The sequence below is a fragment of the Camelus bactrianus genome, chromosome 15, assembly GCF_048773025.1.
Source record: "Camelus bactrianus isolate YW-2024 breed Bactrian camel chromosome 15, ASM4877302v1, whole genome shotgun sequence".
In the NCBI taxonomy this organism is placed as follows: domain Eukaryota; kingdom Metazoa; phylum Chordata; class Mammalia; order Artiodactyla; family Camelidae; genus Camelus; species Camelus bactrianus.
In genome coordinates this window covers 35,595,831-35,884,188 of record NC_133553.1, presented here as the reverse complement: position 1 = coordinate 35,884,188, position 288,358 = coordinate 35,595,831, and the positions used below count along the sequence as shown (strand labels likewise).

General features: G+C 34.9%; 5 protein-coding genes and 1 non-coding gene across 23 annotated transcripts in view; 1 reads left to right on the top strand and 5 right to left on the bottom strand.

Annotated features, from left to right (window-relative positions):
- Window positions 1-93,212, bottom strand: part of BIRC6 (baculoviral IAP repeat containing 6) — a 197,178-nt gene extending 103,966 nt beyond the window's left edge. The window contains exons 1-39 of one of the 11 annotated variants that reach the window (XR_012511857.1): window positions 92,588-93,212; window positions 70,863-71,044; window positions 69,444-69,581; window positions 63,181-63,374; window positions 60,860-60,971; window positions 59,139-59,221; window positions 58,254-58,476; window positions 58,011-58,171; window positions 54,459-54,517; window positions 48,960-50,354; window positions 43,436-43,585; window positions 40,953-41,178; window positions 39,176-39,336; window positions 38,001-38,132; window positions 37,394-37,525; window positions 35,144-35,322; window positions 33,982-34,115; window positions 33,473-33,634; window positions 33,251-33,382; window positions 32,591-32,688; window positions 31,016-31,163; window positions 30,125-30,258; window positions 25,448-25,594; window positions 17,279-17,466; window positions 16,169-16,492; window positions 15,826-15,925; window positions 13,620-13,834; window positions 13,226-13,434; window positions 12,546-12,892; window positions 11,734-11,953; window positions 10,993-11,126; window positions 10,120-10,257; window positions 8,635-8,762; window positions 6,519-6,650; window positions 5,497-5,712; window positions 4,715-4,898; window positions 3,931-4,086; window positions 2,400-2,533; window positions 1,614-1,767 (exon numbers count right to left, since the gene is read on the bottom strand). Coding sequence is in view for 10 of the 11 variants with exons in the window: in XM_074378695.1 (XP_074234796.1) it covers window positions 1,614-1,767; window positions 2,400-2,533; window positions 3,931-4,086; window positions 4,715-4,898; window positions 5,497-5,712; window positions 6,519-6,650; window positions 8,635-8,762; window positions 10,120-10,257; window positions 10,993-11,126; window positions 11,734-11,953; window positions 12,546-12,892; window positions 13,226-13,434; window positions 13,620-13,834; window positions 15,826-15,925; window positions 16,169-16,492; window positions 17,279-17,466; window positions 25,448-25,594; window positions 30,125-30,258; window positions 31,016-31,163; window positions 32,591-32,688; window positions 33,251-33,382; window positions 33,473-33,634; window positions 33,982-34,115; window positions 35,144-35,322; window positions 37,394-37,525; window positions 38,001-38,132; window positions 39,176-39,336; window positions 40,953-41,178; window positions 43,436-43,585; window positions 48,960-50,354; window positions 54,459-54,517; window positions 58,011-58,171; window positions 58,254-58,476; window positions 59,139-59,221; window positions 60,860-60,971; window positions 63,181-63,374; window positions 69,444-69,581; window positions 70,863-71,044; window positions 92,588-92,912 (7,786 nt within the window). In the remaining variant the exon portion in view is untranslated. The remainder of the gene's footprint in view (window positions 1-1,613; window positions 1,768-2,399; window positions 2,534-3,930; window positions 4,087-4,714; window positions 4,899-5,496; window positions 5,713-6,518; window positions 6,651-8,634; window positions 8,763-10,119; window positions 10,258-10,992; window positions 11,127-11,733; window positions 11,954-12,545; window positions 12,893-13,225; window positions 13,435-13,619; window positions 13,835-15,825; window positions 15,926-16,168; window positions 16,493-17,278; window positions 17,467-25,447; window positions 25,595-30,124; window positions 30,259-31,015; window positions 31,164-32,590; window positions 32,689-33,250; window positions 33,383-33,472; window positions 33,635-33,981; window positions 34,116-35,143; window positions 35,323-37,393; window positions 37,526-38,000; window positions 38,133-39,175; window positions 39,337-40,952; window positions 41,179-43,435; window positions 43,586-48,959; window positions 50,355-54,458; window positions 54,518-58,010; window positions 58,172-58,253; window positions 58,477-59,138; window positions 59,222-60,859; window positions 60,972-63,180; window positions 63,375-69,443; window positions 69,582-70,862; window positions 71,045-92,587) is intronic. The other 10 variants (XM_074378695.1, XM_074378697.1, XM_074378694.1 and 7 more) reach the window with 10 other exon arrangements.
- Window positions 93,213-98,670: 5,458 nt separating this feature from the next.
- LOC123612066 (U6 spliceosomal RNA) lies at window positions 98,671-98,773 on the bottom strand. The gene has a single exon (XR_006719239.1). It is a non-coding gene; the product is annotated as a U6 spliceosomal RNA (small nuclear RNA).
- Window positions 98,774-123,490: 24,717 nt separating this feature from the next.
- YIPF4 (Yip1 domain family member 4) lies at window positions 123,491-147,839 on the bottom strand. The gene is made up of 6 exons (XM_010967621.3): window positions 147,501-147,839; window positions 135,387-135,540; window positions 133,606-133,777; window positions 131,080-131,157; window positions 128,089-128,202; window positions 123,491-124,598 (listed from the first exon to the last, which is right to left on the bottom strand). The coding sequence occupies exons 1-6, from the start codon at window positions 147,577-147,579 to the stop codon at window positions 124,461-124,463; spliced, it is 735 nt and encodes a 244-aa protein (XP_010965923.1). The 5' UTR covers window positions 147,580-147,839; the 3' UTR covers window positions 123,491-124,460.
- A 2,113-nt stretch (window positions 147,840-149,952) lies between these two features.
- NLRC4 (NLR family CARD domain containing 4) lies at window positions 149,953-184,225 on the top strand. Of its 4 annotated transcripts, none has more exons than XM_010967620.3 (11): window positions 149,953-151,592; window positions 151,983-152,123; window positions 159,239-159,357; window positions 162,309-162,569; window positions 164,099-166,093; window positions 169,577-169,669; window positions 171,549-171,719; window positions 173,562-173,654; window positions 174,286-174,453; window positions 183,415-183,468; window positions 184,090-184,225. In XM_010967620.3, coding segments are annotated over exons 3-11 (2,853 nt in total). In that variant the 5' UTR covers window positions 149,953-151,592; window positions 151,983-152,123; window positions 159,239-159,356; the 3' UTR covers window positions 184,107-184,225. The 4 variants fall into 4 exon arrangements, with proteins under 4 accessions (XP_010965922.2, XP_045360813.2, XP_010965921.2 ...); XM_045504857.2 differs by lacking the exon at window positions 184,090-184,225 and adding an exon at window positions 183,897-184,070 and having other exon boundaries at window positions 149,954-151,592; XM_010967619.3 differs by lacking the exon at window positions 184,090-184,225 and having other exon boundaries at window positions 149,954-151,583; window positions 183,415-183,751.
- Window positions 182,663-226,702, bottom strand: SLC30A6 (solute carrier family 30 member 6). Of its 3 annotated transcripts, XR_012511855.1 has the most exons (16): window positions 226,639-226,702; window positions 222,387-222,473; window positions 216,631-216,715; window positions 215,252-215,294; window positions 214,139-214,204; window positions 209,524-209,604; window positions 209,004-209,039; window positions 208,188-208,282; window positions 205,925-205,973; window positions 205,491-205,610; window positions 203,061-203,163; window positions 202,092-202,139; window positions 200,959-201,027; window positions 187,372-187,876; window positions 185,489-185,623; window positions 182,663-183,137 (listed from the first exon to the last, which is right to left on the bottom strand). XR_012511855.1 is itself a non-coding variant. In XM_010967617.3 (14 exons), the coding sequence occupies exons 1-14, from the start codon at window positions 226,639-226,641 to the stop codon at window positions 187,373-187,375; spliced, it is 1,389 nt and encodes a 462-aa protein (XP_010965919.1). In that variant the 5' UTR covers window positions 226,642-226,702; the 3' UTR covers window positions 184,298-187,372. The 3 variants fall into 3 exon arrangements, 1 of the variants encoding a protein (XP_010965919.1); XM_010967617.3 differs by lacking the exon at window positions 182,663-183,137 and having other exon boundaries at window positions 184,298-187,876; XR_012511856.1 differs by lacking the exons at window positions 205,925-205,973; window positions 209,004-209,039; window positions 209,524-209,604; ... (3 more) ...; window positions 222,387-222,473; window positions 226,639-226,702 and having other exon boundaries at window positions 185,489-187,876.
- A 4,867-nt stretch (window positions 226,703-231,569) lies between these two features.
- On the bottom strand, window positions 231,570-281,136 carry SPAST (spastin). Of its 3 annotated transcripts, none has more exons than XM_010967613.3 (17): window positions 280,430-281,134; window positions 267,653-267,739; window positions 265,837-265,920; window positions 260,318-260,413; window positions 255,865-256,052; window positions 255,048-255,181; window positions 254,661-254,754; window positions 249,003-249,077; window positions 248,118-248,189; window positions 246,686-246,761; window positions 246,358-246,449; window positions 246,134-246,213; window positions 243,638-243,680; window positions 242,612-242,691; window positions 241,155-241,225; window positions 239,779-239,819; window positions 231,570-234,490 (listed from the first exon to the last, which is right to left on the bottom strand). In XM_010967613.3, exons 1-17 carry the CDS (start codon window positions 280,842-280,844, stop codon window positions 234,368-234,370), a joined length of 1,851 nt encoding a protein of 616 aa, XP_010965915.2. In that variant the 5' UTR covers window positions 280,845-281,134; the 3' UTR covers window positions 231,570-234,367. The 3 variants fall into 3 exon arrangements, with proteins under 3 accessions (XP_010965915.2, XP_010965916.2, XP_045360758.2); XM_010967614.3 differs by having other exon boundaries at window positions 267,653-267,736; XM_045504802.2 differs by lacking the exon at window positions 239,779-239,819 and having other exon boundaries at window positions 280,430-281,136.
- Window positions 281,137-288,358: the final 7,222 nt, after the last annotated feature.

Here is a 288,358-nt window from a genome sequence, read left to right as displayed (position 1 = left end):
TCTGGGAAAGGGCATGTAAATGATGAGCCTGGGGCATCCTATTGTGCCAGAAAATGAAGAACTGCTCAAAGATGAGGTATGCCAAAAAGGAAGAGACCAGCTTAAAAGAGTTATCACTGGTCAAATCAGGGACAATTTGAACATCAAAATAAATAATGACAACACTGTGAATACACTTAATGCCATGGAACTATACACTTAAAAATGGCTAAAATAGTAAATTTTATGTTTCCTATATTCTACTTCAATAAAAACAAATAAAGAATAATAACAACAAACTATAACCCACTGAATAAAACAGGAAATCACTGGTCTATTCAAAACTAGATAAATAGTAAATTTTTAAAAAAGGAATAGTTTCCAAGTTATTGCTCTGCCACCCCAATTCCCCAATTTTTTTACAAAGGGGAAAAGAGTAATTTTACAATGGAGAAGACTGGCAGACATCTCCTTTATGAATTAAATAAACTTAAAAGCATCAGCAGTGGTCCAAATTTAAAATCATGAGCCACCTAATAGGATGCAATAAGAAAGCCTGAACATAATACTTCCGTGATAGTTCTGTGAAAGATGCATGACCAAAATCTAATCATGAGGAAACAGCATACAAACCCAAACAGAGGGACATTCTACAAAATAACTGTCTTACAATCTTTAAAAGCATCAAGGTCACAAAAGTTACCTCTGACAAACTGTGGCAGGCTGAGTGAGACTGAAGAGATACGACACCTACAGCTGATCCTTAAACAGCAGTTTTAACTGCATGTATATACTTATATGTGGACTTTTTAAAATAAATACGCAGTATACAATCCTTAGTTGGCTAAATGCATGGATGCAAGAATCTCAGATAGGGAGGGCCAACTGTAAAGTTAAGCACAGGTTTTCAACTGTGTGGAGGTGGGCACCCTCACCCCAACCTTGTTCAAGGGTCAACTGTAAATGCAATGCATGTTTCTGTACTGGATGCTTCTGCATAAAGGACATTTTTATTTAGATACAACTGCTGAAACCTGAATGGGTTAATTTCCTGATTTAGATGAAATGTGCTTCCTGATGTGTTTATATACAAGAAATGTCTTGGTTTGTAAAACAAACAAAACAAAAAAACATCAGATTGGCAACTTATTCCCAAATGGGTCACGATAACAAATGTTCTCTGCATTATACTTGCAACTTTTTGGTAAATGTACTATTGTTTCAAAATTTACAGAAAGATTTATAAAAAAAAAAGTAATATACTTGTTGTGACTAGAAGAGTGCAAAAACAATACTCAACATGATTTCATTCTGTTTGCAAGTAAAATATAAATTTGATATTAACAATAAAAACAAAAGAAAGTACAATTAATTAAAACCACTAGCAAACCCACACAACTCGCAAATGTATTTTGCAAGGTGTTATTTTGAGAAACAAAAGATGGACCATTAACAGAAGTTCTTCCACACTGAGCAACGTAAAGCTCTGAATGTCAGTCACTCTCATGGCACCTCCGTAACATTCAACCCTCTCCACATACACAGAGGCTCAAATTCTCAACAGACAAAACATGCATAAATTTAGGACTTGTTTTAAGAGTAGCTTATGCCTTAAAATATGAACACACACTTACCTTGAGACACTGAAACACTAACTGTCTGTGATCCATTCTTCTCTGTATTTGCTGGTGGCTTTGCTACAGGAATTCCAAGGCCTCCAATGTAAGGATTGTAATTGTAGGTGCCATAATCAGCACCCCAATAGTCATACCATGTACTGCTTATTGGCTTAAAAAAATAGGAAAAAACTGTGGTTTATTTTTGCCTCTTCAGGAAGAGTGACATATTGTTTACTTTACCTAAACTCAAATAGGGCTACAAAATAAATATTCTCCTCACCCTTTCAATTTCTAAAACATACTTACAATCTTAATGATCTATAGGGATGGTTCAGTAATAGTCTCTCCATTATATCCCAAAATCTAAAAACATCTTATTTATTAGAATCTGAGAGATAACTAACATCTTTAATAAAATCTCCTACACACAAAATGAATCAAAATAAAGGAGATGTATCTCCTTTAGAAAAAGCTACAGCTAACAAAATAGACTCTGCAATGAACTTAACTTGGATGAACTAAAATGCTGCTTGAAATGTTGAGTCCATAACTATACTTCCCATGCTTGTTAGTGGTTCTTATTAACATATGAGATGTTAGTGGCTGTATTAATAAAATGGTATAAGTTGTCCTTATACTGTTCACTAGTATTAGTCTACTAGCGTACCTATAGCAATTTAACTTTGAGTAAACTGAATAATGGGCTACATTAGATGTATATTTTCCTCTTTTACGTAACTAATAAATCAAAAGTATAACATGAAACATTTCAATTGCAAAGAATTCTTTAGAGTATCATACCTTAAAAACTTTGGCTGCAAGAGGATCCTTTTCCAAATCAATATCTAAAGGATCAATGTCAACTTCCATTAGATCCTGAAGTAGCTCAAGATCAATTTCTTTATCTTTTTCCAATGAAGAAAGAGGAGGTGCACCTTCAAATAATTAAAAGTGATTTCTTTTTGGGGGAGTATATAACATAAAATTTAACCAATATATTGCTTTTAATTACAGAAAAAGTTACTTTACTTATGTATAACATATGTTCCTACTGATATAAAAATCTCTAAATTTTTATACTTGACAATTAAACATTAGTAAGTATGTAAATATACCATTCTATAACACACAATTAAAAACACCCGTGCAATAACACCTGATCTCCTAGGGAAAAAAGACCACAGTACTATCTTTATTGAATCAAATGGCATAAACTTTGCTATTACAAATAATCATTAATCATTTCTAGGATGGACAATATTATTCATTTTATTCCCTCCAATACATAATTTAATATATTACATCCAGTAATTAAAGAAATGATACCCAGTAATAAAGTGAAAAGCAAAGATTTAAGTTTTAAAACTGCTATTCATCTTGTTTTTCTATTATGAATTAGAAATTAATTTGCTCTCAGATGACTCTAAATTCTTAACTAGCCTTCTATTCCTTACAATCCTTATTTTTCTTCCCTTCCTACCCTCTTTTATTCAACATATATTTATAGAATGCAGAGAAAATGCCAGCCTGTATTAGGTTTTCAGTATATGAAGATTAATAAATTTCTACCCTCCAATAAATTAACAGAGCTTCAGAGGTGAGGATAGACTACAGAAATCAAACCAACTACAACATGGTAAGTGCTATCAGAGACAATCAAGAATGTAGGCAGCACCGATGGGAGCCTCCAACATTGCTGGTGGTAAAGGAAAAAGTTCCTTGCAGGAGGGCATGCTCTATGTGAATCTTAGATAAGGAGTTCATCATGCAAATAAGAGAAGAAAGTCTATTCCAGATAAAGGGACTATCAGGTAGAAGGGCTAAAATCATGAGGGACTCTAAGATTAAGAAACACAGATGGTTGAAATGACCACAGCATCTGCAACATATAAGTAACTAATAATATAATAACTAAAACAGTCTTGAAAACCTGAGAGTACACCACAAAGGACTGTGCATGCTAAGATACAAATTATAGTTTTGAAAAGGCAGAAAACAAGGAAAGAAAATAAAACAAGAGCCTTGAATCTTGCTATCTTCATCACTGTGTATCTTTAACTATTTTCTAGGTTGTAATTTCTTTAACAGCTAAAACAGATCATATCAAAATAACCTGGACACTATGAAAGGATACCATTTTATTATAAGCATTCAGAAAATCAAAGCAAAACATATTTATCAGGAAAATAACTGATATGGTTAGTAAGGCTAAAGATCTAATATAAAACTTAATTTTATACTTCATTAATATTTTTAATTTTGAAATATAATTTTCATTTTTCTTAGAAAGATCTAAGGATATTTTAAGTAAAACATGATTCAAAGAATGTACCTGTTATATCATGTGTCAAAGGTTCATCTATAGTTTCCAGCAACTGAACTGAAGACTGCTGAAGGGAGTCATCAGAGTCGCCAGCTGTTGCACCTACATCATCGCTCACTGTTGCTTCCTCCATGGCTTCTGCAGCCACTGGAGCCAGCAATTCTCCTGTAGGTAAGAACATCATAACTGCTTCAGTAATTTATAAACAGACATCCAAAACATATTACAACATACTTTTTCCTCCAGTTTAGTGAATGAAAGCAAGTGTACTCTATCACCTATAAAAATTCTGAGGCAAATGAGTCCCCACCTATCCATGCTAGGACACACTGTATCATCATCAAATGCTAAGGACAAGTGACTAGCAGAAAATACAAAATGTAAAATATAAACAAGGAGTTATTATATTCACTTTACATATATTAACTCACTTATTCAACAAAATAACTTCATAAGGAAGGTACTATTTTACAGACAAAGAAACTGAGGAACAGGGAGCACCTTCCTCAAGTCCACATAAAAAACCAGGAAGCAGCCCACTGCTGGTATTAATGAGGAAGCCTACTACCTCCAATATTCCTGCACTTTAACAACTCAGCTCCTCCATAAAACACTTGGATTTAACTCAACTGTCAACATAATTAAATACAAAATAACCCTAACTGGTTGCTACTGCTATAACATGAAAGAAACATTTCATACTTTTGAGGTCATAGTTTCCATTTAAGATTATTTTGTCAAGCAGAGGCAAGCTAATTTTGACATATCCTATTAAAAATAAATCCTAACAAACCTGCTAAAATATCCTGTATCATACAAGTTAAGGAATATTGAGCCCAAGCACCGCCCCAAGATATATCTCCTCTATTGAAGTCAGTTCCAACCAGAAGTAATAGCAGTCTTTCCAGCTGGGGTTCATTCACAATCTCACACAGATGTATAGTTGGCCTCGTGGCATTCGCAATACGTGCAAGAACCTGCAATACATTTCACAAAATCATATGCTATAAATAGCAATTACATAAGTTTTCTCCAAAAATTAAGAGTTAGAGTAGTAGTTTTCAATGAGATATACTTTTGATGTCAAAATGATTGTCTGACATGGAATGCAAAAGAAATATAATTTCATGGATCAAATATTAAAATCTGGTTAAAAATGTGGGTTGAATAGTTTAAAATAATTTCTGTAAACAATGAATATGCTACAGGAAAGCCTTCCAGGCACTAATACACCCTTCACTGCTATAATTTGATCATTATTTGTGTATTTCCAATTTTAATTAATAGAAAAAGGGTAGATAGATATACCTGTATTACTGACATTTCAAATCTACATTAATCTAGTTTTAACAGGATTAAAATCATACATCAGGTCTTCTGAGAAATAACTGACAAAATATTTTAAAATCTTTCAAGGCACATTAAAAAAAAAAAAAAACTAAATGGCATAAAAGGAAAACCAATGAAAGCACTTTTATTTCTCTTAAAAATCAATTAAAAACTGTATTTTTTTCTTAATTACTTTTCTTACCCTTTAAGTTTATAATTATAAATTATGCTTATTAATTTACTTACCTTACAAACAAATAGTAAGAGATCTGCATGGCATGTAAAATCCATGGAGAGGAGAAACAGGACAAGTTTCTGGACAACTGAAATACAACGTTCATGGGCCAGGGTAAATGGAAGTGGTTCTATCTCTGGACTTTCTTTTGTTGTTGTAACTTCTGTGTCTAAATTAGAACGGGACCATTCTGCTGTCCGACGTAACCGAATTAAATCCTTAAAGTGCTGTCACAAAAATTCACGATATTTAAATCAATGTTTATTGAATGAAAATTCTTTCAGTACAGATTTACTTATGGAATCAAAATATTCACTCAGAAAACTTACAAATTCTAAAGAACGAAATTTTTAAGGCAAACCATAAGCTTCAAACAATAAAATTACTAAAAACTATACTAACCAATATACCATGTGTCATATTTTAGAGTAAGGTACCAGATACATAACAGAGTTTCAGAAAGGTGAAATTCTATAGAAAGGTCAAATATAACATCTTAAATGAACATTACCAAAACATCCTAAACATAATTCATAAAAGATGAATGGTAAAGAAACCTAAGGTATAAAGTATTATTTTAAAATCTGATGGAATAACTATACTGTCATACTTATAGAAACACAATACATAAACTTGGTTGCTACATATGTTTTATCTCCCCCAAATTAAAAAAAAGTCTTTTTAAAAATTTTGTCTACAAATCGTTGACTTAATTTTCACTTAGAAAAGACACACTAGGAAAACTATGTATTTCCTGAGTCCTTTTATCTTCAATTTACTGGAACACAATACACTTTAAAGGGAATACACCAGAAAATATTTTAAGTCCACATTTATCATTTATTTCTTTGAGTTAAAAGCTACCTATCCAAAAAAAAAAGAAAGTATTTAGAACAGATTTTTCTCTTGATAAGGAGAATAACATATATTTAAGCAGCTTTAATAATGACCAGGAAACTTCTCAAATAATTTAAAATACTAAAAGGGAGAGTGACTTTTATAATATAATTACATTAAAAAGTACAGATCTTACCTTTGACGTAGCTTGCTTTAATTTTGCCTGCTCTACCAGAAGTTTATATGATGATCCTTTGTTACTTTGTATTTTTTCTTTTTCCATCTGTTCTACCAAAGCCTTCTGTTTTGCTTTTAGTAAGTTAAGTTGCTTTAAAAAAAAAAAAAAAAAAAAAAAGATCTTAGAGTTAACAATGTAAAAAATAAGAAAGTAAATTACTGTACTCCTCACCGAATCCACATGTAAAACTAATGTAATAAGTATTTCCTTGAAAAATTAGTTTTAACTGCATTGCTGATTTTTAAAAAATCATTTCCAAATCCCAACTAAAAGATCTCTCTCAGTTATAACTGAGAATTAGTTTCTTAGCCCTGGGAGAAGAGACAAAACTGGAAGACTTTTATGTAAGCCACTAATGAGACTGACTGATGGACATACTTTTTAAATGGAGGAAAAGAATTATTTTTAAATACTTGGTGAAAATACTTCTATTGCACAATATTCTTAGCTTTGCTTTTATGGGAATCTCCTTCAAGAGTAGTATTTTTTGGTATGTTTATGGTTTTTATGAAAAATTTTATTGAGATAACTGTAAATTCATTTGCAGTTGTAAGAAATAATGCAGAGATCTCTTGTACGCTTCACTCAACTTCCTCCAAAGATAACATTTTGCAAAACAATAGCATAATATAACACAGTAATGACATTGTTAGAATTGACCAAAATTTTTCAGATTTCTCCAGTTTCACTTGTACTCATTTGTGTCTGCGTCTGTGTTTAAGTATACGAGTTCTATAGAATTCTACACTTTTGTTGGTTCAGGTATCCACACTATAGTTTATACTAAACAGTTCCACCACCACACAGTTCCCTCATGCTGTCCATCCTCCTCCCTATTCTGCCCCATCCCTACCCCTCGTAACCACTAGTAGGCTGAGATGAACAAATACACCAAAAGGGAGATAAAAAAAAAAATTCTGCTAAAAAGATCTAAAAATATGTTAAATGACCACTTTCCCATATATTCATTACAAGGAACATTACTCAAAACAGAAAGTCACTAGAACATTATAGTCATAATTATAACTGAATTATTTAGTTAAGAAGTTAATAAATCTACTTTTTAAGAGTATTTCCTAAATTTCTACTGCTGCTATATATTTTTGTTATCAGGAAAAAAAGAACTAATATAAAGAGATATCCACATGGCTATTATCTCTATATATGAAGAAAAATGTATCCTAATTTAAAACCAGCACGCACATGTATTAAATAATCAACATACGTCAGTCATGTCAATGTGAGAACTAATGCAAATCAGTATTTTCAGAAAACTGTTCCAAAATTACAATTAACATATACAACAATTATAACCAAGAGAAAATGTAATTTTTAACTTATTTTGAAACAGCAATCTTAGTTCCTGCTGTACAAAGACATTTTCTCCCTAAACTATTCGAGAATATAGGATAAATGGGGAACATATTTTATGGGATACTAATTTAGAAACCAGGGAATGCCTTTTTGAGGAAGTGAATATGAACTAATGTCTGAAAAGTAAGTTAGATTATCCAAGCTAAAGAGTAAATTGAAAGGTATGGGGTAGAGAGGAGATCAGAACATGCTAAATGAAAAAACTGAAATGGATGGTCCAGGAACTCAAATTCAATAGACAGATCAAAATTCAAAACTGAAAGTTAGTTGGGCAGATAATAGACATGCTAAAGCCATGTTAAGGAGTTTGACCATTATCTAAATGTCAATTGGAAGCCACTAACAATTTAGAGAAGGAGAGATATGATCAGGTTTGTATCTAAAAAGAACTCTCTAGGGGTAGCATGAAAAATGGACCGGACTGACAAAGAACAAATGCAGATAGGCCTTTCAACAGGCAAATGATGGCCTCACTTAGAATGGTAGTAACAAAGATGTGAAGAGGTAGAGACAGTTAAAAGGACATCACCTAAAATTTGTAAACTACATATTTTTGCCATCTTACAAATAAGGAAAGTCTGTCAAAAGTGTTAAATAATTTCCCTAAGTAGTTCATTAATGTCATACGTAAGGTCTGATGGCAAGTCCATCTCATACAATGTCTCAAATACTAAAACAAACAAAAAATATCAAAAATTACCTGTTTATGATGAACTAGCTGCTTTCTTATTTTTCTGGAATATAATCTATCAAGGCTACTGCTGCCTTTGGAAGACCTATTTATGTTCTGGGTGTGCAGATTATTGTTAATAAAACTCCACTGGTTACCTATAGGGCAAAAAAGGTTGTATTAAAAATTATGTTAAATGTGATTTTAATGTACTATTCATAGCCAGAAAACACAAAATGATAAATGTGTCAATCATGACAAAACAGTTTTATTAAAAATTAAGGAACTCATTGTAAACAAATTGCTAAGAAGATGTGACACTAGAAAGGCTAACCTAGACCCTACGTGACTTCTCTGCCTCCAATCTTTCCTTCTTTCTCCACAACTGTATAATCTTTGTACAACACAGCTTTGATAATGTCACTCCACTGTAACAACAAGAAAATGCCCACTGTTACCTATGCCAAACTCACATACTTCTGTGCAGGGACCAAAAAAAGGGATACTCAATAATCTGATTTAATGATTGCATAAATAAGGCTGAATAGTTCAAAAACCATGCTGTGTAGCTCAACTTAGTCTCATTTTGGAATGTGTCCAGACTATTCCTTACTCGCCATTCTCCCATTCAGTGCAGGCTTAATCCCTCCCACACTTGACCCATCCTCAATGTTTTTTTCACGTCTTAACCTAATGACATCTTTTTCTATTCTCTACTACCCTTTTGTCAAGCCAGTTCAAATTCTTCAAACCCTAAAAATATGTCTTCCACCAATGTGTTTGCATAATGCATGAATGCTGTAAATAAAAACTAAGACCTCCCATACAATGTACTGTTATAGTCCAACTTCACAGGTAGTTGTATTTAATGTCTTATCTATATATCCTGTAACTGACTGAACTGACTCAGACACATACAGCATTTAAAAACTAAATATATGTAAGACAAACTTTCTGTACATAAAAAGAATTCTCCACCCTATTTTCAAACATAATGTGCATCAATAAAACATCTCAAGGGATCTTTTTCAATACTAGAATCCTAACAATGTTTAAAACTCCTAATTTTATGGCACCTTTTGTCTGTATTTACATATTAAATGTAGGTATTTCTTAAAAGTCTTGTTAACTTGGAAGAAGGGAAGAAAATAATTTGTCTTGCAGTCTGATTTCCTTTAATATAAAAAATTTTCTGTGACTCAAACTTCTGGAGAAAGATTACAACTCACAAAAATCAGGTAATTTCTGTATCTAAGCATAAAAGTCATTTGTAATTCATTAGTAGAACTATATTCTATAATGGTAAATGGAATGATACACTATACTAAATAACATAAAACTACAATTACTCTTCACAGATTTCCTTTTCGTAAACTTCACTTATATGTCTGTTATTCCTGGTAAAGTTAACTAACATTTTACATACAGCTGAAATCTCCAGGACAAAGCAAGTTAGGGGAAAACTTCACAGTCACTCAAAATCCCCACCAAAAGATTATTATAAACTTCTGATACCTGTCAGAAACCTCTCTCTGTCTTTACCATTCAAAGGTTTCTTTGCAGATGCTGCTTCATCTTCTACAGTTGCCACATAATCCAGCAACCTGGACACCAGCATAACAACCCAACTGATCATGGGAATATCTAGTACTCCTATACAGAAATAAAAGGGAAAAAGTAATCCAGTGACTTTAAGAGTACTAATGAAGTCTGATAAAATATTAATAAAATTAAGACATTTTATAAATCCAAAACACATGATATAATTATAAACACTAATATTTATTTATAATAAACCTCAAAACTGAAACCTATGCCTACAAATTGAGTAACACATTGAATCAAATGAAAGATCTGACAAACACTTCATGGAACAAAAACAGAGTCTTAAGTATAGCTTGAATCCAACAGATAATAACTTATAAACTAGAAAACAAGATATAAGACACCTACTCTTAGACTTACAGGTGCCTGACATAAAAATTTTAACTCTCAATTTATAATTTACATAGTTTTAAACCACGTTTTAAAGTTTTTATTTCAATAATTATTTTATTGTTCAAATGAAGCTCATTATCAATGATAAGAACAGCAACACTGCCTTAAATTTAAACATGAGTTTAATTTTAATTATGATAGTATAGAAACAACATATCACAATTTCCAAGTTCAAAATTCACATGATGAAACACATTTAAAAAACAATAACCCCATACTGTAGTCAATCACATGAAGGCTGGTCATTCTAAAAAGTCTACATCATAAAAATAACAACAAAATGTGCAGCAAAATGAACACTGAAATAAATATTTCAGATCAGCCATTTCGTAAAAGCAGTATTTATAGGAATCCTATGTTTTTACTAAAGATTGCTACTTTTAATAATACCTTCTGTCCTGCTATGCATGGGTAACTGTGGCTGGAGAGGTGACAGTAAATTATCCAACAGGTTAAGTAAGCTTTCTAATACTCCACTATTACTAAGTGACCTTTGACCAATGCAGGAAAGTAACATGAAGACCCTTAAAAAAAAAAAAAAGATAAATAAATAAAATAACCAGTAAGAATCCATTTAATTGTTCATCTTAAAAATTATAGAATGTTAGAATATTTGATTCTTAAGATTTGAGAGGGGCTTTAAGGATGCAGAGCTCACCCTCTACTACAAATACATCAAAAATACATCTGTATGTGGAACAATTCTCACAGAATACCTATTGAACTCTGATTCTCAGCAAGATTTATATTTGGAACTATGATGTTAAAATCAGCTGTTTCTCAGCTATTAGTTTTATTTTCTAACTTAATCCACAAGAAATCAGGTAGAGAAAATTTTAACCTCAAAAAAATACCTTTGACACATAAAGTAACATGATCTGATAGGAAATACTTCTAAACACAGGTCTATAAACTCCACAGATTCAGTCAGGAAGCTAAAGAATGTAGTGTAGTTATATATGATACAGAATCTTCTTCAATATTCCCCTCACTGGGCATTCCCCAAACTCTGAAAAGACATGCTTCATTTCCCACACTCAATATCCACATAAACAAGATTTCCAAATCAAAACTTTGACTATGAGAAGTATAACTCATAGTAACAAATTACTCCAGTATTTTCTGACCTACCTATCCTGTGGAAAGATGAGAAGCTGCTCTGAATTGTACAATTCCTGAAGAACATTAGAAAGAAACTGGCCCCACCATCTTTCACCACCACAGAGTTGAACAAGTAAAAGACCAGTATGTAACCGTATCTTTGGGGTTCCACTGATACACAAATGTTTAAAAAGCTCTTCACAGGCCTGGGCATGAAATGTACTCTGCAAAACTGCAGGAACAGAGTGTCCTATTACAAGAAAGAAAACAGTAAAATTTCTATTTAAGAGTATGCTCTACTATCAAAATCAGTATGCCTGGTCATATTTCCTTCTTTAACAGAAAAATTATATTCTATTTATTTTCCTATTCATTTATTTACTCCTTATATGTACAGCTTTTATTTGCTAAACACTTAGGTAAGGATGAGTTAGCACTTAAAACAATTATATTTCTTGTATGTGGAGCTGGGTGTATCAGATGGCCGCGTGTGTGTGCACCCGTGTGCAAGCCCCACATGTAATGATCAAAAATAGCGACAGTACTATATTAGACTAAGAATTCATTAACAGTTTTCACTGTTGTGCTTTCAAACATTATTTATTATTTTGCCATTAAAAATAATGTGGCACATCAATAGCAGAAACTCCAAAACAAAAATCAAAACTCCATTTAAGAAAAACAAATAAAAACAAGGAAAAAAATGAATTAACCTAAAACACATTTCATAAACACATCTGAAAAAAAATCAAAATTAACTAGACCTAGGAAACAACAAAACATGAAACAAAACCACATCAAATACATTTCCAGCCTTTTAAGTACTTAAACCAAATACAAACCATTGGAAGAGTGAAGAAGGCTGAGCAAAGTGTCCAATAAATATCTGATGATAGTACGTAACTGCTCTGTGGAAGACATCTGAATCAAATCTTTTGGATCTGATGTTTCACTCAGCATCTTCCTACTTGCACCAAGAGCTACTTTGAGCCTCTGCACTGCATTATGAGCCAAATTTAATTGAAGCTGTAGCTGAATACAGTCTTGATAGGCAGAAAAAACTCTACTGTCTTCCTCAACTGCCTTGTCTGGCTTTCGCAAAAAGTACTGCGCATTGTTAGCACTGTTGAGGGGAGGAAGGTCAATACTTTGCAAAAGAGTTTCCAGTCGATGACAAGCTAAATTATACCTGTAAGTAAAAAGTAAGTGAATAAAATAATTTCTGCAACATTCTCTTTGATGAACAAGTATGAACATTAACTAAAAATTAAATCTCTAAAACACGTTAACACATAACCATTAAAAAGAATTTATCAATTGGTAAGTACTAAAAAAAAGAGCCAATTACTTAATCACAATATGTTAATGCATTAAGTATTACTGTAACAAGCTAGTACCCTACTTCCTCTCACTCTTTTCTATACACTAATGAAAAGGCATTTCTTGACAAATATATATCCGAGATATTATACAAAATAGAGGGTTTCAGTAAGATTAAAATATATTGCAATTTTCTACTAACCTGCACTGTATATCCTCCTGTAGAGCAACCATCATCGCTAAATGCTGGTCAATTTCTGGTTGGTTTGCAGATTCTCCCTCTCCCCTCAAAGGATCATGCATTAATTTCAGTTCACTCTCCCAAGGCAAGATATAGGTATGCCCATAGTAAAATCCTAATGGAATTTTAGCTCTGGCATTTGTACTTCCATAACGTCCAATGACAGTGATCTGAAATGAAAACTTATAAGTACGGGTACCACCAATCTACAACAGTAAAAATCTCTGTAATGTATTTTAAAAGAGATATAATTATAAATTATAAAAAGATACTTTTAAATTGTATGTCCGAATAGTTTTCATAACTTATCAGAAACACAGAAAGCGTATCAATTCATTTTCTTGAAGTTCTTTACCTTCATGAATCTGCACACAGGAGGTGGTATTAAGTCATGAAGAATTAGTGAATGGGTGCTTATATCAGTTGCGACTACCAGTCGCCTCCCATCTACCTCTTCTCCTAATGTCCAAATGTCAATTGACAAGGAGGCCAAGTCTCCACATGTGGGAATTAATACATCTGTCAACAGTATTGGTTTGCCAAAATCCAAGGTCACAAATCTCCTTGCTCCTATCAGAGACAGAGCAACATTTGACACAAAATACCATATATCAATTAACCAAAAGATACACTCAGAAAGTGTGGAACACTTGTCTTGAAATAAGAAATCAACTTACTAAACTACAAACATGAGAAAAAAAGTTACTTTTACTAAGTAACTCATTCAAAAATTGTCTAAAACCTCAATCTATGTTAGTTTGAACCTTAAGACTTTGGTTTAAAAAAAAATAATATACATGAAAAAGCTTGTTACTACCAAGGCAATCAACTGTACACATAGACTTAATTTAAAGCATTAGAGCAAAAATAAACGTAAATTAGCAAAAACAGAATACAGATTAATTCCATAAAGTACCTATCTGTTCTTTCAGTCATTTGGACTTTTAAAAAATTTCACAATTAGATGTATTAATGATATCAAACTGTATCACATGATTTTGGTTTTCTTAAGCCTTGTTTAACATCTTTTGGAGTTGCATCTTACATTGGGTTTAAGGTAAAGGAAAAGCATAAGGCTGAAATCACATGTAGCCATTACTACCACACTAAAAAATGTCTTAGGAAAGTTGTCTAATGGAGACAGATAAAGCTTATCTCAAATAAGCCTCCCCCTCCCTACCCCACCTTACTGACACATCACTTTCTCTTCAGCTCAGTACCAGATGAAGCAGAAGGCTTACTCTTCAAGGCCACACTAAAGAGGTAGTGTGTCTTTTCTGTGTAAGCACTAAACCCACACTCAGCATGGCTGAGATGCTCATGCTAATGAAAGGCAAGAATGATCTGAGAGGAACAGAAAAAAGAGCAGTTCTGCAACTCTCATCTCCCACACATTTCAGGAATATGCTCAATTAGTGAAACAGTAAGCAGAAGCATTAATAAAATCGTAATTATTTTTCTTCTTTACTGGGTTAGGGGTAGATAGTAACCTTACCAGTTACATTTTACAGTTAAAGGACCCAACTAAATTTAACTTCTAGGACTAGTATTATTCTCAATAGAGTCATTTTAAGGAAAACAAGGCAGTTACCAATACTTCCCTAAACAGAAAGACTACTGAACAACAAAAAGCATAATTCTTCTCCTTAGGGGGTTTATGTGCCACAATCAAGTCCATAGATTAAAAAACCAAATCATAGTATAAAACAACTGCTCACATTTCTTAAGATTGGACAACAACAAATTTCACTCTAAATGTTATAAGCACTGATGTTATTACCAATAAATTATTTAGTGGGCAGAAAACACCATTAACACTTTATTTTTTTTTAAACTCTTCCAAAAAGGAAATAACCCACTGCAATAAATCAAATATAGTTCAACTGTTCACTTAACTATATTCATGTTACTTCCTCCTATAAAACACACCTAAAAATTCTGTTAAATTCTGCTGCTGCTCAAGCCTGGAAATAACAGTTGGTAGGACAATAAGATAAATACTGCATATAGTATATATGAAGTATATATACAAGATACGTAGTACAGATGTTCTAATTGAAAGCACCTATCCTGATGACAGGTCTCTAGCACATAAGCATGGTACAAGCCTAAGTAAAATTTGAAGTATGCAGCGACCATGAAGTGTTATTAATCTTATGTACTATAATTAGCAGTAATTCCATCTGCTTTTCTCAAGAAAGGGTTCCAAGACCAGAATGCTCATTTTAGGAATACTTCTTTAATTTTTAGTGTAATGGCAATTGAGCAGCTCCAATGGAGGCTGAAAATCTATGTCAACCATAGTTTAACATGCGAGACTCATTTACAGATCAAAGCCACAGGTTGGATAGAATTAATGAACCTAGTCAGCAGCACTCTTCCATTCAACTTGGTGAGCACACAGCTTAAGCTTATGGAGTGCTTATTCTTACTAAAATGTATTTTCCCAAGAGATATGTGATTTATTTTCAAAAGAAAAATCTAACTACAAAAAAAGTCTTCAAAATTCAAATGGCCAGCAGACAAAGCAAGAAAAATATCTTAAGAAAGTCAAAGATTACCTGAATGCATTCGCTCAATAATAATGGACTGGTGAGGTGGAGGCTGAAGAAAATGTGAAGCATGAGAAATTGCAAGGGCTAGACCAGAACCAAGTGGATTCTAGAAAAGAAAAAGGTATAACTCTATATTGGTATCACTCTTGCTCTATAAAAACTAATAGCCATAATATGAAATTAACAAGTCTCATCTTCTGATGCACATTCTATAACATCTCATAAAACAAAATAATCTAATTTGATATAACAAGTTGGTATAATAAAATTTTGCCTTCTAAAGTTAGCACATACATCAAAATATTTATCAATGTATAAGTGAACATCTATTTAAAATATAATAATTTACCATTCTGGACTTGTTGGAATTTTTGTTATGTGCAGCAAGATTGACTGTTGGGGGATCAATAACTGAGCCTGGGAAAAGCTGTGCAAGTTCAGCATTAATCACAACGGAAACTGCTTCATTGGGTGGGGTGAGTGGTGGAGTCATAAAAAGTGGTGTTGTTTTTGGAGTGGGTGGAATAACGTCAGATGGATGGATGAAGAATCCAGGGGCTGCCGCTGGGTTGGAAGGCACAGAGTTGTGTATAGGACCTACTGCTGATGCTGCCGATGCTGCTGCAGCTGCTGCAGCAGTGGTCTGGTGTAACTTGGCTTCCAGCTTTGCTTTCTGTAAGAGAAGTAAAAGCAACAAATATAGACTAATCCTGCCTGCCTAAGTTGTGGGGAATACTACATGGTATATATTATGAAAATAAGCATGACTAACTGGATCCTAATTCAATAAAAATGAAACTAAGGAAAAAACAGACTCAACCCGGACGGAGTATTTCTATGGTATATATATGTATTTCATTAAACATTTGCTTAAAATTTCTTGAGTATTTGGGAAGTAGGACTTTCTCAAAGCAAAGATGGAAAGAAAGCAGAACAATTAAATGTAAATAAAGAAACAAACTCCTCCTAAAAACAAAATATTAACAGGCAGTGGATTCTCATGTTGCCTAACCTGATATAATTTGTCACCTGAAATTGCATAGGATGCATTTAGACCATGATGAAATCTCCAAAACATCTGTTGTTTTTACTAAATCTTAATCACATTAATTTAATTGGTCTTTAAAACTGTTTTAGGTTTTTCAATCCATAAAAATAGTAACTGGTAACTGTAATGTTTGACCAAGAGTATTTAAACAGAGTTAAGAATGGATTTTACTTAATGATTACAAAGAAAATAGCAATTATATTACCCCAGGTATGTATCAAATAAAATACATTTATATAATTTTTTAAAATTTAAGTATGTCACAAAGACGTTACCTCAATTTTTGCAGAAAATGATTAGCTCAGATGGTCAACCTAATTTCCTTTATGAAAATAATGGTCATTTTTACAGTACTTTCTCAGCTTTTGAAGTTTAGAGACAGCATGAACAAAGAGCCAAATAGTCTCCAACCTGTTGCTGAAGCTTCAAAAGCTGCTGCTGTTTCTCTTGCAGCACCTGCAGCTGTTGCTCGGCTGAAGCCATTGCATGAGAGAGAGACTGCAAAGCTACCTGGGCTGCTGAACTCAGGGCTGTCGAAGCTTCCCCAACTGTCCCAGATGATAGTCCACCTACTGCAGGAGTAACCCCGAAGGAACTCACTGGCATAAGACAAGGAGGGGGGGAGAAAACAGGATGAAGAAAAGGTTCACAGAGAAACATACGCACACCATACTACTCTGACACTAAAACTACAGTTAACTTTTATTTTAAAAATAGAAATATTGAAAGGAAATCTTAATGGTAAAAGTGTATCGGTAACAACAGTATTCAAGCATACAAGACCCAGGAATGACTTCTATATCAAACAAAAAATTAGTATACTTTTGAGTTTAAAAATATTTTCAGCACAGGAGAAATTTCATTTAATATGGCTAAAATGAAAATACAAAATGAGAGTATTTTTATACAATTTGAGTGTAAGAAATACATTGACTTTTGCTTTACTAAGTTTTCCTCCAGCAACATTTCCTCCCTTCTCCCCTAAAAAGCTAAAAAAGACTTTCAATTACAAGAACGTCATTGAAGACTGATGACATCTATTTTTCATTTTAAAGCAAAACCTAGACAGAGTCTGGCCCACACAGAATATGTAAAGCAATATTTCCTACCATACACTTCCTAGAACACTAATAAAAATAGAAGCACAACCTATGCATAGTCAAATATGTCTGGCACATACTGTTTCCTCATGAACATTATCATCATTAAAGGTCTATGAAATCACACAAGTTAAAACACTTCCTTGACTTTGCTTTCCAATGTTATTTGAATATACAGTATAAAGGAACTTTTTTCCCTATCACATATTTATATTTGTGGAAAACTACTGAAAACAGCTGAGACAAAGACTTAATTTCCTAACTTACACAGGTCAGCATAAAACAAGAAGTAAAGGCCAAGTCTAATAACCTCATTAATATTTATATTATAAAAGGCTTTTATTAGAAAGCTTATATTAAGGAAAAATAACTGCTCCAAGAATAGCAAATGCTTAGTGTGTATTACCAACCATCTTTCACTGTTTTAGTTAATTACTACATTCAACAAATGAACAAGACTGAAGGGCAGGTACTATGATTCTGCTTTGGTTGACTAAGTAAAGAATGGCTCAGAGAAGTTACCCTGTAGAGCTGACAGTGGTAGAACTAGGGTTAGAACCAATGACTGTGTGAATTCAAAGCCAGTGAGAGGCACAGTGCTAAGCATGGAACTTACATCAACTCATTTAAACTTTGCAGTGGCACATGGGTGAGTACTATTGTTATTCCATTTCACAGATAGTGAATCTAAAATTGAGGGAATTAATTTGCGCATAAAACTTGAAAAGGGAAAAAAAATAGGTAATCTGACAGCCTACCTTAAAATCTAACAATGGCTTTATTATGGCAGAATTCTAATGAATTACTGAAAAAGAAAACTAGGCTACAATCACCAGATAGAAATAACAACAAAATTGTACATAGCCTCTTATAATACAAAATTTCCTCAACTTAAAAAAAGCACGTTTATTATAGTGCAGTCATCCTACACTTCATTTAACTTACACAAATTCAACTACATGAACTTGGTCAAAGAAACAGCAATCATAATTCTCATAAACTGTGTGTCCCCAAATGAAATCCATCTGCTCCAAAGGTTCCACCAAAGCAACAGCAATTCCAATTCTGGAGAAAAAATTATTGAACTTACTGAAGCACTTATGTTGTACTTGTACTTCTGGGGTAATTTAAGTGAATTTCAATATTAACCACGTGTACTTTAGCCCCTTTACTGATTTTAAAATCTAATGCCCAAATCAAGTAATACTTAAAGGAAAATGAATTAAGTCACTAAAACACATAACAGACAAACAATCCAAGAAAAGTCACCACGCTATTACAAAACTAACTTTCAAATCTTTTGCACAGTCTTTGAGTTTTCAATATCATTTTCTGTTTTTATACTAAGGACCTCTAAAACTAGATATGAAAAAAAAACAGGTGAGAACAAGATAAAGATGACTATTACCACCATTTCTATTCAATATCATGCAGGAAGTCCTAGGATGCACAACAGACCAAGAAAAGAAATAAAAGATAAAACAACTAGAAAAACAAGAAGTAAAACTCTGTTTATTAACAGATTACATAACTGTATATTAAAAATCCCCAAGAATTTACAAAATATTAGAATAAGTTAATATAGCAGTGTTACCAGATATGAGATTAATATATACAAATCAATTATATTTCTATACACTAGCAACAAGAGAACAGAAATACAATTAAGAAAAACATTACTCACAATAGCATAAAAAAAATCAAATACCTAGGTACAAATCTAAGAAAGATATGCAAAACTTCTAGTATACTGAGAAGTATAAAACATCACCCAAGATATACTGAATACCTAAATACACTAAAGAACTTACATACCATGTTAATGGACTGAAAGATTCAATATTTAAGATATCAAATCTCTCAAATGGTTATATTCAAACCACAAATTAAAATAAAATACTAATAAGCTTTTTTGTGTGTAAATTGTCAAGCCAATTCAAAAATTAAATGAAATTACTGAGCTCTAATATATAGGTGATTATAGCTAATAATACCATATTATACACTTGAAAGTTGCTAAGAGACTAAATCTTAAATTTAGGCAAATCCACAAAAGAAAAAAAAGGATAACTATGTGATGGGATGAAGGGATCAGCTAATGCTATAGAGGTAATCATTTTACAATATATAAGTGTATCAAAACAACATGTTGTACACCTTAAACTTGCTCAAGGTTATATATGTAAATTAAATTTCAATAAAGCTAGAAAAAAATGAAATACAAAAGACCTTGAAACTTTTTGAAGGATGATCTTTAAGAAAAAGAATGTTGGTGAATTTCACCCCTAGGTACACACCCAACAAAACTGAAAACATGTATCACACGAAAACTTACACAAAAATGTTCACAACTATTTTTCTTCATAATCAACAAGAGGAAACAACCCAAATGTCCACTAATTGTTGAGCAGATAAATAAAATGTGGTATATCTAAAAAATTCTAAAAAGTGGTGTAACCATAAGATGGAGTATCATTCAGCCATTAAAAAGAGACACTTAACACACTAAATGTATGAACCTTGAAAACATTAAACCAAGTGAAAGAAGCCAGACAAAAAGGTCAAATACTGTATGATTCCACATTTACGTGAAATGACCAGGGTAGGCAAATCCATAGAGACTCAAAATATATTAGTGATTGCTAAGAGATGGGAGAGAGGGGTATTGGGAGTGACTGCTAATGGCTACGAGGTTTCTTTTTGGAGTGATGGAAATGCTCTGGAATTAGATACTGGTGATGATTATGTAACATTGTGAAACTTTATACATAAACTTTCTAAATCTACCAGAAAAAGAAAGAAAAAGTTGGTGGGTTTATATTATCAGATGTTAAGACCTTCTGTGAAGTTACAGTAATTAAGATAATGAGGTATTGGCATAAGGCTGCACAAACTGACCAGTGGAACAGAAATAACTGAAACAGATAGGAGACAAATGATTATGAACAGAGACAACGTTGCAGTAGAGTGGAGGAAGGATAGTATTTTTCCCATAAGTGATTAAACATTAGAAGAAAGAATTAGTAAACTAAGATAAATTACAAGAAAATACTCATAGTAAAAGAAGAGATTTAAAAAGTTAAACTTGTATCAGTTATGGTGATGAGGTATAACATACATGAAATTGAAGATGCAAAAAGAGAGAAGATAGAACATAGGACAGAAGCAATGTTTGAACAGTTAACGTCTGAATCTTTCTCAAGCTGATGGAAGATATCAAGTAAGGATTCAAGAAGCGCTATGAATCCCAACCAGAATAAATACAAATGAAACCACATATAGGAACATAAGAGAAAAATGCTCAGTGAGAGGGAGAGAGATGGGGAAAGAGGGGAAGAGAGGCAGAGAAGGTAGAAAGGGAAGGAGGCAGAGAGAGAGAATATGAATCTCAAAAACACCTTGAAAACTGACAGTGACTTTAAAAAAGGAGTAAGACTGACAAGTTATGTCTAAAAAAATTGGTTTAAGGTAAAAAGAAAGATTATATTTAAATAACTAGAAGAAATAATAGCTTAGAATTCTATAACATGTGATACCTCAAGAATGAAGATGACACCTCTTGATCCAAACAAGCCAAATGTAGAAAGTTATTATTGTGATATTCAGATAAATGTAATGAAGTATTGGAATTTAGATGATAGCATGAAATTAATTATGCTAATTTAGTTCATTATAATACAATTCATCATGATAAACCATAGTTTGTTTAGATAACTATAATAAAAATGGAATCAGTTATTAAAGAGGATATTCACATTGTTTAAGGTACTTATGTGTGTGCTACGTATGTAGAGGTAGAAGTGATATACAGTTGACCCTTGAACAATACAGGGCTTAGGGGTATCTACCTTCTGCACAGATGAAAAATCCACAGAAAACTTTACAGTCAGACCTCTGTGTCCACAGTTCTGCACATGTAGTTTTAACCAATCATGAACCAAGTAGTACTGTAGTACACATTTATTGAAAAAAAAATATGAATATAAGTGGACCCACACAATTCAAATCCATATTGTACAAGGGTCAACTATAATACCTAGGATTTGTTTTGAGGTACTTCAGCAAAGAAAAACAATAAAAATGAAATGTGAAAAACATCAATACTGGCTATGCAGTTTACCAAATTATTCCAAAAATTTTGAATATTTCCCCCTCAAAACTAAGTAAACTCATCATCAGTAGTAGACAAGAACAAAAAGTGATCCTACAGAGTAGTTTTCAGATATAAAGAAAATCATTCCACATAAAATCTCAAAAGCACAAAAAGGAGTAAAGAGGAATGAGAATGAAATTATGAGAAAATCCAAATGAATACTGAATATAAAAAACTATAATAATAATCATGGGAATTAAAATACATATACAAATAAGGTATAAAACCACAATGCCACATAATTTGGAAAGGTAATAAGATAGTGTTCAATATATTTGCACTGCATGGTAAAAAAAAAAAAAGTAACTGGATTTCTGTATATCAAGGATGTATGTATATTATGATCTCTGGGATAATTGCTAAAAATAATAATAAGTAGAAAAATAGCTCAATAAAAATATACTCACCAAAAAGAGGGGGTGGGGGTGGGGAGGGGAGAAAAAGAAACATCTAACTGGCAAATGAGAAATCTAATAGGACATATGAAAAATATAGTAAATTTAAATAAAAATGTATTATTAATTACATTAAATGTAAATAAACTGAATATTCCAGTTGAAAGAGAAAGCATCAGATTGGTTGAGGGTAAAAAAAAAAATACATCCTGCTTAAAAAAAGAGATATTTAAAATATAAGGAGACAGTGAAAAGATGAAAGGAAAAAGAAAGAAAATTATATACCATACAAATAGTTTAAGAAGAGAAAGTTGATGCCTGGTGTATAATATCAAACAGTTTTAGGATAATCAATCTTAGAAACAAAGAGATAATATCTAATGATAAAAGATTCAGTTCACAATGAAGATACAAACATTCTACATTTGTATGGTACTTTCAAAACATATACACTAAAAATTGACTAAACTAAATACACAGGTATAATGACAAGAATTTAACATGCTGATCTTACTAACCAAACAAGAAAAAGATAATAAAGACAGAGAATTTAAAGAACACAATTAGCAAACCTGCCCAAATGGATACAGAGTACACTTTACTAAGTACAGAGTAAACATTTTGTCAGGCATTATTGCTGATCCTCTACAATTTCCAACAAATTTTGCAAGACTGATAAAGTATTTCTTTTGACCCTACAGTAATTTAAATAGAAATGAATAACAAGATGGTAACAAGAAAACGTTAATATATTTGGAAACTAAGGAAGCATTTCTTTAACATTACTTACTGAAGCTGAATATATGAAAACCTTATGAAGCAGCAAATCAATTAGTACCTTCACATCCAAGAGAAAAGCGTATCCATTTAGTACTAACAACACCATAATGTAACAAACCAAATGTCCATCAACAGTTCAAAAATCAATAGTGGATATATAAATATTGTTTTATTCAGAGAGTAGAATCTTTAAAACAGCAATGAAAATGAATCAGCTATCTATAAACAATGATGTAGGTGAATTTAACAATTATAACATTGAACAGAAGGCCAATCAAAAATACATAAATGCAATTCTATACCATACAGACCCTACTCAACCAGTGTTTAGGAATGCCTAAGTGGTTATGCAAAGAAACAAAAACCAAGAAATGTTTACTTGGAAAGTTAGGACAATGGTTACCTTTTGGAGAGAGTGAGGGAGAATAAATGGAAGGGGGCATAAAGATACCTTTTTTCGAGTACTTGAAATGTTATTTTTTGACTTGGTGGTCACACAGGCAGTTTGCGTTGTTATAAATTGCTTCACTTATACAACTGTTTTCTGTACCCATCTAAATGAGCATTAGATTTCACAATTAACGTATTTCCAAAAAAAAAACCAAACAGGAAGTTGAGAGACTACAGTCATCTTCTAGCGCCTTATAATCACTAGTCAGGACTCTGCCCTAACAGTTAATAAAACCCCTCTGCTGGTGGTGGTTTCAATCTGTATAGAATATAGAGGTGACTGCTTGTTAAAAGCACAGACTGCCTATGAAAAGACAAGAAACTTGTCCTATTACTTGCTTTGCAGGAGAAGAAATGGGGAGGAAGAGTGAGGGAAATCTATTCTTTTTCAAACCAGATTTTTTACAGTTTAAGTTTTATACCTTCTCAAAGTATTACTTATTCAAACACATGAGTTTTCTTACAGTAAAAATATTTTAGGTACTTAATTTCATGAAAGTTCCAAAAAAAAAAAGTCTGATTTATAACTAAAGTGCTCTCTGGAAGTTTAAGTTCTTGTTATGGCATGGCACTTCTTTCTTGTTTCCATGGCACTGTAAATGTATAAGTTTCTACAAAATGAATATAATAGCCCAAGAAAACAAATGTGCTTTGACTCTTCTGGCATCTCCACATAAAGAAATATTAGATTTTTATTTTCAATTAAGACACTGAGCTACATAAGACATTAATCTCACTTGATGGTTACTTCTACAATTGGAAGATATTATGATGATTCTGAATAAAAAGGTGCTCAAAGAACTGTTAAGTTTCTTTTAAAATACTCTGCCATTCTGGACCCAAGTGCAAGATCAAATTTTTCATGACTTCTCATGAAAACTGTTTTTATCTTCAGTTAAACAGTTGAAGAAACAAAAAGACACCCACTTACAAAAAACCTCCAACAGCAAAATTCATTCAAGACAATATTCAATCCCTTCTGTGAGTATAAATATAAAACCATATACCAATATTTTTCATTATGAAAACTTCAATTATTTGTGCCCAGATAGAACTAATTGTAAATAAACACTGATCCTACAATGTGAAGGAAAAAAACAGAAAATAAGATATACACAATAAACAAGAGTTCTTACTGATTATTCATTTAAAACATCAACACCACCATATATTCAATACACACAAATACTGGTTCATAGATCCAAAGTTGCTTTAAACTAGCTAAAAAAATAGTATTCCTTCTTCAATCATCTCAACCTTCTCAAAGACATCAAATACACTTTTAACTTTAAACGCAAGAGGTAGCATCATGATGCCAAAACTACACACAAGATTGGCCATGAATGCTGAAGCTGGGTAATGAAAATACAAAGTCTAATGTGCTCTTCCCTCTACTTTCATTATGTTTGGTATTTTCCAGATTAAAATGTTTCTAAAAATGCACACACATAAAAACAACAGAATTTAACATTTTAATACAGTGTTCTAGAGGATAGGAAAAGAAACTCATGAATAGACTTAGGAAAGAACATGAAACTACCTATGATTTTCCCCAAAATGTTCCTCCTATCAGTAAGTTTCTACTAACAAGAAAGCAAATGAATTTAAACATTATGAACTGATATGTAAATACTGATATACCATGTTATTATAACATAAAATAGATAATAAAAGAATGTATATAATAAAAGAAGGTATATACCAGTAAACGTACTTGCATCATCCCTTTCTATTCTGGTTCCATCACTAGTTGACACACAAGTAAAGTGCAGGGGTTCAACTTCTAGAAGTCCAGTGAGAGATGTGAAACTACCTTCAGCAGCTGTGCAACTACTGACCTTTCCATTTCCTAATACAAAAAAAAGACAAGTCTTATAAAATGTGAATTAATCTTTAAAAAGGCAGTAGTCATATTGAAACTATAGTTGCTACTTCAATTTTAATTAGAGAAGATGTATAAATGCACAAAGCTTACACAGGGCTTCTACAATACACATGGTATTAAGAAAACTAACAAACAGGAGATACTAGTTTCTTTGCTACAAAAGCAGAGTTGCACAGAAGCAACTTAGTGGCCACTCACACCATCACGGAACTTTAACAAGTGATGTCGATTTTTTTTTTTCCTTTTTCCTCTGCTGGAATAAGAGGTTTAGATTTTTAAATGAGGAAAAATAATAAACCAGCTACTTAGATTAGCTACTACCCAATCTGTTTAAATTAAAATCAGCATGCATAAAATCAGAATATACTTTATGATGTCAACTGTATAAATGACACACTAAAGAAAAACTAAAGAAACATTCCAAAATATTAACAAGATTTTCCTACAAATCTTTATATTTTATATACACTATCAATATTCTAGAATGAGGCATACTACTTTATAATCATAAAAATAGCTTAAGTATTTGTACTACTAAAAAAAAAAAATCATGTGATCACAACAATGTGAACTATAAAACCACAGCAAGAAGAACACAAAAGAATTAAGAGTATATACTGGGGGTTATTAATAGTACTCTTCAAATTTTCTGGAATCAGATCACTACTTTAAACAAAATTCTTTAATAGACAAAGTAAAACAGAACAGAAGATTGAAAGAATGGGGAGATATAAACTGCCATCAAACATCTGAAGGAATAAATACAAGACTAAACTGTCATAACGCTGTTCTCCAACATCCCTTTGGCACCAGCACAGGGCCTGACATGTGGTGTTTAACATTTATTGAGCACTTACTCAACAGAAGACATGGGAGATACAAGAGTAAAAGGGAAGGCCCTAATTGTCATGAAACACGTACTCTGTTCAAGGTTGCCAAGTATTAAACTACTCATTATTCAATTTAACTTTAAAAAAAAAAAGTACTATGTTTTATTTAACAGAAGTTCTAAGAACAATTAAGTCAAGGGGAAATGAAGAAATCAGTTTAAGTCAAGGGGTAATAAAATACTTCCATGATCAGGTCATGAGATTGATGGGAAGAAAAAAAAATTTTTTAATGTTTACTTCTTCCACTGGGGCAGGGGAATCCAAGCAGAAGAAATGACACGAGTGAAATCCTTTCAGTAGGAAGGAATGTGGCACATTAGAGAAACTGAAAGAACAATGTACCAAGAGGAGTATTTCTCAATCCTAAAACCCCTCTACATATTTTTAAAACAATTTAAGGAACTCTAAAAAGTTTTCATTTATGTTGGTTGTTTATATACACTGATATTTATCAACGCAGAAATTATAAGATGAGAATAGTTTTAAATATTAATTTGTTTAATAGAAATAAACTCATTAGATATAAAAATGAATAGCATACTTTGATGAAAAATAACTGTCTTCTAAAAAAAAAAAAACTTGGGGGGGAGTATAGCTTAATGGTAGAGTACATGTTTAGTAGGCACGAGGCCCTGGATTCAGTCTCCAGTACCTCCACTAACATAAATAAATAAATAAATAAACCTAATTACCTCTACAACTCCCCACCCAAAAAAACAAACAATAAAATAAAAGTGTTTTTAAAAAAAAGTAAAACAGAACTGTCAAAGTAGCTTCGAAAATAAAATAACTATTAAAATTTTTTAAAAATATAAAACAAAATTAACTTAAGAAGAGTGGTGATGTTTCACTTTCTTGCAAATCTCTTTCAAATGTGGCTTATTAGAGGGTAGCTGGATTTGCCCATCTGCCTCTGCAACAGTGTGTTGCTCTGATAGAGGTATGTGAAAAAAATCCGGCCCAACGCAAATATGTAGTTGGCAAAGAAAGGAATATTTTAATAAAGTCTTATATATTCAAAAACTTGACACATGGTAGTTTAGGATTAGCTGCAATATGGCGTCTGAAATCTTATCAGTGATCTATTCAAACTCTATTTCGTTAAGGTTAACGGCCTAGCTTATACTTTTAAGTAATCTTTTGCCCATGCGTGATGTTGAATGACCATGCAATGATCATTTGGAAAATACTGGTTCACCAACATATACAGATATTCCAAATGCGAACACACTTCATTATATGATATCAGAAAATGACACTCACTAACGTATCACTGGAGCCCAACAGAAAAGTCTTTACGTATTGAGAAGCTGTCAAGTTCACTTCAGAGGATACAAGTTTTTCAAAATTCTAAATTTTGCTTAAAAGCTCTACTTTCAACATTGGCAGCAAATATTATCAATTGGATGGATACTGGTGGGCTTTTTCTATTCATTTTTGAGAAAATACCTGCCAAATAATCAAATCTGAATAAATATATTATATCTGTCATTCTTGCAAATAAATGTGGTGTTTCATGAAATAAGCAACTAGTTCAGCTTGTAACTCTTAACAACTGCACAAGTGCTTGTCCTTGAAACAACCATGGCTCTTCAGTATGCAACATTCATTCATACTTCCCATTTCATCACAAAACAGTTAAAAGATGTGTACTTGTGGGTTCAAAATTTAATAAAACTAACAACTTTTAGTGTTTCATCAAAGATATGTCTAAGTGAATCTGGCATTTGTTACTGTAAGTGCTTAGGGAAGAACATCATGCTTTTGTACAATCAGTACAAATGTCAATGCAGTGAAAAAGGCAAATAACATTAACAGTTGACCCATGAACGTCCTGAAAGGATCTCTGGAACCCTGAGGGGGCCTCTGCCATACTTTGAGAAACACTGGGCCACAGAAAGAAGACTAACAGTGGCAAGGGGAAAAGAGTCAGATCATACAAGATTTTCCGTGCTATAGTAGAGACTTTGGACTGTAGAATAATGGGAAGACATGACAAATATTTTAAGGAGAGGTAAGGTGATGAGATCAGGTTTGCATTCAAATATGACTGCATTCAGATTTGGAAAACGTAGAAAAGTGAGCCAAGAACAGATGCAGAAAGTACAGGTATAAAGCTATTATTGTAGTCCAGGTTCAAGATGACTATGGCTTAGACTGTAACCTTGGGAGGTAAGAAAATGGGCAGATTTGAAATATATATCGGTGGAAAACAGACTCTGATGATAGCCTCAATGGGGAGGATAAGAAAGACAACATTCAGATTTCTGTTTTGTGCCAGGGATGCCACTAAATGAGAAAAGGAATGCAGCAGAAGGCCTGAAGGTGAGGAATAAAATGAAAACATATTCATATGGAGATTTACATCTTGATTTCTAAGTTCCCTCTTCTGGGTCTTCTGTAATGAGTATGGCTGCTCTTGCATATTTAACCCCCTGGCGTGGCCTGAGCTCTGTGGTGTTCTCCTTACACTCTATAATGAATTTCATTCTATCCTAAGGTGTACAGAAGGAATCTATAGGTGGAGTTCTAACCCCTCCACTGAGTTGTACTCATAAGCTGGCATATCACTTAGATAGAGAAAAGACTGGCTTGAAGAGCCTAAGTCATCAGAGGAGAAAACATACCTAAGGAAGAATAAGTCATTAAAAAGTAAGTAACAGACCAGAAGTATAGTATGATCTCTTTCACTAAAAATGTTCATAAACAAGCAAGTAGCAAACCAGTCTAAACAGCTGAACATCTTATTAACAATGGTAATCTAGGAAGATATAGAGATTAGAGTTGAGCCACTTTACATTTGACTTATATTTCTGTATTTGATTTTACTTTTGCTTTTTCCATAATTCATAATTCACTTTTAAACAAAACTAAGACTAACCCCCGAAATGTCTTATATTTAAAGTGATCATTTTAATATGTTTACAAATAAATTTTCTAATATTTTGGTTTACTAGCAACACTTGCAGTAAGTTAAGTGGGACGGAAGAAAACAAAAAATAAAACGGTCATTGCTTTATCTAACAAAACTAAATAAACAACAAATTCTAGCACCAGAAAAGATTACACAAATAGTGTTATACAATCCCAGAAGCACATTCTTCAGAAATGTATGCAAGAATATATGTAATGCTGTGTACCAAGTTTACCTCCCAAAAGTGGGATAGAAGATGCAGCAAATCATTTTTACTTTCTGCATCTTTGCTTATTACAATAAGTATACATTAATTTTATTTTCTGAAATATGACATAGCATGTTCTTTGGTATTATGGACAGCAAAGGCACATCAAATAAAATTGAAAAAGCTATATAAGAAATAACCAAATTTCAGTCCCCTATTGGCATTAAAGTCATACTGACACGCAATGAAACACAAACAAAAACCAAATTCACAATCCTTTCAGAAATAATTTCAGTATTTTTTGAGGAGGGAGTTAAGAAACAAAGGGAAATAGTTTAATGATTCACAGATACCGAAATTCGCTTCTAAAAACCTGTAATTTTTAAAGACAGAATATAGTAACTGCAATCTATTAGAAGTCAATGGTAGCTTAAACCCAAGATATCAAATTCAGAAATTCCTTTAATAAAAGACATTACTACCTGAAAGGACATCTGATAAATCAATTTCATCTGACTGGACACCAATGCTGCTGTTGTACACATTTTTACAAGAAGAGCCACTCATCTCCAAATCAAAGAGGACTGGATCAAATGGTGAACTATATAATCCGTATCTGGAAAATAAAATAAAGTTCTAACAATTTTCCTGTCAGCCATCTAATTAGCAAATCATCTATTTACTTAGGTTTAAAAGTAGTTTTTACACAGGGTAGAAGGAGACACTAACCAGATTTAACTCCTTAAATTCACTGAATCTCAACTATACTCCAAAAGACACTGATCAGAAACACAACAAATGTGATTTCATTTTAAACTGGTAGCTAATGATTCATCTGCAGACTGAATCAAGGAAGAGATATGAGGCACCCATCCCTTGCCCCAGTCATTTACATTAACTCAGCAGAAAGCACAAGGGCTGAGTAAAATGTCGTCAAAAATCAAGATTTCTAATTTAAAAAGATTACAAAAATAATTGTTTTATATAAAACAATACTCCACTTCAAATGATTGGGCAAAAACTCAGATCTAATCTTTAGCTATTTCTTATTTCATTAGTTTAAGTTTTAGAAAATCAAACAGCAGATGACAAATACTAGCTAAGGACAGTAAGTGATTTACATAATTCCACCCACAAAGTTTTAAGAATAGAGAATAAATTCCCTTAAATACGTCTTCTATTAGCAAGAACTACCACTTTTAAGTGTTTTAATATAATTAGCCCTCTGAATAACCATCTCCAGGACTTTCAAAATTGCTAAAGGGATATATTTCCAGAGAAAATAAAGAGAGAGAGAACCTTAAGCAAATACATATAATAACAGTTCTGTACAAAGGTGGCATCATATCCAGAAAGGCCCGAGATTAAAATACCTTGTCTGAAGCAAAGCCTCCATTGGTGTTAGTCTGTCCTGTAACTGTCTGGACACAGCAGTGAGCAGGGACGCACACGCAGTGCTGCACCCAGCTAAATCTTCATCTTTAACATAATTCAGTAAGACAAAATACCAATAGACAGAACCTAAAAACACCACAAATAAATCAATGTGTCATTTCCTTATTTTCTCTAACAAAAAGAACTTCAGATTTCATCTTTATCAGAATATCCCCTTTTCCTAGGAAGATTTTTGGGAAAACAAAATCTGTAGGGCAACCTACAAAAAAGGATTAACTCCCCTCAGGGACTCTGACAAAGAGGACACTGACAAAGAATTTCAATCATATTTTTTGAGAAATATATCAGGTCAATCTAGTCATTTAGGTTTTCAATAACATGAGATGACTCTGAGGGACATTTTATAACAGCTAGAAGAGTGGAGATGTCGGGTCCTTCATGCCATCTTTCCTAAAATACTGTTTCTCTGTACTAAAAATTTCAAAAACAATGGATGGCAGCTACAAATAACATACTGTAACAAGGAAATGAAGTACAGTTATTCTGTACTGCCAGTTAGATATAGGTCAACATAGCTTAAAGGATTATCATGATGATATATTTTAAGACTCATAAACTTTGACATATCTAACTACTAAGTCCTAAGTATACCCCATAATTTAAGCATCCTACCTCTAAGACTATCCTCAAGAAACCGTTTTAAACACCAGAGACTATTAAAGTGAGCAACCAAGTCCAAAACATTCTATTCTATATAATTAGAAGTTAATAATTTTAGCCAGTATATGTTCAAGGTAAACATAAACAGACTTTCTGTCTAAATTAAGACATCGATTTAAAAAAAAAAACCATTTACAAACTAACTTTGAGCGAGCTTTTTTTCTGATATATCACAAAGATCAAATTCTTGTGAAATATGTTTATCTCACTGAGATAACTTGTTGAATGGGTTGGTTATTTATGAAACAAAAGATTGAGAAATGCCTACAAAAACTAACATTAGGTAAAGGACAAATCAGTAGCCCTTAACAGTAAATTTCTATATTATTACTTCATTCATTCTTGAACAGCATTCCCACAGAGTTCAGATGCTACAAAAAACAAAACAAAACAAAGCAAGCAAACAAACAAAAAAACAAAAACTACTGGCCCCTTCCAGAGAATTCTAGTTTGCCACAATCCCTACCAATCACACACAATAAGTGCATGAACCATTTTACTTATTTAGGTCATCTCTCAGGCACTTACTGACATTTTAGTTTGTGCCATCTGATCTACAATCAGTAAATAATTATTTTAATGATGTACAGAAAATGTATGAATTGAGATGACTTGCTATTTACTTAAAACTCCAAATAACTTTTTCCCTAAAAATATTATTAAACAGATAATATCTGCCTACCCAATCACAATTTAAAACCCCTTAAAAAACAGATAAGCTACAGAAAAAAAAGAAGACTAATTGAGAAAAACTAGTTAATATATAACCCAAAGCATACTGTGAGTTATTTCATAAGACTACAGTTATTTGTGACTGAACTAATTTCACATACCACCAGTTGCTGCTGCAGGTAGAAATGACATATTATCAAGTAAGGCCTTCAACAGAACAGATCCAAATCCTGGTTGACATGGGTCACATTTGCCATTACTGAAAAAAAGGTTTTAAAGAGAAAACGTAAATACATTACTCAACAAGGTATAAATCCAACTCTAAGCATAGGGTTGTACTTTCAAAAATCTTTTAAATGTACTTATACAGATGGGAAGAAAATATGCCTTAAAGCCCTAAAGATGTGAAAAAAAGACAGCTTAAATTAGCTTTTAAATAATTTCCATATAGTTTGAGTTTCAGGGTTTAGAGAAAACGATCTGTACAATATTACAAATAAGCCTGGTAAATTGCTATAAAGCGGGGAACAAGGCCTCAGGTGAAGAATCCAAATAGAGACAGTAAGAGTGAAAGTGGGTGAAGGGCTCCCCTTACCAAACTCCCCTGTTACTAATAGGCAGAGATGGTTAGTAGAATTCTTTTATTAACAGATTTAACATGACACTCTGCCCAAAATTTTTTCTTAGAATCTTAGTAATGTTTATCAGCTTTTGAAAATCTTAGTTATACATCTATTCAACACCAAATTACACTACAGTCAAGATATCACCTGCCAAACTGCAGGTGCACCTTCAAAGTATATTTTCAACTTGAAACCAACCTGATGCACAAGGCTAGAAATCGGGCACACTTATGGGCTATGCTTCGTCCTGCCTCAAAGAAACAAACACGTACAATGTCTGAAAGACATTTTCGTGTTTTTGAAAGCAAGCTCTCATTTCCTTCCTTTGAACTGCAAAACAATAGCAGACATTTAGGCTCATCTTGAACTTCCAATCATAACATCCAAAGGGCAGTCCATGGTAAATAAAATCTTATTAACCTTCCAGGTCCATTTGAATGTACTCCAGCCAACCAACAAAGAGTATCTAACACAAGGCTCTGGGCATGTTCTGTGATTTGGCCATCATCTGCTTTTCTACACAGAGTGTTAAGAAGCTTCTCATGAAACTCTGAAAACTGTAACATGGCACATCGCTGCACTCTACAAAAAACAAAATATAGACACATTAACAGCCGAAATAGAACAGTGAGACTAAACCTATTTCAACCTGGTTGGTCATATGTTTCATTTGAAATCATGAGTATCACAATTTTTAAGAAGAGAAATTATTTAAATTATAGAGCACTACATAGACCCCAGGGAGAAACCAGTGAAGTGGAAATACAATACACAGCATCACTGAGATTATAAATTCTTAAAATGAAAACCAAACAAAAATTTTCAAGTAAAAGCTAGAATTTTAAAATTTTGTGTATGTTGCTGTATTTACTGGAATTCTTCCTTTGTACTTTTATTATTTTAAGAATAGAAGAAGGAACTGAGATTACCTTTCCTTAGAAATTGAAGTTTTCTTAAATCTTCGAATTGTGACTGAGACCTCTTGAAGTAAGTCACAGCCCCGGAGGTTTTCGGATTTACGGGTACCACCTGCATTTTCATTCTTAACATTAGATGATTTTTCCTAAACATATAAAAATAAATAACTGAATGAACAATCCAATGAAACAAAAAAATTTACTATGAAATTTCACAAATAAAATAACTGAATTATGACTATCAAAACATAAATCTCAAATTAAAATGATAGCTTTACCCTCATATTCAGTAAATGATTAATTTGCCCCAGAATTATAACAAGGGAAAAAAAGAAAGACATCATCACTGTTTAAAGGTGACAACCCACTGAATAAAGATTATAAAGCCCGAGTCTTGAGTCTAAGTCCCAGCAATAGCTATATGAGATATGCCAGCTCCCCAGTCTCTAAGGTTCACTCACTTTCAATAGGAAAAATGGAGGTAATAGCACCTGCTCTGCCTACCTCAGAGTTATTTTGAGGATTAAATCAGATAAAGTACACAGAAGTCCTTGAAAAATTGGAAGACCTATACAAATATAAGATGATTGGTGTTACTGATATTGCTATTGTTGCTTATGAATAATGATGATAGAGAAACAAAATCTCCAGAGTTCAGGAAAATCCAAGATCAGGTAAGTATGAAGAAACTATATGACACACAGCTAGCTGTAGAAAACGAACCATGAAAATTAAGATACATCTCTAAAATCACTTCTCAACTTCTCTTCCTTCAGCCTCCCAAATGTTTACAGGGAAAAAAAAAAAAAAAAACCCCAAAAAACAAAAAAAAGCAAAAAAATCCCAGCACTGAGTTACCAATAGAAGGCACAGAAACAAAGTCTCACACCCAAAGAAATAAGCAACACTGTCCAAAATAATTATAAAGGAGAGTACCTGCTAACAATTACTCCCTATCGAATATACTTTATAAAAGCTAGGTAGTCTGCTTAAAGTTAATTCAAATATTTTCTCCCTGATTATGTTTTTTTAACTCGCAGAAAAGAAAGTATAAACAAACCAAGTTTCTTTAGAAAAATCAATTACGGACCATACTACTTCCAATAGTGTGTCAAATCTCATCCACAATGTTTAAAACAGCAATGTTACAGTTCAAAATGACATCGTTTCATACCTTGCCAGCTGCAACTTTTGCCAAGAGTGAAGCAAGTGAATAACCCTTGTTACTCTGGTGTTTTAGGGATGGAAGTCTTACTACAGGACGTATACCACCATTACAGATCTCATCTGTTCCTCTTTCATTCACTGCCTTGACGTGGATTAAAAATGAACGATATTTTCCTCCTGCCATACCTAGAGGAGTAGTGTAGAATGGGATAAATAATTCAATCATCAAAAAATCATATTGTTTTCATCTTCACAGAACAAGTGGAGTAATTAACTTTACAAAAAGAAAAATATACTTGGCCAGCATTTTTAAATTACACTGCTTGCATATAATAAGGTTAAATTACCTTCATACATTGGTAGCAAAAGAACAAAAAGCACAGGGATTATGTGAACAGCATAAGATAGAAACTTCAAAGGGTTATAAACACCTGGTATATTTTTCCCCAAAGAAGTTATTTATTTTAATAGAAATCTGGGGAACTACAGAAAAACACACACACGAAATAATGGTCATTAAGGCAACCCCCAAAGACAATGATGTATCTTTACGTATATCAATCCAGGCTTTTTATGCATGCATGCACACACATGCATATGTGGATGCACAAGTACACATTACAGTATTACAGCTGAAAAAGCACAGGCTTTGGGGTCACTACCCAGGTTTGATAGTGGCCCTGCCATTTTATTAGGCATGTGATAAATTAACCTCTCCATGGTTCAGTTTCTTCAAAAGTGAAATGAGAATACTAGTACCTACCTCAAAGGTAACTAAAACACAACTGCATGGCACAAAAGAAGCACTCAATAAATATGGATTGTTATTAACACTAGTTTGCATTTGCTACGGTTTTAACTAAATTGAGATAATATTATACAATCTATATGTAAAACTTATCATAAAAATACCCTCAAACTAACATATTTATAAGCAAGCCATAAGCCTATTATTGCTTAAGCAGGTATTAACTCTTTCTGTGACTACAAAAGCTCCTTCTGTTCTCTTCCACTGATCTGCCGGCCTACTGTGCTAGCACCGCACTCATACAGTCTTCTTATTGCTGTATTATTCTAGGTTCTAGTATCTAGTAAGACCCTCTTTCTCAATCTTCTTCTAAATTTCTTTGGCTCATAACATCCTGTTATTCATCCACAAAAATACAGCAATCGTTTTCTCCAATTTAAAGATTCTTTTTAAGGAATTTGATGAGAAAAAGAGTCATTCCTACTAAATTCAGGAAAAATTAACACTTTCGCATTATTGAATCTTTTAAAATGCATGTCATTTAATTCCATCCCCAATTTTGTCAAAGGCAACAGTTTAATTTTCATATAAAATTTTAAGTGTCACACTCTCATTCAACAAAACTTATACTCTCAGCAATGTGAGAAGAGATTTTTTTGTTTTGCTTACCACTGTAGCCCAGTATGTAGCCTAATACATCATAGGGTCTCATGAACTTGATGAATAAGATGCAAGTCAAGGGAGTACATTCAAATTTATATAAATACTATGCCTGCAACTAAACGTAAATGTGTGAATAGGAACAAACAAATTAAGATAGTTATTTAGGTGGTCAGGTACTTCCTTGGTTTGGGGAAGGATCTCCACATCCTACCCCACCTCCAAATATACTTTAATAATCAAAGTGTCTCATTTGTTGGCTTTTTAAATCTACCCCTGGGATGCAAAGGTGAAATAAATGTCCTACTACTGCAATATCTAACATCTATAAAATGGCCAATTTTTAAATATACATTATCAATTTGAGACATTCAAATCATTACCTCTGATACTTTCAAAACTCCTCTATAAAAACTTACCCTTTAAGAGAAGATAAATGTGTGTTCTATATGACAATATATAATATATATATAATATATATATAGTCATATATAAAAACATCTGAAGATACAGGACTCTAAATTAATGGAAAAAGCAAACATGCCAGAACATGGTGTCTGGTTATTCAGAAGAATTGTTATGTCACGCTAAGTCATTCTGCATTCACTTTTTATACTTTTTTCAAAAGCACTGAGACCTTCAAGACACAGAAAGTAGGATCTACAGTTTCATATAACAATAGTCACTTATGAGAGGAAATCACTTCAGCTACCAGGAAACCAATGGAATTGCTAACAAAAAGTCCCCTATGCCTCCGCCAAAAATCATACTTTTCTGAAATCATTTTTTTAATCTACTTTTACAACTATGGCATTATTAATCCTACTTTTGTAAAATATGTTACTTCACCTTTAACAAGTTTGGGGCTTGTTAATGTCAACATCCCAGCATGCCCTGATAGATCAAGGCCACTAGCAAGCCATACTGGACCACACAGAATGTCTTCTTTATGATCTTCCAGAAATGGACATAATCTAAGACCTAAAGAAAAACACAGATTTTTCTTTTAAATTAGCATATAATTTAAAATGCAATATTGAACAAGCAAATATCCATCCCATTTACATATAACACCACCACACAAAATTCCACACTTAGAACATATTCAAGTAAGAATTCACTATCATATCAAGGAGTTATAATCAATTATCTGATATATTACGTTGTTTTTCATGCCCACAATATTTACATTCACCTTGATTTTCAAAAAAAAAACAAAACTATGATTTCAAATCCCGAGATATTAAAAAACAAGAATGTAAGTATTAGCGCAGCTGTGTTCACAAAGAAGAGCTGAAAGTTAGAGCATACTGCCAAAGCAGAATTATAGGTTATTTTTAATTGTGTTCTTAAAACCAAGTTTTTGCAAGCCGTAAGGAAATCTTTGCCCATAATGATGCATTTGGATCACTACTCCTTTTACTGTTATGGACAACAGCTCTATAATTTAACTCACACTGTGATTCCTCTACATCCATGTGCTGCATTTCTTCATTCAAATCAATCAGGGACGGTTTCCCATTTTGTTCCACTTCAATGTTAAGAGCTGGAGACAAAGGAAAGGTGATCTGCCTATCTACTGCTGTTTCTAGAGGATAAAAATATTAGTAAACTTAATTTTGCTTAAAATCAATGATTTATGTGCCTAAAATTCTAAAATTTTCTGTAAAACTGGGAACTACAGTGATTTTCATCACAGATGCTATAAAATGGTTGTTAGGAGAGGAAGAAAATTAGATTCAATGAATTGTTTCATAAGTTCTTCTCACTTTTAATGATAGTAAAATATTCACCTAAAGAAATAATTTGCTGGCAACTAAACTAAGAGTTCTTACCCTAGGCTGCACAGTACAGCAACTGCACAGTTTTAAAAATACCAATACCTAAGTCCTTATCCCCAGTTAAATCAGAATCTGTCATGATTCAAAAGAACACATACACACACACGAAATACACACATATGTATACAAAAACATATATATACACAAATACACACATACATATTTGTGAAATAGGAAATTTTTCTTGTTTCAAAGTTTTTATCCCTAGTGTGAAACAGCCAATTTACTCTTAATTAAATTATCCTCAGTCTTTTAAATTAACCTATTAAGGAGGAAACACTGAGAAATAACATCTAGTTTCCGATACGCTAAATATGTACAATCCATTTTAATATCTCAATATATGAAATTCTGAGCTTGCAAGAAAGATAAATAAAAATGGGTATACTTCTGGCATTACATGAGAGGTTGGGTTTTATAATAACCTTCAAAGAGTATGTGACTTCCATAACAAAGTTCTTTTCCCAACCAAGTCTCCTCTTACGAAGAGAACTAGTAATGCTGAAAGTGAAACTAACTCATAAAAGAACTAACTGCATTTCCCAGAAAGCAAAATTAAATTAAGATTGTACAACACTAAACAACAATGAGTAACTGAAAAGCTCTTAAATGTTCTCTGAATTAACTTTTCTAAATCAAACCACAAAAAGTAGAGCAGGAAAACAGCATGTGGGTGAGGGGGCAAGAAGGGACATCAAACCTAGACAGTCAAGTTGAAAATCAGGTTTTTTTGTTTTTTTAAACCAACTATAAGATAAATTTTCAAATGTAAATTTTGATTCATTCTTACCATTGACTTTCCCTAAGCCTGGAGCTTTATTTTTCAGCAGTGTCACTTGTATTTGTGGAATATTGGTGATGTTTGAGTTCAAAACAAATTTGAAGTCCACATGTCCAACCATACAAGCTTTAGGTAGAACCAATTCAAATACATGTTCATCCCAGCTGTTGCTGTAATGTAAGGGGAAAAAATTATAAATAAAGCGAAAATCTTTCTTCAGTCATAACCATCTTATTACTAATGTCACCTTTCATACACTCTGCAACCTCCACAAAATTTCATGCTTCTTAATAGGATTAGGAAAAAAGATAAGCAGTTCTATTGAGAAAGATTTCTCAATAGAGAAACTTAGGGCAGACTTAGGGCAATGAATAATCTTACCTCAGGAATCTACATTACTGTCTTGGGAATTGTACATTCCAATAAACCCTTGTTCCTCTAAGTGTGGACTATTGTGCATCAAAATTATGTGCAGATTCATGGGCCCCACCCAAAATCTAAGAGGGTGAGGAGGTGTCACAGGAATTTGTATTTTAAAATAAGAACTTCATGTATTTCTTATACATGCCCATTCTGATTTTAAATTCTATTATATGCTGAAAAATAAAAATCTTCAAACCATGCTCCTCTACTAAATTCCAAACTCATACCCAAATGCCTAACAGATATCTCAAAATTATCATAAATAAACCCAAACTTGATTACCAACTCCAATATCAGTAAACAGAAATTCCATTTTTCAATTAGCTCAATCCAAACATTAGCCATCCTTAACTATTCTCTCTCCCACCAGAGGCTCATTAGCATGTACCATTTCTTCTACCTCCAAACTCCATCTGACCAGTCTTCACTGCCTCCATAAACTATCACCATAGTCCAAGTTATCATTACCACTACCATAATTACCTGAATTACCACAACAGCATTCAAACTAAAATTGTTGCTTCTATCACTGTCCCCCCAATACAGACACCACAACCATTCATAACCCACTGTCAACACAGTAGTCTTACCGTATCCTTCTAAAAAATAAATTGTAGCACATCACTCCTATATTCAAAACCATCTAACATCTTCCCACCTCACTCAGCAGAGAAGTCTTACTATGAACAATAAAGACAATCTAGCTACCAACTACCTCATTTGATCTTACCTCCCACCACTCTCCCCTATGTTCACTTAACTCCAATAGTAGTCTTTTTGCTCCTACTAGAATTCGTAAAACATACCTCTCAGGGTCTTGTACAAGCTACTGCCTTTGGATTAATGTCTTCATGGAGGCCTTTCTCAGGACCCTTGTATAAAAATATCACACATATTTTTCTCTCCTTCTCTCATTCTCTTACACATTAACACACCCAACAACTACTCTATCACCATACTATTTTGACATGTTTCAGAGCTTTTATGACTATATGACATAGCAGGTAATTTGCTTACTGTCTGGCTATCCGCACCAGAATATAAATTTCACAGAAGTCATATTACTAGTGCCCACAAAAGTGCCTGCACAAATCAAGCATTTAAATATTTGGTCACTCAATCTATAAATTTATTTAACAAACTAACTGCAATGATGGATTACTCTCAATATTTTATCCTACAACTAAGAATAAGAATATAGGAATTTCTAAAGTTAAGGTGACAAATAAAAGGAATCAAGTTATTAACATGCAAAAGTTAAGAGAAAGAGTAACATACATATATAAAATAATTCTGTGTTGCTTCTAACAAATACATTAGATGGACTTAAAATTAAAATAAAAACCTTGGAAGAATGTTTTACCTGTCAGTCTGTAGTTTCCAAGTCCTAGTATGCTGAGCAGCATCTCCGTGATGTTGCTGATGCAAGTGTTGAGGATGTCTCCTTTGCTGCTGTTCTTGTTGAACTTCCACCCAACATGGAGGAACAGTAGCTGAAAACCGTGGGGTCAAAGTCTCAAAGCGGGTTAGCTCCACTAGAGATGTCAGGATGTCAAGGGTGAATGGCTGGTCCACCAATAAATCAACTCCTTAACAATAGTGAATGTAGAATTTGAAATAGGTTTTTTTAAAAAAGAAGTTTTTAGTTCATGTTTTTTCTCTAGTCAATTACAACATGTACTGAATATCCTGAAAGTTGATCATGACATGCAACTAAAGTAACAAGCACTGACTACATAATAGGTATAAGAAAAATCCATCTTGAAAATTTTAAATTATAGAAAGGGTACTCATTATTGGAGAAACCCAGACCGAACCTGTTAGAAGAGCCCTGACTGAGCTTTAACAAGCCCCACGTTAATAAGAACAAAAGCGGTGGTGCTGAAATGCAAGCCAAACTTACAGCAGATTGATAACTCTTACACTTTGTTATTTACAAAACAAAATGCTAAACAGCAGCAAGCATATAACATCTGCCCTATTTTTACTTTATTAAAGATTTTTTAAGTCAAAGCTATACTGATGGCAACCAAATACTTACTTACAAACAAAAAGCTTAAAAATACTTTAAAAATGGTATTTTTTTCAACTTCTGTAGTAGTTAAGAGTATCTTGTATACATACTAGTATTATAAGAGTAACAATCTGCTTCAAAGAGATTAGCTTGCTTTTACAAATACATGTATTCACATCTGTAAAATGCCTAACATAAGACAAAGCTGAAAGACTGCTGTTCTTGTTCCAAAGAACAAAAGTAAGTTTTTAAAAAGGCTAAAATACAAAATCTGGTAAGTTTAGAATAGCTTCACAAAGAAAATGTACACTGAGTTCTATAAAATTATTACGGGTGTACTTCAAATTACATTTTTCCTCAAAGCTTAGAGCCCTTTAAAATCTGACTGAAACTGTATTAAATGTTGTTTGTAAACATTAACAGCATATCCATGTTCCTCCTTTACATTACTCACTTCTTTATAATCCAATTCATCTTTACTAAATAGTATTTCTACAGACTTTACATGAAAATTATTATACCAATATCCTATAAAATGAAAATATTCAGAACTTTGGCTTTTTAACAAACTTGTGTAGTTAATCAAGACAATCAAATCTAATTATACATGGCAAGAGACATGAGTCAGTTTACCTCAACCAGGGGACAATGTTGCCTCTCATCAGCCATCTGGATGGGGGCAATTACATGTGCTACTAGAATCTAGTAGGTAAAAGCCAGAGATGCTGCTAATACAGCACAGGACAGTCCTCCCACAAAAAAAAAAAAAAATCATCTAGTCTGAAATGTCAATAGCGCTGAGGTTGAGAAGCTCTGGCATATAAAGTAGTGATGAATGCCATGTATTATACTAATACAACTAAAATTAAGTGTATTATACTAGTAATCATTAAAAGTTTGCCTTTGGTGCAAAGAAGAATAACAAAAGCCCAAATATAAGTACCCACGAAGACAAAAATCAGCTTTATGTATTATATTTGGAATATGCTTGAGTTTAAACATACTTTTTCATTGAAGATTCATTAAATTTCTTTTAAATGCTAGTTTTGGGGAATAAAATGTCTAAGTGCTAAGAGTAAAATGTAACAGTGCAATGGAAGTACAAAAGGGCATGGCATAAAAGGTAAGGAAAGAGTTTAGTGTAATATGTGAAGAGCATGAAACTGAATTATACCCTTAAGAAACCATGAAAAGTTTGCCATAACTAGAGATTGACAAGACTAGTGTTACTAGTCCACAAAGCAAATAAAGATTTTTAAGTAGGGATAACATTTTGAAAAACTAGTTCTGGAGGGCAGCATAGAACATAGATGGGAGAAAAGGCAAAAACAACAAATAGAAATAAACCTATCTAAAAGGTTCACAATGGGGCAATGAGCGTTCGAATATATCACCCTACGGGAATGATTTTTTTTTCCAGCTTTTTGATTCCAGTAGTATTAGCCATTCTACTCACTTTACACTTATTTAATGAACTCTCCTCTCTTTACATGTTTTGTTCCTCCCTAACTAGACCAAAAGCTCCTTAATGATCAAAATAATGTTTTTACTTCTTAGGTAACTTCATTAATACTCGTCAACCTACCACAGGTTGAGAATCATTTCTTATTTTAATGTTTACAACATTTTCCAACTACTGAGAAAATGATAAATAATACAAAAAAAAAAAAAAAAAAGCCTGGTTAAAAAAAAGTCAATAAGGAAATGAACTCTCATAGAACCAAGAACTGAATCTAAAAAATGAAATAATGTTTTAAGAGTATATAAGATTCAGAAAACATCACAAGAATTTGCACTTTTAAAAAATCATTAAAAAAAACTTAGTATAATACCTGAAATGCCAGGACTTGAAGGATTTGATAAAGGTTTGGAACCTTCTGAAGATGGTTCTATTCCTTTAGAAAGAGATCCATCCACTAGTATATCAGCTTCATCAATATCATCACAGGTTCCTCCAATTTGGAGAAAATGAAGTTCACCACCTATGGTGTAGTAGAATTCCATCAACATAGATACATGTAAAACAGGTAAGCATAAAAATGCACACTACTTAGTTAAGAAACTTAATTTATTTCAGTATTACTCAAAAGGCAAATAAAGAAGGCTACCAAAATGATATCTCCAAGAATTTAGAAATCAAATTGGCAAAGAATTACAAACTGAAAATTAAATTTAATGAAGAAAATGGCAAATACATAAACATATGTAAAAGTGGTTATTTATCTAGTACTTACTATGTGTAAGATACTATTTTAAATGCTTAAATCAATTCATTTAGTCTTCACAAAAACCCTGAAGGTAGGGGGGAATATTGTGGCCACTTTACAGATGAGGAAATTGATGTACTAACTATATTGGGATCCACAGCTCAATCCCTTAATCACAGCAGTAACAAAACTGAACAAAGATTCTCAATTTTTTTGAAGTATTCACAATGAAATGAAACCAAATCAAGCTTCTATTTCTCATATTTCTAACACAGAAAAAAATGGAAATCAAGCTTAGCAAATATTTAAGACCAAAGGGAATAAAAAAACAATGGATAAAAAGTATTATTCTAACAAGAATATTTGAAGAGTCACTTCCAACATAAAAGAATAAAGAACACATAAATCCTATTCCTGAAAAGCAACTATAAAGCTAGACAAAACTATCATTTAACCAGGGTGGGTTAAACCATGAAAACGAACAGATTTGCTCCTACTCCTACTGGGGGCTCACTGGATTTGGAAAGCTTGTCTGCTTAAAGTGGTTCAGTGGCAAAAAGGCCCATCAACTCTACTTTCAGAAGTCAAGATCCTGTCTGGGCCAGCAAATCACTAGAAGTAACCATGTATTTAACACAGAATTACAAAAAGTGAGAGAAATACAGGGGGCATGGTAAACTTTCTCTATATCCCACAATGATCAGTGGTTACACGTATGAGTAGCAAAGAACAAAAAGCTATGACATCAACACATTGCCAGTCAGCTAAGCCCCCGTGCCTATGCAGAAAAGACCTGAAAGGGCACAACAAAAAATAAAAATACAGAAAATAAAAGCCAGGGCACACTTGAACACAACCTTACCAGTAGAGGTATTTGGTCACAACCAATTATAAAAATCTTCAGCTGAATACTAAACTATGCGGACAAAGAGGCAACAAATAAGAAACAAGTCTTAACAATAAAAACCAGAGGAGGAAAAAAAATGAAAGAAACATCAGGTGACTACTCACTGCAAAAGAAATAGATTTCACAGATTCAGTCCAGATAGGCTTTCAAACAACTAATGCAACAAAAACCTCCAGAGAGGGGAAAATCAGAATCCAGAGTTTTTACAATGTTATTTAAAATGTCCAGCATTAAATTAAAAATTATAAGACATGTGAAGAAAGAATGACCCCCACTCAAGAAAACAAAATCAATGAGAACTATTTCTGAGAGCCCAGATTTAGACTTAGCAGACAGACTTCAAAGACACTACTGTAAATATTTTTATAGAATAAAAGGAAACCAAGTATAGAGAATTAAAGAACAAATGGTAAAAATGACTTGACACATAAAGAATCCCAACAAAGAAATAGAAATTATTTTACAAGAACCAAAGGGAATTCTTAGAGTTGAAAAGTGACATAGCTAAAATAAAAAGTTTACTAGAGTGACTCAATGCAGATTTAAGACCGCAACAGAAGGAAACAGTGAAATAAAAATAGATCAATAGTTGTATGTTATATATGAAAGTTGTTAAGGGTAAACCTTAAGAATTCTCATAAATAATAATAAATCAATAGAAATTAACCAATCAGAGTAACAGAAAAGATTTTAAAAGTCAAAAGCACATCAGATGGGAGGGTATAGCGTAGTGGTAGAGTGCATGTTTAGCATGCACAAGGTCCTGGGTTTGATCCCTAGTACCTCTGTTAAAAAAATAAATAAATAAACCTAATTGCCTTCCCCACCAAAATAAATAAATAAATAAGTTTTTAAACTATTAAAAATGAAAAAAAAAAAAAAAAAGCGCTCCAGAGACCTATGGGACAGATCAAGTATAAGAGCACACACTTACTGGGAAATCCAGAAAGAGAAAAGTATAGAAAAAATTTTTTGAAGAAATAGTAGCCTAAAACTTCCCAAATCTGATAAAAAAAAAACATTTCACTACAAATCTAATCAGTTCAATGAATCTCAACTAGGATAAAATACAAAATCTATAGGTGCATACATTATATTCAAACTGCTAAAAGTCAAGATCAATGAGAAAATCTTGAAAGCAGCCAAAAACTCATCATAGACATGGGAACTACAACGCAAACTGGTTACAGCTTCCTTAGAAACAATGAAGGCCAGAAGGAACTATAATGACGTGCAGGAACAGTCAATCAATAATATTATATACAGCACCATTCTTCAAAAATGAATGTGAAATAAAGACATTTTCAGATAAACAGAGACTGGGTTCTTTGCTAGCAGATCTGCCTTACCATAAGTACTGAAGGAAGTCTTTAGTGATGAAAGAAGTGATGAACACCAAACTCACAAGAAAAAAAAAAAAAATAGGGTACTAGAAACGGTAAGTAGGTGAACATTATATATGTATTTCTCACATCTTTGTTAACTTTTTTAAAAAATGAAGACTTTTTTAAAAATAAAGTAACACTTTTTGGTTGGATTTATAATTCATCTAAATGCAATATATAAGACAATAGTAGCACAAAAATGGGGAAGAGAAAGCTTAGAGCAAAGTTTCTCTATTTTACTAGAATTAAGTTGGTATTATTCCGAAGTAGACTGTGATAAATCACTAAAAAGATAACTCTAAAAAAAGTATTAAAAATAAAAGTCAACACAAGTACCAGTCATGTCATACCAAATGGCAGAGTAGGAAGCTCTGGGGTGAAGCACTAGAGGTCAGTACCTCCATCATAGCAACTGCTGAACTAGAGTGACTGGAATTAAGTATTTCAGAATTCTGGAACCTAACAAGAAACTTACAACAACCTAAAGAGTGCTCTGATTAAGTGAGAGGCTGCTGATCTTTCATATGGGTGGCCTGAACAAACCAGCTGCCATGCCCATTCCTCAGCGCTATTGCAGCTGTGGGAAAAGTGGTCCACATTTCTGGAGTGGCTAGTGGTGCCAGGATGGGCAGTAGGGACCCTGTTTCCTTGTTTCATATAAATATTAGTATATATGTACATATAATATGTATATATTTTTATGTGTATAGTCTATTTCCAAATTTTAATCACAGACAGCTGCACCAAATTTACTTTCAGTATATTATTAACATTACTTAAAGTTAACTTGCAACATTCATTAATTGTAGATATTTTTCAAGACTCAGTGTTTCTCCATGAGAAAAAGAGCTTTATGCTATTTGAATATACACATAAAACAGTGTCAAATCCATTTGATTTACAGTCTGCAGTGCTTTTTAAAAGTCTACTTTACGGACTGTCATACATACATTTTAAAACATCAACCTTTCTGTCCTCTTTATTGCTATTAATCTCATCTTTTCAAATAACATCTTGATCAGTCAATCCTTAAAGAACTGGGAGATAATTTTCAAAGTGGTTAATGTCTCAGGCTTTGTCTTGTCCTTCAATTCATCTGAATAAATTCCCTATCACATGAGATCACTTCCAAGAAATCTTCATTGTCCAAATTCTTTGAATACACTAATCTATTATAGCTTAAAATACTACTTCCCAGGGGGAGTGGTAGAGCACAGGCTTAGCATGCACAAGACCCTGGGTTCAATCCACAGTACTTTCATTAAAAAACAAACAAACAAACAAAAAACTAATAATAAATAGACCTACTGATCTCCCCCCCAAAAAAAAAAAATAAAAAGTTAAAAAATACTACTTCCCCTCTGAATCACCAAAAGCATATCTCATCAAATAATTCAAATCATTAAACTCTGATTGCACTTCTGGAAACTACTAGTATTTTATGAAGATGTGCCCTGAGACCACGTCACTCAGGTTCTAAACCTCCACTTCGGATGGCCTATGGCAAATTAAATTGTTTTCCTTTTTTGTATCTTTCAGATTAAAAGATTCCAAAAAATTCAATGGATGAGTCTCCAGTTTTATTAAATTCTGGCAGTTTAATGTGGTTTTAGCACTCTAATGACAGACTGCCCAGGTTTGAATGCTGACTCTGTCATTTATTAGCTCTGCGACTTAGGCAAATTACTTAGCCTCTCTTTCTCTCAGTTTCCTTATCTGTAAAATGCAGACAATAATAGTACATATCCCACAAAGTTGGTGTGATGACTAAAATAAACAGAGTTAAAGCTCTCACAGAAATGAACTGGCACATACAAGATAATAAGTTCAAATTATCCTTGATATCACACAGTATTTTAATGGTTTTTCTGAAAATTTTATTAGTCTAAAGTTACTCTGCACCGCCCACTTTTTAAAATAATCTAGTTGGATTTTGACATTATTTGGAGAGTTTTTCGCTGTTATTTCACTAGATGTGTTTCAAAGCAGGCAATCCAAATCACTGCGTTCACCATTATCCTTCTTAGCCAAACTCTTGAAATATTTTTAAATAGAAGAAAAATTCAGGTTAATTCACACCAGAACCACAAATGAGATGTACAACTCTTTCCAAACTCAATTCCTCCTCCAAGCACTGGTTATAGTTTCTTACGCTTCAAATATCTCCTGGCCTTAATTCCCACTAATCAATACTGCCTGATATTGTCAGTAATTCTATATAAAAATTGCTTTATCTCTCTAACTTTATTAAAGTGTATATTAAGAAAAGCAGGAAAAAATTGAACATTATCTGTTACTCAATATGGCGGCCTTAAATGTTGCAAAACTGATTCACTCTCAGCAAAAGGTTAGGAGTAAATAAGACAAGAAAAAGATTACTTGGCAAAACTAATATTTATTTACTAAATACTTTTATTTCAGAAGAAAATATCTGTGCCAGAAACTTTACATATATTATTTCATTTAATTCTGTCAAGCGTGGGAATAGGCTGCTTTTTTGTAGTTTATAAATAAAGATACAAAGGTTTACTGAGTTTAACTTGCCCAAGGTCACAAATTTGAGCAAATGCAGAGTCAGGACTCACAGAAACAACAGGTTACTATCTTGAGGTTAAAGCAGAGAAGATAGTTTCTGAGAGATTTATTGACTTATTTACAACTAGACTCTTACCTAGGGCAGTAAAAAAAAGTTTTAAGAACAGTTAAAACAGTAGAAAGATTTCTTACTTCATTATGAAAAAAAAAAATCTCTCCATCTATACAGATCAAAAATTCATGCTAGGTATGCACATAAATGAATGCTATATACACTGGTTTTATAAGATTTATAGAAGAATCAAACAAATCAACAGCTTACCTTTGGTGCATGCACACAGCCTGTCTGTGCCCGAGCAGTAAATGACAGAAACAAATGTGTCCTGTTCCTCAGTGCCCTCCTTTTTGGGAGGTTCCACTTTGGCCAAAATTTCAAAGTTTGAAAGATCTAATATTTTTACATATCCTCCCTGAGTGGTTATTACCAGGTGTCCAAGAGTAGAAATATCAGATTTTTTTTCTCTCTCAATGCCATTCTTTGAGGTTAACTGCATTTCCTCAGCAGGTTCCTCACAGTCATCCTCTCGATTATCCAGTATATCTGGTGGAAGCAAAATGAGCGAGGTAATTGTGTCCTGGGGATCTTTGATATGTTGGATTTTTATGGGCTCCTCTTCTAAAGTCACTATCCGAGTGGCGTAATTCATTTTATAAAGTATTAAATATCCACCACTAACATTCCTCTGCTCAGGTTGAATTATCAAAGGAGTCTGTACATCTGCTGGTGATTCGTGTTGGATTATACTAATATTTGCACCATTCACTACAGCAAGATTTGATTCCAGTTCACCTTTCCGTCTATTACATAGTGCAGAGTTTAATTTATTTAAATTATTCAAGGCCTCTACTTGATTTATTGCACTCAAGGATTCAACAGGGCATGTCCGCAGTCCTACCAACAAATGAATTCCATCAGCACAAGGAGTTATTGAGTCTATACAAAGATTCTCCTCCTCTGCAAACTTTGGCAGCCTCAAACACTGAACCAAAGTCCCCGGCTTGGGAAACACAGAGTTCCACTTCTCAGAATCTGGAGAGGTAAGGTTGGCTGCTGCATCTGCAAATTGTTGAATGTAAGTCACAGGAGGATCCTGCAACAACAATTGCTCCTGACTATCCAGCTCCATTTCAATAATCTGTGGAACTGTAAAACCATCATCATGCAAACTTTTACTCATTATATTGTTCATCTGTGAAAAGATTTTTCCTGCTTTCTCATCAGACTCCTTGATGCTATAAAGAAGCAAAATGGGTAAAGTCCTCCTCACCAGAGGAGAATTCAATTCTGAATTAGTGCAGGATTCATTGTCAGTTGACCCTTGTTCTGATATACTTTCACCCTGAGTTCTGCTTAAACCATCCAGTGACCTGTGAGAATTACTACTAACGGGTGAGGTAGCAGGAGATTTATATGTTAATAAACCTCCAGCTAATAAACATGGAAAGGGAATGTTGTGTTGTTCCTGGTGCTTTTCTTTTGTCTTTTCACTCTTAGAGTTGGTTAAACAAGGATTTGCCCCAAGTTCTTCAAGATCCTTAACAGTATCTTCAAGCACATTTGCAACAATCTCCCACTGAAGTTTTTCTGGCTGCTGGAGAATGCTGAGTGCTGTTATATCAAGGCTTACTTCCATGGCTTCCTTCTGTGATGTATGCCCTTTGAAAAGGAATAATATTCATTAGAAATGGCCTTGTGAATATAAATCAAAATCTGTACCACAAAATTTTCATTAATTTTTGTTTTTTACTCTTCTAGTCAGTGCATTATAAGTACATCAGTGGAAGACTTTAAGGTCATTTAAATAAAATTTAATCAAAATTTAAAATTAAATTTAAAATTTAAATCTGAGATGAATCTACTCAGAAAAATCATGGAGATACTGAAGAGACTCAAAAATCATTTTCAATTCAGAATACGTTCTCCTGACAATTTTTGAGAAAAATCCTTTAAAAAAAAAATAGAAGGGTTAAAAAATGAAGGATTATTAAAATAATAATTTCTGTGCTTCAATTCTAAACCAAAAAAATACTCATCATGCATGTGTCATTTATGTCCTTTGCAGAATATCCATGAAACATTATTGTCATCTCAATTTATCTCCTCTCTCCCATCCCACCATGCTAATTATCAGTTGACTGTTATAATACAAATTTAATTCTAACCTCAGCTCAGAATAAAAATAATAATTAGGAAGGAAAAGTTCACAAGATTTGTCATTTTAAGTGAAATATAAATGTCTTCTGTATTATCTGCTACTTTTTAGATCATTTAAAGTCAACTATACTGCATGACCCCTTACTGACCTTTTGTCTATCATGTGCTCTGCAAGCTGTCCCCTTACAAATAGTATAAAGGTCATTTCTGTCTCAATGCTCCACAAATGCCATCTCTGTCTACACAAAACCCCGAATCAGATGTCAGCCAACCCCTAAACCAGGCATAATCTCTTGATACTGAACTGAAAGTTTCAATAAATCTGCTTTTTTTTTCTCAATAGCACAAACTATTAGGCAACAACTAATTATATTAGCATCAATAATGTAAAGTTCACTCTATGTAACTTGCAGAAAGACCACGAAAACTGGAATTGGCTTTACAATTTTAGATGGAGAAGAACAAAGAAGAGTAAGGAAATAAGTATAAAATAACTCAAGGTGACTGCATGAAAGTTTGAAAGTTACCCAAGTAAAGGAATGAGCAACAAAGAATCACAGAATATCAAACACCTGAGATATAATAAAAGCTCTGTTCACCACTCCCCCACTTTTGTCAACCATTTCAATTAACAATATCTTCAAAATGCTCCTAGATAGCTTTATCTAGATTCTTCCCATTTCCTAACAGTGATCCCACTTCATATAATGATCACTATTATCGTCTAAAACTAAATCCATTTCCAGCTAAGCAGAAGAAAACTTTAGTTATAAACTTAACTTAATTGCACCAATAAAGCTGTTTGTTTATACTTACCCACTCATTTAACTATACTGACATGCAACCTTTATACTGGCATTTAATATTTATATTTACTTTATTAATTTACTAATTTAGGTATGAAGTTGAAAGTTGATAGTGAGGTTTTTATAACATGTAATACACTAATAAATCTTCAGGATGATAACTATCTATTGGTCTAAACTAAAACTTAACAGATTGTTCTTTTAAAGTTATGGTAGGAAATAGCCAAGAAAAAGTTATTTTAGTCTATGCACACATTAAAACAAAATAAATTAGCCATAAATTACATATATTAACACATATTTAAGACAATCAAAGTAAATGTCATGTGAGGTGAGATTATTCATTAAAAAGGAAAATATAACAGTGGCATTACTACTCTGCTTCTTCCCAACTAATTAATGTCTCGGATACAGCATATACTGTACATTCTACTTAGAGGACTGACAAGGCACAATGACAACTGTCCAATACTGCAGTAAGGAAACCTGTTACCTTTGCTTGTCTTAGAATTTCTCAAATCTACTGGACCACAAAGTAAATTTTTACAGAACAAACCTAAAAACATCCTACAGTATAGTATTCTTCAGATAATCATTTTGGTAAGTCCTTCTCTATTCTGCTTCCTTAGGTAGTGTCAATCCACAGCTCTGCCAGCCAAACTCCAGAGGTTTAATCTAGGCATATTTCTAAAACCATCAAATTTAAATTTGAATCCATCTTCAATCTCCTGCCAAAGATTCTTCCCACTCTTCATAAGAAGTTATATATCCTTAATTCTGATATATGGACCAAACACCAAATTTTTCTCTCTGACATCACTTAGATACTTTGAAAAGTCATAACCTTCAAATGAAAAACAGACAAAAGTCTCTAGGTCTCCATGCACATTTCTGAAACTAAAAATATACTCTAATAATTCTTCATATTGTATCATTCAATTTGATGGGAAGCACTCAGTTAGTAAATATAAGTTTTGAATAGCATCTGTGATTTATTTTAGATACTTCAGGAAGAGAATACATCTCCCTTTAATATCACAAGCCTCCATAAATTCACCAACAGTCTCTCAACATAAAAGAATTAGCTTAGAAGATACATATTTTACTATTAATTAGTGAACTACTACTACTTAACAAATTCTCAAATGAGTCAATTACAAATTCTGAACTGGAAGGATTTTTTTCTCTTACCCTAGCTACCTTTTAATACTACATAAGGACACCACTCCCAAACCTGAATGAGGTATCCTACAGAGTCAACAAAAACATATGGTAATTTTCTAGATACTGGGAAATGAAGTAAATAAACAGACTCTAAAGGAAATGTGAAAGATCACACAGGCATAAATGAAGGAGATAAAAGAAAAGGGATAAGGAAATAGACCAATATGTAAGTATTATAATTACAAAAATACCTACTGAGAGTCTTAGACCCAGAGGAATGAGCTAAGTTATAACATACAAAGAAAATGTTAGTTAGAATCAAAAAATTTAAGAGTAGTTCAAACTTTAGTTGAACTACTAAAATTTAAACTAAAAAAATTTAGTTCAAACACTTTATTTTACAAAAGAAAAACTGACGCCCAGAGAGTTAGAGTGACTTGACAAGACCCAAGAGTTATATTGTAAAAGAGTTCAAACTCTAATCAGGTCTCCAAATGACCAGTGACCAATGCATTACTCTTTATCAGATTTTTAAAAATTACAGTAGTAGCCCTTTTGTTCACAAAGGGGTAACAAAGTGGAAAAAGACCACACTTCATCAGAATAAATTTTTTAAGTGCAATTAGTTATTTTTCCTAGAGCTAATTACACATTTGTACATTATTCAGGGCATTTTCCTATATTTGTGTTGATTTTTTTCATTGTTAAGAATAACCTTAAGAGAGGGTTAATCCAAAACCAGTCCAGTATTATGTTTGGTGGCTTTAAAAAAGATTCTACAACAAGTTAGAATTGAGAGCAGTCACTATACTAACTTCTGACATATAACTTCGGACAATGGTATTATGCAAAATCAAGTCTCCTCCAAAGAGATTTAGTAAGTCATATATGTCCTTAGATCATGACATCTGACATTAGAGGACAGCCCGAATTTAATAACGGTCACTTTTTAAAATACTGGCTACTTCCCAGGTACTATGCTTTATATATTTTCATCTTAATCAATCCTCGAAATTCTATTAACAGATGTTAATATCACTAGTTCATATATTAGGAAGTGTAATCAGACTATAATAGTGACAGTTAGGATTTGAATTCTGACATAATAAAACTATTTTGAGATGCCTTGTCTATAATATAACTACATTAAAATATGAGGCATACTCTTTTGATTTAACATTTCATAAGTTAATGATCAAAGCAGCATTTACTTGATTCTTTAATGTCCATGACTCTATACCTTAAAATTTACTCTCTATTCACCTGTTTTCTTCTGGGAATAAGAAATAATTAGTAATTATTGATTTAAATGTTACTTTCATTTAACAACCCATTACACAAATAAGCTGAGCACATTTGGAAGAGTTTAATCTCAATTCCCTGTCCTTTGTGACAAAGATTTCATAAAATTCATCTTAATTTCGTTGGCTCAAATAGGCACTATTTAAATTTTAAATATGGAACTCTATATACATACTACTAATTCAAGATTTCTGATATACAATATTTGAATTTTCTGTGTGTATCTGTGAAAATTTAGAGTTCACACTAATACAGAATTAACTGGTATTTAGCATTATCCAGAAACAGTACAAATGCAAAGATGTAAAAAACAGAGTAACATTTTTTTACATACCTGTCACAGAATCTGATCTGGAATGCTCTTCACTGTCTGAATCCTCCAGTAAATCATCACTTAAAAGACAAAGTAAAAATTAATTTCCATTTCAAAAAAGGTATATATAAGATGAGACAATAAAGAAAAGGTACAATGTTACAACCACTGTTTTGCATCTCAAACATAAGCATCATAGACAACTACTACAACTAGCTTATTTACTTGATCCTTCAGAGTTGTAAAAATTGTGATTAAATTTCCAAACAGATTTTTTTTAAAAACTAGCTTAAATGATGTAAGTGGACTGAGATCCTAACTGATTAAAAATGCTAAAAATGAATCATTTTAAATCAACAAATAAATGTTTGCCTGAAATAGTTTGGTAATCTCTAAAAATTTATAATACAATTTGTAGGAATTTGAAGACTGAATAGGTATGACTGGGGATAGTTTGGGTAAATAAAAGTGAAAAAAAAGCAGCAGCTAATAAAATCAAGCACAAGTTTCCAGTAGTAAAATCATAACTATTCTGTTCCTGAATTAAGGAAAGTCACCCTAAAACCAAATAGAATAGTTATATAAATGTGTATGTATGTATAAGTTCTCACACAAATATGCATTTAATTTTTGTTTTGGGTTTGGGTTTTTTTGTTTGTTTGTTTTGTTTTTGCTTGTTTGGGAAGTGCTGTTAAGAACTCCTTGACAAGCAGGAAAACTACAACTCCTAACTTAGGAGTCAAGATAACAAGACAATAAATAGCCCTTCTGCTCTTCACTCATGTGCCCAAGAAACTGCCAGGTTTTCCCTCTGCATCCAGCTTTATCCTCACTCTCCATTGTTAGCAGACAAGAAAAAAGATGTAATTACAGATCATTCTAGCACAATATTAGGCCGTGTCTGTAGTAACAACCAGCATATCTACTACAGTTCTGAAATTATGATACTTAACTATGGAAATTAAAAGATGCATTTCGCAGGAAGGAAAAGTAATTTTCCCTTTCTGAGACAATGTATTTTACTTCCATCTGAAATACCTAGGCATTTATGCTATTTTATATGAAATGTAAGCTGGTAATTCCCCTTAATAATGCTTAAGGTAATGTTTGAAATTGAGGTGGAGAGATACTTGCTTAGATATTTTGGACAAAATTTCTGTGTTTTAGTTTTTTTCAAGTGGCAATAATTGACCATAAGTCAATTTTGAGCTATAATTCTAAAAATAACAAAAAGAATGTGAAAAAGATGAGCTGCTTATTAGCCTCAAGCTATTCAAATACTAATTGGCTAGTTTCAGAAAAATAATAAAGAAACCTGGAAAAATAAATCCTAAGACGAAATATTAATGATTGGGAATTATCCAGAATGAAGTCCAAACCAAGAAGACACAATTGGTTTCAAGAGTTTTTGAGGGGGGAGGGTATATAGCTCAGTGGTAGAGTGTGTGCTCAGCATGCACTAGGTCCTGGGTTCAATGCCCTGTCCCTTCATTAAAAAAAAATAAAAATAAATAAAACAAATTACCTTCCCCCCAATGAAAAAAAAAATTTTCAAGGAGTTTTTGCATTAAGAAAAATAGTCGAACATTACCCAGCTATACTGAGACAAAAGATAAAATCTTATAGTAGTATATTTTAAAGTAGGAATTCAGGTATCTTGAAGGTACAAAGAATGTTACCAGATAATCATTTTAGTTAGCAAAAAAAAAGCTTTATTCTGAGTCTTCAAAACAAATCTTTTAAAAAAGATTATTTTGTGACAGAAAAATGCTTCTATTACTACACGATAAAATCATATGATTAAAATAACTGAAATGTACACTTAAAGAATGAATCTTATGATGTGTATCTTGTACCACAGAGTAAGAGGCAGTTTTAGCTCATTATAGCCACAACTAACCCAGTAGGAGTCCTGCTACCTCCAGGGGAGAGGAACGGCCAAGAAAGGGCTTGAAGCTCCACCTCTTCAGCTTTCTCCTACCATCCCAACACAAAGTAATCATTCTGAATGACTCATTTCACACTTTGTTGGGAGAAAAGGGTCCTTCTACCATATAAAGAGTTTAAGTCTCTTAAAAAAGCAGGTAGAGGGAATTATAGCTCAACTCCAGCACACTAACTCAGATAATACCTGTCCACCAGAAATACTGGATATGCATTTACCAAAAATGAACATTTTACCAAGGTGTGTGTGTGTAAAATATTAAAACTACATCTCAATTCAATATGTAATCCTCAAATTACAAACTTCCAAGTCAAAGTCATTGTTCAGGATATACCAATTTCAGTATCTCCATTAATAATTTTCCACTAATTTCTAAAAAAAATCAGAACTCAAGCATGCTTACTTTCCAGCCCTACTGGCAAATGTAGTCAAACTCAAGACAATGATGGGCCAATTGCTTTCCCATCAAGCTCTCAGAGGGATTTATAATAACTGAGAACAACCACGAAGCTTTAAATCAGTCTGTTCCAGAGCTCAGACCACATGCATTACTGATGCATAATTTCGACATACTATTACCAAGAGGGACTAGACAGAGGTAAACTTCCCATCTGATATGTTGTGAATTTTCCATTAATTTAAATAATGAAATCATTTCCATTAATAAAGCTTTATATTACTTCTTAATGAAAGCGCATGCCACCAAAAAGACTGTGAAGGACAATGATAAATCACTGACTGTGGTGTAACACCAATCACACATCAGTAACACAAGAAGCCCCTGCAAGTGAAATGATATATCTCAGTATACCAGGACATCTGATCACATTTACACAGACTCCGTTTCACACTGCTACCTTCAGAATCTTAAAAGGTGGTAGCTTCTAATGCTTAAGACAAACTGTGTGGTTTATGGAACCCTTTATTACGTCTACATGGGAATACTACAAATATTGCTCTATAATCCTACCCCAGTTCAGAGTTACAACTGCAGAGCTTCTTGGGAGACAAGTAGGTGAGATGGGATTATATTTTGACTCTCCTGCCCTGCATAGATCAAATACAGCCATAGAAATATGAATCTGTCAGAAAAGCTGAATGGAACAGAATCCAGAAGAGCAACTTTACCAAAATCTTTCTTTAGCAATAATTATTGTGCCTCAACTCAATGCTGACTACTGATATGTTTACTGTTTTAAATTATTAGGTCATCTTGCCTAGCTATAGGTTGCTTTACTATTCATTACCACTTCTGTATTTTAAGGTGCTAATGAAAAAAGGAAAAATGAACCAAATGATTCAATTACTCTATGAAAAGATTTAGTAGAAGGTGAAATTCTAAGTCTAATCCAAGGATTTCACTTCATTATTTATATTTCATTTGTCAATGGGGTTTCCAATTGACATAGATTTAGAAAATAAAGTATGTTTTATAGACTATGGTGTTTCTGAATGAAATTTTTTTCCCATAATCATATACTTCTTTCAGATTTCTAACTAAACATTTAGTCTCTAATCTCTTGACCTAATAATTTTTTCTGTTTCTTTAATTAGAATTAAGAGAACATACAATTTAGGAAAAGAAAACACTTCCCTTCTATAAATACTATTACAACAAATTTACATACCTGTCTCCTTCCAATTTTGGTATATCTGAGCAACTAGAGGAGTCTTCCAGCCATGTAAAAGTTGGTCTCCTTGATTCAACTGCGGAGCTTGGTTCTCCCGATAGAATAAGCTGTTGTACAATTGCTGGATCATATGCATTAATTTCAAACTTTAAGTGCACCTAAACAAATAAATGAGAAACCTAAATTTACACTGATTTTCTTCTGAACTACTAACCTGTCACTTCAAAATTAAAAACATACCTTCATAAGTTTGGAAACATCCCATATACAGATCTTTCCTCGTTTCGTTGCAGCAGCAAGAAAGTGAGGGCAGCTCCCCGACCCAAAGCAAGATATTCTGTCAGTTCCGTCTGTGCAAGGAAACTGTGCAGGACTTGTTGCAAGAGTGACTGACAATGGCACATTCTGTGTGTGTTCACCTTTCACAAATGGGCAGTTTGGGGAATGTCTCTCATGTTCAGACCTTCACAAAAAATTAAGGTAGGGAAAGTTTACTGAACAACAAATCTGTTAAGTTTATACACTAAAAGAGAAACTATATGATATCTTTTCCTTTTTAAAAAAAAACAATTAGTTGAACTTAAAGTATTCTTTCATTAAAAAGACTCATAAACCAAATCATTCAGTTTTACTGAGATCACTCTAACATGTTAAGCACTCACTTTAATAGCACTGTTCACTTTAAGTGATTACAAATAAAGCCAGTCTCAGATTAAAGTGAGAAATAAATGCTATTGTGTAACAGATAAAATTGTTTAAACTCCTGATAGTTCTTCACATTGGCTTCCCACAGCTCTATATAAATAACTACCTGGTTTCCGTTTAAAATTTTTTATGTTAGGTACATTTTATTTCATTTTATCATAGCCTTCTAGTTTTCAGTCAGAGCCCAGTTCCATTCTTTGGCTCTTCTCCCACGTACAGGTCTTGGGTAGTCAAAGACAGAGATCTTATATGCCAAATGATGTGACAGATCATAGTCAGCACTACCTCACTCTCTTAGGACAAAGGCAAAAACACAGATGGCAAAAAGCAAGAATATTAATATACACAGATTAAAAAAATAAGATTCAAAAGCACATTTATAGAACTTAGCCTATTATACTCAGAAAAATCAAGACTCACCAAGGTTCATCAGTAGGTTCCCAACAAACAAGACATACACTACAAGTAAAACACATGGCTCTATCATCTCCAGATGAGGCAGGCTGCAAATTTATAGACAGAAAAGGTTCATCAATATTAAAATAGATTCTTAATAAAAACTCCTAAATAAGTCCATAATTTTAGGTAAAATTCCATACTGAGAAAAAGAAAATTAGCCTATCCCATCAGGCTCCAACAATATACTGAATCCCCAAATACTTTAAATTTGATGTTTTATTTGAAAAGTTGTGTTTCATCAGCAAATAACCACTAAATCAAATATGGAGGCACACACATACTCAATCTCTGATCTACCATCTTCTAATATTACTAAAATATTTTAAATAGAATGAAGTATATGAAAGGAAATAGTCTAACAGGTTTATTATTAAAAACTAAATTCCATACTATTAATAAGAAAGGACAAATAAAAAGGACAAGCAAACAACGGAACATAATTCATGTAACATTCTTTAAGTAAGACACATTGGACAAAAATTCCAAAACCTGAACTGAAATATACCTCTGAAAACTAGTATTTTTGAGTACTTACTCTACTTAGCACTTGCTATGTCTACAGGTGTAAATATATTATATATTTTAGAAGTTAAGAATAATCAGCCCCTGTATTAACAGGTGGCAGAATCTAGAAAACCTATGATTTGCTCTCTTTGCAAAGATGAAATACAATGGATAATAGCTCAATGGAAAAAATGTCAAGGCATCACTTCACAGAGACTGTTTTAGGAAATTACACCAAATAAGAAGAAAGAAGGTAAGTTATTAGGAAAAATGGTCCTTATTCAATCCTTAACTTGGGAAAATAATTTCAGTAACTCTAATAATACCTAGTCTCCAAACAAATCTATCTTTAACTGGAAATCAGACAAACTTGGAATAAAATCTTCAAATACATATGGTTTTCTGATTTAATCTTAAGATACTTCAAGAACTAATCACTCTTAAGATTCTTTATAATACTAACTTCAATGTATTCAAAATTTAATTGAATTCTAAAATTAAATAAGCATGCTTTATGTAAACTGACATGTAAGTATTAGACTTCTTAGCTTCTTTAGCAATGGCAAAACTGTGGTGAGCCAGTCTAGACTACTCTGTTGAGTTTCCTTTACCTGTTCTTTTTATGCCTACCTAAACTCATTTTTCTTAACTTCCCTCTACTTTAACTCAGTGAAGCTTTCTATAATATCCCATTCTCATGCCTTTTTGTCACATTCATCTTTACCCTGTACACACTCCTCTTTTCATACATAAAACTATGACTATTTTCCCTGAATAATTATTTCTCTTTCTACATAATTTCTTTATCAGTTCTTCAATATATGTGTATTCAGGTTACACTATACTATCTGCGATGCTGCTTCCATAGTCATCTAGCATATGGGTAATTTGCATCCCAATAAAATTAAACTTTCAAGAGTAACTGTAATGCATTGCTTTTATTGCATTACCCTAATACTTACTACTCTGTTATGAATGCGTAAGTCAAAACTGAAAATAAACACACATCCAGAGAGCACAACTCCCAAAATAAAACAAAACACACATTACATGTATACACACAAGCACATAGCCAAGTTGCATAAAATAATATACATTTCCAAAAAAGTATTAAAATGTTGACAATTTCACTAAAGGCTACAAAGTCATACTGAAAAAAAATTGACAGTCTTTTTTACCTGATGATAAAATCCAGCTTGAGCCATGGGATCTGGCTGTGCCCATCTATAGCCTACATGAGGCCATGAGGTAAATGTCTCCCTTCTGTTAGCTTCACTATACATCAATGATCTAAAAGTAAATATACTAAATGTAACTGAAGTTAAGCATCAAATTACAGTGACACTCCTAACTAGCACTGGAGAGAAAAATTTATTGGATTATCAACAAAAACTGGGACTGTCTAACGACCAAGGTTAAATCTGTATTTTAAACTAAAAATTCTAAGTTTTAGGAATGTCCCCTGAACAAGAGTTGGGGAAAAGAAATGTTTGATAAGATGGCTACAACTGATAAACAATTCCAGGGGTAGATTAAATTAATCAATGTTGCGAAATCACCAATCAGAGAGCAGAAAATCTGGAAACGTAGAGGCAGAGAAACTTACACTTTCATAATGTGACAAGTTTTACATAAATGGATAAAACCACAACCAAAGGAACAGTGGTTTTATCTCAGCCATACTGAGAAAATATATTCTAGTTTTTTTGTTTTTTTTTTAAGTAGAAAGCAGTTTTCTGTTCCTTCTCCAGAGAAATCCTTTCCCAAGAAACTTATACACTCCAGGAAATTATCAGAAAAAAAAAGGAAATCTTCACGTATGTTTTCTTTAAAATACATTAGCTAGCTGAGAGTGAACCTGTAACAAACTAGAGTACTTTTTTAAAGAAGCCCACCAAAATTAGAAAGTCCAAACAGCTTCAAGTAAGAAAGGACTGATCAACAAAGCTTCCCCTTCCTTACACAAAGTGCAACTGATTTTAAAAAGGACAGAGAAAGAGGTAAAAGTCATCACAAAAAGACCAGAAAAATATTTTTCTTTAAGTTCTTCCCTTAAATTAGAACATGATTTCCTATAATATTGCTAGTGAGCTTTTAGGTATAACTCATAGTTGTGTTCTGACTTCAAAACAAAACAAAAATGTTCGATTAGAAAAGCCTTATCATCTACAGGCTACAGATGTCTTCAGGATCTGTGCCAGTTTCAGAACAGAAAACCTGACCACTTAGTTACATTACCAAACAAAACAGCAATAGCATCCAGTAGACCCTAACTCAAACCTCCGACAAACCTGAGATCATCAAGGTCCTCATAAGGTTCCTAGATTCATTTTTAATGAAATAAACACCACAGGCTACATCAAAATTAACATTTTGAGGGTGGAAGGTATAGCTCAAGTGGTAGAGTGCATGTTTAGCATGCATGAGGTCTTGGGTTCAATCCCCAGTACCTCCTCCAAAGTAAATAAGCCTAATTACCTCTGCCCCTAAAAATAAATAAGTAAAAAATTTTAATTAACATTTTGAGACATTTTAACACCTACAGAAACATTAAAAATCCTATCTAATGAATGAATTTCCTAAAATAAACCATTCATCACAGCTTGCACTGATTTCTTCAGAAACTCTCTTACTGATTGCAAAGAAAACAGCTCTGAAATTATAATCTCAAGATGGGCATGGCTCTCGGACAAGAAACGTTTATTGTAAGTTACAATTCGCATCCAAAGAAAATGTGAAAATGTAAAATGCTACGTGGGAAGGCAAATGTGAACTTATCAAAACAGAACTTCAGCACTTTTAATAAAAATTTGGTATTATTTCAAGTAAAATCATTTAAGTTTTTAAATGAATGTATTACTGGCTTTTTAGTTAGTTTTATACAAAGCAGAACCTCGATAAATCGCTACTGAAGAAAATGATGGTTGAGGTATGATTTTCGTAACACACTATTTAAATCCAGGACAGGCAGCATAAAAATATTAATTCAAAATTGCTCTAATTGTTTAATGCTTTTCATTTTTTTAAGTAGGAAATATTATATGGCTCTTATGTTCAGATTCTGACACAGTCTTTTAATTTACCAAAATTTATGCTGAAGATCAAAAAATTTCATAAAGGCAAAATAATTTTTTTTAATTGAATAGTCAGTTTACAATGTTCTGTCAGTTTCCAAGGCAAAATAATTCTTATACTGAATAATCATAGTATTTGTAAGTTGACTGTGATATTTACTAACCAGGAACAAAGGCTGAATTTTTAAATCAAGTTTTATAATCCCTTTAAATACCTTCCAGGCACCAAAAGAAACTGTTTAATAGCAATTCAAGAAGTATTTACTTCACTTTGGTACTCTGATAGAAATAAAAATCTGAGTGGTTTTCAAAACTATTCTGAAATTTTTTTAAATCACAACCAAATTTTACAGTTATTCTTTGTTAATCCAAAATACTAATCAGTTCAATCTCACTGTTGCATCAGTTTATAAGTAAGGTCATACCTGTCCACAGAACGGCCTGGCCCCACCCCAAGTTCTGGACGTGCACTAGGTAAAAGGTAAGACAATCTGTCCATCACTGAGGACGCCACAGGTAAGGCAGCAACATTTTGATTTATTTTCTTAAGTTCATTCACAATAGCACTGGCAATGGACTTCAAAACATGATGAGGAAGATGAAATGTAACAGTGGCCCACTGAAAGAAAATGGGAGTGTAAGCAAAGGAAAACATACTCAACACTTTTCACCAAAACCATAACTTAAACATTGTAAGAAAAAGAATTATTTACAGTTTCAAGTCAGTTTACTTCATTAATTTATCATTTAAAGCAGAAATCTGCAATTATGTAAAAAATGAAACCTCAACTAATCATCCTGAAAAGAAAGTTTAGAACCGGATGGTAGCACGTCTTTTTACATATCTTATCCACAATTAAGGATCACTAAAATTATCTGTCACTTTTCATATTCCTCCAGCTCATAACACAATGTTAAGCATAAACTAGGCACTCAAATATTCCTATTCATAAAAATATAGTTGTATAATTCATCACTACTGGGTTGCATGAGGATTTACTTTGGATTAGCAGTTTCCTATGTATTTGTTGTTGTCACCATGATATCTAGCAAAAATATCTAAAAGCATAGATCTTGTAGTCACACAGACTTGGATTCCAAGCCCAGCTTCACCATTAACCATGTGATCCTGGTCAGATTAACTTCAGTTTCCTGCTTCTATATTCACATAATGTTCTTATGAAAATTCAAGTAAGGCCTGGTATAGTGCCCGAGAGAGTAAGCATTCAATAAAAGTTAATCACAATTATTCAGTATTAAAATAATTACTTAAAAAGTCAGGCTGCAAAAAAAAATGCTAATTATTATTCTCCAAGAGAAATAAGTCTATAGAGTAATTTCATCTTTATATCCTGTCCCTGCTAGCCTATGAATGGTTTCCATTCTTCCTAATACACTCCAGGCAACCTACTAAATTACTACTTAACCTATATTAATGGAAATACTTGTGGCTAGAAACATGACTTCAATTACGTGAGACAGAGACAGAGACAGACTGACCTTACTTTGTTCCTAGATCTAACCTGTTCATAGATGCAGAGACTCTTGGTTGAAAGGAAGGCTAAATCCTCCTGAAAAAGGATCCTACAATTCCTCAACTATACACTATAAATCACACTCCAAGCCTTCCTCAAAGGCACCTGTGGACATTCACTATAGTCACTGTGCAGGGGAATAGAAAATATTGTGATATCTCAGGCATTACAAGATAATAGCATTGAACTGAACTAAAACATCACTGTGGTCCACTAGTTAAAGTGGGGACTTGTGATGGTGAAACAATTAATGGAATTTTGGCCCAAAGTTGTCACAGTGAACTCTGTGGGTCTCCAGATCTATCTTGTAGTTATTTCTCAAGTTTCCAAATGTACAACTAGAAGAGAAGCAGAATAGGCAATGTAGGAAAAATTCCTACGTTGTTTCTCTAATCCTCTCTGAGGACTATTAAAGTAAGAAAGGCCAAGTGGAAAGGCCCCTAGAAGTTTCATTTTCTACAAAGCTGCTAAATGAAAGCAATACCAGATCCTAAGAAAATTTCTGAGATCAATGTCACTATACTAGACCTGAAAGATACTGTGATAATCAAACTATCTCACCTCCATTTAACTGGCCTATTTGGCCCATGCAAAACATAAATGGGTCTTGAAGAATGACTGTGCATTGTAAAATCAGGTGATGATTTCAACTGCAGCTGCTTTTCCAGATGAAGTATTTTTACTGAAGCAAATCAACAAATCCCTTAATATTTGGTAGGCAGTTACAATTCTGTCAAATACTATTTTCTATACTAATTTTTAGGACCATCCAAAAGCAGACTGCTTTTATCTGGAAAAAACAATAAATCTGCACAGTCCTACCCGAGGACTGTATCTGATGCTTTTTACCGTAACATTGTCTATAGAAATTCTGATCAACCTAATATTCCGCAGATCATCACCTTGGTCTACTATGTAGGCAACATCATACTAACTGGTTCAGATAAGGGGGAAGTAGCAAGAATCTTAAACGCATTAGTAAGAAACATGCAAGCCAGAGAAAATAATCCCCAGAAAAACTCAGGATCCTGCAACCTCTGCGAAATTTCTGGAGGCCCAGTAGTCTAGGCACATCAAGATATTTCCTCCAAGGTAAAAGACAAGTTACTACAACTTGTAAAAGCAAACAATGAAAAAGAGGCACAATGCTTGGTGGGATTAAGTAGATTTTGGACCTGGTGTCCGGTATATTTGAGTATGCTACTCTAACTCAATTATCAAATAATACATAAGGCACGGAACAACAAGCTCTGTAGCACAACCAGACTGAACGACAATATGCTCTCCCACTTGTACTTGATGAGCATACTCAGTGACACTGTAAGTATCTGCCATAAGTAAAGATGCTGTAACTATAACTGTTCTCCTTTTGAGTGACAACCCCTGGCTTCTCAGTAGTCCCTGACAGAAATAACTTATCCATGAGATAAATGTCTACACAATCAGAACTGTCCACCACAAACTACGTGTTATTTAACACAGCAAATCATACTACTGGGCATGAGGGCTATCCTTCATCAAGTGGCTTTTAAGAGATCAGTCTTGAGAAAGTCCAAAAGGCAATTCAATTTTGAACCACCTGAATAGCAAGTTAGCTCAGATTTCCACTCTTAAAATATCTACTCTTATAATGTCTCTTTTCTCATTCCACATTGTTGGCTTCACAGGGAATTTATGATGAGATAACTGAGGAAGAAAACCTTTGGCTCTGACATACAGATGGTTCTGCACACTATGTTGATACCATGCCAAAGTTGATGACTATAGCATCACAGTCCCAGTCAGGACAGTGGTGAAGGTGAATCTTCTCAGTGGGCAGGACTTCAACCAGTACATCTGGCTGTTCTCTTTGGATTGAGAGCTGGCCAGAAGTAAAGGTCTTCACTGATTAATGGCCAGTAGCTAATGTTTTGGCTGAATGGTCAGGCATTTGGAAGATTGTTAACAAGGAAGTTAAGGGTAGAAGTCTATGGACAGACCTATCAAAATAAACACAGAGTGTAAAAATATTTGTGAAATACGTGAATGCTTATCAAAAGGCATCCATTCCAGTGGGTACAGCTCAGCGATAGAGTGCATGCTTAGCATGCACAAGGTCCTGGGTTCAATACCCAGTACTTCCATTTAAAAAAAAAAAAAAACCTTCCATCCTAGAGGAAATGGACAACATGGACAACTTATACACATTATATGAATGTCACTCACCCTTGCTCCATAGCCACTGCAGTCCTTACTCAATGAACCTGTCCTCAAAATGCCACGGCCAGAGATAGAGAGTATGTATAGGCCCAACATGAACTTCCTTTCACTAAGACTAAGCAGGCTAACAACAGGTTAATCTGCCAATGGCAGGTACCAAAGGTGAGCCATCAATATGACACCATTTTCCAGAAGAAGAAGCCAGCTATCTGATTGCAGGTTGATTATATTGGATTCCTTCAGTCATGGATTGGGTGGCAATTTGTCTTCACTGTAATACATAACGTACTTCAGAGGTACATTTATCTGTTCCACCCACAATGCTTCTGCCATAATATTACAATACCTGTGGACTAACAGAATGGCTTATGTACCAACAAGGTATTCCACACAACTATGCTTTTTGCTTCTGACCAAGAAAGCACTTCAAGGAAAAAAAAGGGTGGAAGCAGCAATGGGCTCTTGTCCATGAAACTGACTGTTCCTACTGTGGCATCATACTGAAGGAGCTGAGCTGACAAAAAAGATTCATTTTCAGTACTAATTGGGAGAGATGCCTGAAAGGTGGGAGTTCTACCTTACAGGATTTTATATATATATGCTTTGAATCAACAAAAAGTACGTGACACAGCTTCTCCTAGCAAGGTCACTATTATACTTAGTAATCCATTCACAGGTATTTTTTTTCCTAAGCTTTAGGCTCTAGAGGTCTTACATCAAGGAAGGAATGTTCCACCAAGGGTACAACAATGGTTCCATTGAATTAGGTGTTGATACTACTACTCAGTAATTTGGGTTTCCTCTTGTCACTGACTCACCAAGCAAAGGTGGTTATTCTATTGGCTGGTTATGATTTAAAATGACAAACACATGGGGGAATCAGACTGATGCTAAATAACAGAAGCAAGGAGAACTTAATTACAATCCAGGAGAATCTCTAGGGTGCCTCTAAGTCCTTCCACGTCCAGTAGTAAGAGTGAAAGGACAATTACAACTTAACACAGCACCACAGAGGATGTGGATCCTACAAGAGTAAAGACTTGGGTCACTCCATCACATAAAGACACTTGATTAGTTACAGTGCTGGCTGAGGACAAAGGAAATATGGAATAGGTAGGGAGAAGAGGGAGGCTCTAAATATCAAGTATATCCTCTTAACCAGAACTAAGGGATATACAGCTACACAGAGTTTCTTTCTTTATTATATAAATGATAGACGGATATAGATTTAGATAGATACACAGAGATAGACTTATTATTTTATGTAAGAATTTTTGTTTCTAGTTAATTTAGTCTTTAGGTAGCACAGTTCTGTTACTAAACATCTGAGACTATAATTAAATGTTAGGAGTAGTTAATATCACCTAGGCTTAAATAAAATATCTGTTGGAACTTAGAGTCTGTCTGTTCTTGGGATGGGGAGAGAGAATCTTCATTTTGTAAAAAGGAATGGTGCCTCTTGTTAAGCAAAAACATAATACTTTTGCTGTACGAAAGTTTAAACACATATAGACAGTACATATGGAGATGCTGAGTAGCCGAAGGAGTAGACTGTGACAGTTACTAAACCACTGTCTCTCAGGTCCAAACCTACCCTTTATCTCTGTTCCCTGTCATGCTGGAGTTGGGATTCTGTAAACCAGTTTGCCAACCAGTTTCCAGACTGTTAAGTTCTGACAAAAGGAACACAGGATGAAAACTGGAAAGCATGATGAGAGGAGAAAGACTTACTCCTTTATTACTTGTCAATGCTGTCAACATTGCTTTAGCAAAGGACCTGGTAGTAGCAGTTGATTCTTCCTGTCTTCAGAGATTTTTTTGTTTTAGCATTCCTAGAACCAGTCTTAAAAGCTCCCTCAGAGGCGTTAACATCAGCAAAGTAGCACCTCTCTTCAGAGATCTGAGTCTCAGTTCCACAAGTTTCAATCTCCAAGCTCCTGAGGTACCTATGGGCAACAGCTCCTCAGAAGTCTGAGTCCCAGACCCACAGGGCATATTCTGTAAGTTTCTAAGTATCTAAGTTCTGAAAATCCTAACCTCTTGTTCCTTCAGACCTAGGTAAGGGTGCTTCCCATAATTATCATCTGTGTATTAACTCAGGGTTTCCTTTTCACTTTTCCAGTTCTTACACACATGTTAAATCAATTCCTTACAATAAATTCTCTCTGTTGTAATGCATAGTATGGCTTCTGTTTTACTAAATAAAATGTCCCATCAATGGAATAAAATCATGGTAAATCTATAAAATAAACTTCAATATAAATATTAGGAAGAATACAGATAATCTATGAGGACTGATATGAAAAGATACTCAAGATACATTCTTCAATGAAAAAAAAAAAAGTATATGGTATAGCCTGAATGTTTGTGTCCCCCACCCCAAAATTCATCTTTGAAATCCTAACCCCAAAAGGGGATAGTATTAGTAGGTAGGGCCTTTGGAAGATACGTAAGTCATGAAGGTGGAGCCTGCTTTATAAAAGGCTCCAGAGGGATCCCTGGCCTTTTCCACCACGTAAAAAGCACAGCAAGAAGGCGCCAGCTATGACCCAGGAAGAAGGACTTACCAAAAGAATACCACTCAGTCAGTGGTATTCTGTTATAGCAACCCAAGCAGACTAAGACATTAATATCACAGTACATAGTATAATTTCAACTGTAGAAGAACTGAGAAGAGGACATTTATAAACATAGAAGTTATTTTTAGAAAAATAGCTTTTACTTTCTACCTTATACCCTTTGGCATAAAAATTTTATATGTACTACATTTATAACTTAGAAAAGATCTTAAAAGAAAAATGCAGAATTAATGAAATATACCTGAGGATTTAATTCAGAGTACCATCTCCCACAGACATCCTAGTCATCAGTGTGGGGAGGACAGAGAAGGGTGAAAGTATAGAGGTGTTCTCTCTATTATAACCTCAAACAAGGTAATTTTTTTACCTTCTTACCTTAGCAACTTTGTGGTTTGCTGCAGTCTCATGAGATGTATTTTTCAAACCATCTTTGAGCTGTGTGATGAACAAATCATAACCCTCCGTGCTAGAAATATCTACCTTTTCTAAACATGCTGATAAGAGCTGTTGTGCCTAAATAAAAGATGATCACAAAAAATTAAACACAACAGAAAATGTTAAATTCAGATCCTTATACAAATATTTTCATTCTGACAGGTACTATACTAAAGCTTGCCTACTTTTTTCAAAACAAACTTAATTAATCTAGATGACTAGATGACTTTAGTGTTATGACACTAAACATGAAATCTAAGTATATATATGTTGGATTTTTGGGGTTTTTTTACAAAAAGCCTTCAAAGAAGGAATGAAATCATTTATACTGCACTTAAAATTCACACATTAATACTTTTCATGTACTAAAAAATGGGAAATATGATATACAGATTTTATTAACTAATCATATCAATCCACCAAATGCAAAACAATTAATAATCAACAACTTGGTATGAAGACAGAAATAATACCTCACTTTATTAGGAAGTATATAGCATTATAATCTTTAATATTCTGAGATGATTTAAAATCTTGATAAATCTGAAAACTGTACTTTCAAATTACATGATATGACCATCAACACATACCAAAGGATTTAAGTTAGGATAGACTTAAAAATTAAGTAATGCATATGTAACACAAGAAAATACACATGGCTGAAATTTTAAACTAAAATTCTTAAGAAACATGATACACAGCAAAGATTACTGGTTGTCCATTAATATTTATTCCTTTTTTTTAATATTAAAGAAGAAAGAACCACCTCAGCTTAATGTGGCCTTGTGAGTAAACTCTGGCTAATGGGGTGAATATGAAAAGGATATATGTGAGATAGTTTATAAAAGAGAACAAGAAAAATGAGGGGGCTAGGGGAAAGGGAGGAAGGGGATGAGGGAGGTGAAGGGAAAGGACAGGAAGCAGAGTGGGAAATGCCAGTGTGCTTCCCTGGCCTTTTGCCCTCCCCTTCTTTCCCTAAGACTAGGAAATAATGAAACTTGAAGCAGCTGTCTTGGACTCACAAGATGGAAGCTAAGTGTTTAGGTAAGTAAGCTGTCCCTACACTTAGCCCTGCTTTGTTACTGGAAAGAAACTATCTTGTTTAAGCCATTGTATTTTAGGGTCTCTGTTACAGTGGTTTATCCTGTACAGTTCACGCATACCATTTTAACAAGTATCAATTAATTATGCAGAGAAAAGACAAGTATTTCAAGAAAGCTGTGATCAATAAGTCAATTCTTTGTTTTTTATAGGGGTACGTATATAATATCCTCAAAAGACAACCTAATTTCATTTAACAGCTAATAGGTCTGAGACTACATTAAGTAGAAAAGCATATTGATACTGATTTCAACTTACCTCGGTAACAGGTAATTCAAGCTGAACCACATCATCCTGCTTTGAAACTGGAGTTTGCAGAGCAGTGTCTAACAACAAGATTCCATTAAGGTCCTTCCTACACCCTACTGCATAATCATCCACAAATATAACTTTATCCACGGCAGAAATATACTGACATTTCACCTGTCCACCTGGTTTAGCTGTTAAAAGAACAAAAATTCAATACTTAAGATTTTAAAACCAATAGTCCATTTAAAATAAATGTTTATATGGCAACTAAACATAATATATAATCTTCAACTGGAAAAATGCTCTAAAGGACATTATCAGAACTGGTTAAATCAGAGTATGTACTGCAGATTACCATAACAATATGAAATTAACAGAACTTGAAAACTAAATTGCTGTTATAAAAGAGAGTATCATTGTTTTTAGAAATAAACACAGAAATAGTAAAGGGTAAAGGGGCATGATATATTATATAAACCTACTCACGATAGCGCAAAAGTAATACGTATGTATACGTGGGGAAACGATTAGCAAATGTGGTAAAACATTTACAATTAAAGTAAGTGTAACTGGGTAAAAGTTATAGGGAAGTTCTTTGCATTACACTATTTTAAAATAAAGTGGAAAAAATTTTTCAATATTCAATACTATACAACTTTGGAAATCAACTACATTTCAATTAAATAAATAAATAAATAGGATATTCTATATTTTATTTATGTCTTTTTTTTTTTTTGCAAAAATCATTAAGCATAAAGTCAGTGTGGATAGTTTCGAGGTAATTACCTCAAAAATTTATTTAGGGCTTTTTGTATCTGAGATAAAACTATGGAAAATGTTTATAACCTAAGTTAAGACAAAGAGAACTAGTAAAATCTCTAGTTAAACACCACTAAAAAAACACAGTCAACTATGAAGATCAATGTTCCCTGAAGTTTCTGCTGAATCGATATAAGAAGAGTATTTTTTAATGGAAAGCCAGTGAATACACTAACTATAAAATTTCTCAGGATAAGTTAGCGTAGAATTTCAAGAAGTCTTATAAAACGTAGTAAAAGATAGAAGCCTTAAATATAATACCAAAAAATAGTTTGGAAAAGGTAACATCAATTTTTACATTTAAATTCATAAGGAGATTTATAAGGAAACTAATGTTAAGTGTTCTGCCACGAATATAATGTCTCTGTAAAAAGACTTCAAAGAATGAGCAACTGTGAAATTCTATTGCACTAGAGAAGATACTTCTCTGTGGGCAAGCAATCCTGCTGCCAGTACAGCTTATTCTAAACTCCAATCTCAACTCTAAAGAACATTCCTGATATTAGTACTGTTATTACCTAGTGATACAAAAGTAGAAAGGAAGAGAAACTCACCGATCTCTAGGACAACTATAAAACATGTTATAATCAATAAACACTAGGGGTGGCTTTCTTAACCCAGATATTTATAGTTCTCTCAAGCTCTTGGAGGCATTACAAAATTGAGTAAGAATTAATTCATTATCTACATAAAACAAAGAATAATTCGTGGAATTTCTATAGTTCATTCTCAGATCTGAAGGTTTGAAATATATGTTAGCATATAGGAAAATACAATAAAATCAGAGTATTTACCTAGCACTCTGATCTCTAGGTAAAACCACAACAAACCATACAAATTACAGGAACTCAGAGTAAAATTGTGTAAGAAATTGTAAAGATAGTTTCAAAATTCATTAACTATAATTTTTTTAAATAGACTATTCTTTTTTAACAGCAGTTTCAGGTTCACAGCAAAACTGAGCAGAAGGCACAGAGATTTCCCGTATGTGCTCTGCCCCTACAAGTAACTACGAAAAATTTTAAAACAAACTACGAATTCTGTTTTATTTTAGGGGCATGTAATTAGGTAATGAACTATAAAAATCATTATTTTGTTAAAACTTCCCCAGAGAGGTATAAAATGTGAGACTCTACACCAGGGTTTTCAACTGGGTTTCCATGTTAGAATTCCATATATATAGTCACAGAGATTCCTCAAAAGATCATGATTGAAAAAAAGTCAACACTGTTTTTTAACTTCTTACACTATGCTCTACTAGCACTCAAAGTAATGCACAGTGACCAAGCAGCCCTACTGGCAATTTCTTCAGAGGTCTTTCAGGCCCATAGAGCAGCGTGTTAACAGGCCCACGTTTACTCAGATGAGTCCACTCACGGTTTTTTACAGAAGACCGTTCTTAACTGGTGACTGCTGTACTGCACAGAGGGAAGACAGTAAACTGATTATCAGCCATATCACCCCAAAGGCTCTTTGAGCTTATACGACCTCATCTTAACTAATTACATCTGCAAAGACCCTATTTCTAAGTAAGGTCATATTCTGAGGTTCCATGTGGACATGAATTTTGAGAGAGGATTATGCAACCCACTACAGGCTCTTTCTCTGTATCTTCTGCTCAGCCTGAGAACTTCATTTTGAGAGAAAGCGCTTTATTAATGTAGTCTGATAGTATGCTCAAGATTCAATTTACACCTGCCCCTAAACAAGTCCTAGATTTCTGTGAAGAAACAATATCCTGCATTGAATAAAGAATATTTTGTGGAACTTTTCACCTTCTTACATGTCTAAGCAACTCTTTTCTTACTTAACAAGAAATTAGACCAATGACAGAAATTCTCTAATTTGGGTTAAAAATTGAATCCACGTGTTCTTTAAGTTTGACCCAGAATTGACTACCTGTACAGCAAAAAAAAAGGAAAGAAAGAAAAAAAGCACAGGTTTCATAATAAGAGGTAAATTCAACATTTATTTTTAATTGTCCTAAGAATAACAATTTTAAGCACATAATGGTTCATAAAAGAGATGAAGAAACCAAGAAACCTATGTTTGAGCCAGGTTGTGTCACTCAGTAAGAAAACATCTTTTCAAAGTCTTGCATGAAATTGTATCTTAAGTTATACTTTTATCCATACTGCTTTGTCTGTGGTTTTAGTAGCATTACTATGCAACACTGTCAAAAATTTTTAATGTTGTAAATAATATTAATAAATAACTTATAACCTATATTTAAATTAAATCTCCCAAGACTACCTTTAAAAATTTTTCATCCTATTTTGACATAAACCAGTTATTTAACAGAAATTTATTTTGTTTTCCTTATGAGTTTAAAATGTCTGAAAATAAACTTCTCAAGGACAGATAAGCTCTGCTTAACTGTTTGTTAAGTTTTCAAGAAAAGTTTCAAAAAAACCATTTTTGGTTTTTAAATAGAGGGGGAAAACTCTTATACATACCCTATAACCACCAATTTTTATCACCCTATTGCACCTTATTTAAGAATTTTGTACAGAAGATACTTGTAAAATGACTTTTAAACCTACATGGATATGGTTTAAAAATAAATTCAAGCAAAAAATTTAATAGAAGAAAAACTCAAATTTCCTCCATCTATACCAGTGATCAACAAACTTCTTATGTAAAGGTCAGATAGTAAATACCCAGTGCCTTGCAAGACACATACGTGGTCTTTCTCACAATTACTCAACCCTGCCACTGTAGTGCAAAAGCAGCATGTAAATAAATGGGTGTGGATGTGTTCCAGTAGCATTTTATTTATAAAATCAGGAGACAGCCTGAAGGCTACAGAGGTGGTAGGCCATAGTTTACAGACCCTGGATTGACACCAATGACTTACATTAGCACAGATTTTCTTTTGGGGCAGGGGAAACCATAAAAATAGTAGGTTAACAATTCAGCCAAACACAATAAGCTGCTGAAAACTAACAAAGAAAAATCCTGAAAGCAACGAGAGGATACATTACATACAGACAAGTAATAATTACAACGAAAGCACATTTATCATTAAAAACCATGGGGTTCTTTAGGAACTGGACCACTTTTAAAGTACTGAAAAAAGAAATTCTATATTCAACAAAAATATCCGTCAGGAATGAAGGTGAAATAAAGACATTCTCAGATGAAGGACTACTAGTGAGAAATTTTGCCAGCAAACCTGCTTGAAAAGAACCACAAAAAGTTCATCAAAGAGAAGGGAAATTATTTCAGAAGTAAACCTACGATTATCAAGAATGAGGGAAGAGCAACAGAAATGGTAAATATCTGGGTAAATATAAATGATCATTCTTCACCTCAGTTTTAACTATTAGACAACTGAAAGCAAAAATTACAATGTCTGATGGTCTTCAATGTCACATAGATGTAATAAGTAAGTCCAGTATAATTTAAGAGACAGAAGGGTATGATAGGGTGGTAATGTTTCTACATTTCACTTAAAGTGGTAAAATATTGATTCTAAATAGACTGAGGAAAGTATATATATTGCAAGCCCTCAAATAATTACAAAAATATATACAATTAGTCAAAAGCAATATGTAAGTGTAAAAAAAAAAAAATCAAACCAAAAATAGGAGAAAAAAAGAGGAAACAAATAAAACATGGAATAACTAAATCAAAATATTAACAATTACATTAAATATAAATGGCCTAAGTATGCCAATGAAAAGACAAATTGAGTTTAAACACACAATCCAACTCTATGATGTCTACAAGAAACTTACTATTCTGAAAGGGTAAAAGTAGGGGGGGGCAAGGTATAGCTCAAGTTGAAGAGCACCTGCTTAGCATGCACAAGGTCCTGGGTTCGATCCCCAGTACTTCCATTAAATAAACAATCAAACCTAGTTACCTCCCCCACCTGAACAAAAATAAAAGGGTAAAAATAAAAGTAAAAGGATAGAAAAAAGATGTATCATGCCAATGTTGATCAAAGAAAGATGGAATGGCTATATTTAGATCAAGCAGGCATGCATGGGGCTTTACATGATAAAAGGATCAATTCATGAAGAAGAAAAGGCAATTCTAAATACATATACACCTAACCAATTAAAGGGAGACTTCTGAAGGACTGTTTAAGATATATATGTATGTTTATATACCTAACAGAACTTCAAAATACATTCAGCAAAAATTAAAAGAACTGAAAGGAGAAACAGGCAACCAAAATTACAGTTAGAAACTTCAACTTTCAGTAATTGATAGAACTAGAACTAGTAGATAGAAAACTAGCAAAAATATAGAGAAACTGAACAACACCATCAACCAATGACATTTTTAAAATATTCCATCTATCAACAGTAGAATGCACGTTCATTTCAGGTGCACATCAAACATTCATCAATACAGATCATATCTTGGGTCATGAAAAAGAAATGAAATTAAAAGTATGTTCTCTGACCATAATGTATTTAAGTAGAAATCAATAACAGAAATATAATGGGAAACCTTTAAATACTTAGAAATTAAAAAAATACTTCTCAATAACCCTTAGGCCAATACATAAGTCTCAAGTAACTCAGAAAATATTTCTAAAAGAATGAAAATGAAAATATAATATCAAAGTATGTCACATGAAGCTAAAACAGTGATTAGAGTAAAACTTATAGAAACTGAATGCTTATATTAGGGTGGGGAAGAAGATTTCAAATCAATAACCTAAGCTTCCTATTAAGAAAACTAGAAAAAGAGCAAAACAAGCAAAAGGAAAGAAATAATAAAGATAATAACAGAAGTTAATGCAAGTGAAAATAGAAAAACAATAGAGAAAATCAATACAAGTAAAAAAGAGTTCTTGGAAAAGATCAATGGAATAGATAAAGCTCTAGCAAAGACTGGCACAGAAGAGAAAAGACACAAATTACCACAATACCAGGAATGAAAGAGGAGCCAGAGCGATCCTGCAGACATCAAAAGATAAATAGAAGAATACTATGAACAACTCTGTGCATATAAATTTGACAACTCAGGTTGTCAAAATAAATAAATTTGACACTACAGATGTCAAAAAAGTAACTGGGTAGTAATACAGATAAATCTACACACATAAATTTGAAAATACAGATGAAATTCCTTACAAACCACAAACTACCAAATTATTCAAAATGAAATAGATAATCTGAATTAAGGAAAGTGAATTCATAGTTTAAAACTCTTCAAAGATATCTCCAGACTTAACTGATTTCAATGGAGCATTCTATCAAACATTCAAGTAAGAAGTAACACCAACTCTACACAATCTCGTTCAGGAAACAGAAAAAGAGGGAACACTTCCAAACTCATTTTATGACGCCAGAATTAACCTGATACCAAACCTAGAAAAAAATACAAAAAAAAAGAAACTACATACCATTATCCCTCATACAGATTGAGGCAAAAATTCTCAACAAAATAAAAGCAAATGGAATTCATTTGAAACATATAAAAATAATAATACACTAGGACCAAATATGATTATCCCAGGAATGCAAAACAGGTTCAGTATTCATCAGTAGAAGCCAGCAGAATAATTGCTTAAACAAACAAACAAACAAAAAACCACACAATCAAGTCAGTAGATACATCTGGCAAAATACATCTTTTCATGATTTAAAAAAAAGTCCTCGGCAAATTAAAAGGGAATTTCCTCAACCTGATAAACGACGGCTACAAAAAGTCTACCACTATCAACATACTTAACAGTAAAAGACTGAACACTTCCTCACTAAGATCAGGAATAGGACAAAAATATTACACCCTCACCACTCCTATCCAATACCATACTGGAAGATTGAGCCACTGCAGTTAAGAAATGAGGAGTCAGACAGATTAGAAAGCAAGAAATGGGGGGGTGGGAAGGGATAGACTGGGAGTTCGAAATTTGTAGATACCGACAGGCATATGCAGAATAGATAAACAAGATTATACTGTATAGCACAGGGAAATATATACAAGACCTTGTGGTAGCTCACAGTGAAAAAAAATGTGACAATGAATATATGTATGTTTGTGTATAACTGAAAAATTGTGCTCTACACTGGGAATTTGACACAACATTGTAAATGACTATAACAATAAAAAATGTTTAAAAAAAAAAAAGCAAGAAATGAAACTGTCCCTATTCACAGGCAACATGATTACCTATATAGAAAATCCCAAAGAATCTAAAAAACAAAAAACTCCTAGAGCTAACAAAAGAGTTTAACAAGTTTGCACTGAACAAATACACAAATATCAATCAACTGTATTTCTATATGCTAGCAATGATCAATATGAAACAAAAATTTAACCCAAAACTTAAGTTTACAAGAGCTCTAAAAACATAAAATATTAAGATACAGAGGTATACACAATATGTATGTTGAAAAGTACAAATGACCAGTGAAAGAAATCAAAGACAACCTAAATAAAATCATGGTCATGGACTGGAAGAATCAACATAGCAAAGATGTCAAAAGTCCCCAAACTGCTATTTAGATTTAATTTAATTTCAATCAAAATTCCTCCAAGATTTTTGAGATATAGATAAAATGAGTCCAAAGTAATTTGAAAAGGCAAAGGAAATGGAATAGCCAAAACAATTTTGATACAGTTGGGCAAATCACATTACATGACTTTTAAGACCTGCTATAAAGCTTACAGTACCACAAGAAAGTATGCTACTAGAAAATGGACAGACATTAGATCTACGGAACAGAACAAAATCCAGAGTTAGATCTGCATAAACATGACAACTTGATTTTTTTAAGCTGTAGTATATTACCCATTACATAAAACTTACTATTTTAACCATTTTTAAGTGTACATTTCAGTGGCATTAAGTACATTCACACTGTTGGAAAACAATCCTCACCATCCATCCACAGAACTCTCGTCTTGCAAAACTGGAAGTCCATAATCATTGATACCAAGTCCCCACCTCCACCCCCATAGAACCTGGCAACCACTATTCTATTTTCTTCTGTCTGTATGAAACTGACTAAGTACCTCATGTAAGTGGCATCATACAGTATTTGTCCTTTTCTGTTTTATTTCACTGAGCATAATGTCTTCAAGGTTCATTCACATTGTAGCATGTGTTAGAATTTCCTCCCTTTTTAAGATTAATATTTCATTGTATATATATACATACACACCATATTTTGTTTATCCATTCATCCATTGATGGAAACTTGAATGGCTTCTACTTTTTGTCCAGCTGAGAATAATGCTGCTGTGAACACTGTGTATTTCTTCAAGATCCTGTTTTCAATTCTTTATACCCATTACTCAAATGTGGAATTGCAAGTTCATATGGTAATTTTTAATTATTTGAGGAACCACCATAATGTTTTACAATTCAAATTCTTTAAAAAATACATTAAACAACAGAAACAGGCAAAAAGAACTTGTTATACACCAAAATGCTAAAACTGCCCATCTCTAGGTAATGAAATCATAAGTGACTACTCTTTCCTTTAGTCTATCTGGTGTCCTATAATAAGCTAAGTCACCTTTAAAATGGAAATTTTCAAAGGAAGGAAATTGTGTTTTTTTAATTAGTTATCAATTCTAATACCCACATCAAGAAACAGCCACCTTTTAATAGTGCACTATCTACAACATGTATTCCTACAAAACATGAAAAAACATCATTAGAAATACACTATTTTGGCAAACTGACACAACAAGCTGTAAAAGTCCATGTTCACTGAGATGACATCAGACTTCAATGATTGAAACAGTCTACCATAACAACCAAATATACAACCATCACTCAAAGTCAGTAAAGAGGGTGCAAAATTAATGTTAGGTTCTTACAAAGCCTTTAAAATATAATTAAAGTTAGCAAAAAATAATTTTACAAAAGTTGTTAGTATACTATATAATTCAAGGACTAACTGAGTATTTACAAAAAAACAGAATTTGGTGCAAAGCAAATAAAGTTTGGGAAAGTTCTGTGGCTAGTCCATGAAGAAAAAAGTAACAAACGGATAAAATGTAATGCAGGGATAGTATTATTCCAGGCAGGAGAACCACCCTCTACCTAAGCATGGAAGAGACTCTCTGAAAGATACAGAATTATTGGAATTAAGATTTTCAAGTTCCAATTCTCTCTATTCACTTTATCTAAAACTGCTACCAGACCACTTATTTTACCATAATCTTAAGTATCTGACATCAACTGGAAAAGTTTTCAGGATATAATAACCACGGAAAATTTTCTAAGGATGGGACTCAATCTTTAAGGACTTACTCCCTGCAAGAAATTGTGGGATATTTTTCATATATATAATATTCAATTTTTCACAGTTATATCTCTCAGTCACTCTGGGATACATAGATTATATTCTTCCTTCAGAATCTGACCTGGCTAACCCAGTGGGAGCGTATACCTCAGTGACAGAGCACGTGCTTAGGCATGCACAAGGTCCCAGGTTCAATCCCCTGTGTCTCCATTAAATAAATGAATAAATAAACCTTACCCCTCAAAAACTTTTTTTAAACTTAAAAGAAAAATAAAAAAGAACTCGACCTGGCTATAATTAAAATGTGGGGACTAAAATCCCTATCTGATATTGCACAAGAGAACCCTTAAAACATCTATAAATAAATTCTTGTTGCTACACAAAGTTTCCCATCTGAGAAACAACTCAGCTACAAATCAATACAATTCTACTATCTGAAACATGTGCCCTGTGACTTTCTATTTGGAGCTCATATATGAAACTACTATTCCCTGTTTAATATAGATGATGGCACATACCTCCAGACTAGCAGTCACAGATTTCTCAAGATTCCTCACATAGCCTACATTTTAAGTCAGTGCAAGTCAAATTCCATCCAAATATGATGAAAATCCATCCAGCTGTTTTTGCATACTACAGTAAGACAGGCCAACAGAAACTTGCCCTTGACATCTGCCTTGCTGCTGTCTCACATCACTAGGATCTTTACTCAAGTGCCATCTGAGCAAGACTCCCTCAGCGCACCACACAGCACAAATCTGTCCACCACTGTCTGTCTCATACCAGTTTGATTTCTGACGGCATTTATCACCACCTGATAAAGTACATGCAGGTGTGCATGTGTGTAATATACCTCCTTCCACTAAACCACGAGCTCTAGGAAAGTAAGGACTTATGTTAACTACTATATCACCAGTGCTTGACACACAGTAAATGTTTTGAATAAATGAGTCGTTTTCTATAGCTTTGAAGAACTTTTTAATGTGTTAAAACTAAGCTTATAATGTGGTAAAATGCAACATTCTCACACTTAGCTTTTTTCATAATACAACAGGAAAACAATTTTAGGCATGAAACAGTTGATTTGGCACAGATAACCTCAGCCATCTCTGACCTCTATAGCTACCTTTTTCCCCTTCTGTCCTCCTGTCCCCAAATTGAGGTCACTGTCTTTTCTGCAGTGGCATTTCGACGAAAAAGTATCAGAGTACTGAATTGGTTCAAAAAAATCAGACCTCAAAAAAAAAAAAACAACTCAAAAAAAATCAAGCAGAACTGAGCTACATCAGAAAAGAACAAAACATAAAACAACAGAAATATGGCCTGTGATATAGTCCTGCTGCTTACCAGTATATTTCGTTATATATACACTAAATACAACTTAAAATACAATGAGGTAGGTTTTACTGACAAACTAACTTGGGAGGTTTTCTTACCAAAAAAAAAGTAAGGTTAAATAGAATACTATTCAATTCAAATAAAATCTCTCATTTATTCCAGGCATATCAAATAAACTTGCTCATTTAAGATCCTAGGTGAAGTTTGAACCGCTCATCCTGGCTGCACATTAGAATCACCTGCCATGCCTTAAAAACAAAAAATAAAAAATAATTTAAGTATGCCTGGGCTCCACTCCTGGCCACTTAAATCAGAATACTGGGACACAAGCAGAGTATTTTTTAAAAGCTCTCCTGATGATTCTAATGAGCAACCAAGCCTGAGAAGCACTGCTTTGTGCCATCTGCCCAGTCTTACTTGTCTCTCCTATTTCATAAAGTAGAGTACAGAAATAAATCATAAAAGATTTAAATTCCTGGTGCTCACAATAAATCTCAAAGAACACATTCCTACCTGCCCCACTCTAACATTTCTATCATTTTCTCTAAAAAGTAAGCATAATATTCATCTCCTATAAAATATATCTCTGATTTAACATACAAACTAGACAACTGTTTCTTTGGAGCACTGCCCTTGCCACAAACTATTTCATACTTATATAGCAATTAACTTATTCTTTTTGTCATTTGTACCTCCACTGTCTCCTCTCTATACCCAAGGAGTTTGGCTTAACTTTTCTGTATCCCTCACATTTGAAGTATAATTTACAAAGAATTTCTCCATTCATTATCGTATCACATGATGAAGTAGTCTAGGCAAGAATTACTAGCCCACTTTAGAGATGATAACTCAGAGAAGTGCCTTGCTAAGGACATTCTGCATGAGACTATGAGCAGAACAATGCACATATCAGACAGGAACCTCCCACCCTCCTTCCCATTATTTTTACATACTACATTACAGAAATCTATTATTGTTTACATTCTATCTATAGTTATAGTTAACATTCCTAAGGACAGATTTCCAAATGTTCAACAACCTAACTACGGTTTAAATTTCCACTTTAACAACAAGGATACAATACACACACATTTACCTCTGCTCCCTCCCACACTCTCACTGGAAAAACAGGAAAGAAATACTAAAGAGGGCATTAAACAAACCCACAAAGACAAAAAGAGCAAGTGAGGAGATGACAACAACAAAATTTCTGAAGTTGGAGGGGCAGATGAAAGAGTGTTAACTAACTTATTTCCCCCCATCAAAATCTCAAGGCTAAGCCAGCAGAGAGGAAAGCCCAAAATAAGTGTGTAGTAGTATTTTTCAAATTACACAGATAATAAGTCTAAAATGAAAATTACTTAAAAGCGGTTTTTTGCAATACTCTCTCAATTAACTGACACTAAAAACAGATCTATCATAACAGGACCCAACATTTTTTACCTTATACTGGGAGTTCTCGTGCTTAAAAACATGGGAGCCATGGCCCAAGAGGACCAAGTCCAAGATCCTCAGGCTGTCTCATCACTCTCTTCATCATCTTTGCACTCTAATAAAAATCATTTATAACAAATATTACCTGCTTCACGCTCTACTCTTGCTCATGCTGTTCCCTCAACCTGGCTAATTCCTTTTCTTTCAAGTCTCACCTGAAGCGTCACCTCTTCTAGAAAGCTTTACAAATTTAGGGGGAGTGTATTTAAAATTCATCTTATTATCCCCATATGGCAGACAAACACTTGTTGAACTGAACTGTATAATTTAAAACACCAATACAAAAAGTAACATTTATGTAGTGCTTATGGTGGGTCAAGTCATGTCTTTATGTATCAGTTTGTTTAATCCTTCCAATAACCAAAGAAGTTAGGTGCTAATTACGAAATGCAGAGGTAGGTTAAGCATCCTGCCTAAGGACACAACTAATAAGCGGTGAATCATAGACTGGAACTCAGTCTGGCTCCAGAACCAATATCTTTAACCACTAGACCAGGCTTTCTCTATAGATACCAATGCTTTCCAATCTGTATTCCCCAATCTTCAAGCTTCAATCTTGAATTTCAAATGTCTTCTAAAAATCTCTACTTGGATGTCCTTCAAGAACGTCAAAATTTACACAACTGAAATCACTATGTCCCTCTTGCTCCTCAGCGTGCTCCAACAAAAGCTACTCACCACGCCTTCTTGTGCCGTTTATTCCGGTTACTAAACACCAGTCACCCAGTTACCCAAAGTAGAAACCTAAGTATGAGTAGTTTTCACCCTGTCAATCCCTCTCATCCCCACATTCACCGAATTATTTTATTCCTACCTCTCAAGCTAAGTTACATGCAGCTCTCACAACTTCTCACACCTGGGCATTAGCTTGAACCAATTTTGTCACAACCTACAATGGCACCCTACCACTGACATCAAGTCCAAACTTCTTTAGCAAAACATATTACGACCTTGTCCTTATCTATCTCTCAGTTTCAACTTTAACCATCCAACCCCAACCCCTCTTCCCCGCAAAACTTCCTGAATTCACCATGTTTTTGAAGACCAATATGTTTCTGCACAAGCTAGTACCTTGGCTTAAGATGATCATCCCATAACATTCCCTCCCACTATCTCATCTTCCCAAACCAATCATAAAGGCAACATCCTCTGAGAAGCCTTCTCTATTTTCCTCAGGTTGAAGAAACTCTCTCCTCTATACTCACACGGCACTCTGCATATCTATATTATAGTACTTATGCTAAAATGGTTTACCTAAAAACATCTCCAAGCATTCATTCAAAGATCAAAATGTTGCCTTATTTTGTGCCCCATGCCTAGCACATGCTCAATAAATGCATGAATGAATGTCAATCAACCAGCTCTTCACATCATCTTGCTCTTTTAAAAATTTCAAGTCCAAAATCAATTAACTTACATAGTTTTTATCTCTCCTATAATACAAAAGTATTGCTCTTACATCTATTAGATTTCACCACATTCCCACCCATACATGTGGAGAACTGAAAGAAAAAAATACTGCAATTTCAACAGAGTATCTGTAGTAAAAATATCTACTGCACTCTACAAACTTTGCTACCACAAGAACACTTATAGAGCATATACTATGTACCAGGCACTACTCTATATGCTTAACATATATTAATTCATTTTAATTCTCACAATCACTTTAAGAGGTAGATATTATTATCCTCATTTTATAGATGAACTTCAAGATCAAGCAGAACCAAGACTTATGCTGTTGTGTTCTAGAGGCTGGTATCTTATACTGCCTCTCATTAGTAGCAAAGACTAGAATAAACTCTCTGCTAGAGCAAAACCATCTTTGAGTATTGAATATTTGGGAAAACGTGGGAGGTAAATGCAAAAATTTGAATAAATATAGATCTTGAAAACATAGCAAAATATTTTTAAGAATCTTAATTCACTCTAATTATTTACAGAAAAATGTTTTCCCAATAAAACAGCAAATCTCTGACATAAGATACATCATCATGTAGTGTTACTAAAGTCAGTCAACTGAAACAAGAGCCAAAGTACATAGTCACAGCCCATGGTCAAAGATATTTGCTGAATTAAGTTTTTATAAAGAACTCAAAAAAAAAAAAAAAAAAAGAACATAAATACAAAACAGAAATAGACTGATAGACATAGAATACAAACTTGTGGTTGCCAAGGGCAAGGAGGGTGGGAAGGGATAGACTGGAAGTTTGAAATTTGTAGATACTGACAGGCATACACAGAACAGATAAACAAGATTATACTGTATAGCACAGGGAAATATATACAAGATCTTGTGGTAGCTCACAGTGAAAATGTGACAATGACTATATGTATGTTCATGTATAACTGAAAAATTGTGTTCTACACTGGAATTTGACACAACATTGTAAAATGACTATAACTCAATTAAAAAATGTAAGAAAAAGGAAGGAAGGATGAAAGAAGGAAAGAAAGAAAGAACAAACGAACAAACTCAGATGCATCCGGAAGACAACTATATGGTAGGGCTACTGAAATTCCAACTCTATACCATGTTTACAATTGAGACTAGGAAGAACTCATGTACCAAGATTAGTCAGAAAATAGGAAGAGATTTGTATCATTTACAATTTCCAAAACTGAGACCTACAGGAAGATGTTACATTTTACCCATATTAATGTATGCCCAATTCAGAAGTAGTAAGAAAAATATTTTCTACCTCTAAAGAGGTGATAAGTATGAGTTTGATCCATAAAATTTATTTTGTGAAGACTATGCAAACTAACCGAATTAGTTTTCTACATTCCAAGACTTCTTGGAGCAGGCAACTCTGGGCTTGAAGTCCAAACAAGAAGCTGTCATATAAGACAATCAATCAAGTCACCCAATCTGAACTTCACTGCAACTGGAGTAGAGTACAACGATCTTTTTTCTGATTTATGACATTGTACAAACTTCTCGAATCAAATTAAAGTCAGTATCTACAAAGGAAAAGGAAAAGGGAGATACAAAAAAAACAAAAAAAAACAAAAACTGGAGTGTTTGTGAAAACACTGAGCAGCTTTGGAGTTTCCTCCTAATCACTGTGACAAAGATATGGAACACACTTCAGGAACTGAAGAGATGTGACTTCCTCTCACATACATACCACAATATCCATTGATTAATATCTACATACATCTTCATTTACATATGTATATATACTGTATGAACAATCCATATATATATATATACACACATACAGAACTAGTAATACATGTCTTGACTTCATTCTTACATTCAGTCACACCAATACATTGAAAGATATTTATCCAAATATAGATAGCATTTGTTACTAACATTTTTATTTCCATCTACATTTGAGTATCTATTCTCTGTATATAAACACTAAGTCAGTCTTAATAAGAGAAAAACAAACAACCCAATCCAAAAATGGGCAGAAAGACCTAAACAAGCAATTCTCCAAGGAAGAAATGCAAATGATCAATAAGCACATGAAAAAAATGCTCAATATCACTAATTATCAGAGAAATGCAAATTGAAACTACAAGGAGGTATCACCTCGCACCAGTAAGAATGGCCATCATTCAAAAGTCCACAAATGACCAATGCTCGAGAGGCTGTGGAGAAAGGGGAACCCTCCTACACTGCCAGTGGGAACGCAGTTTGGTACAGCCACTGTGGATAACAGTACGGAGATTCCTCAAAAGACTAGGAACAGACTTACAATATGACCCAGGAATCTCATTCCTGGGCATATATCCAGAAGGAACCCTACTTCAAAAAGACACCTGCACCCCAATATTCATAGCAGCACTATTTACAATAGCCAAGACATGGAAACAGCCTAAATGTCCATCAATAGATGATTAGATAAAGAAGATGTGGAATATTTATACAATGGAATACTATTCAGCCATAGAAAAATGACAACATAACACTATTTGCAGCAACATGGATGTCCCTGGAGAATATCACTCTATGTGAAGTAAGCCAGAAAGAGAGAAAAATACCATAGGAGATCGCTCATATGTGGAATCTAAAAAAAAAAAAAAAAAAAAAAAAAAAGAACATAAATACAAAACAGAAACAGGCTCACAGACATAGAATACAAACTTGTGGTTGCCAAGGGGGAAGGGGGTGGGAAGGGATAGACTGGGAGTTCAAAATTTGTAGATACTGACAGGCATATGTAGAATAGATAAACAAGATTATACTATATAGCACAGGGAAATATATACAAGATCTTGTGGTAGCTCACAGCAAAAAAGAATGTGACAATGAATATATGTTCATGTATAACAGAAAAATTGTGCTCTACACTGGAAATTGACACAACATTGTAAACTGACTATAACTCAATTAAAAAAATGTTAAAAAAAAAAAAACAACACTAAGTCAGTAAACACTTTGTAGAGAGTAATAGTGAGGCACATGGCAACACTAAGCACCCATGAGGCTTAAGAGAATCAGCATTCGCTCTTTATCTACTTACACATAAGCCTAGCAGTGTTAGGCACTTTAAAAATGTTTACCTCTTAAATCTTCACAACCATCCCATTAAATATTAATCTTAACTTACAAATGAGGAAGCTGGAGTTGAGGAAGTTTAGGTAGTAAGTGAGCTAAATTCAAAATTCAGGACTACCTAAAACATAAAGCCCATTCGCTCTCCACATGTCCTCAAAAAAGCTTACTGAAAAAAAAAAATGTGTATATATATATGTAAAATGTACTATACATTTAGGGGAGAAGGGGCCCCATTTCAGAAAGCAAGAGAAAACACTACCACCAGTAATTAAATAAATATGAAAATACTGAACAAATTAACAATACCTTACTCTTACATCAAAGCAAAAACTAGATAGATTCTGCAGGATGGTGAAAAGTGGTAAATAGCAATTCCTAAGAAGTCCAAATTTGGGGTTAAGTTCAAAAGATTTAACAGAGAAAATCACAAAGATTTAACGGGAAAAAAAAGGAGATTTACAAGTAAATTAAAGAAACATTTTTAACAGTAAACACCATTCTAAGCACTTTACACATACTTAATCCTCACAATTAATACAATTATCACCCCCATTTTGCAAATGAGGAAACTGGAACAGAAATGGTAAGTAATTTAGTCAAAGTTACACAGTTCGGGGGAGGGGGACAGAAACCAGGATCACAACTTAAAACCTTTCTCCTTCCTAACTGTTACACTAAATGAAATTAACAAATAAGTTTAAGAGAGGAATACATCTAATAATATAAAAAATACAGTCAAGTGGTGTATGTAGAGCTATTTTGATTTTTCAAATCCAAGTCCACAAATAAGCATGTGAAAATTGTTCAATATCATGTCATTAGGGAATTGCAAATTAAAACAATAAGATACCACTACACACCTATGAGAATGGCAACAATTCAAAACACTAACAACATCAAATGCTGATGAGGCTGTGAAGCAACAGAAACTCTCATTCATTGCTGCTGGGAATGCAAAATGGCATAGCCACTTTAAAGGGAATTTGGCAGTTTCTTACAAAACTAAACAGACTCCTGCCATATGAACCAGCAGTGACATTCCTTAGTATTTACCCATATGAACTAAAAACTTACGTCCACACAAACACCTAGACACGGATATTTATAGCAGCTTTATTCATAACCTGTCACAACCTGGAAGTAACCAAAATATCCTCTAGTAAGTGAACGGATAAATAAACTGTGGTACATCCAGACAATGGAATATTATTCAGTGCTAGAAGAAATAAGCCATCAAGCCATGGAAAGATATGAAGGAAACTTAAATGCATACTATTAAGTGAAAGAAGCCAAACTGAAAAGGTTACACACTGTATGATTCCAACTATATGACATTCTAGGAAAGGCAAAACTATGGAGACAGTATAAAGATCAATGGTTGCCAGGGTATAGAGGGGAAGGAGAAAATATACAGAGCAAGAGGATTTCAATGAAATTATATTAAACAATACATCATATACAGTCAGAACCCATAGAATATACAACACTAAGGGTGAATCCTAACATAAACTACAGACTTAGGGTGATAATGATGTGTTTATTGACTGTAGCAAACATATCACTGTAGTGTCAGATGTTGATGGGGGGGTCAGAAAAAGGGTAATATGAGAACTCTATACTTTCTGCTCAATTTTATTTATCTTTTTTATTGAAGTATAGTCAGTTACAATGTGTCAATTTCTGGTGTACAGCATAATGTCCCAGTCATGCATATATATATATATATTCATTTTCATATACTTTTTCAAATGTTATTACAAGATACTGAATATAGTTCCCTATGCTATACAGAAGAAATTTGTTTTTTATCTATTTTTATATATAGTGGTTAACATCTGCCTAATTTTACTATGAACCTAAAACTGCTCTAAAAAATAGTCTATTTAAGGAAAAAAAAGCCAAAAAAGGTGTTTAATTAGCAGTTAATATATAAGGAAGCATCCATATAACACACTCATTAGTATACATGCACCAAATCAAAAATATTTATTAATATTTCATACTAGGCATCCTGCGGAGGGGATATAAACAAGTAGACAAGGCTCCTTCCCACAAGGAGTTTGAAATAGTTAAACAGATACCACATATTCACAAAAAAATAAATAAAATAATATATAAATAGTTCAAGACAGAAAACATACCACAAACAGCTAACTTGCCAAATAACTAAAATACACATTAATAGGACAATATGTACTTAGGGGTTCAGTGGATCACTTCAGACTAAAAGAATAAGGAAGTTAAGATATGCTCTAAGTCTTGAAAAAATGGGTAAGATTTGTCTAATCTGGAGGGAACTGGTGAATTCCAAGAAAGAGTAAAACTAGTGGAATTAGGAAAGGAAATTAAATGAACCAGTTTCACAAAACAAAACAATGAGACAAAACTAGAAAGACTCGTAGAGGCCACATCATGGAGGTCACTGAAGGTCAAGCCAAAGAAATCAGCACAGAGACTTAGAAATCTTAACTCTTAAACACTAACAGAGAGCAAATACTTGCCTAACCTAAGTATATACTGATGACTCTTAAACTAATGAAAGAGTATTTATAAACATTTTATGTCAGATACAGACAATTTGACGATATGTTCTAATTGACAGTTAAAAATTCACCGTCTTTGCCACCCAATTGAATACATATACATACAAGTCCCGCTCCCATTTTTCCAGTTTCCAATCTACACTAATAGGCTACTCATAACCCTATAAACTGAACCCAACCATTAGACTACTCTAACACACAATAAAACTCCATGATTACACCACTCTTTATCCCTTAAACAAAGATGTCTTTCCTCTAAGGTAGAAAAGGTGGCTCACTGCCCATGAACTGTAAAGAGGGGTCATGTTAGGACCACGGTCACTACTGGCACCTTCTCCCTATTCTATTTATAGGACTGTCACCTTCAATTCATCATTAAAAGCAAACCTATTAAATTCCTACATATTCCAGGCAAAACATAAAATGCAGCATTCTGTCCCAATCATCTGAATAAACAACACACAGAGGATCCTATGCAACTTCTGTTAATTATTGTGAATAAACTGCACTTCTCATATATGAAAACACTTCAGAATTTGTCCATTGTCACTTTCAAACTTTTTTTGTAATCCTTTTGTTTGTCATGAACTCGTCTACATATTTTTAATCATATACTACTCAATCCCCAACGCATGGCCATCCACCATCATATCCAATCCCATACTTTCTAATTAAATGTCCCAACATTCTCAACTAAAGTATCCCAAATCAGTGCTATAGTTTATTCATTTATCTTTTCACTTACAGTGTACACCTAAAGCTCTCCCTTTTAGCAATCTACCATTAGAGTGACTATTTTCTTCCCTTTCACAAACAGGCCCATTCATGTATGTCCCATCTCCCCAATCATTTATAACTAACTCCGGCACATATAATCTTTCTGAAATATGGCCTCCAGACATAAAAAGACCCTGTTAGACTCCTCTTTCTATTGAAATATTTTTTAACTTTGTTAATATGGCTTTTTACAGAAATCCAAATATATATACTATGATACCACTTATTAAAAGTTTAAAATCATCAAAGACAGTGTTAGATATTGTTTAAAGATAAAGGTACATACTAAAAACATAAAGCCATGTATAAAAATGATAAAACCAAATTAAGGATAATGCTCATGGAAGAGAGACAGTTGGAGGAATGCAGTCCAGGAGGGACACAGAAGGCTTTAACTCTATGTGTAATGTTGTATTTTTTAAACTGAGTCAGGAATATATGGTTGTCCAACATAATTGTTCTTTACACCTTTTCCTATATGAAATATATTTAAGTGAGTTTAAGAAGAAAAATAACCAATTACTAATGAGAATCATCCTCTCATACAGAGTGACAAGCTGTTATGACCAACTTGCAGTAAATGCTCACTGCTACCTCTGGGACACCACTTCTGTGCTTTGCCTAAGCCAAGAAAAGAAAAATTACAAAGCTACAATACAAACTTTCCTCTTAGATATCTTTTAGTTATGTTCCAGGTTTATACTTCATAGCTATACGCAATCCATTTCTTTCACAACTCTCACATCAACCAAAATTAAATCCTTTATCTTTGTATCCCTAAATAGCCATTTACTCTAAAGTGCCTCATACAGTAAACTAGACTAACCTTCTTTTCTTAATGTGTCTCTGTCAAAATACAAGTGAATTAGTAAGGCCACATAACTACTTCCACTTGACTAAATGCAGACAGTCGTATACATTACATCTCTGTGAATGAGTCTACCCTACTCGTATACTAACTTTTCCATCTCAATTTGTAACATCTAAATTAAGCCTCATCATTCAACCGCAAATGAAATGTCATCTCAGCCAAATCTAACTTGGCCGGGGCACTCCAAAACCCTCCACTCTAGCCCACTGAGCGTTGACCTCATGCATACTTAAAGTCGCGCCCCTGGACCAACGTTTACACCAGCCAGAACTGCTCTCCTCCATTAGTGAGTCTCACACACGCCTCCGTATCCCAACGTTCAGCTCGCTGTGGTGAAACAAGCAGAGAGGACCTGAAGTTTCACCTCCTAATGAACCCAAAGGAATCTGTACTTCAGACACCGCAGGTGCTGAGTTTCTCGTTCCGTGTTGGGGAGGGGATAGGAGGTGGAAGCCCCGAGCTAGGGGACAAGGTCTAGTCTTCCATGGCGTCCGTCCTAGTCCTAAAGTCGTCGACCGAACAGTTCAGGCAGCTGGCCCGCCTACTTCCCTCCCCAACCCCACCCAGGGCCCACCCCACCCCCACCCCACCCCCACCCCAGGCGCGAAGCCGGCGCTACATCCCCGCACCTGTGGGTCCCAGGAACAGCCGCGGAACCACTTCTCTCCACAAGGGGGGAGGGCTTGGATGCCGGCTCGGACGCTCGGCTCCCGCCACCGGCCTCTCAAGTCGGTACCAACCCTGCGACCCTTTCGGTCTCTGATCCAGCATTAGGCAGTACGGACACCCTCCCCAGGACCTAGCTGGGGGCCTAGGCTTCTCCAGTGCCGAGCTCCGGGGCCTCCTCACCTCTCCCAGAGGACCAACCTACACCGGACGCCCAAGGCCCGAAAGGCAACTCCCACCACTCCCCGCCTCGCCCATCTTTCCTCCCTAGCTGCAGCCGCTGAAAAAGCCAAGTCCTAAGGTCCTCCTCCCTCAGCTTCCGGGCCTCCCTTCAGAGCCAGGCCCGAGCCCCCAGCCCTGCCCTCCGCCACCACCTCCCGTCACGCCGCTTCCCTCCTCCGGAGGCCGAGCCCCGGGGCTGGGCGGCTTCCCTCCCTGGCGTCCTCCTCCCGCGCAGGGTCCGGTCCCCGCCCGGCGTGCCGCACACTCACCGCTGAGCGCCGAGGCCTGCAGGGTGGCCCCTGAGGTGCCGTCGATGACTTTGATGGTCCCGCGACTGGTGACGGCCAGGATGGCGTTGAGCGCCGGGTGGTAGGAGAGGCTGTGCAGCCCGTCGGCGTCGCAGCGCATGCAGCCGTCCCGCAGCACCAGCCACTCGGAGACCCCAGCTGCTCCCGCCCCCGCCGCCGAGGAGCAGCCCGGGCCCGAGGCCGCCGCAGCCGCAGCCGCCATCTTCCGGCCTGCGCTCAGCACAATCACACTGGGAAGCGGCTCAGTGACAGTCCTGGGAGGTGCAGCACCACCGCCAGTCACCATCCGGGGCCAGGGGGCAAGCGGAGCGCGTTAGCCGGAAGTGAAGTCAGGCGCCGGCACGCACGCGGGACGTCGGCTGCGCGCCCAGTGGGGCCAAGCTCGGAGGGAGGCTGGCAGGGGAGGGGGAGAGAGCGAGAGGCGGGACCCGGGGCGGGAGCGAGAGGCGGCCGGGCGGAGCATGCGCCGGAGGGCTCCTGCGTGCCACGCGCCGCTGGTCCGGCCAGCTCCGCGTCCGCAACGTCCCAGTTTCTTTTTCCAAGGCGAGGGAGTGGCCGCTGCCTGGGCTCCTACCCGGGTCCTCTACTCCGGGCCGCGGAGGGGGGGGGGGGGGCGTAGGGGGTTGGGGCGTGTATTTCTGCTAAGCGGGGACCCGCGTCCATGCCACCTGGCTGAGACACCTTGAGGCCCCTTGCCCCTTGCTAATGTTCTAGCTGCGCCCGGATGGTTCCCCCCACACCCGGTTCCGCTGTTTGGCCATGGCCCAAAGGAGACACGGTCTGGGTCGCAGCTCTAGTCTGAGGATAGCAGTCTGAAAAACGTCTAGTTTGGATTTGGAGAAACCGAGCGACCTCCCCCAGCCCATGCGTATCACAACGCCCCCCCCCACCCCCAAGTCTTTTTGTTGACTATAAGTGCCAAATACAAGGTGCTAAAAACATACAATTAAGCTTATTTTCTCTGTCCAGCTTCCAAACAAGAATTGTTAGTAAGTGTGTTGTGGGACGAGAAAGGATTGTAGTCAAGTAAATTTACAAATTTTGGAGAATAACTTTTTTTTTTTTTTACTTTGTATTTCAAAATAATTAGTAGATTGAGTCACAGTTAGTTGCCTCCCCAAAACCCAAAACCCCTATCTAACTGTGAGAAGAACATTGGACAGACCCAAATTGAGTCGTCTATAGAATACCTGACCAATACTCTGATTCAGAGATAGAGCAGAGAGGTCCAATTTACCCAGTTCCCCCAAAGGTTACGTAATTTTAGTACAATATCAAAAGCAGGGATTTGACATATGTATGATGTGTGTATAGTTGTATGTCATTTTATCAAGTGTGGATTCGCGCAGTGTGATCAGGATACACAATTCTTTGTTCTGTGTATTTGGGGCTCATTAGATTATCTCAGAAAGCTTAATATTATCTCAGAAAGCCTAATTTCCTCTTCCTTGAAACCTAATCAACGTGCTACTGGGAGGATAATCATTTGTAAAATATGTAGAAAAGGATCTGACGCATAGGTGCTCAATAAAAGCTATGGAAGTTGATTGCCCTCCCACATTCCTGCAGACTTCCTTCAAGAAATCTTCGTAGATTATCCAAACTACATCTTTAACCTGTTTATTCATATGCAAAGTTGTATTAATGTAATCTAAATATTCACTCCATTTTAAAATGGCAAATACACCAGTTTTATCTGATGTTGAGAGGCAACATATAATAAAGTGGAAAAAATTATTAAAGTCTAAATGAATATCTGATTTTGAGTCACTGTGGCTTCATTTATCTGTGAACTTTGACAAGTAATTTATACATTCTGAGAATGTTCCACCAAGAGTTAAATGGAGATGATCAAATTATTTGCCTTACTTTGAGTTGTTACAGGTACTTGTGAAAGTACTTGTAAACTGTAAAAATGAGATCACAGGGAGATTAAATGACTTGTCCGAGATCTCACCACTTGTGAGGACAGGGATAACAACAAGCCAGAGTATGAACTCAGGCTGTTTGACTCCAGAAGCCATACTCCTAACTTAACCCTCCTGCTCAAAACTTCAGTGGCTTGCAGTAAAAAAAAAAAAAAAAAGACTACAAATAATCACATCTAAATGTAACTGGGGGCATTCTTCCAAAACAGTTTTTAAATCTCAGGACACAGGCTGAAACTATAAACTAGCATTTCAAAGATTTTCTCTCTCAAGACCCATTTGGGGCGAACTTTTCTGTTAATATGAAAGGTTCCCCTGAATAGGCTTCTGATGCAAATCAAGCCCCCCATCTTTTTGGTAGGAAAAACAAACTAGTAACCTAAACACTAAATTTAAACTTAGTTTACTTTAATCTTGTACTATATTGAAAAGAATAAAAGGCAAATTTTTTTCTGTTAGCCTATATTACTTTTTTGGGGTTGGGACAAAAAATATTTCTTCCCGTGAATTTAGATACCCTTCACCTGTAAACCAGCATTCTCCAAAGCTCATGACCCAGAAGATGTTCTGAAATAAAACACTTTCATAATCAAAAAAATTGAGGAAAGAACTCCCCCTGTATTTCTCCTCTTAGGAGATTTATAATACATATTATCATTTCAAAAGCTCTGAGACCTCTTCGGATAAAGAATACTGTTTAAACTCCTTTATCAACATCTCATAAATTCATATCACCACAGAATCCTGCAAAGCCAGTGTTTCAAAGAGCGCTCTTTAGTGTAACTTGTTCCTTGTTTTGGGGAGTGTTTTTGTTTGAGTACTTGCTGAGACACCCCCCCCCCCCACCGGACAGCAGTGAAGTGTTTCAGGACCCTGGGTAAGATTCCTGGAACTGTTCATGAAAATGAAACTGGGCAAGACAGAGTGAAGTTTAGCATCAACTGTGTTGTCGATGTCTTTCTGCACATGGAGTTGAGAGCAAATATTCCTGACATTGAAAACGTACTGATTTTCATGGCAGGTCTATTTTGAAGTGATAGCCTTTTGAGAGCCTCCAGCCCAACCATTTTGGGCATGGGTAGCGATCACCTAAAGGAAGTAGAAATTCCCACAATCATTCTGGAAAGAGGAATTTGCAGGAATCAGAAATGTGGACTCAAAAAGCTGGCATTATTGATACAGAAAAAGCATTTGATAAAAATCCAACATCCATTCAAGGAAAGAAAGAGCCTCTTAGCAGACTAAAAGTGGAGGGAAATTCCCCAGCTTGATAAAAAAACAAAAATTCCACAAAAAACCCTACAGCTAACAGCATACTCAAAATGAATGAAGTAGAACTGAAGTAGAATCTCAAACAGCAACAACAACAACAACAACAAAAGGACACAAATGAACTTATTTACAAAATAGAGACAGACTCACAGACATAGCAAACAAACTTACAGTTACCAGGAGGGAAAGAGGATGGGGAGCTCAGGATTTGTAGATACTAACTACTAAATATATAATAGGTGAACAAGGTCCTAATCCATGTAGCACAGGAAACTATATTCTATACCTTGTAATGGCCTATAATGAAAAACAATATGAAAAGGAATACATGTATAAGTGAGTCAGTATACGGTACACCAAAAATTAACACAACATTGTAAATCGACTATACTTCAATTAAGAAAAAAACGGTAAAAGACTGAATGCTTTCCCTCTAAAATCAGGGACAAGTCAAGGACATCCACTCACCTCTCTTTTTTAACACAGTACTGGAAGTTCTAGAACTTAACGGAAGTCACTGCAACAAGGCAAGGAAAAGAAATAATAAAGAGAGAGAGGACAGAGTTTCTCACCCCCCACCCGCCCCTCGATTTCCCTTGTGCAGCCACTGGTGGTGGGAAGCCACTAGTAGGAAGAGTAGAGGCTGAGGTCTAAAAGAGACGAGCTGTCCCAGAACTGCAAGATGAAGACTGGCAGAGGAGTAAGCAGGGGCTTTAGCTGAGTGGAGGCCTGGGTCTGGCACCATGTAGGAGCAGGGAGAGAGGCAAAACTGATTCTGAAGCACACACAGCAAACACTATCCCTAGGAAGTACTAGAGAGACTCTGAGTAAATGGCTGTCACACCACAGGAACTAGAATTTGGGCATTTTTTAACATACTCCAGTAAAACCCACAATACAGACATACACACACACACACACACACACACACACACACACAGACAGACACACACACACACACATACACTTAGGCCATATACAAAACTGCATAAAGCAAATGCTTGATATGATAAGAGAATCTAAATTCAGGGGGAAAAAAAACTTTAGTGACAATAAAGGAATCTCTAAACTAAAAAAATAAAAATTGAAAATCAATACCCTGGTGCCCAATTAACTTCTCTGCTGAAATTTACAGGGATATTTGCTTTGTCCCAAAGCAGAGTACCATGAAGTTCTAACAATTTCTAACTGAAAGGCTGATCAACTAAGAACTCCTTCTATCTGGCCTGATATTGACAGCCAGTATAGGTATCATTAAAATTCACCCTCAGGACAAAACAACAATGAGATGCCAGTTCACACTCATTAGGGTGACTACTACTAAAAACAAAGCAAACACAAAGCACAGGAAATAAATGCTGAAAAGAATGTGGAGAAATTGGAACCCTTGTGCACTGTTGGTGAGAATGTAAAATTGTGCAGTTGTTGTGGAAAATAGTATGGTGGTTCCTCAAAAAAAAAATTAAAAATAGAGTTACCAGCAATTCCATTTCTGGATACATTCAAATTCTACTTCTGAGTATATTCAATTTCACTTCTGGATATATCCTGATATATTCAAAAGACCTGATAGGAGGGTCTTGAAACACCCGTGTTCGTAGCTAAATATTATACATATGTATATATATGTGTGTGTATACACACACACACACACACACACACACACACACACACACACACACAGAGGAATATTATTCAGTCTTAAAAAGGAAGGAATTTCTGACTTATGCCACAACATGGATGAGCCTTGAGGACATGCTCAGTGAAATAAGGTAGTTGCAAAAAGACAAATGCCACATGATTCCACTTACATAAGGTACTTAGAACAGTCAAATTCTTAAAGACAAAGTGGAATGGTGGTTGCAGAGGCTGGAGGGAAGGGAGAATGGGGAGCTGTTAAATGGTTACAGAGTTTCAGTCATGCTAGATGAAAAGAGTGCTATGGATTAATGGTGGTGATGGTAGCACAATAATGTGAATGTACTTAATGCTGCTGAACTGTGAACTTAAAAATGGTTACAATGGGGAGCTCCTTTCTCTCTGCTAGCTGGGATAATGCCAGAGTCATGAAGAGCTGAAAAAAGCCAAATCTTAAAATTTAAAAAAAAATGGTTATGATCATACCACGACACACCTATTAGAATGTATTGGTTCATTTACTACAAAAAATATGCCATTTAGATGCAAGATGTTAATAATAAGAGAAATGATTGCAGGCGGAGGGGCTATATGGGAATTCTCTGTACCATCTGCTCAATTTTTCTATAAATCTAAAACTGTTCAAAAAATTAAAGATTTAATTTTTTAATGTTAAAATGATTAAAATTTTATATGTGTTTTATCACAATTTTTTTTAATAAAAAATTTTCACTGTCAGGAGAAAACAGAAGCATAGTCCACATTTGTTTCTTATTACTGGGAAGGAATTTGAATTCCCCCAATCTTTCAAGATTCAGTTTTATTTCACATCACTGGTATCCTAGTGTCCTGGAAAGAAGCCAGATCTAGGGCTGTTACAGGATGTGTATATTTAGGATGTGAATATCATGATTTCTAGGAGGGAAATGCTGTCAGAAGGAACAATAGCATGCTAGCTCCAAATATTGGGTCTAGTGCCAAAGATCAGTCTTCATAAAGTTAATACGTATCTGGGAGGTACTCTTTTTAAAAAATTACTCTCTGTAGTAATTTGCACAAACTTACTAGATTTGTATGTGGTTTTCTGTACTTCAAAAATTGTAGGTAATCATCTTTAAATGTGCCAGGATTTCTTTTTAATTTTTTTTTTATCATCGTATAGTTGATTTACAATGTTGTTTTAGTTTCTGGTGTACAGCAAAGTGAAAAAATATGGAACACTTGCTGAATTTGCACGTCATCCTTGCACAGGGGCCATGCTAATCTTCTCTGTATCCAATTTTAATGTATGTGCTGCCGAAGTGAGCACTGTGCCAATGTTTCTTACTTTCCTTCTCTTACACATTTTTACTGTTTTTCTTACTTCTGCTTTCTTTATAGTTTTCTTGCCCTTCTTATGAAAAGTGTGTGATACCATGTAAAGATGAGAAGTCAAATTACCTCCTAAGCGTGATGCAGTGTTTGGGAGGATGTACTAACGTGTGCAATTTACTATGAAATGCATAAAAAAAGATAGATTGGGGATGGATGAATAGAGGAATGGGTTAAAGTGGGTAGATATGTGATAAAGCAAGTATAGTAAAATGTTAATGGCGGAGTCTAAATGGTCATTAAAAAGTGGTTTACTATGAAAAGTCTCTCAATATTTCTATGTGTTTGAAATTTTTCATAATAAAATTTTTAAAAATACTTACCAGAATGAAAATATAAAATTAAACACTTATAATCTCCCTCCATCTCCCTCCAAAAACATTATTTTCCAGGGCAGTTTTGTCACTATGTAGCAACAATGAGCAAGCTGCCAGAGCTTCCTAACTCTGTCGCCTCCTGTGTTAAATTATAGAGCCGGATAAAATCATCAGTTTCCAAATGTTATTTTATGTGTTTGCAGCATCACAGTCTGTCTGGAGCCCCACCCTAAACCTATAAAATTAGACTCTCACAGAATCCGTATTTTTTATACAAGCATCTCACAGGATTTTGATACCAACCAGGTTTGAAAAACTTTGAACTACAGAGTCTCTTCCTATTCTGGAATGATTACCTGTTTATACTAAACCCTTACTAGGAACACACGTTCTTAAATTTTTCAAGGCCCAGGGATCATATTAAAATATAGATTCTGGGGGTGGGGATCTTAGACTCTGCGTTTAACAAGTTCCCAGCTCTGAGGCCAATGCTTGATGATACCTGGACCATATTTTGAGAATCAGAGCTAGAAGATCAGAAGCAAAAGTCAGGGGAATGCTCTATTGCTTTAGTGGTTCAATTCTTCCTTCTTGGCCAAACCACATTCACAGGAAGTGAAGCATGTTGAACAGCTTCCATTTTCTGAATTTGATGTAGAATAACCATAAGGAAAAGCCTAGTGCCTTTTTTGGTGCAAACAGTCATTGTTGCTGGAGAAAAGTTTATGTAGCATTTAATTGAAAGGCTTGGATACCTGATCCACTTACCTTTGACACTTTCAGGCAATCATAAAAAAATTCACCAGGCTGTTCTGGATTAAAGATAGATATCTTCAGGAGCTACAAATATGATAAGGGTAAGTATAGGACTGCAGCCTGAAATTAAGGAAATAGTCATGGACTGAAAAAACAAACAAAACAACAGTGGAAACTCATTGGAAGTCATTAAAGTGCCTGGAAAGTTCATTCGATTTCCTTCTTGCATTCATACACTATCTGATTTACCTTTCTAAAAATAATTTCAAACATTTATTGACAATTTATTATGGCCTATGTTAGGTATTTATTAAGCATTTACTACATACAAGGCACTAGTGATAAAGATGGAAGAAACAATAGTTTAACAAAGAAACAGACATCAACTTTGCTCCTTGTAGATTACAACCAATTAAGATGACAGACATCAAATCATTATCCAAAAAAAATGTGACTGCAAACGTGATAAGTTTATGAAGGAAAAATTTATAGTGCTATGAAAAAGTGACCAGAAAGTCAAGTCAGGCTTTTGAACATATGTGGACATCAAGCTGACATCTAAAACCTGACAAGGAAATACCAGTTGAAGAGGAAAGTATTTAGGAGCATTTTGGAAAAGGGAATACTCTAGGCTGTATGAAGGCCCTGGGGCTTTTGGCTTTTTCCAGCGAGTGTAGCTGGAGTTGAGTAGGCCGTGGGAAGAATGGCACAGATGAGGTTCAGGAGGGAGGCAGGGGCCAGCTTACGTAGGAGCTGATAGGTATGGGCCTCAATGAGAAATCTGGACTTCATACTAAGCGCAAGGGAAAGCCATTTAACAATGCAGTGACAGGATCTGATTTACCTTTAAAGAGACCAATCTGCTATGCAAAGAGTAAATCTAAAGGCAACAAGCAGGGCTCAACTAGGGAGCAGCACTCACCTTGGGTGCAAAATTTAAAGAGCTGCCAAAACACTCAGTGATCCAGATAAGCCATATTTTAAAGCAGTATTTTAAAAATCAAATCTACAAGCTACAGCCTACAGTCCAGTTCCCTGTTTTTGAAAATCAAGTTCTCAGGGCGGAGATTAGATTAAGAAAAGTACAATGGGATTGTGCTAGTGTAGATCCTGTCTTTAAATTTTAATGCTTTCCCACCATTTTTTGGTATTTGTTTTGGTTTTAAAAAGTATTTCATTAAAATACGATTTATCTGGATCACCAAGGTTTTTGGCACCCCTTTAAGTGCCTCACTTGTCTCACCCTACAGAAGCAGAAATAGGAAAACCAATTAGGAGATCATTCCTCTGTTCATTTATTCAACTGATCATGATGCTGAATAGTCCTGATGAGCAATCTCACATGTAAAGTAGCGGCTGCAGTGAACTTTTCAATACAAGCACTGGGCTGTACACAGTTTGAACATTACCTTGGACATACTTTACCACAATCGTAAGGTGCAAAATGTTGTTATTCCTGTTTTATGGATGAGGCCACTGAAGTCCTAACAAGTTAAGGAAGTTAGGGAGAGGTTAAAGGAATAAGGAAGATTATATAGTAGTAAATGGAGGAGCCAGGGTTTGAACTTTGAACTCCCGTCTGACTTCATAGCCTGTCCCTTTAGTCACTATACTAAACTTCCCACAGAAAGGTACATATTTTTTTCATTTTCATTTATTTATTTATTTATTGAACTATAGTTGATTTACAACATTGTGTTAGCTTCAGGTGTATAGCACAGTGATTCAGAGGTGTATAAATGTGTATATTCTTTTTCATATTCTTTTCTATTGTAGGTTATTACAAGATATTGAATATAGTTCCCTGTGCTCTACAGTAAATCTTTGAAAGGTATGATTTTATTAATTTGATATTAATGCTCAAAAGGAACATGGTGTAATGAGAGGATGGCTTGGATCAGAGGATCTTGTTCTAACCCTGGCTTTTCCACGTGTGCCTCACTCTGTCCCTCTGAGCAGTAGGTCTCAATCACTGGAGCCCTTCAGGCCTCTAGGGGAACTTCCTTGTCCCACAACAGACCTACTGTGTTGGAATTGTTTTCATATGGGAAGGCAGGCTCAGGGTAGATACACCTGATTCTTTTAAGCAAAACTGTCAATTTGGACTTTTTATGTGAAATATTCCAATTTCTTAATATTAGCAAGGAATTCACAATTGTTAAAAAAAAAAACAAAAATGTCCGAGTAGACAAACAAATTATATTTTTGGGCTTAACTTAGCTGGGCCTCTATTTTAAGAGAGCTGCCAACAGAATCTTTCTCCTGAAGAGAATATACTTTCCTTAAAAACGTGTCTTAATGTAAACTTTCTAAAAATTCAACCAGACCGAAGGAAACCCAAAAGAGAATATAAATTACAACAAATGAACTTCACTTTATTACAAATAAATAACATAAGCACATTAAAGGGAATGAAGCAGAGAAGGACTAATCTAAGTGGCTTTGAAAACATGTATGTTGACTATATACTGTAAGTTTAAGAAAAGAATTACTGCGTGAAGTACTGTACCTTAGTGAACTTGTTTCTCACAGGCATAGAGGTTAGCAGTTCTGAAATTCCTTTACATAGCAACATCACATACCCCATGATGTCACATCCTCCTGGTAAGGACATCACTTTGAAGTTTCCTGCTAAAAATGCATAGCTTCAATCTGATCAAGAGAAAAATATCAGACAGATCCAAATTAAGGGACAATCTACAAAGAACTGTACTCTTCACAATTTCAGTGTTCTCCAAAAGTTTTATGGTCACGAGGACAAGGAAAGACTGAGGAACTGTCACAGACTGGAGGAGATTTAAGGGGACGTGATGACAAAGTTCAATGTGGGACCTGGGATTGGATCCTTGAACAGGAAAAGGACACTAACGGAAAATCTGATGAAATCCAAATAACGTTGGTCATTTAGTTAATACTATTGTACTATTACTGTTAATTTCTAGGTTTTGATAAATGTACTATGGTTATGAAAGATGTTGACATTAGGGAAATCTGGGTGATAGGTATTCAGAATCAGTGTGTCTAAATTATTTCAAAATAAAAAGTTCATACACACACACACACACATATCTTAACGGCTGCTTTTGGTCGATTGAGGCCCATTGAAATGGACTGGGAGACAAACTGCTTTGCTTAAGAAGTTCACAGGACTTTGGAGAGTGACACTAGAGGACAGGGGAGAAGGTCAAAGAGGAGACAAGCACCCAGCTACAAGGCTCTCTGTGGAGAGGCAATCATGAAGAGAGAGTGGCTGAGGGGCTTTTAAGAACAGCCTCCAAGTTGAGGTTCTTTGTTTGGCCATAATGTGGTACCATGTGCTCCTTGAGTAAACGTGCTCCTCGTAGCCTTGTGGTGGTGCTTTGGGAACTGAATATATCAGGATGAAGCAGAGCTGTAACACAGGGCAGCAAAGGGACAACACCAGACAACACCGTGTGGGAGATAAAACAGCAGAGAGGAAAAAAATCCAGACAAGTCAGTAGAAGCAAGAACTCAAAGACAGAGACAGCTAGGAAATATGTGGGTACCATGGGAACTTCAGAGGTTTTGGAGGAATATTGGGGTTTCTGGACTATTTTGCTTAAAGTTTATTTTATGCTATATTTAAAAAATCATTCCCTCTCCTTCCCCCTTTCCCTTACCCACCCTGCCTTCCCTCCCTCCTTTTGTCTTCCATTTGCCTAGCTTCTCCTCCTCTGCCACTAACAGTTAACCACTGTTGTTAGTTTCATATCATTCTAGAACTTTTAAACATTTACTTACAATCAAATATGAATGTATCTTGTCCTTTTTACTATTACACATTAGAAGCTAGATATTATGGTGATTCTAGCAGAACTGCAAGGTGAAGTGTACATGTATTATTTATTTTGATAGATAATGCTAAACTGTCCCATAAAAGGGAAGTTTACTTAATCAGTTTTACTTAATTTTAGAGGACAAGTTGATCATTGGAGTCCTAAGGGACAAGCTGGCAAGTGAAACTGTTTTTCACCAGGTCCTAATGAAAGTCGTAAAGGATCTACGATAGGGTGACCCAAATCTAAGTACATTAGGGCTACCTTCCTCTGCAAAATGATCTTAAGGCTCTCAGGTCTTCCTTATCATTTCTAATCCATGTTTTTTCATAAATAATGAAAATACGAGCAATTCCACATTTAGGAATTTCCTATGGATATGCCTGCAGACTTGTGAAATGGCATGTGTACAGCATTGTTTCTCAAAGCTTTATTTGTAGTAGCAAAAGAAGCAAGCAGGGGGAGGGTATAGCTCAAGTGGTAGAGCACATGTTCAGCATGCAGGAGGTCTTGGGTTCAATCCCCAGTACCTCCTCTAAAAAAATTAAATTAATAAATCTAGTTACTTCCCCACCAAAAAACAACAAAAATTAATTAATTTTTTAAAAAAGTAAGCGATCAAAGCATACATCAATAGGGAACTAAATAAATTGTAGTTAAAAATAATACAATGGAATACTAGGTATCTATAAATAAGAATGGAGAGGCTTTTTCTGTGGTGATGTAGCATAATCTCCTAGATCTACTGGGAAGTGAAAAAAAATACAGTTCAGAGCAAGGTGCAAAACGACCATCATTGTGTAAAAAGGGAGAGAGAATATGATACACATATATGCTTATATTTGTGTATATAAAGTATCTCTGAAGCATACGCATAAAAGATGTGATTGTTTCCTCGTGGACCTTTCAAGTTTTGAACGATATGAATGCATTACCTACTCACAAAGTAATACTGTCAAATAAGTTTTTGAAAGGAGAAAAGATTGACCAATATGGTACTAGTGTTAAAAGCAAATCAAGCCCACAGTGATTGTAAACACCATGGGAAAATGTTTGATCTTGAATTCAGCACCTCTACACAGCACCTGGCCTCCAGCTGACACCTTGAGTGGTCCTTCCTGTTCCCACTCAGTGTACTTCTTTGCACCTTAAAGTTGGTGTGTCATTTTAGTGGATAATGTGGATTGGTTCACACAGCCTGCATTCTATCCTCCTCCAGAGTACATTCCTGTACTGGAGAGGCTAGAACACTAAATTCTACAGTCCTTCCTCCTTTGCAGGTACAGCTCTGGATGTGAATTAGCTTCCACAAATTAGACATATTCGTGTGAAATTTGGGAGGCACCATCAAGGTGGATGCTATTTTCCTGCTCCTCTGGCTAATTTTTCTGCTGCAGGGTGAGGTCGTTGGAATGCGTGGGTTTATTTTTTACAGCGGCACTTTCAGTATTCCTTCTATACAGCTTCCTGGGGGTTGAGATGCAGTTACTGTGGCAACAGGAGCCATACCGGATTCCTGAACCCTGGAATGTATCCATGGTATTGTGGTCTTGAAGTCAGTCATTCCAAGTAGTGCCCTCAGAAGGCAGTTCCCCCTGGTGAGTCAGTTCTGTAGTGTTGTAAGAGTCATTCCTGGAGTCCCAGCCTAGAATCTGCTCCTTCGGCCCTTTCAAAGATTTTCTGAGCACATAAATCTGCATTATAAATCCCTTCGTGCTTAAAATACTTTCAATGGTTTCTGTTTCCTGCGCTGAACCCTGGTTGGTACAATCAGTAAGATTTCAGAGAATAATAATATAGTGAAACATTCTGCCTGGACTTTCACGTTCCAATCCAGGTTTCCTAATTACCCCCCATCCCAGTGGTCCTTCTTTGTGATTCCAACCTTGACCCTGCTCAAAGCAATAGCTGAAGACTGCTGCTTATCCTGATCTGACCTTTGTTCCAGGTTTCTCAGCATCTGGCATAACATCCCCTCTGGAGCTGAGTTTCTACACTTGTGGCTCAATTTCTGAAGAGCTGGATTTTTGCCTAACACCTTGGAAGCTGAGTTGCTGAATAGATAGTTAGAATACTACCTGGATCTCTGATTCCTGCGAGAACTTCAGGCTAGAGACCAACCCAGAGAGACAGGACTCACCAGCATGACTATACAGGAGGTTAAAATACTGAAATAGCCACCATCTTGGACATCCCAGTGCTCCTTCACACTTTCCCTCCCACCTGGAGGCCACCTGGACCCTCCCTACAATGTATCCACCAGAGTTAATGCTCTGTCCAGCAAGGGTCCTCCAGGCATGATTTCCAGAGCCTCAGTCAGACTCAATTCTGATTAGCCCTTTGACTGTTCCCTCTTGGTTGTCAAATATTTTGAAGAGCATCTCTGTATACAAGCCTGTAGTGTCTTTGCTGATTGGGTGATTCTTTACCCCCACCCCAAATATAAACAGACAAATAAACAAACAAACAAATAACTGACTGACTGACTGACAGTCCAGACATGAAGCAAAGACAAAATGGGTTGATTTTGACAGCTGATGGGATTTAAGGAAAGAGACATTCTCTCTTAGATGGCAGAGGGGTCAAAAAGTGGACTCGTGAAGGAGGAAATGTTCTGGCATAGCACCTGCCTCTGCACTGAGTAATATTTTCATAGTGATAACAAAGCAAATGTTGTTTACTGCTGTTTAAAGTTTAGAATCAGTTACAGACAAAACAGTGCATATTTATTTATAGTTACAGAACAGAGTATAGTTGTCATTAACCTTGATGTCATAAAGTTAAAGGACAGAAAGCAAAAGTGAAGCTGACAGAGGTTGGGTGGAAGAAGGGGAAAGAAGGAAAGGAGTATGATGATGGCTTCATCTTACATACAAGGGGGACAAGCTATTGTAAAATCAGTTGATGAACAAGAAACAGGAGTTGATCTTAAGATGTCCAATAGAATAACTAAAGATAATACAACCACTAAAAATGGAGAGAAGGGAGAGTAGCTTAAGTAATTAAGACCTTACCTTTCAAAGGTAGGAGTAAATGCCTACAACTGACACATCAAGAAATATTAACATAGGAATATTATTCAGAGTTATAAAGATGACTACCTAGAAAACAAACAAAAATGAGTGGTCCCAGAGAAGCAGTATTGGAATGAATGGAGAAGGAATGGCAGTAAGGGCTGTGGCATTTCATTATCTGTCCTCTGGACTGGTTAATTTTTTTTTTACTAAACATTAATTTCTTAAAACAGCGAATAAAAATGAAAGAACCAACTTGAATTGAAAATAGATATATTAACTTTTGTCCTTAGTATATCAAATGTGGGGAGAACTGCTGTTACTGCTACAGTATTTAAGAATACAGTAAACAATTAAAAATCATCATAATCAAATAAATGCAAATACATAAGAAACTGTATATGTTTCTACAGAATATTAATGCTTTTTCTTCTGTAACCACTATATTTGCTAAGTAATCATCACTTGTTTCTCACATGAGAGATTTCTAGACACGAGGTAGTCACGGAGTATAACACATTACACATCATTTTCAAGCCAATCAGACAATCTGAGATTTTGCCACAGATTTTTTAAAGTTTTGTGGACAATTCCTGTCATAGAGAAAAATAAAACCAAGTGGTATAGACAAACTCTCAGCAGTTCATATTGTCTCCATTTTAACAGGGGCAAGGGGTGCATCTTCAAGCTTATGCTCCCTGGGGAGTGGAGCAGTGATAAGTGACCTGATAAATCATTTTCCTCAAGCACAAAATAAGCAAAGGAAGATGGGGAGAGATTTATCCTCCCCACAGCTTATCAGGACAACTAGGACAAGTAGTTGTCGTCTGAACAGTATTAGAGATTTGCACAGCGTGTGAACCCTTGGAGAGCTGAATTCTTATCCATGTTTCTAATTGCATTTGAAATTTTTGTTTTAATGAGATTTCCTAATAAGTGTCTTTATTTAAAATTTGTTCATTATACTAGAAGCTACATAAATTGGTTTTCTTTCATATTCAATCTCTAATTAATATTGGCTTTTCTCCACTTTCCTATAATCTGTGTAAAAATCTCTCCTTTGCTATATTATTAGACAAGGGTGGGATACTTATGAGGCAGGTAGTAATGAAGTCTTGGTCCAGTTTTAGTGCAAATAAAAATGAAGGGAAAACCATAAGAATGGTCATAGAATAGATTGAGTAAACAAATATATATTGAGTAATATTATCTACCAGGCACAAGGCTAGCAGATAAATATTCTGTATCAAGACATGACTAGAAGCATGATTCCATTCCTAGAAGCACTTTATAACTATGTGAAATTTTAGAAAATGTGCTCATTTAGTGAAGGATTTTGCAACTTCAGGTACTATTGACATGTTGGACCACATAATTCTTAGTTGTTGAGGGGCCGTTCTGTATCTTGTAGGATATTTAGCGGCATCTCTAGTAATATCCCCTCCCCTCTCCCATCCTCCCAGTAGTGACAACCAAAACTGTCTCCAGACTTCGTACCTGGTTAAGAACCATTGGGTGTGATCCTATATTTAAAGAACTAAAATTAATTTTAGAGATGCTACTGCTGTGCCAACCTTGCTTGTTTCTTATGTGATGAATTTGTCTTGCATACCGGTGAACATTTGAACTCGAGAATATATAAACCACAATGGACTCTGAACTCTTAGATAAGATAAATAGAAATCTTTAGCACTGCAGTTGAGTGGCATTTTCAAATTATGAATAGCAATACAAGTATGATTTGATATTTTTAGCTTAGGGAGATCTATCTTAAACCACACATGGCTGACACAAATGTGAATTCTAAGCTGTTAGGATTTCTCTTGAGTTAACCAGATGGTGTGCTTATAATCTGCCTACAAAATCTTTCCATTCTTTTCAAATAAGAAGCTATTTTTCACTTTCCACTTTAAGATCATATGCTTTTAGATTCTTTCCAAGTGAAAATAAAATCCAGGCTACATTAAACTCTAAAGTAAACTATTACAAGTCCCCAGACTCCTGGGACTTGTGATATTCTAAGGAAAATGTTACCTACCTTCATGTTCTTTATCCTCACCTTCTTATATCTTCACATAACATAAGTTTCTAATCCGTCCTTACAGTAACAGCAAACACACATACTCCTTATTATGTGCCAGGCACCATCTAATCTCCTTTACATTTATTTAAATTAAATACTTTTCTACTTTATTAAGGTATAATTGATATACAAAAAGCTGCACATATTTAAGGTATACAATTTGATAAGTTTGCACATATGCATACAACTATGAAATCATCACCACAATCAAGGCAATAAGCATATATATCATAAAAAAGTTTTAATTTGACTTAATTTCAGACAGCAAAGTTGCAGGAATAGTACAAAGAGCTCCTGGATATCTTTCACTTACTGTTTTTAAGTTTCACCAGTTGGTAAGATTCACCAGTTAGCATTTTATTACATTTGCTTTTCCCTCCTCCCTCTGTATGTGTGTGTGTGTGTACAGTGTGTAATTTTTTACTGAGCCATCTAAGTTATGTCATTCCATTTTACCTCTAAACACCTCAGTGTAGTGTTTTCCCTAAAATCAAGGAAATTGACATTATTATGATACTATTATCTAACCTACATATGCTCAGATTTCACCATTTCTCCTAAAAATGTCCTTTAAATCAAAAAGAAAATCCAAGATGAATGTGTGCATTCAATTCTCATGCCTCTTTATCATCCTTTAGACTAGGACAGTTTCCCAGTCTTTCTTCACAGTGAATGACATTGACAGTTTTGACGAGTACAGGCCACTGATGTTGTAGACTGTCCTTCAGTTTGGATTTGTCTGGTAGTTCCTCATGATTAGATTCAGGCTATGCAATGTGGCAAGAATACCAAAAAAGTGATAGTGAAATCTTGTCAGTGTTTCAAAAGACATAGGATATTGGTTTTTCTCATTATTAGTGCTATCTTTGACATTGGTTAAGGTGGTAGGATTGGCCAGATTTCTCCACTGTCAAATTATTAATTTACCCCTTTTAGTTAGTAGGTATCTTTCAGAGAGATACTTTGAGACTATCTAAATACTGTTATTCCTCAGTTTCACCCACAAGTTTGAACATCCATTATTGTTACTATGATGGTTGCAAAATGACAATTTGCTAATTTTCTCATTTCTTCTACATGGCTTTCTATTTTGAGAAAATGAACTTTCTTTTCCTATCTCTCTCTCTGTCCATCTGGTTCTATCATTGTGGTCCTGTTCTTTACTCAGTAGGTTATATTCCCTTGCTTTCAGTTTTTTTATTTCGATGTTCACATTATTACAGATTTGGTCAATAAAGAGCTCCTTCAAACAGTATATGATTGACATAGCTCAAGAAAATGTGGGCCAGGCTCATCTTGTATTTCCCTTGTCCCAGTCCTGGAATGAAGCATTTCTTCAAGCGGTCTTGATTCTTTTTAATGGAGAATGGGATTTAGAAACCAACATCTGGATGCTGTCACATTTTGTTAATTTTCACAAATTTTAATTTTTTTCATTATTATTATAATTGTTATGGTGATCTGTGATCAGTGATCTTTGATGTTATTACAAAAAGATTATAACTCGCTGACTCAGGTGATAGCATTTTTTAGCAATAAAGTATTTTAAAATTAAAGTATGTGCATTGTTTTATAGACATTATGCTAGTGCACATTTAATTGACTACAGTATACTGTAAACGTCATTTTTTTATGCACTAGGAAACCAAAAAGTTCGTGTGACTTGCTTTATTGCAGTATTCACTTTATTTTGGTGGTCTGAAACCAAACCCGCAGTATCACCAAGCTATGTCTGTATCAACATTTAGTCATCATTACAATCCTATACAGTATCTACCTCTTTTACTATTTTCATTTTACAGTTGAAGAAACTGAGGCATAGAAGTTAAATAAATTGCTAAAGGTCTCCCAGTTAAGTGATAAGGCTGAGATTAGAACCTGGTTAGTCTGGTTCCAGGCCTACCCTCTCAGGATAAATATTTAAAGATTAAAGTATTCCCAGGGTTGATAAGTTTATATGACTTTAGGATAGGAAAGAGTTGTTTGTTGTTTTCTTTTTAAACAAAATTAAAGCACACATGAAAGAAAATTACATACAATTATGGTAAAGTTTCAAAATTATATACATCTAAAACTTCTGCAAACAAAGCAAAAAAACAAGCTGCAGAGTGGAAGATTGTATCTGCAAATGTAAATGAGTGACAAGGAATTAGTTTCTAGAGCACATAAAGAACTACAAATCAATACAAAAAAAGACAACCCAATATTATAAAATAATAATAATAATAACAACAACAACAACAGAGGGTATGAACATGCACAAGAGCCTTTGCAGAAAAGGGAATTTGAACAGCCAGAAAACATATGAAAAGATGCTCCACTCCACTGGTAATCAGGGATGTTAAAACCAAAATGAGGAACCATCAGATTGGCAAGTTAATAATTCTGAGAACACTAAACCCTGGTAAAGATGTGAAGCAAAAGGAAAGTTCTGGTAAGAGAGTATGCTGCTATATTTACTTTGGAGAGCAATGTAGCAGCTTATATTGAGGTAGAAGATGCACATGCCCTAGGACCTGGCAATATGAGAACAATGTTCATAGTTACATTGTATGTAATAGCAAATATTTGGTAACAACCTAAGTGCCCCATTCACTGGAGAATGGATAAATAAATAACATGTGGTATATTCATTCAAGGAAATTCTCTACAGCAGTGGAACTGAATAAATTTACAGCTATTTGTATCCCCACAGAGGAAGCAGGATGCAAAAGAATATATAAAGACATCACTGACATAAATTTTTTAAACACACAAACTATGCTACATATAATGCTTAAGAATAGATATATATATATACACATACATATATATGTGTACAACTATGTAGCTAAATTTTAACAAAATGCACAGAAATGAAAGTCACTAAATTTAGGAGTTGGTACTCTTGTTGGGTAGGTGGAGTAAGGAAAATGTGATAATGGAGTACAAACTATTAGTAATAATTTATTTCTTAACACAGGTGTTGATTACATTAATCTGCATACCCTTTTATCAGTCTGAAATGTTTCATAGTATAGTTAAAAGAAAAATCACCTTGGTCTTACTTTCCTGACTTGGCCCATCATGATAGAAATGTAGTTCCTCATCATGATAGAGAGGTATTACCCCTTTTCCAATCAAGCCCTTATGCTCTTGAATTTGGGTTCTTCTCCACTGGTGTCCGTGTAGGAAGCAGGGAGGGCCTGTTGTGGCTCCTTTGTATTTCAGTGGCTGCCATGGAAAAGTCAGAAAGGACTTAACCTGGTATTGAGAATGGAATAGGGATGTGGGAGATAGTGGTGCTGGGAGGATAAAAGGAGTAGCCTAATCAGAGAAGAAAAAGAGGTCCTGGGGACTGGGAAGGGGATTGGGTTTGGGGGTTTTTCTTAAGATGTTAGGCAAGTTTCTCTTATGTGGCCGTTTCTAGGGTGGTTAAGGTTGGCATAAGTGCAGGGGCCTTGAGAGCAAAGCCTGTGATCAGTGGGGAGATGGCAGTAAGGCATCTTGGTGACCCTTAAAGAGCAATAGGGCCTACCAGACAGAGGAAGACCATTCCCCAGCAACAGCATTCTCTAGAAGGAGCAATGGAATGAAAACAATGAACCACACCCCGTATCTGGCATTAGGGAGAGCCAAGGGTTAACGTTTAGGATCGAGTGAAAAGTTAGGGAATCTGACTTTCCATCCATAGTGGAAATTCTTTAGCCAATCCTGGGGAAGCTCAGATAAGATTTAATTTAGAAAAACAGATAAATGTGATGTTTCTTGCACCTGAATGATTACACATTAAATTAAAGCCAGAAAGCTACCACACAGAATAAGCAAAGGCTACAGACTATTAGGAATAGGTCCAAATCCATAGAAGAGAGTTCACTGTTAGTAGATAATTAGAAGCAAAGAGAGCTAGAAATCTCTATTTCCTATCTTTTCCAAATTAATGGGCCAGGCCAATGGTAAAACAAGGAAACTCAGGCTCTAAAAAAAAGTGTACAACAGAAGCATTAGATGAACCTGTAAGCTGGGAAATCAGTATGATTCAGCTTCCAAGAAAATAAACCCCACAGCAGATGGCACTGGCAGACTTAGAGGGTCAGATCACCAGAAGGAGAGAAATCCCACTGGGTGCCAATTAGACCACAGCCAGATTTGAGGAACAGCCAAAAGGTACTCAGAAGTGAGTGAAATTGAGCTTTCAGGTAACCATATTCTATGACAAGCTGTTTACACATATGCCAGCCCACTTACGGGAAGCCTGCATACCTCGTGCTTTAAAAAGGTAAATATTATATCACTATCTTCTATTATGTAGGTGCCTGAAAATCAATGAGCACTAAAGCATACTTAGAATAACATTATACAAAAGTTACTTACATAAAACATCCATGTTTTAAGATTATGCATAGGGAACAAAAAAAAGATAGAAAGTATATTACAAGGTTCTCCAGAGAAACAGAACCAATAGGAAGTGTGTGTGTGTGTGTGTGTGTGTGTGTGTGTGTGTGTGTGTCTGTATAAACATACATATATATAAATATGTATAAAATGTATATATTGTTACAAATATATAATATATATTTATAAATATATATTTCATATATTTATATATAATATTTTGCTCATATAAAAAAGATCCCAGAGAGCTCCTTAGCCCCTTCTACCATGTGAGGGTACAATATGAAGTCTAAACATCAAGAAACAATAGCTGCCAGAGACAAACACTTATAAAAGCATACCTATGATCCTAAGAAACCCAGAAGTCTAGGGATATTTGCTATAACAGCAAAAAGCTGAATATATCTCATGACCTCTGAAAAAGGGCTAAACTATATTGTAAATTTTACATAACTGTAGCAATAATAAAATTCCTCTACAAATATGTTTTTGTGTGTTTGCATACACACACACACACACACACACACACACACGCAGATTTATTATAAGGAATTAGCTCACAAGATTATAAAGGTTGACTAGTCCCAAGATATGCAGGGTGAACGGACAAGTTGGAGACCCAGGAGAGTCAATAGTGAAGTTCCAGTCCAAAGGCCAACAGGTTCAACCCAAGAAGAGTTCTGAGTCTGAAGTCAGGAAAAAACAGAGGTCCCAGCTAAGAGGCAGTCAGCCAGGAGGACTCCTCTCATGTTAATTTCATCCAAAAACATTCTCACAGAAACATGCTAATATCTGGGCACCATGTGACCCAGTTAAGTTTACATATAAATTAACCACCACAGAAAGGAATATACCAAACTGTTATCAGACAATTTATTAGATAATAATAGTTTCACTTGAATTGGCCTTATATTTTATTTCAAATGGCATATTGCATTTCCGTATTTATTTTAAAATCATATTGAGTTGTAATTAACATACAATATCATATGTATTTCCATATTTTAAAGAATTTCTGCTTCTTTTTCATGTTTTCAGTTTCAAACACTTTTAGTTTCCATCAAATTAATTTATAAACCTCAACCACTAAAACACTTTCTGGAAAATCTAAATAAGGAATTGGTATCTCTGCTAAATACTTTCAGTAAGGTCAAATTTCTAAAAATATTTTAATATCCTAAATGTTTGCTCTGATTTCAAAATATCTAATGAAGAAAATATACAAGGCTTGATACGATTTCCAGGTTACTTTTGTAGTTCTAGCACTATAGGCTCCCACTGAAGCCAAGATGTAATTTCAATTATCACTATCACAATTCTAAGCTCTTCAGATAATATTACTTTCTCAGAAAAATGTTACATTTGCTACTATAAATTTATGATAGTAAATATACAGTTTATTGGGAAAATACTTAAAAGTGATTCATTTATTTACACCTTTATTGCATCATTTGGAGATAATCAAATTTATTGTCTTTGGGCCAAATTAAAACATCTGGAAATCTTTCTAAAACTTTGGCAAAATTTCCAGAGTTCTTCCCTAGCATCCCATAGTACTGTCTGTTCAAAACCCAGTAAAGTTTCTATATAGTTTTCCTTGAACACCGGTAATAAAGTTTGTTATCTTGCTCCATATGTTATCTTTAGCTCCACAGCATCAATGAAAGCCATCAAGCTGGTTTTTAAATTGTGATATTTTGCCTTTTAAGTAAATTAAGACAATTTTATGTGTTTTAATTGAAGCTTTGTAGTGATGACTGAAATTTTTCTTTACTGTTTTTGTCATTTTTTTTTACAAGTGAGACTATAAATCTAAATTGTAGTAAGTCTGTATTAATGTTTTATTAAATGTTTCATGCCTAAAAATCCTTGATTGTACTCAACATTAACAACATAGTAGATGGTGTTAACAATTTGGATGATCCTTTAAAAATATTTTTTGTTTGATCAATTTAAACTCCTAGGTGAAATTTTTAGAAGTCATTATTTCAACTTCTTTATTGTTGTAAATGATTTATGATATCCTTTTATTTTCTTATTGATAACTGCAAATCTTTGAACCATGAGCTTTACATGAACATGATTGCTTTTGGGGTGAAATGTTAGTTTAGCACTTTCGACACTACAAGTGTTGAAATGCAAACAGTGTTTGCATTCAACATTTACATCACTTGCAATAAGTCATGTTTTCATTTCAGAAATGAAAATCATTTGTTTTATTTCATATTAATTTTTGCACCATATCAAAAGACATTTCAGGATGTTTTAAGAAATGTTCCAAGCTACAGTTCATTATGTTCTTCCACAATTTTAGAATATGAACATTTAAAGCATTTAAAAAGAATGTTAAGAAGCTTATCAACACTTTGCTAACATTCTAGGTGTTTTTTTTTCTCTCTCCAATTTACAACTTTTAATTCAAATACATTTTTACAGGAAGGTGTATGTTATAAGCGTATAGCTTGAAAATTTTTCACAAACTGAACAGACCCATATGATCAGCACCTAGATTAAGAAATAGAATATACCAGCATCCCAGAAGCCCCAACCCCTGTACCTTCTTTCAGTTTTTTCCTTCCCACTCAAAAGTAATCAACATAATGTTTTTGTCCCATACATAAATAGAATAAAGCATGTATTCGTGTCTGGTTTCTTTTGCTCAACCTTAAGTTTCTGAGATGAGTAGTATTACACGTAGTTACAGATCTTTCAATCTTCTTGTATTCTATTGTGTGACACCATAATTGACTGTCTATTTGGGTTGTTTCCAGGTTTGGATATTATTAATGGTGTTGCTATGAACACTCACTACTCTGACCAGTATGGTAGCTACTCACCACATGTAGCTCTTTAAATAAAATAAAATTAAAAATCAGTTCCTCAGTTGCACTAACCACATTCCAAGTGCTCAACAGCCACGAGGATAGTAGCTACTGTATGGACAGCACAGAACACTTTCACCATCACAGAAAGTTCCATTGTACAGTGCTGAGTTCATGTGCTGGTGAACATGTGGGTTTGCTGGGTGATATGGTATGCATATGTTCCACATCAACTGATAGCAGATAGTGTCAGTTTTGGGGTGTTCATTATATTTCGTTACAAATTCTTCTATTTTAAAATATTAAAACACTGTATTAACTTTTCAACTAACAACTACAATGCACTAAAATAGTAAAATCAAATTAAAAACTAAACTATTTAGAAGCAGTAGCAACTGTTAGAACATAAAATGATTCATGGGTAATGCACAAGGCAGCAATAGTATTTACCATGATACAGGCCAATCTAATAGATGTTGCAATTGTTTCTCAAATGTCATTACAACAGAAAGTCCATTATCAATGGCTGTCACAAAAGAACTAACAAATTTACGTTAAAATTTAAATAATTTATTAATTTCAGTACTATTTCAGTTACAGTAATACTATTTACCACTGATACAGATGAATTTCAGTATTTTAACAACTGAGACATCCATGCTAGTGTCTATCCACTAAATATCATATCTGCTCATAATCCCAACCAATTAACACTGGATATTCTCAATCTTTTAAGGTTTTGACAAACTGAGAGGTCAATGTTGTTGTTGTCTGAGCTGCATTCAAACACAAATTTGTGCATCTGGACATGTATTTATTGGTCTTTTAAAAATTTTGTTGTTTTTTTTTAATCATTTCTCCTGAGTTGCTTATTTATATTCCTTGTCCATCTTAAATTATCAATTTATATTTTTATTATTACATAGTGTATACTATATGATTGCCCATGTATATGCTTTGCCCATTTCAAATCACTAATTTGTGAATGTTCTCATATTAAGGAAATTAGCCCTTTATCTACACTAGCCTTGCAAATATTTCCCTCCAATTTGTAGATTTATCTTTTTCAGAACTGTCCTAAATGATACACAGTCGAGTTACTTAATCTCTTCTTTTTTAGCTTTTCTATTTATGTCATGCTTCAAAAGCCCTATCCTCCCAAAAAGTATATGAAAACAATTTCTATTTTGTTCTGCCTTTAAAATATTTTATATATCCATAATTTACTCTGGTGTACGAAGTTAAGGTATAGATCCAGCCTTGTATTTTCCTAAGTGGCTTATAATGTTTTTGTCAGACAGACACTGCTAGTTACCTATCTGGCATCCATTACCTACCTGGTTCCTTACTAACAGAACTGTGACTTTGTTTCAGGTAGTAACGTGCCCAGCTTAAGATACTTTCCAGACCGTTGCAGCAAGGAGTGATTCAGTTCTACCCCAAGAAATAGGGGAAAGTCAATGAATGTGGCTTTCAGACAGATTTTTAAATAAAGGCAACTTTGAATGACATGCTCCATTGGCCTCTTAACCTTCCCTTTCTTCCTGCTTTGAATCTAGATGTAATACCTAGAGGTGAAGCAGCTATCTTGAGACCAGGAAAGAAAGCCACCCACCAGAAACGGCAGAGTAAAAATATAAAAGGAGCCTCAGTCCTTGATAACATTAAGCTGCCACATCAGCCCTGGATTATACACCCTTGGATTACTTCTGTGAGAAATGTAAACTCCTATTAAGTGAAGCCACTGGTCGTAGGGTTGTTTCTTGAAAACAAACACACTGCTATCTGATGCAGCATCTTCACTTATTTAATAATCCGTCTTTTTATACCAATTTGACACGCTACCTTTTCACATACTAACTTCCTCTCTATAATTGAATACATTTCTGGAAACCCTCCTGTTTCATTGATCTAAATGACCTCAGTTTAATAGCTAATATTCACTGAATACTAGGATGATTCTATGTGCTTTATATTAACTAGTTCACTCAATCCTCACAACAGTCTTTTGAACCTTAATTATTTAATATTAACATGAAGTACCTGTAAGCCTAAAACTAATAGTGGATTTCTAAAAAGTGGAATAAAAAAGATCAAAAAGGAAAAAGAAAGATGTTTCAATTATGGCAGAAGGCAACTACCTATATTGTGCTGTTCCACGCTGTAATGGAAAGAGCACCTGACTTAGGGTTTGAAAATGTAAGCCCTTATTCCAATTTTGCAGGTCAACAGTGTTACTTTAGACAATCTTTCCTTAGGCCTTAGTTTCCTCATCTGTATAAGGTATGATTACACTCGTTAGATGAGCTCTGAGCTTTTCCCTAACTTTAACATTTTATGAAAGACTAATGATTAAGCTACTGGCTTTGAAATTCACTGGATCTGGATTTGAATTTGAGATTCGGTGACCCGGTTCATGCACTCATTCAACAGAAGTACTAGGGGTACACTAATGAACATGTCAGAAAACTTCCCTGCCCCAATAGGGCTTACATTATAATGGAGGAATTTAAAGAAAAATCTAGACACTTACAGAGAGTAATAGTGCTATGAATAAAATAAGCAATGATGTAATAGAGTTTAACTGGGGCACATGGTTGGATAGTTACAAGATTCACGGAAGAGTTCTCTGAAGAAATGGTAACATGAAGATGGTTATGGCACGAAAAGAGCAAAATGCAAAGTGGCAATTTAACTACATTAAGTGTAACCTGTCTAAAACAATTTAAAAATTTTAAGATGCACTTTAACACACACACAGAAAACATACAGCTTAATGAATTATTAAAAATCACCCATTAAAGAAGTCCTCAAGATTCTTTCCAAATGCAAACCTTCTCCCTCACAATAAAAGGTAACCATTAACCTGACTTTTATGGCAGTCACTTTCTTGCTTTTTATAAAAATAACTCTGCCAACTGGATTGTGGTGATGGTTGTACAACTATACAAATTTACTAAAAATTATCAAATTGCACACTCACGATGGATGAATTTTGTGGTGTGTAAACCTTGTTAAAGCTGCTTTAAAAACGTTGCACCTCAATATGTATCCCTAAATATTATTGCTTAATTTTGCCTGTGTTTGAACTTCATACAAATGGAGTTAACAGGTGCAAATTCTTTGGTGTCAGCTCCTTTCACTCAACATAACGCTTGACAAATTCTCCATATTCTTGCACATGGTTCTAACCATTTTCATTGCAAAAAGATTCCACTGAATAATTGTACCTATTTATCCATCTTATGTTGATGGATATGCTATGTCCAATTTTTGGCTATTATGAATGTTACCATGGTCATGTCTCCTGTGGCATATGTACATGTATTTCTGTTGGGGATATATCAAGAGTACAATTGCAGATCTTGACCTTAGTACTAAAAGGACACATCTCTTATATCATATTCATAATCAAAAGCTCTGACAAAGAAAACATGGCCTAGAATGTCAGGTATGGTGTGGTACCAACATACCTGTTTGATTTCATAAACTACTAAACTTCAGTCAAATGAGTTTTCATTTCCTTCTACTCACCTGCTATTCCCTCTGTCTGGAATAGTCTCCCTCCCTTCTCTGCCTAGTTAACTTTTACTTATCCCTAAAATCTCAGCTTAAGCATTTCTTCAGGAAGGATTTTCTCATGGAATTCTTCTGTTACAAACTCCCTTGCCTCCACAGACCTCCCTCCATTTGTTGCAATTGTTTTACAATTTGTGAAACTAATTGTCTATGTCTCAAAAAATACTGGCTCATTAAGTTTAGGGTGTGCATATGTGTGTGGCCTTTGTTGCGTATCACTGTATCCCTGCACCTACCATAGTACCTGGCACATAAAAAGGGGTCAATAAATACTTGATGAATATCAACTATCTCTTCATACTCAGCATACCCAGTTCAAAAGCTGTTCCTTCTGAATGTTTTGTTTTGTTCTTGGGGCTACCACCACTACCATTCGTTGAAAATAAATTTGTGTTAGGCAACATATTTTCCTAAATCTCATTTGGCAAAGCAGATTAAGTATGAAGGACTCCAGCGCCTAGGCCCATCATCATCAGCAAGTATTATTTTTTACTGTTTCCTATGGAGTCACTATAATTATCAGAGAGAAATTTAGCATAAGGACTATAAAACATATGGGTTGTTTCATTATTTCATACACATTATTTAAGTGATATTTACATAGCAACTGATTAATTCCACAAGTGAGTAGAATCATTATAAAATCGAGGAAAATGCAGAATTTCAATATTTCATCTTCAACAATGAGCACTTACTTGTGAATAGCAGCAATCACTTTTATGTTATCTTTTTCTCACCAGATGACAAATTTCTCCCATAACCAGTCATTCTGTGTAATTTAATTTGATCCTATGTAAATACTTTGGTAAGCTTTTTATGCCTGTTTCATTTTTAATCAAAATTGCTGAGTGGCAACTACTATAGAAAAACTAAGGTTTCTATTCTTAATAAATCTAACTTAATATTCCAAGTGTTAATTTAAGAAAATTACTACAGGTAGGAAAGCTTACTTTTCCCCCACAAGTATTAACAATCCTTATATACTCTAATTGCAAGTTTTTTTTTAATCGAAGTATAGTCAGTTTACAATGTTCTGTCAAGTTTCTGGTGTACAGCATAGTTTCAGTCATACATATACCTACATTTGTTTTCATATTCTTTTTCATCTAATTGCAAGTACTGAAATATTTTACAAAAATATTTTTCATATTAATATCTAGCTTAAATCTAAGTGACAGTATTAGCATATCCCTAAACTGTTCAGAAGGGATGTTTAAGGAATTTTTTTCAAGCACCTGCAAACTATAAAATAAATATCTTCAAAGTAAAACCTTGTGGATACTTGCTGAAAATTATTAGTTGAAACCAGGACTACTACCAATACAAAATGTAAAATAGGGAATTATTTTACTAATATCATCTTATTTATACTGACATTCTTTCTTTGAATTAACCTCCAAACTGGAACCTCAGCATATCAAAAGAACTTCAAATGAGAAACCTAACCCTAAGCCTCATGTTTAATAATACATACCTTGCATAGGGGATACTCTCTTAACCATTTCTCTTCAGACCACTATATCCCATAAGGCACAGTAGAGTATAAAATTCATACCAGTTTGTTACAAAGAAAATGTATTCACAAGTGGAATTTTCTTCAGAAAATAGTATGATGTCTGGTGCAAAGATATAAGAATGTCTAGTCTTAACTGATGTCAAAATCATACTTGGGGATTTATTTATAAAGTGACAAAGACTCTCAAACACACAAACTACTGTCAGGAAACTATACAAATAAGGAATAGAGCACTTGCAATAAAGTTTCTAAAGGGAAATTAAAATGTAGTACTAGGTAAGATGTAATACAAGGGTCCAATTAAAGAAACCATTTATGAAAGAGAATAACAAAATACTACTATTTTGTTTATATAACTAACAAGAGCAGAGAATATCTGAAGGTGATTTTCAGCTCTATCAACACTTATTTCAGAATGCCATGTAATCGGAAAGAACTGTATCAACATAAACAAGCCTACATCCTGTAATAGGGCCTTTTTAACATTCTGAGACACCCTATGGTCCCCATGATGAGAGCTGTTCTCTTTTCTTGTAACGAACAAACAAAAAATCCAACCTGTTCAATTACAAAAGAAAAATCATACAGAAGATATTTTAACAAAACTTAACAAATGTGTCACAATTTCCTAAAGCCTAAACTAGCTAAAATATGCACTAATAAAAATGGAAAAGATGAATAACAATCATCTTAAAATATTGTTTTGTTGAATATGGAAAATATTGTTTTTATTAGTTTATAGAAGCATTTATTCAATGTTTTATTATGTCAGAATTTTTAATGACCTAAATTTTAAACAATACTTAAACAAAAAATCTACCTCATATTTTAAGTCAAATTTTCACTAATTTAGAAATATTAATATATTAATATTTGGGGAATTTTTGGAAATAGACACATAATATATAAAACTGTCTTACTGACCTTAGAAATTGCCAAGTTTAATAAAGGTTCATAAAATTTTAGAAATCTTCCTAAACTGTATTTTAATACAATAAAAATTATATAGACTTTGATCTGTAATAAAAATTTCAGTTATTTTACAATCAGTTTGAAACAGAAGTAAAGACGTCTCTTTTTTCTAAGGAGTAACATTCATCAGGATCATAACTGATAACACTTAAAACACGCACACACACATAACTAGAAGAGACTATCTTGTTAGTTCTGTTTAAAACTACAAATGAACTACTAATTAGATTGGAAATCATGATTTAAAATTAGTATGACTTATAAAATATTATCATATACAAATTCAAGGAGAGGTCATTATGGTCAGCTTACCATTAGCTGTAGCAGTACTGTATCTTGTACACATTTACAAACTGTGCTTTCAAACTAACAATCTGTTTTAACTGCTTTGCTCATTTGCACATGAAGATATTGGATGTGCCTGAAGCATTATAAATTGCATTTATATATACCCTAAAACAGGGCAGTTCCCAAGATTAAATGCTATTATTTTTAAAAGCTTTTTTAGAACACAATTACCTCACTTTATCTTACATTATTAGGAATAAACATGGTCCATATAAGTAAACTTTTTATTCACATCTTAAAGAAATGATAGATTAAAAAATTTTTAAACCATCTTTTGATGAAGTTGGTCCTAAAACACCTTAACTTTTTGCTTAGTAAAACTCTACTGCCTGGTATGGACCCCCAAGCTTTTTGAGGAAGATTCCAGGGTCAATACCATGAAATCAAATATAATAATCCATTATAACCAAGTCTTGATCTCAGGAACTCCTGGAGTGTGACAAATGTTTATTCTAGAGTTGCTGCTCCTGTAGCTACAGATTCTTCCATACTATTTCATATTATTTTAGGTTCTAGAATTTCTGCCCCTCTGGTGCTTCTAATCTGTTTTCCTAAGCTGAGTTTAAAAATCAGCATTATATAATTTTCCCACATTATTCTGGCTGAAGGGTAGCTCCACACTTTTCCTACAGCTTAAAATCTGATTTTTTTTTTTTCTCTTGTAGGTGGAGGGAGAGGTGGAAAGGTAGAGAGACAGGCTTGATATCTTGCAAATTTTTGTAGGCTTGCTTCAGAATTGCTGGATATTTCCTGACAGATAAGGTTGCTAAAGGAATACATACCAAGAGACGGCCATGTTACCATATTGAGAACAGCAGTTAATTCTTCTAGCTGAGACCAGAAAGGATAATATAATAACTTGCTAATAGTTATTAGGCATTTGCTACTTTATGGATATAAAATATTTTATCTACTTTACAAGCTAATATTAATTAAAGGTACATCTAGAAATCTCTGAAATTATTTGCAAAAAAATTTTCACTAGTAGAAATTTCTTAGTATTTCCCTTAGCGAGTATTGTATGCTTGTTAAGGGTACCTGATACTTGTCAAAATATCAAGTAATACAGGACAGGTGTTACAAAACAAAACACACAACTGGGAAGTATTTTATTTTTTTCTACTTCATGTAACATTATTCAGGACCACAAGATTTTAAAGGTCTCTTTCCAGCAACTTTTATAACTTAAGTATCACTTAAAAATATTTACTGATGCTATAAATATTACTGTTTTTCTACATATTGACAATTTTAATGACTGCCATATCCATTATACCTCTTGCTCCTTTGGTCAGAAAGAGAAACAGAAAATATAAATCAGATGTTTAGGCATTCAAAAGTGGTTTGTAAAAGCACACCCAAACAAACCAAACCTCAGCAACTGTTATAATTAGTTTTAGTTGTTACTATTAAGAATTCTTAACAAGGACATACTGAAGCATGTATGAGATTTTCAAAATTATATACAATTTAAAAACAAATTTAAATTTATAAATAAAAAGTTTAATGGCCAAATTAAACAAGGTTTAAGCATTGGACTTAAAATATCTTAATTTTTAGGCTATTCAGAAATATATTTTGTGAATAATAAGAATTACTTCATAAATATATATGTATAAATATAAATATATATCTACAGGATCTGTGATGCAGGAGAAAACTCTAAAGAAAAAAGTGCACTTTTAGATTATCAGGATGTTGTCATATTTATCCTTCAAGTAAAATATAATTACCATTCCAGGTGCTTTTGGCACAATTTTTTAGGTGAACATTGACACAATCTTAAAAACACAGTGCTTTTATATTTTATTCACTGGAGTATGAAGAATCAAACAGAATTTAGAATTCTGACCAAAAAAATTCAGATAACTGCAACTGCTTAATTAAATACAAAAAAAAAATTGTTTTAAAAAGACTTTAAACTGCCTTTACATCTGGAACATGTAAAATTTTACCAGCAACAGGTTTTCTTCATTCCCCTCAAACAAGAATTCCCAGCCTCCACAGAAATGTAACATTGTCTTTTTCTACTCATATATGACTTAGATCACACCCCAGTATATAAGGACAAAAAATAAATGTATAATAAAAAGATTGGATAAATCAGGAGAGGCTTTTTGGTCTTGAATTCTTCACCCACTAACAATGAAGCAGCACTGTAGGCAGCCCAAAACACACCAAAGAGCTTTAAAACAAAAACAAAAACAAAAACAAAAAAACGCAGCATATTAGCAAGTCAATTAACACTTTGGGTATCACAGAGTAAAAATAACATTTACAATATTTTTTAAGAACAACTCTGACAACCAATTGTGGTAAATAGTAAAGCTTACTGAGAATGTTTAAAACTTATTAATAATATTAATCCTTGCTCTGCTCCTTAACTTCTGCAAATGAAGTCTTTTGTTACCAAACCTGTCTAATCATAAGACTCACCTCGGGTGCCTATTAAGAAGAGAATCATGGGATTCATTCTAGTTCTGTTGAATCAGAATTTCTGAGAAGAATCTAATGATGAGTCCTTTTAACAAGTGTTCCTGGTGACTTAAGATAAGGCAACTTCTGGAAAAACTATTACTGGAATAAATTGCTGAAAAATATTTGTTTGCTGAAAGAAAACTGATCCTTACAGAGTAGAAATTTTTCCCTTTTTTCCTTCCAAGAAGTAGGAAAACAGATTAAGTGAATATTTTACATAATACTTAGTATCACAGCATTTCCCCAGGACTAGGTAGAAGTATAGTGTTAAATGAAAAAAAGGAAAAACAACATTTTGGTGGAGAGTTTTCTGATTATACACATACCTAATTTTAAATTATTTCCACTAGAAATTTATGTAATATTTATTAATGTAGTCATTGAAGGCATTTAACAGAACAAAATGAAAGGGAGAACTTTAAGGGCAGAAATCAGGGAAATTATGATAGAAATAGATTTGGCACAGAGCAGGGTTTCTCAGCTTTGCACTAATCATATTTTGGGGCAGGAAAATTGTGGTGGGAAGTTGTCTTGTGCATTGTAGGATGTTCAGCAGTATCCCTGGTCTCTACCCACTATATACGAGTAACATCGTAACTCTCCCCATTTGTGACACCCAAAAATGTCCACAGACATTACCAAATATCCTTGGGGGGCAAAATCACCATCAGTTCAGAACCACTGGTACAGAGATAAAAAAGAAATCCTGGCAGACTTACTGAAAATGTATTTGAGATAGTCTAACTTTCCATTGTGCTTTTTAAACTAAAAATAAACAAACGAACAACTACAAAAATATTTTAAACTTGTAAAAAAAAAAAGTACAGGAAAATATATGGAACAAAATTATAATCAAATTGCATCTGGATGTCACAATTAAAGTTTTGTTGTAAATAAATGGTTAAAGACTGGTAAGAATTATAGAGATTTAATGTTAAAAAAATTCATGCTTGTAGATTAAACTGTATTCTAATACTAGAGTTAAATGATGAGCATTTTGCAACCTTATTTCTCAACAAACTTTGGACTGAAATAAGAAGCATGTACAACAGCTCACTATACACAGAAGATTAAGTGATTAGGGGAAAAAATTTACCAAAGAAAAATTTTAAAAAATTTTATCCTAGGAACCAAATTATTAGTTACACTTAAAAAAAAAAATGACCAGTTTATGTAATTAATCAGGGTGCATTTTAAGGTCTTTGTTTATTGTATAATGCAGAATTTGAAAATTCCAAGGAAATATCCTCTTGTTCTTAATGATGCATGAGTGTAAGTAATGCTAGTTAGCAGTATTTGATTGTAAGAAATCAATAAAGTAATTGTATTTAAAAATAAAAATAATTTTATCCTAAATTTTTAATGATATAAAAAAGACTCATTTTATAATACATAAATATGTTGTATAAAAAATACTAAGATCAATTTTCAGTTGAACTTGATGACTAAAAATAACCAGAGAACACAGTTTTAGCAATTTTGGGAGTAGTCTCAGAAGTATTCAAACAGGCTTTAATCCAAAAACAACACACAAGCAGGAAGTGATCTTGAATGATTCAGTAAAGTGGTATGTTCACTAAGATTAGATAATTAAATGCCAGTATGGGGCTAGCTCCTGCACTGCACGACTTTTAAATTAAGAGCTAATAGTGACAATCAAAAAAAAAACCTTCTATGATTAGAATGTAGAGGAAAGAAAGCGCTTCTCCTTAGGCTCTGAAGTGTTCAAACAGTTCAAACATACAAACATGTTCTCAAAATATTCTTTTAATGTTTATAATAATAACAGCTACCATGTGAGCGCCTATTCTGTGCCAAGCACTGTACTAGGCATGACTTATACTTTAAAATCTTCATAACAAACCCTAAAAAGGAGTTGTTAAGATTCCCCTTTTCCAGAGGAGGATAAGAAAAGATATCTCCCCAAGGCAGAAGCAAGTAAGTGGCAGAACCAGGATCTGAATTCAGAAGTGACTGGTTTCAAAATCCAACTCTTCTAAATACCCAATACTCATATAATGTCAATGTTAGCCTGTAGTTACTCAATTCTAAAAGGAATAATTTCTTTTATATTGGAATTATATTGTAACAAACATTAAGTAAAACCAAATGTCATAAAAGTAACTACTTAAATACTTTAGCATGGAGGCGACATAATGTCAGTTCTAGAAGTGATGGTCTTAAAAAGTTCTATTTTCCACAAAGAAAAAGAAAATTACATTCATTGTGCAATATACACATATGTGATAAAGCAGTTATTTATTTCTCAAAGCAGTTCAAAATTAATAAATGCCAAAAGTTACATCACTACTTATTATTAATACTTAATAACATCAGTAAATGTTTAAAGTGGATACATATGTTAACGGAAATTTAACACAGTATAAAGTCCTGATCTCTGCAACATAGAAAAGCTAATTGGAACCATGTCTATCATATTTGATAAGAAACTTACTATTCAAATTGGAGTAACAATTATTAAATAAATGTCCAGTGGAATTTTAAATAAACATCTCCCACAAAATCTAACTCAGACGAACTTGTACTATAAGGATAGAGAAGAAAAATTTTTAAACTCTTTGAGTGTAATATTCTGAGGCCTGATTTGCATTTTGTTCTTTATTCCCACCTAGACATACATTATAATTTCTGGCAATTAAAAAGGGAAAATAAAAGAAATAGAATTGGTAAAATTAGTATGGTCACTGTCTCAAAATAGTAATTGTTTGATAAATAATTATAGATTACAAGATTCTTAGCCAGAGAACTAGTATAACCAGTTCTTGTTAACTGTGAGTTCTGTATCCACGGATCCATCAGTGAATCAAAAATATTCAGGGAAAAAATTTTTCAGAAAGTTCCAAAAAGCAAAACTTGAATTTGCTGCATTGCAGACAAGTATTCACATAGCATTTACATTGTACTAGGTATCAAAAGCAATCTAGAGATGATTTAAAGTATATGTATTTCTGGGAGGAGGTAAGCTCTTTGTCCTTCTATTCCACCTTCTTGAAGCTTCTCCCCAAAGTATATGTAAAGATGTTCATAGCTTATATGTAAATACTACACCACTTTGTATAAGATACTTAAGCATCTGCAGATTTTAGTGTCTGCAGGGTCCTGGAACCAACCCCCTATGGATACTGAGAGACAACTGTATACTTCTGTTACTACTTTTTATAATACACACTACTTACTTTTATAAGTGTAGATACAACTTCAAACGATCCAACCACCAAAAGTACAGGGGCTATTACAATGAGAGGAAGTAATGAATATCCTATAACTCCAAGAACTTGGCCATATGCAACCTGTGAATTTTCAAAATTTTAAATAAATATCAAGCGAAATCAAGACACACATTTTAATCACTATTAAACATCACACATACTTTGTTGTACTTACATAAATGTGAGAATTAAGAAAATCATAAAAGTCTCATATCCATCATATTTCAAATTATCATATATTCTTTTATGTCCTGCACAATCTCAGTAACATATCATGTTTTCAATTGTCATTAATTTTCTGATGATATCCAAATCTACATTTCCAGCCCTTCTCTCTCTTTTGAGCTTAATATTCATATATCCAATTACCTTGAGTATATTTCTACAGTACACATGGTCACTACTTCCCTTGTTGTGGGATTACTTAAAGGGACCACAATCATCTTATTCAGATGAAAAACTCAAGACCTAGAGAAGCTAGATGTGACAAATGCAGACTAAAAGGGAAGGGAGAGCAGGCCAGAGAGACTAAAGAGAAAAATATTTTTTTGGAGTTACTATGTGCCAAGCTCTGTGATAGAGCATCACATATTGTGAAGATCAAATATAGTAACAACCCTATGAAATATTATTGTACCCATTATGAAGTAACTGATTCTTTGGCAAAGTGCTTTATTCAGGAAAGCAAAGCTAGTAGGTAGAGAGTTCAAATTAAGATCTAGGTTTCAACTTCTGTATCAACAGTCCTAAATTACCGAAACATTTAATGGTATCTGTTTTCATATAAAAGTTATAAAGGTTATGTCTAGAATATAAGAAATAATATGTAAACAAATGTAATTTTAAGTCTCTATTAGAATTATTTTAAATTTCCATATGCAGAGTGAAGAAGTTTCATAGATAAAAATTTTTTAAGTTTTTTTTTGTAGGGGGGGAAGGTAATTATGTTTATTTTATTATTTATTTACTTTTAGAGGAAGTACTGGGGATTGAACCCAGGACTTCCTGCATGCTAAGCATGCGCTGTATCACTTGAGCTATACCCTCCCTTCTTAGATAAATGTTATTCTAAATTTATTCAAGAGTTTTAGATTAAGGTGATGGATTGAATACATGTATTTAATACTGTTCCCTCCTGAAACTCCACTAAAGGGAAGGGAAAAAAGAAACTCCTTTTTATAAGAGGCATAAACAGGAGATCAGAAGACAGGACAACTTAATTTTGGAAGCTGGAAAGCAGAAGAACAAGAGCTAAGTAAGAGACTTGGAGACCTTTCCACCAAGTGTAAGAAAAGGCTCAAGATATCTGCATTTAGCATTTAATGTTCATAGAGTCAGCCTGATATGAGCCAGAACCCACATGACAACTCTGCCAGGCATCTCCTCTGCTTTACTCTCTCAACAGAGAGTGGAATTCCAGAATGCTGGAACTTCTAGGTTTATTGTAATTCATGAAGTCTAATTTAATGGAGCAGAGGTTCTCAAGGTGTGGCCCGTGTACTAATAGGGCAAAAGCAATGGTGTGTAAAACATGCCGTCACAAATCAAGTGACATGAACTGTACTAGTAGTTACTGTGTTCCTTACTATCACACATTTACAGAAAAAGAAAAAAAGCCAGGTTTCACTTAACAATGTCCTTTATGAAGCAGTTAAGATGATTAATTTTATTAAATCGCAACCTTTGTGTATATATCTTTTCAATATTCTGTATAACAAAATGGGAAATAGAAAGCATTTCTGCTGTATCCTGATTCAATGGTTATCCAAGGAAGAGCACCTGTATACCTGCTTGGGTGAGGAGTTGAACTAGATGCTTTTTCCATGAAACACCATTTTTACTTGAAAGACAAACTATGGTTATCCAGAGTTAGGTATTGGCAGGCATGTTAAGAACCTGAATGAAGTGAGTCTACTGCTCCAAGGAAAACAACTAACAGTATTTCTTGCAACTTATAAAATTCTTTCAAGCAAAAAGTAGAATTTTGGAAAACTTATATCCATTACTGTAAGCCTGACAGTTTCCTCATAAAGGATTTTCTGATGAGATAGGTGGTGACATTAATGAACATGATTTTCTGATATTGTATAACAAAACATATCAACATTTAGAAGATCTGTAAAACTAAGTGACCCCAATTGTTTTCTATATGATGATGCATGAATAAAAAGATCCATCCAATGTGAATTTTAGTGAAAAAGAGTATGAAAAGTTCACTGATATGGTTTGAGATTCTCACTGCAACAAACCTTTAAAAAATTATTACTTGTTGAGTGTTGTTGCAGTATCAGAGTAGAAAGTCCACAATCAAGCAAAAAAGGTATTAAAATACTCTTCCTTTACAAATTGTGTATCTGTAGGAGGCCTTATTTTTTATATATACTTTAAACAAAACAATATATCATAACAATTGAACGCAGAAAGTAGATATTAGAATCCAGCTTCCACTAACCCAGACATTAAAACTACTTGCAAAAATGTAAAACAATGTCTTTTTCTCACTTGTTTTGAAAATAGTTTTAAAACATATTTTTTATGTTAAAATGTATTTGGTTTACTTTTAGTTTTAAATGAATATATCTGTATTTAAAATTTTTATTTTAATTTTAACATAGTAAATATTGGTAAATAAAACCCACATAAAGAAATCTCTTTGGGGATGTGAAATCAAAATGTTTGAGAACTGCTGTAACAGAGAATAAACTGTATGCTTCCTTAAAAAGCTGTAAACTATTTATGAGTGAAATGGGATTTTTTTCTTTCCACTTTATTTCTTGTAACATTTATTGAGTATGCATAATACTAGTATGTTGATCATCTTAAAAGAAGTAGCATAACTTAAAAGCAATTTTGGGACAAGAAACAGGTATGATGAATATAGCTACTGATAACATCCACAGTATCAAAAATAAAGCTTACCATAAAAAACAAAGGTTATTTTCAAAATTAACCACTTACTTCTCCACCAAGGACTCTGGCCAGTAAGAAAATTGTTAGTGAACCAAATATCCAAATAGTTATAATCCATGATACCACCTTAAGAGAAAAAAAAATCATGCAATTAATATCTGTGTATCAAATAAGCTGATAATTTCCCATGAACTCAATTCTCTGCTGTATAAAATAGCTTGGTATACTCAATTTCAGGTCATAGAGAGTTTGGATTCCCAGGTATCTTTCCAAAACTTAGTAAGAATATTTGTAATACAATTTTAAATCCAAATTAAAAATTTAGCAGTGATCAACTGCCTAAGGAAACCTCAGTATTTCAAGATCTATGAAAAAAGATTACTGTAAAAAGGGAACAAAATGTTGACTTCTAACCTTCTGGGTTTGTAGAGTTCGGCAAGGAAAATTCATCCCTGTAAACAGTTACCGATCTTCTCAGGAGGACTTTAAAATTTACATTAATTACACATTTATCCAAGTAATAGAATATGGGAGACATTTGGACAATTTTAACTCCTGAGACTTAGCATAATAATGATACATGCATATACTTCCAAGTTCTGCCAGAACTTAGGGGGGATCCAGAAATAATAACACCCAATAGTAACACAAGCACACTATTGCCCAGATCCTGGTTTCTAAATATTCCCCAATAAAAGGAGAAATTGTTGATTCCAAGGGTGGGGCAGTGAGAATAAAAGATAAGCCCAGAACACTTTATGGAGTCAGAAAGAAACAAAGTGCTCGAAAAAGGATGGGAATATGTCAAAAGGATACAGAAGCTAACCTGAAGGAGCTCCCATGGGCTAAAACTGGAACAATCTGAGCAATTAACTAAATTACAGCACTGGATATAATCCAGAAAATATAAATATGCATGAGTCCATACTGACAAAAATAAATAAACAGTTAAGTAATGGCAAAGACAGAATAGCTATTCCAAAGAGAAATCCAATCAATATATGTGAAAGGAATGAGGAAAATGACCATTCAGTATGCAATACAGTAACAACTGTTGCATGTCAGATTCATCAATAGATGCTAAAATTAGTGGGCTGAAGTTTGATGAGAAACAGGATGTTTGCATAGTCTAAAGTATCTTCACAAGATATTTATTAAAAAGGGAAAAATAGCAACTTTACAGTGGAGGAATTGAGCAGATACCAGCTCATTACTTAACCAAGTGATCGATGCTAATAGTGCCAGGAATACGACATATTAAAATCATGTAATCCTTGATAGCATGCAGAAGGGCACAATGTCACTTCTGTGGTATTCCTGTCCAAAATGTATGACCCCAATCCAGCCCTGAGAAAATATCAAGCAAAGCCAAATTGAGAAACACCTTATGGAAGTAAGAATCTTCTGTTTTTAGCCTTAGAACCCTTTGTTCAAATTAAAGATTGTATGAAATAGATAAAAATCATGGAGAGATGTTCATGTAAAGATGTTCTACATGAAGGCTTGGAGGTGGGTAGGAGTCCAGAGCCCCCATTCAACTTCTTCAATGATCCTTATATCTTCAACAGAGTATTTGCTATAAACTACTGATCTAAGGTAAATATTAATATGACTAGTGTTATATAACATTAAGGATCTTGCTATGGGGAGATTACTCTGGATTATCTGGTGTGCACTAAATGTAATCACAACTGTCCTTAAAAAAAGGAGGCAGAGGGAGATTTAGCTACAGTAGAGAAGATGGCAATGTGATAATGGAAACAGAGATTGCAGTGACACAGCCAGAAACCAAAGAATGTTGGTAGCCTCTAAACATGGGAAGAGACAAGCAACAGACTCTGTCCTGGAAGCCTCCACAGGAAACAACCCTGACATGATTTTAGCCCTTTAACATTCAATTTGGATTCTAACTTCAGGACTGTCAAAGAATAAGTCTGCATTATTTTAAGCCACTAAACTTGTGGAAATCTGTTATAGCAACAATAGGAAACTAATTCATTTCCAAATCACTCTCTGGTAAAGACTTATTTTTTACTCCTCTAAAGCCTTAAACTAGGGATGAGGGAATGAGATTAGTTTATGTTGTGTTTTGATGATAAAGCCCCTGAGAATAGGACAAAGAATTATATAAAACCAGACACTGATGGAATCCTTGTCATTTATTAAAAAGTTTATTTTAAATAACAGAATGAAAAATGAATAAAAGGTGATTATTAGTATTGTGTTTCAAACTCTTTATCCCTTGAGGAAATCAGCCCTTTCAGTCACTTTTGCTCAGCTGAGAGCAGTCACATCCATTTATGCACTTACTATACAAATATTAATAATTTTTATGTCGATGATGTAGGAGAGTTTAGAAAGTATTAATACAAGGCACTCCTCAATTAAGAACAGTTCTGACTATAACTCAATAAAAAAAATGTTAAAAAACAAAAGAACAGTTCTGGGGAAAAACAAGTGAGAAATAATGGGTAAAGCTAAAGCATTTCTCAAACAATGAAGTACTATAGTTAAAACATGGCTATTCTGAATTTTAAACTCTTAAAATATTTAGAATTTGTAAGATATACTCACCCTAAATTGTCCATATAATGATATCATGGAAAAGAAAAGTACAACAGCCAGAGGACCCCAAAAGTCAGGATTGTCTCTCACCACTTGTCTATTAAAACCAAGAGATGGCATTGGCATCAAAACACATCGAATTTTGTAGTAAATATCCTTCAGATCGATATCCAATTCTTCCCTGTAATTTAAAAATAACAATTCCTAAAAGGCACACATTTTTGAATACTGAGACAACTGCAGTAAAATATAATACAAGTTTAAATATAATGGTATAGTCTCCATAGGTCAATAAAACATTTTCATTTGAAGTACCACATTTCACTGGTTCCAAGGTGTACATATGCAACATTTCAACATCTCTAAAGTTGGGATGCATCTCACAATTGCTAGTGTCTTACAACTGTAGTCAGCCTAGAGTGAAGCCAAGTGCTTCCAAGATCTGCCTTTCCTTTTGCAGAGTCTCTTGGAGGCACTACTAATTTGGGACCTTAAATAAAATTCTCTACTTGAGACTTTTTTGGGACCATACTGATCAGACTGCAATCTTATATGACAGCTGGTATGAAATCTACATTCTCATGGGAACTTTTTCTTCCAGCACCCCACCAATTGGCAGACTGAAGCAAGCAAACTTCCTTGCTGTCTCTTTTTATATGTTAAGTTACTTCTCATTTATCCTTACACTAAGGAGATAAGATAGTCCCTTGATGTCTTAGCTTTATGTTGTCTTAGGTACTTTTTCTTTCTTATTGATAAACATAAAATAACTGCATTTTATAATCTATACCATCTTAGATTTGATGAAATACAGTATATTAAGAAACAGGATGTGTTAGCACTCGATTGACCAATAATTACTACAAAGAATAACTTAGTAATGCCTCGATTTTTATAAAGCTATAGATACTTCTTTCCAAAATTGTTAAATACTTTTTCCTCCAAATGACACATAATCACATAATAAATTTCAAGTACTATGAAGAAAGTGAAGGTATCCCTATAGTACTCCTAGTGGTAGCTCTAGAATTTCCATATGGGAGATAGTTTGGAGTGGTAATCTTTTTTTAACTCTTAATCTGTCTTAAACTTGATTTCCACAGCAAGCACACAGCACTCTGCTTTTTTTTACTTTCACTGAATGTTTACTTGAGATACCTATAGACCAAGGTTAAGTTCTAACAGTTTGGAGTATATTTGTGTGTGATATAAGATTATGATTCTTTTAATGTTTGCCATTCAGTAGATTAAAAATATTCTCTCATAATGTCAGTTTCACTAATTACAGCTGACCCTTGAACAATGCACCGGTTATGGGCACCACTCTCCCTATACAGTCTAAAATCCACATACAGCTTTTGACTCCCCCAAAACTTAATTACTAATAGTCTACTGTTGATCAGAAGCCTTACCAATAACATAAACAGTCAATTAACACACATTCTGTATGTTATACGAACGTCTACATATATTTTATGCACTCATGACATACCTTTTAATTTTTTCAATAAATCTAGGCTATGTGGTTCATCTGCGAGTTTTCTCAAATTGCTGTGAATCTCCACATTTTTTCCCAATATATGTGTTGGAAAAAGTTCACATATAAGTAGACCCACACAGTTCGAATCTATGTTGTTCAAGGGTCAACTGTATAGTAAAACTGAAAACAGCTAAAACTTTTGACCAAAAAGGTTAAGATTTTTCCATACTTGTCTTTAAATAATACCAAAGAATATAATCATCCCACAGACTAACTCTAAAAACCAAAAATACATATTATTTTTACATACAGGAGTGGTTTGTTATCTTCAGGGTCATCATCTTCAACTTCCAAAAGCCAGCCATATCCTCTTTGTCTCAGAAACGTAGTAGCTGTAGATTCTTTGATAAAATCTCCACCAAGGTTTAACTTGACATCTGGGGATGCTATTGAACCACTGAGATCTTAGGAGAAAAGAGGACAAAACTTTAAACCAAGGTAAAATACAAGTCCTAGCCAACATGAGTATATACTCAACTAAATAATTATCATTTGAAGATCTCTAAGTATTAACATCTGAAACTGCATACAATCCTCATATTTGATAGTTGATAGTGCTGAAAACAAGAAAACAGGCCTCAAATGGAGTCACTTATGCTAAGCACCATGTCAACAAACTAATTAATTATAGTTTTGGCCTCTTCCAGAAATGGAATCTTAAACCAGTGAATCAGCAATCACCTGGTCAACACTAGTGAGTTAATCTGCCTGAAAGACCCCTGCAACTTCCTAAAGGAAAGTGACTCTGCCACAACAAATCCACTTTTTGCTAGTGTAACTTCCTTGTCCTGCTCCTGTCTGCCTATGAAAATCTTTCATTTTGTACAGTTCCCTTCTATTTGCAAGATGGGATACAGCCCAGTTCATGAATCACTGACTAAATCAATAAAAATTGCTGAAATTTACTCAGTTGAAGTTTGTTTTTTTTAACAATAGATATCTAAAACCACCTTTTATTTTTACAACAAGAAAATGAAAAATGAGAGGTGAAGACATATGAAAGATTACACAGCTAATTAGGTAGACTGGTGCCAGAATCTAGGCTTACAACAATAACTTTAAAATTTAAATGGAAGATATATACAAAATATACTACAGGATATCATTCTAGATTCCCTTCACTACTATGTACACTATGTGCTTCAGAACAAACTAACTGTATAAAGGCATTATATATTTATATATATATAAACCATTAGACATTATTTGCTAAAGGAAAACTAATTTTCCCCTATTTTTAAATGTATTTATTCATACATTCTTTCATTTAAATCACCAAATATCTATGCTAAGTGCTTCATATATTAATGCTTAGTTCTGGATAAATCTGACTAGAAAGAGTTCCTGATAGTTCAGCTAATTTTTTCTTTATATAAATTACATCATTTGTCTTTTGTTTTGGCAAAATAAAGGTGATTTTATTTATTTTTTTTTTTGGTCAGTTCTAAAAAGCAGTGAAGAGATTCCATTATCTACACTACAAAATAAATTCCATTCAGTCTTACCAGTGAGTGCTCTAGAGGTTACAGATAATCACAAATGCCACATTTTCTAGTCAAAAAAAAGGGGGGGGTGGATAGTAAAGGACTTGCCTAAAGTCATACAGGAATTAGGGAAAAAACACCTCTGTAGGAGCAGATAATATGCACTAGTAAACAACCATCAATGTTGTTAACCATAAGTCACAAGACTGCAGTGGTATTTTAGAAAACAATTTTGGCAACAGCAAAGCAGAACATTCTTAAGACAGACTCCCCTTCCCTGGTGATGAAAGACAGTATACAGAAGAGCTTAATTTGCTCATTACCGTAAATTCTAGGTTAGCTTTTGAGAACTGCCATTAAAATTTTGGCTTAAACTTCAATCAGTGAGTGGCTTAATTAAGAGTCACATCATGATCTGATTCTGATAACTCCCACAATTAATTACAATAAAACTTTCATTCTGAAGCTAAGTCCCAGCTTAGCTACTAATTAATACAGTAAATCATTAATGTCTTCTGGTCTCCAGTTTCCTATTCAAAGTTCTTTCCAAGTTAACATTATATAATTCTAAAAAGCTTTTATAATGGAGTTTATTCAGCTAGAGATAAAATGCAAGTACTTTTGGATTCACTGTCCTTCCCTAATTAAAGTGTAAAAATAGTTGCCGTGGATGCTAATTGTGCTAAAATTTTGTGATTAAAATATTCTCTCAAAATTATTTTCTGCTTCTTGGTCTTAACCTCAGTTGAAAATTAAAGAGCTGAATGAAACTTAACTAAAATTCTACTCCCAATAGGTACAGTGTCTTTTCTTGATTAAACAAGAGGAAGACTTAGATCAGGAAGTCATTAGTACAGCAGTGACATTAAAGGTTTTGGAATTATGAGGCAGGAAAGGACCTTAACAACTGTTTCCTGGCCTCTAGAAAGGACTGCACTTAACATTCTTAATCTAAACCAAAAAAGGATATATAAATTATGCTAAGGAATGTTGTGATAAAGAATTCTATGTGTTTAGCAGTTTGTCACAGCATGGATGTAGAACTTCAAAAATGCACCTTTAGCTTACAATTTTGTAGTATTTTCTACTCCATGCAAGTAGGAAAATATCATGCACATGAGTAGGAGAATGTCAGAAAGAGTAGTTTGACTCATTCCTCAGTTCCTCAAAGACATAACTAGATGTGGATACAAAAGAGCCACAGAAAAGTAAAATAAAAATCAGTAGTTAGCCTAATAGGTGAGCAACTTAACACACAAAAAATGTTGGAAAACAATGAGAAAGATTCCAAATCACTCCAGGAGCACAGCTCTCTTACATTAAACCAGAGTAAGAACCAGCTAGCTTAATTGTCAATTCTAGGATAGGTATTCAAAATTATAAAACATTACTTTTAAATTAATTCTTTCTTACTACACTATGTATAATATTCTTCTCATTTTCTAAGTTAAAAACAATAATAAATATAACTGAATTTAAGAGGAAATAATCTTTGAAAAAAATACTGCAAAAATACACCTAAAAATGTTTCCACTGCTGTTTGGGCTCAGAGTAGGGAAGAATATCAGCAAGTTCCAAGTTTCACTGAAAGCCACCTGAAAAAACTGCAGAAAAAAATTTAACAGTAATTTCCCCCCCAGCATTTCAACTCAAGTGTATTACTGGGTGAGGGATTCTTTCTCTGAATCTTCTACTCAGCCTGAGAATTTCACTTCAAGAACTTGGTCAGTGCAGTGTGATAGTATGCTCAGGATGAGACTTACTGATCTGCCTCGAGACAAGTTCTTGATTTTTATGAAAGAAGAGTAATGTGCAATAAATATGAACATTTTGTTGGTACTTGCCAACTTCTTATATATGTGAAGAAGCTTTTTCTTATTCATCAAGCAAAGAGCAAGGACAAAAGTCATTCCATTTCATTTCAATGAAAATGAAATGAAATCCATGTGTGCTTAAATCTAAACCAGAACTGACTATGTGCAGCAAAACAAAACAACCACGTTTCACACTGGAAGGACAAATTCCACTGTTCCATTTAGGCTATAAAAACATTTTAATGCATATAAAGGCCAATGAAAGAGATCAAGAAACCAATATGATGTACATAATGATTTTATAATGGCTAGATCTACATATTGGAGCTTGACCATGTTACTCCGTAAGAAAAAAATGTAAAGGCTTATATAAAATTGTGTCCTAGGTTATATTTTTCCTCATTTTTTTTGGTTTTTATTTTAGTAGCTTTACTATTCAGTACTGCCAGTTAATTTTCATATTGCACACAGTATTAATTAAATCAATTAAGTCTCCTGAGCCTATCCTTAGAAAAATTAAATCTCATTTTGGTATAAACCAGTTATTTAACAGCAATTTCTTTTATTTGCTTTGAGTCTTTTGGCTTTTTTATTTTGAAATAATTTCAGATTTATAGAAAGTTGCAGAGAGGATACATGTACCCTTTACCCAGTTCTCTCCAATGGTACCATCTTATATACTATCAAAACCAGGACACTGGCATTGATAGTCAATAGACTTTATTCAGATTTTACCAGTTTTAAGTCCACTTATTTGTGTGTGTGTATAAAGTTCTATGCAATTTTACCACATTTATAGATTTGTGTAATGCCTTACATGTTTAAAATTAATGAAAAGAAATATTTTTTTGAAGATAAAGCTTGCTCAATGACCTTTTTCTCTCCCAAAGAAAGGCTGACTAAAAAGTCATTTTCAATTTTCCAATAGGCAAGAAAAGCTATTCTTCCACTCATTATATATCATACTTCACGAGCATGTTGTATAGACTGTATTTGTGATAATACCTCCATAGATATAATTTTTTAAAAATCAAGTAGGAAATTTTTAAAAACGAAAAACTAAAGATTCCTCTATCAACACTACTAAATTGTATTAGAGATGATATCCTTCCTGGAGAGGAAGAACGTCACACAAAGCAGGCTAAATGGCCACTTTAATACCTTAAGAGAAAATTTGTTTACTCAAAAAAGCACTGAGAATAATTACTGCAGCATTATGTCTACAGATTACTGATCACAATAATGTACTATGAGTTGTAAATACTATCATTTTCACATAGGAGTATCAGTCTTTTCAGGCTGCTGTAACAAAACACCATAAACTGGGTGGGTGGCTAATAAACAACACACATTTGTTTCTCAGGGGGTGGGTCTAGCTCAGTGGCAGAGCGCATGCTTAGCATGCACAAGGTCCTGGATTCAATCCCCAGTACCTCCATTTAAAAAACCCCAGGAGATGTTGTATATATACAGGAATATGACTTAGCTACTAAAAAAACCGAAATTTTAAAAAAAATTGTTTTTCACAGTTTTGGAGGCTGGAAGTCTAAGGTTAGGGTGTCAGCATAGTCAGGTAAGGGTCCTTTTCCAACTTGCAGACTTGTCCTTGTGTCCTCACATGACAGAAGGGGGTCGGGAGTTCTGTGAAGTCTTTTTCATAAGAGCACTAACCCCATTCATGACAGCCCGATCCTCCAGACCCAAGTATCTCCCAAAGGCCCCCATCTCCTAATATCATCAGTGGGCATTAGGATTTCAACCTATGAATTTTGGGGGACACAAACATTCAGACTATTAACAAGGGGTAAAAAGACTGAGGAAGCACTATATTGAGCCCAGTCCTTTTCTGGAGATTCATACAATCGATTGTCAGCTTAACATTTCTTTACAGCTATTTCAAAAGCATCTACAACTCAGTATTCCAAACTGAATTCTTGATATTTAAGGTCTTCCTCCAGTTTCTTATTTCAGTGAGTGGTATCACTATCCATCCAGCATTGTAAACCAGATTCTCCTTGACAATTTCCTTCACTCACATGCTCCCACAACATTCAATTCACCACTAAATTTTGTTGCTTTTATATCTTAATTTTTTTAAATTGAAGTATAGTTAAAATGTGTCAATTCCTGGTGTACAGTATAATATCCCATACATACATACACACATATTCGATTTCATATTCTTTCATTAAAGGTTATTATAAGATATTGAATAGTTTCCTGTGCTATATAGAATAAATTTGGTTTTTTATCTATTTTTATACATGGTAGTTAATATTTGCATATCTCAAACTCCCAAATTTATCCCTTCCCACCCCCTTTTCTCTCAAAAACCGTAAGAGTGTTTACTATGTCTGCAAGTCTGTTTGTGTTTTGTAGATAGTTCATTACTGTCTTTTTTTCTTTTTTTAGATTCCACATATGAGTGATATCATATGGTATTTTTCTTTCTCTTTCTGGCTTACTTCACTTAGAATGACAATCACCAGGTACATCTATGTGGCATTATCTTGTTCTTTCTTATGGCTTAGTAGTATTCCATTGTATAAATATATCGCAACTTCTTTACCCAGTCATCTGTCCATGCACATTTAGGTTGCTTCCATGTCTTGGCTATTGTATACAGTGCTGCTGCATGAACACTGGGGTACATGTATCTTTTCAAATTAGAGTTCCCTCCAGATTTTTGCCCAGGAGTAGGATTGCTGGATCATGGTAAGCCCATTTTTAGTCTTTTGAGGAATCTCCATACTGTTTTCCATGATGGCTGCACCCACCAACAGTGTAGGGAGGTTCCCTTTTCTCTATACCCTCTCCAGCATTTATTGTTTGTGGTTATCTCTAAATACTTCTTGAACCCACCACTTTTCTCCATTTCTACCACCATCACCAAGTTAATTCGAACTATCATCTCCTGCCTGCAAGACTATAATGGTCTTCTAACTGCTCTCTCTAGTCATTCTTGTCTCCTTCTAGTCTGTTCTCTTAACTATAGCCAGAAGAATCTTTTTTTAATGCAAATCTTTCTCTCTCCTGTTTAAAATCCTCCCACTAGTTTTTCAGCTCAATGTGACAATCTCTACATGCCCTATCTACTTCTCCAGAGCAATTTTCTGCCTTCCTCCTGACTCTGACCCAGTGCTCTAGCCACATTAAGCCTTTCAGTTCTTTGAATGAACCAGGATCCCTTTTATCTCAGGGACTTTGTACCAGGCTGTCTCTCCTAACTTCAGGTAAATGCCACCCATTCTTCAGTTCTCAGATATACTTACTTAAGGAAATCTTCCATGATTTCTCTGATTGGATTTGGTTATTTTCGTAATTCCCTGGACTTTTCCTTCATAGCATTTATCACTTTATAATAATATATTTGTGTGATTATTTGGTTAATGCATATAAGTTCTATGATGGCAGGAACTAAGTATCTTTGTTGCAGTTTTGTTTTACACATATATCACCAGTACTTATAATAGTGCCTGGCCCATAATAGGCAACTAACAACAAATGTGTGCTAATTGAGTGAATTAATTGATGGAAAGGCAAATAGCACTACAGTGCTTATATCAAGAGACATTAGAGGCTTTTAACAAAGCAAATATACAAAATTAGATTTGTATTCTGTAAGCATAATTTTAGCTGCACTATGAAGGACTGATTTAAGTGGGGAGAGATTTGAGCGGGGAGTATGGTCAGGAGACTACAGTAAAAAGTCTAGATAAGAAATGGAAAGGACTTGAACTAAGGCAGCATCAGTAGAGAGGGAAGAATAGATTAATTATATAGCTATTCTGAAACTATTCTGAAACAATGTGATGACCAACTGAATATGAGAAAGTGAGAGAGGGACTAGAGATAAGTTTCTGGCCTGTGGAAAGAGGAACTGTATCACAAACATTAAGTCATTTTCACTTTAGTACCTCCTCGTTTTCACCATTGGTTAATTAATCCACCAATAAGTATCTACGGATTACTTATTGCTATAATGCTCTTAGAGTAATATAAAGAAGTGAGATACTCCAAGGAGTTTAAAATTCAATTGATAGTATATCCAAACAATAGAATATTATTCAGCCAGAAAATGGAATGAGTTACTGATTCATGCTGAAACATGGATGAACTTTGAAAGCATTATGCTGAGTTAAAGAGGCGAGGCACATATTATGTTACCCCATTTACATGAAATGTCCAGAACAGGCAAACCTATAAAGACAGAAAGTAGATTAGTGGTTGTCAGGGGCTGCAAGGGAGGGAGGGAATGGAGAGTGACTGCAAATGGGTACAGGGTTTCCTTTGGGAGTGCTGAAAATGTTCTATGATTACATACTGGAAATGGTCATGCAACTTTGTGAATAAACTAAAAACCACTGAATTGTATGCTTTAAAGAGGTGAAGTTTATGATATGTGAATTATATCTTAATTAAAAAACTAACTGAGGTATGATACAAAACCCTATTAGTACTGTAAAACACACTCTTCTGTAGGTAAACAACAGTGCCTATTGTCAACAGATCACAGATGTCTTAGGAGTAAAAAGGTTTAAGCTATCAAAGAGGGAGTCAAGAAGGCTATATGGAGGTACAACCTCCATATGAGAGATAACTGGATGAGTAGAGAAGGAATAAGAAATAATTCCAGGGAAAATAAAGGGCAGGGACAAAGGCATGGAAGCCCAAGGCATCTGAAAGGCACAGAGCTCCTCTCTGAAAGTTGTAGGAGATAGGCTGGGACAAATTGCTAAGAGCATAAATATCAGGCCAAAAAAATATATTTCTTTAAACTTGTCTTTATCTTGTATGCAAGTGTTTCTTTACTCATGTTCTGTGGTATCTGGATCCTATGAGATGCACTCCACAAAAAGCTTTTGATATCACTAAATCTGGAAAACCCTGCATACTACAAATTCCACTTGGAATTTCACAAGTAATACTGGCATACTGGGAATTCTGCATTAAGGAAACTTGCTTAACACATTATTTACCAAACTTTTGTTGCCATGGAACTTTCCTTTGGGGAAACAATGATGAAGATACTTCTGTGGATCATAGAAAGCAAGTGAAGTTCCAGCAGATCAGTAAGGATTGCTGGATGCTGAAGAAATAGGAAATAACAGAGATAGTTGAGCTGTGAAAATAAGGAAAAGGGGAAGTAGTAGATTTAATTAAAAATTCTGTCAATTAAGAAGGGACCTGAGTGATGGTAGAGATGGAAGAAACAGAGGAGACATAAAGAATGCCAGTGAGAAAAACAAAGAGAATGGTTCCAAAGGAAGCAAGAAGATAAGGGAATAAAAGCACTTGTAGAGGCTTATCCTTAGAAAGGAAGAAAGAAATCTTTCCTTTAAGATTTGGAGGAAAGATGAATGCTTCAATATAGATACAAAGATATTTAGAGGTAGAAAAATATGAGGATGGGAAAATGGCTATTGGGTGACTTAGACCATCTTTCTGTTCATGCCCTCTCCAACTACTTGCTGGATTTCTGTTGAATTAGTGTTGGCTTCAGCTCTAGCAGCACAACATCTTTATCTTAATCACAAAGTATCATGTAGTCATGAAACATTTATGAAGTTCCTGCTATGTACCAGCCTCCATGCTAGGCAATGGGTATGACACTGATAGGCAGTAAAACACAGCTTCCAAATCCAAGAAGCTCATGGTCTAAATCCACATTGTTTTAGGTCTGTGAAGACTGAGAAGCATAAAACACAGTAATTGCCTCCACCAATTACTGCACTTGCATAGTTCTTAAGTGAATATTCTTCCCTCTCTTCAGTCTGAAGAACTCTTACTTTTCCTTACAAAATGTACCTAATCTGTCTCTGAAGACTTCCTTGATCCTTTACTACAGTTAACCACTTCCTCCTTTGAACTATATTTTTATAGCATTTATTATGTATAATGAATGTGTTAAATCCCTTTCTTATTAAGCCACTTCTTGGTGTTAGGGGCACCAAGATGCAGTCCCTTGCACATGGAAGTACTCCCTCCATCCTACATATACAAAACATCAGCTATCCTTCAAAGTTTGGCAAAATATTACCTCTATTAAACTGTCCCTAATCTTCCAGCTATTAAAAAGTTCCTCCTCTTCTGATCTCTCATAATATTCTAAATCAGTGCTTCTCAAGCTTTAATGTGCATATGAATCACTGAAAGATCTTGTTAAAATGTAAATTATGATTAAGGCAGATTCTGCATTACTAGCACCCAGGTAATGCCAATGATGCTCATCTGTGGACATAAACCAGACAAAGAATTACTTATTTGTGTGACACAAAATAAAATCAAAGGATTATCTTAAAGACTTCTATACTATACTTTACTAATGTATAACAGTATCATTACATTCTTGTATTCATACACATGCATTTCATTACTGCTTTTGGATACAGTTTTGTACCACCAACTTAAATATTCAGTATGGATTTCAACTTTATTTATTTATTCATTTACTGGCATATTCCCACATAGTCTATGTTCTTTTAACTCGTATTTACAGACTTGCTTTTATACATATTATCTTAATAATTCTCACAATATTCTTATAAGTGTGCTTTTCATTTTATGGGTGACAAAATGGAAGTTTATAGGAGCTATGTAATTTGACCAATATCACATAGCTACTGTAAGAGTCAGAACTTTAACTGAAGTCTTCTGGCTCTAAATACAATAATTTTTTAGTTATACAATCCAAAATGTGTTAAGTTTTGTAGTCCCAAATATCAATGTCGTATGAGATAGAAGAAAGCAGAAATCACTTATTCCTTCAACAAACAATTATTTTGTGATGTTTATATTCTGGGTTATGTGGCAGTTGCTGGGATAGAAAAGACTAGGGAAGCTTCTGTTTCCGAGGAACAGTTACGCAAGGTTTTACCATGGAAGGAGTCTTAAGAGTTCAGTCTTAAGTTTCAACTTGGGGTAAGGAGGAGAAAAGTATTCTAAGCATGAGGACCAGGCTACGCATACATATAAAAACAAATACGAATGCAATTTTAGAACAAAGGTATGTATGGACAAATAGTAAGGAAAAGTATCATTAAAAAAGAGACAGAATCTAGAAGGAAGGTATAGGCTGAAAACATCTATAAGCTGAAAATATTCATGTTTTCAAATATTTATGTTGGAGAACAATAAAAAATAATTGTGGGGCCAGTTAATACTGAAACCCAAGCAGCAGCAGCACTGCTAACAAGTATTGGGCACTTAAATCTGCCAGATGTACTAAGTGCTTTGCATGTGCAAAATATTTGAGTACTTGGGTATTATTCTTCTCATTTGGATATAAGAAAACTGAGGTTAAGAGAGATTAAGTTACTTGCCCAACATGACATAGATAGTAAATGGTAAAGCCAGGATGCAAATCCAGTACTCTATATTTCAGATACATTATTCAATTTATAAAAATATAAGAAAAAGGCATCATTGTTCAGTGTAAAGAAATTTGAGGAGACAGGACAGTAGCTCTTAATTCTAGATCCTTTATGTGGAAGTTACTGAACTTCTCTAAACCTCAGTTCCATTATAAAACACAGGAATAAAGCTCAGCAGGATTCTTATATAGATCAAACAAGTCTTTTGCTTAAAATGCTCTGTAAATTTAAACTGTATAATGTTATAAAGAGGGTATTATTATACACATATCTATCCTTGTCTATATATACCTAGATATACAGAGAGTCTATATATCCCTGGAGGCAATATGGAGAAGTCTGAATCAAACTTATGGATTTTACTTATTCCACGTTTCTTGATTTGGTACATGGAGTTAATGGATTAGCTTGTTATATTATTGTCAAATTTCTTAGGTATATTTAAGAAAGGTAATTCCTGGAGTAAGGGAAGATATGAAAAATATAAATACATGAGTTTGAATAAACATCAGGTTCTGATACTCGACAGACAATTTTTTCTTACAGTCTGGGAAATTAATGTTGATTGTCCTTCCCAAGCATTGTGCTACCAAATGTAGATGAAACAAATTAAAACATGCTGGGTTCCTGTATTTCACCAAATTTCCGTATTACGTTTAACCATATCAGCTATGTTCTCTATGAGAAAAATTTTATTTTACATTTTAAATTATAACCAAAACTACAGCACTTTTTTAACCAATGCCACTCAAAAAGCAAAACAAGGAAAACAACAAAAAGGGAAAGCAAGCTATATTAACTGATGCACTAGGAAACTAGATTTCTGCGGAAACTCTAGGTCTTTCTCTAGAATAAAAATTTCTATAGAGATGTATAATGTATTTTTTCATATGGAGCAGTAAGTCTGGTCATTGGAAAATTAGTTGTGTACAAGATCTAACAAAAGTAAAATCTGAAGACGACTAACCGAGAAAGATTTCAGTTACAAAGAGTCTGGTAAGGAAGAGAGAAGAGGAAAACAAATTCTCCTATGCTGTAGAAAAATCTCTCCAGCACAAAAGCTTCCTCGAACCAGTATAAGAAAATCTGCAGAAGCCACTGGGAACACCCTGGATTACAAGAAACTTCAAATATACCTGCGTCCAATTCTCTGAATACTGAGGTCAAACACCATAAAATAGGAGGAAAACTAGGGCGCAGGCAAGATATCAGATTCAATAAAAACCACAAACTCTATGAGGGAAGTTAGTATTTCCAACGCCGAATCTAATCTCAGCAAAAAGTTATCTAAATAACAGGTCAAAACAGCTCTCCTTCCTCGTTCTCATTCTTTGATACCTTCCCCAGCTACTAACCATCCCTTTTCTGAGTAATAGCAAGTCACTTTAAAAATAAAATTTTGGGGTCCCGTGGGTCCACTCGAGGTGGGAAGCCCGCCAGAAAAACCTGCCCACCAGACGGTGTGAGGAAAGCCAGAAGCAGACCGAGTCACTGAGAAGGCGCCCCACACCCTTCCCTCGGCCACCGGGCCCTCTCGGAAGGCCTGGCGAGCGCGGACAGCTCGAGTCACCCACGGGTCAGCTTCCTGCCGGTCTCCGCTCGGCAACAGCCGCCTCGCACCAGAAAGACCCTGCCGCGTCCGGCCAGGCGTCCCCTATATCCTGGAGATGGGCCCTACTGGGCTCAGTCTCACCTTCCGCGTCTGCCGAGGAGACAAAGGTGAAGTCCCCGTTGGTGGGGGAATACGCAGGGGGCGGGCCCGGCGGCTGCATCTCGCGGCCCCTCCGAGCCCGAGGCGGTGGAGGAGGCTGAGGCTGGGCCCAGGCCCAAAGGCGGCTGCGGCGCCGAAACGCACGCGCGCACTACGGTGCGGCCTGCGAACCGGGAGATGACTGCTGGGAGCGAAGCGGGAGACGAGCGCAGCGGGCCTGTCCCCGAGGGTCCCCCACAGAAGTCCTCTCGGTGGCGACCGCCCAAGCACCACGACGCCGGCGTCCTGACAGGACCATAACAGTGACAGCGCCACTGGGATTGGCTCTTTGTAATATGCTCTCCCATTGGCTCTCGGAGAAATGTTCTGATTGGCTCTCCTTGTCGTTGATTCCGGAAGTTTACCCAGGACAGGAAGTTCACTTGTAATTCGTGGAAAGCTCGGGCTTTCCCACTCGCTCTTGGCTGTTTTTGTTTCTTTTAAATCTCATCTCTTCTGGCTTCCCTTTATCTATTTCTTCCGTTTTTCTTAACTGGAGGGTTAAAGAATTTTAGAACTAGAAATGTTTTTGGAGGTCAGCCCTGGTGGAGGATCCCAAGATTTCATTACCCTTAGTCATTACTTAATTGTATAGGATCTTGACTAAGTTACATATCACCTTTGAGCCTCAGTTTCCTCTCCTGTGAAATGAAAGGGACTGGACTGGATAATTTTTAAAAAGCAGATTATCTGTAAATTGCCACCCAAAGACTAGGGCTGTAATCAAGCCACATTCGTTTATGAGGGAGGCCACCGAGGCCAGAAAAGACAAGGAAGGCACCAGAATAGGACCATGCCTAAATCTCCTGAACTCTAGTCCAGTGCTCCATTCACTACAAGGTGAAGTTTGCTGGTATGGTAAACTTAGCAAAGTTCAAAAATCCACCCAGGTTTTTAAATGTTTAAATAAATATACTTAAATTTATTATCCAAGCTACGTAAATGTGACTTTCAATCTGGAGACACACGGTTGAGCATATATTGTGAGACAGACTTGGAGATCCACAGGAGAGCAATGGAAAGGCATGGCCATTAATGTATAAAAATGTATTGAAAACTTTCCCACAGGAGGTAATAATTAACTTGCTATTTAAAGGATGAGTAAAAATTTTTGGCCAAAGAGGGGTGGGAGGCTGGCAGCCTGAGTCATAACATTCCAAAGATCATTTCATGGGCTTGGGAAACTGCAAGTCATTTAGTTTACTTGGAGTTTAGGTTAGTTACATGGAAGAGAACAGCTACATAGGAGATTGCATGACTAAGTAAGTAGAGGTAATTATCTCATTAATTACATACAAAAAATGCTTTTGCAGAATCAGCATTTTAAAAACTAGAAAATAGTATGTTCACTTTTAAAATATAAATAGGCTAATACAGGCTTATCCTCAGTAAAATGTGGTGGATGAATTATTTCAGATACTAACCCAAGCCCCTCTCGTTTTTTTCTCTCAAGACCTTTCTCAATGGTCCTGAGTCCACTGACTCAGAAATCTGGAGCATCAGTTGTTGGGAGGGGGAAGACCCTCCTCCCTAGCTTCTGGAGGCTTTCTTGTAGCATTCAGGAAGTCTGAAATTCCCAGCCCTCCAGAAGGAGAGGGGAGAAGCAGAGAAAAAGCCAGTATGTCAGGCAGAGGTGGTTAACACTCATGCAAAGGTCCAGATATAAACTGCTGACATGAGCAAGAGGAAGAAGGACCCACATCTTAGCAGTCTAGCAACATCAGGCAAGCAGGTAGGATCCACATCAAGAAGTGGAACTTACACACCACCCAAGCCAAACAACATTCAGGATGAATACATCAGCAAGAAGTCTCAGCAGAGGAACTGTGCTGAGAAGAGGATTCTGATCCTCTTTATTGCTGTTAGAGGCAGAACTTAGAATACATCCCAGAAAGGAAAGAGGGGGAAAACAAATAAAAAGATTGCCTGCAGACATCTGAACTCAGCCATGGAAACCTTCTTGAAGTTTTTCCTTCTCTCTGCCAAATACTTCTAGTTATTTCAAATGTTAATATTAGGACAGGATTTCAGTCCCCTTGAAAATCAATATTCTGTCCTCCCATATTTAGTTTATCCTACTAAAGCCTCTTATATTACTGTGTCTGAATTATTAGGCCAATTGTAAGGGGTGAGGATGGGGAATTAAAAATTTATTTTTATATTACATATATACATATATATATACATATATATATATATACATATATATATATGAAGCTGAGAATAGTAGATGTAATGTATACCTATTTCCTAAAAGAATCAGTCAAGAAGGTTTGACCCTCCTTTATTAAGGCATATTAGAAAGTTGCCAAACATGGGTTGACCCAATAATTTCCCCTGAGAGTCAGGGGCAGAAGACTAGCAAAATTCCAGAACAATCATTAGAGTTATGAGTTACAAGCCCCCAGAGAGAAAATAATTGTGACTTTTCCCCTCCTTCCCCCTTAAATTGAGAGTCACAGAAGTACAGAAGAGCACTCACGTAGGACATTTAGATATAGTAGCTCAGACAATGTTCAAACAACCCTGGAGCAAGCTGGATAGTCACCATTTTACTGCTAAGAAGCTTAAGTGACTTGTTTTAGTTGCAAGATGGAACCCACACTTGAACTCAGGTCTTTTGGCTCCAGAATCCTGGGCAATTCCATTCTGCCACACTCTCAGGAGAATAAAGGGTGGGGAGAGACTGGGAGGAAGAGCAAAAGGGCAAGAGAGTACATTATTCATTCTAAATACATTGATAACGCCTGACTGCAAATCCATTTGCAAAGAGTTGAGACCTTTGATGATGTGATGAGACCACATGGAGGATGTACTTGAATGAATGTGGATATAATTTTGCTCATTTTACCATAATATACTATAGCATTAGTCTTCTGTGGCTGCTGTACCAAAATACCATATACTGGATGGCTTAAACCAACAGAAATTTATTCTCTCACATTCTGGAGGCCAGATGTCCAACATCAGCATCACTGGGCTGAAATCAAGTTAGCAGGACCACACTCTCTCCGGAGGTTCTAGAGGAGAATCCATTTTTTGCCTCTTCTAGCTTCAGGTGGCTACCAGCATTCCCTGGCGCATGGTCACTCAATCTCTGCATCCATGGTCACATTGTCTTCTCTTTTTCTATCTGTTTCATATCTCCTTCTGTCTCTCTTTTATAAGGACACTTTTGGTTGCATTTTGTGCTTCCCAGATAATCCAGGATTATCTCCACAACTCAAGACCCTTAATTTAAACACATCTACACAGATACAACATTTATAGATTCCAGGGATTAAGACCTGATATATTTGGGTTGCCCACCACAACACATTTCTACATTTTCCCTGTCTCTCCTGTATCCTGTATCCTGTAACATCATTTGTTATTACAAAGTAATAGGTGTTATAGAAAATCAGAATATACAGATAAAAGAAGAAAACTTAAAATTGCCCCCCAAGAGATAAGTATTGTTAATATTTGGTGCCTATCTCTAGAGTTTTTTCTCAATGAACACACATTTACATAAAGGTTTCATTAAATTTTTAAAAAATCCAGCTGCTAGCACAGCCCCTGATCTCACTTCAGAGAAGCCCACCCTACAAGTTGGAAAATGTTGTTACTCCATAGAAAAATCAAAATGTAGAGATATACTTAGGGCAAAACTTAGCTACCCCTCTATGTCAGATGAGTTAATTTCAGAGTGCTCTGTCTGAAGTGAGAAGTTACATAACATAAGAAGTTCATGGTAGATTGTGTAAATATGGGGAAAGAGTACACAAGCATGTCTTTCTCAAGAGACGGGCCAAGGAGATTTCTCCATTTCGGGAGCTGAGTATAAACTGGCTTCCTGGAGTTTGTGACCACAAGCTCAGAACGTGTGTGTGTGGGTGGGAGCCTGTGACTCTTCAGAGTCAGGAGGCTGCCCCATGCATCTTCAGTGGGGGACTGATGGTGGCGGTCCATTTGCTCTGTGCTTACCTTGCCTGGGACTCTGGTGACTGAGAGTTTGCATTTGCAAGAATGCTCCTGGGATCCGAGGTACGGATGGTAAGCATGACTTTGACTACAGTAGCAATAAACTTTAACTGACCAAACCATCTCATTTCATTTCTCTCTCTTTCTTGCTCGGTTAATTATTAAAATTAATACAATTAAATGTTCAAAAAGCTTTGTTTTCAGTTTAAGCTATAGAATAAATAAACTAACAGCAAGAGGATTCATATATTGTGAATGAACAGGAAACAAATGAGTAATTCCTTTCCTGATATGAAGTTCCAGCTCCTGCATCTTTAAGTTCAAGTTTTACTTCTTTCTCTGGCTACTTGTACTTACACTCATCTTGCTTGTGTCCAAACCATTCTTACTATGCTTTGAAGAAAAAAAAAAAAAAAAAAGAAAAGAAAAAAGAACTTGTCAGTGTTTGCCCTTCTCTTACAGTCTCCTGCCACAGAACAGGAAGGCTTCAGATCTATAGGAACACCAGCCTTTGCTGTGAAACAGAAAGCCAGTAAAAAGAAACTTTATTTTAAAAACGTCTTTTGATCCACCAAGAAGAGGGCAACTTGATTGCTCAGCCAGGTACTGTGGGGAGAAAGAATGGGATTTTTAGTGGGTTTTGGAACCAAATATTAAAATTTGGATTTACATTCATTTAAAGTTTGTGTCGGGGGTATGAAAGCCTTAACACTGAAGAATGCGGTTTTGCATGGCTGACTGGCTTTGCTTTCAGGGAGAGTTTTAGGTGTGGTTAGTCTGGTCTGCTGGGATTTCATCGGGTTCTTCAGAACTGAGTTTGAATACACATTAAGTCATTAAGTCAAAGGGATGCACTTGTGCTTGCTGTGAGACAAAGAGAGGGAAAGGACTTTGAAAACACTTTTTGGCCTTATAGAAATGAATCCCACTCTCGTTTGTGAGGCTATTGTTAGAGCTGCAGAAGGTCAGACCTGAAAAGACCTGGGGGCACTGCTTAGTCCATCCATTCCCCTGAATTACTAGAAGGCTGATATCTGGACAGAGAAGTGAAGGGAACTGCCATTCACCCTATTGTTAGGGTCTTTACAGACTTTCAGTTAATCCTTATGACTCTGGAGTAGAGAGGTGGCAAATGTGGACAGAAGTCAAGTGACTTGCTGCAGGTCATGCAGCTGTCTACACAAGTAGGACAGAACCCTGTCTCCTGTCACTGTTCTTTTAACAGCTCAGTGCACTTCTAGAATACTAACTGTGTTCATCTGCTCAGGCTACCATAACAAAATACCACAGCCCGGGTGGCTTAAAAAACAGAAAGTTATTTTCTCACAGTTCTGGAGGCCAGAAGTCCAAGGTCAAAGTTGCGGCAGGTGAAGCTTCTCCTCTGCAGCTGTCCTTGGCTTGCAGATGGCTGCCTTCTCCCTGTGTCCTCCCGAGACGATCTCTCTTGGGCATGCATCTCTGGGGTCTCTCTTTGTGCGTCTAATCTACTCCTCTTGAAAGGACACCAGGCAGATTGCTTTAGGGCCCACCCTAAAGGCCTCATTTTAATTTAATTGCATCTTTAAAGGCCCCCCCCTCCAAGTACAGTCACATTTTGAGGTACTGGGAGGTTAGGGCTTCAACATGTGGATTTGGGTGGAACACAATTCAGCCCATAATAGTAACAATAATAAGTGAGATTGCTGGAGTCTGTTGGAGATCTTAGACCATTCTAGTTTAGAGCCCTTTTACTAGAAAGGGAGACAGATAATGCCCACTGGCCATGTCTGTCTCAACTGCTTTCTCGGTGAATCTTCACAACAGTCTTAGGCAGTAGGTATTATTCATGTCAGTGTTTCAGATGAAGAAAGCAAGACTCAGGAAGGGTACCATCTAATAAGCTGCAGAATGAGGCTTTGAATTCAGGACTGCAATGATGAAGCTCACACACATTTTCCACTTTTGTGTGCTGCCTCTCTGCTCCCATTATATATATATATAAATTTCTCTCATTTGTTGTAGGCATGACTCCATAGATGTGGGTTTTATGGTCCTGAAGAACTCTAGTTCTCTAAGGAACGCATGTAACTATTTTGAAGAAATATTCATTTTTTAGAATTAGTTCTAAATATTATTTTCCAAAGCACAAATATAGGAAAAGGACTTCTTCCATGTGACTCAATTATTCACTGGACATCTTGCTTAAGAGTGGGGGTGGGGAAGGTGTTCAGAGCCATAGCCACCGTCTAGGGGAGAAAACTGGCCACAGCCTTGTCCTTTATGCCAGTGGGTAACTGACAGTAGGCTACCTGAGTTTCGGATTACAGGATGATTTTATTCTTGAGAGCAACTAGTAACTAGCCACCGATCTCTGACTTTGTTCCCTGATCTAGTCACAGACATCTTCTCTGTGGGTAGGAAGACTATTCAGTATCCAAACGGAATATGAATTTTGAGCATCTTCAGAATCAGCTGAGATTCCTGCCTGATGATCCATGTAGCAATTTTAATTTATTATTTTAGCAGACAAAGTGACTGGAGGGCTAACTCTGGGATTGGTTTATTCAGTTTGCATGTGAATATAAACAACTTCTCAGCTCCTTCCTCTATCTTCTTCCTCTTTTTTCTGTTCTCACTTAAGCTCTGACCCAGTCAAGGAAGGTCTGATTCCTCCCAGATCCACCCTTTTTGGGGGGAGTGGGTGGAAAGGGAGGAAAGAAACTCAAGTAGCTGCTATTCTTTCCATGTACCAGTCACCATCCCTTGATTGCGGGCTCTCAGCCCATCAGTGGTAGAGCTGGAATTTGAATTCAATCTTGGCACTCGTTGAGTTGTCCCAGTCTCCATTTTCAGACTCTTTACCCCATGGCTCCTTCCCTCTGCTGCTTCATCTGCTTGCATAATAAGAAATTCATCTGACATCACTACCCAGTGCCAGGATGCAGAAATAACTGAAACGTAAAAAAAGACAGTGCATTCCGAGAGTTTTAATTCTATTTTGCTTTTTTAGAATATACTAATTGTAACACACTTAAATTGATATCATGACCTGCTAATGAGTTCACCAGTTTAAAAAACTGCCCTAGAAAATGCTCTTTCTTCCTTTGACAGCTTTTCTTGCTTGTCTCATCTCTGAAAGCCTCAGAGCCTCTGGCTCATCACACAGACACGCTGGGGCCCAGTTCTTTGGTACCCCATCCAATAGCCATTTAAGAAGAAGTTCCATTTAAATCTCATTTATTTGTCCAGTGATACAAAGCTTGGCCCTAAAAGCATGACTGCTTGTATCTTGGCTGGGTATACCGAGCGTATTTGACATTTAAATAAATCATTTCAAACACCTCCCTCCTTTATATAATTGTATTTTCAATAATAATCATATAACAAAGTTAACAATAGTAATGGCTAGAAAAGAAACTCAGACAGTGACAATTTTCTTTTCTTCTTAAATTTTAATTGTGGTAAAATACATGTAACATGAAATTTACCATCTTAACCATTTTCAAGTGTATAGCTCAGTAGCAGTAGGTGTATTCACATTGTTGTACAATCTCCAGAACTTCTGCATCTTGCAAAATTGAAAGTCTGTATCCATTAAGCAGCAGTTCCTCATTTTCTCTTCCCCATAGCCCCTGGGTGACCACCATTCTATTTTCTGTTTCTATGAATTTGGCTATTCTAGATATTTAACATAAGTTAAAACATACAGTATTCATCTTTTTCTGACTAGCTTATTTCACTTAGAACAATGTCTTCAAGTTTTGTCCATATGGTAGCTTATGACAGGACTTCCTCCCTTAAAACTGAATAATATTCCATCATATATATATATATATATATATGTATATATATATGTATATATATACGTATATATATACATATATATGTATATATATACGTACGTATATATATACATATATATATACATATACATATATATATATATATATATATATATATATATATATATATATATATATATATATATATATATCACATCTTGTTTATCCATTCATCCACTGATTATCACTTGGGTTGCTTCTACCTTTTGACTGTCATGAATAATGCTACTATGAATACAGGTGTACAAATATCTCTTCAAGACCTTGCTTTCAATTTTTTGGGTATTTCCCGAAAGTGAAACTGTGGGATCATACAGTAATTCTATTTTAAATTTTCTGAAGAACTATATTCCATAACAGCTGCACCATTTTACATTCCTACCAAAGTGCAGAGTTCCAGTCTCTCCACATCCTTGCCAACATTTGTTATTCTCTGTTTTTGTTGTTAATAGCAGTCATTCTAATGGGTTCGAGGTGATATCTCATTGTGGTTTTGATCTGCATTTCCCTAGTGATTAGTGATATTAAGCATCTTTTCATGTGCTTGTTGGCCATTTGTGTATCTTCTTTGGAGAAATGTCTATTTAAGTTCTTTGTCCATTTTTGAATCTGGTGTTGTTTTATAGTAACAATTTTATTTTATTGAACTTCATGTCTATATAATTATGCAGTAAAATAAATAAATAAATAAAGTAAATATCACAGTATAAAAAGGGAAAAACTTATTCTTACATATTAGTCCAGCATAGTAATAATTAATAACACACTTTCTCAATCCTTACCTTCTGCAACTTTGTCAATGACTTTAGCAAACTGATCATTTTGCATATTTGTGTTCAATAGACAGTCTTGCCAGAATTGTCAATACATCTTTGATCAGTTGAAGAAGACTTTTTAAAAATTTTAATTTCAAAAAGTTTCTTTCACATGAGGTATCAAATAAAAAATAGTTATTAAGTCCTAAACATAAGGATAAGTTTAACAGAAATTCATAAATATTCTATTTCACATTATATCCAGAACTTGATTGATTCTACTACAATCTATGCCCTTGCCTTTTTACTTGGGAATTGATTCTAATGACTTTTAAATGTCTCTTTAGTAAATTAAATAAACACTCCCTCAGGTGTAAAGCTAGCAGAGGATACAGTGGGGCATTTCCCTCTCCTGGGTCAGTTGGGCTCTGTTAATATCCCAGTAGGTGAGACTCTGATAAAGTAATTGATGCTGAGGTCAGGCATTGTGAGGAAAAATAGGATGTTCTGGGCATATTTTGAAATGATTACTTTCTCCCTCCCCTTGCTGGAAGCAAGAGTATTTTTCTCTGCTCTTTACTATGAGAATTTGCTAGGGCTCCTGGAGGTAAAACTCACAAAAGCATGGGGGTCTTCCTAAGACTGGCCCCTCCTGGTGATTTCATCTGTCAGACTTGTCCACACTGACCCTCTAGAAATTCGTCAATTAATTTACGGTTTCCTACCTGGATACTGGTCCCTCACAGGAGTGTCTGCTCCTTGTGGGTTTTCTGCTCCAGTAAGTAGTGATTTTGTAGCTACCTGTCTCTTCCATTTGGGGGCAGCAGTTTGCCCTGTGACTTCAATTCTATGATAGATGTAAGAGTTGTTCATTTTCAGTTTATTCAGCTTTTTACTTGATGTTAGGAAGGAGTTACAACTTCCTTACCTGCAAGACCAGAAGTCAGAAGCCAAAAAAATTTTTTAAATAGAAATTAATAAACTTATTTTAAAATTTATATGGAAATGCAAACAATTCTGAAAAAGAGGAAAATTAAAGAATTCAAACTACCAGATTTCAAGACTTACTATAAGGATAGAATAAACAAGACAGTGTGATATTGGCATAAGGATAGACATAAATCAGTGGAAGAGAATAGAGTCCAGAAGTAGATTCATAAATTCAATAGGTAAAAGATATTCTTCCTAACCAATCATGATGGAAAAACCGGTATGCCTATGAGGAAAAGATGAACCTCTACTCCTTATCTCACATCATAAACAAAAATTAGCTCAAAATGGATCAATGGCCTAAATGTAAAAGCTAAAACTATAAAACCTCTAGAAGAAAACTTAGTTGAAAATTTTTGTGACTCAGGATAACAGTGATTTTGTAGACAGGACACAAATAGCATAAATCAGAGAGGAAAAAAATTAGTAAGTTAGACTTCATAAAAATGAAAATGTTTTGCTCGTCAAAAGATGCAAAAGAATAAAAAGCAAACCATTGTATTAATCATGTTTTCATTTTCTATATTTTATGATGTTTTGATATCTTGGGGCTTTGCTGGCCAGAAGAGACTGCCCCTACCAGGGCTAGCTAATTCCTACGGAAAGAAAAAAAAAACAAAACTACCTATGAATGTGACTTTTATATATCTAAACCAACCGATTCAAAGACCCTATCCCCTATCACCAACTTTATTGAGCTCTCACACACCAAGCCAATATTTCCCCTGCCCTAAATCTCTCCTGGGCCACCCTTATAGCCCAGAGTCTGCTGAAATTACTCAAACTATCCAATCTTAAAGTAGTTCAAACACGCCTACTCTGCCTCATCCATTCCTTCCTATGATAACCATTATACAGGCTCCGGGCTAAGCTTTCTCCTTTTTTGCCTCCTGATCAACTCTGGTTCTTTCCCATGAGGCCCCCAGGTGGCCCTGTGTGACACAGCAGGCCGTCCTCGGGAACTGTAAGTAATAAAACTTCTTTCACTGGCATTGACCTTTCCATTTTGTCACTCAGTTCTTTCGATAAATTAAATCCCAGGTACAATCAAAACAACCACAGATGATGAGAAACTAGTCACAATACATATATCTGACAAAAAAAAACTTGCATCTTGAATCTATGAAGAACTCTTAAAAGTCAATAATGAAAAGACAACCCAATTTGTAAAATAGACAAAAGATTTGTCCAGACACTTCACAAAAGATTTATAAATGAACAATAAAATACGTGAAAAGATGCTCAACATCATTAGAAATCAAGAAAATGAAAATTAAAACTATAAAATGAGATACCACTAACCACTCATTAGAATGACTAAAGTTAAAAAGACAGATAATGCCAAATGCTGGAACTTTTGATTTTATCTGCTGGTAGGCATGTAAAATGATATAACCACTTTGAAAAACAGTTTGGCACCATCTATAAAATTAACATACATTCACCATATGACCCAGAAATTCCACTTCTATGTATTTACCTAGTAGAAATGAAAACATATGTCCACAAAGATACTTACATGAATGTTCATAGAAGCTTTATTCATGATAGCCAAAAAACTGGAAACAAATCAAATGTCCATCAACAGGAGAACTGGTAAGCAGATCAATCTGTTCCTACAATGAAATAATGCTCAGCCATAAAAAGGACTGAATTACCAACACCTGCAAACAAAGCAAATCTCAAAAGCATGATAGTAAGTGAAAGGAACCAGACAAGAGTACATACTACATTTGTCCACTTACATGAACTTCTAGAACAGGCTAAACCAATTTATATTTAAAGAAATCAGATCAGTGGTTGCTTTGATGGGGAATAGGAGGAACGAACTATAAAGAGGCACAAGGGAACTTTCCACAGTGATGGGATATCTAAATCCTAACAAGGGTATTACCAACTTGGGTGTATATATTTGTCAAAGCTCTTTGCATGTTATTCCATGTAAATTATACCTCAATGAAACTGATTTTTTAAATGAGGCAGTTTAATACTTAACTGATATAGAAGGATCTCAAAAATATAGTATATGAAAAAAAACAGATGTCAAACGTTATGTATAGCTATTTTTTTTAGTGTGGAAGAAAAGAATAAACACGAAAGTGACAATGGTTGCTGCCTGATAGTTTCTGGTTCTGTTTTGTTGGTTTTACAGAATAAGGAAACATTTTAGAGAAAGAAGAGGACAATATTGGAATCATCTTTGACCTGTCTATTTGGAAATAATATTGTCTATTGAGATATAGAAAATTGGAAAGCTTTTATTCAGAACAAGTAAGTATACTGGAAATAAAATCTACCTGATTATGTAGTGTATTACCAAAACTGGATGATGTTGAACGGAAAATCAGTTCATGCCTTCCTCTGATCAGTTATATGTGGAATTCCCATCAAATATTCTTCTGTGATTTTGAGAATTCAGTTATAAAAATGGCAGCCTGTGATAAATGGCAGAACTACAGATAGGCTACGACTTTCACAAAGAGTAACCAGGTGTGTGTTTTAAAATATTGGCCCCCTGCCATCACCTATTCAGTCTTATCTTCCCAGTCAGATAGCAGAGAGCTATACCTGTCAAGATCATTGTGAAGAAACATGATGTAGATCTAAGTGGCAACCAATATGTAACTCTTGTTGTAGACTTGGTGTAGACTGTGCTATCCAATGTAATTAGTATCAGTAGCCATATGTATCTATTTAAATGTGAATTTAAATAAACAGAAATAAAATAAAATTTAAAATTCAGTTGCACATTCACACTAACGACGTTTCAAGTGCTCAGTAGCCACATGTGACTAATGGCTACACTACTGGGCAGAGCACATATAGAACATGTTCATCATCTCAGAAAATTCTCCTGTACAGCACTAGTCTAAACAGAGAGATTCTGATAAGAATGAATACTGAATGAATGAATGAATGAATGAGCAGCATGGTTTTCATCTAACTACTTGGTAAGAGAGGAGTATGGTAGCCCACACACAGGGAGATACACATGGTTAGTGATATGAACACCCTAGAGTTACACAGCAGTGCACTTTTCAAATTTTAAAATATTTTATGTCTATGACTTATGTGACTTTATTCAGTCTTGTTCATGAGTCTTTTAAATAGTTAAAGGGTTGGTATCTTAATTTTACAGCTGAAGAACTGTTGCCTTTGAAGGGCTAGTCTTGTGATCTTGTGGTGGTGGTCTCTAGGTCTTTCTGAGGCGACATTTCTTCAGCTGTGAAATGAAGATAGTGACTAGAACCAGACTTAGAAGTTGTCTCCATAGAGAGGATGTAGAAGCCAAGAGAACAGATGAGATCCCAGAGAGAGAGAGATGAGAATGCCTGATGGGCCATGCAGATGGGGATATGGTAACCTTGCAGCTGAGGTGAGTAGCAGGGATCTGCAACAGAGAGGAAGGGGACCTGGGCTGGGGCCCTGGGGGTCTGAATGCCTGATGTGCATTTCAGATGAGGGAAGCCTCGGGGCATTTGGGAGTAGACATCCACTTGGCTGAATCAAGAAAGATTTGAAAACCAGGAGCAGCCTAGCCTAGGAAGAAACCTGGTGCAGACAGTGTCTGAGTGTACAACACCAGGGAGCCATGTCTCCGCACTGTCAGGGACTGCCTGGGAGAGTTAAATCTTGGACAGTCAGACACAGAAATGAGGCAGCTTCTCCAGGGAACTTCACTGTGAGAGGTAAGAGAGCTTACACTGAATACAGACAACTGTTTTGCAGTGATACTCCTCAGAAAAGATTAAATTCTAAGGGGGATAAAATGTACTACTCCTTTGAGAGGTGACAGAAGGATAATGGCTATAAATAGTAGCTAACATGTATTGAGCCATTACTTTTGTATGAAATACTATCCATGAATTCTCATTACAACTTCATAAGTAAAATACTGTTCTCAACTCCATTGTACAGATAAGGAGACAAGAGGCATTTTCAGCACCTCGCTTTAAGTTTCAGCTACAATAACAGGCTATGTATCAGATTCGGGGTGACGTTAAAATGACATGGGGGCCCGTTAAAAACAGTTGTTGAATTTTGTTTTAAAATTTTTGGCAGATCTAGGGAGATAGCTGTCTATTTATTTTGAATATATCTAAGTAGCACATTGGTAGGATATGGCTGTGTTGCCACTTAGGTAATTAAGTTCCATGTATAGGGTTTGTCTGGGTTCTATTAGCTTATACGCTATGTCTTGTTTTTGGGGTTTGGCAGGACTATCTGGTGCGTAGGGGGTAGAACTTGTGGGAGTTAAGGGGGGTTTGTTTAAGCAAGCTAATTACTTGCTTAACAAGTACGTACGTGTATGTGGGTGTATGTGGGTGTAAATTCGAACTATGTCCTGTAACCATTGACTGAATAACACCTTATGGTTTACTGATGCGGGTAAATGATGTTCATTCAAGTCCAGCTTCAATTGGTTTGACTGCATCGGGGCCTCAGACGGCCATAGTGGAGTCCTTGCAAGTTACCTCCCTTAAAATTATAAAAATACCAAATGCATGACACCACAGTTATGTGTGGGCATGGGCTGATTAGTCATTGGTCCATCGAGATGTCTTATTTAAGAGGAAAGTGTGGGCGATTTTAGATGAGAAGGTCCTGAAGTAAGAACCAGATGCCTGGTAAAGTTCCGGTATAGAAACCCCCACGATTATTACTGTTTTGGTGAGAACTGATGGTTGAATTTTTGTGATTTTTGTTAGCCAGTTGACATATATTGTTAGCTTGAAATTGGCCACAGTGGAAATACTATAACATGAAGATTGGTACGTGCTATGAATTTGGGCCTTTAACCTCAGAGAGCCAGTATGTTCAACGTTTAGCAGCATGGCACCGAAATAGGTTCAAAGAGGTTTAGCAACTTGCCAAGGTTACACAGATGGTAGCAACTGGCAGACGGTATGTGAGGCTCACTACTCATAAGCCCAGTCTTACCACTGTGACCTCCCTGGAGGTCAAGGAACAAGATTACTCGCCTTACTTCATTATCAACGAAAAAAACATTTTGCTGACCAAGGACACTGGGGTTAGGGATGAAGGGCTTTACAGAGCTTTTCTTGAGGCCCTGAAATTCAAGCATTTGGCATCTCCATAACTCAGGATAAGCCCAAAGGAAAAAAATTGCATGACCCTAACTCTCTGGCAACATGATGCTGATGTGCACATTTTATGTAAATAAATAAATGAGTATTTATATTTCCACCCATTCCCCTTAGTGAATTTCATAAAGGAGAACAGTCAAGTCCTCATTCAAAGGATGGGAATGACTGTTACAAAGCAAATTGTGGACGAGCTATTTGTATGGAATGTCCTGAATCACGAAGAAGTAAACGTCATTTGCTGCGAGAAGATTGAGCAGGATGCTGTGAGAGGAATCGTTCACATGATTTTGAAGAAGGGTTCAGAAGCCTGTAACCTCTTTCTGAAATCCCTTGAAAAGTGGAACTACCCTCTGTTTCAGGACTTGCATGGTCTTAGTGAGTATCAGTTTGCTTGTGTCTGTTGTACAGATAGAATAAACCATGAAGATCCAAAACCCCCATGACAGAGCCTTTCCTCCCCTCCCTCCTCATCACACTGGGTAGTGGGCTTTGGTCCTGTTAAGGAATAGCTCAGACACTCTCAGGAATAAAACAACAACAACAACAACAACAACTCCCACTAAATTACTCGATGGGGAGGCCAAATGAGTAACTCCAGGGGCAGGGAATAAATTATTTTTATAATCTGACTTCAAAGCAAACTGGGTGGACAATGAAGGCACTTAAGAAGTCAGTGCAGGGGGGACGGTATAGCTCAGTGGTAGAGTGTGTACTCAGCATGCACAAGGTCCTGGGTTCGATTCCCAGGACCACCATTAAAAGAATATATATATAAAATTACTCTCCCTCAAATAAAATTAAAATGCAGCCAAACAAAAAACTCACAAATGAAATAAAATATAAAAAATAAAAAAACAAGTCAATGCAGTTTTATTATTTCAGGGCTTGACACTTTCTAGGCAGAATTAAATAATACTAGCTAATGGTGACATATTTCATATTTTTATGAAAATGCCTAAAAACTTCCAAAATGACACATGGTGTTCAGACTTAGTTCTTAAGTATTCTCTCTTTCTAAGCAATAATTTAAATTCACTTTAGTTATATTTCTATTATCACCTAATGTGAGAATGTGGACAGTGTGTGTGAAAATAGTAATAAGATGAATTGTACTGTTTAATAAAATAATGATAAAAAAAAGTCAATGCAGTAGTAGTTTTCAACATTCCTTAGTCTGTTTTTTATTTTTGGGGGGGAGGTGGGGAGTTTATCATATTTCTTTATGTATTTTTTAATTAATTTTTTTACTTTATTTTATTTTTTAGTGGAAGTACTGGGGATTGAACCCAGGACCTTGCGCATGCTAAGCATGTACTCTACCACTGAGCTATATCCTCCCCTAACAGTCCTTAGTCTGATGAGGCCCATCTGTGGACAAATGGCCCCCTGACTGTGATTCAAGTACCATGGTAAAGAGTCTGATTGACTAAAGGAGCATGATTCTGCCTTTCATGAAATATTTATGTAGTTCTTATTTCTTCAAATTAGTAAATTATTTCATGATAGATTTTAATTAATGTTTAATTAATGTCATTTCATGACAAGATTTTACGGTTAAGGCTTGATCTGCTACAAGTTACTCCTGACCATCATTCTCAGCCATAGCCCCACTTTTCTCACATAGTTTCCTGAACCCAAACTCTGGCTCCTCTGATTTCCAATCAGCTGCTATAAGATTTGGTGGTGGAAAGGAGGAAACAAGGCAAAGGGGAAGTAGGGCAAAGGGTAACAGGGAAAAGCAGAAGTAAATATTTGGAACCCTTTCTGTGAGCTCAAAAATGAGGAGAGAAATTAAAGTCACCAAGGGAAGGTTCTCAGCATCACTCTCCCTTCATCCTCCTGAACTCTAGGTTCTGGGGAGACACAGAATTTGGTCCTCTTTAACCTCACCTCTTCTCTAACAGGTCTTTTTCATCAAATGTCAGAAGAGGACTTAGATGTTTTGGCTCAGGATTTAAAGGACTTATACCACACTCCATCTTTTCTGAACTTCCATCCCCTGGGTGAAGATATTGACATTATTTTTAATTTGAAAAGAACCTTCACAGAACCGGTTCTGTGGAGGAAGGACCAACATCATCACCGTCTGGAGCAGCTGACCCTGAGTGGCCTGCTGGACACTCTTCAGAGCCCCTGCATCATCGAAGGGGAATCAGGCAAAGGGAAGTCCACTCTGCTGCAGCGAATTGCCATGCTCTGGGCCTCTGGAGAGTGTCAGGCTCTGACCAAGTTCAAATTGGTCTTCTTTCTCCGTCTGAGCAGGGCCCAGGGTGGACTCTTTGAAACCCTATGTGACCAACTCCTGGATATACCTGACACTATCAGGAAGCAGACTTTTATGGCCACGCTGCTGAAGCTGCGGCAGAGGGTTCTTTTCCTCCTTGATGGCTACAATGAATTTAAGGCCCAGAACTGCCCAGAAATCAATGCCCTGATAAAGGAAAACCACCGCTTTAAGAACATGGTCATTGTCACCACCACCACGGAGTGCCTGAGGCACATCCGGCAGTTTGGTGCACTGATCGCCGAGGTGGGGGACATGACGGAGGACAGTGCCCAGGCTCTCATCCGGGAAGTGCTGATAAAAGAGCTTGCTGAGGGCTTGTTGCTCCAAATTCAGAAATTCAGGTGCTTGAGGAATCTGATGAAGACCCCTCTCTTTGTGGTCATCACGTGTGCGATCCAGATGGGAGAAAGTGAGTTCCACTCTCACACACAGACCACACTGTTCCGTGCGTTCTATGATCTGCAAATAAATAAAAACAAGCACAAACGTAAAGGGGTGGCTCCCAGTGAAGTTACTCGGAGCCTGGACCACTGTGGAGACCTAGCTCTGGAGGGCGTGTTCTCCCAGAGGTTTGATTTCGAACCAGATGACTTGTCCAGCGTGAACGAGGATGTCCTACTGACAACGGGACTCCTCTGTAAATACACAGCTCAACGGTTCAAGGCAAAGTATAAATTCTTTCATAAATCTTTCCAGGAGTACACAGCAGGGCGCAGACTCAGCAGTTTACTGAACTCTGGAGAGCCAGCGGAGGTGACCAAGGGGAACGGTCACTTACAGAAAATGGTTTCCATTTCAGACATTACATCCAAGTATAGCAGCCTGCTCCTGTACACGTGTGGGTCATCTGACGAGGCCACCAGGGCTGTTCTGAAACACCTTGCGTCAGTGTGTCAACACGGCAGCCTCCTCGGGCTTTCTGTCACCAAGAGGCCTCTCTGGAGGCAGGAGTCTATGCAAAATGTGAAAAGCACCACTGTGCAAGAAACGCTGAAAGACAGAAACATCAATTGCTTTACAGAGTGTGGCATCAATTTATTCCATGAGAGCATGTCCACATCAACCCTGAGGGAAGAATTTGAAGCTTTCTTTCGTGGTAAAAGCTTATATATCAACTCACAGAACATCCCTGATTACTTATTTGACTTCTTTGAAGACCTGCCTAATTGTGCAAGTGCTCTGGACTTCGTAAAACTGGACCTTTACGGGGGAGCTGAAGCTTCGCTGGACAAGGCGGCAGGAGACATAAGCAGGACCCACACTCAAGAGTCCTCAGGAACCTATATTCCCAGCAGGGCTGTGTCTTTGCTCTTCAACTCGAAGCAGGAATTCAAGACCCTGGAGGTCACACTCCGGGATTTCTGCAAGTTGAATAAGCAAGATATAAAATATCTGGAGAAAATATTCAGCTCTGCTGTAAGCCTCAGATTGTGCATTAAGAGATGTGCCGGCATGGCTGGAAGCCTCAGTTCAGTCCTCAGCATCTCTGAGAACATTCATTTCCTCATAGTGGAAGCCAGTCCCCTCACCTTAGAAGACGAGCAGCATATCACATCTGTGACAAACCTGAAAACCTTGAGGATTCATGACCTACAGACTCAACGGCTGCCAGGTATTGTAAATACCAGCAGTTTAAGCTATAATCAAACCTGGCTACTTAATGTGGGAATATGAGTTATCATTTGTTTTGCTTTAAATTTTCTAATGGTTTCTACCAGGTGTCAGGACTTGGAAGGGAGGTGGGAGGGTTGGGGAGAGGGTTCCATTGTCGGGGCAAGGCTGTCAGATTGGGAAGCCCTAGGGAGGATTCTCAGAGCTGAAGCTCTGTGGTCTGTTTGAATAGCTATATGGCGTGTATGGTAAAGAGTGTGTTTGTCTGTGTGTGGGTGTATGTACAGTCGGTTAAGCTTGTCTTCTGTGAACCCTTCCTCTTGTCAGTAACTCCATCTCTACTTAACACTCATTGCTTCCCTGCCAAGTAGCACCCCTCCTGCCTTCAAGCCTGGGAGGAAATCCAGCCTGTAAACTAATCACCTACAGAAACTGGTGGCTAATTGCATCACTGGATTCTCATCTAGGAAGTTGCAGCACATACCCAGCTTCACCCCCACCCCAAGTATCATTCATTTTGAAAGAAGATTTTGGGAAAAGGTTTTGTCTGACATGAAGAAATTTCAGACACATACATGCTGGGTCAATCTTTCTGGGTAAAGGGGAGTTTCCCCAAATTCAAAATGACACTGAAGGTGAGTGGCTGTCTTACCTGTGTAGACCAGCCTTACCTGTGTAGATCAGCCCTGTAGCCCAGAGCAGGGGCTGCTGAGTGGTGTGAAGCTACGGGCTGGCTGGAGCCTTCCTCTACTTGACTGTAATCTGGGATTCATTTTCATCCACAAATAATTTCCCATTCGGCTCTGCCTCCCTTGTCACCCTGTAGAGGACATTTTCTATCATTTTAGGAGCCTAGAATCTTTTGCATAGATAATCTTCGCAACCTCCTACTCAATGCAGGAGTTCCTGCTTTAAGATTCTGGATAGTCACCCAGACGACATTAGACTACTTTCTGTCAGGAAGGTAACCATCTCCTTTTGATGGCTATTCCTTTGTTCTGATCTTGCAAACCAGTTGCTTATGTGCTGAATTTGGCCTCTGTACAATTAAATTTTTTCTTTTTAATATTTGCCAATATTTTAATTTACTTTTTGAGTAATAGAGTCACATAGTTCAAATTATAAAACAACTACGTGAAAAGTCTCCTTCCTTTCCTTCTCCCCTAACCAAAACTCTTCTCCCTGAAGGCGTTGCCACCATTTTGAAATTGGGAGATGTCATGTGAAAATACAGGTTTCTCTTGAAAATTATGGGTTGGCAACTGCAGGCCCACATCCTCCCTTGGTAACAATTGACTAGAGCTTCATGATCTGCTCCTATGCTCTTTGGGCAAGACACATAATCTCCAGTTGGGCATAGAGCCCACCCATTCTACTTCTTGTAATAACATCATTTCCCTGACCCTCTTTTACATTTCAGTTTGTAATCAGCACTTACTTTTTTTATAGCTAGAATCTAGTTCCCTGTCATTTATACCTAAAGTTGGTTTCTGTTTTTGCCCTCCAAGTCTCTTCAGCATCCTCCTAGGTCATCTCATTCTATTGCTGAATAGCCATTGTATGGATATACCACAGTGTGTTTATATAGTCACCATTGAAACACATGTAGGTTATTTCTAGTTTGGGCAATTATAAATAGAGCTACTATAAGCATTCTTGTGCAAGTTTTTGTGTGAAAATAAGTTTTCGATTCACTTGGGTAAATACCTAGGAGATTGATTGCTGGGCCATATTACAAGTGCTTGTTTAACTTTTTAAGAAACTTCTAAACTATATTTCACTTTGACAATTTACATTTTCAGTAGCAATATATGAGAATTTTAGTTGCTCTGCATTCTTACTAGCACTTAGTATTCTTTGTGTTTTTCTACTTTTGTCATTTTACACTAAGAAAAAATAAAAATCAGACAATACTGAATGCTGATGAGGATGTGGAGCAACTGGAACTCTGTGTGCAGTGTTACCTCATCAGAGTTGGCTGATAAAAGTTGAAAATTTTTCATGTGCATTTGCCATAGTGGTGAAATGTCTGTTCAAATTTTTATCCATTTTTAATTGGGTCAATTTGTTTTCTTAATGTTCAGTTTTAAGTGTTCTTTATATATTCTGGATATAAGTCCTTTGTCAGATAACTAATTTGAAAATATTTTCTCCCAATCTGTAGCTAATCTTTTCATTCTTTTAACAGTTTCTTTCACAGAACAAAAGTTTTAAATTTTGTTGAAATCCTTTTTTTTTTTTATTTCTTTTTTTCGTCTTTTATTTCTTTTTTTCCTTTCCTTTTTTTTTTTTCTTTATGAATCATGGTTTCAGTGTCATATCTAAGAACTCTTTTCATAACCCCAGGTCATGAAAATTTTTTCCTGTATCTCCTTTTAAAGTTTTATGTTTTACATTTAGATCTAGGATCCATTTTGAGTTAACATTTGTGTGAGGTGTGAAGTTTAGAAAAGGTTCATTTTTCTTCCTTATGAATATCCAGTTGTTTTATTTATTGAAATGACTATTCTTTCATGTTTGAATAGCCTTTGTATCAGAAGTACTGGGGATTGAACCCAGAACCTCACATATGCTAAGTGTGTGATCTACTTCCATTGATCTAACATTTGCCAATACCCTTGTCTATCCCTTGCCAATTCAATTTCTTTAATAGTTATATAGGACTATTCAGGTTACTTATATAATATTGGATGAGTTTTAACAGCTTCTGGCTTTCAAGAAATTGGGCAATTTTATCTATGTTGTCAAATTTATGTGTGTAGATTTGTTCATATTATTCTCTATCCTTTTAACATCTGCAATTTCTGTGATAATATCCTCTTTCATTTCTGATATTGGTAATTTGTTATTCCTCACTTTTTTCTTTGTCAGTCCTACTAGAAATTTATCAATTGCATTGATCTTTTCAAATATAAAGCTTTTAATTTTCATTGATTTTTCCCTATTGTTTATGTTAGCAATTTTTAATTGATTTCTGCCTTTATCTTTATTATTGTATTGCTTCTTCTTGCATTAGGCTTATTTGTTCTTCTCTCTAGTTTCTTAAGTAGTAAGCTTAGGTTATCAATTTGAAACCTTTCCTTATTTCTAACATAAGCATTTAATGCTCTACACCTCCCTTTAAGCACTGTTTTAACTGGAGATTTTGATGCGGTTTATTTTTATTTCTGTATTTTTCAAAATATTGTCTAATTTTTCTTAAGACTTCCCATTTGATCCATGCTTGTTTAGAAGCATGTTGTTTACTTTCCAAGCATTTGGAGATTTCCCAATTATCTTTCTGTTATTGTTTTCCAGTGTAATTCCATTATATTTGGAACACATGCTTTTAGCTAAGGAAGATGTCCATCTCTGACAAAAAATATAGTTTTGTGTGAACTTCATGAGCATTTCTTGCCCATAATGACACCTAAAAATTTTTGATTGGTAATAGGAATCTAGTGAATGATAGCTGAACACAGTCCAATCTCTTTTCTTCTGGCAGGTGGTCTGACTGACAGCTTGGGTAATTTGAAGAACCTTACGAAGCTCATGCTGGATAATGTTAAGATGAATGAGGAAGATGCTATAAAACTAGGTCAGAGTTTTGTTTCTCTAGTATTTCTATTAATATAAGTTTGATAATAAGAACAGTTAAGACTCTTTGACGCTGGCTGTTTCTATACAGGGCAAGTATACCCTTATGTCCTTGTGACTACGTTGGTGTTCCTTGACATTTTCTCCACTCCCATTCCAATCTCTCAGCACCCTTTTATGTAAATTGTACACCCCCAGATTGTAATCCTTTTGGGGACAGAAATCATGATATGTTTTTATCTCCCCAGCTGATTGACTACGTTTATATTTAAAACATAGAAGCAGGATAAAAAAGTTTATGCTGTATTTCATAATTCAATAAAACTTCATAAGTTGAATGAGACACAAGAATGAACGTGGACCACGAAAGCTTCAGGAATACAAGCAAAATGTGATTTATCAAAGGGAGCCAGGCCCTCGAGGACAGGGGGGATTCCCACTGAAGCTGTTTTCCCTCAATGTCCCTACTTTTTAAAATTTTTTTTTGCTCTTTTCTCCCTCCTGTTTGCCCTCAGTTAAATGCTTTCTTATACATTCTTTTTCATTTTGGTTCCTGCCTAAAGACAACCCTATCCTACAATTTAAACATGACTGACATTTTTTCATTATATAGCCTGCATGTGAATATCCAAATTGATTCAATCTTCAATAAACATTTATTGGATGCCTACAAGTTACCCAGAATAGCAGAGCTGGAAGGGGCCTGAGAGCATCTAGTTCAACTCTTATTTTACTGCCAATGGAACCTAGAACAGTTTATTGACTTGCCCAGGGTCTCACCAATTATTACAAAGGGTTCAAAAATACCTATCTGAGACAATCTGATGCTACCATTAAGGAATCAAAGCCTGGGACTGAATAAACCAGTCTAAATTACTATTTATTAAAGAGTTATTGCACAATAGACACTGAACTAAGTACTTTTACATACTTCCTCTTCTTGAATCCTCACAATAGTCCTAACATGTAGGTATAACTATCCCTAAAGCCACAGCTAAAAGACTGAATAACTTGCCCACATTTGCACAATTATTAAGTATGGGATCCAGGAATCAAACTGACTGCAAAATTCATGTTCACAATCTCTAAGCTATGTGTACTCTCATGACAACAATTAACATGTACCTACTGCGTGCCAGGCACCACACTAAGTACATCACATACATTCTCTGCAACCCTCCCACAGTTCTTCAAGGTAGATAGTATTAAAACAATATATTTTTTTCTATAGGTAAGAGTACCATCAAGATAAGGAAATATTTTAATTACACAAAGATATGCCTAGTCAATCTTAAACTCCACATCAGCTTTAGACCTAAGAACAAGGAACATTTCAGAATGTTTTCAATTGTATTTTTGACATAAATTCCACCTCATTAAACATGCTGCATTGGATGTCGTTTTCATCGTAAAGCATCAGGGAGGCCACATATCTTACAGTCACAAGCAGGATTCTACACTAGAAGCACACTAAGGAATGGAAATTCCTGAGCTGCCCCTCTGAATTCAGCTTCCATTCCTCCTAAGATTATTGAGGGGATTAAAGGGAGAGTGCTCATTCAGAAAACTTCATTCTATGAAAAAAGTATGGTAAAGATATATGTTGATACCCATTAAAATTCTACACATATACTATAGTTTTTTTTTTCATGTTACTAAGAGAATGGCCTGCTAAGCGAAATTTGTATGGTCCAGGAGACTGGAAAGTGATCATTGAAAGAAAAACAACTCTCCTTGGATTTTCATAGCTCAAGTTCTCTACAGAAAGAGCATGGCAAGGTCTCTGTGCAATTGTTTTTTATCTTCTTTCAGCCCATTAATCTGCAGTTATATCAAATTAACTTGGTGTCCTAATGCATTTCCTTTCCATCTATTTGCAGCTGAAGGCCTGACAAACATGAAGAAGATGTGTTTACTTCGTTTGACCCATTTGTCTGATATTGGGGAAGGAATGGATTACATAGTCAAGTCTCTGTCAGCTGAACCCTGTGACCTTAAAGAAATCCAATTAGTCTCCTGCTGCCTGTCGGGAAATGCTGTGAAAATTCTAGGTAACTGCTGCGTGCATTTACTGAATGAAAACAGTGTGAGAGAATATATGATACTTTTATACTAAGGCCCTGCTAAGTCTCTCAAATGGAGATTTAATTTTTAGAGAAACAGGAAAAGATAATAAAGACTTCTATGTAATATCTAGCCTGTTTTTAATAATCTTCTGTATGATTGAATGAAAATTTCTTATAGATGACTGACAGGAAACAATCTCAGGATAAGTGAAGATGTTATAATTTTAAGAGAAGGTAAAGAGGAAGAAAATAAGAAATTGGTGTGTGAAACTTGACACGTGTCCTGTTATATAATAACTGCTTTATGAAAATTTGAACAAATGGATAAATAAATGATTGAGAAGCAGAGAGAGAAAGTTCCCTTAAATGTTCTCAGGCCTTCCAGTTCTCACCTATTGCCCTGTTAAGGTGGAGTTGGTACATTAATATAAGAGTTGAGTCTTTTGAGTTCCTAAATGGTACATATACCAAATATGGAGAAACCTTTGCATATTTCTGGATAAACTGGATATGTTCAATTCACATATTTTTTAAATTTAGATTTTGGAAAAAAAAAAGATAATCTAGCCCTTTTAAAACAGAATACAACATAGCTAGGAGTCTGTAAGGTTTACTAAGGAAATCATTTGTATATTAACATAAACCAAAAGCTAGAGAAACCCATGATTGGAAAAGGCCAGACAAACACTGGGGGCATGAGAATGATGAGCATACTACTTTACTTCTCTAATTGTCCTGAAGAGAGATAGGTTTAGAACTGAAAATACCAATTGTACCCTTTTTAAGAGGAGTTCTGTGGGGTTTTTTAAAGCACCAAACCCCAGGAGTTTTATTCTAAGAAAACCCCAGAACCCTTTACTCTAAGAAAAGGGTTCATATGATTGATTAAAAATAACAATAGCTAATATTATAACAAGAGTATGTACTCATTAAAAAATTATTTTTAAAGAAGCTTTTTTTCTAATCAGTCTTGATAGGAAAAACTTCAAATAGATTAAACAACCATGATGAATATCTGTAATGAAGAAAAGAATTAAGCAGTTCTTAGCCAGAGTGATAGCATTTTATAATTAACGTTTGCATGTAAAATAGTTTTCCAAATTTTTTACCTCAAAATATTTGTGTCTTTGTCATTAAAATACATCTCTTGTAGATAGCATGGAGTTGGATCTTGCTTTTAAAAAATCTAATCCTATTAATCTGTCTTTTAATTCGAGTGTTTGATCTATTTACATTTAATGTAATTATATATTGATTAGGTTTCCATCTGCCATTTTGCTATTTGTTTTCTATTTTTCTCATCTGTCTTTTTTTTTTTTTTTTTTTACTTTCTAAGTTTTTATTATTAGCATCACAACCATGACATTAACAAAATCATCTAAACCGAAGTACACAGAGAAGAGCTTATCTCACCTGTTTTTGGTTCCTTTGTTTCTCCCACATGATAAGGGCATTTTAGAATTGGAAGAAACCTTACAGTTTATTTAGTTCCACTTCCACATTCTAAAGATGAGGCTTAAAGAAACAAAGTGACTTTCCTAAAGTGACATAACAACTGTATTCCAGGCTACTTTAGGTTTTTTGTGAATTGAAGGTTATTAGTCAGAACTAAAGAACAGGAAACAGCTGTTCATCTTTCATCCTCATGGCAACTGGGGGTTAAACCTACCCAGATACCTTTTGGAATAATTAAATCAATCAAGTCAAATAATGGTTTGTATACTATCAAGAAAGAAGGCAAGGACTCAGAATTCTTCTAATGATATTTTAAATGCAGATACAGTTTCCTGAAAAGTCTTTTTGTTTTGGATTAATTTTTTCCCCCAGCTCAGAATCTTCACAACTTGGCCAAACTGAGCATTCTTGATTTATCTGAAAATCACCTGGAAAAGCATGGAAATGAAGCTCTTCATGAACTGAGTAAGATTGACAATTTAGCCAAAATCAAATACTCAAATAGTCAGAAAAGCGTACCCTGATCCCTGAGGTTTCTTTTACTAGGTGAACCTCACATAAGTCATTTAGCTCTTTCTTAAACTGCCCTTAAGGCACACTGGCCCATGGCTTCTGAGTTACCAGTTTTCACGTACTTACTGTACCTGAGGCTCCCATCTCCTTGCCATCTCCGAGGGAGCTAATGTCTGAGAGTAAGTGATATTGAAGACAAATTTGCTTATGGAGTTAATGATAAGATTTTTAAGGTGTGATAATGATACTGTGATTATGTGAGAATTTAAAAACCTGATATTTACTTTCTGTGATTTGCTTCAAAATAGTATAGAAGGAAATGAATTCAATGAGGATGAAGCAAGATTTTCCATGATTTGATGTTTGTGGAAAGTTGGCTTATTAGTATATACAGTTTCACTATACTGTTCTGTATATTTGTATATTCTTGAAACTTTCCATAAAAATATCAACAAAAAACCAGGTAAATTCTTACTGAACATTAAGTAGGCTGCAGAGATAAAGATCATTCCTCCCACATCTCTTCATCCTTCATCAGTTTTGAGGTGGATCCAATTGTTGAACTGCCCTCTGGTTCTTCAAGTTGACAGGCTGCCCATCTTGGAAGAGCTAACTGTTCTGATGCTGCCGTGGTGGTGTGATGTACGAATCAGCCTGACCAGGCTGTTGGAGCAACTGGAGGGAGCCTCTCAGCTCATCAAGCTTGGGCTGAAAAACTGGAGACTCACAGATGCAGAGATTAGAATTCTAGGTGGGTACACACACAGAGACAAGAGGAAAGAAGTTAGCCCTTACTAAGTTCTTCAGTTAGCTTGCTGTATTTAATTACTTACTTATTTAGTTATTTACCACCTTGATTTATTTATTTGTCTCCTCTTTTTTAATACAAGTATATTGAAAGAGTTTTCACACATCTTAAGGAGGAAAATGATTTAAAACACTGGCCTGCCTTCAGGTTTGCAAGCATTTCACCTACAGTGTTTAAAGGAAAAATGTTCACGTTATCTGACAAGGTGTATTATGTTAGGAATTGCTCTTCCTAGTTTTTACTATCTGAAATTCAGCAATGCCTCTCCAATCTTGGGAAATATTTTTAAGTCACCTGTTGGATATTCATAAAATGTAGAGGTAAGTGCCACTTTACCTAAATGGGGTCTCAGAATATCTTCAAGTAGCTGTGATATAATCCAGGAGCAGAGACACATAAATGACTGAAGATACCTCTAGCCTCAGGCAGTTGATAAAGGATTCTCCTGCTCTCTGTATTAGTTATCAATGTCTGTGTAACAGATTACCCCAAAACTTAGTGGCTTAAAACAACTACAAACATTATCTCAAGTTTCTGTGGGTCAGGAATTTGGGAGTGGCTTAGCTGTGTGGTCCTGGCTTAGGCTCTGCTATGAGGTTGCAGTTTTGATGTTGACTGGGGCTGCTTGGGACCTGCTTCCAAGGTGGTTTCTCACTTGGTTGACAGGTTAATGATGGCTGTTGACTGGAGGTCTCAGTTTCTCCTCCCTGGACCTCTCCATAGACTGCTTGCATGTTCTTACAACATGCAGCTCACTTCCTGCAGAGCAAGAGATTCAAGAGAAAATCAGTTAGAAGTTGCAGTATCTCTTATGACTTAGCCTTGGAAGATCACTTCCGGTCATCTGTGCTGTGTCCTGTGACCTGGGTAGGTCAGCTCTATCCAGTGTGGAAGGGGACAACACAGGGGAGTGAATAGTAGGAGGTGAGGATCATAGGAGCCACCTTGAAGGCTGACTACCATACCACCTAAGGCAAAGGATTGGTGAAAACAGCCTTGACTGCCTTCATTTCCCTCACAAATTGTCTAGAATATATTTGTAGTATACATATCATAAAGCTTATCATTTTAGCCATTTTTAGTCTACAGTTTTGTGGCATTAAGTACATTCACATTCTTATGCAACTACCATTGCCATCCATCTCCAGAGTTTTTTAATTTCCCCAATTGAAACTCTGTACCCATCAAACACTAACTCCCCTCTTTTAAAAACCTTCTCTCTTAGAGATGCATATCTCTTTAAGTCTTTAGGCTGTCTAAAGGTTTTGACTTCCTTAGTAGTGTTCCAAGTTCTGGATCTTTCCTTCCCTTAATTTCTAACTCCACTTTCAACTCTTCTACCTGCTCCCTTAACCCATCAAATCATATCATCCTGGGTGTCATTCTTTCAGGCCCCTCTTCTCTTCCAGGTGATACTGGAAGCAGGTGGCTTCTATGACAGATGAATTAATTAGCTAACAAATAATCTCTCTTAGGTAACCTCATACTTGGTTGGAAAGCATATGGCTTTTCAAGGAGGCTCTTGGGGTGTGTAGAATTAGAATTACAGGTGGGGAGGCATTTTTAGGTAGAGATCTTTTATCATCTTTCAAACCTTTAAGTAGGTAGCTGCCTAATTTGCCCACTTCTGAGGCTGGCTATTGAGACCAGAAGAGATGGTGTGTTTATTAAGAACTAAGCTAGGCAGTAATTTGCCACTTCACTTTAATAGTCTAGGGCTGACTTTCTGAAATTTAGCTGTACTGATATGCCCCTAAATGCAAGTGAAAAAATGACAAAATGAACAACTCAATAGTAGTAACTAATTTATTCTCAAAGTGTTTTTAAAAATAATTTGTGGAATTACCATTATATCCATAATAAAAGATAACATTATTATCCCTGTTTTATAAGGAAAGCAGAGATACAAGAAGGTTGTTATACTAAAGCAGGGGAAAAGGTTGGAGACAGAGAGGAAGAGCTGATGAAAGGAGGGAGAGAGTGTAGGTGCTGACATGGCTCTCCTGCACCCATTTCCTCCACCTCCCAGAGGTATAAAAAGTAGTGTGCTTGGGTTTGAGGCATAAGCTGAAGAGTGAGAGCCAAGCATGCTCTGCCTTTGGTCTCTAGCCAGGAGATGAGACTGCTATCTGTCAGGCCCCTCTAGAGGCTCCATCTTTATGAAGTGGTTAGGTGCCTTGGTTTTGGAGTCAGACAGACCTGCCCATCCCTCCCACTTGATAGATGCATGGCCAGCAGCAACTTAGTTAAGGTGTCTGAGCCTCAGAGGCACCCATGTATATATATTTTGGTGAACATATGGCCACATTTCTGCTGGGTATCTACGTGGGAGTGGGTTTGGATTACAGGTAAAGATTATAGGTAAGCATATGTTCAGCTTATATGTCAGTCTTCCAATGTTCTTGTATCCAATTCAGGTTTTAAAAAACAGTGGTTTTCATTATTACACACAGATAGTACTTTATTTTTATTAGAGCAGTTACCATTTTAATTCAGAGAATGTGTTCATATATCTACCTGCCTCACTAAACTGTGAAGTCTTTGAGAAAAGGGCCCAGGCCATTAAACTTGGTATTTAGTATATATCCCACAGTGGATGTGCAATAAATACTTGTTTTTATGGATGAACAAATGAACTTACAGAACTTACACAATTTGCCATGAAATATAGGGTTCTTAGAACCTCAGGCTTTGTTATAGTAAATGCTATTTTCTTATACACAAAATCATCTAAAAATTCTAAAATATACTTTGCTACAATTTGACAGCCTCTTTATACTATCCAAACCAACCAACTGTTCAAGCCTCTAGCATAAGTTTCCTGGCTTTGGCCCACAATACCTCTCCTGGATCAGGCCTGGCTTTGGGATTCCCATCCCCATTTAGTGAATGAGATGCAATATGCCTTGGGATGGGATAATAAAATGCAAACTGATAACAAGAGATGGGGAGTCTAATGAAATAAAGGCTACATAGGAAGAAGTAGGGAGGAAATGTCACAGGATGGGCAGTATTTAATGAGGTATAGGGTAGGTGAGATGCACTGAAGACATACGGAGTATTTTGAGAAAAGTATCTTTTTACCAAAGGTTTTAGACACCCCCTTGTCCTAACTGAAACCTGGCTCTCCCCTACAGCTCTTGTAAGTAGTCACTTTTTATTCTCTTGATTATCATGCCTCTCAGAGTCCAAAGGCAAGGTGAGGTTCTCTTTGAGTCTAACTGCCCTTCCAGTCCACTCCTTCTCCAACCCCATTAAGGAATCCTGCTTCTGTGAGGCTTAGGCCATTTAACTGGACTACAGTTTGTCCTCTCTCATTGCTATGAACTATGAATTTCTTGTCACCTTTTCTTATTCACTGAATCTATGGCAACTGTCTTACAGAATTTCTCACCCCCTAACTCTGATCATCAGCCTAGGAGACTTCACTTCTTATGGGACACTACTCAGCCAACACTCAGGAGCTTCCTCTTTGGTCCTTCCCTTCCATTCTCCTTCACACATCTACTCTGTGAGCATAAAATCAACAGATCATGAAAATTCAGTTAAAAGTGTTCTAAGATATTAAATTCAGATAATCCATTCTCAAACAACAACCTTCTACATTTCCATCTTAGTTACTCAATGACGCCTTATCATCAGTTCATTTTACATCATTGGGACTTCCAATTCATTGAGCCCACTGTTACTTACCTATTTAATAGTCCCTGTCTCTCTTGACTTCCCTTCCCACCTGGTTTAAATTCCATCCTTTATCCTTGCAAAGATTCTTATCACAATAGCTGAGAGTCTTATGGCCCACAGTATTATGAGTCAGTTTAGGCAATGACATTTAGTGATGCATGTGTGTGATAGATGCAGTAATGAAATGAAGTGTAATGAGAGACGAAGTTTTGAATTAAAGAAAGACTACTTAATGAGCTGCAGGGAGAAAATGAGATGTGGAGGTGAGGTATGATACTAGATACAGTGGTTGAGGTGTATTCTGCTGGCAAAACTCTAAACCAAATCCAAGTTAAGGATTGTCTTTAACTTTCAACTTTTCCTGTACCCACACTCAAGCTACTGGGGAAAATCATACAAATTGGCAGATAGGTATACTACAAGTTTATCATGACAAATTTCAACAAGAATATCTGAACCAAATGGTAAGAAAACCATTTATATATTGAAACTTGTGGCATGCAGGAAAAGCAAGGCTTAAATAAAATTCTTACAGTCTTAGATATTTACATTAGAAAAGAAGAAAGGCTTAATGTTTCTAATTTAAGAAGGCAGAAAAATAAGAGTAAACCCCACAATAATAAACATAGCATAGATCATAGATCAATGAAATAGAAAATAAAAATACAAGAAAAGTGATTAGTAAAGCTTAAAGTTAGTTCTTTAAAAAGAGTAACAAAATAGATAAAAGTTAAGCAGGACTGATCAAGAAAAAACAGAATGACATAAATAATCTCATTAATCAAATGGAGACATAAGCACATGAATGTTGGTAGTAGCTTTGTTCATTACTGCCAAATCATATATCTGAAAAGGGACTACTATTTAGAATAGATAAAGAACTCTTACAACACATTGTTAAAAAGAGAACTCAATGTTTTAAAAAGGCAAAGGATCTGAATACGCATTTCTCCAAAGAAGATATGTAAGTGGCCAATAAATACCAGAAGAGATGCTTAACATCATCAGCCAGCAGGGAAACGCAATTCAAAGCCACAGTGAAATGCTTCTTGCCACAAACTAGGATGGTTATAATAAGAAAGACAGATAATAACAAGTGTTGACAAGGACATAGAGAAATCAGAACCCTCATATGCTGGTGGTTGGAACATAAAATGATGGAGCTGCTTAGGAAAACATTCTGGCACCTCTTCAAATGGTTAAACATACAGTTACCAATTCTACCCTGAGGTCCCCAAGAGAAATGAGAATGTATGTCTATACCAAAACTTGTACAGCAATGTTCGCATGTTTAATAGTCCCAAAATGGAAACAACCCAAATGTCCATCACTACTGAGTGGATAAACAACATGTAGTATATCCATACAATGGAGTATTATTCAGCCATAAAAAGGAATGAAATAGTAGGACATGCTACAACATGGATGAATCCTGAAAGAAACCAGTGAAAGAAACCAGTGACAAAAGACCAGTTACTGTATGATTCCACTTACATCAAATGTCCAAAATAGGCAAATCTATATAGTGACAGAAAGTGGGTTAATGGCTGCCAGTGTCAAGGATAGGATGGGAATGACTGCTAATGACTGCAGAGGTTTTTCTTTTCAGAGGCGGGTGGTGATTAAAATGTTCTGGAATTAGTAGTGCACATCTTTGTGAATATACTAAAAACCACTATAGTGTATGCTTTAAAAGGGTGAATTTTATGGTATGTGTATTATATCTCAAAAAAAGAATAAAAGTATATACCAAGTAATGTATTTTTTAGACATACAGTACTTGTCAAAATCATAAATATTTTTAAATATATAAGAATGATTTAAAAAAAGAATGATAAACTCTATATCAGAAGAGTAGTTTCTTATGGTCAGGAGCGGGCAGATGTGTGAAACAGGATGATACCACATTTTGGTAGATCTAAGTTTTTGCTCATGTTCTTGTTTTCAGGATAAGTGATAGATTCATGAGTCAGTGGGTGAAATTAGTGATCTACCCAATTCTGAATACTGGAGGTCTATTAAAACAATAAACACAATTTCTCTTAACTTTTCCCGGCAATCGTACTGTGCCTCTATGTGCAGCACTCTACACAAAAGATTTCAAACTTTATTCTCCTCAATCCACCATTCTTCCACTATTTCGCAGTGGATGTGCTATTTTCCCCTCTCTTTCTCCTGTTACATGATAGTAGGTCTCTCCCCTCCTACCTAAGGACAGTCTCTGTGCTGTAGCTGTGCTTGAGATCCCAATGCTGCCCTCATTCCTGTTCAAGGACATCATTTCATCAGTTATGTTCTGTTACTGGTTCTTTCCTATCAGTTTTTAAAGATGCTAAATTTCTCACATTTTAAATAAAACTCTCCCTCAATCTTATCTTTCTCCTATGGCTATCTTTCTCTCTCTCCCCTGCTTCAAAACAAAATTTTATGTACCGTCAGTACATCTCAACTTCCTGATGATCCTCTGCTTTTCACTCATTCCAGCTGACTCTCTACAGCTGCATGTGGCTTAATTCAATGGACATTTTCCAGAGTGTTAGACTTACCTCTGTAAAAGTTGACACTGATCACTCCCTCCTTTTCAAAATGTTCTCTTGACTTTCATGCTACCTTAATTACTTCTCAGGCTCCTTTGCAGTGGCAATTCCTCTACACAGATGTTAAATGATCCCAATTTTTCTTAGAGCTCGGTCCTAGGCTCTCTGCTCTTCGTCCTTGGAGATTACATTCAACCTTAAAGCTTTAATTCCCATTTAAAAATTCTGACTCCCCAGATTTTGTTTCCAGTCCAACAGCAATCTGAGAGTGCCAAATGGAAATTGTTGCTAGCTCAGGGATCTATTTCACCTGTTCTAACTTAACCCTTTTTAAAATGTCTTTCAATTTAAATGTTTGAGGTTGAACTCTATTATCCAGCATGTTCTCAAAAAGACAGCCATCACACCTGAACTCCATTAACCAGTTTGTTCTCAAAAAAAGAACCACCAGATCATACTCCTGTTCTAGAAGCTCAGTGGTAAATCCTGGGCCCATTCTACCACATGGATCTTGATATTATATTTTTCTTTTCCAAGTGCTCTTTCTTATTTTCTAATGGTATTTTTTTTTAAATTGGCATCTTATTTTTGTTGGGTTAGATGCAGAAACTTTTTAGGGTCTCTAAAAAAAAAAAAAACCCAAGTGTTTGAAATTTGTTTTTCCTGTTCCCTATGTTGCCTCATTTCTTGGAAGCTTTTTGTTTGGCTTTTGGTCTCTGTCTTCCTTGTTGGAGGCTGTTCTCAAATGTCTGGTATTCCTGTACTGTTCTCTTCACATTGTAGAGTGAGGCACAAGTTGACAGGAAGCTCCATGCTCCAGAGGAAGGGGGTTAGGTTCACTGTGGGTGGTCAGGAAAGCAAAATGGCTCTCCCTTTGTAGGGCCTTTCCTTGGAGGCAGCTCAGCTTCTGAGAAGAATCCTGTCTTGTTCCTGGACTTGCTAAGTCCAACTGCCAATGTTTTGAGAACAAAGGGGGGTTGGAAGGCCTCCTGCCCTTTGCGTGCTCCCAGGGCACTCTGACCTACCACAGCACTTATCACCCACCTAATTACTTTATAATGTATGTTTTCACACTATATTGTAAGCCCAATGAGACAGTACCATGTCTGTCCTTTTCACATATTCCCAGCACCCAGCACAATCCGTGGTACACAGCAGGCACTCAAAAATGCTTGCTGGATGAATAAATGGTAAACCAAGTTCAGGCTCAGGGGATCCACAAGGTGGTCTCTGGCAATATTAGAGTTTTGTTTAAGATGTAGGAACCCTTTGATGATCAGAATCCTTCTACCTAGTGGATCTGAGATTCTGCCTGGAATCTGGATCAAGCCACTTGCAATCTCTACAGCCCACTTACAGCCAACAGCTCTAAATGCCACAGATTTATCTTCTCTCATTAGTCTGCTCCTCATGATGACAAAAACACTGCAGGTTAAATGAACAAAACCCATGACCTTAATTATGGGTTATGTTGCTTGTTCTTGGTTCCTGTGCTCACACATATTCTAATAATTATCCAAGAAGCTTTCTTACCAATACAGTTCTTTCAGCATAGCAGATAGCCTGTATAAATAGCTCACCCTCTGACAGTAGAATGGGCTTTAAATCTTCTCTGTTAAGTTCCTTTCAGGTGGTGAAATCTGTTCTGCTAGTCGGGGAGGAGAAATGAAGTTGCTCTTTGGGGAACAGGCCTTATATACAGACACACTAACTGGCTACCAGCATTTTGGCTGCGTGCCTGCCATGCTGGGAAGTACCTGGGAAAGAGGCAGAGGCAGAAAGGACTTGAACATGAAGTGTAAGAGAGAGCAGGGAGAATGCTACCTATAAGGACTACCTCATGGGAAGGAAGAAGAGAGGAGAAAGTGAGGCCCTATTTGAGTTAGGCTGGGCACAGGCTAAGCTGGTGTAACAAGAGACCCAACCACACCTTGGCTTACAGAAGACAGAACTTTATTTCCCTGGACAGTCCAGAAGCAGGCAGTGCAGGCAGGTGGGGTGGCTCCGTACAGTCTTTCAGACTAAGAAACCTACTTTTTCTTAACTTCACCATTCCTTTGTGTGTTTTCTTTGACTTCATGGTCATGGCTGGGATAAACCTTCCCTTTTGTAGGAGGTACTTTAGAGTGCCCCATTCCATTAGAGATGGAGGAAGTTCATGAAGGGTCTAGGGAGGGTTAAAAATAACAATCCCCAAACTCCAAATCTTGAGATACTGAAGGAGGCTTACTTACTCAAGTTTATAGTAAGGAACATTCCATACCCAAACAAACAATAGGTAGTGTCTGCTTCTCCAGAAGAGGAAATGACCTAATATTGCCGAAGTTTGACTCCAGTTTTGAAAACAGGTGCTGAATATTCTAACAGCATCTCTCACACCTCAATTTTTACACAATCTTCCATTTCCTGGAAGAGTCAGGAAAAGAGAAAAATATGTATAATTCATTTATATTGGTTTGCTATGCTACTACTAATTACCATTTATCAGATACCCTTATACTTTAGGAAAAATATAATTTGTAAATATAATGGACTAGATTCACAATCATTGCTCTAACTACAGAGAATTCTGATTTCTTTCTGAAGCAAAGCACTGGTCCAAACATGGCCATTTCTCTTAAAACTGTTTTGCTCCCAGCTAACACAGTTCTTTCTTTCTTTCTTTTTTTTTTTTTTAACTCAGGTGCATTTTTTGAAAAGAACTCTCTGAAAAACTTCCAGCAGTTGGATTTGGCGGGTAATTGTGTGAGCAGTGATGGATGGTTTGCTTTCATGAGTGCATTTGAGAATCTTAAGCAATTGGTGTTTTTTGACTTCAGTACTGAAAGACTTTTACCTGATGCATCATTGGTCAGAAAACTTGGTCAGGTGTTATCCAAATTAACTTTTTTGCAAGAAGCTAGGCTTGTTGGGTGGCAGTTTGATGATGAAGATGTCAGTGTCATTAAAGGTGCTTTTGAACTAGTAACTCTGCTTAAATAAAAGACCCTAAGCCTATGAATGCTCAGGGGACCCCATTATTTCAGCCTGGTGATTTAAAAATCTTTGCTCATATAGTCCAAAAGTCTGCAAGTATATGACAATCCATTATACACCCAAAAATTATCCTTCTCGACAGTGTCTGCCTAACTGGCCCCTTGTATTTTTCTTCTTTCCTGGTATCAGATTGATGTGTGGCACCACCATCCCCTTAACTGGCCTCTTTCATGGAAATCTACTTTCTTAGTTTCATCATTCAGGAAAAAAAGAGAAGGAAGAGAGGAGGATGCCAGGAAAATGAGGCCAAAGAAGAGGCGGAAGTGGGCGGGAGTTTAATTTGATGACATGTGTAACAGTTCTGGTGTCCCACTTCTACTAGGATTATCAGCTACTTGAAGAGGACTCCTGTTCATCCCTGTGTTCCCCTTGGTCTCAAGAACAGCAGGTCTCCAAAATGGATTTATTGTAAGCACATTTCTTAGCACTGTGCCTGGAATGTACTAGACTCCAGAGAAGCATTTGCTGAAAAATGGGATAATTAAGTTACCAATAAATAGCTACTGAATAAAGAAAATAGGCCAAAACCATTTAAAAGCAGAGAGAAAACTCCATGTATGTTCTTTATTCAAAGTTTAATTCAAACAATTTGGAATGTAAAAAGTATTTTCTTACATAAGAAGCAGATTAGACTCCCCTAAAAGATTAGCATTCTTTAGTCAAGCAAAAAAAAAAAAAAAATTGGCAGTTTATGGGCAGTTAATCAGAGGTTTGAAATTCAGCTCCTCTCCAGTTGCGGATATGTGTATGTAATTTTGTCACTTTAGACATTAAGGAAGAAAGAAAAAAATGGATCACATTCGTTTGTACTCTATGGAAATTAAGGGTACGCTCTCCTAATCTTTTCTCCAACACCTCCAAAAATAATCCTTCCCCACAAAGAAGTCTAAGAAAAATCTCTTCAATCTAAACAGATTTAAGCTCAGGCAACTCTGAAATAGACAAAAACCAAAATGGTGTGAGCCTGTAGTTTACCTTCTGTTATCATGGCACCTCAAATTAATGGCTTGAGTAACACTTGTCCTATGTGTTGAGGTAGTCACTGAAAAATTCTGGGCACAATATTCTGTTTTCACAAGTGGACATATATTCTCCAGGTTTAGTTACACAATTTTAGAGCTGACAGTTTACAGATTAAACTTCATTCCCGACCTAAACCTTATAGATGAGAAAGCTCTGAGAAGTCAAATAACTTTCCTATGGTTATAAAACTACTTACACAGGGGCAGTATCAGGATTGTAACTGAAATCTCTTGTCTTCCAGTCCAGTGTTTCTTCCATTACAATACAGTGATTTCTCAAACAGGACTGACCACACTCCACAGAGCCTGCTCAATCACAAGCCACTCAATCACAAACCATGGCAGAAGCTACTGCCTCTTGCCCTATGCTGACCAAGTTTCTTGTTTTCCATACACAGAATTTGGCCAGAGCTTGGGAAATATGGCTTCTCTACATACTAATGCCTGATAAAATGTCACCTGTGGCAGCTGGCATTACTGTTCAGCAAGTAGAGCCAACACTTTCAGAACCCACAGACAACTGCCCGAATAGTATAGGTGGGTACCCAAGCACCTTAGGTGGGACAACTGCACAGGTGTTGCCTCTGAATAGATGCTGAGTAAGCAGGCATTTACTCTCACACAGAACTGTGTTCAGTACCTAGGCACTTCAAAAATCCCCTGGGGACGGAGAAGAATGCATAGGGTGGCAGCACATACCTTATAATCACCACTCGGTACATGGCAGTTCTTCAGATTTCATGCATGACCGACTTCACATTTAGATGAGGTCAATGGAGGAAAAACCACCCTGTAATAGTAGACCAGTAATAGGTACAGTAACAGTTGGTGAACCTAAGACAAAGGACAAGGAGAAGGTTGCCTTATCACATCTTACGTTCCACTTTCCACAGCAGTCAAGGTAAGGTGGGCTCTATTTCTTCAGCAGGTCAAATGCCTGAATAGGGTCACAGATGTCAAAGACAATAATCAACTCCCCATCAAGCAAAAGTTATTTGGGACATGGTCACTTACTATCACAGGATGACTACAATTCTGCTTGACAGGTGGCTTCCTAGATGTTTATTATTCCACTGTGAAGAAACAGGATTTGGGAGTGTTGCTCATATTTAAAGGAGGATAGTTGAAGAAACTTGAGAATTCTTAAAAAAAAAAAAATCTTCTCTAGATAGCTGCTAATGGTTGGCAATGTTACCAATCTCCAGGAGTACTGGATTCTATAAAAGCTGAATCCACTTTCAAAATCCATTTTTAAAATCCTAATTATAAAACTCATGATAAAACGAAAAAACTCATATGTAATTTGTAACTGCTGCTTATTATAATTTTTATAAGTAATACTGGCCATATCAGAAAGTCCTTAACATTTGCATTTGGAAAATAATAAAATAGTAATCTACATGATTCTCACACTTCATTATAGTTAACAATTCACTATCTTCAACAAGACAAAACAAAGTAACTTAGAAAGTGCCTATGGCAGATCTAACAATGCTGTATTCTATAAGCTAAGGTCCACTATGTTTTGGTAAAATTATATAATGTAAACAAACTGTTTATGCAACTTTGAAAAAAGATTAAATCACATATTATGTATGGAATTCCACATATTTTGGTAATATATGTGATATATTTTGTTAATAAAATTAGAAATTGATAAGTCAACCAATGAAAAGGTGACCAGTGGGGAGGTTATAGCTCAAAGTGGTGGAACAAGTGCTTAGTATGCACAAGGTCCTGGGTTCAATCCTCACTACCTCCTTTAAAAAAAGTAAATAAATACATAAACCTAATTATCTACCCCCCCAAAAAATTAAAAAAAAAAAAAAAGGTGATCAAAAAATAAATCCATCATTATGTCAGTGTTTGACTAAATGTAAAGCAGAAAACTGGGATTCCTTCACTGCATATCACCTAAGGATTCAGCATTTATTCAACCAAAATAAAACACTTGGAGAATGATGGGCCATTTACAAATGTATCAAATTTTTTTAGTAAAATCTATAAAAAAACTGATAACTAAAATTTTTAAATTATGCCTGATATTAGAATATGTTCTTAAATTTCTCATAAAATTTTTTGCTTTTACTTTGCAAGACAATTCCGGAGGATGACAAAAAAATGTAGCAATTAAGTTTGGAAAATCTATAAAAAAGACTTTTACTTTTAGAATGCATTTTTTTTCCTAAAATGTGTATTCAAGAAGCATGTTTATAAATTTCACTGAAGAAAGTATTATATTTTTGATAATGTGACAGATCCAATCCATCAAGTGGCTCTCTTATAAAGGTAATGTTATATCACACTGCAGTCAACTACAAAACCAAAGATAGCAAAATTCAAATTTAGATAAACACTCCTTCTAAAGGAAGCCTATTTAAAGCCTATAACATTTAGAAGGTTCTCACTGCCCCAAATACATTTACAAAAATAGTTTCATTGGTTTCATGAAATGCGAACAAGCCTACTATTCTCTAACACTTAGAGTAACTGATTGAACAGTCGATGTAAAATTGGATTATGAAATAAACTGGAAGGCAAGGAGTCAATATTCTTCATAAAAATAAATTAAATTACAGTACATCATGGTCTTGGTTGTCCAATTCTATTGTTAGTTCCGTATCTGCTTGGTATATTTGTAAAACCAGTCCTGAATCCTTGGGTTGCTCCAATTCCTGGAACTCCATGTCCTTGATTAAGCATGCTGCTATAAGGTGTGTGTCCATGATTAAGACCCAAACCATAAGGTCTTGTTTGTGTATTTAGAAGAATAACTGGGCTCACGTTTTTCCCAGGGGTGTTAAATGAAAATTCTGGAGGTGGACTACTATGTTTAGCTGGAGTCGATGTGACAGGGTTTGACTCATCAGTCCCCTTTAATGGAGGCATTGGGATTATGTGATGATGATCTGAAAAGTTTAGGACGTTGGCTGCAACAGGCCCAGACAGTAAGGCAGGCCTGATCCAATCATCCTTGAAAATCTGAACAGTCAGAGTAGACACTAGTGTGTACAGCCTGTTGGTCACATGAGCAAGGACCATTTGTTCATTTGCATCTCGTCGAATTCTCACATGAACTGATCCAGCCTAAAAGGGGCAAAATCATAAGAAAGAGACTGCTTAGAATTATACTACTGAAAATTCCATTAGAAATAAACATTTTATTTATGATTTGGTTGTAACAGTACTTGGCATTTTCTTTAAAACAAGAGAAAGCTTAATGTCTTGATAATCCTGAAAGACTACTTAGTAGTGATTATCAATGTAATGAATTAATAAAATTTCAATTTATGACTCTTTAAATGAGACTTTTTAAAATTTAAAAAAAGAGAAATCCACGTAGGAGGATGGCAGGCATGTTATAACACAAGGTAGAATACAAATGCCATATAGGGAAATTCACTGGAAGGGCAGAAAAGGTAGGTAATTAATTCCAATTGAGGAAGACTTCAAAAGAAGGTGGCATTTGATCTAGGGTTGGTGGTTAAATGAAATTTCAAAAGACAGAGACAGGCATTCCAAGCTGAGGGAATAGCAATTAAAATCTGTGGCATGTTTGGGAAAAAATAAGCAATATTACTATATAAAAAGAAGTACAAATATTTCAGGGGGCATAAAAATAATGATAGAAAAGAAAAGGAGGAGGAAAGGAATAAACAGAAAAGGAAAGAAAGAATGGAAAAAAGAAAGAAAAATAGGTTGGGTTAATAAGGTTAAAAGAAAAGGCTAGCAGAGGGCTCTAAAAATCATGAACAAGGAGTTTTAGCTGCAGTAATTTAAGAGAAGTAAAATTAATTGGAGTTCAGAAAAATGGTAGGTATGGATAATTTCTAATTAGGTAGGAAATGACTAACAGTCTAGGTTAGAAATGAAGAGGGCTAAAAGACAGGACAGATATAGTGGGATCAGAGAGGGACAGAAGGATTCATGATATTCCATGGATTTGAAACAGAAGAACTTGACAGTCAATTAGATACAATGAAAGAGGGAGATGAACACATCAAAGACAATCTCAAGGTTCCTAGCCTAGATTACTAGGAGGACAGAGCGCACCAGGCATTACAATGTTGGTTAGAAGTATGTTTATTAGCTTGAAAAAATACTCATCATACATTTTGTTTTTAAAGTAGATAATAAAATAAGAGATAAAACAATCCCATTTTGATTAAAACATACACACAGAAAAATACCAAGGATGATACCACATGATCACCTCAAACAGATACAGAACAAGCATCTGACAAAACTCAACATCCATTCATGATAAAACCTCTCAACAAAGTTGCGATAGATGGAATATACCTCAACATAATAAAGGTCATTTATGTCAAACACACAGCTAACAATACTCAATGATGAAAAGCTAAAAGCTTTTCTTCTAAAATCAGGAAGAAGATAACGATGCCCACTGTTGCCATTTCTATTTAACATAGTATTGGAAGCCCTAGACATAGCAGTCAGATAAGAATAAGAAAAAAGAGGCATCCAAATTGAAAGGGAAGAAGTAAAATTATCACCATTCACAGATTACATAATACTATATATATAAAACCCTAAAGACTCCACAAAAAAACTATTAGAACTAATAAATGAATTCAGTAGAGCCACAGGATGCAAAACTAATATAAAGAAATCTGCTGCATTTCTAAATACTAATAATGGACTATCCCCCAAAACACAAGAAAATCCCATTTACAATCAAAAAGAATAAAAATACCTAGGAATAAACTTAACCAAGGAGGTGAAAGACTTATACTCTAAAACTGTAAGACACCAATGAAAGAAAGATGATACCAATATATGCAAAGATTGTTTGTGTTCATGGACTAGATGAATTAATATTGTTAAAATGTCCATACTACTCAAAGCAATCTACAGATTCAATGCAATCCTTTAAAAATACCCATGGCATTTTTCATAGAACTAGAACAAATAATCCTAAAATCTGTATGGAATCACAAAAGACCCCAAACAGCCAAAACAATCTTGAGAAGGAAGAACATAGGTACCACCCTCCCTGACTTTAAACTATACTACATACACACACACACACACCCCTTATATACATATATATACACACTATATATAATACAGTAATCCAAATACTATAGTTCTGGCACAAAAAGACACACAGATCAATTGAAAGAATAGAAAGCCCAGAAATAAATCCACACACATACGGTCAATTCAACTACAACAAAGGAAGCAAGAAAATACAATGGGGAAAAGATGGTCCCTTCAACAAGTGGTGTTGGGAAAACTGGACAGCTACATGCAAAAGAAAGAAAAACAACATTTTCTCATATCATATACACAAATAAATTTAGGTCTTTAATCCATTTTGAGTTTAACACCTGAAACTATAAAACTCCTAGAAGAAAACACAGGCTGTAAGCTCTTTGACACTGGTCTCAGCAATATTTTTTTGATCTGTCTCCTCAGGCAAGGGCAACAAAAGCAAAAATAAACAAATGGGCCCTAAAACACTTTTGCAACGAACACAGAAACCATCAACAAAAAAAGGCAACCTACTAAATGGGAGAAGATATTTGCAAACAACATGTCTAATAAGGACATAAAGAACTCATATAACTCAAGAGAAAAAAAAAAAAAACAATTAAAAAATGGGCAGAGGATCTGAATAGCCATTTCTCCAAAGAAAACATACAAGAGGCCAACTGGCACATGAAAAGATGCTAAATATCAGTAATAAACAGGGAAATGCAAATCAAAATCACAAGGAGATATCATTTCATACCTGTCAAAATGACTATTGTCAAAAAGACAAAAATTAACAAGTGTTGGCAAGGACGTGGAGAAAAGGGAACCATAGCATATTATTGTTGAGAATGTAAATTGGTATACCCAGTAGGGAAAACTGTACGGAGGTTCCTCAAGAAATAAAAAACAGAATTACCATACGACCCAGCAATTACACACTTAGGTATTTATCTGAAGAAAATGAAAACACTAATTCAAAAAGATACACACACCCCAATGTTAACAGCAGCATTATTTACAATAGTAAGATATCTAAGCAACTTAAGTGTCCAACAACAGATGAATGGATAAAAAAGATGTGGTATATATATAGAATGGAATATTACTCAGCCATAATAAAGAATGAAACCTTGCCATTTGTGACAACTTGGATGGACCTGGAGGGTATTATGCTTAGTGAAATAAGTCAGGTAGAGAAAGACAAATACTGTATGTTTTTACTTATATGTAGAATCTGAAAAAAAAAAAAACAAATGAACAAATATAACAAAACAGAAATAGACTCATAAATACAAAGAACTAGTGGTTACTAGAAGAGAGAGGGGTGGGGGAAGGGGAGAAACAGGTGAAGGGCAATGAGAGGTACAAACTGTCAGTTATAAAAAATGTTAAGTCACAGGAGTATAATGTACAGCACAGGGCATACAGTCAATATTTGTAACTTTGTATGATGTGTAATCTATAATATCAAATCACTATGTTGAGAGAAAAAAAATAATGACAGCACTTATCTCCAGATGGTAGAATTATTAAAGATTTCTGTTCACTTTTTTTTTGACAACTGTAAGTCCTAATTTTTCTAACAATGGGGTACTATTTGTATAATAAAAACTTAAAAATACATAGTAAATTAAAAAAACAAAAAAAGTAAAACAAAAATATATAGTAAATAAAATATCTAGCAGACACTCCATGTTGATTTCTATATAAACTCATATTAAAAAAAAAGAAAATTTGTAACAAAGCATAAACTGCACATAAATTGGCAAAATAGCTGGTTTAGTTACAACTGGTCTGAATCTATGACTTGAGCAGTAAGTAAGAAGAGGGTTTTGTCAATCATGAGATTAAAGAATCTTACTGCTTGAATCTGACTTACAGTTTATTACTTTTAGGTAAGACAAGCCATTTTACCCTTTTCTTTGCCACAACCACCTCACAGTTGTCACTATATAAAACTATAAAAGATGCTGTATCTCCTCTATCATTCTGACATGGAAATCGAAGTACAAGCGAAAACCATTTCCAAGTATGAGCTTGAACAGAGTCTCCTATGATAATGGTGTTTGCATTAATCTATGGCTTTTGTGACAATTAATCTTGGTAGCTCAAAAGCTTGTTTTATTAATTTCCTCTGCCTTAATTAGGCACTACATAGGTGAGGTCGTTGGATGGCCAAGTTCTGAACTGTAGAGATGAGTGTAGTTTTTGTGTTTATAAGCCACCTAGCTAAATAAACATTTGTCTACTAATTGTTACTATCAGTACAATTAAAAGAATAATTTAAAATGAACTACATTACTGCAGGACTGTCAATTGGTAAAATCATTTCTGGAAAGCAATTTGGCTATTTCTATCAAAAGCTAAAAAAAAATTTAAGTACCCTTTGACTAATAGAACCCATTTCTAAAAAATAATCTTAAGGAATAATCACAGGTATGTGCAAAGAGTATTCCACAAAAATGTTCATTCCAGCCCTGTTTATATGGGGAAAATGATAAATAAGTTATCCCTTAGGGGACTGATTAAATAAATTATAGTATATTCATATACTGTAAGACTGCAGTCATTATGAATTATGTTGGAATTCTTAAAAGACCTCAAATATCCCCATAAAAACAGAGAAACTAAGACAGCAAACCCTAACTGACAGACATCTACAAAAAACTAGATTAACATGATACCCTTGAGAAAACCCAAATACAAACTGTAAGACCTGCAAGGTATGAGCATCTGCGAAGAAGAATGTAACAGGCCATTTGAGTAACCTAAAAACTCCACAGCAGTTAACCAGTTCTTAATGGAAATCTAGGACAGTGAATCTGAGATAAGCAGCTAGTGTTCTGTACATTTCAATAGTGTTAAATACACTGGGTCTGCAATAAGATATGAAGAGCTGGAGTAGTCTGAGCCCTATGAGCTCTCAAAAGTAACCAAGCAAAGCTCCCTTCCAGTACAAAGCTCCACATTAAGGAGAAACAAATGGGAACAGAATCCAAATTGAGCAACACAGTAGAGACAAAGGATAAAGAAGGTTCAGATACAAATGAGAGAGGAAAAGAAACAGGAGAAAGAAAAAACTTTTCACTTCACAGACTCATCAGAAGAGGGAGTTCTAGAACCATGAATTTAGACACACTACCCTAAACCATTTTTTATTTTAAAGTACAGGAAAATGAATTTCACATAAAAAGGAACGAAAGGAAAGGATTAAATCCAATTCCACACAAAATTATCATAAGAAAAAGAGAATACAGAACAGATTACAAAAGATCACCAGAAAGATTTACCTACAAAACTGATGAGAACTATTACCTATTTTTACAAATCAAGCTGAAAGACATAAAATAAAAACAATACAAGTCAGAATTAGAAAACTTCAGAAATGAGATGGCCATTAGAAATACAACAAAAAAATTATTTCAGAAACAAAGATTAAACTAGAAGGAATACAAAAGCAAATAAGCATACAGGTATACTGTAAGAGAAAAAAAAGGTAAAAGAAGGAAATGTTAAAAATCAAAAAGACGAGCGCCGACCAGGGCGGAGCGCCGACCAGGCGGAGCGCGCAGCCGCACAGAGCAGCAGAGCTACCTGCGGCGGCGCAGGTAAAGCGAGAGCGGCCCCCCGCCTTTCGGGCAGGAACACAGCCCCTGACGGAGGTGCTGGGAGGGGGCACGACCCACCCTCCTACCCGGCCAGTCTGCAACATCTGACTGCGGCATCCGGAGGGGCAGCGACTCGCCCACCCACAGCAGAGGAGAGCTGCACCTGACCCAGTGTTAGGAGGAAGCGCGATCTGCTTGCCGACAGGTGCTGGGAGCAGCACAGAAGAGGGCGCCAACGGAGGGCCTCTGAAAACAGCAAGCTGAGCTCCCAAAACAGGACAAAGACAGAAAGACTTCACATTAAAAGCACACAGACTCCAGGAGAACACCGACAAACACCCCCCCCTTTTTTTTTTAAATCTGTTTTTACCTTTTCTATTTTCTATTACTCTCTTAATCTTTACTTCTTAATTCATTTCTATTTCTCTTGGGTTTTGATGTCCTGCTATTGATTAGACACAGGTTTCAAATACATCTATTCATCCCCCCCCCCTTTTTTTGTAAAGGTTTCAAAAGGACGTCTCAACCCGATTAATACTCTGCTTCAACTCACCCTTCTATTATTCATTATACACTGTTTTCAAACCCTCTTTCTCCCTTCTTTTAAAATTCTCTCTCTCTCTCTCTTATTTTTTTTTCTTTTTTTCCTAAGTTCTATTCCTAAATAGACATCAGATAGATAAAATCCTTAAGGACCAAAATAAACAACTGATACTCCATAAACCACAGTGCCAAAGAGGTATGAGCAAGATGAAGAAACAGAAAAACCTTTCCCAATTAAAAGAACAAGAGAAATCCCCTGAAAGAAAGATCAACGAAATAGACATTGATAGCCTACTAGATCAAGATTTCAAAAAAGGAGTGATCGAATTGCTGAAGGAATTAAAAGACATAGTGTTTAGAGATATAAAATATGTCAAAAATGAAATTGAAGCTATAAAGAAGAGCCAAGTAGAATCGGTAAACTCACTGACAGAGATGAGGAATGATCTAATAGCTGTGCAAAGCCAACTAGATAATGCAGAGGAACGAATTAGTGATCTAGAAGACAGGGCAATAGAAAACACCCATTCAGAAGAACTACAAGATAAGCAAATAAAAAATAATGAAAATAGCATAAGGGACCTATGGGATAATATAAAGCGTCCCAATCTTCGCATAATAGGGGTCCCAGAAGGAGAAGAAAGATCAAAGGGGATTGAAAAGGTTTTTGAAGAAATCATGACTGAAAACTTCCCAAACTTAAAGAAGGAATCAGATATCCAAGTACAGGAAGCTCAGAGGGTCCCAAACAGAAAGAACCCAAATAGACCCACACCAAGACATACCATAATCAAGATGGCCAGAGTCAAGGATAAAGAAATGATTCTAAAGGCAGCAAGAGAAAAGCAAAGAGTAAGTTACAAGGGAACCCCCATAAGGCTCTCAGCTGATTTCTCTACACAAACACTACAGGCCAGAAGGGAGTGGCAAGATATATTCAAAGCCCTGAATGAAAAAAAGATGCAGCCTAGGATCCTTTATCCAGCAAGGCTATCCTTGAGGATAGAAGGAGAAATAAAGAGTTTCACAGACAAAAAAAAAGCTGCAGGAGTTTAGCAACACTAAACCCATGCTAAAAGAAATATTGAAAGGGCTATTCTAAATAGAAAAGCAGCAGGATGCTACAGAAATGAGAAACACACAACTGGAAAGGTGATAACTCATGAATTACAAATAAAGTAAACATGAAATTATAAAAGAAGACATACAAATCACTGAGAGTGGGAGAGGGAGGCAGGGAAATATAGAATATTTTTTTCTTTTTTAAATTTTTTTAACAGTAGGATGGGTTTGAGATCATGTTACTATCAGTTTAATAAAAACAGTTATAGTAATGGGTTGATAGATTTACAAAAAAGGGTAACCACAAGCCAAAAATTTACAAAGGAGTCACAAAAAGTAAATAAAATCCATGATAATACAAAGGAAAATTACCAAACCACAAAAGGAAGAAGAAAGGAACAAAGAGGATATACCAATTCAACTGCAAAGATAAGTTCAAAATGGCAATAAACACACATCTATCATTAATTACTGTAAATGTTAATGGACTAAATGCTCCAGTCAAAAGACACAGAGTGGCAGACTGGATAATAAAGCAAGAACCTTCAATATGCTGCATACAAGAGACCCACTTTAGGGAGAAGGACACATACAGATTGAGAGTGAAAGGATGGAAAAGGATATTCCATGCAAATGGAAAAGCCAAAAAAGCAGGTGTTGCAGTACTGATTTCAGACAAAATAGACTTTAAAACAAAGGCCATAAAGAAAGATAAAGAAGGACATTTTATAATGATTAAAGGAGTGATACAAGATGAGGATATTACACTCGTTAATATATATGCACCCAATATAGGAGCACCTAAGTACATACAAGAATTACTAACAGAGATAAAGGGGGATATTGATGGGAATACAATCATAGTTGGAGATTTTAACACTGCATTAACATCACTAGACAGATCTTCCAGACAGAAAATAAACAAGGCAACAGAGAAATTAAATACTACAATAGAAAAACTAGATTTGGTGGATATTTTCAGAGCATTACACCCCCAAAAAATAGGATATACATTCTTTTCAAGTGCACATGGAACATTTTCCAGGATCGATCATGTACTTGGGCACAAAAGAAACCTCAACAATTTTAAGAAGATAGAAATTATCTCAAGCATCTTTACTGACCACAATGCCATGAAACTGGAAATCAACAACAGAGAAACAAAGGAGAAAAAAAGGAAAGCATGGAGATTAAACAATATGTTATTGAAAAAACAATGGATCAATGAGGAAATCAAAGCTGAAATTAAAAAATACCTTGAGACAGATGATAATGAAAGCACAACCACTCAAAACCTATGGGACACAGCAAAGGCAGTGCTAAGAGGGAAGTTTATAGCGATACAGGCCAACAATCTCAAATAAACAATTTAACCCACCACCTGAATGAATTAGAAAAAGAAGAACAAAAAGCCCCAAAAAGCAGCAGAAGGAAGGAAATAATAAAGATCAGGGAGGAATTAAATACAATAGAGATTAACAAGACCATAGAAAAAATCAACCAAACCAAAAGCTGGTTTTTTGAAAAAGTAAATAAAATCGACAAACCTCTGGCCAAACTCACAAAGAAGAAAAAAGAGAGAGCACAAATTAGCAAAATAAGAAAGGAAAATGGAGAAATTACAACAAACAAAATAGAAATACAGAATATCATACGAGAATATTATGAAAAACTATATGGAACCAAACTGGATAACCTAGAGGAGATGGACAAGTTTCTGGAAACATACTGTCCACCAAAACTGAATCAAGAAGAATCTGAACACTTGACCAATCCGATCACTAGAAAGGAAATAGAAATAGCAATTAAAAACCTCCCTACAAATAAAAGTCCAGGACCGGACGGCTTCACCGGGGAATTCTACCAAACATACAAAGAAGAACTCATACCAGTCCTTCTCAAACTCTTCCAGAAGATTGAAAAGGAGGGAATACTCCCAAACTCATTCTATGAAGCCACCATCACCCTGATACCAAAACCAGGCAAAGACACTACAAAAAAAGAGAATTATAGGCCAATATCACTGATGAACATAGACGCCAAAATCCTCACCAAAATTTCAGCAAATAGAATCCAACAACACATAAAAAAGATTATACATCATGACCAAGTGGGGTTCATCCCAGGGACACAAGGCTGGTTCAACATACGCAAATCAATCAGTGTAATACATCACATCAACAAGAGAAAGGACAAAAACCACATGATCATCTCAATCGATGCAGAAAAAGCATTTGATATAATTCAACACCCATTTATGATAAAAACTCTTGCCAAAGTGGGTAAAGAGGGAACATATCTCAACACAATAAAAGCTATATATGACAAACCTACAGCCAGCATAGTACTCAATGGTGAAAAACTCAAAAGCTTCCCACTAAAATCTGGGACAAGACAAGGATGCCCACTATCACCACTCCTATTCAACATAGTCTTGGAAGTCCTAGCCACAGCAGTCAGGCAAGAGAAAGAAATAAAAGGGATCCAAATTGGAAAAGAAGAGGTAAAAGTGTCATTATATGCTGATGACATGTTACTATATATAGAAAACCCTAAAAGGTCCACACAAAAGCTACTAGAGCTGATTGAAGAATTCAGCAAGGTAGCAGGTTACAAAATTAACATTCAAAAATCAGTTGCATTTCTTTACACTAACGATAAATCAACAGAAGAAGAAAGTAAAGAAACAATCCCCTTTAAAATAGCACCCAAAGTAATAAAATATCTGGGAATAAATCTAACCAAGGAGGTGAAATTATACACAGAGAACTATAAACCACTGATGAAGGAAATTAAAGAAGACTTTAAAAAATGGAAAGATATTCCATGCTCTTGGATTGGAAGAATCAATATTGTTAAAATGGTCACACTGCCCAAGGCAATCTACAGATTTAATGCAATCCCTATCCAATTACCCAGGACATATTTCACAGAACTAGAACAAATCATAATAAAATTCATATGGAACCATCAAAGACCTAGAATTGCCAAAGCATTACTGAAGAGAAAGAAAGAGGCTGGAGGAATAACTCTCCCAGACTTCAGACAATACTATAGAGCTACAGTCATCAAGACAGCATGGTATTGGTACCAAAACAGACATATAGACCAATGGAACAGAAAAGAGAGCCCAGAAATGAACCCACAAACTTTTGGTCAACTCATCTTTGACAAAGGAGGCAAGAATATACATTGGAATAAAGACAGTCTCTTCAGCAAATGGTGTTGGGAAAACTGGACAGCAGCATGTAAAACAATGAAGCTAGAACACTCCCTTACACCATATACAAAAATCAACTCAAAATGGATTAAAGACTTAAACATAAGACAAGATACAATAAACCTCCTAGAGGAAAACATAGGCAAAACATTATCTGACATACATCTCAAAAATTTTCTCCTAGAAGAAATAAAAGCAAGAATAAACAAATGGGACCTAATGAAACTTACAAGCTTCTGCACAGCAAAGGAAACCAGAAATAAAACAAGAAGAAAACCTACGGAATGGGAGAAAATTTTTGCAAGTGAAACCGACAAAGGCTTGATCTCCAGAATATATAAGCAGCTCATACGACTCAATATGAAAAAAATTAACAACCCAATCCAAAAATGGGCAGAAGACCTAAACAAGGAATTCTCCAAGGAAGACATACAAACGATCAAAAAGCACATGAAAAAATGCTCAATATCACTAATTATCAGAGAAATGCAAATCAAAACTACAATGAGGTATCACCTCACACCAGTCAGAATGGCCGTCATTCAAAAATCCACAAATGACAAATGCTGCAGAGGCTGTGGAGAAAGGGGAACCCTCCTACACTGCTGGTGGGAATGCAGTTTGGTGCAGCCACTATGGAAAACAGTGTGGAGATTCCTCAAAAGACTAGGAATAGACTTACCATATGACCCAGGAATCCCACTCCTGGGCTTGTATCCAGAAGGAAATCTACTTCAGGATGACACCTGCACCCCAATGTTCATAGCAGCACTATTTACAATAGCCAAAACATGGAAACAGCCTAAATGTCCATCAACAGGTGACTGGATAAAGAAGATGTGGTATATTTATACAATGGAATACTACTCAGCCATAAAAACCAACAACATAATGCCATTTGCAGCAACATGGATGCTCCTGGAGAATGTCATTCTAAGTGAAGTAAGCCAGAAAAAGAAAGAAAAATACCATATGAGATCGCTCATATGTGGAATCTAAAAAACAAAAACAAACAAACAAACAAAAACAAAGCATAAATAAAGGACAGAAATAGACTCACAGACAGAGAATACAGACTTGTGGTTACCAGGGGGGTGGAGGGTGGGAAGGAATAGACTGGGATTTCAAAATAGACTACACTGTATAGCACAGGGAAATATACAGAAAATGTTATGATAACTCACAGAGAAAAAAATGTGACAATGAGTGTGTATATGTCCATGAATAACTGAAAAATTGTGCTGAACACTGGAATTTGACACAACATTGTAAAATGATTATAAATCAATAAAAAATGTTAAAAAAATCAAAAAGAAATTGAGATAATAAGGAAATTAAAAGAAAATAACACATATGAAAGAAAGGCAAAGATCCAACATGCTTATAATAGGAGTTTCCTTCTAAAAAAGAAAAAAAAAAAAAACCACAAAATATTATGAACTTTTAATAAAAGAACACTTTCCTGAAAGTTTTAAAAAACTGTTTTTGAAATAAAATTATTGAAAGGGTATACTGCATACCGGAAATAACTGATCCAAAACGATCAACACCAAAACATATTCTAATAAAGTTACTGGACTTAAAAAAAAATCTTCTGGGTATCCAGGCAAAGTGATCAAGTCACATATTTAAGAGGGAAAAAAAATCAGACTATGATCATCAGGCTTTACCATAGTAATGCTTTATGCCAGAGGTAAATGGAGTAATATATTCAGGAAACTCAAGGAAGTAAAATACGTGCTCAGGATTTTATATCCAGCCAAATGATTTTCAAGTACAATGTTCACAATTGTTTTCAACATTCAAAAATTTAGGGAATATTGTTCCCAAGGGCCCTTCCTGAAGAATTCATGACAGAATGAGCTTTAGATATCCAAAATAACTAGAGAGGGAAAGAAAAGAAGGGAGAGATGAAGTAGCCATTTTTCCACTAAAAGAGCACAAGCCTGAAGCTAAAGACTGCAAAGTGGTTTTATCATTGAGCTGTTGGACCAACCCTAATTTGCCTACCCTTGAAATCTGGGTTATTTTATAAAAGTCAAATCCTATTTGTTTTTTAAAAAATAATTTTGTAGAAGAGCAGTAAGTGATAACATGGAAAATTGTTCATGATATATTGAGTGAAAAGAACAAATTGTAAAACAGCATGATCTCATTTTCTAAAGAGAGTATATGTGTAAATATTAATACCAAAACATCAATGGCAGTTTTCCGTATATGATAAGACAATGGTGGTTTAAAATATTTTTTTTCTGGGTACTTTCCTTTGCTTTCCTCACCATTCCTGCCAGAGGAATGAAACCATGCTGTAACAGTCTCTTTGGTAATGAGGTCTAAATTGGATTAGAAAACATGGAATTTTATGCTGAAGGAAGCTGTTACTATAACTCTTCAGCATACTCAGCAAAAATCTCCAAAATTAGAACTGTAGTAAGAAAGAAAATAATTGCACTTCTTACTTTTGCAACATTTTCATATATAGGAATGTATGATTATGGATTTGTTTTTTTTGGACAGCCCAGTATTAAGATCATTTAGTGTGAAAGGAAAAAAATAAAGAAAAATAACCCTTAATTAATCTCACTTTGGTTACTGAATCCATCTATATTTCTGACTTTATTGAATAGAAATGGGAATCATAGATTCTATAAAAATTTTACAGAAATTTTTTTTCAGTTAAAAAAATTATAAACCATGTTTTAAATTATAACTGAAATAATACGTAGAAAACATACCAATGAGCCAAAACCTAGGGTCCAGAAATGCTCATTTCGGACTTCCAAAACTCCATCCAAGGTAGACACCTAATCAAAAACACAGAAATAGGGCTGTTTGCATTTGACATATTCAACACAGTTCAGTCACATTATGGACTTGCTCTACGCCTAGAAATGACATGACCAAACCCTACATGAAGATACTCATTAGCCAAGAGAAGTCCCAGACCATTCACTCAAGATACCATTTCTGCTTGTTCGGTACTGAGTCAGGGCTTTATTTTCCAGTTTCTTACCTGCAGCAATCTTTGCAGAATCAGGTCTTTACACCCCCATCCCCACTTTGTTCAACAGTCTATGGTTCTTTTCATTTTATTAGTATGGTATCCAGCACTTGTGGTATTATTATTTTTTTTTTGTCTTCTTGATCATTTCTTTCTCTGAATTCCCTTTAACAAATTTCTGTACAACACAGGATGTTATCTGGATGTGGGCCAAAAGGAAATTCCAAAGCCAGATATACTGCGTGTGGCCCACTGGTACAGTGGCGCAGGCTCCATTAGCTGGGACAAGCAGCCAGCTATACTGATCAGAGTGGCCTTTGTGATACTGACAACCAATAGTTTAAAATACTCTCAACATCCAAATTATTTGATTATCTTATTCTTTCATTAGTTAACAAGTTGAATTTTATAACAATACAAAATATAAACACACAGATAAGATGTTAGGTGGTGAAGCAATCAACCTATAAAAGTGGCCTCTGACTCAATCAAAATCCTGTTTGAATACAGAATCATAAAAATCACAGCACTTACGCAGCAAAAAGTGTGGCCTTAGACCATTACTTTTCACATTATTTCAAGTGAATTTGGCTTCCAGACTGAGCAATTCATCAAATTTTTCTATTTTTGTCACTATGTTATATCTGACTGTGTCATTATAAAGAACACAAACTCCTCTAAAAGAAAATTCTAAAAAAAGGGTTGAACTTATTTGTACTCATTCTTTGCATTCTCTAGTTATAAACTAAAATGAGTTTTGGCCAATGATTTGTGAGAGGAATTGATAAGTATCCCTTTCAGGGCCACATTAAACTGCCAGTGCAACACTGTTCAAAAAATTTTTTTTTACTTACTATTTCATCTTACCTCTCTGATAAGTTTGTCCAACTGACCAATAACATGGGGTGGTGTTGTCTGGGGAAAAAGCAAAATAAAATATCAATCTAGGGAGATAAAAAAACTTTTGAAACAGTGGTCTTGACACTTAAAAAAAATGGGTTCTATACCAGTCTTTGCTCTGTTTGACATGTGCCCTAACACAATTTAGAGAAGAGAGGTTTTAACTGGCTCACTATTGGAGCAACATCAGGAGTCAGCCCAGGCTTATTTTTTATCTCACAAAGAAGCTGCTATCTCTAGAACTAAATAAGCCTTAAAGAACCAACCAATCAACAAAAAAATCTTTAAGAAAGCAATGTTTTGTGTAAGTCATAGCACTATACAACTAGTATCTTATTGTTGTTACTGCTTCTGGACAGGGAGATACAACCCGTAAGTATTAGAAAAGGCATGCAGGAAAGACAGAAGGAAAAGCAGTGCTGACGTATACATCTAGTCCTGGGGAACAACCTTTCTATTCAGGGCCTTGTTGACAGGTGTTCCTTTTGTTTCAATACATAGTGATTTATCATTTTTTAACTTTTACTCTGAAATTTAAAAGTCTCACTAACTCAAGGATAGGAAATAAGAAAACAATTATAACAAGATTATACAATAGCCAAAGTATATTTATTATAGGAAAATAAATATCTCAAAAATAATTTTAAGCAATATTGTTTTTACTTGAAACATTATTAGAGGAAAACTTCTTTTTTCGTTTATGATTTTTGTCTTACATTATAAATGCATGATGATCTGTGCCTATTTTGTGCATCACTATAATTTCACCTGGTCCTTATTATACAAATTTCAGAGATTACTGTCTGGCTTCATTTCTAACAGGGCCATCCAGTGGCTAAAAATTTCACAATCTGGTAGAAGAAACACATATAGTTTCATAATCTGGTAAAAGAACATGGATAATTTTAAGCATGCACACTGAAAGAAGACCGTTACCTGGAGTAATACTTTCCCACTGTACACGCTCATAGGATACATAGTGCCAAATGTCATCAGCGCAATGGCTATTGCTGAGGCAGTGTCTACAGCAAAATAATTACTAAAAGGAAAAAACAATTCTAAATCTTAAATGTATGCTTCATTGAGTTTCTTACAATTTAATCTACTAAACATTAATTATCTAAAGCAACAAGACTGTTTTATCACAGTTGGTCACTACTACCAATGGGAACATCAAAAAGGAAAAGAAAGTTTTCAGAATTCTTTCTCACCAAAGTTTAGTGGAAAATAACTAATAATTATGTTAATTGGTACAAAGAGAGATAATGAAGAAAAAAAATACGAGCATTTCCCCACTATGTATTTTCAATCTACTTGTCAACTATAAAGATTTCATATATATCTATTTGCTGCAACAAATAAAAATATTCATATGGTAATTTCCGATAAGGAGAGACTTATGGACTTCATCAGTGATTCTATTTTGCTGTAAACAATAAGTTTCCAATAATTACTGTTAAATGTTTTTAAAACTCCTCAGGAATTTCCCAAGGTGAGATTCTCCAGGAATCTGTCATAACAACACTGTGACTGAATGCAACATCTCACCAGTAGTTCACTGTTCTTTTAACAAGACTGACCAAAATGCTGATGGTTACAAGCTGATCATGTACTCTTTGTCACTTTTTCAAACATATTAGGAATAGAAACATGAATTAAAACATAGTCTCTGCCTTTGAAATAGCAGGAGATTCACGTGTGAAAAACATAATAAAGGACTTTGGGTACAAAGGAGTCCTATTACGGATGCACAAAGGAGTGAGTGGCAAGCCTACTGGGGCAGGAATAATCCAGGAAGGCTAAACATAAAAAGAGGTGACATTTGAGCTGAGCCTTCAAAGATGAGCAAGATGATGGGAGTAAGATACTGCAGACAGTGAAAGCACCACGTGCAAGGGCATGAAAACCCTGATGCAGCAATGAAACTATAAAGACTGAAGTATAGACAGATTGATGGATAGCTAGTAGGTTGGCAGAGGCTTCATCATGCTAACAACTTTTAATTTTTTTTAATATGCAAAGAAGAGGATTTTGAAACAGGAAAATATTATGTCCAGATTTGCAACTTTTAATGATTACATTAGTAGCAAAACAGCAGATAACTACAGATGTACGAGAATACAAATTGTAAGATCAGAAGACAATTCTAAAATTAGGCAAAGGAAATGACGATAAAGGCTTCAATTCAGGAAAAAGAATGGGAAGAAGGAAAAGATGAATATTAAAAAGAAAGATTAAATAAGAGTACTGTTTCCAGTAGTCAAGACATGGAAACAATTTACATGTCTGTTGACAGATGGATGGATAAAGAAAATGTGGTGTACACGTACACACACACACACACACACACACAATGGAATATTATTCAGCCATGAGAAAGAAGGAAATCCTGCCATTTGTGACATGGATGGATCTTGAGGGCATTACACTGAGATAAGCCAGACACAAAAGAACAAATATGTATGACTTCATTTATATGAAGAACTTAGAGTAGTCAAACTCATAGAGACAGAAAGTAGAATAGTGGTTGCCAGGGGCTGGGGGAGGTGGAATGGGTAATAACTGTCTAATGGATATAGTTTCAGTTAGGGAAGATGAAAAAGTTCTGGAGACAAATCATGATAATGGTTGCACAACAAACTATTGTACTAATGCCTGTGAAAGTACCAAACTGTAAACTTAAAAATGGTTAAAATGGTAAATTTTATGTATGTTTTAACACACTTTAAAAACAGAACGCAATGGAATAGATAGTAGTACTCACTTAGATGGGAAATACAAGAAAAAGCAGTTTTGGGGATAGGAAAAATCGGTTCAGTTGAGGTAGACATGAACAGAAGTAAGATTTACTTTTTGGAATTCAACAGAGATCTGGGCTAGAAATACAGGTGTAGAAATCACACTGAGGTAGCAAATAAAAACAAATAATTGTATATGATATCCTGGGAGAGTATACAAAAGGGTAGGGAGTCAAAGAATCATGTCATAAAATGTTAAGCTTAAGGCAGCTGTAAAGTCCATTTCCTAAAAGGCCTGCTTTTTAAAAACTGATTCATATCTACTTCTCTTCCCTCGTTCAGCAACAGCAGCTGTGGTGCTCTCTTTCACTGGCCTGTTCTCATCAGGCCAGCAGTAGGGAATATAAATTGTTTTCCAGTCTGCATTATAGATTGTGGTGAAAATTTTTCATTGAATCCAACCCCCTTTATTTTTCAGATGAAGACACCTGAGGACAAGACTTGACCCAAAGTTACACAGGGCATAAGCAAATATACTATAAACTTAATCCCTATCCGTCCTACCGGTCTCCTTAAAAGTCAGGCCCTAGAAATTGAAACACACTTGATAGCAACTAAAAACACTTACTTAATTTCAATTAGCATGTATGTAATACAAAGAGCAAATGCTCCAGCAAGATCAATCAAAACAAATGGATTCATCCGGGGAAGGAAGATACTGCTAAGTCCTGGAATAATTCCACACAAGCTATGAAAAAACAAACAAAAAGAGTACTCATTAGCAGAATTGTGTATTACTGATGAAAATCTTATAAAAGATGACTTGTATTTTAGTATCACATATCTTTTAAAGAAAGCAAAGAGGATTGGAAACAAAACACTCTCACTTGTAAAGGTCTCTTTCGCATCATCAATTAAAAAGAGAAGGTAAAGGGAGAATAAGAATTTGATCTGAGATTCATGGAGTGACCTCAGCAATGACTAATGTGGTCTCCATGACAGAGGCATTTCTTGTGCATTCCTTCAAAGCTATGTTTATCATGAAACCTCGTAACATCTCACCTTCGACTAAGATCCGCAACGTGTTCTTGAAGCCAACTCGTACTAGCAGCTTTAAAAAGAAAGTACTTAAATTACGTACATAGAAGAATAAACCACTACCAGAAATACTTAATTTCTTACATTAAAAAAAAAAGTTTGGCCTTGACTGTATAACAAGAGGACACGTTATTCCTCAAACCTAGAACCTTTTCTCTTTTATGCCTTTTAGATACTAAATGAAAAGCACTTTCCAACTACAATATATAGCTTACCTGAAGGAATCAGTGAACTTACACAGGTCACTGTTACTATTAATTTGAAGTTTTAAAGGCTCATTATACTGTAAAGCAGAGGTTCCTAACCAGTATGCTGAGAATGGGTTGCAGCTCCATCAATTACTAACTCCCTCAGCAATCAGAAACAGGTGGGGATCTGGCTACATGCAGACACCTGCCCAGTCAATGTTCCCGGACAAGTAGCCTCCAGGCTCAGGCATCCTCTTACATTTATCTCAGGGTGCTACAGAAATATTCATTTTTTATGTATACCATGATGTAAAAAAGGTTGGCAAGCCCTAAAAACGTAGTCTAGTACAGCAGTTAAGAGCAGACTCTAATGCCAGAATACCTGGCTTCACACCAGCTCTGCCCTTAACTGGATGTGTGGCCTGGGGCAAGAGACAATCTCGCAGTGTCTCAGGATAAAATGGGGATAATAAAACAATTCATTTTGTATAGGAAGAATTAAATGGGTTCTATGTAAAGCATTTAGAATCTGGCAGTTAGAAAGTGCTCAATATTATTCTGCACTCAAATTTCAACTAACGTAATAAATCTTGATGTTTCTGGGAACTTCCATTTCCAGTTAATAAAAATACAAACTATATAATCTTTCTGGAAATAAACTTGGCAATATATATCAAAGACCTAAAAAATACTGTATTTTTAACCGATTTATAATTTTTTTGGGAATTTATCCTAAAGAAGAATTAGAAATGCATACAAGAAGTTCTATACAAAAAGGTGGTTAAAGCATTATTTATAAAAGGAAAAGTTGGAAGTGTGTAACAATAGACTAATGTTTTACAATATTCATTACAAATTATTATGCAAGCATTCAAAAATCATTTTTTCAAAGAGTATTTAATGACAGGCAATAAAAAACAATGGCAACTGAAAAAAGCCAAACATAAAATTGCAAATTGACATAATTCAAGTCTGTAAAAAATATGTATATGTACATAGAAAAAAGTTAAAGGAACAAAATAGAAATGTTAAGATGTTATCTCTAGGTTATGAGTTTATCATAACCCTGATTATCAGTATTGTTTCTTTCTGATCTTCAAAGAGATATAGTTTCCAAATCTTTATACCTTCTTAAAATTTCTAGAATGAGCATACTATTTTAATAATTTATAGCTTTTTCAAAATAACTCTGATCATCACAAATATCATTATTTAACTTTCTAGCTCATGCAGTAATTCTTAAACTCTAATTCATACAAATACAACTCATACTTCATAACACTCAAGTTGTTTAAACTTGAATGGGTATTTCAAAAAGCTTTCTTCCCTTGATTGCATTGGTGTTTAAGTCAGTGAGATCTTAAAAGAACCTCATCTATCTTTGTTTCAAAGTGTGGGTGTGTGGGTCCATGTACAAAGCCCACTTTTTTCTCTTCTCCATCCATCAGTGATTAATCCTTTGTTGGTTAGTAGGATTCCAAGACACTGAAATTACTGAAAAATGCCAATAGTTTAGATGACTGAAGTAAAAAGTCAGTCTGAATTTGTAAAGATTTGAAAATAAAAAAATATTTCAAAAGGCATAAAGCTTTGCTACTTTCAAATATATGCCTACCCACCACTTCCCAAGAGAAGTTCCTCGGAACTTATTCAATTAACAGAATATAATTATTTGCAATGAGCAATTCAACTATTCTAAGTACAATGATGCTTCTAAAATGCTTGCAGTAAACTTTCCTTTGGTAGGTTATAACATCTAAAATCTCATTCATGTCATTTGGTGAATGAAATTTTTCATTACATATAATCCAACATACACGTCAGTTCTGCCTGTTCCTAAGCAGTGTTATTTTAAAGCTTGAAATAATTTGATTTTGTTTTATAATTCTCTGCCTAGAGAAGACTTTAGAACCTTTGGGGTGGTCCTCTCTTCTCTTCAGGATATACTTTCTTGTTGATTTATGAATAAAACAAACAAAAGATTGAATTTATGAAAGATAAACTGTATTTTTTTATTAACGGTAAATAAAAAAACATACCTTCAGAGACATAAGCAAAAGGTTTATTCCGAATAGAAAGCATCGTGAAGAGATTGAAAGAAAGAGCCACAAAAGTACCAACTAATAATCTTCCCCTAAAAAGAACAAAATTCATCATTATTTTTTTCTTGGTAATAGTAATACATAATTTCAGCATGCAGAGAGATAAAGAGATCGGAAGGCAGAGTAGTCTGCTTCAATGGTTTGATATTTGTAGACCAAGAAATCTCAACTTGGTTTCTAACCCCATGACCCATGTCCTGTCTACTGCTGCTCCATCCGACACAGGGCAAAAAAACTCTTAGCATTACTATCTTCTTATAGGTGACTGCTGTTAGAAATAAATTTGTATAAATGCTAATGGTATTTGGTTTACAGTCTACCGGCCAGGTCAGACTGTCTGAATTAAAATGATCAGAATAGGTGAAGTCTACATAATTGGCAACTATGTGGTAGATAATAATTCTATCTTTTTACAGATGCTACTAAAAGATTATAGGGATCAAATTCTAACTTACAGAAGAGTAGATGGGGCTGGCTTAGTGTGTTGACCTGGGCCTGGAAATATTGAGGGACCCCAGGTCAGGGTAGAAAGGCCTTCCTGTCTGGTGAAAAAACGTAAGGGCTTGGGAACAGTTAAGGATGAAAAGGAGTCTTGGGATTTGGGGATTTCGCTTGTGAAGTAACAGTAAAATGTACATTGCCACACTCTTAACTCTGATATTGGCCAAAGCAACCACTATTTAACAATATACCAATTAATAACTGAGAATCAAACTTAACAGTAAATTATATATGGCAAAAGCAAAATCTCACGTGTGTATCTCGGGCTGCTCCAAAAAGCGTTCTGCACTAAAAGAAAGAATTAGTGTATTAAATAAATCCTATAAATCATAAAGTTAAAAGGCTTTATTAAATATATAATTAATCCAGTAAGTTCACAAAATCTTTTACTATGATAACCAAGTATTGATTGTTGGCAGTGACAAGGCAAGGAAATTCACAAATTACCAACATGTAATGTCAACCTTTCTCTACCAAATCTGTTTCAATGGGTTTGCACTGAGCATTAAAACATGTCTTACTATATCACTAACTTTCATTCACATCTACTTTTGACTGGATTTAGTAGTGTCAAAGAAGGTAATAAAAGAAGGATGAAAAGAAGGGAGAGAAGTCTGAAATATGAAGAAATTATACTAGTAAAACTTCAGTACCGCTCACTTTAATCTGTATACCCTTCAAACCAGATGTGTCTCACTAGATTCTTTCAAATTCCCGAAGGTGGACTTTATAGGTAAATTTATAATGGCAGTAACATCACATACAAATGTACCTTTCTTTTAATATAAAGAGAGCTCCCAATTGTGCCAAGACTGTGGAGGCAAATACAGCCAGGACTTCTAACCTTTCAAATCTGAAATCGGAAAATTAATTCAATCAGTTTAATTCTTTCAATTTACAAACTAATATGTCTAAAACACATTCACTCCCTCAATATACATGTGCCTACTATAAGCCAAACACTGTTGGAACAGACTACAGAATTTCTAGAATGATAAATAATGAACATCCCAGATTTAGAAAAGAGTGACTATTTGTACAACATATTTTCCCAGGACAGACTTATGGCTCTTATTTTTTAGAAATAACCATTATATTAATAACAGCTAACATTTAATTGACCCATCTTGTGTTAGACACACTGGTCACAGTGCTTAAAATATTACCTCATCTAAACCACCCAAATTCTTATGAGGGTTACTTTATCCATTTTTTTTTTTTTAAAGAGTTAAGTAAGTTGAAACACAAAGAGAAAACCTAACTGTTTAGAACCACATAGCTAGCAAGTGAAGTTGTCAGGTTTTCAAACTAAGCACTCTGGCTCCAGAGTTCATGATTATGACCACTGCACTGCCTCTTCTACACATAATTGCAGTTAATTGAGTATGTTTCATAATTCCTAAACTATCAGCTGGAGGCCAGGGCTCTTGTCTTATTTATTTTAGTTTTTCCCACAACACATAGTTTAATGGCATTCAATACTTCTGGTAAGTATAATGCTTAAAATTTCTCAAGTAAATACTTATCTTCAGAAAAGACAATAAAATAATTAAGGATGTTCATCACATTTCTGTTTGTAATAGTGAAATGTTGGAATTAACAACACACTACTATGCATTATTAAAAAATAACAATATTTATTGATACGAAAAATGTAAATGATAAAAGTGGTTTATAGGAGAGTATGAAAAAAAAGTATGTGAATGCAGCAGCAGTATTTGTGGCAATCGATAAGCTGATATTAAAGTACATACAGAAATGCGAAAGGTTTAAAAAAGCAAAGACAATCTGAAGGAGAACAAAGCTGAAAGATTTACACTACCAGATCTCAGGATTTCAAAACTACAGTAATTAACACAGTATAATACTTATTAGCAAGGATACACAAATACACCAACTGAAGAGAAAATATAGTCCAGAAACAAAGTTACACATAGTCATTTGATTTATGAAAAAGGTAGCACATAATAGTAGAAAAAGGATGAATTTTTTTCAATAAATGTTTTATCAAACAAAGCTATACAGAAACAAATGTTGACCTCTACCTTGACCTCTACCTCAGCCCATACACAACCCATATACAAAAATCAATTCTAGTTTGACTGTAAGCCTAAATGTGAAAGGTCAAACAGTAAGATTTCTAATAACAAAGTAGAGTATCTCTATGACCTTGAAGCTGGCAAAGATTTCTTGACAAGTACACAAAAAGTACTAACCATAAAGAACAAGACTGATAAACTGAATTTATCATTGAAATTAAAAACATTTCATTCATCAGAAGATACCTTTAAGAGAATGAAAGAGAAATGGGAGTGAGAGAAGATACTTCTATATAAAGAAGTTCTTTTTATCAATAAGAAAAAAAAAGGGAACCCAACCTAAAAATGGATAAAACATTTTAACAAGCATTTCACAAAAGAAGTAATCTGAATGGTCAATAAACATAGGGAAAGTGTTCAAATATTCATCAAGAAAATAACTTAAACCCACAATGAGATATCACTGTTTACCCTAAAATGGCTTAAAAAAAAGAGAGACAGTACCAACTATTAGTAAGGACATGAAGCAATTAGAACTCTGATTCTAGTGGGAATGTAAACTGGTAAACCCACCCTGGAAAACTGTTTGGTATTATCTTCTAATGACGAACATATGCAAATCCTATGACTGAGTAATTACTCTCAAAGACATGTGCCCAATATAAATAAGTACACATGTATACCAAAAGACATGTACAAGAATGTTCATTAAATAATTTTATTTATAATAGTTGAAAGCTGAAAATAACCTAAATTCCTTTCAATAGCTGACCATATAAACAGATTTTGGTATATTCACATCATGGACATATTAGAGCAATGAACAAAAATGAACTACTGTTAAATGAGGGTAATATACTGTAATCCCATTTATATGACTTCAAAAACAGGCAACAATCATCTGCAATGACAGCAATCAGAAATACTAGTTACTTTTGTCAGGGTTTCACTCTGATTCAACATTAAGTCATTAAGAGAGGCTTTGGGGAGGACTTGTGATGTTGTATATTGTGATCTAGATAAGCAGTTATACAGGTATATTCATTTATTAAAATTTATCAAACTGCACATGGATATAACACAGAACAAAATATACTCCCTGCTACCATGAAATCTGTATTTTAAAGGGGGAGACAACAGAAAAACAAATAATTTATAAGTTCTGATAAGTTCTACATAGTAGAACTTATTACAGTAGTCTCATGTGACAAGGGGCTAATTAGCTGATCTGTTTTAGAATCTACTTTGAATGGGACCCAATCACTTACTGACTCAGCATTTAGTGATACTAAGATCAGAATAACAAAATGGGCTCACTTCACAAAAATCAGGTGATGAGCATTTCAAGTAGAGAGAGTAATTTGTACGAAGATCTACAGCAAGCATGAGTTACATTCAAATTACAAAAAGACAGTGTGGTATAGAGGCTGTGAGAGTGGTAATTTAAAAAGAAGTAGGCTAGGTCTGAATCTTATATATATAAGGCCCTTGTAAATGAGAGAAAGGAATCAGGATTTTATTCTAAGTATGATAGGAAACAAATGGATGGTTTTAAGCAGTAGAATGATAGCACGATTTAGGTTTAAAAAAAAAAAACCACTGGCTGCTATATGAAGAATGGACTATAGCGGGTAAAAACAGAGGCAAGGAGACCAGCTGGGATGCTAGACACTGGTTAACGCAGGAAACAGAGGTAGCTTGTTTACGACAGTAGTAGTGGAGATAGAAATGGGAGCTGGGGCAGGTTCTGGACAAGTTTGTAGGTTATCTTGCCATAACCTGCTGAAGGATAAATGTGGATGATGAGAAAATAATTAAAGATTTCACTTGAGCAACTGAGTGGTGGTGCATTTACTAAGATGGAAAAAACTGCAGAGGAACAATCTTGGGAAAAGAAAACAAGAATTTTAGCCTAGTTTAAAATATTAATTAGACATCCATGTAAAGCTGGCAAGAAGGTAATTAAATTATGAAATGAGACAAATCTCAGGGCTGGAGAACTGGAATTTTGGAATTATTAAATATAGAGGATACTTTACACTATGTGATTGACTGCAATTATATTTAATTGTTCCTTTTTTCCCTATTTACTCTAAGCAAGTAGGCCAAAATGGGAGCTATCATGTCCTTACTTGACCTTGTCTCCTGGTCACAGTAAATGATCTAAAGACTAACATCCATACCAGGCTGGACCAATCAATAATATTCTCATAATTTTTGAACTAGAGTTTGGGGAAGAGTCCTTTCCTCTCTAGGATAAAGATGAGAGGGTTCAAGGTCTTGCTAGAAGTTATCACTGCAGGATAGTGGAAAAAAGTGGTCTGAGAAACTGAACCTAACGTGCAGAGAAAAGCAGGCCTGAGAGGTAAGAGAAAGACAATGTCTTGAGTGTTCAAGTTCCTATGCCAGTTTACCTCAGCCTTCACACATGTCGGTTATGTAAACTACCAAAGGCTTCACTTTTTCCCCCAAACTAGTTTAAACTGAATTTCTGTCACTTACAACCAAAAATCTTGACTGAGAGTCACAGATTTCCATATATAAACATCTATACTTTAAGAGTGAGCACCACAGTAATAATCTCTTATCAAATTTCAGTGACACTTATGAATATCTTCATTTTGCATTAAAATTTCATGTTTACTTTGTACCACTGTTTAGGTCAATAAAACCTGATTTTGTGCAAAAGAATATAATCCCAATAATGGTATTGTGGAGAAGAAGTGTAAGTCTGGTCCAAGAGTTTCTTTACCAAATTAAATTCTTCTTTTAAGTTGTTTCCTTGAATCTGAAAGGAACTCATTTTTTTTCTAATGTATTTTTAAAAAATCCTCTGATATAAAGATTACCTACCAACCTTCAACTTTCAGTAATTTCTAAAACTATAGAAACAGGAATCTCAAAATCTTTTTCAGTCCATTGCTATCATAAATCCAGTCTTAAGATAAAAATACATCTCTACCACTGCATTAATGTTTAAATATATCCCATTTACTTTAATATCTAGAAGATAACTTACATGAAAATCCTTTGTACTTTAACTGAAATAAGAGATTACCAAAATATTATACAGCTTAATATGAATGCTTTAATATTTCATTTATAAAATAGAAAAGAACCTGATGTGAACATTTTACTTTAATATGACTTAAATTTAAACATTCATGCTTCTTAACTATACTCCTCTGGGAAGGTGCTTTTTTTTATCCACTTTCTCTATTTGATCACCATTCCACTAAACATGCAGCATTTATTTTTTAGAAAAACTCCAGCTGGCTCTTTACTGTGCAGTATAACTACTATTTTAATAGCAAAAAATTAGCAGAAAATAAAATAGTTTGAACTTACCCAAATGAATACGCAGGGCTAGGTTTCCTCATCATTACCCAGTAACTGATTAAACATGTTACTAAACTAAGTAAAAAGGAAAATAATTTTAGCATTAGAAATAGAGCTAGAGGAGAACATAAAGAAATTAAATTTTCAGAATACTTAAGCTGCTGGTTATCAGTGTGTGCAGAGACTAAACCAATAAGTTACTCTAATAATTTATAATCTAATCAAAATAAGCATCCAGATACATGGTAGTTTTAACATGTGGAGAAGCTGAAGTTTCAATATATCATTAAGACAGTTAAATAAAAACTAAACACATGCTTTCATTACTCAATAAGTTACCCACCCTAAGTGGTTTCCATAACTGAGCCTGCAAAAAGTGACACAGTAACAATAAGGGTAATTTGTTTTATCTACACATATGTAATATATTTAACTTTGATAAACTTTATTTAATTTTTTAAAAAAGTTAAACTAAATATAATAACACCTTGATAACATTCTAGATGGGATAAAGTTACGGTCATTTTCTTTTTCTTTTTTGGTCATTTTCTAAGTGTAGTGGAGATTCACTCTAAAACAACTTACTACAGTGTGGAATTCAGGTAACAACTATTTGTTTTAGGCCAATCAAGCAAATTTAGTTACATGACTGATGAAAAGACATTCTTATACTTCTATGGCACAGATCTTGGAGATATCATCATCTAAGCATTTTGCAACCTTTATATGGAAATATGAAAAGTCCCACAAAGCAGAGCTAAGAGGTTGTCTCACTAGCTCACAATTACACACATACTTTGCAGTTATTAATGCCCCTCATTTCTTTTCCCATCTATGGTTACAGTGGGAACTGGTATATTCTTACATGTTCCTGCTCCCTGGTCACAGCTGACTCATCTACAGGTAGGCACCTGAAGCACCTGACCTAATGTCTGGGTATCATCTTTTCTGTTGCTATATAAATGGGACATTTTCTTCTGGAATATCTCCTAATTATTATTTGTATGTAAGATCCATGTTGATCATCTTACTCATTTCCTTTAAGTAAAGAAAATTTCATAAATTCAGTGCAACAAATTCCTTATTAGCCTCAAAATATTAAGGAGAGTTTTTAATACTTACCTAAAAAGATCAAAAATGGTCAGGTAAGTATATGCAGTTAAAGCTGCAAAACAACAAAATGTTTGGTTAAAATGTTACTGAATCCATTGTTAGGGAATAAATTGCCATAATTGTTCATACCAGAGGTATCCAACATCAAAAAAAAATCATGAGTCACTGATTAATCTCATATTTTGGCAATTATCTAGTAAATTTGATTTGATTAATATATGTAGCTAAGTTGGTTAGCTACATATATATTATATGTATTATCTATATATATACAAAAGCTTAATTTAGAACCTAATTTTTTCATTAGGAAAAATGAAGCAGCATATGCTCAAAAGCCCTGTGACCAATTTTTTGCCTTCTTCTGTCATGAATACTATTTTAAATGAATTCCTTAAACAACAGGATGAAAATAATTGTACATAAAAACAAAAGAGGTCAAGACACAAGAAAATATTCCAGATTTCTCTTTTCAAGGAAAATCCAATAAATCTCAAAATCTTATTTATACACTACATAAACTAAAGTACTTATCTATCACACTAAAAAGAAATCTCATGAAAAGAAACATGCACTCCAATGTTCTTAACAGCACAATTTACAATAGCCAAGATACGGAAGCAACCCAAGTGTCCATCAACAGACAAATGGATAAAGACATGGTGTACACACACACACACAGACACACACACACAATGGAATATTACTCAGCCATAAATGAAAGTCTGCCATTTGCAGAAACATGGATGGACCTACAGAACATTATTCCTAGTGAAATAAGTCAGAGAAAGACAAATTCTGTATGATATCACTTGTATGTGGAATCTAAAAAATAAAACAAAAGAATGTATATAGCTAAACAGAAACAGACTCACAGGTATAGAAAACAAACTAGTGGTTACCAGTAGGGAGAGGGAAGGGGAGAAAAGCAAGATAGGGGTATGAGATAATATATATGAACTACTATGTATAAAATAGGTAAGCAACAAGGATGTATTGTACAGCACAGGGAATATCACCATTATTTTGCAATAATTTTTAATGGAGTATAATCTATAAAAATTCTAAATCATTATGCTGTACATCTAAAACTAATATTGTAAATCAACTATACCTCAATTTAAAAAATGTTTTTAAATCTCACTTTTTCAAATCTACTTAAAGTTTTTTTTAAAAAAATAATTGCTCACTTTAAATGATAGCACCTAACAACTGAATCAAACTTTACAGTTTATAAGGTACTTTCCAAATAGATTCTCTCATTTAAATCTTTTAAGTTATACTTCAGAATAATATATTCTTTGTAAAGGAAGACATAACATTTATTTAAAATCAGAACAATAAAAGTGAAACTAATATTTAACTCCATAAAAATAAGAATAATGACATACCTATACTATTGGTAGAATTACACCACATAAGCAGGAAGCCAGTACATGTTAAATTTATTGCACCAAAGAGCAGTATCTTCCAGGACTGTGAAAAAGAAAATCATTCGTATTTGCACAGTGCTTATAAACTTCACTGGGATCATACAAGTTGCTATGATTCATGCTCTGATATACAAAGGAATAAGCACAACTTCTTACAAAAAGTCGAAGTGCCACATTTTCTACAAGTATGAAAATTATCATTAACAGTTATTATTATAAAATAAAAACCTAAAACAGTAATTCTAGAAAGGGAATTATTCAAGAGAAAATAAATTCTGACACATAAACTCTGTTGAGAAAATACGCTGACATTTGAATATAATTTTGTCTCTATAAACATGTGTATGGAGACAATGACAAACAAATGGTGCCAAATGTAAAGCAACTGATGACTCTGAGTAAAGGGTATATGGGAGTTCCTTATACTAATTATGTAACTTTTTTGTAAGTTTGAAATTATATTAAAATAAAGTTACCCTGCCCACCCCATTCCCCGAAAAAGGGGCAGTACCTGGTTATCTACCAAATAAGTTGTATGAAAACAGGACTGCAAAAGAGGGAAAGATTACCATGGCTTAGAGTTTCACAGAAAAGGGAGGATCTGAGATACACCACAAAATAGTTAGAATTCAGAAGAAGGAGGAAGGGCATTCTATAAATAAAGGAAGAAGAGACCAAGTGAAGTGTGTTTTATTTTTGTTCCACTCCACTCCCCACAAAGGGAGATCTATGCTTATATGAAAGCAGAAGTGAAATAAATTAGTGAAAAGGCAGTTATCTGGAGGTGTTAAAATTAAACATGTACTTGCAAAGGTCAAGTGTGGTATGGAATAAGATAGTTTTAGAATGTAGATGAAAGGTGTAGGTTTAGAAAGGAAGACAACCTTTGAGAAAGGTGAGAAGGCTAAGATGACTGAAGAGACAGAGAAATTGTAAGGCAGAAAGAAGTGACAGTGATATAGCACGGAGCTAAGAGCCTATAAATCTCTAAAGAGAAAGAAGCAAAGCCATTTTTTAAAACTGAGGGATACTGTGGAGTAGGACTGGAAACTTAAATCCAGATGAGAATCTGTAAAATAGCTGTCATGGGGAATGTACTATTGAATCATCAAAGAAGAGAACAAGAATTACCAGCATGAATTTGTGGTAGACCCGGTTCTGGAACTTCCTCTGCATCCAAGAGCAAAGCCAGAGAAGCAGGTGAAACAGGAATGCTGGAGACTTGAGAATTGATAAGATAGGTTAATGGGACAAAGGACTCTAATATTATTAGAGAGGACATTAATAACATGACTGGACATGGGTCTGGTTAGGACAGGGACTCCTCAAGTCAGAAAAGGAAGATAAAGCGTGAAATACATGCTGTCCTACTTCTGAATCAAGCTATTCATCAACAAGTATTTAAGTACTTAATAAAAGACACTATTCTATGCACTGAAGATACAGTAGTGAACAAAACAGGGATCTTATAATCAAGGTGGGGTGACAGACAATAAGCAAAAATACAAGGTCAGGTGGTGATTAAGTGCGAGGAAGAAAAAGTATATTAAGAACACAGTAATGGAAGATTTGGAAGAGTTACTCTTCTAGACAACATGGTCATAAAAGACTCCTTTGGTGAGGTGACGTGACCAGAAACATGAAAGAGGCAAAGGTACTAGGTGTGCAGATACCTGGGAAAGAAGACAGGAACCACAGTGCAAATGCCCTGAGACAGAAGAGCACCTAGCTGAGAGCTAGACAAGAGAGGTGAGAGAGAGTCTGGGGCCATATCAAGTTGTATCTTGTATACCAGGAAAAGAATTGGGATTTATTCCAAGTGAGATGGAAAGTATCTTAGCTTTCATTTTTAAAAGATCATTCTGCTTCCCCATGTAGAATATAATGCATAGGGGCAAGGATGGAAAGTAGAAAGACCATTTTAATGTGACTGCAATAATCCATGTGGGAAATGATGGTGGCTTCAAAGGTGCTAAGAAGGTATTAGAACAGTCAGATTCTGGGTATTATACTGAAGACAAAGCTAGCAAGATTTACTTATGAAACAGTTCTGAGGGGTGAAGGAAAGAGAGGGGAAAGAATCACTCCAAGATTTCTGGCCTGAGCCATTTAATGAGGAAGTGACAGAAAGTCAAAGTTCAGGCTTGATCATATTAAATCTGAGATGCCCATTAGATACCCAGGTGAAAATGTTGGGAAGGCCATTATACACAGGAATTGGGAGGTAGGGAAGAAGTTAGGAACTGAGATATAAATATGGGGTCATCAGCATATGGTAGTGAAAGTGTCACCTGGATGGAATAAATATAAACAAGAAAGGCCGGAGTTCTAAGTCATGGGACACTGCAAAACTTAGAGGTCAGAAAGATGAGACGGAAGTAGCAAAGGAGACTAAAAATAATAGCCAAGTAAGTAGGAGGAAAACCAAAAGTGGTACTTCAGAATACAAATGAATAAAGTGCTTTAAGGAAGAAGCGACTGATTTTTGACAAATGCCACTGAAGGTCAAATAAGAAGGGACATGAGGATGACTGTTGACTTTGGCAACATAGAGGTTATTAGTTACCTTGTAAAAGCTGTTTCTGTAGATAAGTGGAGACTGGAGCCAGATTGGTTTTAACAGAGACAGGGAGAAGAGAAAGCGAACAAAGAGAGTAGAGACAATTATTTTAAGTAGTTTTGCCATAAAAGGAAGCATAGAAAGAAGCAGCAACTGAGAGCAATATATGGCATGTAATTATGACACAAGGAGAGGAGAATGAATTAACAAGAAACAACAACACAAGAGACAGAAAGATCAGTTACAGGAATGTCATCTGTGAGAAGGCAACAGTGGAGGGATTGGCCTCAAGACAGCAGATTGGACAGTTCTTTCACAGAAACAGGAAGGAAGCAGGGTGTTGGTAGGTGTGCTAATGACAGGATGCAGAAGTTTTCTTCTGATTATTCCTTTTACCCTATTGAAACAGGAAGCAAGATCAACAGGTTAGAGTGAGGATGAATAAGGTTTTGGAAGTTTGAGGACAGAAGTGACAGAAAATGGCTGAAACTGTTATTTAAGAAAGTGGGAAACTGAATGAACTAGGAAGATACAGTATGGGCAGTGCTAGTTGCATACTTGACCATGAATTTAAAGTGAGACCTGTTGGCATGTCTGTGTGTTTCTTTCAGGCTACACTCAGTAGCTTGTATGCAGGTACAGAGTAGAAAGAAAGAGGACTTAATAAGGTTAAGGATTTGCCAAGGAAGTATGTTAGACAGAAGGGGAGGATAAAGAAGTTGAAGGCATATGCAAGAAAATAAAAATGATGGACCACAGAGTCTAAACTGATAAATAAGCAAATGAGGATAAGTGAAGCAAAAAACAATGAAAATATGGCAGAGTCAGTGGACTGGAGGTCCTAGTAAGACTGACGAATTACTGGAGTTGGGGAAAAGGGAGGGGTGAACTGGAAAGACTAGAGATGGTGACTGAAGAGTAAAATGCTTGAAATTGAGACAATGGGAAGATATAGTTACTATAAATGATAAAGTCCATGGTATGATCATAGGAGTGGATAGTTAGGAGGGGGAGAAGGCGAGATTATCTGTGGTGAGGAAGTAAGGAACTGAGAGGTAAGGAGCTTCCACATGAAATATGAAATTACCAAGAACTAAGACAGGTGTAGGAATGAAGAGAGATGAGCCAGATATGTCTTTTAAGATTTAAATTATGACAGAGATTATCTACACAGTTCAAGTCTTCCTGTATCAGTTTTGTTCCTACTACCTATTCTGTGCTTCAATGAAGTGTACTGTTAAAGAATTTTCTGATTACTTCTGCAATATAGTTGCTTTCCATCAACATAATAAAGCTGTAGCTATCAGCTCTCAAGAGATCATCCTAAATGGTCTAGACACACAAGAATCAGATAAGTTTCCAATCCTGGCTCTTGAAGTTTAACATTCAGGGATGATAGGTGTTTGCAGCCGCCGCCGTTGCTCTCCAACTCGAGCGCCGCCTCTAGCTTGCCGAGCTCCAGCCAAAGGAGGAGGTGGGTAAGTAAGGAGGTCTCTATACCATGGCGCGTAAAAAGCAGACCGCCCACAAATCAACCGGTGGTAAAGCACAGAGGAAGCAACTGGCTACAAAAGCCTCTCGCAAGAGTGCGCCCTCTACTGGAGGGGGTGAAGAAACCTCATCGTTAGAAGCCTGGTACCCCGTGAAATTAGACGTTATCAGAAGTCCACTGAACTTTTGATTCGCAAACTTCCCTTTCAGTGTCTTGTGCGGGAAATCAGGACTTCAAAACAGATCTGCGCTTCCAGCGTTCAGCTGTTGGTGCTTTGCAGGAGGCAAGTGAGGCCTATCTAGTTAGCCTTTTGAAGACACCAACCTGCGTGCTATCCATGCCAAACGTGTAACAATTACGACAAAAAACATCCAGCTAGCACACCACATATGTGGAGAACGTGCTTAAGAATCCACTATGATGGGAAACATTTCATTCTTTAAAAAAAAAAAAAAAAAAGCTCTTCTTCCTGTTATTGGTAGTTCTGAACATTAGATTTTTTTTTTCCATGGAGTCAAAAGGTACCTAAGTATATGATCGCAAGTGGAAAAATAGGGGACAGAAACCAGGTATTCGCAGTTTTTCCATTTTTGTTTGTGTGTGAATTTTTAATATAAATGCAGGGACATAAAGCATTAATGCAAGTCAAAATTTTTCAGTGAACAAGTTTCAGCAGTTCAACTTTATAACAATTATAAATAAACCTGTTAAATTTTTCTGGGCAATGCCAGCATTTGGATTTTTTTAAAACAAGTAAATTTCTTATTGATGGCAACTAAATGGTGTTTGTAGCATTTTTATTATGCAGTAGATTCCATCCATTCACTATACTTTTCTAACTGAGTTGTCCTACATGCAAGTACGTGTTTTTAATGTTGTCTGTCTTCTGTGCTGTTCCTGTAAGTTTGCTATTAAAATACATTAAACTATAAAAAAAAATTCAGGGATGATAATATTTCCAAATACTTCAATTACTGAGTTCTGACTACATTCCAAGATTTTAGAAACAGGGGATATAGTGGTTAAAAAAAAAAAGAAAAGAAAAGAAGCCTTTAGTTTGGTATCACAACACATGGTCAATCATTGGTACTGCTTATTATGTTCCACTGAAGCTAGGATTACTTAAAATCCATCAAATATTTACTGAGTGCTTATTTTATACTTCTATTAAAAAGTGAGCAAAAGACATATAGTCACTGCCCTCAGGGAGCTTACTGTTTAAGACAATAATGAGAACAAAGAAAATAGAATAATAACTATGAGGTCTACACTGGTGACCAAAAAGGGTACAGATGATTTTTTTATTTACAGTCTTGAAGCATAACTTATTTTTCCTGCCTAACATTAAAAATGAGAAAACATGATTTCAGACCACATGCACTTTATTTGTTTAATAATGTAAGGCAATGCCTAAACAATTTCTCTTCGGAATTCTAGAATTAGAGTAAAATCTAAAGTCTAGTTTTCTCCCAAGCAAAACAACTGTATAGCAAAGTATTGTTAATTTTACATTAGAAAATTACTTACCCAATGTAAAAAAATGACAACAGTGTGGTGGGATCAAGAGTGATTTCTATTTGTCTTAAAAATCACCTTTTTTCAATGTTATAATATTGTTTGCGCAATAATTAAAACTAGAGTTAATGAATAAAAATAACTTACCCTTCGGTCAGCTGCTACCAGTCTAAATTCCTGTAATAACTTGCCAAAAAAAGATCTTTGTGGTTTTCTGAAGAGATGAATTGTCCCCTTTAAAACAGACAAAAAATACACAGGTCAGCATGAAAGTGTCTAATCCTCTTCATAGTTCCTGTGATATGATACAGTACGAAGAACTAGCATTTACTGAATGCTTTAAATATGCCAAGCTTTACATGTATTTATCTATTTAAGACTCACAATAGTCTATGAGGTAAGAACAATTTTTAGTAAATGCAAGTAATGAGCAGGAATTCAAACCCAGGCATTTTAGCTTCAGACCAAACTCTTTTTCTAAAATGGATTAGACAATTTTGAACCAGAAAAGCAAAACAGCTCTACCAGAAAGAAAATATTACAATTTACCTAATTAAAGCTTTATATATGAAAGGCTTGGCAACTATCACCACCGTAAAACCTCTGAGTTTCTCTCTTGGGCAAAGTATAAGGCATCTTAGCTAGCTTTCATGGTCCCTGCTAGTACATAGCATGGTGCTAGCAGAAGGGCAGGCAGTGGGGTTACGAGTGAAAGAGACTACAGTGGGATTTACCACCCAAGTTTAGGAAACCATGTAGTAAAGCCCTAACATAAAGCAGAACTCAAACAAACATAGGAAATTAGCCTGTGAAGAGGTAGTACCCAACATCAGTGGGAAAAATATGAGTTATTCTATAAATGCTATTTGGAAAAACGTACAGTTGGATCCTTACTATACCTTTTACTCTTTTTTTTTATTATTTTAAAATTAAAATATAAAACTATAGAGTACTTGAAGAAATGTATGGATAATGTATGTATAATCTTAGAGGTGGAGAAGTTTTTTCCTAATAGGACATAAAACCAAGAAGCTGTAAAGGAAAACACTGATCAACTTTACTATATACTTTCAAGATAGGAACACAATATCCTACCAAAAAGAAAAAAAAAACCTGGGAAGACATAGTGAAAACTTAAAAAAATTTTTTTTCAATTATTTATTTTTTTAAACTTTTAATTTATTTATTATTATTTTTAAAAATTTTTCTTTTAGAAAACTTTTGTTATTCCAAAATCAAAGTAACCTTGTCTAGGGGAAAAAACTCTTCACAATTTTCAATTGGTCATACTTAATAATTTGATTGCTAAGTCCCATATATTTAAACACTTGGATTTTAATTTTAACAAAATACTTTCCTAGATGGAAAAGGCCATAATTACCATAATAATCATATTATATTTCCATCCCACTAACGTTGGCCAATTTGACTAAACACTGAAGCTCCACAGACAGCAGTGGAACTGGGTTTCAACAAATTAAGAATGTGAAAAACCTCTCAGATCCAATTCAAGCAGAGGTATGATTTTCTTTTAGTTAGCATCTAGAAACATCTTCGTAGTTATAAAATGGTATATTCCACTTCTTCAAGTTTGACATGTCATTAGTTGTATTATGTTGAGACTCAGGAAAGGCAGAAAATAAGGTGAGCACCAGAAATCTGGCATAAGAAAAACAGCAAAATGTTGATAATTGTTGAGGCCAACTGTTGGCTACATGGGGGCTCATTATATTATATTCCCTCTACTTTTGCATATGTTTGAAACGTTCCACGATAAAAAATTAAAGTAAAAAATACTTTAAATTATAAAAATAAAGCATCAGAAAAAGGTGTTACTAATTTTGATATCCAAATAAAGACCAGTGTATGTGTGTAACCCTAAGGCTGTGCTCAGCCAATTCAGTTGAAAAGGAACAATACGCTATTTTCCTTTGAGATGTGAACAAATTGCTAATGTTAACAAATATACTTTAGGTTTAAAGTATTATGTTTGGGATATTTTGGCCCCAAAGATAAATTATGCCTAATACTGTATCCTTGCATATCTTCTAACTTCAGCCCAGTTTAAATTTTAAGTTACTTCAAGTTTTAGGTTAAGACAATCGGTAAGGTTTCTAAAAGGCCAAGGACCATATCTGACGCCACTGTGATACTGAGGGGGGAAAAAACACAAAAATCCTAACGTTCATGTCCCTCTTTCCAAAATTACATTGGCTCTCCATGGTTATCAGGATAAACTCCCAACTTTACAACCTGGAATTCAACTTAGCATCAGTTTCTTTCCCATTTTTTCTCTTGCTCCAGATAGGAATCCTCAAATTCAACTAAACTGTTGTAATCCATGTCTCATGATTATACCACTCTAGAGCGAAAAGGCCAGGCCTGTCTAATCCAAGCTGTAATACCCTACAGCACTTAGCAAGTTACTTGACCTCTGTTTCCTCATCCAAATGAGAATAATGAGTAGCAGACTGAAAGCACTGGAGTAAGGGATAAAGTACTCAGTTTTTGGTTAACCACCTATATGAAGCCTTACTAGATTATTCCAAACTACAGTGTTTTTTATGCCACTTGCTTTATAATTAACAGTAGAATAGCCTTCATTTCATCACCTTGCATGGTAAGTTAACTTTTCAGTAACTTCACTGATGACAAGGGCTCTATTTCCTTTACATTTTCCAAGACAGCACTATGCATTGCACATAGAATGTTCTTAATAAATAACATATACTGGGTGACTCATGAAACCTTTCTTTCTCAAAGCTTTAAAAAGAAACCTTAATGGCCACTATTTCCCTTATTACTAATGTTTCAAGTGTAAAAATTTAGTGTCACAGTTACATATTCAGTGTTTTATAAAACAGATATTTATTGAAAACTTCCTCTGGGCCAAGTACTATACCAAAGGTTCTGGGAATACTAGTGAATGAACAGGTCCTTCTCTCAAAGAACTTACAGACTAGGAAGTGAGAAAGACAAGCAAGTAAATACATATTTTAGCAGTCTGGTAAGACTCCAGTTATTGGTAAAAATCACCCTACAGGAACATAAAGGTGGCACCTAATAGGCTCTTGAGACATAGCAGAAAGGCTCATGAAAGAGACTACAGGGCATGTCACAGTTATATTAATAAGGACAAAGGGTGGAAGGAGAACGATTTTGGCAGGTAGAACAGCATATATTAGGTGCAAAGGTCTAATTCTTACAGCACGACCTACAAACTGTTCACTGTAGCTGGGATACGGATATATGTATGCACGTGGAAGGCTGTAAAGGTAAGAAGTTTGACTACAAATGTCTTTGTATGCCATACTAAATAGGACTTTACTTTGAGGACTACAGAAAAAAAATGGAAAGATTTTAGGCAAGGAAGTACCATGGCAAAATTTTAGAAACTGAACTTTGGCTACACAGTGGTGAATGTTTTGAAGGAGAACGTAGCTAGAGGCTATTTGGTCAGCCCAAAAAAGTAAACTTTCACTCACTTTGTATGTAAAGATTACAGAAAATTTACAAAAGATTTAAAACGTATGTGAATAAGACATTTTTTCGACCATATCCACTCAAGGAAAAACTTAATAGAGTGACAGTGCTTAGGCACAGAAACGTGGTCCTTTTCTCATACGCGAGCTATCAATAACAAATTCATGAATTTTTCTGATAAAACGGTTTGTACCTCTTTTGACACTGAAATCACACTCAACTGCTTATCTTTGAGTAAAAGTCAGAGAGCTATACAATTTATTTCTAAAGGCATAAAGTGACTAATTCTTCTGACAAAATTTAGATTAAACACCATATTCCCCCAAACCATAAAGTATACTGGGATCTGCAAATGCACAAAAAACCTGCAATAAGAGGCTCTATTAACACCTTGACTTTCACCAGTCTCTGGCCTTCTGAAAGCTGCTGCCGTGCCCGGCTATCTGCACTCAACAAAGCCAAGCTGGAAAGTGGGGCGTCAGCCTCAATACCCTAACTCATCACCCTCTTCATTTACGCCAGCGTTGTCAATGCTGTAAGCATCACTATTACGGTCGTTGTTGTGGAGTTTTTTTTTCAGATATTATGTTGGTGTAGCAGTCGCTCAGACCAGCAAAGACTTTTATTTCTATATCGAAAATATCACGGCAGGGAAGAGGCATAAACTCGCCCAGGGTCGAAAGCTTGGCCTGCAGCGGGGCTGGGGTCCCGAGCCGCAAAGGAACCGGGTGAGGGAGCGAGGGGGCACCAGAGCTCTGAGGAGTCTCTCTCAGACACCAGCCGCTCCTCCCGGGGAGCCCAAGCATAACTCCAGAGCCCTCGTCTGCGAAGCGGAGGCACTACAAGGCCGCTTCAGGACGAGAGAGCGTAAGAGGAATCACAACGAGAGAAACCCTCACGCCCCTGGCCAACTCACCATGGTAAGGAGCTGCACGGCTCCCGCCGGAAGATGCTCTGGGAGCTGGTTTTTCCTTAGAGCGGAAGGGGTGGGGAATCAGAGGCCGATTGGCTGCGAACGACGCAGGGGCGGAAGTGCGTGCACTAACCTCCGGGTCCCGCGCCCCCTTCCCGGCTGCCCCTGCGTTCTATAGAGGCGAAGGCGGCGGCTAGAGGGACTCTTTTGAGCTTTACGCGGTCTGGAAATGCAGCTGAGCCTCGAGGTCCTTGTCAAGGAGCAAGTAGGGGTTGTTTGTAATGTTAGGAAAATTTCTTTGAGTCCTGAAGCGCTTTTACCTATGTTTTGGTACTTAGTTTTTGCAATACCTTATGAAACAGCTTTCCCATTTTTCAAGTGAGGAAACGATAAAGAAAATTGCCTATAGGGCGAGGATATAGCTCAAGGTTAGAGCATATGCTTAGCATGCACAAGTTCCTGGGTTCAATCCCCAGTACCATCTCTAAGAATAAATAAGTAAGTAAGCAAGCCTAATTACCTACCCCCCAAGAAAAGAAACTTGCCCAGAGATACACATCTATTTTGCCGTAATAACTGAATTTGAACTCAGACCAACTACAGAGTACCATGTTGTAATTCCTAAAATACGTCTTACATTCTATGAGATTAATTTTATTTTAGAAAACGGAAAATAAAACATGGATATAGAATTCACTGGGCAAAAAATGAATATGGCGCATGTGCGTGTATGGTACTGATCTCATGAAAATTATATTCTAGTAAGGAGAGACAAGTAGGGAGAAGGAAGTTTTATAAATATATTGATAAGTAGTGTAACTTAGAAAATAGGCTAATGGTATAGAGATTAACTGGGTCGCTAATTTAGAGTGGTAGTCAGAAAAAGCTATAAAGGTTTAAACTTGACTTCCAAATGACCGAAGTCCTTTTGTAAAGTTTTTTTCTAGGCAGAATAAATAATGCAAATACCTAAGTAAAACAAGCAAGGATGTTTTCAGATCTGAAAGCAGGCAGTATGTCTGGAGCTTTGTGTTTGAGGGGAAGAAATGAAGAGATCTAGGTGTTAAGCAGGTGCCAGATCAAGCAGGAATTTCTAATTGGGGTAAAGAGCTTAGTTTTTGTTGTTGTTTTCTAAGTAAGACAAGAATCCAGTGGACGGCTTTAATAAGGGAGTGACCTTTTACATTTTAAAAAGATCATGGTGGCTGTCTTATGAGGAATAGATTATAAATTTAACGTTTATTAAACACTCATGTGGTAGGCACTATTAGTAAAAGCTTAAAATGTATTAGCTCATTTAATCCTCATAACAGCCCTTTGACATAGGTACTGTTGTTAGACCCTGCCTAGAAAATTGTGTACCAAAGTCACACACCTTAGTCAAGGGCAGAACTGGAATTCTGTACTACACAGCCTAGTTTTAAAGCCTTGCTGCTACTCTGTACTTACTACCCCTGGACAAGATTAGAATCAAGAAAGCAAGTTAGGACATTATTCCCTCATTTACCCCTAGCAAATCATTCTTGATTTTTGAAGATTTCTTTCCAGTCTTTTTGATTTTAACAAACCTGGAATCAAACAGTATATCTTATTTATAGTGTATCTACTTCATTAAGGATACATTGTGCCTTTTTTCCCCTGTCTTAATTTTTCCAGAATTATCATTTTAATGGCCTTAGTGAATTCAATCTTAGGCATGTGCCTTAATATATTTAATTAATTCATTATTGATGAGTAACAAAAATAAGTCTCTCAAGCTATTTTAAGAAGAAAAAAAATCTTACACAGGGAGTTGGGTGATTGGTATAAAATCATAGGAAACAACTAAACAGAATTCAACAATGAAATAGAAGACTTGAGCAACACTATATACATATTAGACTTAACCTATATCTAGAATACACCATCCAACAACAGCAGAGTACATGTTCTTGTCTGGGGCATGTGTAGCATTCCCAGGATAGAATATCTGTTAGGCCATGAAATAATTTTCAATAAATTTGAAAGGATTGAAATCATAGAAAGTATTTTCTCCAGATATACTGGAATGCAGTTAGAATCCATAACAGAAGGAAATTTGGGATATTCCTGTCTTGTGGAAATTAAAAAACATACTCTTAGTCAATCGATCAAAGAAGAAATCACAAGAGAACTTAGAAAATACATTGAGATGAATGAAAATGAAAACTTATAATCCCCAAACTTATTGGATACAGCAAATGAAGTTCTTAGAGGGAAATTTATAGCTCTAAATGCCTATATTAAAAGAAGAAGGAATATCTCAGATCAATAACCTATCCTTTCATCTTAAGAAACTAGAAAAAGAACTGCAAACTAAACATGAAGCAAGCAAAAGGAAGGAAATAAAGTTTGGAGAGGAAATAAATAAAATAGAGAAAAGCAACAAAACCAAAAACTGATTCTTTGACATTGCAACAAAATTGACAAAGCTTTACCTAGACCAAGAAAAAAAAAAAAGACTCAAATTACTAAAATCAGGAAAGAAAGAGAGGGACATTACTATTGATTTTACAGAAATAAGGATCATAGGGAATATTATAAATAATTGTATACCAACAAATTAGATAACCTAAATGAAGTGGGCTAATTTCTATAAAAACACAAACCACTGAACATGACTCAGGAGGAAATAGAAAATCTGATTAGACAGATAACAAGCAATTAAATTAAACAAACAAACAAAACTTTCTACAAAGGCCCAGGCAGAGATGGCTTCACTGGTGATGTCTGCCAAACATTTGAGGATAGAATTGGCACCAATCATCCACAAACTCTTCCCAAAAAATTCTGAGTAGGGAACACTTCTGTACTCATTCTATGAAGCCAGAATTACCCTGATACCAAAACTAAACAAATGTATCACAGAACTACAGACCAATATCCCATATGAATATAGATGCAAAAAAAAAAAACTCAACAAAATATTAGCAAAATGAATCCACCAACATATAAAAGAATCATACACCATGAATGAACGGGAATTCACAGAAATGCAAAGTAGTTTCAACATATGAAAATTAACAATGCAATACACCATATTAATAAAGCGCAAAAGCCACACAATCATCTCAACAGATAAAGAAAATCACTTGACATATCCAACACCCTTACCTGCAAAACCACTGAACAAACTAGGAAAAGAACTACAGACATAGGTTCTTGTGCTGAATAATTAGACCTAGCAGTTTGGAGGTGAACTATTTTGTAATTAGACCTTGATCTTTGTATGAAGTTAGTAGACTTTTAGTTTTGTTTTAAAAATATTTTTGCCATTAATCTGCTTATTCTCTTTATGGTTGCTTTTGCTAGTTATCTCTATTACAAAAGTTGTTTCATGTGTTTTGTTTATATTGTATTGTTTTATCTATTCTTTTTATGAAGTCTTTTTTTGTTAGATTGAAATATAGTCAGTTTACAATGTGTCCATTTCTGGTGTACAGCATGTTTCAGTCATATACATACATACATATATTTGTTTTTGTATTTTTTCATTATAGGTTACTACAAGATACTGAATCTAGTTCCCTATGCTATACCCAAGAAACTTGTTTTTCTATTTTATATATAGTAGTTATTATCTGCAACTTTCGAACTCCCAGTTTATCCCTTCTCACTCCCTTTCCCACTGGTAACCATAAGATTGTTTACTATGTCTGAGTGTTTCTGTTTTGTAGATAAGTTCATTAGAGTCTTTTTTCTTTTTTAAGATTCCATGTATGAGTGATATCATGTGGCATTTCTCTTGCTCTTTCTGACTTACTTCACTTAGAATGATTTCCAGGTCTATACATGTTGCTGCAAATGGCATTATTTTATTCTTTTTTATGGCTGAGTAGTATTCCATTGTATAAACTGAATTTGCCACTTTGAGTATTACATGCCAATTATTTTGTACAATGCTCCTGGAGTAGATTCACATTATGCATCTTCGACAGGAATAGCACAGAATACTGCGTTTTTCTCATTGATCCTATTATGTGAAATATGGCCCATTAATGGTAACTTTCCTCACTAGATTATGGTGGTATCTGTCAAGTTTTTCCAGTGTAAAGTAACTGTTTCTCCCTAAGTAATACTTTGTGGGGATGTATTTTGAAACCGTGTAAGTATCTCATTCTTCATCACATTTTGAATTTATTCTTGCATTTATGTATATATTCATATTGGCTCGTACTTTCTTATTTGATGGGTTACAGTCCATTACTATAATTACTTATTTTGATGCTCAAAATTGTCCAGTGAGACCTCCTCTAATCAGTCAATAATTCATCCTCTTCCTTGTTTAAGCACTTTCTTTTCTGGCACAAGATATTCTGGGTCATCAGGTATTTTCTTTGACCTAAATCTGGAATTGGCCATTTCACCAAGGAGCCCTGGTTCCTTTAGTGGATATTATGGACTGAATGTGTCCCCTTAAAATTTGTATATTGGAACCCTACCCCACAATTTGATGGTATTCGGATATGTGCCTTTGGGAGATAGTAAGGGTTAGATGAGGTCAAAGTGGTGGGATCCTCATGATGGGATTACTGTCCTTATAAGAAGAGACATCAGAGAGCTTGCTCTTTCTGCCATGTGAGGACACAGCCATTTGCCAAGACAGTGAGAGCTCTCACCATAAACCACATTGTTAGCACCTTGATCTTGGATTTCCCACGCTCCAAAACTGGGAAAATAAATTTCTGTTGTTTAAGCCACAGCTTAAATTATTTTTGTTATGGCAACCCACACAGGATAAGATTCTGATACCAAAAGTGGGGTGTTGCTTTTTCTTAGGTCAGTTTCCCAAAGTAATAGAAATAAAAGCAAAAATAAACATATGAGACCTAATCTAATTTATAAGCTTTTACAAAGGGAACCACAAATAAAACAAAAAGACAAAGTTTCAAATAAAAAAAAATCAAAAGGCAAAATAAAGTTTATAATTTATTTCCAATCCATTAGGATAAAAACTCACTTATGTAGCTGAACCTTTTAATTCATTTCTTCTGAAGAAAAGTACAAAAGACCAGAGTAGAACTGAGACAACCATTTAAAGGAAAATCCTTTGACTCAGAGTCCAAAAACAAACTGTAAATGGTTCATTCTACCAAAAGAATTAGTTTTTGTACAAAATATAATGAATTTTACACTATAAACAAAGACTGCTGTATATTTACTTAAATTAGAATTCTAGTATCTGCTTTTCCTCTAATTCTTCCCAAGCACAAAGCATATATGCAGTTGCAAATCTAATAACCTCAACTGGCAGACTTAGAAAAAGCTTTTACCCTTAAGATATTTGAAAAGATGGTATTCTTTCCCTTGACTCAAAGTCCAGTACATCAATACGTTTTAATTTAGTTTACAAAACTCTGCCATATTAACATGAAGAGCACACTAACGTTTAAACATTACATTCTACTGAATAACGTGACACAGCTCAGTGCAAAATCTACAACGTCAAAATCTAAGTCTAATATTAGTTTGGAAAACCTCAGCAACTTCTATCTGTATTGAAAAAGACCAAACCAACCCCTTACACTTCCTACTATATAATATGCTATTTTTATGGCCTTTCTATGAAAGAAAAAAAAACTTAAAATAAAACAGGCATAGTAAGTCAAAGAAAACAGTTCTCCAGCGCTAAGCTCAACTTCAGACTTGATCGGGAAACACATGGATGGATATTCATACAGTAATATAATTTTCTGACTCAAAGTTTATGACAATATTAATTTGACTTTTCCATCTTTTAACATTTGGAGCCTTTGTTATCTAAAAACTTCCCCAATAAAAAGTGAGCTACATTCAATTATTATAGATAAAATTATAATTTTAGAGTTTATATTTTAAAAGTTGAGCTTGAAGCACATGGATCTTTAACATGATTGATTAACCCAGTTCTCTAAGTATCAATATTAATAATTTTCTAAATGAAATTTGAGCTTTATTGAAAATGTTTTAATTTAGGATGTTCCTAATTCTTGTCATCATGTATATTTTATCATCTTTCATTGTCAGTATTTTATAATTGATGCTTTTAATGTTTGAGGCCTTTAAAAGATACCACTTATGATATAAAATATGCATGGTTCTAGCTCAAAAACTTCTATTTATCTCAATCCTTATTTTTATTATCCAGGGAATTCTATTATTAGAAGAAACATGATTTAAGTTATGGCTATAAATAGCACATGATCTTAAGAAACCATTCATCTTCTATATTTAGATAAATCTTTAAGGTGAGAAAGAGTAAAGTTAAAAAGAATATGTTTTCATTACAAAATTCTTATCTAGTAGGGGCAAGTTTTTAACTGTAATGTGTTCTCTCAAAACCAAAGATATTTTTCCTAAGTGAAAAATATTTGTTACTACTATTAAACTATACTTTCCACTTATGACATTTTATATAAAAGCACCAAAGAAAATTTCTGTAAACAAACTTTTAACCAGTAAGCTAAGGGCAAATATCCATTTGCCTTTATTACAATATTTAAAAGGCCATGATATGAGTCTCTACTTCCTACAATGACATTTTTATAATAAAAATCCAAGCATACTTATACAAACAAGGAACGGAATTACTGTACATTTCTGGGGAACAAAAGGCAGATTAACAGACTAAAACTTTTTAGTTAACAAAGTGAGCACAAGAAACCTATAAAATGTATGCAATGTATAAAAATTCAGTACTTTTTTAAAGTTTCATTGGAGGGATTAATAATTATTAATAAAAGATGGTAGATCCACTGGCTTATAATTTCTTGTAAACAGTAAGAAAGTAATAAGCAATAAATTAGAAATGTCTTAGCTCCCAGTACTTCCCTTCTCTTGCACAGGAACCACTTTTACAGCAGTTAATTGGCTTTCTTAAATATGAGAATAACTCTAGCAGAAAATAAATTCCACTAGGAATAAGTTAACAGTCTACAGTAGATTTCTGACAAATATATTTGAAAAAAAAAAATACTGCACGTCACATGAGGATTGATCTACATGTTGTATGACAGAGTGTCTCAAAACTTCAAAATTCTGTTTCACTAGATTTATTGCTATCATATTGCTTTCTAAATTGTTTGGTAGAAAGGTAACAGAAAAACAAAAAGTGAAAAGAACACATTATTTAATGTTTATAGATTTATGAAGAAGAAAAAAACCTTCAAAAAACTTTTTCCTACTACTGTTAGGTAGGAAAAAGTTTCATTTGGCACACGATTTGTAAAAAGAAAAAAAGAAAAAAAAAAAAACCCAAAAACACAACAGTGTTTGGCATCCTAATCACCCATCACCTGTAGTAAAGAGAACAGTAGGAAAGGAAAAAAGGAAAAATTACTACTTTAAGAAACACATCATAAGACAGACAACCAAAGGCTCTTGTGTCTTCTACCATTCACTGTCTCTGGAATACTTTCATCTGTAACATAACATACAAATTACTATTTACATTATGATTACAGTGGTAAAGAAGACTAGCGTCAGTTTTCATTGTTCTCTAATTTACAGTGCTCATCGGGATAACCATGACCATCAAGGCAAGAAGGCCTTAAACAAAATATTCCAATTGCATTTTATACTTTATTTAAGTTTATTTTATGGTTCATCTTCAGGGGTGCACAAAAAATTTTAAGACTCTGAAAAGTCCTGTAAACTTAGGCTGAGTTTCTGTAGCTGATAACTATTCATTGAAGATGGTGTGTTTTTCTCTTGGAAAGGAAAACGTTCTGCAGGCTTAAACAGTGGTATCTCCAAAGTCCTTGTTCCAACGTATGTATGCTTCTAAGGTTTGAGGGCTCACACTGCGTTTTATCTTTTTTAAGGATTCAGTGAAGTCCGATAAGCGAATATTTCTCATCTAGAATGGAAAAAAAAAAAGACAATATAAATGATGAACATATATATAGTGGTTAACCTAACGATGGATAAAAATAATGTTGCTATTGTCTAGTAACGTTATAAATATATACAGATGTATTCTTAGAAAATCATGTCCATTATCTTACTTTACATACTAAATTCTGGGCAAGTTTGCTATATATGAAATCCCACCAAAATGCAATACTAATATACTTTCATTTCATATGTTTAGCTTCCTAGATAGAAACATTTAAATCACAATATTTTCCCATTATAAAAACAAAACATACACATAGAAAATATGGGAAACTATAGACAAATTAAAAAAAAAAGAATCACTCAATTCCACCATTCAGATATACAACCAATACTTGGCTTATCTCCTTCCAATTTTTCTCTGCGTAGTTTTATTTTAATTTTGCATTCTCCAGTCTCATTCCCCACAAACATACTCTAGTTAAATTCATACCAGGTTTATCAGAAAGGAAAGAGGAGTTCACAAGATGCAGTTGGGACTTTTAAGGAATATTGCTCTTTAACCACAACATGGAGGAAGCTTATATCTGAAATGTTCTAATATTAATATTGCTTATAATGCATTTTTATATTACTTTGGTCTTATTTTCTGACATTTTTAATTGGCTCTGAGAATGCAGAATAAAACAATACTGAGTTAATAAATATCTAATTTTTACCTAAGGATTTTTAAAAGGCAAAATGGAGTTTTGCACAAACGATCATTATTAAAAACTGTTACTTGTATATACATGTGAATGTTGCCTCAAAGTAAGAAGTTAAAGGAGAATTGGAGACAAATCTACAACAACTGATATTTATCTATATTCTTATTACTCTTGTAAAACCCAATCTAACTACTTTACATCCTCTCTAATATGAACATAAGATTAGAAAAAGTCAACTATACTTGTAACTTGTAGCCTAATCTGAAAAATCTTAGTCAAAAAGAAAAAGGATATATTGTTACCATAATTACTAATATGAGCCCTACATGTCTTATTTAACTGTAAAACACACATGGGCTCCTCCAAAAGCCCAAAATGTAGAATGATGAATGTAGTCTATTATCTATGATGTTTCTGAATAATGTTTGTTATTAAGATTAATATTTTAAAAGCTTTTGATGAAATTCTAATTTAAGTACATAGTTTGGTGTATGTATAAACATACAAAATTTATATATGATATTTTAAACTTAAAAGAGACTAATGTATGTAATAGGAAAAATCAACTGGTAGCTAGTTCAGTAAAGAGGGGAAATAAATAGCAAAAGTCTCATCAAAACAAAATAATAAAAGAATTAATAAAGTTAAACTGAATACAAACTATGTGCTTTATAAACAAAGTACATTATACCCTGAATTTATAACCAAATGATTTTCAGTACTACCTCTTAAAAATACAGAATTCCGACATAATTATTCAACTTTCTATTCTTATAAACTAAAATCAGTTGTGTATATCTCACCTAAATTTGTGCACATACGCTACTACCTGGCAACAGTTAATAAAATTGTACCAAAGAATGCCTGAAAAAAATTCGAGTACTGTATTTTAGAAACCAAACCACTTGTGTTTTCCTGTCACCTCATAAATGAGACTGATAGAATGAATTTCCTTAATCTCTATAATAAATTGCCATTATTTAGTATTTATGTATTTTAAAATTATTTAATGGACACTTATAAAAAATATTCACTATTTGCCAGACTGTTAAGTGTGTTATAACTATTAACTCATAAGGCAGGACTAACAGCTAAAAGCTACTACTGAATTAATACTAAAATCATTAGATTAAAAGTAAACTTACACTAGATAAAAGTATACAGTAGAACCAAAAATTGTAACAATGTAACCTGACTGCACATAATTAGTGGAATGGTCACAAAAGGTACCAGTAATGTTATTTCTTTAATTCATTCAGTAGTTTTAAGTATAGTACTGCTATCCGAAATTTAGTTTAAAATAATGTTATGGCTTATATATTTTTAAGATATAAGATACAATTATATTTATATTTTTAGGTGCGGGGTTTAAAAGTTCAAGTAGATATGTTACACTGTAATACTGAAATAAATGTACTGTATCTGAATGAATTCACAGTATCTAAAAAATATGTGTATTTTCAGGCTCTTGTCATTGGAGTGGGCTAACTTAACACCAATGTTAATAAAAAATAAAGTAGCATGCATTTTCACAACCAGAGTCTTAAAATTATTCTCCATTAAAATGAACCAGGTTCCCATAGAGTTGCTGGTTACATGTCTTGGAATAGACAAATTCAAGGTGTGCTTTGCTCCCAAAAAGCAAGAGTGTGTTTCAAAGTTCTGAAGTAGTGTTGAGAGGGCTCTTCTTAATATAAAAATAGATTTCACTGGCCAAATGTGACCCACTAAACATAAAATAAAATTATAATTGATTTACTGATGGTGTGGGCATTTTCTGACACGTCTCCTAATGATTCTTCCTCTTGTTATATACGTATATATGCTTTTATGAAATCCCTTCCCCCTGAGTGTGGACTGGACCTAAGAACAGAATATAGCAAAAGTGATGAGATGTCACTTCTAGGATTTATGTTATCAAGACTATGACTTCCATCTTTTTTTTTTTCAGGGGGAGGTAGTTAGATTTACTTATTTTTATTTATTTTTAGAGGAGGTATTGGGGATTGAACCCAGGACCTGGTGTATGCTACACATGCGCTCTACCACTTGCGCTATACCCTCCCCTCTATGACTTTCATCTTGGTGGCACTCTCTTGTCTTTCTGGCTCACTTGCTTTGATGAAGCAAATTACTGTGTTGGGGAGGCCTATGTGGCAAGTAACTGAAGGTGGCCTTTAGCCAATAACCAGAGAAAACTGAGGCTCTCAGCCCAATACAAGAGTAAATGAATCTGGCAAAGAACCATGTGAACTTGGAAGATCTTTCCCCTGTTGAGTCTTACAGTAACTACACCCCCAGCCAACATCGTAATTGCAACACTGTCAGAAACCCTGGCCAACACTTTAATTGCAGCCCTCTGAAAGAGTTTGAAACAGAGGACTTAGCTAAGCTGTGCCCATATTCCTGACTCTGAAAAATGTGAGACAATAAATACATGTCATTTTAAACTGCCAAGTTTTTAGGCAAACTTTTGTTATATGGCAATTAGATAGCTATTGCAACAGAATTACCTTGTTTTAAAATCATGAGTCTATAAGAGTTACTGAAAAAAGAAGATAGACTCAAAATACATTTACTCTTCAAATGAAACAGGAACTATATTTAGGTTGACATTGTTCAGTGAAGAAGAAAAATGTTAAAGTTTGGTTGTATGTATATTCTCAGGATGGGTAGAACATATACAAAGGTTAACAGAGCCACTATCAATGGAAAACAGATTTCTTTTCCCATCAAATTATTATGGACATATTCCTAAGAATTTCTACTAGTTGCTAAGCAGCTATCTACTTGCTTTCATAAAATCATTTTAAGGTATTAATGAAGGTGTATCAAAGCATTTCACTTATAGGTATGAGTGTCCTCCCCAATGGATTGTCACAGGAAATGCCATGGCCTAGGAGCTTGAGACAGAGTGAAGAATACTTAGAGATGTGGAGCTGAGTGGATTTTGCCTAAGTCAACTTGGAATCTGTAGACAGCTTCTTACTAAAAATTTACCTGCCAACCGATGGTTTTAGCTCATTACTTACTGTCTTGATTAGTCCTTTAATTCTGTATGGTCTTTCCAAGGGACAAACACAGAGGCCTAAAATGTCCCACAATGGACCTTTCCTCAGCTTGAATCTAGGGGGCCAGAGTATGTATATGAGATATCAAGTTTGCCTGTCCTGTCTCCAAGGCAGGGAGGGTGGTGTGTGGAAAAGAAATAATTCATGCACAATGCTTACTTTTTGGATAGAAAAGTATAATAATTAGGTTTATGCTATGAGTACAAGACCATAAAAATAATATACTGATGGGACATTGTTAATAAATTATACCTGAACTATTAAAAATACCCTCAATACTTTGAGAACACAAATTTTACATATATATATATATATATATATATATATATATATATATGAATTAGAAAATTGTGGAGTTAAAATTATGAATCAGATCAAAGGGACCTGGAACCTATACTTTAAACATGAATTTTTAAAGTAACAGTAGCTAAAACACCAACGTGCGTATGTGGAATTCTCTATTCCTAAGCTTCATTCATGTCAAACACACTCCAGATAAACTAGACTGTTACAATGGAAAAGGGTGGCTGCAAGAAGTATGAGGGGTTTCTTAGCAATGTAGTCAATTAACTATAAGATGCCCAAAGACAACTTCACATTTGGAAGCTTGAAAAAAAGACTGCCAAAATGCACTCAAATATACTCACTCTCTCTGTTAAGAGTTCCCTGTCTCTTCAATAGCTGTTAAAACATGAACAGGACCCTCTGCAATGTGCAGACCCCCAGCTAGCCTCCAGCTTATATCTCAGGTTTTTTTTTTTTTTTTTTTTGCAGTTCACATTTGAACTCCACTGGAGTTCTATTCTATTCCAAGAATGAATTCTCTTCAGGTAATGTCTCAGGTGCTACCTGATTTAAAATGTCTGCTCACACAGCTATGATCATTCTGCATATCCAAATCTATATTTGGCAAGCAATTTTTTTTCAAAAGAAATGCTTCAGTATCTCATATGCAGGTTTACTATATTTTAAAAATGTAACAAATTATACTACAATGGAAACTGTATTGCTTTTATAAGAATACCTAAACATTATTGAAAAAGTAACAAAATAGAACATCAGGGGGTTAACCTGTTACAAGCTGTCTTCATAATGTATAATATCCTCGTTTCCTATAATTTTCTTCTATTTAGTATTGATATGATTTGATAGACAATGACTTGAGAACTCTGTACAGTATTTTTTGTGTATTACCAAAGAACACCATAAAAGATTGCAATCTAGGGGGTGGGGGAATAGCTCAGTTGTAGAGTGTGTGCTTAGCATGCATGAGGTCATGAGTTCGATCCCCAGTACCTTCCTCAAAGAAGAAAAAATGATAATAAATAAAATAAATAAATATTACCTCCTCCCCCCTAAACTACAACTCAAGAATAATAAAAAAAAAATTTTACAAACACTGCAATTTGACAGTCCTCCATATTTTGAAATAAAGCAAAATTAGTTTTTTCTAGTTTCTAATCAAATAAACTAGAAAAATCCAGACAAAAGATAAGTTTCACAATATAGAGAACCAGAACAATAGAGTATACCTCACTGGCAGACATATTCTTCACTTGTTCTGGTTTCAGTTCTGTAGAATAGAAAAGTCAGCCACTTTTAAGTTTAAAGATTTTCAAGTTTAAATTACTGAAGAGCAAAACCAAGTACAATAATCTAAAAGTATATGTTCAATATAAATAATTATATTTTAAAAGATATGCATTAATATTAAGAGCACAAACAATTTATAAATGCTTAGAATAATATTCCTTCTTAGGAGTAATGAAAGGCATTCAATTTCTTTACAAATTGCTCAATAACAACAGATTTTACAAATTTAAGAGAAAACTTAAAATAATGCAACTTGGTCTTTACAAAAGGTATTAGTTTTTTTTTTTTTAAGCTAACAACTTTATCTGCTTCAGAATAATAGTGAAAATACTCTAAAAAATACAAATGATTTATACATTAGCTACTGTTCCTGAGTCCACTATCTGATTAAGATTTCATGCCTTCAGCAGTAAGAAACTTTGACTAAAACGCTTTACCCAGAGTTTCAAAATATATTCCCAAGATTACATGTTATTCTCCAAAGCAGCAGTTCTTAAGCAGTACCCTGTTTTACTGTTGCAGATATGTTTTGTATTTTACCATCATGGCCAGTAACCTGAGTGCAGACCTGAGAGCACCACCCATCCACCACCCATGCTGTCTGGAAAAACAGCTGTGAACATCTCTCAAGTGGTATCACAGTGAATTTAATCTAACATAACCTAAAAATGATCAGGTGTGGTACTTCAGAATCAACAAATTACTCTGAATCAAAACACAGCAATGAATGATACACTTTGCTGTAATTTTTCAAAAGATAACATATAATGATGAAAGTAAAAACTTCTATTTATGTAAATTCCCTTAGAAACATTAATTTCAAGTGATATTAAAATACTGAAATGAAAAGAACTAAATAACAGATAAGAACATTTTCCCTTTATTCTTTCATGCCTGCTTTGAAAAGTTTTCTTTTTATTTGAGTTTTCTGCTGCTAATCTTCTATCAAGAATTGAAGCCTGCTGTCTAGAACAAGGCTCATGGTTCACTGACTGATCCATGGACTGTCTTCGTATGCTCTGTGAGCTAAAGAATGGTTTCACATTTTTTCAATTGTTGTTAAAAAAAGAAGAAAAAGAAAAGAATATGCAACAGAGAGTATATGTGGCCCACAAGCCTAAAATATTTGCTATTTAGGCTTTTTTTTCAGAAAGGTTTGCTGACCCTAAGTCTAAAAACTTTGTATCAAGTTTTCCATTGATACAGCTTTACTGCTTTCCTACTAGTAAAAAAAAGATCTCTCAATAGGGACTTCTCAAACTTCTCAAATGGTCTAATAAACAGTTCTAAATGTTTCAAGCTCTTGTATTCCTACCTCGGATAGGACCCAGTGCTGCATCTTTTGCCAAAGCTGTTAGATCACTTCCTGAGTATCCATCGGTCATTCTGAGAACGGGAAAAAAAGAAAGGGTAACTTATTTTCACCTCTGCAGATTTAAAACCGCCACATAATAAGAAGGTAAAACCTAGTTTGCCTTTGTCATCAAGCAAACAGCTTTATGATTTGATTTTAAGGGCACAGGAAGGACCACTTGCTAAAAACATAACAGTCTACTGCTGGTTCCTTGTACCGGCTCAATTTTCATCATTAGAACCATTCCTTTAGATAAAGGTATACTATACCCCCAGGAGGCTCATTAAATTGTAAATATGTCCCCTGGAAAGGTAACATCTATAAGCCATTGCTGGCCACCTGACACATAACCACAACTACTCCTCTATAGGTTAATGAGTCTTTATCTTGATAAAAAGAACTGCCTTGATGGAATGAGGGCCAATTAAGAAAGATTTCTTTAAATGTAGGACAGACAGGGTGAAGACAGGGTCTAGGGTGGAAGACATTGGCAAAAAGAGGCACACCTGAATGGGATGCCACAGTGGAGAATCCTGGGCAGCCAAGAGATTATCAAAGGGAATTAATAACTAGGGAGGCAAAGGAAAGAGGAAAATAAAACAGGAAAAAAAAAAAAAGAAAAGCATTTACTTATCATGTACTATGTTAAATAACTACACAGATCAAACATTATTAGCAGAATTCTTTCACTGGAGTGACAAAGTAGGATTTCAATATTTCTAAGTATTGAATTTGTTCTTTTTTAATAGGTATCTGGGAACTCAGAGTTTTTACTAAAGTCACTAGCTATTCACATTTTGTTGAATATTTTAAATTACTTTATGAGATTTTTCAATGACTAAAATTCATGACTGCCTCTCATATTCAGCTTCTACTTAAGTACATCACTCATAAAGAAGGTTGAAGACGTCAAAGTTTTAAAAAATTATGTGTAATGCAAAAGAACAAGTTTAAATGAAAATATCTGTGTTTGTGTGGAAAGATACAAGATGCTTTAAAGTTTTAAAATTACTTTAATACCATTTATAAGTTTTAACAAGTTTATAAAAAGAATATAGTACCATCATTAGATACATAGGTCATGTTTTCTAGAGGATCTAGAAATTGAAATTTAGACACCATATATATAAGAAAATGAGATAAGAAAGAAGCAGATATAGCTCAGTAGTAGAGCGCATGCTTAGCATGCATGAGGTACTAGGTTCAATCCCCAGTACCTCCATTTAAAAAATTAACAAACAAATAAATAAACCTAATTACCACCCCTCCAAAAAAGGAAGAAGGGAAAGGAAGTATAGGATGAAACAAGAAGTCTTCTGATAAATAAACTACTCATGAGTTTACTTTAAACAAAACAGAAAATGAAGTCTTAAAAAAAGAAAAAAAAGCTTCAAGATAGACCAAATCAAATTACTCACCTAGCAAGTTGTGCCAGTTCTTTCTGGGTCAATGGGCTTCCTTGTTTACATAATAGGTTTTTTAATAAAAGTAGTCGTGTCTGAAGAGAAATATTAAAGAATTATCAGTCCTAAGAATTAGCTTAATAAAATACCCAAGAATCGGGTTCAAATCCCAACTCTCACTTAGGAGCTGAATGATCTTATACAAATCACTGTACATCTTAAAGCCTCATTCAAATCTGTTAAAATGACAATTTTTTAAGAGTTCCTGGAAGAGTTATAGATAATCCAAATAAAGCAGTAAGGAAATCGCTGCTGTTACTCCCAAAGGTCTGAGCTAGACAACCACAATTTTTAAAAAAGTTTTATAGAGGTACAAATCCATGTAACATGAATCTCACCTATTTTATGTATATAATTCAATGACTTTTAATACAGAGTTTTGCAACCATCACCACAACAATTTTAGAATATTTCTACCACTCTAAAAAGTCCGCTTGTGCCTGTTTGCAGCTAAAAACCCACTTCCACCCCATAGCCTTAACTAACCACTATCTACATTATGTTTCTAGAAATTTGCCTTTTCTGCATATTTCATATAAATGGAATCATATGATATGTAATATTTTGCATCTGGCATCTTTCACTTAATATAATGCTTTTGAGGTTCATCCACATTATAGCACGTGTAAGTAGGTCATTCCTTTTACTGCTAAATAGTAGTCCATTAAATGGATATACCACATTTGTTTCTTCATTCACCAACTGATGACTATTTTAGATTCTTTGCAGTTCTTGGCTATTTTTTACAATGCTGTTATAAAAATTCTTGTACATGTCTTTGTGTAGACATCTGTTTTCACTTCCCTTGGGCAGATTCTTAGGAATGGAATTGCTGGGTCTTAGAGTAAGTTTATGTTTATCTTTTTAAGAAACTGCCAAACTTCTCCTATGTAGCTGTACCATGCATTGGAAGATTTAATACTGCCAAGATGGTAGTTCTTATTTCTGCCTAAAAAAAGAAAATCAAACATAGATACATACCTCCTCATTTGGCAAAGACACATATACCCGTTTGATGAAACGCCTAAAAAAGGATTCAAGCAATCTCAGAAATAGAGTTTTGAATATAAAGATAACTCAGTTCAAGCAGCAAATGGAAAGAACCAAAGCTTTAAATATAATGCTCAAGGTATTTGAATACATTTTAGCAGTCATTAACGTAAAAAGTTATTTTTAGTTACTCTTTCAAAACATTCCAGTTAATATTAAAATCCTCAATTTAATAGTCACAATTAAATTAACCATTTATGTATGTGTATTTTTTAACAGCAATAATACTTTAAAACAAAATGTCTGATAAAGAAGTTGAATAAACAGATCTCTGCTGTCTTTTTGAAACTGAAAACAACTAAAACCAACCAACCAACCAACCAACAGAAACAGAAATGTAAACTCCATCATCAACAAACTAGGTAATGTTTATGGAACTAAAATGTATGAAGAAGGGCAGCTTAAGGCAGTGAAAATTACACTGAAAAAAAGAATACACATAGGACCTGCCACTGTAGATTCTAGATATGGCTGTGAGAGCACAGTTTCCCAGAGGAAACAGAGAGAACACACTCCGAGGGGTAATAGAATCAACCTCCCCACATTTAAACAAGCATGTGAAGTCTGGTTCAGCAGATGATGTGATCCTACTCAGTAGCAGGAGAATGGGAAGGAAGATGAGGCTCAACAAAGAAACTCAAAAACACATCATTTTGTAAGAAGACATCAATCAGTCTGGCAAGATGACAAGCTGTCTTGAAATGACCAGTCTTTTTCAGTTGAAGACTAAATCAAATCAATCTGATTTACACACACATATACTTCCTTATCAGGTATGGCTTTGCTGTGAGTCAGGGAGATTGCCTTTTATTCCACAGTGTTCATAGGACAACTAAGATATTTGCTTGGTATCTTACTTTTCTAGCTTTTCTCCTACAATATCCTTCCAAAACTAGGTTTTACAAGAAAACTCCCCTTATTCAAATGAAAATAATAAGCAAAACAGGCAAAAGCACAGGATTAAAAAACAAAACAAAACCCAAAAACAATGCCAAAAGAAGAGGGAAGAGAATACAATAAATATAAAATAGATAAAATGAAGAACACGCACAAGAGGATTTTGCCATAGAGCAAATTAAATTGTGACCAGTATCTTTTCACGAAATAAAATAACTTAGTGGAAAAAAAGGGCTTCTGTGAAATAAGAGCTCAATGAGATATAAGGACTCAAACAAATGACAGGCAAAGGCTCAAGGAAATAAGACAACAGAAGATGAAAAATGGGAGAGCAGAGATCAGGAAAGCAATAAAAAAGAAAACAAAAACCATCAGAGAAACAAAGGTTACAAAAGTAGTAGTAGAAAGGAGATTAGACACCAGCCCAGGGATAGATAAGGATCACAAACAAGAAAACAGAAACAAAACAGAAACAGTTAAAAAGGAGTAGAAAGGAAATTACAGATATGGAAGACAAAAAGATGCAACATAATGCATAAATATAGTGTGTGTGGAAGAAAAAACTACAGAAAAATGAGTTGGAGAGGGGAGAGGTGGGTGGGAAGGGACAGACTGGGAGTTTGAGATTGGTAGATACTGACAGGTGTATATAGAATAGATAAACAAGTTTATACTGTATAGTATAGGGAAATATATACAAGATCTTGTGTAGCTCATGGGGAAAAAGAATATGAAAGTGAATATATGTATATTCATGTATGACTGAAAAATTGTGCTGTATGCCAGAAATTGACATAGCACTGTAAACTGACTATAACTCAGAAACAAACAAAAAAAAGAAAAATGAGCTGGAGAAAAAAATGAAAGGTAGTATTCAAAATAACTTTCCCAAAACAAAGGAGATCCCAAACTATCAGTTTAAACAAACACCAAATCCCAGGAAAAATAAACTCAGATCAACCAAGATTATTTTTCAAATAAGTAGATTTCAATGGTTGAAAACGATCCAGTAAAGAGAAAAAAAAAATCAAGTTAATCCATAAATGTGAATAAAATAGGCTTCAGACTTTCACAGTGCAACACCCAATCCTAGAAACAATGGGGCAATGTTATAAATTCCTCAGGTCCAAGAATTTTATGCTGAGTCAAACTGTTCTCCCAGAAGAAGGGAACAAACTTGTTCAAACACACAAGAGAATGTAGCTCACATGAACTTTGCTTTTATCAGCTTCTCATGAAGCTCAGTACAGGAGGGTAAGAATCATTTTTGGAGTTTTAAGATAATTTAATACAATGCATAAGAAATAAGCAATGTGCCTAAAACCATAAAGTTAAAAACAGTTCTCCTGATATCATCCTGGCCCTGTCCGCAAAATCTTTAGCTGGGAACAAGCAGTCAGAGGATGGATATAGAGAAGAAAATAATGAATTTAGTCTTCAAATTGAGAATAAAGGAAACAAAAAATATGTGAGATGATCACATGAGTAAATATATCTGAAATAAATGTGTTTCTACATAAATCTCCCTACCTGAGAACAGCCTCATCAAGTTCCTGTGGCCTGTTAGTTGCACCCATTACAAGCACTCTGTCATCTCCAGCAGATTGTACCTATAAGCCAAAGATATTTTTCAATACTTTTAGATAAACAAAGAAAAACACAATAAAGATATCAATTTCTAATTTGGGTCATTTGATGGGAAAATATATACACTAAGATGTCACCACATTAAAAATACCATAACCAATACTTACACCATCAAATTCTATTAGAAATTCAGTTTTTAGACGTCTACTAGCATCATGTTCTCCTTCTCTTCTTTCACACAAAAGGCTATCAACTTCATCTGGAGGAAATACAAGGATAAGACTTTAATTAAAAGCCAAGCTATATGAGTCATCTGAGATTAACCTAGTTTACTAGTTAAGTTTTAATATAATGGGTCCTACTCGATTCATTAGTCTTTAACTTTCTGCTTCTTTAAAACTTTCCTTCCGAATAATCTTTTCCTTCACACCCCTCACATTTGGAGAGGGGAATTTCACAATGTTTGACTAACTTAGTTAAAAAACATGTTCTTACCTATAAAAATTATAGAAGGTTGAAGTTCTCGAGCCACAGCAAAAAGAGCTCTCACCAATTTCTCTCCTTCTCCCACCTAAAACAAGGCATTATACATTCTTATACCCATAAAGTGCAACATTATTCCAGTGAATTTTTAACTTTCACTACTGAAAGTCCAGAATCTAGGAATTTAATTTCCTTTCTTTGCAATAACCAAAGATTTGGTTTAAGAAATGGAGGTGGGGGGACTGAAGAGGTGTTACTGAATTGTTGCTTATAATTTTAGAAAATAGACTACTTATTTGTTACTTAGCACAGTCTGGAAAGTACTTTTAAAAATGAAATGTATCTCTGTCTTGCTTGACTCTGCATTCCTAAGACTTGAGAATGGAATAGCCATATCAAGGTGTAACTAGTGAGAAGATGGGATACTAGAGGAGAGATACAGAGCACATATTCCTTAAGCTCAAGGCTGCAGGGTGTATTTATAGAAGCAGGTAAGTTGGAAAGTGCACTCCTAAACAAAATTTGCTTTACTAAGAACACCTTGAAAACCCATTCTCATAATATAACTGTCAGTAAACATAAAAGTATTTCTAGGTAGTCCAGGAGGTCTATGAAACCCCTTGAGACAGTCCCAGGGGCTGAGACACTATTCTAAAACCATTCTAGGCATCAAAGTTACATTTAATGAAAGGGTCATGATGTTTGGGATAATCTACTATAAAAGCTATTTTGTTCTCTATGTGGTATCTGTTCTTTTTACCGCAAATTTCATAAAAAAAAAAAAAAAAAAAAGGAATGGCCTCAGATTTAGAATCATCAAAACAAATATTCTCAGACCCGGAAAAAACTGCAAGAGATCACCTCTTATGACACTGAAACTTTATAAATGAAGTAAAGCCTAAAGTGATACTTTCTTAGGCCATCTCAGCATGTAAAAGTTAGGTTGGAATCTCTATCTCCTAACTTCCAAGATAGTGTTTTCCATTATACTACGTGCATAATGTGGGTAAACCTACTTTAATAACAATTTTACTTATAAAATTTCACATAGGATGCAAAATGTAACCAGGAAAAGCATCATTTCATAGTTACTTTTAAGTACTTTACAAAATTGAGGACCCTGCCAATACCTGGTATCTTGGACTTCTAACCTCCAAAATATTAGACAATAATTTTCTGTTGTTTAAGCCAGCCAGTTTATTGTGCTCTGATATACACCCCTAACAAATGAATACAGTATGTGACAGAACAATTTTAATTTTTAAAAAGCCCAACAAATACATATAACTTTTTACTTTGAAAAGTGATATTTATCATATCTAAATAATAGATATAGCACTCATAGAAAAACAATTTTATGCAATATTATTACCATTTATACTTAACACAGTTAACATTTAGATAGTAACTTAAAACATAACAATACTAGAAAAAGAACACTCACATATTTTGAAGTTAAACTTGCAGCACTTATATTAAAGAAGGTTGCATTAGATTCTGCAGCTACTGCTTTAGCCTTTAAAAATCACAAGAGTAAATATTATATTAGTTCAATTGCTTTAAAAAGACAACCACATTTAATCAATTTAAGCACTAGAAAAGATTTCCTAAAAATAAAAGGTATGACACAATTCCCACTGTATGGCAGTCAATGTGTTTCTTCTCAGAAATAAAAGGTCTAGGAAGAGCTGTGCTTATTTCCACTCTCTTTTTCTTTAAGAGAGAACTGATAGGAAGAGATTTAAAAAAAAAAAAAAAGAAGGTGTTATTCTCTTCCTAGTTATAGAAAGATAACTGGGAGGAGAAAGACAAACAGCTAAGGGAAAAAAATTACTTTCTCTATTTATGTTTTCCCTCTACAAGAGTTATACAGGTGAAAGAGATACCCATATCTTAGCAAAAACTTCTGGCAAAAGGACACAGAAAAAAAAAATCTGTTGTATGTCAATTATGCCTCAATTTAAAAAAAAGAAAAATCTGTATCATGTTGATTATTTGATTTAAATAAGGATGTTAAGATGGTAAAAAATAAAAGATTAGGAAGATACTCAATACAGTAAAGAAAGCTCTTCTATGGTAAAACATTATTATTATGGGAAAATAATGAAAATTACACTATTAAATTTAGTCAGCCCCAAACTCCAACTGAAGATAACATATATGGTTTTCCACCTACTTCATCATTAAAAACTAGTTTAAAAACTCAAGAGAAGTACATTATAGCAAAAGCAAGTCAAATAATAGACTCAAGGACAATGAAAAGTTTCTTTTTTTCATATTGTATCTCTAATATCTCAGTAAAACATGCAAATTTAAAAAGAATTCTTACCAGCATTGTTTTTCCATTTCCAGGTGGACCAAAGAGTAACAGTCCTCTCGCAGGAGCTCTAAGCCCTGTGAACAACTTAAAAATATATACTTTCATGGAGATTCCTCAAAAGACTAGGAATAAACTTACCATATGACCCAGTAATCCCATTCCTGGGCATATATCCAGAACCCTACTTCAAAAAGACACCTGCACCCCAATGTTCATAGCAGCACTATTTACAATAGCCAAGACATGGAAACAGCCTAAATGTCCATCAACAAATGGCTGGATAAAGAAGATGTGGTATATTTATAAAATGGAATACTATTCAGCCATAAAAATGACAACATGATGCCATTTGCAGCAACATGGATGTCCCTGGAGAATGTCATCCTAAATGAAGCAAGCCAGAAAGAGAAAGAAAAATACCATGTGAGATTGCTCATAAGTGGAATCAAAAAGAAAAGAAAAGAAAAGAAAAGAAAAGAAAAGACAAGACAAGACAAGACAAGACAAGACAAGACAAGGCAACAAATGAACATAAATACAGAACAGAAATAGATTCATAGACATAAAATACAAACTTGGGGTTGCCGGGGTTGGGTGGGAAGGGACAGGCTGGGAGTTCAAAATTTGTAGAAACTGAAAGGTATATATATAGAATAGATAAACAAAATTACACTGTATAGCACATGGAAATATATACAAGATCTTGTGGTAGCTCACTGAAGAAGAATGCAACAATGAATATATATATATATATGTTCATGTATAACTGAAAAATTGTGCTGTACACTGGAATTTGACACAACATTGTAAACTGACTGTAACTCAATAAAATTAAATTATATATATATATATATATAGTGTTACCAGACTGGTAATACTTTACTTAACAGTAAAGGTGTCTGTACTTTTAAGTTGAACCTTATGAAGTGGGTAATATTCAAACCAAAGAAAAAAATACTTTATTTTTTGAGTAGTTTTAGGTTTACAGAAAATTGAATGGAAAGTACAGAGAGTTTCCATCTAATTCTTCACCCTTCCCATTTCCCCTATGATTAACATCTTGCATTAGTGTGGTATATTTACTATGGCTGATGAACACTGATACGTTATTATTAACATGAGTAGTTCACAGTTCACGTTAGGGTTCACTACTTATGCTGCATATCCACCATTATAGTTTCATACAGAACAGTTTTACTACCCTAAAAAAACGCTTTCTGAACCATCTATTCATCACCCTCTCCCTCCCCATGAATCCTCGGCAGCCACTGACCTTATTCAAGCAAGTCATACAGTTGAAATCACACAGTATTAGCCTTTTTGGATTGGCTGCCTCTTTCAGATTTTCCTCTTTGGCAATATACATTTAAGATTCCTCTGTGAATTTTCATGGCTTAATAGCTCATTTCTTTTTAGTGCTGAATAATATTTCATTATATGGATATACTAGAGTTCTTTTATCATTTACCTACTGAAGAGTATCTCGGTTGAGTCTAAGTTTTGGCAATTACAAATAAAGCTGCTATAAATATTCCTGTGAGGGGTTTTGTGTCGACATAAATTTTGACTCATTTGGTCAAATGCTAAGGAGGGTGGAGGGAGAGGGTATTGCTCAGTGAGCGGTAGAGTGTATGCATTGCATGGATGAGGTCCTGGGTTCAATCCCCAGTACCTCCATTAAAAGTAAATAAACCCAATTTCATCCTCTCCCCCACCCCCTGGCCAAAAAAAATATTAAGGAGGGTGATTGCTGGATAGTATGTAAAGAGTACGTTTAGTGTTGTAAGAAAGTGGCTGCACCATTTTGCCTTCCTACCGGCAATGAACAGGAGTTCCTATCACTCTACATCCCCACTAGCATTTGATGTTGTCAGTGTTTTGGATTTTAGCCAATCGAATAAGCATGTGGTGGAATCTTACTGTTGTTTAACTTGCAATGCCCTAGTGACAAATGATGTTGAGCATTTCTTCATATGCTTATCTGTCCTCTTTATATCTTCTGTGGTGAGGTGTCCATTTAGACCTTTTGCCCATATTTTAATTGGGTTGTTTTCTTATTGCTCAGTTTTACAAGTTATTTGTATATTTTGGATACCAATTCTTTATAATAAGTTTTGCAAAGATTTTCTCCCAGTCTGTGGCTTGTCCTTTCATTCTCTTAACATCTTTCACAGATACTTTTTTAATTTTAATGAAGTTCAACATCAGTTTTTTCTTTCAAGGACCATGCTTTTGGTGTTGTATATGATAAGCCATCCACCTAGATTTTCTCCTATGTTATCTTCTAGGAGTATTACAGTTTAGTTTGCCTTTTACATTTAGGCCTGTGAATTAATTTTGAATTAATTTTTGTGAAAGGTGTAAAATGTGTCTAGATTCATTTTTTTGCATGTGATGTTGTTCAGTTGTTCCAGCATCATTTGTGGAACAGGCTATCCTCTTTCCAATGAATTGCCTATGCTCCTTTGTCAAAATTCAGTTGACTCTATTTGTGTGGGTCTATTTCTGGCATATCTATTCTGTTCCACTGATCTATTTGTCTGTTCTTTCACCAGTGATACACTGTCTTGATTACTGTAGCTTTGTAAAAGAAATCTGTTCAGCTTTGTTGAGATATAAATTGACATAAGGTTATGTAAGTTTAAAGTGTACAACACGATGATTTGAAACTGCAAAATATTCACTAAAGAAGGTTAGTTAATACATCCTTCACTTCATATAATTACCATTTTGTTGTTCTTACAGTGAGAACATTAAAGCTCTACTCTCATAGTAACTTCTGAGTATACAATATAGCAGTGTTAGCTATTGTCATCATGCTGTACATTAGATTCCCAGAACTTAATCATCTTATAATTCAAAGTTTGTACCTCTGACTACCACTTCCTCATTTCCCCCACTTCTCAGCCCTTGGCAATCACCATTCTATTCTATCTATGAGTTTGATGCTTTTAGATTCCACATGTAAGTAAGCTACACAATATTTGTCTTTCTCTGTCTGACTTATTTCACTTAGCATAATGCTTTCAAGGTCCATCCATATTGTCACAAATGACAGGATCTTCTTCTTTCTTATGGTTGCATAATACTGAATTATACACATATACCACATTTTCTTTATCCATTCATCCATCAGGGGACACTTAGGTTGTTTCTGTCTTCGCTGCTGTGAATAATGCTGCATGATTACTAAAGATTTACAGTAAGTCCTGAAGTCAGGAAGTGTCAGTCCTACAACTTTCTTCTTCTCTAATACTGGGTTGGCTCTTCTGCCTCTCCATATAAACTTTAGAATCAACTTGTCAATATTCACAAAATAACTGGCTGGAGTTTTGACTGGGATTGTGTTGAATCTAAATATTGACTTGGGAAGAACTGTCATCTTGATAATATTGAGTTTTCCTATTCATTTATGTAAAATATCTCTCCATTTATTTAGATCTTTGATTTCTTTCATCAGAGATTTGTCATATACTTTGAAATATAGTGTTGCTTTTGTGTGGAAAGGTATGTTTTATTTTATTTTATATTCTTCTGTATAGTTTGAATTTTTTTCAAAGATTACTATTTGTGATTTTAATAAATTATTTTTAATGTTAAAATATAATTTAAAACATAGTCCTATTTGATATCAGGGAGGTGGACAAGAGTTTTTTCAATGTCCTTTCCAGTCCATGACTCCATGAATGAGCAAGGGTTAAAGCACTTGCTTTAAGTAATTCTAAGAACAAATTAACTCAAGAATATACCTTTAATAGTATTTATCTCCTTAAAGCCAGTTTTAGTGTTAGGTGACTTAATTATGATTCTGTGCTTCTATAATGGAATAAAAATTCTAGTATACTAAAGAATGAATTAGTTCATCATGATGCCTGCCATACTCAACTTTCCAGTTCAGCCCAGCAATGTTCCCATGTGGTCCAAGAAAGCTCCCCACTGTGGGGAATTAAGAATAAAACTGATTTGTTGCACAATGGAGGTGCTTTATGAGATAAGTCTGACCTACTCACAGGCTTACCATGATCCATTTTATGGGTCTATTGTGAAAAGCTGAGCTAGAATAATCATATTTCCTTTCTTGGGAATCTGAACTGTAATTAAAAAGATTTTCCAACTGGCAGATATGGAGACAGAGACAAATAGTCCAAACCCCGAGGTCTGGCTCTCTCTCAGATGCTGTTCTTCCTCAAGCCCCAATTTAGTACATCTAGTAAGGTTTCTGCCCCTCCAAAGGCAAGATTATTCAACTTTATATGAAATAATTTGCAACTAGCATTTTCATATTATTCCAGCTTATTCAAATATTATGTTACTACCATGGAAATATGCCTAAATGTAAATTCATATGCTGTTTGACCTCACTTTCCACTTTAGATGTCTTCCCTAAACCCTATGGGTGAAGCAGAAGCTGAATAACTTCCAGCACAGTCCAAATATTTCCTTAGTACCCTTACAATTTTAGATATATTTTTGTACCCTAAAAAGCATAACACTTGATAAATACTAAAACCCGTACTCAAGAATTAGGTGGCAGCTCTAGCATTGAGGAGGCAGTCTAATCTTAGGAATCTTATTTCATTTCCTAGATCTACCACTTAACTATAATCTTGAGCAAGAAATTTAGGTCTGAGGACTAGTTTCTTTATCAATGAATGGACTAGATGACTGCTAAGATCATTTTCAGGTCTACAGTTTTAGAATCCTTTCAACAAGTATTTTTTTGTCAATACTCAGTCTGCTGCATTTACTACTCTTACATAACCCAAGGCAAAGTTAGCCCAAAATATAAGCTACAATATGTTTCTCCAAAGTGTGGCCTGAGATGGCACAAAAGATAAATTTAGTTCATATAAGGACAAATGCTTTTTATTTCAATAGTTCTCTAATTATTTCATTGTGTATTAGCGAAATTTCAATTAGTTTATCAAACCAGTGATTTCATGTACACTGCTGCTTAGAATGAGCAAGAGGTAAAACAAAGAGAGCTGACCTGAAAAATACCAAGTTCCAGTATAGCTGGTACTCACAAGTAATAAACACCATGAAGGTAGTATGAGAATGACTGAGACTATGGACAGATAAAGCCACACAACCTTTACACGTTCATTTAAAAGCACATTCATCACAATGTGCCACGCAACATCTATTTTCACTACATTTTGTAAATGAGTCCATTAAGACTTGAAGACTCAGGGAGAAAAGAAATAACTGATCCAGAGTGGATCCTCAGATATGTTTTTTACTATATTATTAGAACAGCACCAAATATGCAATCTGTTAACTGTGAAAATCCAAAACAATGCTAAGTATGGAAAATCAAATATTTATTATTAATTGCAAGATTACATAACTTCCTTAGTGAGTTTAAAAAAAAGGGATAGATGGTTAGGTCTCTACCCATCATTCAACAAATCCCTACTTACATTGATGACTTAGAATTATTGAAAATAATTGTTTTAAAAATTATTACTTAAACTTGAAGAATAATTTTATCTTAATTTCTCTTTTCTAGTCAATATCAGCTGCTAATGTTTTTTTCCTTTTAAAAACATTAAATCTACTGTTATCTGAATTAATCATTCTAGTATAGTTCAAATATTTCTTTACTGCTACTATGGAGTCAATAATGGATGATGCTATAAGAAAATGATAATATAAAGTCCTTACCTCAGGCCTCAGAGAAGGAAGAATAACAATTTCTTGCAGTGCTTGTTTTGCCAACTCTTGACCAGCTATATCATCAAATTTAACAGCTGTTCCACTAAGAAACAGAATTTCAATTAGCTCCACAACAGAAATACACTTTAGTTATTATAATATTAAATCTAAGCTCTATGTAACATAGCCATTTGTATGTTAACTGTGAAACTATAGTTAAATCAGTAAAGCAACCATTTTCTACACTTGCAGTAATTGAACACCATCAATATGTAAATAAAAATAAATATATAAACTAGACAAGATATTTATTACCTATTTCACTCATGATATATTTCATAAATGGAAAAAATTTTAAACCCCATGAAATAAAACACTTCAGATGACAAAACTTACTTGTCCACGATTTCATTCATTATAAGGTTAGCAAGGTTGCTATCCACATTCCTAAAATTCTTCAAGTCTTTCTTTTTACGAGCAGCAGTGGTAGGGGTAGAAGGTTTATTTGTTCTATTTGTTTTTGGTGTACTCTTAAAGAAAACAAAATTTTAATGTGAAAACACAACATAATGTTTACACTTTTCATATGTGAATTAACCTTAATGTTCACAGAATTAAAGGCTTAAAAGTATATATATATATATATACACACACACACACATATATATAAAAATCCAAAAATTAAATATTTATTCCAAGACAAAATGGTATTCACTATAGACCTACATTTGGCATGAAGTGGATTTATAGGATTTTATCCAGAGAGATTTAGTTACTATAAAATAAAAAGACTCCATGACAAAAGCAGTCATATAATTTTGATCCTTCTTAGGATTGTAACAAAACTCTAGGTATGTTTAATTTTATAAAACATTTACATAGATTTAAATAATTAAAAGAGTAACAAATTTAAAATGAACTATATAGCATTATATAAAACAGATTGGATGAGCAAACTTACTATAAAAAGCCTAATTAGGACCAAAAGGAATTAAAATAAGATTTGCTTTTTAGTAGCAAGTTGCCTTTGCCTAAAAACACTCAGATATTTTAAATCAAATTTTAAAGAAAGAAAAATGACATTTAATGTTGTGGTGACTTATCAATTCTCTAAGGTATTATATAGTACTTGTACCAAAGTTAAGCAAGCATACCATGTTCAAAATTTTCTATTTGTAACAGTATAGCAATTTAAGTTCCTGTCTCCAAATACCTTATGAGTGGCAGTTGCAGGACCAGGTCCCTGTCTCACTCCAGAAACCATGGATAAACCACTGCAACTAGGTGCTCTGTGGTGGCCTGAAAGACCTGTGGATCCAGTTTTCATAACTGTTTTTGAACGAGGCAGTGAATTACTAGTGTGTGTTAAGGGGTCTTTTCTTTTTGGAACAGCTCCACTTTCTATTAAGAAAAAAATGAAATCATCATGAAAATTGTGGTTAAACACTGTATAAAGTAATATAAAGACCGGTACAAATTTGTAAAACTAGCATTTTTTTTTACTTCAGCAATATTTCAAAATAAGATTTCAATCAGAATATATAGTAGGATGTTCATAAGGGCTGTTACTAGGTGTGGACAAGATAACAGTTATTTATCTTTTTCCTTTTCCTGGTGTATATTCTAGTTTTCTTATGAGGAATATGTATTTGTAATAAAAATAACTTTGGAAAGGAGGGTATAGCTTAATGGTAGAGTGCATGCTTAGCACGCACAAGGTCCTGGGTTCAAGCCCCAGTACCTCCACTTAAAAAAATAATGATAATAATAAGTAAATAAACCTAATTACTCCCCCAAAACAAACAAAAAATACAAAAACAATTAAAAATTTAAAAAAAAACTTTATTTGTGGGGAACAGGAGGAAGATATAAAAAGGTTACCAAGCAAATAAAATTGCCAAAAATTCAAGAAACAAAACACAGTAAAGGCATTAGGGATAGGTTGTACACAGGAAAAAAAAAATAGCACTTGTTCCAAACTTTTAAGACTACAAAATAGTATAAAAGTCCAGTCTGTGTCACTAAAAGAGTTTTAAAAATAATTTTAACTTAAAGGGCTTAAAGCGGGGAGGGTAAAGTGCACACTCGGCACACAAGAGATCCTGGGTTCAATTCCCAGTATCTGCCCATTAAATAAATAAATAAATAAACCTAATCACCTCCCCTCCCAAAAAAGGGTATAAAGATGTGGTTTTTAACATGCCAAATATATTATGTTATCCATATGTAAATAAACAGTAAGTATAAAAGGTCACCTGACCTACTTACAGTGTGCTCTTCTACATAAATTACACACTTCTGAATGTCCAAATCTCACTGCTTCTAAATAATATTTTTATATACTATATAACAAACATTACAGTTTATTAATAAAATATTTACTGTGAAGACAGATGTTAATCAGTCAGCAACTCAGAGTAGCCTAGAGAAAAGAAAGACTTATTTTTGCCTTTGTCATCAAATCCCTTAATATGGTTTAAGGAAACGCAAAAGAAGGAAACTTTAAAGCATAGGAAATTAATCAAGGGGTTTTTCCAGTGAATAAATGCAAAGTTCTGAACCATACGTTTAAGGAACTAATGGATAATGACCCTAAGGGAAGAAGCAGGAAAGCAATCCAGAAAAGGGAATGACAATAAGGAAAAGTAAAGATGTAAATAAAAGCAAGATCTGTCTAGGGTGATGTTAAGTATTACACATTTCAGACGGAAAAAAGGAGACTGGAGAAGAATTTCTTCAGACAGAAAATACACAGTCCTGAGTTATAAATGGATAGAAATTTTCACAAGGAACTGTGAGAATGATAGCAGACTTTTCATAAAAATAACAAAGTTCAGTAGGCAACAGAGTATGCTCAAAATGCTGACGGAAAAAAAATGTTAACTTTTATCTACTCTATAGTAAGGTGATCTGTCATGTAAGAACACAGATATTATCAGACATCAGAAAGGCTAAGAGAATTTACTATCTACAAACCCTCATTAAAAGTATTGCTAACTATAACTCAATAAAAAAAGTTTAAAAAAAAAGTACTGCTAAAGGAATTCTTTTAGTTAAAAAGCAAATTAAACACAGAAATGAGTAAAAAAACCTGTAATATGAAGTTAGAGAGCAAGAAGAAAATCAGACAACATGTAGGGAGGAAAAATCCAAAAAGAAAAATAGAGTATACTATTTGGCTTTGGGTAAACAATATTTACTAAGTTATAATAATGTGAAATGTAATTTTTCAATGTAACTGGAAATAGTGATAAAAATGGAGATGAAGAATAATCATGGCATAAGAGAATTAGGACTTCTTCTACCTGAAAAAGAAGCCAATACCTACCAAAACCCGACAAATCAGGAATAGCAATACAAGCATGATATTTGAAACTATAGTAAAAGCATAAGAAAAAACAGCAAAGAGTTAAATATTGTATGAGGAGCCAAACTAAGGATGAAGGTAAAAAAAGGGAGATGTAACAGGTAGGAAGGGGAACATTATTTTCTTTATAAACCTTTCAGTATTTATTTTTATTAAACATTTTGGGGTATAATCAATGAATAATAAATTGTATGCATATAAAATGTGTAGTATATATTGGCAAAATAGCCACTAAAATCAAGATACAAAATGTTTTCGTCATGGCCAAAGTTTCCTTGTATCCATTTGCACTCCATCCTTCTTACTGCCCCTGACCCTAAGCAGACACTAATCTGCTTTCTGAATACTGGAGTCATCTGATTTATTAATTTCTACTCATCTAGGTTCAAGGTAACTGAATCTTTCATTTGACATATCCAATCTGCTGTTAAGGCTATCCAGTAACTTTTTTTTATTCCAGCAACTGTACTTTTCAACTTTAAAACTTCCATTACTATTATTTTGTAGCTTACATTCTCTGCTAAGACTGCAAGTTTGTTAACATATGCCATATTTTCTTTTAATTCTTTGAACATATTTATCATAGCTGCTTTGAAGTCTTTATCTGTTAAATTCAACATTTGGACCCAGTCAAGAGTCAGTTTCTACTGACTGATTTTTTTCTTAGGTAAGGGTCACCATTTCCTATTTCTTTGCATGTCTAGTAATTTTAACTTAAAAATTGGACATTGTGGGTAATACATTGAACTAATTAAGTAGACTTTGGCATATCTATTTCCTATGAGAGATGAAGTAACTCATCCAAGTGAAACAGCACAGAATGTTCTTTCCATAAGTGGTTGACACAAATGAGCTAGGTATGAATGAGCCAGCTCATTCACTAAGATTCAATGCTTATCAAACACTAGTTCTGCATAAATTAGCTGTGAAGTCAGTATGTCCTCCCAACCAGAAAACAGAATACAACTGATAACCAGGGATTTAAAATAAGACAATTTGATTTTTTAAAATGGGTCACAGAAGAGAAAGCTGCTTCCTCCTCTCCAACCCCCAACATGGCAGGAAAATACCATGGGATTTCGCACGTGGAATAAAGTAGAAGAAAATCAAGATAACAAAGGAAAGGCCTACCAGCTCTACAGGGCTAGAAAATTTTGCTGTTTACCCTGGTAGGATTATTAGGATCTCAAATTTGTATTTTGAAAACTTCATTATTTATACATGGTGCATTCTTAAATTTCTTTGTTTTTTCAAAATGTTCATTATGAAAATGTCAGCCTTTTACAGCCATGCTAATAGAAACAAACAAAATGCTTATCTCTATACTTGAAATGGTATTTTAAATCAGGTACAGGAAGGAATGAGAAAAGGAATATAGCTACTGAGGTGGGGCTCTGTATGGGAAGACCAAATCAGAGTGAGAACTCCTCAAGGGTGAGGTGAAGCCACGAGGGAAAGTTGATGACCAACTGTCTCTTCCAGCCACAGAAATCCACTCACACTATTTCTTCTTTATTGAAATCTTAAAACTTAAAAAAAATTACATATGAATAAAGAAAGCAGCTATCTTACAGTCTAAATTAAGGTTTTTCCACTGCAATTTGAACAAAGGAATAGTTAGGTAAAAAAAAATGTAAGCCCTGGACATAGAACTAATTCTGACAAAGTCACCAATAAAATTAGCCAAGATGTCACAGAACCTACGAAATGAAGATTCCCCCCGACTCAAATAAAACAACAACAAAAAAAGCATTTAATTTTCTATAGGAGTTGATGTGATACCCAAAGCTCATGGAAAACCAACTTAACCCACAGTAAATAATAGTATTCTAATGTTTCTCCTCACTAGGTGAACTCAGTTTCAAATTTTTTTCTGACAGGTACTATGATAAAAACATTCACTTATCATATATATGAAGATGTATGTATGCTGAAAATTGGTATTTAACAAAGAAAAATTAAAATTTCTGCCTCAATAAACAGTACTTCATAAAATCTTGGCACCTACAAAAAAGCACAAAAGCTCAAAATAAAACAGAAACAAAAGAATATCTTAATAATTTAGGAAAATGAACATTCATATTTTACAATCTCAAAAACTGGAGGTTGCAAAATATACAAATAAAACATGCTGAGAATGGCTATATCCTATTTGTTACATGTTTACACACCATGAATGATAGGGATACTGTATTTCCCACACAGCCATGTGAAAACAAAAGCCAATCAAATCAACATTATCAGGCGCTACTTTACATGCAAGCTCTATTATCTTACGTGTTAGTTAACCTAAACCCACCTGACTGAAGATGTCCGTTGCGGCATGTCAAGTTAGTACTGTCATTATAGACGTCCGTTTGTGACTTGGAAAATTGCAAAACTGGTTGCAGCTTCTCTATGCAACAGAGGGGTGTAAAAAAGAACAAAATAAACAAAAAGGAAAAAATACATAATGGAAAAAATAAAATGTATTCGTGAAAATGAAAAGTGATTCAAGGTGTTACAAAGTTGTCATATGACACGGGTTTTTGCATTCATATAAAATTATCTTAAAAATATAATTAGTAAAAATGAAGACATTAAGATAGCAACAGAAATGAACACATGAATGACTATGTTCAAAATAAGCCTTATTCAGGTTTGGTAATCTGAGGCAATTTTGTGTCACTGCCATCACCATTTTCTGAATATCTAATATGTCCAAATCATTGTGTAGGGAGAGCATCATGGAGACAGAAAGCGAACATTAAAAAGGCTTTACCAAGGAAGTGGGCTGTGAGTTGGCTATGAACTGAAAAGATAAAAGGAAAGGAGAAATGACCCACAAGGAAACTATAAGGAGTGTCTAGGAAATGCCATATTCAGCTACATTAACATATGTTAGGCAAAAGGTGAAGGCAATAAAGCAGAATGGAATAAGCAGGCTGCAGAACTATGCATATAGTATCCTACCACTTATTTAAATACACATGTGTGTATACTTGTATGTATGAAAATTATCTCTAAAAATGACCCAGAGAAAGTGGTAATACCAGCTGATCCTTGGGAGGGGAAATGAGTGGCTGGGGCACAGTATGGGATGGATGCTTCTCATACTTAAACTTTTGAAATTCCGTGGCATGTGCCTATATTACCTATTTTAAATTAATCAAAGATTTTACAGTACAATATCAACTCTACCCCCACTTCAAATAACAGCAAACCCTCTCAAGATCTGGGTCATTATGTCTAGCACTCAAAACCGAAGAGGGTAGCCTCATTGCCATTTTCCGTCACTGCTCTACTCTCTTTGCCCAGTCAAGTCAATCCATGTGGCTAGTTGATACCCTATTCCACCATTTACACAGTAATACAAACTTGCTTTAGTGTCAGCTTTCTGAGGGTCTCATACATGAAGTGTCTATTCTGTGCCTCATTCATAATAGGGGCCCAATTTGACCATATGCACTTTGTTGAAATACTACAAGTTACCATTACTGATTCTTTTCTCCATTACTAAGAAGTCAATGAACACATGCAAATATGTCACACATACATAGCAACTCTCCTAAGCTTTCATTTCTAAGGTCAGACAAGCAGGCGCCACACTTGGTTTTTGGTACAACGACACATGCCTTTGGGACAGGTTAAATAGCAGCTACCCTTTCTGCACAAAGCACAAAGTACTGCACAGCTTTTGTATCCTAGAACTGGCTGATACAATATACCTTGGAGCCCTTTTTTTGGTTAGTTAACAGGTAGGTCATCTGATTTTCCTCAATGATAATACTCTTCAAATCACCATACTGAGAAAGAAACCATTTGTGTTGGTAAAAGACATAAATTAGAAAAAATTGATTTGTAAATGTCTTCTTTATCAATTAACACTTTCTTCATTGCAATTTAACAAAAAGTTCATGTAAACATTCATCATATAGTAAAAATAAACAGAAATTAAATCTTTAGTCTTGATAACTAATATAACTAATAACTAAGAATAAAAAGCCACAGGACTTGTTTTTGAATGTGTAGCATTTAGACGTTTTATGTGCATGGAAACACACACACATACACTAGCAGGACACAGCTAATGTGAATCTGTTCCAATTCAACTTTTGTTGTTGAAGAAAGTAAACTTAGTTTAATGCTTCCTTTTAGAGTGACTGAAAGTTCTGTTGATTAACCAATGATTTAAAATAAATCACCTTGCTTCTTGATCCCTTCACATGCAATCCCCACACAATCATCTCAGTGATCTACTTGTGAGGGAAATCTTACCACATAACTTTTCTGCTTAAAGCCCTTTAGCAGCTTCCCACTGCCCACAGATTAGCACTCAAGCTCCTTTACATAATGAACAGGGCCCTTCATGATCTGCCTACATTTCTTATGCCTAAGCAATCACAAATTCATGTCTCTACCAGCACCCTGCTTTTCCTTGTCCCTGAATCTATGTCCATGCTCTTACTTCCTCCTGAAACATCTTTTCTACCAAACACTCTTTAATAATTTTTATTTATCTTTTTTAATCCCCACTTTAGGCTTCACTCTTTCCAGGAGGACTTCTCAGACACCTATTTTCTCATCCCTACAAAATATTTGTCTATCTCCAATTGACAGTGATGATATCTATCTATGTCTGCCTCCCCCACTGTATCATGGGAGCCTTAAAGAGAGGAGCATTTTATCCAACCTATCAGTAAATCTGTTTGTTCAACCTTCAAATATAATCATAATCCAATCACTCGTTACTCTAAGTTTCCATCATTTTTCTCCTAGTTTACTGCAAAAGTGGTCCTTCTTGTCCTCCTTGGTTCTATTCTCGGAACATAACATACCCTTGTAACATAACAGCCAGGGTGTTCCTTTTTAAATTTAAGTCAGATGATGTCCTTTAGTAAAGGAATTTCCTAAAAATCCTTATAACTGCTCCCTACTTCACAGGTGGTAAAAGCTCGTATCTTCACAGTGGCCTGTAAGATCCTGCGTGTTGTGATGACCTCCCCCCCATAAATTCTCTGACCTCATCTCTACCATACTTTCCTTGCTGTGGCACACTGGTCTCTTTGCTGCTTTTCAAACATACCAGGTGTGTTTTCCTAAGGTTTTGTACTGGCTCTTACTTCTCTTTGGACCATTCTTCTTCCAGATACCTGCAAGGCTAACTGATGTCAACTTCTCAAAGAGGCATACTCTGACCATTCTATTTAAAACTAAAAATCCAAACCACCTCCCATATACTCCTAATCTTCCTTACTGTGTTTTATGTTTTCTTTTTTCTGTGTATTTATCACCTACTAACATGTGGTGTAACTTTTTTATTCTTTATGTTTACTGACTACTGTCAGTCTTCTCCTTGCTGGAATATAAACTCAATGACAGAGGGATCCTTATCTATATCAAGAAGTGCCTAGAATACAGTAATCACCCAACAAATATTTGCTGAGTTAATAAATAAATTCAGTTTATATCCCTTGGCACTGTACCTGATACAGAGTAAGAACTTAATAATGAAATACTGAATGAAGTTAAATTTTAAAAGAAGAAACAATGACTGCCAAGTATTCCAAGATGCCAATGCCAAAATTATCTTTTTATCTATAATAGGTTTTACAATTAAACTTTGCTCTAAGGTTCACTATTACTAAATTAAAGATATATAATATATATGAACTCTTCCCATCTTTAGCAAAGAGGCTGCATCCTCTCAAACCAGTTTGTACGGGGAACCCCCAGTACCATTCTCCATCTTAATTAGATACCTATCAGGCATCCACCTCTGAAAAGCTCCCATTTCTTAACCAACACACAATACACAAATATGCTCTACTATGCACTTGTGCACACCTCTCTTTTCCTGTCTTTGGTATATAACTCCCAGGCATCCTGAGATCTCAGAAGACAGGAAAATGTAGATGATGCCATCTAGCCCACCCCTCTTTTTTAAAGTACCATTTTTCATGAATGGACACACAGCACTTTTAAGGATAACAGACAGCAAAATCCAAAATATTAATTCTTTTAAAGCCTAGCTTTATGTTATATAGCCTCTTTTTTGTCTTCTCCTCTAATAAACAAGAAATTACAAAGTTGCACTCAAAAAGAAGTCTATAAATTGATGAGATGCTTCCAAAGTTTCATCATATCACAACTTCAAATAAAAGCTAAAAACCAACCCTGAACTATTCAGTTTGAAATGTAACAAAATGTTTCATAATCAAAGTTAATCTGCATCATATTGATACTCTGTATATACACTGAAAGGCACTATACCAATTAGAACAATTAGATAATTATTTTTACTACAATAACTTTTGATATATCTAATTTTATTTGACGCAGTAATAACCTCCATTTAGTAAGTAAGAAGGCAAACTCTGTCAGCCACAGAAGCCAGGGGAACACTGTCTTGTTAGCCATCTGAAAACAGAAAGGGTTTCTTTCTCAACAATGTGGGGCAAAACATTTATAAACACAATGGACCATGTAAGAATGGATGAATGAATGAATGAATAAAATATATATGTGTAAGTATGTACACAAAAGCACAGGTGACGATTACACACTGGTAAGGAGATGAACAAAAATCAGCATTTGTGAGTACTTACTACAAGTTAGATTCTTTCTATAGTTCTATAATATGATAGAACCACCCAAGAAGGATGGGTTTTAGTTCCACTTTGTTTTAGAGGTAGATTTACTTTAAGAATACATTTTTAAAACCTATGCCATCAAATAGATGTCTATTTATAGACATTTTCCAGCTGATGAATGCAGAAAGAATGAGTTATAATGTCACTAGGCACAAGTCATCAACTGCTGCCAACACAAGAACTATTGATGGACAATCACAAAACCACCTATCAGGTAGTCTTATCATTAAAAAATAAAAACCAACTTTCAATCCAGTCAAGGTTATATATCAATTTATAGGAAGAACAGAAGAACATATTAAAAGATACCATGGAGTTGCATTCAACAAAAGTCAAACTGCAGGAAACACTATGTGGCAAATAAATTGCAAGAAAAAGAAAATCAGATAGACTTGTATATTAAAAGAGACACATAATATGGATATTCTTAAGATCCTGATATAAACAATTAAATTATTTTAAAAAATTAAAAATTATTAAGTTATGAGATACTGACTGGACATTATTTATATACTATATATAAATGTGGAAACTGACCATTTTGGGCCATTTTTTTGGTTAATATTAAAAGAATTATTGGTTATCTCTTAGTATGATAATGGTATTTTGATCATTTTATTTTTAAGGTATTCTTATCTTCTAAAGATACAATATGAAATACTTATAAATGAAGTAAAAAGATGTCAAGAAACTGCTTCAAAATAGTAATACGACAGTGGGAGAAAATAAACTGGGGCTGGCAAAATTTTTCTGTAAAAAGCCAGATAGCAAATATTAAAATATTTTTAAAAGCTCTATATTAAAAAGCTTAGAGGGCTGTATGATCTCAGTATCAACTATTTAACTCTGTTACTGTAGCAGGAAAGAAGCCAGATAATTATCTATCTGAATGAGAGGAATGAGAGTATCTGTGTGCCAACTTATAAAAACAGGCAGTGAAATAGGTTTAGCTGTAGTTTGCCAGTCTTAAATCAAGATTGACAATGAGCTGATAATTATTAAAGCTGAGTAATAGATAATTAGTTCGTTACACTCTTCTGTTTTGTAAAGTAAGATAAACTTTCTATAAGCTAAAAAAAAGCCTAGAATACATTTTCAAGATCACTGATTTATTTCCATCTAAAGTGTCACTGAACACAGGTATCAAATAAATCTCATTCCAATTATACAATTCATTAATTGATACCTAATAGTTGTAAACGGTCCTTGGCCATAACCAAATTGGTCATCATTTTAGCTTGAAGGCGTCTAGCTCTTTCACACTGTTCACCTGAAAGAAAAAGCAGAAAAAAAGAATTAAGAATAAAAGAGTGTCTACCTTTCTCTACTAATACTGCTTCAAGATAAATTATCACACCAACTAATCTCATGGGGAGTCAAAGCCGCTATAAAGAAATTAAGAAAATATTATTTTCAAGTAATATCTTTAAAAAATCAGTTACAGTTCCTTATGATGATTTCAGACCTACTGTGGCATTTTATGGATTTCATGTTTTGAGACATAGATTTTCCGCTACATTTAAAAATCTTTGAAATTGGGATATGTTTACAACTAGTGCCAACTTACTAATAATGCTATCAGCCTGACTCCAACCATATATAGTTTGTCACTGTCTGTGCATGCACAAACTTGGTGATAGATATTAATACTTTGGTTGTAGTTACATCTAAATAAGATTAAGACAGCGTATTCAATAAGGTTAACATTCAAATTCTATGTGATAAGAAGAGAATGTGTCATAGTTTAACTGATTGCTTTTTCTCTTAGTGGTACAATCAAAGGCATATTTGATGCAATAAAATACTATTTTTCTTAAAACCAACTCATTTTCTTCTAACTCTTCTTCTATGCAATTGACAAAGAACAGCAAATATATTTTGTACATAATTCATAAAGTCATGCTCATAAACTAATCAAAGTCTCCAAGACCCGACCTCCCATATTTACTTGTTCTATTCTACTCTCTTTTATGCAGGAGATCAATAGCTAGAGAAATACTCCAAATAAAAAGGAGAGAGGAAAAAAACATAGTAAATATTGGCCAAATTGTAATTACTGGAGATTAGCTGACAAAAGTAATAAAATTAACCAGCCAGATAAAACATCCACTGAGTGGACTGACTCATAAGGCTAAGTTTCTTTGTCTATGTACTCGAATTTTTGCTTCTGAATTTATTTTAACTATGATAAGGTGAAGTACTTTACTTATTTAATAGTGGTACCCACATATCACACAACATTCACAGCATAATATTTAAGAATTCAGGCTCTGAAGTCAGACTGCCTAGGTTCAAATCCTGACTCTACCACTTGCTGCCATCGTCTACGAGACTTCAGGGAAGTTACTTACTTCTTCACACTTAAGGTTTTTCATCTGAAAAGGACAACAGTAGTAGCCTCAGAGCATAGAGTTGTGGTGAAAATTAAAAAGAGATGATACATATGAAGCAAATACAATGATGCTTGGGCACACAGTATGTGTGCAAGAGATGTCTATATATTTAAAGATAATTAGACTCTCAATTTTTAATTTGAGATGATAGGAAAGTAGAGATGAGAAATAACTGCTTTGGTTTTAAACAGTCATGTGTGAATCAAGGTAAGATATTACAGCTCATATTCTATCATGCAGTCAAACATTAACCACAGTGCAAAAGAGAGTCTATGGATTAACCACTCCTTCCCTGCCTCGACAATGAGGAAAGGACCAGGTTTCAAAAGCAGGGCTAAAAACAGGGTTAAAAAACATTGCGAACAATGGTTCCAAGGAAGACATAAGTAATATACTGGTTTTTAATCTGACTTCTATAGGTAACCAAGCTTGAGCACATCTGGTTATAACTGCATTTTCAGCATAGGTAATAAAGCATTAACAGTAAATCTATAAATAACATTTAAAAATCTGTTAAATATCTTCATTAAGATAAATGGATCTGAAATCAGGGCAATCATGTGACTATAATCTGGGATGGCTACTAAGCAAATATAAATATAACCTTACCTTGTCCTGTAACTACGACAGCTATTCCTTTTTCTAGTTCTTCAATACCTTTCTTATACCATTCCACAGCTTGCTCCTTTTGTCCTACTTTAAAATAGAAATAATTATTTGTATAAATCACAAGTATACACTAATACACTAAACATTTTCCCAAGTATGCTCTTATTAGGAGATACATGAAAAAGAGGGTTGTGATCAAATAAGCCTGAAAATTGTTACTAAGTGACTTCTTAGTACCTTTACCATCTTAATGTACATATGAGTCTTCCAAAGGGGGATAGAGACTTCAAAGTTTCTCAAAATTTTAGAGCTGTGAGTCCTTTATGTATCATCTTATGATATTGATGCTTATAACCACTGAAATGCTGTATTAGAGAGATAAATTTTATTTAAGAAAAAGTTGTTTTAAATAAATGTGTGTTAAAATATATGAGAAAAATAAACATGATTTCAGTAACAGTGAGAAAAAAACTTTAATTGTATTCAAATCTGATGTAATATGTTCATTGTTGGGTGCCTCCTTTCTAGAGTTAGTTTTTATTTAATAAGTGACTGCATCAGGAGAACTGGTATATGAGACTACAACTGTGGCCATTTAGTAACACATTTCTATTTTCTTTGAAACATAAGACAGGTTATTCTTGATCCAAAGTTAGGCTTTAAAAGGACCTAAAAATTCAGCATAATCAAAATGTGTGGGATAATTCTTTAAAGTGGTAAGGCTTACATGCAAATGTCAATGGTTTTGAAAATTAATTTCTTAGCCCTTAGAATCTGTGAAGCCTCATAAGTGGCAAATACAGTAAAGCAAAACTGGCAGTCACCTATAACAACTGTGATTTTCATTTTTTCCAACTCATGAACCTATTTATTTATTTATCTTTTTTTTCCTTATTCTTTTTTCCTACATTTTTTTTTCTTTTTTTAAAGCCCAGTATTTTATCCTTGTTTTTTTTGTGGGGAGAGGAGGTAATTAGGTTTATTTATTTATTATTATTATTTTTTAAGTGTATTATTATTATTTCAAGGTACTGGGGATTGAACCCAGGATCTTGTGCATTCTACGTACACACTCTACCTCATATATACCCTCACTGCTCATGTCCCTATTTAAATCAAAGAAAGATTTCCATGCTATTCTTAAATATAATTTGAAATTTCAAAATCAATAAAATATGACTCTCTTGAGCATTCTAAGTACACACTCTACCACTGAGATATACCCTCACTGCTCATGTCCCTATTTAAATCAAAGAAAAATTTCCATGTTATTCTTAAATATAATTTGAAATTTCAAAATCAATAAAATATGACTCTCTTGATAACAAAGATGAAGTCTTATTATAATAAACACCACACACAACAACCAAGAAATGCTGTCCCCTTATGAGTACCACCTACCTCTTCCTCCATCCCCAAAATAGATCACTAACAAGATTCAGCCCCTTGGACAGGGTAATTTCTTACTTATTACAGTGCCATTAGTATTTCACACAGGGTCAGATCCACAGTAAGTGCTCAATAAATACTTGATAATGACACATGAAGAAATTATTAAGAATCTGTTGTAAGTCAAACTATTTGAATGCTTATCTTCTAGTTTTTACAAGGAAAATAGCTATTTCCATGTATTTCTGGTTTTTTAATTTAAAAAAAAAGGAGTAAATTGTAGAAAAGAGTAAAGTACTATTTGCTTTCTGAATGGGAGGGATATTGATAGCAATGTCACATTTGCTTAAAAATTTAAAAGAATGAAGTACAATCTAACAGATAAAGCAGAATTTCCTTCTCTGTGCCTCTTCTCATTCCCATGCTCCTTTCTTTGCCAGAAACCACTATCATGGATTGAGTGCATATCTTACAGTACTTGTTTTTCTATTGTTCCTATTTTATTTGCACTGTTTTATTTTAAAAATTTACATTGCTTTTGAGATTTAGATTGCTATACAAAGTAGTTTATTCATTTTGACTTCTGTATAATATCCTAGGTCATCCTATAATTATTCAACTATTTCCTATTAAAAGATACATAGGCTGTTTCCAGTTTTTCAATATTTCAAATAATGTTGCAATAAACATTCTTGTACCTGTCCTCCTATGTACATGTGCCAGTTTCTCTAGAGTATATGCGTAAGAAGTAGAATTGATGAGTCATAATTCACCACATATTCTCCATTTATTAGACAACAACAAAATACTTTTTGAGAGTGCTTGTGCCAATTTCACTCCTGAAAGCAATGTATAGCAGTTCTCATTGGCAACATATGAACAAAATGTTTTAAGGAGTTTTACTATATCACATGGAGGAAAATGAAATGACTGATTACAAATAAATTCACATGCTCAACCATTATTCAATTACCTAACATTCTTTGGTAACAGTTAATTGATATACTGAATTATCTGAATCTCATAAGTCAGTATGTTAGTAGAAAATGCATAGCTATGTCTTATGTAAAAGTACAAGACCACTGGAGAAAAGACAGACATGTAGGTCAATGCAACAGATGAGAAAGTCCAGAAATAGACTCATACATACATCACTGAGTTGACTTTGACAAAAATGACAAGGCAATTCAATGGAGAAAGAATAGTTTTTCCAAAAAGTGATGCTGGAATAACAAATGCCCATACACAAAAAAAACTTCACATGACATACAAAAATTAATTTGAAATACATCACAGACCTAAATATAAAACCTAACAATATAAAATTTATTTAAAAAGTTTAAAAAATTTATAGAAGAAAATATAGACAAAATTCTCTGTGATCCTGGCTTAGGCAGATACATCTTAGAAAATAAAATTCACAAACCTTAAGAGAAAAAAAACTGATAAATCAAACTTCATAAAAATTAAAAGCTCCTGCTTTTCAAAAGACTGATTTGACAATGGAAAGACAAACCACAGCTGGGAGAAAATATACGCCAAACAACATGTATAATAAAGGTCTTGTAACCAGAATATATAGACAACACTTACAATGATTTTTTAAGTCATTAAAAAATACTCTGCAAAAGATCAAAACATACATTTTACCAAAGAAGAGACATAAATAGTAAATAAAACACAAGAGAAGATGCTCAACATCACTACCTCTTAGGGAACTACAAATTAAAACTACAAGATTTTAATCTTGAAATGGAAAAAAATTACAAGACCAAGTATAAATGGACTTCTCATTTGTTTACAGGTATGAATACAAAATGACAGAGCCATTTTGGAAAAAAGTTTGGTAGTTCTTTATGACATTAACATATATTTACCACATGACCCAGCAAACCCTTCTTCTATGTATACCCTAAGAAATAAAAACATCAAAGACTTGTACATGAATGTTTACCAGCTTTATTCATAAGAGCTAAAAACTGGAAACAACCCAGATGTCCATTGTTAAATGAACAGATTAACATCCATCTACTTACATCCATAAGTAGAATACTACTCAGCAATTAAAAACAAATTATGATACATGTAAGAACAGAGATGAATCTCAAAAACATGCTAAGTGAAAAAAGTCAGAAACAAGAGGCCACACACTGTATGATTCCATTTATATGACATTCAGTGAAGATAAAATTATAGGGACAGATCAGATCAGTGATTTCCAGGAGCCAAAGGCCTTAGCGAGGAGACTGACTGTAGAGGCACAGGGGAGTTTTTGGGGTGATAAAATATTCAATATATTGATTGTGGTGATGGTTACAGAGCTGTTTGTTAAAACTCACTGAACTATGGATCCTTAAAAGGGTACGTTTTACTGTATGTAAATTATACATCAATAAATCTGATTTTTTAAAAGTGCAATACTCCAACATTTACATGTGAGAAACATTTGTTGTGACTTGGATTATAATACCAAAACTAAAAATTTTATTACAAGAATAAGATTAGAAGAGAATTAGGAAAATATTTAAAAAAAAAAACATTTGTTTGAAGGGATCGAAGAGTTTTCAAAACAGTGAAAATCACTAAAATTTGGAAGGAGAGACCACTTCACACCCATGAGGATGGCTGTTTTCAAAAATCACCAAAATACGGAAAAGAAAAAAGCCAACAGAGGTAAGCCTACCATTTGGGGCACTTCCCCCCAAACGATTGCCAATTCTGAAAGCAACAGTGACCAAGAAACTAAGCAAAGCTTTCAGCAGACTCATAGAGCTAAGTTGACAAAAGATGAATTCCAGGGCATGCCCAGGAGAATCAGTGGCAAAGATTTCAGGATTTCGGTTGGGACCCTGCATCACTGAAGGGTTAAGAACTAGGTTAGCCTGAACAAGGGCTGAAACGCATACTCAAATAACTTTGATTTCTTAAGGAAGGGAAACTATAGCCCATAACCTCCAATGGTCACCCTTTTGACTAAATTGTGGCAGAAAAATCAAACCTTTCAAAAGTCTTCAATACACAGTAAACCTTCAAGATACTATAACAGTTCTTAGTTTCCCTTACACATTTCCTTCTTACCTATATGGGCCCAAATAACATTCAGACTCTACCAACCAGACTACATCAAGAAAAAGAATGGGATGGCAGAAACTTACAATCAGTGATTGTAGTTGTGGTTAAAATTATTAGCCAATAATGTGAACTACATAACCTAGGACGAACAATGGCCAAAGGGTCAAAGAGAGTAAACTGCCTATTTTTATACATAAAGCTTTACTGGATCACATCTCTTATACGATAGTGTTGAATAACTGTGAAAGAACACTTAAAATATTTACTAAATGGCTCATCAAAAAAATCAAACCAAAGGAAAAATGGGCAGAGGACTTTAATAGGCATTTTTCCAAAGAAGATTTGCAAATGGCCAATAATAAGCACATTAAAAGATGCTCAACATCATCATAAGCCATTAGGGAAATGCAAATCAAAACTATGATGTGACACTACTTCACGTTAATTAGGATGGCCATTATTAAAAAAAAAAAAAAACTTGAAACTAACAAACAGTAGAGAAATTGGAAACCCTTGTGCACTGGTGCTGAGAATGTGAAAATGGTGCAGCTGCTGTGGAAAACAGTTTGGCAGTCCCTCAAAAAATTAAACATAAGAATTATCGTATGATTCAGCAATTCTACTCCTAGGTGGATAGTCAAAAGTATTGAAAGCAGGGACTCAGAGACCTATATACCAATGTTCATAGCAGCATTATTCACAATAGGTGGAAACAATCCAAATGTCCATCAACAGATGAATGGATAAACAAGACGTGGTATATACATAAAATGGAATGTTACTCAGCCTTAAAAAGGAATGAAATCTGTTATGTGCTACAGCATGGCTGATAAACCTTGACATGCTTAGTGAAATGTCAGACACAAAAGGACAGATATTGTATGATTTCACTTATATGAGGTACCCAGAATAGGCAAATTTATAGAGACAGAAAGTAGAACAGAGGTTGTCAGGGACTGGAGGTAGGAGAGAATGGAGAAGGGGAAAATGAGGATTTATTGTTTAATGGGTACAGACTTTCTGTTTGGGATGATGAAAAGCCCTAGAAATGGATGGTGATGATGGTTGCCCAATACCAGGAATGTATTTAATGCCACTGAATTGCACACTTTAAATGATTAAAATGGTAAATTTTGTCATCTATGCTTTACCACAATAAAAAATATTACTAAATGACCCATTACAGGCAGTTTGCTGACCCCTGGTATACAGCAATGAAAATCAACAAATCACTGCCACATGCAACGTCATGGAATAATTTGACAAGTACAATGCTGAGCAAAACAAACTATACACAAAAACAACACATACTGTATCATTTCACTCACAAAGCTCAATGTCAGAGTTGATTCACGGTGTAAGAAGTTAGGATTTGCAGATACTTTGTGAAGTGTGGGGAAAGACAGTACGCAGCAAGCATGGGAAAGGCAGTTTATTTCTTGACCTAGTGGTGATTCAAACTGCTGTGTTCACTTTGATAATTCATTAAGCAATACACTGTGCATTTTATGTGTATTTTGACCAAAGTGTACTTAAAAACTGAAAAAAAATAGAGGAAGATTAAATACACTGAAATGGAAAGAAAGCCCCAATACATTAAGTGAAAAAGGTTACAGATCAGTTTCTATCTAACACGGTTCTTCTTCCTCCAATGAAAATTTATGTTTATGTAACTAGACCAAGTCAGGAAACTTATCAGTAATTATCTCCTTAAGGATAAGATTACAGAAGAGGTTCACTTTCTACATTTGTGCATTATTTTAGTTTGAGTGTGTGTTACTGTACACACAAAAGAAATACTGATGATATCCATCTCTAAATAGAGATAAGGATAGTGGACTAATTTCTGAATTAGCTCCTTCATCTTTTCATTAACATGTTAGTGGTACCCAGATTGCCACAAGAAAGGTCAAAGCAAGAGTAGTTCGGGTAGAGAGAGATGATCCAGTTTGCAGCATATGAGGTAGAAGACAGAGATTTAAGTCCTTGCTCCATCATTTAATAGCTGTATGACTTTAAGAAAGTGAGTAATCTCTCTGAGCTTCAGGCTCCTCACCTAAAAACAAGGTGACATTTCTTTTACCTAACTCTTGAGTTGTGACAAAGATCAAATGAAAACGGGTATGTGAAAATACTTTAAATAATAAAGAGGTATGTAAAAATTACTTTTATCACACTTAGTAAATTGGTTAATTAACATAAATCCTTCTACTCCAGAACTGTATGTACAGTTGTATTTTTGCTTGTAAAGCCCACTGCTTTTACTTACCTATTTAGTCCTTCTTAAGCATCAGTTTACAAATATATCCATTTTCCTACACAATTTTCTGCAACTTGCAAGTGTCACCATTAGCAGAGTAACAGGTATCTTTAAAAAATCTTTTAATGTGTGCTAATCCCCATAAACCGGAGACCCTGAAGTATCGACTAACAGGCCCCTGATTACTCTCTTAGTTCTCTGTTACAGAAAGGACGCTTCCTACTCTGTTTTAACTCAGCAAAAAGGCTATATTTGCTTTCACGTTCAAATGTCAAGATTTACTTGTGAAGTAAAAATTTATTTTTCCCATTTAATTGGGGAGGTTTTGAATCCCATGTAAAGAAATCATTACAGTTTTGGACATTTCCTTTAAACCTGAAGAATTTCAATCCATTTATGTTCTTTAAAAGTCTTTTGTACTTAGTATGAGTGGTGGGTATTTTAATTTTCTTCTGTGCATTTTGTGTATTTTCCAAACTCTCTACCAAGAGCCAGCATTATGTTCAAACGTGAGTACAAAAAATTCATTTTATCTCTTATAATGAAAAGCTAGGATACTAAGTGAGGCTAAGAGGAGACTTCCAACCGTTTTTTCTGAACTAAGGGTCACAATTAGCAAAACTATTTTTATATCACTCTTTAGGTAATTCTTCTTCCCCAAATCTCATTTACACTGCTGCTTTTCCTAAAAAGGGCAATAGAATCTAGGTATCAAGATTTAACAACGTTTTAACGTAACCTCTAGAGGCTGTAATCTTAAAAGAATTGTAAAGTTAATAATAATAGTTCGCATTTTCTGATGACCTACTATGCGTAGGCGCTAAGTATCTTACAAACATTATCTTAGTGTAGAAATAAGTAACTTGTCTAAGATCCTGTGTAGCCAGAATTCAAATATCAATTTAGACAAGAGGCATTGCAATTTAAAAAGGATAAAATTAGACTCTTAAAAGCTGAGAAAAGTAGCCCCTGACATCCAGGAGTTGGCCTAGTACCATCATCTAGGCCTTTGATAGAAGGAACTGACCTGGCATTACAAGTAGGCCTTGCTGTTCTATTGAACATAAACTATTTCACAGAACAGAACATCAACATCAAAAAGGCCACTTCATGATTGTGACAGATCAAGACAAAAACAAGACCACTCCACAATCATGTCTAAACACAGACAAAACATGAACACTGTCCAAGCTATGAATACCAAACATCCTCCTCTTCCAGCTCATGAGTGCTTCTTAACCAATTACAGCTTTATTCTCACTTCATTCTTCCCTCTTTCTGGATCAGATTTAAGACACTCAGGCACAGAATTATCCCTAATTCCTAAGAGCATCCGATCCACAGCAAAATCCTGCTTCCTCAAATCCTCCTCAAAATCACCTAATACAAGCCCAAATCCTACAATAAGTTATGTCTAGCACCCTCTTCCTGAGATACACCATGGTTCCTCATAGTACGTGTTCTCTTGGTTAGAGTAAGTAATAAATTCCACTTGTTCAGCCATAGGTGTGCGTTTCTAGTGATGGTTCACTGAAAGGTATTGACAAAATCCACCTAAGAACAAGAGTTAATTCTTTCCATCTCTATTGTAGCATAAAAATATCTGCAAAAGAGCAGAAAAGATATGTGATTAAGTGTAACTATGTTATACCTACATAGCTGTCAAACATTTAATAGTTCCCCCAAATCATTGATTTTGACATTTTTCTTTCCTCATTTACCAGAGTGAACCATTGATGTGAGTGTGCTCAAAGCTGTTTTATTTTATATGATGTCTAGTGTGAGCAGTTGTTAATAATTCACAAAGCAAGAGAAAAAAAGTCTAGGTCAGCATATTAATACCTTCACCAATATTATATAGATCAAGAGAGAGAAAAACTAGTAGAAAAGGAGAGAATCTATACTTTGCCAGAATTCAAAAATTCAACTACTGTTGGGTGGAGCACAGAGAATAGGATAGTAGAAAAGAGGCAGGAGAGTTAGGGGTGATCCTTCTTCAGTAATTTAATATCCATTTACTGACTATCCCTTAATTGTCATCAGTAAGACTAATAATAATCTTAGGAATCTAGTTAGCAGTTGAGTTTTATAGGGTTTAACTATATTCTATATTAGGAAGAATATAAACTGCAATTTAAGAGAAAACAACTAAAAACAGAACAAGGGACAAAGTTCCTAACAGTGGTTGTCTTTTCTTCTCTTTAGTGCCAATGCCACTAACGTCACTAAATACTGTTGAAGAGAAATGTGAAATGCTTATTGTGTATTTACTAAAAGGTAATATTATTCTTTGTGGAAAGTATAATATTATCTGAATGTCCATCCATCAGAATAATTCTTCCCTTGTTCTAATCATGGAAACATTTACAGCAGAAATTAAACCCAAGAAAATTCTCTGAAATCAATCCTTTCAAAATGGTGTCTAGCAGTTTGTAGGAGTAAAAGAGAGTATATCAAACCTGATACTTCTGACTTCTACTCTCTAGCTTCACCTTCTTAAAATAGATATGGATAAGCAAGTACGTTGTGTGTTTTAAATGCAGTGTGAAGTTGAATTATAAGAAATTATAAAATCATATGCTACTTAATTAAAAAATGTTGTTTTAAATATAAACTGACTATGAATAAATAGAAAAGGATTTTATTCAAACAATTTCTGTTCTTGAAGCCAGATGTTGGTGCCCTTTCATATCCTGAGAAACTGGCTCGCTCTCTCAGACAACACACTAGGCCCTTACTGTCTGTCAAGTCCTACATGCTTGAGGTAAGTGAACCACACCTAGAGAACCTGTACCCCTGTATTACTCAGGAGCTCTCAGGCTTGTCTATCTGTAGGAGCCATGCAATGCAAGTTAGGTCATGTTCTAGTTAATCCAAAGAACCACTATTACACCTCCTCTTCTCCCCCAAGAATTCCAAGGGGTCCTTGGAATTACAAAACAGAGAACATGCTCAATATAAAAAAGTAAATAAAAAATTGTGAGTCTGTTCACCTAAACTCTGTTCCTGGTTCCGCAACTGTGAGCTCACATTTTAAATTCTGGTTTCTCTGTATACACAATGGATATCATAGGTTGTCAGTTTTCCAAAGATGTTCAACAATTAAAGAAAATACCTACAAATCAATTAACCCCCTGGAAAAAAATGAAGGCTATATAATGCATATGACAGTATATACACATTTATTAATCACATAACAAATGTTATCTTAGCATATCTCACCAGAGAGGAAGTAATTTTTTCTCAAGTTAATGTCTAGAATGCAGAGCTGTATAAATTAACTGGTATCCAATAAATGCTTACTTTAATGAACAGACTTCACATAGCCATCTTACATTAGGTGAATAGAATCTGCCGTTATTCCTATTCCAAATAGCTTGGTTTCAGAAAAATTTAGCCCTGTATGAAAATTCAGTGTCAAAGCTGAGTATGTCATAAAAAGAATAAAATTATTTTTTTGTTTGGTAGGGGGAGGTAATCAGGTTTATTTATTTATTAATTAATTTATTTAATGGCAGTACTGGGGATTAAACCGAGGACCTTGTGCATGCTAGGCATGTGCTCTACCACTGAGCTACACCCTTCTCTCCAAAAATAATAAAATTCTAAATAAACACAGTATCCACATAAATGATATTTATACACTACTTTATTAATATAGGATTTAATTTGGCCTTTATTATTTCAAGGCACCAACTATTTCAATTAACATCACTACAGTCTGAAATAGCCCACTTCACCTGATGAAATCAAGCGACTTTCACTACACTTAGAAGCTAGATAATGCCTGATATTACTAGCCCCTTAATGGCTTAGGAGCTAACCACAGAGTTAGGAAACCTTTGAAGACTGCCTATCCAATTCATTTTGATTTGTTCATATGTATTTTGATGCAGTGGGAAAGAGGGTAAACTATATTCTCTTGGAATTACGTTCTGTAACGTCAAAGATGGCTGAAAGACAGACTTCATCTATAAACTCTTGCAACTACTGAATTAAGGCTAAAGTACAAAAATTTTCAATATATTGAAGGAAAAATGTGAGACAAAAGAGAACCATGACAACATAAACTCATTTTACTTCATGTTTAAAGGAAAATGAATATAACTAATTTGTTTCAGTTTGAACTATTTTAGCATCACTTGTAGAACTCAAACTAAAGTGTTATCATTGCCTGTTCTGATATCCACTTTAGAAGCTCATGTATAAATAAAGCAAAGCCTTTGAATAGAAAGATTATCAGTTGAAAGAGAATGAAATATGGGATACATATATTGCTGAATTTATATTTAAATATTTTAAGAGGAATTAAATATAATAGATACAGGCATACATATGATACCCAAAGATAAGTCACCAGCATGAAACCCAATGTTTGAATTCCACTTCCATCACTTACTCCTCACATGGAATTGATTCCTCTTTAAATCTAAGAGCCTAGGGTCTTTTTTTATATCTAAGTCTTCCTTGACTTCTCTTATCTCACCTCCCAACTCCCATCACCCAGTGTTAACAATTAATCTACCCTTAAACATATTCCTTCTATTCTAAGACAACTTTTGACCTAGATTAGTAAACTTCAGAGGACCCTATTGTAATAGAATAGTGCAATAAAACAGTGCTTCTCTAGGAAGGGATGATGGTAAACTTTTCATCCTCTCCAGGAGATCTTGGATGTTCCTTACAGATGGTAAGGAACAAAAAACTTCCCTCCAAAAACCCAAAGTATTTTTTTCTTAAATATGCCTTCTTTCTTGAACTTTCTTACCTCCACTCTGTCCTTATACTCCAAATTCATGAATACCTGCCTCTTTCCTTATGTCCAATTTCTCAGTCCTAGACCTCACGAAGAAAGTAGGTTTCAAGAAAACTGAAATTCTAGAATAGTTTCTGGAATTGGTAGTGGAGAGAGACACTACAAATGCACTGCAGATTGCTCCTACTTTTTTTTTTTTTAAACTAATGGACAATGCAAATGAGCATTTAGAGGGAAAAGAAGATCTCAGCATAATGGAGTTACGGATGAAAGGAGGGATTTTCAAAATGTTGTAAGACTCCTAACTTCATTTATCATCCTGCATAAAATTTTTTTCATTAACAATTAGCACAGGTTTAGAATCACCTGCTTTAATCTTTTGAGCCTCAGTTTGTGCATCTATAAAATGCTGATACAAACAGTAACTTCACCTCATAGGGTAATTGTGAGGATTAAACAGATAACACATGCAAAGCTAAGAGCGCACAGTGCCTGGCACACAGAAAGACTAAAAACGGTAGCTTAAAAGAAATCTGAAGGATGTAGTATCCTTGCTTTCATCCAGAAACATAAATCTTTAAATTTTATAGTAAAATAATATATATATAAATTAATCCTATTCATTCAACATTTCGATTTAGAAACTCATAGGCTACCTTGGAATTCTCATTTAGATGGGATCTAATCAACCAGGGACAAAGTTTGGCGCTAAAATAGAACTTTATCGAAAAATACTTAGAAGTCATTCTATTGATAAAATGACTGTCAAGATACTTTCTGAAATAGTGCAAATTCAGCTGTAATCATATGCAGCTGTTCCTTTCAAAATTAAGTCACCATTTGTTCTTTTTTTCTGACACTACAGTACTCTGTTTTCACTAAAAGCCTATATAACAAGGCACAGCTTCTTCGGTATCAAAACCTTTTGGAAACCTGGCTCAGAGGAAGTCACTCACTGTTTACAGAGCTAGAAAGGATCTGTGTGGTCACTCTAGGACAACTGTCACTGTCACCAGCACGTCCGGGTGTCTCACAGGGACTTGGGTCATGTAGAAGTGCAGGGGAAGGCTAGTGTCTGAAGCAAAGTCAACGACTAGGGTGCCTGAAAGGGGAGAGGTTTTTAAAGGAGAATCGTTGAGGATGAGGGTCTAATCGCGGAAAAGCATTCTCACGGGTTAGATCAATTCCGGGGGTGCACCGCCGGCTCCCGCAAGAAAGGGACGCAGGTGTTGCCCTCCCTCGGCGACCCTACCGCTTTCTTCCCGGCGCCGCCGCCCCCTCCCCCCAGCCCCCCCAGTACCTTTCTCGTCCTCATCGATGCGCAGGGCAACGGAGATACACTCGAAGGCCTGTTTGTGGAAGGCTCGGACGCGCTCGGCCTCCCCGCCCGGCAGTGGCGGCGGGGGCGAGGCCGAGGCTGGCGCCGGCGCGGCCCCGGAGCTCCTCTTGGCGGCCATGAGGGCGCGGGAGAAGCGCTGGCAGAGCCACACGAAGAGGAGCCCCAGGTGGAAGGCGACCAAACGCAGCAGCGCGAAGCCTACGAACAGCGGGTACGAGAAGTAGTACAGGTTCCGCTTATGCGGCGACTGGGGCTGAGGGGCCGGCCTGGGGGCGGGACGGGAGGGGGCCAAGCAAGGGGGCGGAGGCCTGGGAGGCACCGGGCTGCTGGGGCCGCCGGAGCCTTTCTTCTTCCCTCGTCCACCCGGAGAATTCATTCACAGCTCCCACTGCCGCCGCCGCCATAACCCGCCTCCCGCAGACCGACGGCGGCCAAGCGACGGCGGCGGCCACTGGGACGGCGAGGCCACAGATCCCCCGCGCGCCCGGCAGTCCCAGGAGCTCGGCACCTCCGTGCGCCGCTCGCCACCTCCGTGCGCCGCTCGCCGGCCCCGCCCCTTTCTCCTAGCTCGGCCAGGAGCACAACCCCTTCTCCTCCTCCTGCGGTCGGTAGCGCCTGCCCCTCCCTCTCTCCGTCCTCTCAGCCGCCTGATAGCTCCGAGCGGCGACCGCGCGCACGCGTACGCGCACGCCCTCCCGTGTCTTTTTCCGGCGCGTGCGCGCACGCCGCCGTCTTTGTTGCTCTGAGCTCCTAGTGCGCGTGTGTGGCGCCCGCCCGTAGGGCCCTTCCCCGCGGAACTACATTTCCCAGTATGCACTGAGGCCTTCTTCGTCTTCGAGGACCCCTCGCTTCGTAGACTTCGTTGCCCCTGGGAGCTCCTTAGCGGGGAACTTCGGTCACCAACTCACCGAAGGGGCAACAGCGGCTTTGGATCGCTCAGTTCGCAGAGCCATCTCATCGTGTGTCATCGTTTTCTTAATATTTCTTTCAGCATTTTCTGCCAGTGTTCCGTAAAGGGATGATTGGTCAGAGTTTCATCACATAAGTAATGCGTCCCCATTTGGGAATTATTACTTGAGAGGAAAGCAATTGTAGGGACGTGCAAAAACTTAAGGTCACCCAAAGCAAAATGTTAGTTCAATGTGATGAAGTTATCCATTCCAGAGGTTTAATTAAACTAGTGCGTGTTTAGATGTCTAACACGAAGAATTAATTTGTTTGAATAAGGGAATTTGTAGGTTTTGCACAGTAATCATCCCATAGCTTACTGAGGAATCCCGACTAGGCCTTTTTTTTCTCCTTCAACGTCCCTTCCTTTGGGAAACTACCTACTCACCTTTGTTGCCTGTATTCTAATGATGTGCAAGCACGGAACCGTGCCTCCCACATCGCAGAGGTGGAAACACTAGGTTAATCATATTGTCCTACAAACTGTAATCTTGGATGGAGGCACTCCGGGATAGAAGGTAATAATCCAACTAAAGTTAACTATTGGCAAGTTTCTGTGTTATAGTATATGTGTAGATGTGGGAGAACCATTCTTCATTCAGCAAATACCAAGCTGCAACTTCATTCCAGGCACTGCCTGCTACTCTGTCATTATGTAATAGATGTGGAAGCTGAGTCACTAGTCCAAGATCACAGAAAGTGGTGGAGCAGGGATTTGAATGTAACCAGTCTGACTTTGGAGCCACTCTACTATTAGGCCATGTCTTGGCTAAGTTAATAAGTTAGTACTTAAGGGAAAAAAAAAAAAAACTGGCAGCAAACTAAATACCCATTAACAGTTACAGTGAAAACAAAAGTATTATAGCTATACAGATCAACAAGGAGGAAAGTCAAACACTTGACTACAGTGAGGATGACGAGGGCTACTACTAGCTAACATTTATGGAACCCATATTCTAGGCTAAGCAAGTTCATTTTTACTATTTTATTCAATCAACACTATTGAATTCAGCATTATTGTCTCTATTTTTTAAAATAAGGAATTTGAGGCTCTAACAGATTGTTACTTGCCCAACATCACATATTAGTTAATGACACATACTGCTTCAGGGTCTTATTGTAAAATTCTAGGCTTCCAAAGAAAAACATTTTTACATAGTTTGCCTATATTTTACTACTCAAGAAATAAATATATCTTTAGCCCCTCGACCAAGAGTGATCTTTCACTCCTGGCATTCCAGGTATTAATTAAGTTTCTGGTCTCTGGCCTCCTGCTTGCTAAGTCTCTGCTATCCAGTTGTGCTTAATATTGACTGTGCTTTTCTGTACCTTTGCCGTTTTTTTGTTTGTTTGGCAAAATTGTGGGCTTGAGAGTCAGAAAGACTGTGGTTGGTATTCTGACTCTACCTGTTAGTGATGTGATATGGAACAAGTTTTTTTTTACTAGTTAACTTTTCTGTAAAATGGGTGGAATAAGAATTAGATTTCAAAATGAAAAAATACATTTAACACCTCCTGTATACCACCTGCAATATAAGAGATTTCAACAAATTTTGTTTTTGTCTCTTATACCTAAAAGGCCGTTACAGGATTCAGACTCTACTGGGGTCTCAGTTTTTAGTAATCTCAGTCCATATCTTCTGCCTCTTGGAATTATATTCCAGTCAAATTCATTTTCTGAATTACTGTCTTTCTAAATTTGTCTCAAGAAAATTAGTGCCTGGATGTTACCCTGGCCTTATAATTTGCCTGGACTGAAGATCCTAACAATCTCAGCCATTTAACCTGCAGTATGACAGCCTCCCAGTTTTCAGATGGTAAGAATTTGCAGGACACTTAATCTGGAATGGAATCTGGGCCAGTTTCACCAGGACAAAAAGGAAGAGCTGAGTACTGTGCTAACTAATCCAGGACATTTGGTCACTTTATCACTTTAACCTATTAATTTATTTACAAAGTGACTACCACTAAATAGTTTTTTAAAAATATATTTTAGCTTTCCTTCTCTTTTAGGGAACTCCACAAACCTTCAGTTTGAAAGATGTAGAATTATTTGAAGTAGAGACCAATGACAGCTATTAAATGACTTCTTTTCAAAAAAAAGTAAAATAAAATGGTGCACCTAGAACCAAGAGAAGAGATGAGTGATTTTGAAAAAGGCAGAAACTTAAAAGAGAGAAACAAATTAAAAGACATAATTGGAGGTGGGAATGGGATGAGTAGAGTAACAATTGGGAGTTTATTATCCTATAGCTGCATTAATAAGCAAAAACATAATTGTGGACAATTAATCATTTCTCTGTGTTGAGTCCATATTGTGTGCATATTATTGATTCATTGTTCAACAGATAGTTATCAAGCACAGACAACACATCAGGTATTGGTAAGATACCAGAATCCAGTAGGCAGTAAGAGTGACTTTACACTCTTAATACAATGGCTGAAAAGCTCAAATAGCAACTAGCAACAGTAGTCACATATAAAACTCACAGGAGTTCCATGTGTGAGTGTGGAACTCAAAAATGTATATGTGATGTGAATAATGTAGATTTTGAGAAATTTGAGAGTAGTATCCCCTTATTAAATGGGACTGCTGTTACTCAGCTCCAGCTGATTCTTGCCTTTCAGGAATCTGTGGTCTCTGTTGCCAAATTTTTAAAACATTTCAAGAGAAACCACAATTCTGAATTTTTATGTGAAATGTATTGCTTAGGAGATATTGGCTCAAAATTTGAAAACAAACAAATGAAAACAAAGCTGAGACACCAGTTTGAGTCTCTCTAGTTTACAGAGATTTGTTACTGGTGAAAGTGTGAATGAGCTCATGGTTTTGAAATAGTAGTAGGTGTAAGAGTATAAATTGCTGCCTAACTTGCTCAACTGGACTTTTAAAGCTGTGATGCTATGGAAGCATATGCAGAGTCAGTTAACATAGAATTTTGTATGATTGCCCTAGAGTGGCAGTCTAGATGATCAGAAGGTATATTCAAACATCACTCTAAACAAAATACTTGGGTATATAAATATAATATTACATTTCTACATTTATGATATGCAGGGGGGTGTTTACTCTACCACACATGAAAAGCAGAGTAATGGGAATTGTTAGTACTGGGTGAAGGTTGGGCCACATAAAAGGAGTTGTCTATTTCCCAGGGTGGTTTCTACCAACTGTGCCTTCAGAAAGCCTTGTTATCCTTGAGATCCTCCTTCACATCTCATCTGATAAGTTCAGTTTCTATATTCTGGTAGTTTCTCCATTTACTTTCTTCGTTAGTGTTTGGGTCATCTTAAGTCCACCTCCACCCCCACTACTGCCAGCTTTGCTTAAATAATTATTCTTTGTTAACACCACTTCAAAGATACCTGCTTACATTTATCTCAACCTCATATGAACCCCTTCAGAATTTACACTCTGTTATCATTCATCTTAACCTTTAATCATTTATCTTATATTATCAGATATGTATACACACACATCTATCTGAACTAGAATACAAATTTATGAGGGCAGACACTCATTTATATTTATATTAAACTTTCCAAGAGTTTAAGATCTCCAAGATCACCCCCAGGTTTGGTGATTTACTAGGAGGACTCAAAGGACTCCGAAAACAGTCATACAGCTATGATTCATTACTGCAAAAGAATACAAAGCAAATTCAGCAAAGGGAAAAGGCACATGGGGCAAAGTCTTGAGGAAACCCAGTGTCAACTTGTAAGAGTCTTCTCTCAATGGAGTCATACAGGACACAATTCCTCCAGTAGTGAGATCTGACAACATGTGTGAAATGTTGTCTCCCAGGGCCACTCATCAAATCAGTGCTTGGGTTTTTGTTGGGGCTGATCATGGAGGCACCATCTGCCTAACATGTACCAAAATTCCAGACAAAATTACAGAAAGAAAGCAGGTGCTTAACAAACCATATTGTTTGCACAAACAGTTTAGGCACGGTGAGGCACTCTCATCCTTTTGGGAAAGTTTTATATCAGTGTAGGGAACTACATTGTCCTAAGGGCAGCAGTCTCAGGTCTGCTGTATTAACTCTTTTCTTTCCCCATAAATATGTGAGTAAAGGAAAGAATGAACTGGAAGATTTTTCTTTTAATATTTTCGCAAAACTGATTAGACTCATTACTCACGTAAATATTCTTCCCCATTATTGCCTGTGTTATAATAAAGCAACATATTTTCCAATTAGAAAAATTTATCTACATATTTTTACCCTTTTGACTTTTTAAAATTGAAGTATAGTAGGTTCACAGTGTGTTAATTTCTGATGTACAGCATAGTGATTCAGTTATACATGTATATCTTCCTTTTCATATTTTACAAGGTATTGAATATTGTTCCCTATGTATACAGTATGAACTTGTTGTTTATCTATTTTATATATAGTAGTGTGTATCTACAAATCCTGAAAAGGGAAGGGTGGGTGGAGAGAGAAATTGAGAGTTTTGGATTTACTGTTTTAATTTTAAAACAAATTCATGCTTTTGGTAAAAAAAAAAAAAAAGTTTAAACAATATAGAAGTTTATAAAAAGCAAAGACTCCCCCTCCCCATATTCCCTCTCCACTGTTAGACTAACCACTATCAATAGTTTGTAACCATTATTAATAGCTTGTTGTATGTCTCTCCAGGCTTTTCCCTTTGCATATACAAATACACACATGCAAAAAAAAAAAAATCTCACTATACAGATTTTCCTACAACTTGCATTTTTCACATAAAATTATGTTGTAAATGTCTTTACATGCCCATACCTATAGATTTACTTTATTCTTTTCAGTGGCTACACAGGTATCTTTATATCCTTGTACATTTTTGTATTTTTATGGGCTAAAAATCTCAGGAAGTAAAATTGATATGTCAAAGTGAACATTCTATTTTATTTTATTTCTCTTATAGTAAGCTCATACTGAGTATGAACTCTTTACATAATCTTTGGTAGTGAATATTTTTTGGCTAACTGCTCAGAATCCATTCTATTTCTTCCCTCTTCTTAGCCATTCTAAGGTTCTCCCTTGTGAAACCCACCCTCTCCCATGTATAGAAGCCATGCAGTTCAGGTGGGATTAACTACCCCAGGGCACGTCTTTGTTATTCTTCTCGGGTAGTAGTAATGCAGGTCTGTGGCAGTCAGCACATGGCATCCACCTTACCAAAATAACTGGCTCAAGTTGGACAGAGCAAAACAAACTTCAGACTTCTGGTCTGTGGTTAGATCTATTGGAAGTGATGCTTTCCCTCCTTGAATGTGAAAAACAAAGCATGTAGCCCTGAATAATTCTAGTAATTGTCTCTCAACTATCCATGAGAAAAGCAGCCTGAGGATGAAGCTGATATATAAAGGAGAGATGAAGGTGAGAAAATTGCAGAGAAACAGTATTGGAGCCATGACTAAACCTTGCCTGATGCCCACCTCACTACTTTTTGTTAGCTAAAAAGTCTCCTTCATTGTTTGACAAATTTGAGTTGGGATTTCTGTTACTGGAAATCAAAAGCATAATAATTGATATATTTGTTTTCTATTTCTGCACAGCCAGGAGCACAACCTTTGGAATTAGATGGACCTGGATTGACATTTCAGCTAGCCACAGAATTACTTATCTAATTTTGTGTGACAATTTTCTGAATCTATCTTATTTTATGGGGATAATCATACTTACTTATAAGGGTATTGGAGTATTATATGGTAGAATAAGTAAATCACTTCTCAAGGTACCTGAACATAGTTGGACTTCTAATTCATTTTTTTCTGCATTCTCCCATGTATGAATGTATTATCAATGCATTCAGATAATGACATTATAGAGGAAAACATTTTAAACAATAATCTTGTATTAAAATGAGGTGATATAACTATCAATTTCTATTTACCACCGAAGTTTGTCTCTAAGAAGAGAAATGGTTTCAACATAAATTAACATGGAATTGCTCTGGGTATCTTAAAATTAAAAGATATCAAAGCTATATATTGTACCTCTTAATAACCCATGACTTATTCATAAACATAAATTTAAGTGACAATAGTCATTTGGATTCTAAAAAGAAAATGCAAAGCATAAAATTAACTCTTTAAAAACTGAAAATAATTTAGGAAATTTTGGGAAAAAATATAACTGCATATAACTAAATATAACTTCTTATGAGAAATAGCTGCTGTAATTAACAATTTGGGGATGGGAAATAATAGTAAGTTTAGCATTTTCCTTCATTTTTATTATTCTCATTGCTGGGATCATGTCTTTATCATAAAAATCAGAAGAGCACACTATATTTATGTCTTTAAAAACCCATTTGGTATGTTCCTTGGTACACTAACATTTGGGAGATGAGGATGGTGGTAAGAGTACCTAGGCATGGGGTTTAGTACTGAAGACAAGGGAACTCCAGGTGGAGTAATTGCCTTCCTGTATTAGGCATCAAAAGATACTTTCTTGGAAACGGATTTACCAAATGTGGTATATTTCAAGATCTTCTTGGGACGTGGTTGTTGTCCCATCACACAAACTGTGTTCAGTGGGTCCATTTACATTCAATAAATTCTATGTATTTCTCTGCAGACACATTTGTGTGTGTATGCACATGTGTGTGTGTGTATGTATGTGCTAGAGCATGTTCTTTATTTCTCTGAGCACTTTACTTCCCACAAGCCATTTAATAGAAAAAAAAAACAGAATAGAAACAATGGGTAGAACATTATAAAAATGAAGTACTTAGGTGTAAATAGAATGTCTCACAATTATATAACCTCAGTTTATAAAGCAGTTTCACCTATCTCATCTCATTTGATTCTATGAAGTAAGAATTTTTATCATAATTATACATGTGAAAAAACAGGAAGCTCAGAAGAGTTAAACTATTTGCTTAATTCCACATGGTAAATAAGTGAAGGAACCAGGTTTTAATATTTATCTAATCCCGAATCAAATCTTT

Excerpts from the sequence above, each read along its gene's own strand:
- YIPF4 (XM_010967621.3), bottom strand. The coding sequence starts at position 147,579 with ATGCAGCCGCCGGGCCCGCCCCCTGCGTATTCCCCCACCAACGGGGAC. Across the intron at positions 133,778-135,386 it reads GAAGATAACAAACCACTCCT|GGAAGAATTGGATATCGATC; the intron begins GTATGTAAAAAT and ends TTTAAATTACAG. Across the intron at positions 131,158-133,605 it reads CATTATATGGACAATTTAGG|GTGGTATCATGGATTATAAC; the intron begins GTGAGTATATCT and ends TTTTCTCTTAAG.
- SLC30A6 (XM_010967617.3), bottom strand. Across the intron at positions 208,283-209,003 it reads GAGCAGCCCGAGATACACAC|GGGAAGATTATTAGTTGGTA; the intron begins GTGAGATTTTGC and ends TGTTCTTTTTAG. Across the intron at positions 205,611-205,924 it reads GTTGCGGATCTTAGTCGAAG|CTTGTGTGGAATTATTCCAG; the intron begins GTGAGATGTTAC and ends GTTTTTTCATAG.
- NLRC4 (XM_010967619.3), top strand. Across the intron at positions 166,094-169,576 it reads ACAGACTCAACGGCTGCCAG|GTGGTCTGACTGACAGCTTG; the intron begins GTATTGTAAATA and ends TTCTTCTGGCAG. Across the intron at positions 173,655-174,285 it reads TGAAGCTCTTCATGAACTGA|TTGACAGGCTGCCCATCTTG; the intron begins GTAAGATTGACA and ends TGGTTCTTCAAG.
- SPAST (XM_010967613.3), bottom strand. The coding sequence starts at position 280,844 with ATGAATTCTCCGGGTGGACGAGGGAAGAAGAAAGGCTCCGGCGGCCCC. Across the intron at positions 246,762-248,117 it reads CAAGTTTAACTTCAAAATAT|GTGGGAGAAGGAGAGAAATT; the intron begins GTGAGTGTTCTT and ends GCCTTGTTTTAG. Across the intron at positions 246,214-246,357 it reads TTCTAATAGAATTTGATGGT|GTACAATCTGCTGGAGATGA; the intron begins GTAAGTATTGGT and ends TTTGGCTTATAG.